A 222,078-nucleotide genomic window follows, 5' to 3' on the forward strand; every position below is an offset into this window, starting at 1 on the left:
TACTTATGGGTGATGACAGTGCCAATACCACGTCCCTAGAGTGGGTCAGTAGGCATCGCGGAGCTACAGTAGTTAGCGGGGGAGCGAGGGTTGTGAGGAAGGAGGGAGGGTTGAGCATGGAGGTGTGCGCGGGCCGGCTTGCTGGGAGCCACTGTGATCTCGGCCCTACCTCCCTCCCTCCCTCTCGCCTACATACACACGAAACTTGCGCGGAACCGCTCGCTGCGCTGCTGCTGTCCTGTCTCGCTCAGCCGCTACTGTTGTGGCTGGTGCAGCTGCTGCCGGTGATAGTACTGCAGCCCTCTCGACTGCTGCTCGTGCCATTGCAGCTGATGACGGCACACAACTTCTACTACTGCTGCTACAGCTGCTGATAATGATGGCCAGATGTCAACACGCTGCTGCTCTGTTCGCGGGTGACACGACAGCTGATACTTCCCCTCTCATCATTATCATTATCATTAATTTCTTCATAAAAATATTGATTATCGCCATCGGTGTTTGTAATATCTACGGGGGAGGAGGTGAGATCCGGCCGCCTTAAATGTTTTTTTTCCCCCAGACTCACGGAGCAAATCGTTTCACGTCCAGCATCGTAGATATTGATGATGCTAGACGGCCCACGCTGGCTGGCCCTGGTCACCACTGCAGGAGGGGAGGCCGTCGACTGCCTCCCTGGGACCGGTGACGTTACACAGACCAGAGTTGATGACTGCGGATGTCCTCATGCTTATGACTGCCATACTTCTGTGTACCACCGATGATCCGTGATTGCATGTACACAACCATACGTGGTGTACGATTGTATGTATGCCACCATGACATACTGTATGATGGCATGTATACTACCATAGTATAAAGAATGATTACATACATGCCACTATAGCATACCATAGTGTATGAGTACATGTACACCACTATAGCATACTGTGCGACTGCGTGTATACCACCATAGCATACTACGACTGTATGTATACCACCATAGCATACTACGACTGTATGTATACCACCATGGCAAAATGTACGACTGCATGTATACTACCATAGCATAATGTACAACTGAATGTATACCACCATAGCATACCGTTCGACTGTATGTATACCACCATGGCATACTGTAAGACTGCATGTATACCACCACCACAACACACTGTACGATGCACGTATACCACATAGAATAATTAGCCTAATCTGATATGTATACATAATTCTGGAGGCTTTAACTTCAAGGAAGACAAGGATCCTTTGGTCCCGAGTGATCATTGATAATCACTGTGTTATTCACACCAGACTGAGACCATCTCATTAATGTATCTTGACGACTGACAATGGAGATAATCATCTTTGACATCCAGCTGGTCTCGGCTAATGATCATCTTGTCAGTCTGGAACTAAAGCATATGGTCTGGCCAGAGCTCTCCTGTATTTGGGTCTGTGTGACACGCAGGAAAGAAGGCTGTACTGCAGTACTTGAACGGGGTATGTAAGTGAGGCTGGAGGGGGGAGGCCACGATGGTTAATGGTGAATGATGGAGGATGGAGGGGAGGAGGAGGAGGGATTACGAGGGCTATTACCGTTATAGGAGTAATGGGGGAGAGCTGTATGCCGGAGGATAGGGAGGCAGAGAGAGAAGGAGAGCTGCTGATGGATGGTGCCTCAGTATATCAAGCTTGAGACAACGCCATTGAGGCGAAGGGCTGATTATCTCGGTGTTCTTTGAGGACTGGAAAAAATACGGCTTAAGGGTCATAACTGCTGAATGGCCCCTGTTGAGAGAGAGAGAGAGAGAGAGAGAGAGAGAGAGAGAGAGAGAGAGAGAGAGAGAGAGAGAGAGAGAGAGGCGGATGTGATTAGTGGGTTGAAGAGGGGGGCGGGTCCAGGAAGAGGAATGATTGGTCCTTAGGTCTTGGAAGCTCAGGAGGGGGCGGGGCAATGCACGGGAGTGATGGGAGGCCAAGGAGGAAGGAGAGTCCTGAAGCCGACGGATGTGCCTTACTTATAGGGGCTGGGGCTGGGGGTGCCCCACCCACCACACTGACTCATAGGACCTGCCGGCGCTGGGAGGGACGAGCATGGAGGAGACGAGAGAATGAAAGTGATGGTATATGTAGAGAAAACGGTACGATTTGTCAGATGCCAACAGTGTGAGACAGACAGACACATTAACAGATACCACAGTATTAGACAGACAGACACATTAACAGATACCACAGTATTAGACAGACAGACACATTGATAGATACCACATTAAAAGAGAGGCAGATAGTTTGATTGTTACCACAGTATAAGCAGATGGTTTTCAGATGTGTTTAGGAATCTCGACAGCTGGGGAGGATGCATTCAGAAGTCGTCTGATGATGTGTTATGGAAACATGCCTGTGTTGCTACACCTCGGGTGGTGAGGGTGTCACTGCTTGTCACAAGCTCCAGTGAAGACAAGAACTGTCACCGTTACCTGAAGGGTCGGGATCGACAGTTGCCTTTTGTGGGAAGCCTAGGGAATAGAAGTACAATGACCAGTGGTTACCAGGACATATTGGAAGATCTTATAGGATGGAAAACCGGGGAAAATATTGAGTGAGCCAGTAGCTAGACAACGTCATAAAAAGGAGAAATAAATCCGTGCATGTTAATGCTGTTTAGTCACACCAGCGAACATTACGATGCTGGGGATGTTCACGGGCAAGCGATGCCCAAGTTGCTCGTGCAGCCGTACTGGTGATGATTACGTCATGGTGAGACGAAGGCAAGATCCTCTCTGAGGCAATACTGGATCCCAGTCTGTGAGTGGCTGGTTCTTCCAGACAGGTACTGGATCCTAAGACCTCTCGAGTGGCTGGTTCTTCCAAAGAGGAACTGGATCCAAAGAACTTTGAGTGTCTGGTTCTTCCAGGCAGGTACTAGATCCAAAGACCTCTAGATGGCCAGTTCTTCCTAGGTAGTACAGGATCCTTGGATCATTGGGTGACCGAGCCTCGCGCTCACAACCCATCAAGTTCCTGTGTCTCCAGAATAGACTTAGCTGACTGTGGGACCACTACATAATAAGCTTCCTTTCTTGTAAGGAGATATCGAGTAAAAGAGACCCTCCAGCCTATAATATAAAATGACAAATGGCATATTACATAAGGTAAACGTAGAAGTTAATTCCTCTACTGCCTTTGATGCTCCACCTAAAGACCCAAGCTCATCACTAGATCAAGATCCCTAAGATCAGCGTCTGGCATTCACTTCCCCTGAATTGTGAGGCTCAAGCTCGATCCAGCCGCTTCATAGGCTTATCATTCTGCGTAGCCTATGTGGAATGAGGATTGGAAACGACGTCTGCCACAACTGAGAGAGACGAAGCTGTTATGCAGTGTGTTCAGATGCCTTATAGATGACTGTGTTCAGATACCTTAGTGTTGACTGTGTTCAGATACCTTAGTGTTGACTGTGTTCGGATACCTTAGTGTTGACTGCCCACCTCGCCTCCTCGGAGGTTGGTACCCGATTGTGTATTGGTTTGTGGTACCCGGTTATTGTGCACTGCTGCTGATGTTGACAGGGAGGTTGGTATCCGGTTATTGTGTGCTGGTACTGATGTTTACAGGGAGGTTGGTATCCGGTTATTGTGTGCTGGTACTGATGTTGACAGGGAGGTTGGTATCCGGTTATTGTGTGCTGGTACTGATGTTGACAGGGAGGTTGGTACCCGGTTATTGTGTGCTGGTACTGATGTTGACAGGGAGGTTGGTATCCGGTTATTGTGTGCTGGTACTGATGTTGACAGGGAGGTTGGTATCCGGTTATTGTGCGCTGGTACTGATGTTTACAGGGAGGTTGGTATCCGGTTATTGTGTGCTGGTACTGATGTTTACAGGGAGGCTAGGACCCGGTTATTGTGTACTGGTACTGTTGTTTACAGGGAGGTTAGTACCCAGTTATTGTGTACTGGTGCTGTTTACAATGATTTCCCTGTTTATGTCTCTAGTGGTGCGTACCATTCTTTCTGCAGCTCCACTTAATTCATTATGTACCCAGACCTCTGTTCCAGTGATCAGTACTTATCGTATGTGTGTGTGTGTGTGTGTGTGTGTGTGTGTGTGTGTGTGTGTGTGTGTGTGTGTGTGTCTGTGTGTGTGTGTGTGCTCCTTCGTCAGCCCTCTGCTGCTGAAGGCTTCCATAAGTCACTTTCACGTTGCGTGACCGGTGACGGCTCCAGTAAGGAAGACGAGGCTATTACCAGAGCTGGAGCGTGATGTATGATGTGTATGGCTCACGGGGATCTTACAGTGCGTTTGAGGTTAGCGGTCTATGGATCAAGATAGCGAGTGATAATGGGTGGTGGAGGAGTTAGTGGTGGCTGTCTGCAGGACTACTGAAATCTCTCATTCCTTATCACGATGTTTAACATCATACTCAACTCCCGTATTGGGTTTTTTTTTTTTCTATGTTTCAAGAATTTGTTCCGTGGAATAATCGTCTCTCGCAGGAGGAGGGACTACTTCCCCGCCCGCCCGCAGTCATTGGTTCAAAATCAATTTCAAAACTTAGGAAGCGAAGATTTCTTGCCCCGCGAAAATTCCACGAAGCCGTGTAATACGTTCGTGTCTACACTACTGAGTGCTGGCACGTCCCTCCACAATCTGATGTATCGCACGCACTTACGTAGTAGACACGAGACGAATGATGTCAACATCGCTAGCGAACTCCATGAAGCGTCGTCATCCACATGAGGATCACAAACTAACCAGTGATCTCTTTTCTCAACGATTGTTTCTCTTGACAACCACAGTCCAGCCATAATATATTAAGGTGGGATCGATCCTATAAGGGCAGACAGAAACTCACTTCTAATCCACAAAACAATCAGATAGAAACAAACTGGCTTCACTCATGTGTCGAAACATTGGTGTCGAAGCGTCATATGACCGAGTGGAACATTAAACAAAAATTCAAATACAGTTTGATTATTTAATTTAGATAACATCATAATGTTAAATAAAATTGTGTGAACGCCTACTGAAGTGCAGTATCACCTTCGTACTATCATCACGGACTAGTGTGATTATTATATCTACATGTCTTTCTATCTATCTAGCTGTCTATCTATCTATCTGTCTATCTATCTATCTATCTATCTATATATATATATATATATATATATATATATATATATATATATATATATATATATATATATATATATATATATATATATATTCATTTATGTATTTAGTTTTTCATTATACTTGATCGCCGTTTCCCGCGTCAGGGAGATAGCATCAGGAATCAGACGAAGAAAGAATGTCCCATCCACTCATATACACGTATATACACATAAACGCCCATACATGCATATATACATACATATACATATCAACATATACATACATATACATACACATACGCAGACATATACATACACACATAAGCAGACATAAACATACTTACACATGTACATATTCAAACTTGCCTTTATCCATTCCTGGCGCTACCCCGTCCCACAGGAAACAGCATCGTTACACCCTGCTTCAGCGAGGTAGTTACAGGAAAACGGACAGAAAAGGCCACATTTGTTCACACTCAGTCCCTAGTTGTCATGTGTAATGCACCGAAACCACAGCTCCCTATCCACATCCAGGCTCCACAGACCTTTCCATGATTTACCTCATACGCTTCAAATGCCCTGGTTCAGTCCATTGACAGCACATCGACCCTGGTATACCACATCGTTCCAATTCACCCTATTCCTTGCACGCCTCTCACCGTTCTGTATGTTCAGGCCCCGATCACTCAAAATCTTTTTCACTCCATCCTTCCACCTTCAATTGGGTCTCCCGCTTCTCCTTCCCTGCACTTCTGACATATATCCTCTATGTCAATCTTTCCTAACTCATTCTCTCCATACGTCCGAACCATTTCAAAACACCCTTTTCTGCTCTCTCAACCACACTCTTTTTATTACCACACATCCCTCTTACCCTTTCAGTACTTACTCGATCAAACCACTTCACACCACATTTTGTCCTCAAACATTTCATTTCCAACACATCCACCGTCCTCCGCACAACCTATGTATAGCCCATGCTTTTCAACCGTATAACTTTGTTGGAACCACTATTCCCTCAAACATACCCATTTTTGCTCTCTGAGATGATGTTCTCGCCTTCCACACATTCTTCAACGCTCCAAGACACCCCCTCCCTCCCCCCACCCCCACCCCACCCATCCTGTGACTCACTTCTGCTTTCATGGTTCCATCCGCTGCTAAATCCACTCCCAGATATCTAAAACATTTCACTTCCTCCAATTTTTATCCATTCAGACTTACATCCCAATTAACTTGTCCCTCAACCCTACTGAACCTAATAACCTTGCTCTTATTCACATATACTCTCAACTTTCTCCTTTCACATACATTTCCAAACTCAGTCACCAACTTCTGCAGTTTCACACTCGAATCAACCACCAGAGCTGTATCATAGGCGAACAACAACTGACTCACTTCCCAGGCCCTCTCATCACCAACAGACCGCATACTTGCCCTCTGTCCATAACTCTTGCATTTATCTCCCTAAGAACCCCATCCATAAACAAATTAAGCGACCATGGAGACACCACGCACCCCTGCCGCAAACCGACATTCACTGGGAACTAATCACTCTCCTCTCTTCTCCTCTGCCTTACATCCTTGGTAAAAGTTCTTCACTGCTTCTAGCAACTTACCTCCCACACCATATGTTCTTAAGACCATCCACAAAGCATCTCTATCAGCCCTATCATATGCCTTCTCCGGATCCATAAATGCTACAAACGAATCAATCTGTTTTTCTGATTATTACTCACGCATATTCTTCAGAGCAAACACCTGATCCACACATTCCCTACCACTTCAGAAACCACACTGCTCTTCCCCAATCTGATGCACTGTACATTCCTTTACCCTCTCAATCAATATCCTCCCAAATCATTTCCCAGGAATACTCAACAAACTTATATCTCTGTAATTTGAGCACTCACCTGTATCCCCTTTGCCTTTATACAATGGCACGATGCATGCATTCCACCAATCCTCAGGCACTTCATCATGAGCCATACATACATTGAGAGAGAGAGAGAGAGAGAGAGAGAGAGAGAGAGAGAGAGAGAGAGAGAGAGAGAGAGAGAGAGAGAGAGTGTTGTCAGAGACAGCAAAACTGGGTTACGTTTGAGGGAATAGTAGTCCGGAGAAGATAGATTAATTGATATGAGATGGCCATGATTAAGGTATTCAGTTGCCCCTGACATCTCAGCTACCATAAGAAAAAAAAAAAACATTATTTATTGTGTCATATCTATTTTACTCATGCTGTGATTTATCTGCTTCAAGCAACAGAAGCGAAATAATTGGACCAGAGTTTGAATACTGGACATGAGGTAACATTTCCAGACAGACCCAATCTCCAACACATAAGTTTTTCAGACAATATAAATTGTATCTGGATGCGAGTTTTCATTCCGTTCTACGTTTTGTTTAGTTGAATATTTTATTGTGTGTGACGTTCAGTGCTACACTGACATAAACAGGTTCAGCAGAATGCTTCTACAGGCTAGAGGACAGCGCATGACAGGGATCTGAGTACTGGTTTCAGATATCGTTGCAGTAGTGAACGCAATTTGACACTTGAGTCATTGTTAATTTTAGACTGATGTGGAACGGGAATGATTCCATTAATGTATTCTTTACTGATAACAAGACTGATGTGGAACGGGAATGATTCCATTAATGTATTCTTTACTGATAACAATCATTTTATCCCTATACCTATTTTCATAACTATATACGTCATGTAGAACTTGTGTTGACGTCTTAGCTCAGAGGTGATGGTGTACTTCAGGCGCGTCGGTGACTCCCGTTTCATCGACTCCCGTCTCTGTGACTCCCGTCTCTGTGACTCCCGTCTCATCGACTCCCGTCTCTGTGACTCCCGTCTCTGTGACTCCCGTCTCTGTGACTCCCGTCTCTGTGACTCCCGCCTCATCGACTCCCGTCTCCACGATTACCGTCTTGGCGACTGCCGTCACGCTAGTTCCTCCCTCCCGCATCTTCCACCCCGGCGACTCCCGCCTCGGTGTCCCATCTTGGCGTATCTCCCGTCCCAGTAATCCCCGGTTTAAGCTATAACTACCATATATATATATATATATATATATATATATATATATATATATATATATATATATATATATATATATATATATATATATTTCTTATTTTTTCATACTATTCGCCATTTCCCGGGTTAGCGAGGTAGCGTTAAGAACAGAGGACTGAGCCTTTGAGGGAATATCCTCACTTGGCCCTCTTTTCTGTTCCTGCTTTTGGAAAATTGAAAAAAAACAAAAACGAGAGGGGAGGATTTCCAGCCACCCGCTCCCTCCCCTTTTAGTCGTCTTCTACAACACGCAAGGAATACGTGGGAAGTATTCTTTCTCCCCTATCCCCAGGGATTATATATATATATATATATATATATATATATATATATATATATATATATATATATATATATATATATATACTGTTATTTATATTCTTTCCCCAGAGTCCCTCCTGTCTTTATGAGGCTCCTGCAGCACCCAGGAAGCTAGCCAGGTCCACCTGATGTTGCACTTTCGTCTTTGCGCAGAGCATTTGAGCAGTATATAATCGGCATCTTCTTTATAGTAGTTGCATCATGAGCTTGAAGGATTTTGGGATATGTTGAATTGGTATGTGTAGTGATGTAGTGACAGATAATATCAAGAACGTAGACGGGGAAGTGTAACTGGTGTGTGTCTGGGGAGTGTGGTTTCTGACGGTGTATGTATGGGAGTTTGTAGTTTCAGATTGGGTTAGGAAAGTGGGTGTTTATTGTTTGTTGGGTTATATCAGTGTGTATATATTTCGTCATTGTTATGTTTGTTAAAGGTGGGGGAATCTGTGAGTAGAGATTACTGAAGTGTGAGGCAGGGGTAAGCTTTATATTTGTACTTAGGGGGTTGGTGGTTGGTTTGGATGGCAGGGTGTAGTCTGTCATATAAAGCTGAGTGCCGAGCAAGTTGAGGTGGTAGTGTACTGGGAGGATCTTTGTTAGATTGTGCGGGTGTCGAGTGTTTTTGGTTGCTAGGCAGCCGGTGACTATTCTGAGTGCACTCTTTTATGTCGTTTGCAGCTTTGATATATATATATATATATATATATATATATATATATATATATATATATATATATATATATATATATATATATATATGGGAGGGTATTGACTGAGAGGGTGAAGGCATGTACAGAGCATCAGATTGGGGAAGAGCAATGTGGTTTCAGAAGTGGTAGAGGATGTGTGGATCAGGTGTTTGCTTTGAAGAATGTATGTGAGAAATACTTAGAAAAGCAAATGGATTTGTATGTAGCATTTATGGATCTGGAGAAGGCATATGATAGAGTTGATAGAGATGCTCTGTGGAAGGTATTAAGAATATATGGTGTGGGAGGCAAGTTGTTAGAAGCAGTGAAAAGTTTTTATCGAGGTTGTAAGGCATGTTTACGTGTAGGAAGAGAGGAAAGTGATTGGTTCTTAGTGAATGTAGGTTTGCGGCAGGGGTGTGTGATGTCTCCATGGTTGTTTAATTTGTTTATGGATGGGGTTGTTAGGGAGGTGAATGCAAGAGTTTTGGAAAGAGGGGCAAGTATGAAGTCTGTTCTGGATGAGTGAGCTTGGGAAGTGAGTCAGTTGTTGTTCGCTGATGATACAGCGCTGGTGGCTGATTCATGTGAGAAACTGTAGAAGCTGGTGACTGAGTTTGGTAAAGTGTGTGAAAGAAGAAAGTTAAGAGTAAATGTGAATAAGAGCAAGGTTATTAGGTACAGTAGGGTTGAGGGTCAAGTCAATTGGGAGGTAAGTTTGAATGGAGAAAAACTGGAGGAAGTAAAGTGTTTTAGATATCTGGGAGTGGATCTGGCTGCGGATGGAACCATGGAAGCGGAAGTGAATCATAGGGTGGGGGAGGGGGCAAAAATTCTGGGAGCCTTGAAGAATGTGTGGAAGTCGAGAACATTATCTCAGAAAGCAAAAATGGGTATGTTTGAAGGAATAGTGGTTCCAACAATGTTGTATGGTTGCGAGGCGTGGGCTATGGATAGAGTTGTGCGCAGGAGGGTGGATGTGCTGGAAATGAGATGTTTGAGGACAGTATGTGGTGTGAGGTGGTTTGATCGAGTAAGTAATGTAAGGGTAAGAGAGATGTGTGGTAATAAAAAGAGTGTGGTTGAGAGGGCAGAAGAGGGTGTTTTCAAATGGTTTGGTCACATGGAGAGAATGAGTGAGGAAAGATTGACCAAGAGAATATATGTGTCAGAGGTGGAGAGAACGAGAAGAAGTGGGAGACCAAATTGGAGGTGGAAAGAAGGAGTGAAAAAGATTTTGAGTGATCGGGGCCTGAACATGCAGGAGGGTGAAAGGCGTGCAAGGAATAGAGTGAATTGGAACGATGTGGTATACCGGGGTCGACGTGCTGGCAGTGGATTGAACCAGGGCATGTGAAGCGTCTGGGGTGAACCATGGAAAGTTCTGTGGGGCCTGGATGTGGAAAGGGAGCAGTGGTTTCGGTGCATTATTACATGACAGCTAGAGACTGAGTATGAACGAATGGGGCCTTTGTTGTCTTTTCCTAGCGCTACCTCGCACACATGTGGGGGGAGGGGTTGTTATTCCATGTGTGGCGGGATGGCGATGGGAATGAATAAAGGCAGACAGTATGAATTATGTAAATGTGTATATATTTATATGTCTGTGTGTGTATATATATATGTATACATTGAGATGTATAGGTATGTATATTTCCGTGTGTGGACATGTATGTATATACATGTGTATGTGGGTGGGTTGGACCATTCTTTCGTCTGTTTCCTTGCGCTACCTCGCAAACGCGTTAGACAGCGACAAAGCAAAATAGAAAAATAAATGATGATATATATATATATCGTGGTTCATGTAGCGCCTGGTGTAGTGTATCTAGCTCGGCGACAGAAATATGGAACAATCACTCATCAACGATGCGAAACCTGAAATAAATCAGAGATGAGTTAGTTAGTCAGTATATATATAAATGATGGAAAGACTTTACCAAACAGAGAAACATTCTGATGTCCACAGTACACAATATTTGGCTTTGATATCAGGTATTGGCGGGGTTAAGGTGTTCAAGGCGGTCATGATAGGATTTACAGCCTACTGACTCTTGTGTGTATGGCGGTGGTGGTGGTGGTGGTGGTGGAAGACAGTGCTCTAGCGAGTTAACCAGCTGGTGTGGGGAGAATCTGTGAGGGAACGAGGGCGTTCATTGTGACAACACTTCGTTAGAGACTCACATAACTGAACAAAGCAGAGGCTGAAATCGTTACCTTTTAAAGAAATGGGTAAATTCTACATAAACCGTCCCTCACACACGCAGTCGACCAGTGGACGCTGGTAATTGTAAGCGATGGTGGCCACCGTCGTTGGCTCTAGCAAGATTTTGGAGCAAATGAACTCAAACATTGTCTCTCCTGGGGTACTGTCTCTGTTCTAGTCTACTGTCTCCCCTGGTGTATTTTCTCTTTCCTGGTCTACTGTCTCTTCTGATGCACTGTCTCTCCTGGTGTACTGTCTCTGTCCTGGCTACTGTCTCTCCTAGTGTGCGATCTCTCTTCTGGTCTACCGTCTCCCATGGCCTGTTGTCTCTCTTGATCTACATTCTCTCGTGATCTACTGTATCTTTTGCTCTACTGTCTCTCCTGGTCTACTCTCTTTCCTGATCTATTATCTCTCCCGGTCTTCTTTCTCTCTTGGTCTGCTGTATCTCTTGGTCTTCTGTCTTTCATAGTCTACTGTTTTTACTGGTCTACTTTCTCTTCTGCTACGCTGTCTCTCCTGGTGCGTTGTCTCTCTGGTGTGCAGTCTCTTTTGGTCTACTGTCTCTCCTGGCCTACTGCTTCTCTTGGTCTGCTGTCTGTCCGCATCTACTGTCTCTCCTGGTCTACTGTCTTTATTGATCTATCTTCCATGATCAACTATCTCCTGGTCTCCTGTCTTTCCTGGTCTCCTGTCTCTCCTGGTCTACTGTCTCTCCTGTCTCCCCTGATCTACTATCTCTCTAGGTCTAACGTCCTTCCTGGTCTTCTGTCCCTCCTGGTCTACTGTCCCTCCTTGTCTATGTCTCTGTCTCTTCCTGGTCTACTGTCTCTCCTGGTCTACTGTCTCTCTTGGTCTACTGTCTCTCTGGTCTACTGTCTCTCCTGGTCTACCGTCTCTCCTGGTCTACTGTCTCTCTTGGTCTACCGTCTCTCCTGGTCTACCGTCTCTCCTGGACTCCTGTCTCTCCTAGTGTAATCAGACTAAAACAATCCATCCCAAAGTGAAGTAAGACGTCTTCATGTCTGCCTTACTTTCCTCGAATTACATTAACATAAACAAGGTCTCCAGGCTTTTCTTGCCCTAAGACCTCTCAAGGCGTATTAACCGAACCCACCTAATAAATGTTATATGGGTTGAATGAGTTCAGTGATGTTAAAGGAGCATTTGACACGAACCACATACATCGATTCAGCCACATACACCTCAAGCTCAGCCAACAGGGAAAGCACATATCCACCACTGTCACTAAAGATACTTGAGGTAGACCCAAGTGTTTACCATCGCTCCTGGATAGCGATGAGGAGCACCAGCGGGAGCGACTTGCCACCTGGCGGTGTCATATGCCAGTCATGCAGGAGATCTGCCGCTGGCGTCAGATGGCGTGGCCACTTCAGTGGCATAGGACACTCGCCTTGCCTCTCCCACACATGATCTCTACCAGAAGGCTCTGGGCTCCGTGTTCCTGAGTCTGTCTACCACAGGCTCTGGGAACCGTGTTCCTGACTCTGTCTATCACAGGTTCTGGGCTCCGTGTTCCTGAGTCTGTCTACCACAGGCTCTGGGCTCCGTGTTCCTGAGTGTTTATCACAGGCTCTGGGCTCCGTGCTCCTGAATCTATCTATCACAGGCTCTGGGCTCCGTGCTTCTGAGTCTGTCTATCACAGGCTCTGGGCTCCGTGTTCCTGAGTGTTTATCACAGGCTCTGGGCTCCGTGTTCCTGAGTGTTTATCACAGGCTCTGGGCTCCGTGTTCCTGAGTCTGTCTACCACAGGGTCTGGGCTCCGTGTTCCTGAGTCTGTCTATCACAGGCTCTGGGCTCCGTGTTCCTGAGTCTGTCTACCACAGGCTCTGGGCTCTGTGTTCCTGAGTCTGTCTACCACAGGCTCTGGGCTCCGTGTTCCTGAGTCTGTCTATCATAGGCTCTGGGCTCCGTGTTCCTGAGTCTGTCTACCACAGGTTTTGGGCTCCGTGCTTCTGAGTCTGTCTACCACAGGGTCTGGGCTCCGTGTTCAGTAGTCTGTCTATCACAGGGTCTGGGCTCTGCGCTCCTGAGTCTGTCTATCACAGGTTCTTGGTTCCGTGTTCCTGAGTCTGTCTATCACAGGCTCTGGGCTCCGTGCTTCTGAGTCTGTCTACCACAGGGTCTGGGCTCCGTGTTCTTGAGTCTGTCTATCACAGGCTCTGGGCTCTGTGTCCTAAGTCTGTCTACCACAGGCTCTAGGCTCCGTGTTCCTGAGTCTGTCTACCACAGGCTCTGGGATCCGTGTTCCTGAGTCTGTCTACCTCAGGCTCTGGGCTCCGTGTTCCTGAGTCTGTCTATCACAGGCCCTGGGCTCCGTGTTCCTGAGTCTGTCTACCACAGGCTCTAGGCTCCGTGTTCCTGAGTCTGTCTACCTCAGGCTCTGGGCTCCGTGTTCCTGAGTCTGTCTACCACAGGCTCTGGGCTCTGTGTCCTGAGTCTGTCTACCACAGGCTCTGGGAACCGTGTTCCTGAGTCTGTCTACCACAGGCCCTGGGCTCCGTGTTCCTGAGTCTGTCTACCACAGGCTCTGGGCTCCGTGTTCCTGAGTCTGTCTTACACAGGGTCTGGGCTCCGTGTTCCTGAGTCTGTCTACCACAGGCTCTGGGCTCCGTGTTCCTGAGTCTGTCTACCACAGGCTCTGGGCTCCGTGTTCCTGAGTCTGTCTATCACAGGCTCTGGGCTCCGGGTTCCTGAGTCTGTCTATCACAGGCTGGGGGGTACTTACGGGGTATGTACCATGTGATCCGCTCCCTCGCCTTCCTAAAGGAAACAGAAATAATCTTGGCTGAAAAAGCCCCTAACACAGATAGATAGATAGATAGATAGATAGATAGATAGATAGATAGAATGATTCAATACCCGTGATTTAATTGCTCAGGAACGAAAAAGATATCTACTTAAAAATAAAGAAAATGGAACTAGTAACGAGAGAGAATGTAAAGGGTGGAAAAAAAAAATAGTCAACTGAATTAATACGAAAGTCGATGTGTAAAACTGGAAAACAAAATAGTTCGTTAATTGAAAACCAAAAGTAGAAAAATTTAGCGAGAAACAAAGGTGTGTACAGGGTAGTGCGAAAACCAGCTGGCGAGGGACGCACTCAGACAGATACAAAATCATTTTTAAAACGAATCGAAATGTCTGTGATGTGAACGCACCCAGACGGGTAAAGATAAAATTATATGAACGCACCCCTAGCCGTGAAACTAAGTTTGGTGTAAACGCACCTAGGCGGTAAAGTAACGTTCAAGTAAGTTAGAGAGAAACGTACCCACACAGGAAAAAAATAAGTGAGGTATGAACGCACCCTGACGGATTAGAACGAGTCAGATATGAACGCACCCGAGCGGATTAGAACGAGTCAGATATTGAACGCACTCGGACGGATTAGAACGAGTCAGATATGAACGCACCCGGACGAATTAGAACGAGTCATATTTGAACGCACCCGGACGGACAAAAACGAGTCATGTAAACGCACCCCGATGGATAGAAATGAGTCTGATCTGAACACACTCAGATCGCTAAAAATGAGTCGGATATAAAGTAAATAAAGTGCGTAAGACAAGGGAGCAAATGGGAACTTCAGTGAAGGGGGCTAATGGGGAGGTGATAACAAGTAGTAGTAATGTGAGAAGGAGATGGAGTGAGTATTTTGAAGGTTTGTTGAATGTGTTTGGTCGAGGTGGTGTGCAAAGTGAGAGGGTTAGGGAAAATGATTTGGTAAATAGAGAAGAGGTAGTAAAAGCTTTACGGAAGATGAAAGCCGGCAAAGCAGCAGGTTTGGATCGAATTGCAGTGGAATTTATTAAAAAAGGGGGTGACTGTATTGTTGACTGGTTGGTAAGGTTATTTAATGTATGTGTGGTGAGGTGCCTGAGGATTGGCGGAATGCTTGCATAGTGCCATTGTACAAAGGCAAAGGGGATAAGAGTGAGTGCTCAAATTACAGAGGTATAAGTTTGTTGAGTATTCCTGGTAAATTATATGGGAGGGTATTGATTGAGAGGGTGAAGGCATGTACAGAGCATCAGATTGGGGAAGAGCAGTGTGGTTTCAGAAGTGGTACAGGATGTGTGGATCAGGTGTTTGCTTTGAAGAATGTATGCGAGAAATACTTAGAAAAACAAATGGAATTGTATGTAGCATTTATGGATCTGGAGAAGGCATATGATAGAGTTAATAGAGATGCTCTGTGGAAGGTTTTAAGAATATATGGTGTGGGAGGCAAGTTGTTAGAAGCAGTGAAAAGTTTTTATCGAGGATGTAAGGCATGTGTACGTGTAGGAAGAGAGGAAAGTGATTGCTTCTCAGTGAATGTAGGTTTGCGGCAGGGTGTGTGATGTCTCCATGGTTGTTTAATTTGTTTATGGATGGGGTTGTTAGGGAGGTGAATGCAAGAGTTTTGGAAAGAGGGGCAAGTATGCAGTCTGTTGTGGATGAGAGAGCTTGGGAAGTGAGTCAGTTGTTGTTCGCTGATGATACAGCGCTGGTGGCTGATTCATGTAAGAAACTGCAGAAGCTGGTGACTGAGTTTGGTAAAGTGTGTGAAAGAAGAAAGTTAAGAGTAAATGTGAATAAGAGCAAGGTTATTAGGTACAGTAGGGTTGAGGGTCAAGTCAACTGGGAGGTAAGTTTGAATGGAGAAAAGCTGGAGGAAGTGAAGTGTTTTAGATATCTGGGAGTGGAACTGGCAGCGGATGGAACCATGGAAGCGGAAGTGAATCATAGGGTGGGGGAGGGGGCGAAAATTCTGGGAGCCTTGAAGAATGTTTAGAAGTCGAAAACATTATCTCGGAAAGCAAAAATGGCTATGTTTGAAGGAATAGTGGTTCCAACAATGTTGTATGGTTGTGAGGCGTGGGCTATGGATAGAGTTGTGCGCAGGAGGGTGGATGTGCTGGAAATGAGATGTTTGAGGACAATATGTGGTGTGAGGTGGTTTGATCGAGTAAGTAATGTAAGGGTGAGAGAGATGTGTGGAAATAAAAAGAGTGTGGTTGAGAGAGCAGAAGAGGGTGTTTTCAAATGGTTTGGTCACATGGAGAGAATGAGTGGGGAAAGATTGACCAAGAGGATATATGTGTCAGAGGTGGAGGGAACGAGGAGAAGTGGGAGACCAAATTTTAGGTGGAAAGATGGAATGAAAAAGATTTTGAGTGATCGGGGCCTGAACATGCAGGAGGGTGAAAGGCGTGCAAGGAATAGAGTGAATTGGAACGATGTGGTATACCGGGGTCGACGTGCTGTCAGTGGATTGAACCAGGGCATATGAAGCGTCTGGGGTAAACCATGCCAAGTGTGTGGGGCCTGGATGTGGAAAGGGAGCTGTAGTTTCGGTGCATTATTACATGACAGCAAGAGACTGAGTGTGAACGAATGGGGCCTTTGGTGTTTTTCCTTGCGATGCCTCGCACACATGACGGGGAAGGGGTTGTTATTCCATGTGTGGCGAGGTGGCGATGAGAACAAATAAAGGCAGACAGTATGAATTATGTACATGTGTATATATGTATATGTCTGTGTGTATATATATGTGTACATTGAGATGTATAGGTATGTATAGTGTGTGTGTGTGGAGATGTATGTATATACATGTTTATGGGGGTGGGTTGGGCCATTTCTTTCGTCTGTTTCCTTGCGCTACCTCGCTAACGCGGGAGACAGCGACAAAGCAAAATAAATAAATAAATTAATGAACGCACCCAGATCGCTAAGAATGAGTGTGATCTGAACGCACCCAGAAAGCTGAAAAACAAGTGCCATGTGAACGCACCCACTGAAATCCAAATAAGGTAGGCATGAGGCCAGTCAGAGGGGGAAAACAACGTAGTTAAGATACCTCCGACCTCGCCTGGCCAAATGTAATAAGTTAGACGGATTGCCAAGATAAGATAAGCCCGGGAAAATATTTCAGCCCCGGCCACTGCAACTCTTTGCTAAGAGCGAATCCGGGAACTTCGCCATAATTGAGAGGGGCGAGGAAAGAGCCATCCGTCTCTCTCTCTCTCTCTCTCTCTCTCTCTCTCTCTCTCTCTCTCTCTCTCTCTCTCTCTCTGGTTCCATACCACTGTCATGGTTGCCAGAACCTGAAGAGGAAAGGCCTTTTTTATGAGGTTGGCATGCATAAGTCTCCTGCCTTATACTGTATATATGTCCCGTGTCTTTCCTTCACACACACACACACACACACACACACACACACACACACACACAAGCCCGAGCCGTGTGTGTGTGTGTGTGTGTGTGTGTGTGTGTGTGTGTGTAATTACCAGTTTTTACGGTGCATAGAGGGAGTTCCAAAGTCGTGGCGCCCCATCTCTTGTATTTTACTATTTAATTACTTCAATCTTCTGTATCTTCTCCTCACTCACGGTTTCATTACTCACTTTACCTCATTCATCCACTCTTCCTATATTATAAAACGTCTTTATATCTTTTCTTACAAGTGTCTTCTTTAATTTCGTGTTATGGCCTCTGGTTGTTCTGTCTGAGCATCTTTACGAGAAATGTTCACGACTGACGTCATCAAACTGGTTGAAGACTTAAAATGTTTAATCAACTAACTCCTTACTCTTTTCTCTTCCAATATGGGCAAATTTACGGCCCCAAACCTCTCACTGTAACTGCTTTCCCATATTTCGACTTTGTTGCCCCCCCCCCCCCTCTGAACCCTCTCTATTAGTTCTTTCTGCTTCTTTAAATACGGTGACCAAACAGTGACGTTGTGAAGACAGGATCTGTATAATGTCGTCTCTCATGTTCCTCTTAGACCCAGATTCCTGCAGGTTGTATCCGTTAGATGACACTCGTATCGAGGCCTTCTTTCTGACTGGATCATCTTGTAAGATGATTTGGTTCTCTTCACTCTATGCTTTGGTCACGAACATCGGCATCATCTGCAAACGTATTCAAGTTTGAGTTCAGTCCTTCTGGCAAGTCCTTTACGTAGATCAAGACGAGCAGTGGTCCAAGGATTGAGCCCTGCGGCACGCCAGTGACCCGAACCTATATCAAAAGGTGTCTTCCATCTTGAGTCATTTGTTCCCTTCCACTAAAGTAATGTTCTCTCCTTTAAAGAGTCTACCCCTAGTAGCTACCTATAGATCCGGCCTCTATACCAGCCTTCTATGTGGGACAGTATCATACACTCTCTGGTAATCTGTATACACATAATCCAACCAGCTTCGTCTCCTGTCTATGATGGAGTTCACCCTAATCATAACATCCCTTCCTTGAATCCGTATTGCCTCTCGCTTAGGTAGTTCCTGCTTTGCAAATAGTTATCCATTTCCATTGTTTTTTTCTGCATGTTGCAGGTCACTTTGGTCGGATAGACTGGTCTCTTGTTCAGCGCAGCTTTATATTCCTCTAGTACCATCACGAATAACCTTTCAAGTGAACTGTCAAGTGTTCACTGCACAGTTCTTCAATATAAAGGGAGAAACACGATCAGGGCCGTGAGTCTTCTGTGGATCAAATCCCTTTGATGGTTTGTTCAGTGCTTTCCAAAGCCCCCTCTCACACCCTCGCACTGGTGTTGACGCAGTAGTGTTTTCCATTGTAAAGACACTTTTGAACCTTTCATTCAGCTCCTAGCTGTATCTACAACCCCTTACCCTGAATCTCTTCCCCTGATTAGTTGCCTTTTGACTGACAGTTTCTTGCTGATGAGTCTATGGAAAGGTTTGGATTATCCCCTGCCTTGTCCACCATATTTCTTCAAAGTTTCTATGTTCCTTCTTTTTTAATTCTGCTATTCCCTCGTTCCTTTCTTTTACCTTTCAAATGCTGGTTGACTGTAATGCCATCTATATCCCCTCCATATTACCTTAGGCTCTTTCGGTTTTTGACATCTTTTATTGAACCAAATCTTTTTTTTTTTTTGCATATCATCTGTATTTGAAGTTAGACGTACCAATGTTTCTATTCTTTCACTGCAGATTGCTCTGAATCTTCCACAAAAACAGCCTATGTCATAGCTTGTGAACACCTTTTCCCAAATTACGTTCGCAAAAAGATTTAGAAATATCTTCAGTTGTGTGTATTTTCCCTGATTATGTCTCTTCTTTCAATGTGATTTCATTCTTGTTATTTGTATGTCTTCATTTACCTCATAATCAAACTCACATTTATGATCATATTTCATTATTTTTTTCCAGCTGTTGTAACATATATGAAATACTCAACGTCCTTTTTACCCTCTATGTGAAGATGAGATGTAGTGTTGATGGTGTCTCAGCCCCTCTGATATACACTCTTGTATATACTCTTAAGAACTTGTGTCTCCATGATCCTCTGTCCCTCTGAGAGTCTAAATTCCCTCAGTCGATCCGTTGGTAATGGAAATCCTCCATTGTCAGAACTTTCACCATACCTGAGGAGTTCGTGATTCATTGCTTCATGTATCATCCTGATTGCTCCTTCGTTGTTATGTTTGTGTGTCTGTTCTCTCAGTTCTGTGGAGGTTTGCAGATCATCATCATCATCCCTATGCACCTCCCTCCCACAGTTACTCCTCCCATTAGGAACTGTTTGTGTGGTCCAACTACCAGCATCCTGAAACTTAAGGCTGTTCATTACTGAGAGGGTCGCTCCTTCCCTCCGTTCTCTACTCGTTTCCTCCTTGCTGTCATGTTTCCCCAAGGACAGATTAGGCCAGACCTTATCTCTTTAGTCAGCTTCGTCTCCACTACTACTCCAACAACACTGTGCTTGCCTTTTTCCTTGTTCAGTCTTTGAACGCCGCCCCCTTTTTCCATTTACTGTTTTCCATATGTATTTGTTTACCTTTTTAATCTTATATTCTCATCAGTGAACATTCCCGACGCCCCTGAGGTGTTGGCCGGGCTGCTGCTCTGCTCCCCAGCTTCTGATGGTGTCTCTTGTGTTTGCCTTCCGTCTGCATTAGTTACGTGCGTTTCTTCCCTCGGTGTATCTTCTCGGCTGACTAATACCTGACGGAGTTCCTCCTCGCTTGTAGGCGTCTTCGCCTGCTTTACCTCCATAACTCCGCACTGGACGTTCGCATTACATTTCTTGATTGTGTCTATCAGTTTGTCTATCTCAGACACTGCAGCTGGGATGTCTTTAGCCCTCAAGTAGTCTGCTGTTCAATATTTCTTTTGTGACCGGAATGTGGTCGTTCTCCAATAAAGAATAAGATGAGTAACTTACATTCATCTGCCTCGTGCTTTACTGATGTTAGTTTGGTGCAACCCTTCTCGTTTGCTGCTACCTGCTGTGCTCATTCATCACACTCTGTGTCTCTGGTTTGATCTATGATCTCCATTTTTGCCAACATGTTGTATTCTTCAGTACACTAATGCCTTATCTAAACATCTATCTAATAAACGATATACTTCCCCGAACCTTCTGTCTGAAACTGAGAGAATTACTTCGCAGTTTCACTTAGCATTTTGTCATTCATCTGTGTCCCATGTCTCTCTTCCACTGCTTTTGTCCATCTGGCCCGGAGGATGCTCCTGTTTCCCGGCCTCTATTACCGGCAGTCGCTGCTATAAGTGTTACGAACATTTGATTTTGTTGTTCTGTCTTTTCTCTGATTAGGAATAGACATCATTGCAGCAGTCCCCACCGTAGAGACATACCATGTGCCAAATACCGCCAGCCACACGGGCCTCCCGCCATGCTGTCTTGAACGACCAGGAAATCATAGCGAAGACCTAATCACCAACATCCAGCCAGTGATGTCTGAGCAATACCTTCACTCATTCAGGGGAAACTGTGAGACGAGGAATAGTTATGATGGAGACGAGACCAGCGTCACTCTCTCCCACTTGTCTCATTTGATGTATTAGATGTACAGCTGTCCTTAGGCAGAGCACTTGGGTGGTATGAAGCGTGAATCTTGGATAGAAAATAGTCATTTTCTTATGGAGTTCGCAGAGTGTCGAGTGCTTTCGTATATGACATCGTCAAGACTGACGGTGTTATATACGGGAGCGCTTGACAATATTTTTCGTGTCCTTGTGGTTTTGCCTTCATCTTCTGTGCACTCGCTATTTATGTACTTTCATATATATATATAAGGGCAGGTGTTACCGTGCTCCGCCTGCAGGTGGTTGCATCGTGAGCGACAAGATAGCATGGGCGGGTCAGTATCATCATCTCGCTCCATAGGAGTCGCATCATTCTCTTACCCCTGTGTGAGGTGACGCACTCGAAATGTGAGAGGCCCTTAAAACAGGCCCTGGGGATGTCTGGCAATGATATTACATGGACGTAGACCTTTAAAAAGCATCGATGTGACCATATTAATCAGCAGTATGACGAAGCCCGGATGGTGGACGTTGCTCTGCTTGAGTTACTATAAAGAGGATAAACAGAGGTGGTTGGTTGGTGGCAAGAACGCCAGCAAGGAATACCGAGTTAGGAAGGTATGAATCATAGGATGTTTAAGGTCCTCAAAGGCGATGTTTGGCATTAGTTTAGTTGGGAAGAGCGATGATGGGATGGCGCCACCGTCGTGGCTATGACGTAAGCATATGGTCAGTTTTGTTTACTTTTTCTTACTAGGCAACGCTACGTGTTGTATTTTTAATTTGCATAATTGTAAATTAGTTGTTTGTATAAGCTTGCCTTCCTAACTCATAACACGGAGCTGCCACGGTATTTAGATGAATGCACCATACAATGTGATCTTTAACACCTGCAAAATCTACGAATGACTGTAATTTATTATTTTACTGACAACTGTAATGAAGTAACACTAATGATTTCTGTCATCATTATTACATATTATCTAGAAATCCTGATTTCACCCTTATTGCACCAAGGATCCAACTCCATTATTCAGTCAAAGAAAGAAGCCACATGCGTTGTTTAATATTCTCTTGCAATATTCTGGTGTGTGTGTGTGTGTGTGTGTAATGCTGAATAAAAATGTAACGTAAATATAAAGTGACTTTTAATCACTAAAATGCTTATGCAAAGGAGCTTTGTTTAGATTAACACAATTGGTTTCTAGTGGCAGTAATGGCTATTATGCGATACGGTTAAAATATTTTGTATTACCTTGTAATGCTCAGAAAGTTAAAGTTTACCCTCCTCGTTCTCTCATCAAGTAACAAACTAGCCCGGCAATAGAAGGCGCTGTGGTCGAATTTCGGGATCACTTTGAAAATAAAGTGACAGTGGAGCTTCTTAACTAGATATTCATTGGACGATCGTTCAAAGAGGAGAGCAGTGTGTGTGTGTTTTTGTTGTGAGTTTGGTCACCCGTACCGCTGCTGGTGGAGATATGTGAGACAATTCCACATTTTGGTGAGTTAGAGTATATATGGTGCACTATCATGTAGTCTGGGGTTGCAAGTAGACTGTAATGACTTACAAGATTATTGTTTCCAGTGAGAACTGCATTACTGTCATTTCCATATTTGGTTTTAGTTTAAAAGTGTGAGTTGTAGAGGTGTCCATTATAGTCTTTATAGGCTGTTTAGGATGAAGGTAATACGTCATAGCTATGAGAGTTATGAATTATTAAGGTAATTGAGATCTGCACGAGCTTGTTTACCACATCTGCAGAGCTGTGTTCATGTGTGACGTCATCCATGATACTGGCTCATGATACAGGAGGAGGTTCGTCGGAAGAATGTCTCTCTTCTGTTTTCTTGCTGTTCCTGTCGGTTAGTTTTAGCCGCACGTTTGTACGGGCATTGTACGCTGCTCGTGCACCAACGCTGAAGATGATACGGTCGCGGAGAAATTCCTAAGATACGTACCTGCTCGAAGCTTCCTCCAGGTATCGAGAAAGAGGGTTCGGTGCAGGTTCAGTCATAATACTTGTGTTCCGAGTCGTGTTCCAAGACTTGTAGACTACGATCTTAAACGGGAGACAGGTATTACAAATGTATTTCATTGGTCAGAAGTTTGTGAAGTCTTTCGTCTAAGTGATGTTGCTTCTGATGCCCATGAAAATTCCTGAACCGGTTAATACGGAGTCTTAGATTGTTGACGTGTTGATAGGTTTTCGGGAGAGACTCACCATATTCATTTCATGACCGGGTGGAATGAGCTTAAGCATACATAAAGAACATAAAGAAACCTTTGGAATTGAAGGGGAAAATATATGAGGCGAGGAAGAAACCGGATATAGGGAAGTGATCAGTTTCAAGACAACATGAAGCTGAAACACATTGTGTCTGATGATGCTGACACAAAGCTTGATGCAGCACTGAGTGTTCGGTCTTGCCTGCTTGTGAGGCACGAGGATTTAAATTAGTCAAAGTGTTTGAGAAAGCAGCCATAGGTTTAGAGTGGCCGAGATGATGTCGAAGTATAATTCTGAAGGCAGAGAAAGTTCAGCTTCTCTGCCCGTCGTCGTGAGCTGAACAAATTCTGAAGTTTTAGGGTAGTTTGTGTGGGTCATGTAGACGTAAGCTCCAGACAAGCGAAGATCAAAGTTACGTTGAGTATGTAGAAATTTGTGTTTTGTTTGGATGAACTTTTCGACTCTGTGGATGAGATTTACATAGACTTCTCAAGGACAGTGCAATGTCTCTAGATCAGCTGACGAACTGTAAGGCAGCATTCGTAGTGGTCCAGTGTCTTGACTCAGGAAAGTTACTTGTACCGAATTGTGTTGAAAAGTGGAATCTGAAGAATGATCATGGAAAGAAGTTAGCCTCACTTTACGATATACATTGCCCCACCCCGCGGTATATTGCCCCACCCCGCAATGTATTACCCCATCCCGCGATGTTTACCCCACCCCGCGATGTATTACCCCATCCCGCGATGTATTACCCCACCCCGCGATGTATTACCCCACCCCGCGATGTATTACCCCACCTCGCGATATATTGCCCCACCCCGCGATGTATTACCCCACCTCGCGATATGTTACCCCACCCCGCGATATATAGCCCAACCCTACGATATACAGACCCACCTTACGATATATAGCCCGGTTGCACTATATACAGTCAGATGAAATTAGACACAATAGAAATAGAATTGATTATCGTTTCGGAGCAAAAATTATCAAGTTTTCTTCCATTACTATCATTATCAGAGGTTCTGTTTTTCGTGATTGTTAACTTGTAGAAAAATCCCATTCTGGACAGTAGATTACCCGTGCTCTACACTGTTATTTATTCGTACATGTGGGTATCATGTGAGTGAAAAATAACACTTTCGATGTATTAACGTCTTATCAGAAAGTATTAAAGATCCTCAAAGTTACAGATTTCATCTTGAGACGTGAATGTTTTCACAGCAGTTGCGGGAGTCAGTACTGGCCATGTTGATGGTCCCTTATTGACTGGGAATATGTACCGCTGGAGGTGCGTCCCTGGTTTTGTTGACAGTGACGTCAACGATATACCACAGCTGGGACAAGGTTAGGCGGCCGCCGTAGCGTATGATCATCCTCGTCGACACCTGCGGGGAGGTGCAGGTCCTCCGTACTGGCACCGTCCTCGGAGACGTCCGCAGAGAAGTGCGCAGTTGCACCTCGGTGGAAGGAGGAAGTCGTCACGACGGCGCAGCCACTGGTATACCTCAGGGTTATGTTGTGTGAGGTGGTGTGGCTGACCACTCTGCTGTCTGCTTACATCGGGAGTTGGTTTTCCGATGGATTTTTCCCAAATATGTAAAAGAATTCCTCTTGATCCCAGCGTGACGTGAGAACCTGGTGGTAGTTATCTCTCTCTCTCTCTCTCTTCCGTCAGGGAAAGTCTGCAGGTGTGGTTGTACAGGTGTTAACAGGTTGATGTCATCTACCAGAATGCACTTGACAGGTGTCTCGTTGGTATTTGTAGCGTCCGTGTGTATTACTCCATGTTACTCGTGGTTGGTGTGGGCATGGCTGAGGGCCTCTCGTGCAGCTGGTGAGGGCGTGGCTGAGGCCCTTTCGTACAGCTGGTGAGGGCGTGGTTATGGGGTTCTCGTTGCGTGGCGAGGGTGTGGATCAGGGCGTTTCGTACAGCTGTTAATTTCGTCAGCATTATAGAGACGTTGTTGATTGTGGAAAATGTCTTCCCTCTAGGGAGGGAGAGTACGGCAGAGGCCTTAGGAGAGGTCTGTTGGGAGCCACAACCATCGATGTGATGTGTCGGGGTTTAAGGGATTTTTCGAGGAAGGAACAACATTGGAAGACATTGGCGAGTATCTGTAATTTCTTTGTTAGGAGGAAGATGTAGCAGAGTTAAGCTCACGATAGGGATAGAGGTGTCATCATGGGGGTGTGAGGTTGTAACTCTGGGTATGAACGTCAGGGCGGACGCGAAAGCCAAGTACCTTGTAAAGTATGAGGCCGATTGTACCACGCCAGTCCTGTTGAGAGTGGTCTCTTCTGCTCTCTCCGGAACATGAAAGAAGAGATGCTGGTTAAAAGTTGCTGATCTGGTTTTCGGGTTTGGTTATGAGCCTAGTACCAGCAATATCCAGGACGTGAGACGTTGACCCTTACCTCATGAGGCATTTACACCTCCTAGTGGGTCACAGCTGCCATGGAGGCCTTCATTCCGTTACATCATGGTCTTCTCAGATGAGGGATCACTGCTGGATTTCCCAACGACGGTAAGTTCTAGTGTGTGGGGACACCAGGTGTCATCAGAGTATAGGAGGGACAGCTTCTAGGCCTCGTGGTCCATGGGATGGGGAGGCTGCTCGGTGCTCTTGTATGGTCTTGTCTTGTGAGGTGCAACTTTGGGATTATCCCAGTAGACTTGCCCGCAGGATCGCGGTGGGCTGGAGGACGAGATGGCTTGCCCTTGGCTTCTCTGTATTGCTCCAAGATTGGTGAGGTTATAAGATCCCTTGATGGCTTTCATTCTAGCCACAGTTTTGTGTTTCATTCAGAGTACACAATAGGTGTTGTCAGTCAGGTGCTTCATGTATACCTGGATGAGGTGATTAGGTTCATCCATTGTGCTTCAGTGGTGAAGCATCGCAAGTCTTTCTGTGTTTGGTACTATGGGTCAAGACAACAGAGATAGGAGCTCTGTTGGTGAATACTTTGGCGAGGCGTCGATGCTTGCTTAACTTATCCACCAGTCAGCTTTGGTGTTGTCTTAGAAAAGGTGAAGTCAGTGGAAGGAGGAAACAGACGTCTGTATCAGCTAGGGTGGCGAAGTGATCACTAAGTAGGTCGTCTTCTTAAGTATTTCCTCCATACACTGTATCTCATCGCTTTACCCAGCAAAAGGCATTTGGGGGCACTTTGCTTATTCCATAGCCTCCAAGACTTTATCAGACCATAGCTGTAACTTAGAGAGAGGTTCAGGAGGCAGACCAAAAGATTCTGTCTATACTACATGAATAGTCTGTCGATGTATCACGATTCTTAAGATATCCAGAAAAGGTTAATATAAATTTAGGTAAGGCCAGGATATACGTACACAAGTTACCGTACAAATGAATATCAAGAAATAAAAACAGATTCGTCAGCATTTTAACGGAAACATTTGTTTTATTTTCAAAGAACAATAAGTGAAAAATTGTACTTGAAATCTAATATTTGAATGTAGTACTCTCTTAAGCGGAACCTCTTGTGACGAAATGTATACGTTGTCCTTTATTGTGATGCTTTTTAATATCACAAAATATATCATCTATTGAAATGTTTATCACGTAACTTATACTTCTTGCTAGTTGGCCGACCGATAATGTAGCGAAGCTGTCCGCCTCTCACAGGGCCATTGAAGTGGACTTGTTCAGTGTCCGAGGTGCCACAGGTGGTCGGGGGTGTCTTGTGTTCCCAGCTGGTGTGTGTCCACCGCTGACACCAGGGTCAGTGCCACAGGTGGTCGGGGGTGTCTTGTGTTCCCAGCTGGTGTGTGTCCACCGCTGACACCAGGCTCAGTGCCACAGGTGGTCGGGAGTGTCATGTGTTCCCAGGTGGTGTGTGTCCACCACTGACACCAGGCTCAGTGCCACAGGTGGTCGGGGGTGTCATGTGTTCCCAGGTGGTGTGTGTCCACCGCTGACACCAGGGTCAGTGCCACAGGTGGATATAGAACGTTGCCAATTAAGCACTGTGGCCACGCAAACCTCAGCAAGGCGAGCGTCCCACACCTGCCTCAACCTTCCGCTACACCTTGCTTAATAAGCTGTTCCTGCTGCTGTACGGTGTGCACCCAGCACGGCTGGAGGAGGGGGACTCACGCTGATACACACACATACGTACATCACGTGTCAGGCTTGGTGCTCTCTAGTCTCGGCTGTGGTTGTGACGACGTCTGGAGATCCCTGAGACATTACAGATGTGGAGCCCCACGAGTGTCGAACTCCCTCCCTACATCCCGTGAAATTTGGCAGATCATACATATATGTGTAGATACATTACATACACGACCACTCATACGTTGCAACACAACGACAAGAACACTCACATGTAACACACGATGTAACATATGTAACACGATGTAACGCATGTAACACAATGTAACACATGTTACACGATGTAATACATGTAACACGATGTAACACATGTAACACAATGTAACACATGTAACACACGATGTAACACATAACACATAATGTGACACATGTAACACGATGTAACACATGTAAAACACGATGTAACACATGTAACACAAGATGTAACACATGTAACACACGATGTAACACATGTAACACACGATGTAACACATGTAACACACAATGTGACATGTAACATGATGTAACACACGATATAACGATGTAACACGTAACACACGATGTAACACGTAACACACAATGTAACACATGTAACACGATGTAACACATGTAACACACGATGTAACACATGTAACACACAATGTGACACATGTAACACCATGTAACACACGATGTAACATGTAACACACAATGTAACATATGTAACACGAGTAACACAAGTAACACACGATGTAACGATGTAACACATGTAACATGTAACACACGATGTAATACATGTAACACAAGATGTAACATGTAACACACGATGTAACACATGTAACACACGATGTAACAAGATGTAACACATGTAACACAGGATGTAACACTTACATGTAACACAGGATGTAACGCATGTAACACAGGATGTAGCACACGATAATGAAGCAGAAGAAGAATGTATTATGGTGTTTGTTGACAGAGTGAGGTCCCGGGCAGCCTGGCTGGCCTCCAGGCCCTCAGGCCTTCATCCCGCGAGTCGTCCTCCTCCCGCCGCCTCTCCTCCTACAGGCCATAATTCTTCGCCAGCAAGAGTGTGTGTGTGTGTGTGTGGAGGTATGCTGACATTCCTGGGTAATGAACCTTGCTCACCCTGTGGCCTGCCAGAGACGGAGAGGTAAGTAGGAAGGAAGAGAGAGAGAGAGAGAGAGAGAGAGAGAGAGAGAGAGAGAGAGAGAGAGAGAGAGAGAGGGAGGGAGAGAGAGAGAGAGAGAGAGAGAGAGGGAGAGAGAGAGAGAGAGAGAGAGAGAGAGGGAGGGAGAGAGAGAGAGAGAGAGAGAGAGAGAGAGAGAGAGAGAGAGAGAGAGAGAGAGAGAGAGACTTTATAACGGGAAGAGGAGGAGACCTCATACCAGTAAGAGTCCTAATAACGGTAAGACAGAGTCCTCATAACAGCAAGAGAGAGTCCTCATAACGGTAAGAGAGAGTCCTCATAACAGTACCTCACAAGGTACCATGTAGTACAGAGGGTACCAACGGTACATGTACCTTACAAAGTACGTGTACCATGTGGCTGTTCGACCCTTGAGCATGACGTTGCGACTTTTAGCACGACTGACCGACCCTTGAACACGAAGCTACGAGTCTTGAACACGATCGTTCAGCACGACCATACGACACCCCAGCATGATGTCAACGACCCTTGGGTACGATGTTCCGACCTTTGACCTAACTCAGGGGTCACATCGCTGGATGCTCAAGGGTCTTACCGTCATGCCCTGAAGGTCAGTAGATTTATGTAGGAGCGAGCCACTTCTGATATACACTTCTTCCATTATGTATATATGCATAATCGTTTATGTATATATGTATAATCGTTTATGTATGTATGTGTATAATTGTTTATGTATGTATGTATGTGTATAATCGTTTATGTATAGATGTGTATTATCGTTTATGTATAAATGTGTATTATCGTTTATGTATATATGTGTAATATGTGTATAATCGTTTATGTATATATGTATATAATCGTTTATACCTGTGAAATCATTAACCATCACCTATACTGGTTTCCGCAAGATATTATAACATATTGGTCTGATGCTGTCAATATAGATGGAATATTTATAAAACTGATGGTGAAACTTATGAATATGCGGAAGAAAAAAAAAAACGCCAGTTGTGAATAAAATTTGTAAAAAATGGATATCGCTGGCTGGATATGGTGGTGGTTACGCAGGCCTGCGGATTGCTGCCTCAAACAGCTAACTGTCTTTGTTTTACGAGGGTGGATAGAGGAGGGGAAGAAGAGGTGGGATAGGGGAGGGGATAGTTAAAAATGGGAGGAGAAGAATGAGGTGTGTACAGGTGTGTGGTGTAAGTTTTGTAACGTCTGTGGGGGATTATCTGGATGCTTCCTTAGCCCTCTCATCCACAACAGACTGCATACTTGCCTCTCTCTCCAAAACTCTTGCATTCATATCCCTAACAACCCCATCCATAAACAAATTATATTACTATGGAGACATCACGCACCTCTCCCGCAAACCGACATTCACTGGGAACCAATCACTTTCCTCTCTTCCTACTCGTACACATGCCTTACATCCTCGATAAAAACTTTTCACTGCTTCTAGCAACTTACCTCCCACACCATATATTCTTAATACCTTCCACAGAGCATCTCTATCAACTCATATATATCATATGCCTTCTCCAGATCCATAAATGCTGCATACAAATCCATTTGTTATTCTAAGTATTTCTCGCATACATTCTTCAAAGCAGACACCTGACCCACACATCCTCTACTACTTTTGAAACCACACTACTCTTCCCCCAATCTGATACTCTGTATATGCCTTCACCCTCTCAATCAATACCCTCCCATATAATTCCCTGGAATGCTCAACAAACTTATACCTTTGTAATTTGAGCACTCACTCTTATCCCCTTTGCCTTTGTACAGTGGCACTATGCATGCATTCCGCCAGTCTTCAGGCACCTCACCATGAACCATACATACATTGAGTATCCTCACCAAGCAGTCAACAACACAGTCACCCCCTTTTTTTAATAAATTCCACAGCAATACCATCCTAACCTGCCGCCTTGCCGGCTTTCATCTTCCGCAAACCTTTCACTACCTCTTCTCTGTTTACCAAACCATTCTCCCTGACCCTCTCACTTCGCACACCACCACCTCGACCAAAACACCCTATATCTGCCACTCTGTCATCACCACATTCAACGAACCTTCAAAATACTCACTCCATCTCCCTCTCACTTCCCCACTGCAGTTGAGGAATTCTGAAGACATGTATGAAAACCAGTGTATGTTTTTTGAATTTTTTTTTTTTTTTCATAAATATTTCGACGATGATTTCGTTTAGATTTCGCGCAAGTCTTGGTACAAACGAAAACAGAAATCTTACCAACCTTAAAGTACTTTACGACAGCGAACGGCACGACCCTCGAACAAGAAGGCTACGACCCTCGAGCAAGAACGGTACGATGACCTCATCATTTCAGGTCACTTCAAAGGTTAGGCCATCATACCCGAAGGTCGTATCATCATGTTCAAGGGTCATTCGTTATGCTCAAGGGGTCAAGTTTCCTCGTGAGTTTCAGTTAGGATCACGTATTTCCTGTGGTGTTGTAAGTTTCAGTTTGGATCACGTGTTTCCTGTGGTGTTATAAGCTTCAGTTTGGACCATCTGTTTCTTGTGGTGCTGTACGTTTCAGTTTGGACCACTTGTTTCCTATGGTGTTTTAAGTTTCAGTTTGGACCATCTGCTTCCTGTGGTGTTGTAAGTTTCAGTTTGGACCACCTGTTTCCTGTTCATTGTAAGTTCCAGTTTGGATCACGTGTTTCCTCTGGTGTTGTAAGTTTCAGTTTGGACCATCTGTTTCCTGTGGTGTTGTAAGTTTCAGTTTGAACCACGTGTTTCCTGCGGTGTTGTAAGTTCCAGTTTGGACCTCGTGTTTCCTGTGGTGTTGTAAATTTCAATTTGAACCACCTGTTTCCTGTGGTGTTGTAAGTTTCAGTTTGGACCACGTGTTTCCTGTGGTGTTGTAAGTTTCAGTTTGGACCACGTGTTTCCTGTGGTGTTGTAAGTTTCAGTTTGGACCACGTGTTTCCTGTGGTGTTGTAAGTTTCAGTTTGGATCACGTGTTTCCTGTGGTGTTGTAAGAGTTGTGTGTATGGGGAGCAGAGGACTGGTCGGGGCACCATACAACTAGGGAGGGAAGCGCATGTTGATACGTCGTATACAGACGCGAGGAAGTATACAGAAGATGCTTGAGCAAAAAACGCAAGAGCTACCAGCACCATCTTGCGTCCCGTATTTCCTCTTCTGTGACGTCTTGGAAAGCGGTAGGAACGAGATAACGTTGAGAGATCGTAACAAGTTCTTTTATTTATCACTGTTTCAGATCTTCAAACGATGACGTAAATTATTTCTAGGACCCAGACGTATCTGCTTAATCGTATAGTTTCCATACCTTTCCTCTTACGTCATCACTGAGCGAACGTGGTCGGGGTTGCGCGCTGGGCTGTTACGAGTAAACGTTGATGGTGATTGTGAGGTGGACTGCAGCCTCACACTCCAGCATCAGGGGGAAGGTTAGCAGGAGGGACGCTGAAGGTGGTGGGTTCGGGTGTGTTGTGCCTCTCACTGGTCACCTCAACACTCTTCAGATGAAGCTGTTCATGTCCTTACTCTCATACCCTCTCTCCTCAACCCCTCCTCCTCCTCCTCCTCCTCGTGTATCTTCGCAGTTTCCCTTCTCCTGTAACTCAGGGCGGAGCGGTGACATTAAGAGGTGCCGTGCCTGGTGTCTAAGAAAGTAGCACATAAGAAACTCAGAGAGACCAATTACCAACGTAAGATAAATTACGTAAATATACGTCGAGAAAATTAGTCAAAGTAAACGTCAGGGTAAAGTATGTATGGCTGAAAATAACAAGAGAAATCCTGAGGAGTTTTATGGTAATATCTGAAGTAAGAGAGTCATTACCCACGTAAATAGTTCATTGATTACGGACAGTGGTGACCTGGTTCAGGGCAGAGAAGCCACGGTAAAGATTTGGAATTGTTACATGTATCTGTGTTTACAGTGGAACACACAGCTCATGCCCCAGATCGTGTTTCATTGTTGAGAGAGGAAAACGTTCTGCAACATATTGACGTAAGATATATATATATATATATATATATATATATATATATATATATATATATATATATATATATATACGAATAAAGTGTATATGAGCGCGCACCTTCATAGAACATACAAACCTCCAACAGCCAGGATCGAACCTGGGACCCCTGAGCGAGAGGGAGGCATACAGTCCCATAGCCTAGCGGTTACATGCCTGCCTCTCGCCCAGGGGTCCCAGGTTCGATCCTTGCTGTTGGAGGTTTGTATGTGATATATATATATATATATATATATATTTATATATATATATATATTTATATATATTATCAGCACTAAATAGAAAGGTCAGATAGGTTTTATCCGAAAACCGTTGAAAGAGGTGAAAAAATTAAATAATTACGCCCTCGATTTTTTTTTAATAAGTCACTTACTACGAGGAAAGTTCCAAAGGATGGAAATTTGCATGTGTAACAACCATATTGGAAAAAAAATGGTATTAGATCACTGTCTGGAAATTATCGTCCAATTAGCTTAACGTCCATAGTTGGTAAATTTAAGAAAAAGCATCATTCCGGAGGAAATGGTAAGCCATTTAGAGGACCGCCGCTTAATGAACGATTCTCAGGATGATGTTAAACGATATTTTTTTATATTGGCTGAGACGACACGGGCAGCTGAGGCTTTAATGAAGGCCATCCCATTAACGATATATATATATATATATATATATATATATATATATATATATATATATATATATATATATATATATATATATTAGGTACAGTAGGGTTGAGGGTCAAGTCAATTGGGAGGTGAGTTTGAATGGAGAAAAACTGGAGGAAGTGAAGTGTTTTAGATATCTGGGAGTGGATCTGGCAGCGGATGGAACCATGGAAGCGGAAGTGGATCATAGGGTGGGGGAGGGGGCGAAAATCCTGGGGGCCTTGAAGAATGTGTGGAAGTCGAGAACATTATCTCGGAAAGCAAAAATGGGTATGTTTGAAGGAATAGTGGTTCCAACAATGTTGTATGGTTGCGAGGCGTGGGCTATGGATAAAGTTGTGCGCAGGAGGATGGATGTGCTGGAAATGAGATGTTTGAGGACAATGTGTGGTGTGAGGTGGTTTGATCGAGTGAGTAACGTAAGGGTAAGAGAGATGTGTGGAAATAAAAAGAGCGTGGTTGAGAGAGCAGAAGAGGGTGTTTTGAAGTGGTTTGGGCACATGGAGAGGATGAGTGAGGAAAGATTGACCAAGAGGATATATGTGTCGGAGGTGGAGGGAACGAGGAGAAGAGGGAGACCAAATTGGAGGTGGAAAGATGGAGTGAAAAAGATTTTGTGTGATCGGGGCCTGAACATGCAGGAGGGTGAAAGGAGGGCAAGGAATAGAGTGAATTGGAACGATGTGGTATACCGGGGTTGACGTGCTGTCAGTGGATTGAAGCAGGGCATGTGAAGCGTCTGGGGTAAACCATGGAAAGCTGTGTAGGTATGTATATTTGCGTGTGTGGACGTATGTATATACATGTGTATGGGGGGGGGGGGGCCATTTCTTTCGTCTGTTTCCTTGCGCTACCTCGCAAACGCGGGAGACAGCGACAAAGTATAATAAAAAAAAATATAAAATATATATATATATATATATATATATATATATATATATATATATATATATATATATATATATATATATATATATATATATAAACAAATGGATTTGTATGTAGCATGTAGCATCTCATTTCCAGCACATCCATCCTCCTGCGCACAACTCTATCCATAGCCCACGCCTCGCAACCATACAACATTGTTGGAACCACTATTCCTTCAAACATACCCATTTTTGCTTTCCGAGATAATGTTCTCGACTTCCACACATTCTTCAAGGCCCCCAGAATTTTCGCCCCCTCCCCCACCCTATGATCCACTTCCGCTTCCATGGTTCCATCCGCTGCCAGATCCACTCCCAGATATCTAAAACACTTTACTTCCTCCAGTTTTTCTCCATTCAAACTTACCTCCCAATTGACTTGACCCTCAACCCTACTGTACCTAATAATCTTGCTCTTATTCACATTTACTCTTAACTTTCTTCTTCCACACACTTTACCAAACTCAGTCACCAGCTTCTGCAGTTTCTCACATGAATCAGCCACCAGCGCTGTATCATCAGCGAACAACAACTGACTCACTTCCCAAGCTCTCTCATCCCCAACAGACTTCATACTTGCCCCTCTTTCCAAAACTCTTGCATTTACCTCCCTAACAACCCCATCCATAAACAAATTAAACAACCATGGAGACATCACACACCCCTGCCGCAAACCTACATTCACTGTCATGAATATATATATATATATATATATATATATATATATATATATATATATATATATATATATATATTTTGCTTTGTCGCTGTCTCCCGCGTTTGCGAGGTAGCCTAAGGAAACAGACGAAACAAATGGCCCAACCCCCCCCATACACATGTATATACATACGTCCACACACGCAAATATACATACCTACACAGCTTTCCATGGTTTACCCCAGACGCTTCACATGCCCTGATTCAATCCACTGACAGCACGTCAACCCCGGTATACCACATCGATCCAATTCACTATATTCCTTGCCCTCCTTTCACCCTCCTGCATGTTCAGGCCCCGATCACACAAAATCTTTTTCACTCCATCTTTCCACCTCCAATTTGGTCTCCCACTTCTCCTCGTTCCCTCCAAATTCGACACATATATCCTCTTGGTCAATCTTTCCTCACTCATTCTCTCTGTGTGCCCAAACCATTTCAAAACACCCTCTTCTGCTCTCTCAACCACGCTCTTTTTATTTCCACACATCTCTCTTACCCTTACGTTACTTACTCGATCAAACCTCCTCACACCACACATTGTCCTCAAACATCTCATTTCCAGCACATCCATCCTCCTGCGCACAACTTTATCCATAGCCCACGCCTCGCAACCATACAACATTGTTGGAACCACTATTCCTTCAAACATACCCATTTTTGCTTTCCGAGATAATGTTCTCGACTTCCACGCATTCTTCAAGGCTCCCAGAATTTTCGCCCCCTCCCCCATCCTATGATCCACTTCCGCTTCCATGGTTCCATCCGCTGCCAGATCCACTCCCAGATATCTAAAACACTTTACTTCCTCCAGTTTTTCTCCATTCAAACTTACCTCCCAATTGACTTGACCCTCAACCCTACTGTACCTAATAACCTTGCTCTATTCACATTTACTTTTAACTTTCTTCTTTCACACACTTTACCAAACTCAGTCACCAGCTTCTGCAGTTTCTCACATGAATCAGCCACCAGCGCTGTATCATCAGCGAACAACAACTGACTCACTTCCCAAGCTCTCTCATCCCCAACAGACTTCATACTTGCCCCTCTTTCCAAAATTCTTGCATTCACCTCCCTAACAACCCCATCCATAAACAAATTAAACAACCATGGAGACATCACACAACCCTGCCGCAAAGCTACATTCACTGAGAACCAATCACTTTCCTCTCTTCCTACACGTACACATGCCTTACATCCTCGATAAAAACTTTTCACTGCTTCTAACAACTTGCCTCCCACACCATATATTCTTAATACCTTCCACAGAGCATCTCTATCAACTCCATCATATGCCTTCTCCAGATCCATAAATGCTACATACAAATCCATTTGCTTTTCTAAGTATTTCTCAATACATTCTTCAAAGCAAACACCTGATCCACACATCCTCTACCACTTCTGAAACCACACTGCTCTTCCCCAATCTGATGCTCTGTACATGCCTTCACCCTCTCAATCAATACCCTCCCATATAATTTACCAGGAATACTCAACAAACTTATACCTCTGTAATTTGAGCACTCACTCTTATCCCCTTTGCCTTTGTACAATGGCACTATGCACGCATTCCGCCAATCCTCAGGCACCTCACCATGAGTCATACATACATTGAATAACCTTACCAACCAGTCAATAATACAGTCACCCCCTTTTTTAATAAATTCCACTGCAATACCATCCAAACCTGCTGCCTTGCCGGCTTTCATCTTCCGCAAAGCTTTTACTACCTCTTCTCTGTTTACCAAATCATTTTCCCTAACCCTCTCACTTTGCACACCACCTCGACCAAAACACCCTATATCTGCCACTCTATCATTAAACACATTCAACAAACCTTCAAAATACTCACTCCATCTCCTTCTCACATCACCATATATATATATATATATATATATATATATATATATATATATATATATATATATATATATATATATATATATATATATATATATCTGGGGATAGGGGAGAAAGAATACTTCCCACGCATTCCTCACGTGTCGCAGAAGGCGACTAAAGGGGACGGGAGCGGGGGGCTAGAAACCCTCCCCTCCTTGTATTTTAACTTTCTAAAAGGGGAAACAGAAGAAGGAGTCACGCGTGGAGTGCTCATCCTCCTCGAAGGCTCAGATTGGGGTGTCTAAATGTGTGTGGATGTAACCAAGATGAGAAAAAAGAAAAGATGTGTAGTATGTTTGAGGAAAGGAACCTGGATGTTTTGGCTCTGAGTGAAACGAAGCTCAAGGGTAAAGGGAAAGAATGGTTTGGGAATGTCTTGGGAGTAAAGTCAGGGGTTAGTGAGAGGACAAGAGCAAGGGAAGGAGTAGTACTACTCCTGAAACAGGAGTGGTGGGAGTATGTGATAGAGTGTAAGAAAGTAAATTCTAGATTGATATTGGTAAGACTGAAAGTTGATGGAGAGAGATGGGAGATTATTGGTGCATATGCACCTGGGCATGAGAAGAAAGATCATGAGAGGCAAGTGTTTTGGGAGCAGCTGAATGAGTGTGTTAGTGGTTTTGATGCACAAGACCGGGTTATAGTGATGGGTGATTTGAATGCAAAGGTGAGTAATGTGGCAGTTGAGGGAATAATTGGTATACATGGGGTGTTCAATGTTGTAAATGGAAATGGTGAAGAGCTTGTAGATTTATGTGCTGAAAAAGGACTGGTGATTGGGAATACCTGGTTTAAAAAGCGAGATATACATAAGTATACGTATATAAGTAGGAAAGATGGCCAGAGAGCGTTATTGGATTACGTGTTAATTGATAGGTGCGTGAAAGAGAGACTTTTGGATGTTAATGTGCTGAGAGATGCATCTGGAGGGATGTCTGATCATTATCTTGTGGAGGCGAAGGTGAAGATTTATGGGGGTTTTCCGAAAAGAAGAGAGAATGTTGGGGTGAAGAGAGTGGTGAGAGTAAGTGAGCTTGGGAAGGAGACGTGTGAGGAAGTACCAGGAGAGACTGAGTACAGAATGGAAAAAGGTGAGAACAAAGGAGGTAAGGGGAGTGGGGGAGGAATGGGATGTATTTAGGGAAGCAGTGATGGCTTGCGCAAAAGATGCTTGTGGCATGAGAAGCGTGGGGATGGGTTGATTAGAAAGGGTAGTGAGTGGTGGGATGAAGAAGTAAGATTATTAGTGAAAGAGAAGAGAGAGGCATTTGGACGATTTTTGCAGGGAAAAAATGCAAATGAGTGGGAGATGTATAAAAGAAAGAGGCAGGAGGTCAAGAGGAAAGTGCAAGAGGTGAAAAGGAGGGCAAATGAGAGTTGGGGTGAGAGAGTATCATTAAATTTTAGGAAGAATAAAAAGATGTTTTGGATGGAGGTAAATAAAGTGCGTAAGACAAGGGAGCAAATGGGAACTTCATTTAAGGGGGATAATGGGGAGATGATAACAAGTAGTGGTGATGTGAGGAGATGGAGTGAGTATTTTGAAGGTTTGTTGAATGTGTTTGGTGATAGAGTGGCAGATATAGGGTGCTTTGGTCGAGGTGGTGTGCAAAGTGAGAGGGTTAGGGAAAATGATTTGGTAAACAGAGAATAGGTAGTAAAAGCTTTGCGGAAGATGGAAGCCGGCAAGACAGCAGGTTTGGATGGTATTGCAGTGGAATTTATTAAAAAATGGGGTGACTGTATTATTGACTGGTTGGTAAGGTTATTTAATGTATGTATGACTCATGGTGAGGTGCCTGAGGATTGGCGGAATGCTTGCATAGTGCCATTGTACAAAGGCAAAGGGGATAAGAGTGAGTGCTCAAATTACAGAGGTATAAGTTTGTTTCGTATTCCTTGGAGGGTATTGATTGAGAGGGTGAAGGCATGTACAGAGCATCAGATTGGGGAAGAGCAGTGTGGTTTCAGAAGTGGTAGAGGATGTGTGGATCAGGTGTTTGCTTTGAAGAATGTATGTGAGAAATACTTAGAAAAACAAATGGATTTGTATGTAGCATTTATGGATCTGGAGAAGGCATGTGATAGATTTGATAGAGATGCTCTGTGGAAGGTATTAAGAATATATGGTGTGGGAGGCAAGTTGTTAGAAGCAGTGAAAAGTTTTTATCGAGGATGTAAGGTATGTGTACGTGTAGGAAGAGAGGAAAGTGATTGGTTCTCAGTGAATGTAGGTTTGCGGCAGGGGTGTGTGATGTCTCCATGGCAATTTAATTTGTTTATGGATGGGGTTGTTAGGGAGGTGAATGCAAGAGTTTTGGAAAGAGGGGCAAGTATGCAGTCTGTTGTGGATGAGAGAGCTTGGGAAGTGAGTCAATTGTTGTTCGCTGATGATACAGCGCTGGTGGCTGATTCATGTGAAAAATTGCAGAAGCTGGTGACTGAGTTTGGTAAAGTGTGTGAAAGAAGAAAGTTAAGAGTAAATATGAATAAGAGCAAGGTTATTAGGTACAGTAGGGTTGAGGGTCAAGTCAATTGGGAGGTAAGTTTGAATGGAGAAAAACTGGAGGAAGTGAAGTGTTTTAGATATCTGGGAGTGGATCTGGCTGCGGATGGAACCATGGAAGCGGAAGTGAATCATAGGGTGGGGGAGGGAACGAAAATTCTGGGAGCCTTGAAGAATGTTTGGAAGTCGAGAACATTATCTCGGACAGCAAAAATGGATATGTTTGAGGGAATAGTGGTTCCAACAATGTTGTATGGTTGTGAGGCGTGGGCTATGGATAGAGTTGTGCGCAGGAGGATGGATGTGCTGGAAGTGAGATGTTTGAGGACAATATGTGGTGTGAGGTGGTTTGATCGAGTAAGTAATGTAAGGGTAAGAGAGGTGTGTGGAAATAAAAAGAGTGTGGTTGAGAGAGCAGAAGAGGGTGTTTTGAAATGGTTTGGTCTCATGGAGAGAATATATGTCGGAGGTTAAGGGAACGAGGAGAAGTGGTAGACCAAATTGGAGGTGGAAAGATGGAGTGAAAAAGATTTTGGGTGATCGGGACCTGAACATGCAGGAGGGTGAAAGGCGTGCAAGGAATAGAGTGAATTGGAACGATGTGGTATACCGGGGTCGACGTGCTGTCACTGGATTGAACCAGGGCATGTGAAGCGTCTGAGGTAAACCATGGAAAGTTGTGTGGGGCCTGGATGTGGAAAGGGAGCTGTGGTTTCGTTGCATTATTACATGACAGCTAGAAACTGAATGTGAACGAATGTGGCCTTTGTTGTCTTTTCCTAGCGCTACCTCGCGCACATGAGGGGGGAGGGGGTTGTTATCCCATGTGTGGGGAGATGGCGATGGGAATAAATAAAGGCAGACTATGAATTATGTACATGTGTACATATGTATAAGTCTGTGTGTGTATATATATGTATACATTGAGATGTATAGGTATGTATATTTGCGTGTGTGGACGTGTATGTATATACATGTGTATGTGGGTGGGTTGGGCCATTCTTTCGTCTGTTTCCTTGCGCTACCTTGCTAACGCGGGAGACAGCGACAAAGCAAAATAAATGAAATAATAAAATAAAAAGTTCCCCACCAAAGTTTACAGACAAAGGTTAGGTCACAAGGTTAGATGGGGTTACACTGGGATGTTATGGAAATTGGTTGACTGACCGTAAACAAAAAATGGTTAGACTTAAGAAGCGGCGTGCCACAGGGATCAATCTTGCGGCCAGTACTCTTTCTCGCACATATTAATGACACTGATAACGGGTTCCATTGCATGATACTGAAATTCCTAGACGATACTAAGCTGGGAAATGAAGCTCTAGCAGAAACTCAACGTCTGAAACATCGAAGGTGCATAGACAAACAGACGGACTGGGCTTACAGGCGGTATATGAATTTTGACATCAGTTCGTGCAAAGTTTTATATGACGGTAGTAAAGACGAGAAAGCAAGCAACAGTATGAATTATGTTGAGCTACAAAAGATAGATAAGTAATAGTCATGGATTTCATAATCTTTGGTGACCTGGAGCCAAGTATTTAGTGCACAGAAGCAATGAAATGCCGAACACAGTTCATGGATTCATAGATAGGGTTATCCGATTTAAGTCTGGGGAAATTATACTCATTATTTGCACATCATGGTGTCTCCATATTTGAATACTGGGTTCAGTTCTGGTCACGCGGCTTGAAAAAAAGACGCAGAAAATGGAGAGTGTACAGAGGCGAGCTGCTAGAATGATTCACGACCTGAGAAAGAAATCCTTTGTGATCCGACTAAATAACATGAATGTATTTATCTTAGAGAAGGTTGATAGGAGATCCAGTACAGGGATTCAACAGTATCAAAGGCTAGGAAAATGTCCATCTAATAAGGTACTTAAAGTTGGATTCGTCTGATTTAATTCGTAGTAATGGATACATTCTCGCGGGCAAAGGTGTGACCTCGAATGGGGCGAAGTACTACTCATCAACGGGATTGTTAACATACGGAAAGATTTGCCAGTTAGAGTAGATGAAAGCAGTACCACAGATACGTTGAAGAACAGACTTGATAGATGCTTCGTTTTAAATCCTTGACTTACATTACTTGCGCCTCCTTAGTTACATGTAATGTTTACAGGTTTATCTTTATATATGAAACATCTGTACGTCTTTTTACCCTTACCACACTACTACACTATCCTTACTCCTACCACACTACCACTCTATCCTTACTCTTACCACACTACCACACTATCCTTACTCCTACCACACTACCACACTTACCTGTGAGAGTAATGATATCTTTCACAATCACAGTCATCGCCGTTGGGACACATTGGTCTGATGTTGTGTGATTTCGTTTGTGTTCGTTTGTATAACTTTCGGAGAGACAGATTGTTTGGCTCGACCTTCCAGCAGAACTGATAGTTTGGCCATGATCTTTATCTCTCCTCTTCTCTCAGATGTTAAAACCTAAGTAAAGAGAATGTAGAAATAAAAGAAAATCATGAAATCTGATGCAAATGATGCAAGATTTACCTCTTAGGGTTGATAGAGTGTTGTCCTGGCTGGCGTCAGGGATGGGTAGCTAGTCGTAACACGGGCGCTCCTCCCTCCCTGCTAAAGTCTATTCATAATAATGACAGAATTCCGTAACACGTAATACGTCACCAAAAGTGGCAGGAAAACTTCGTCCTTCTCCCCTTGGATGATAAGGGCTGTAATAGTCATCCACGTCTCTTTCGTGCCTTTGGCTCATTTTACCCTTTAACGTGGAGGGAGGTTTTAAACACATCTCTCATAAGCTTGAGGAGGAAAGCATATATTTTTTCACCCTTAGGTACTCGAGCACAAGGCCGCTTTTGTCGTGACTTGTGATCCTTACTTTGGTAACCCAAATTTAGTTTTCGATTATAATGGGAGAAGCTTGTGTGTGTGTGTGTGTTGTGTGTGTGTGTGTGTGTGTGTGTGTGTGTGTGTGTGTGGTCAGGATCAGTGTTGAGGAGGTGTGCATAATGCAGATCACTACAGCCTCGTGGCAACACTATAAGTGGGTCAGGTGGTCCCCGTAATGCTGGCGGTAATGAAGATTAGGTTGATTACGAAACTGAACGGTTGCCTCCACGTCAACACCTGTGGGTCCTCCACGTCAACACCTGTGGGTCCTCCACGTCAACACCTGTGGGTCCTCAGGTGTTAACTCCACGTTAACAATGGCGGGGTCTTCATCCACGTCAACACTGACGGGGTGTTCCTCCACGTCAACAGTGGCGGGGTCTTCATCCACGTCAACACTGACGGGGTGTTCCTCCACGTCAACAGTAGCGGGGTCTTCACGTCAGCAGTGGCGGGGTCTGCCTCCACGTCAGCAGTGACGTGGTCTTCCTCCACATGTACAGCGATGGGGTCTTCCTCCACGTCAAAAGTGACTGGGTCTTCCTCCACGTCAAAAGTGACTGGGTCTTCCTCCACGTCAAAAGTGACTGGGTCTTCCTCCGCGTCAACAGTGGCGGAGTCTTCCTCCACGTCAACAGTGATGGGGTCTTTCTCCGCGTCAACAGTGATGGGGTCTTCCTCCACGTCAATAGTGACGGGGTTTTCCTCCACGTCAACAGTGGCATGGTCTTCCTCCACGTGTGCAGTGATGGGGTCTTCCTCCACGTCAATAGTGACGGGGTTTTCCTCCACGTCAAAAGTGACTGTGTCTTCCTCCACGTCAACAGTGGCGGAGTCTTCCTTCACGTCAACAGTAACTGGGTCTTCCTCCACGTCAACAGTGACGGGATCTTCCTCCACGTCAACAGTAGCGTGGTCTTCCTTCACGATGATAGTGACGAGGTTTTCCTCCACGTCTACAGTGGCGGGATCTTCCTCCACGTCAACGGTGGAGGGTTCTTCCTCCACGTCAACAGTGACGGGATCTTCCTCCACGTCATCAGTGACGGGGTCTTCCTCCACGTCAACAGTGATGGGGTCTTCCTCCACGTCAACAGCGACGGGGTCTTCCTCCATGTCAACAGTGACCGGGTCTTCCTCCACGTCAACAGTGACGGGATCTTCCTCCACGTCATCAGTGACGGGATCTTCCTCCACGTCATCAGTGACGGGGTCTTCCTCCACGTCATCAGTGACGGGGTCTTCCTCCATGTCAACAGTGACCGGGTCTTCCTCCACGTCAACGGTGGAGGGTTCTTCCTTCACGTCAACAGTGACGGGATCTTCCTCCACGTCATCAGTGACGGGGTCTTCCTCCTCGTCAACAGTGATGGGGTCTTCCTCCACGTCAACAGTGACGGGATCTTCCTCCACGTCATCAGTGACGGGATCTTCCTCCACGTCATCAGTGACGGGGTCTTCCTCCACGTCATCAGTGACGGGGTCTTCCTCCATGTCAACAGTGACCGGGTCTTCCTCCACGTCAACGGTGGAGGGTTCTTCCTTCACGTCAACAGTGACGGGATCTTCCTCCACGTCATCAGTGACGGGGTCTTCCTCCACGTCAACAATGATGGGGTCTTCCTCCACGTCAACAGTGACGGGGTCTTCCTCCATGTCAGCAGTGATGGGGTCTTTCTCTGCGTCAACAGTGACGGGGTCTTCCTCCAGGTCAACAGTGGCGTGGTCATCCTCCACGTGTACAGTGATGGGGTTTTCCTCCACGTCAGTAGTGACGGGGTCTTCCTCCAGGTCAACAGTGGCGTGGTCATCCTCCACGTGTACAGTGATGGGGTTTTCCTCCACGTCAAAAGTGACTGGGTCTTCCTCCACGTCAACTGTGGCGGAGTCTTCCTCCACGTCAACAGTGACTGGGTCTTCCTCTACGTCAACGGTGACAGGGTCTTCCTCCACATTTACAGTGGTGGGGTCCTCCACGTCAACAGTGGTGGGGGTCTTCCTCCACGTCAACAGTGACGGGGTCTTCCTCCACCTCAACAGTGACGGGGTCTTCCTGCACTTCAACAGTGACGGGGTCTTCCTCCACATCAACAGTGACGGGGTCTTCCTCCACGTCAACAGTGGTGGGGGTTTTCCTCCACGTCAACGGTGACAGGGTCTTCCTCCACCTCAGCAGTGACGGGGTCTTCCTCCACGTCAACAGTGGCGGGGTCTTCCTCCATGTTAACAGTGACCGGGTCTTTCTCCATGTCAACAGTGGCGGGGTCTTCCTCCGCATCAACAGTGGCGAGGTCTTCTTACACGTCAACAGTGGCGGGGTCTTCCTCCACGTCAACAGTGGCGGAGTCTTCCTCCACGTCAACAGTGGCGGGGTTGTCCTCCACCTCAACAGTGGCGGGGTCTTCCTCCATGTCAACAGTGACGGGGTCTTCCTCCACGTCAACAGTGACTGGGTCTTCCTCCATGTCAACAGTGACGGGGTCTTCCCCCACGTCAACAGTGACTGGGTCTTCCTCCATGTCAACAGTGACGGGGTCTTCCTCCACGTCAACAGTGACAGGGTCTTCCTCCACGTCAAAAGTGACTGGGTCTTCCTCCACGTCAACAGTGAAAGGGTCTTCCTCCACGTCAACAGTGGCGCGGTCTTCCTCCACGTCAACAGTGGCGGGGTCTTCCTCCACGTCAACAGTGGCGCGGTCTTCCTCCACGTCAACAGTGGCGCGGTCTTCCTCCACGTCAACAGTGGCGGGGTCTTCCTCCACGTCAACAGTGGCGCGGTCTTCCTCCACGTCAACAGTGGCGCGGTCTTCCTCCACGTCAACAGTGGCGGGGTCTTCCTCCACGTCAACAGTGGCGCGGTCTTCCTCCACGTCAACAGTGGCGCGGTCTTCCTCCACGTCAACAGTGGCGGGGTCTTCCTCCACGTCAACAGTGGCGCGGTCTTCCTCCACGTCAACAGTGGCGCGGTTTTCCTCCACGTCAACAGTGGCGGGGTCTTCCTCCATGTCAACGGTGACAGGGTCTTCCTACACATCAACAGTGGTGGGGTCTTCCTCCACATCAACAGTGGTGGGTTCTTCCTCCTCGTCAACAGTAGCGGGGTCTTCCTCCACATCAACAGTGACGGGGTCTTCCTCCACGTCAACAGTGACGGGGTCTTCCCCCACGTCAACAGTGGCGGGGTCTTCCACGTCAACAGTGGTGGCGGGGTCTTCCTCCACGTCAACAGTGGTGGCGGGGTCTTCCTGCTACCAGTAGGGAGGTGGGCAGGAGTTACACTTGACGAGGTTGTGTTTGATGTTGCGTGTGGACCGGGATTCCCCCGTCCATCTAATGTCCTGATTTAGGTCACGTCCGTGTCTCTATTTCCCGTTTTTTTTTTTTTTTTTCCGCCCAGCCCTCCACGCCCGGACCTCCACGCCCATCTCTACACGCCCGGACCTTCACGCCCAGCATAGCTCGCCCGGACCTACACATCCAGCCCTCCACCTCTTGCCCTCCACGCTCATACCTCCACGCCCAGCCCTGCACGCCCGGACCTCCACATCCATCCCCCCACACCCGGCCCTCCACGCCCATCCCTCACTGTTCCTGCTCTCGCCTCACCCAACGTTAACCACACCAGCAAGTGGCTGCCGCCCTCCACGCTCACCTACCACACTACCTCACGTCTGCCCGCTCATTTCGCCCACCCCCACCCCACCCCCACCCCACCCCTACCCCACCCCACCCCACCCCACCCCCACCCCTTCCCTTCTTCTGCCACGTCCTTGGTACAAATCATCAACAGTGTACTCTTGGTGCAGAAAAGTCCCCAGAAGTATGAGTAAGCATTTTTCTGCCAAGCTGCGCCCATGTGTGTGTGTGTGTGTGTGTGTGTGTGTATGTGTGTGTGTGTGTGTGTGTGTGTGTGTGTGTGTCTTAGTATTATAACATTGCCTGGGTCGTGTGTGTTGCAGGATGGCATCAGGAGCACTGCTCCCGCCCTGAGGAAACAAGCGCAGGAGTAGAGGTCCTCATGAGATCTTGTCCAGGAGTGGTCGGTCCCTCGCACGATCTCACGTTCAGCCATTGCCTACCTACCTCAAGGGTATCCACGGGAGTCACCTTGTATGGGAAGCTGGCCGCGTGAGTGGCATGATGTAGATATTCTTCCAGAGATGTGATTATGGACAGGAGGGAAGGTTTATTGAGGACAAAACTGGTCATCAAGGCTGGCGGTACACTGACAGCTCTGCCACTATGGAGAGTTTGAATACTGGTGGGAGTTGGTGGTAAGCTGAGGTGGAAAGGAAATAGTGAAGTTGTGAGGAAGAATCTGCCTCCCCTTTACTACTTTTCTAATATCCTCCATGTTGGTGCCTTCGTCAGACGCCAGCCACAGCGATTGCCCACGAAATGTATTGATAAAGTGGAGACCCTTGTCGCTACATCTAGGCTCCCCATCGCAAATGTTCATACACTGACGCGTGTTTGTCGGTGGTGCGTGCTTCCTATGTCCACTGGCGCCAACCTGGCAGGTAGATGTGTTGGACGCTAGACATGTGTCGTACAAGCCTAGTTTACATGCCCTATGCTGGACATATGTCGCACAATTTTGGTTGACGCGTCGATGCTGGACACGTATCGTAAAGCGTGGTAGACACGCAGTACAAGTGTCGCACAACCCTGGTGTACGCTACCGAATGTTGAACGTGTCATGCAAACCTGGTAGACACAACCTGAGGCTGGACATGTCTTTCAGGGCTGGTAGACAATGCCTCACACGGGGACACCTCTCATACCTGTTATATGGAAGTTAGAAACATCGGAAAACTTGCACATTTCTTACTGTGAAACTTTCCCGGGGAAACACATGAACGTATACGTTGTGAGTTCCCTAGCGGACAAAGACATGCGAAGGAAATGGAGGCGTAAAGTGGGGGACGCTTTGGGTAATCGAGATCTGAACAGTCAGGAGATTGAGAGATGTGTGTGGGACGACAGGGATCGTATCGATGTAGTATATGGGAGCTGAGCGATTACATCGCCTTCCAGTCCTGGGGTCATGATAACTGTACCTGTGAGGCTGCTGGCGTCAGCATCAGTCTCCTTGTATTACCGAAGAAGAAAACCCTCATCATGTTCAGGGGAAACTCTCGCCTCTCCCTCACAAAGACGAACATTAGAGTGTGAGGATGAATAGACAGAGAGGTTTTCCTCCTCTGGTCAAGAGGTGTTTGAAGGCCATATTACGTTGGGAAGTGAATCCAGTACAGAGAGTGGACGTCTATAACTTCAAACAGACATGGACAAACTGGGCTTGCAGGTGGCAAATGAACTTGGACATCGATAAGTGCAGAGTGATACATAATGGGAGTACAAACGAGAAGACAAGCTACAGTATGAATTCTAATGAACTATAAAATGTAAATGAGGAAAAAGACTTGGGTGTGATAATCTCTGGTGACCTAAGGCCCAGGCCAGCCATGCACAGAAGCCGTGAAAAGAGCGAACAGAATTCTTGGGTGCAGATGTTGGGCCATCGATTTTAAATCCAGGGAAATTATCCTCACTCTTTGCAAGTCATTGGTACGTCCCCATCGTGAATATTGTGATCAGTTTTGGTCACACTAGTTGAATAGACAGAATAGAGTACAGAGGCGAAGCTACCAAGATGATTAGCGGATTGAGAAACAATTCCTGTCAGAGCCGACCATACGGCTTAAATCTGTTCAGCTTGGAAAAGAGAAGATTAAGAGGTAATCCAATACTGGTATGGCTACCATAATCTCTGTCTAAAAGGCTATTAAAGACAGATTCGTCTAATTTCACACTCATTTATGTCTACAGTCATGTGGGCAAACGTTTGAAATCGAATGAGGCGAAGTAGTTGAAAGCAGTATCATAGCTACGTATAAGAACAAACTTGATAATATTTTCGCTTCATCTCCACGACTGACATTATTTTGTGCCTCTTTATGTACAGGAAATGTTTCCAGATTGTTCTGTGACTCAGAAACATCTTAATGTCTGCCTATTCTCACCACACTAACCTGGGAGTTACCGACCTCTTCCACTATCTCACGCAGCCTCGCTCGAACACGCTCACTGGTCGGATGCTGTTTGATCTCCTTTGCATTCCTGTGGTCAACAGAGATCGCTCCCCCTCCTGTGGTCAACAGGGGTCGTCCCCTTCCTGTAGTTCAACAGAGGTCGGACCCCTCTTTTGGTCAACAGAGGTTGTTCTCTATCCTTTGGTCAACAGAGGTCGTTCTTCTTCCTGTGGTCAACAGAGGTCGTTCCCCCTCCTGTAGTTCAACAGAGGTCGTCCCCTTCCTGTGGTTCAACAGAGGTCGTCCCCTTCCTGTGGTTCAACAGAGATCATTCTCCTTCCTGTGGTTCAACAGAGGTCGTTCCCCCTCCTGTGGTTCAACAGAGGTCGTTCCCCCTCCTGTGGTTCAACAAAGGTCGTTCTCCTCCTGTGGTCAACAGAGGTCGTTCCCCTTCCAGTGGTTCAACAGAGGTCATTCCCCTTGTAGTTTAGCAGAAGTCGTTCCCCTCCTGTGGTTCAACAGAGGTCATTCTCCCTCCTGTGGGACGACAGAGGTCGTTCCCCTTCCTGTGGTTCTACAGAGATCGTTCCCCCTCCAGTGGGTAAACAGAGGTCGTCCCACCCTCCTGTGGGTCAACAGAAGTCGTTCCCCCTCCTGTGGTTCAACAGAGGTCGTTCCCCCTCCTGTGGGTCAACAGAGGTCGTCCCACCCTCCTGTGGGTCAACAGAAGTCGTTCCCCCTCCTGTGGTTCAACAGAGGTCGTTCCCCCTGCTGTGGGTCAACAGAGGTCGTCCCACCCTCCTGTGGGTCAACAGAAGTCGTTCCCCCTCCTGTGGTTCAACAGAGGTCGTTCCCCCTCCTGTGGGTCAACAGAGGTCGTCCCACCCTCCTGTGGGTCAACAGAAGTCGTTCCCCCTCCTGTGGTTCAACAGAGGTCGTTCCCCCTGCTGTGGGTCAACAGAGGTCGTCCCACCCTCCTGTGGGTCAACAGAAGTCGTTCCCCCTCCTGTGGGTCAGCAGAGGTCGTTCCACCCTCCTGTGGTTCAACAGAAGTCGTTCCCCTTCCTATGGTTCAATGGAGGTCGTTCCCCCTCCTGTGGTTCACTAGAAATTCGTTCCTCCTCCTATGGGTCAACAGAGGTTGTTCCCCGTCCTGTGGTTCAGCAGAGGTCGTTCCCCCTCCTGTGGGTCAACAGAGGTCGTTCCCCCCTCCTGTGGTTCAACAGAGGTCGTTCCCCCTCCTGTGGGTCAACAGAGGTCGTTCCCCCTCCTGTGGGTCAACAGAGGTCGTTCCCCCTCCTGTGGGTCAACAGAGGTCGTTCCCCCTCCTGTGGGTCAACAGAGGTCGTTCCCCCTCCTGTGGGTCAACAGAGGTCGTTCCCCCTCCTGTGGGTAAACAGAGGTCGTTCCCCCCTCCTGTGGTTCAACAGAGGTCGTTCCCCCTCCTGTGGGTCAACAGAGGTCGTTCCCCCTCCTGTGGGTCAACAGAGGTCGTTCCCCCTCCTGTGGGTCAACAGAGGTCGTTCCCCCTCCTGTGGGTCAACAGAGGTCGTTCCCCCTCCTGTGGGTAAACAGAGGTCGTTCCCCCCTCCTGTGGTTCAACAGAGGTCGTTCCCCCTCCTGTGGGTAAACAGAGGTCGTTCCCCCCCTCCTGTGGTTCACTAGAGATTCGTTCCTCCTCATGTGGGTCAACAGAGGTCGTTCCCCCTCATATGGGTCAACAGAGGTCGTTCCCCCTCATATGGGTCAACAGAGGTCGTTCCCCCCTCCTGTGGTTCACCAGATCACCAGACACCACCAGCGGTCGTGAATCATGCAGCACAGTGGGAAGGCGAACGCTATGAATAGATATCAACCTTTACGGAAAAGACGGTGAACTTTAAGTGGCCAATCTATAATTTGTGTATAGCATCTCGAACGACTGTTTGAGCAGATACATGAAATACTGCGAAGTCGATTCGTGTGGTGTACCATTCATCTCGATAGCATTCGACATCTGGTCAGAAATAGCACTCGACACTACCAGGCTGGTCTGAGGTGGATCTCGACATCACCAGGCAGGTCGAATATGGCACTCGACTTCTCCATGCGGGTCAGAGATGGCTTTCCACACTACCAGTTTATCGATGGCACTCGACGTAACCAATCTAGCTCGACAGCAATCTATCTGCAGAGTTAAAAAAAAAAAAAGTGACAAGGAAATAAAAAGGTCATTTCTCTACCAACAATGTATACCCGACAGCAATTCGTAAACAAAATTATCCCCTGTCGGCGCGGCGTATGAAACCTAACCTAACAACAACAGTAAACGTGCAGACAAACTCATGAATATATACAAGACAAACAAGTCACAATTGTACACAGTATTACAAGAGTATTTAGGATTTTCCAAATATTTGCACATAAGTGTGTGTTAAGTAGTGTGTGTGTGTGTGTGTGTGTGTGTGTGTGTGTGTGTGTGTTTAAGTAAGTTTACATGAGTATGCATGTATGTGTAGGTGTTTCTGTGTACGTGTGTGTAAGTAATTGCCTCTATATCTGTTGTAAGAGCGGACAGAGAAAATTTTCATGTAAGACTGTGAGAAACTGGTTACTGTGTGTCCACTTGTTCTGTCCACTGGTTCACTGCTGGCTACTTCCAGTGGTTAACTGCTGGCTACTTCCAGTGGTTCACTGCTGGCTGTGTCCGCTGTTCACTGCTGGCTGTGTCCGCTGTTCACTGCTGGCTGTCCACTGGTGTAGACAGAGGCAGCAAATGGTGGATGAGCTAGGAGCCAGGCAGCACATCCTTCCTATCTTCTGTATCATACATCAGAATGACACGGTAGGTGTTGAGTATAGGACCTGGAGATGACTGTCAGTGAGGAGTGTAGGACCTGGAATTAACTCCACACACACACACACACACACACACACACACACACACACACACACACACACACACACACACACACTACCCTTGCCACAATAGTGTCCACGACCTGCAGTAAACTGGGGGGATGTATTGACCTGTTTCCCACTTTCTCCTTTCTTCTGCTCCATATCTCTGTTTCTTGTGTTACATTTCAGCCTCAAATCTTTATTTCTTCTTTTCCTTTCGATTTTGTTCTGTCTCGTAATTCATCCCGTATATCTCCCCATATCTTTAAGGTCTTCTCCCATTTTCTCCTTTACGAGTAAGTGCCTCGTCCGTATTTTTTTGCTCACTATGGTTGTCATTTCTGAACGCTCGTTTCTCAATATATATCACTCTCCGGGAAGCCCTTGATCATACATCTCGTCCTCTCCTCCATATGTCGTTGCTCCTCCTCCTCCTCCTTCTCCTTCTCCCGTCACCCTCATCTCCCATCATTCTTACTTGCTGTGAACTGGCCCGTTAGTCCCTTTTTCCCCCCGGTCTTTCCTCCCTTCATAGACAGACAGCATCTTCATTTCCTCCAGCGATTTCCTTTCTCCCTCCCTCCCTCCGTCCCTCCCCACGTCCACCCACACCCTCGTTCGTCTTGCGTGTGGGAGGTAGCACAGTATCCACCCTCCCCCCTGGCTCCAGCAACCTCGTCTCAACATAAGTACAGTCACACCTCACCACCATCACGGACCCAGCCTCTGCAACACTTTGAATCATTTCATCTGTTTTTTTTAATGAAAATATGGAGCTTATAGTTAACCCTTTGAAGGCGACGTTACGACCCTTGAGCAAGACGTTACGACCCTTGAGCAAGACGATCCGGACCCTTGAGTACGAAGGTAGGACTCTTGAGTACGATGGCCTGGCCTTTGAAAACTTCTGTCTAAGGCCAGGCCAACATCACCTGAGGGTAGTACTGTCGTGCTCATAGTGTCGTACTGTCGTCTTCAAGAGTTTACAAGAAGCAAAAAACCTGTTGTCGTAATCTTACACTTCCTCCCGCGTTTAATCGCTTTCTTTAGCGTCTTGAGTATCGTTACTGCGTCGTAAAATATGCTCACTTGATTACCTGGTAAACTAGACAAGGTTTTAACGTCTGTCCTTCGTCTAGCGTTCCCGTTAGTTAACAGAAATTGCTTATTCAACGACGCCATGAGTAATTTATGGCCTTTTTTTGTGTGTGTGTCATTCATACCCAGAGGAGGGTTTTTGCATTATCCCTTTCATCCTAGAGGAAAGATTTACATTGACATACGTATACTTTCTCTTGTCAACACACACACACACACGCACACACACACACACACACACACACACACACACACACACACACGTAAATTTAAGAGCAGTGGATGAAAGGAACAAAATAAGGGACGCTGTTTATGAATGTGGACAACATGCAGAAATTTGAAAAGTCGTATGACTGTGGTGAAAGTAGACCTTCCTCCCTGCGCAACACAACGAGGTAATTACACACGTGTGTCAGTAGGTCGGGTGGGTCTACGCCTCACGGGTGGAGAGCTGTGGAGTGGGTGACTCACCAGACCAGCAGGATGCGTTCATCGCTCCTACCCACCGTGGGAGGCAACCCGGATTGCTCGACTTGACCTAAGGTCATTTTCTGCCCCGTATCCAGCTTGCGTGCAGGGTTGGGTTGTACCTCTTAAGGTCGTCCTTCTGTGTCCACCTTGCTTCTAGGGTGGTCGTGTGTCAAGGACACGGCGGCCCAAGACTTGCGCAGCACTTCCTGACATCTCCTCGTTTTATTCCCCACACGTTTCCCGGCGCACTTCGCATGTTTTCTCTCGTGAATTACCTGCAGGGTTGCGGAGATGAGATATTCTTAGGGAGCTGAGGATATTCGGGATATTCATACTCTTAACACAGCTTGCTAGAGGTGCTTGGAATAGCTGTAATTAGAATACTCGGGAATGGAGACATATCACTTGACGTGGTTTATTCCTCCTCTCAAGGGCCACTGACCAGACCACTGATCCCCAGCGTAGTAACCTCCCCAACTTCCGTCTTTGTACATGTTTATTTTCTTTATGGAGGAAATCTTTCTCAGTAACTGACCGACTCAAAGCATCCCTAAACTTTGCTTCTTTAACTTTACACTTTCATGGTCTTGAGTCCTGTGTGTGTGTGTGTGTGTGTGTGTGTGTGTGTGTGTGTGTGTGTGTGTGCAGGATGAATATTGACCAGTTTAAAGTTCCTCTCATGAGAGGTCAGGCATGAGGCAACAGTACTGCAGGTCAGCTCGCGTCCTGGTGTGACCACCAGACCCTGTGTAAATCATTCAGTCGACCATCTACTGCAACAAGTCGGTCGTAACATCTGAATCATCTCTTGAAACGAGTCCTGGATCACTTTGAACTGTTACACACACTCGATCTGGAGATAAGCATTAGTATCAGCCTTAATTTACGATAGCGATACTTCACTGTTGTTATGTCATCTGAGATCGAGTCTCTGTTCCCTGTTTGCCACAAAACTTGCAGTATCGTGTGATAAAAATGACCGTGGGAGACACTGTGCCTCCCTCCCGTCTGCCTCCGCCTCTTCGTTCTGTGTTCCCTCTTCACCAATTTTGCATCTCGTGCAACCTTTCATGTTCCTGTCTATCACGTAGTTTCCCCTTGTTCGTTTGACAATAATTTTTCCCTTCGATATTTTACAGTATATGCATTTCTGTGCTGTATTTTTTTCCTTTGCCCTTTCTTTGTTATTCTATTTTTTCTGTGTTCACGTCTTGTGTTTCTCAGATGTCTTTGTCATACGAGCTTCATCCTTGCGATAACATATAAATGTACATGAGAGGTATCATGTTTGTACGTAATGACCACATCTTTCCTCCTGCTTCTTCTAAAACACTTGAAGCCGAGGAATATCAACATAAAGTTATTTGATATTCGTGGATCTTTGAGAGAACATCACAGTTCAGGGTCTCTTCGTGTTAAGAACATCTCCACCCTGATAACAACCTTCTCTAGCAGGACGATATGACCCATGAGTACGATAGTGTGACCTCTGACCTGACCCCTTGATTGTATAAGGGCCAGATCTAAAGGTCGAGTAGTCATACCAAAGACTCGTACTGTCGCACTCAAGGGTTGGACCTTAAACTATAACTTGGTGTTGAGTTTCCTCTGCTCCAGACGTCACTAATTTATGATTGGAACAGTGATAGCAGTAAATGGCTGGACAACATTGTAGAAGTGTGCTTGGAAGGCGTGGTTCCATTTGCCATTTTCTGTTCATCCAGATTGACCCCAGATGCATTTCGATCCGTGTTACGACAGAACATTTTGAAAAAATATTCTCATCCAAACGAAAAACTGGTCATTCGTCGATTATTTGTCCAAATGCAACAGTGGGGACCTTAATCAAGTGTGCTCCGGCGATGGCAACACTGGAGGGCAGGAAACCGTGTATTTTTTAATTGAAATGTTCCCTGTATGCAAACACCCCTTCAGACCCACCGTCAGACAAAGGGAATGGCGCTACACGGCCGCTGTGATGCGTCCGAGTTTCCATTTCCATAAATTCCAGGCTATTTGAGGCCCCAGCTGGGAGCGCTACCCTCCTCGTACATAGAGGGAAATATTTTCCTGGCATTTTGTGTCGTGTGTGAAAGATGATTAAGGTCTGAACTGACATTGTCCGGTTATTTAACTGGCTGACTGTACTTGCCAGATGTTACCAGTGCCCTTAACCAGTACCGTGTGTTTTCCCTCGAGTCTCGCCACTCTTCCCTTCAGACATATTTTTGTCGTTTTTTGTTTTTTCTTATGTGTGCTCATGACAACATTCTTTGGATTTGTAGGGTTACATAACACAGGAAGTCACTGCCAGCTGATACTGCGTGTTTTGAATCGTACAGCGCATGCTCCTCAAATCCGGCCAAAATTCTGACCGTTTTCGTCGGACGTGACTTGTTCCCTTTTACTCGAGAGTAGCGAGAAGGACTTCCTCACTGATGTTGTGTCATTGTTGAGTGGATGTTTGTCCGTTGGAGATGACAGAACAATCAGTGAGGCCTGGATTTACAAAAGAAAAAAAAGCCTTTGTTAATGCACTTACAAAAAGAGCCATAATGGCGTAAGATTGTAAAAGTTATGTTCGTCCTCATTCTAGGACTTATTTGGCAGACTATAGACTCACATTAATCTGGTGGTGAGATAAAGCAATGAAGTGATAAAGATTAGATAAAGATTCATTCATTATAAATCTCAGTTGATTCAGCAGAGGATTCTCCAGACTGGAAAGGCCTTGTGATGGGCTAGTTGGGCGTATGGCGTTGTTAGGGGGAAGGGAACACTAACGAGCGCTGACTGAGTCAGCCGCTGGCCATGATCATGGTTGGCCGACTGCTGGTCTTCCCGCTGTCTTCGGGAGGTTTTGCTCTGCATTAGGAACTAGATTATTCGAGTGGTTACGCCCTAATGTCCTGCTGCACCGACAGAAATATAATGCTCCTATTTAGTTAATCGAGAGTGAACTGGAAACTGGGAGTCACATTGATGTGGTCAAATTATGGCTGAAATAAGATATGCAATTTTTTATTGTAAGCAATAAGTTATGTTAACTAGAAACATTTTGTGATCGCAGTCGTAATCATTAGAAGTGCTGATGTTTTGTGTAATGTTTGCTGGAAGTGTTTGTGTTCACAGATATTTGCTAGGACTGTCCATGTTCTCTGTTTAGTATTCGCAACAAATGTTTGTTCAACGACGATAACAACGAATAAAAACATCTGGCCAGATCCCTGAAGCACAAGATGATTAGTATGGTGTCCAGTTCTCAGGCAAGCTGGTGAGACACTAACTTCCTGTGTTCGTTCGTTCGTTATATTAACTGTTAGGCAGTCCTGGTGGTCGGTACAACCAGAGCCCGTTGTCAATACCCGTTCTATTGTGCCGACGGATAAAACTTTGCCACGAAGATCGGAAGGGGAAAAAGGTAAACTTGTCCACCGTTTATAATCTCTGCTTTGCTGAACACTGTACACACCCAGAGCCTTCTGTATCAGTAGTCACACTGACGTGTAACGCCCCTGGACACTGTAGACCTTGAGGATGTTTGCACACATGGATATTATGACCGTAAAGAAGTGGATCATTCCCCGAGTATTGATGGGACGACGGTCGAGGTAGCCGTGGCCTTGGGAACCATTCATGGTGGTAAGAGGTCATGGTGGTAGTGGTGGTAAGTGTTGTGGTCGTGAAGTCATCAGGTAGAGGCAGGGAAATTGTAGCATCAGAATCCCTCTTCCTCGGCCTGACCTCTCGACCACCATCTTCAGCGTAGCCCACGTCCTGGCTACCACAACCGTCGTCGTGGCAATATCTAGGATGTATTCCCACAGTGTCTGTGGTTGTCGTGCACATAGCCATCCAGCAGGGGGGGGGGGGGGTAGTCGTGTTACCCGTTGTGTTTTAATGTTCACGTCGTATGATATTGGTGCACCCATGTGGGTATGGGAGGGCTGAGGCTTCGTGCGGACAATACTGATAGACCCAGTGATGTTTTGATTACCGCTTTGTACTATATCTAGTATGTGTAGTAGTAGTAGTGACAGCAGCAACAGTAATAGTTGTTGTATTACAAACAGTAGTGGCTGTTGTTGTTGTTGTAGTAGAAGTGGTGTTATAACTACGACTTTTAATATACATAAACAATCCTTAATTGATGTTACTTAAAGCACTTCAGTAAAGGTGACTTTGATATCTTTACTATCGTTTACTCTAGTGTTCTAATTATTCGGGAAAACATATATTTTGAACTTGCGTCTCCCTTACTCTTGATAAAGCTACAGTTATTGTCTGGATGACAATTAGTAACAATTTCACTTGGGCTCTGCTGCGGCGGTCTCCACCCCCGGACTGTACGCCAAATGTTTATAGAAATTACTTGGAACTCGATTCTCTACTCATAACCCAGTGAGATCAAAGCTAATCCCACATGTAACCTGGATTAGGTCAGGTCTCGTGAAGCTCCGTTGATTTGGTCAACAGCATAGATACATCGTTACAGTTCATAGAATTTGTCTGTCTCGTTATTTTCGTGCATGTGTTCCCCCGCCTTTCGCCTCATGTTTTCCGTCTGCTACAACACTCAGATTCTTTCGATGGACATTACAACAAATTCCTAATTGTTTGTGAAGTTATATGTATAGAAGCTTAGCAGAGACCTCGAAAATATGTCGGTTCTTCCAAGATCATCGGTTTGGCAGTGTCTTTAATGCATCCATTGTGTTTTGCTGTAAAAGAGTATTCTCCTCGCTCTAATTTAACTCGGATGTAAATGTACATTTCAAAAGCCTTGTATGTTCAATGCGAATTGAGAGAAGGATTTGATTGGCAGATAGATCTTCACTTATAATCTAATGGACATGCTAACTGGCGACCAAGTCTTTAGTGTACTCTAATGCACGCTGCATTACACGTAGCTACTGAGTCGCCCAACCTCATCATTGGCTGCTGAATTGAGACGAAGGATCCAGCAGTATATTGTGGCCTCAGGGGCGGTAGACGGCAGCTCTTAATGTATCACAGTTTGTAACAAGTAGCAACTGGATCCACTTAACTAATCATATATATATATATATATATATATATATATATATATATATATATATATATATATATATGTATATATGTATATACATATTCTTTTTTCTTTTAAACTATTCGCCATTTCCCGCGTTAGCGAGGTAGCGTTAAGAACAGAGGACTGGGCCTTTTTTGGAATATCCTCACCTGGCCCCCTCTGTTCCTTCTTTTGGAAAATTAAAAAAAACGAGAGGGGAGGATTTCCAGCCCCCCGCTCCCTCCCCTTTTAGTCGCCTTCTACGACACGCAGGGAATACGTGGGAAGTATTCTTAATCCCCTATCCCCAGGGATAATATATATATATATATATATATATATATATATATTCTTTTTTTCTTTTAAACTATCCGCCATTTCCCGCATTAGCGAGGTAGCGTTAAGAACAGAGGACTGGGCCTTTGTGGAATATCCTCACCTGGCCCCCCTCTGTTCCTTCTTTTGGAAAATTAAAAAAAAGAAAAAAAAAACGAGAGGGGAGGATTTCCAGCCTCCTGCTCCCTCCCCTTTTAGTCGCCTTCTACGACACGCAGGGAATACGTGGGAAGTATTCTTCATCCCCTATCCCCAGGGAGGATCACAATTTTGCGCGTGATCAAGATATTCCTATGAGTCCACGGGGAAAGTGAAACACGAATAGTTCCCAAGCGCACTTTCGTGTAATAATCACATCATTAGGGGAGACACAAGAGAGAAATATAACAGTCAGTTCATATACATCTCCCCTGATGATGTGATTATTACACGAAAGTGCACTTGGGAACTTTTCGTGTTTCATTTTCCCCGTGGACTCATAGGAATATATATATATATATATATATATATATATATATATATATATATATATATATATATATATATATATTATCCCTGGGGATAGGGGATTAAGAGTACTTCCCACGTATTCCCTGCGTGTCGTAGAAGGCGACTAAAAGGGGAGGTACCGGGGGGCTGGAAATCCTACCCTCTCGTTTTTTGTTTTTTGTTTTTTTTCTAATTTTCTAAAAGAAGGAACAGAGGGGGCCAGGTGAGGATATTCCAAAAAAGGCCCAGTCCTCTGTTCTTAACGCTACCTCGCTAACGCGGGAAATGGCGAATAGTTTAAAAGAAAAGAAAAGATATATATATATATATATATATATATATATATATATATATATATATATATATATATATATATATATATATATATGATCACACTCCTGATGATAGTTATGAATGTGAAATCGCAATTCAGTAGGAATTCAAATCATTACCATTTAAAATATATATTTCAATACATGCTGCACTACATGTTTCACAGAGACAGTCCGCCTCATCAGGAGCAAACAGTTCATGAACTTGGATTTAAAAACTTTATGAATTGTTTGCACCTGATGAGGCGGAGTTGCATGTACTAAAAAGAACATGTTAAGTAAAATTATCTGGACTGCCGAATTGCGATTTCACACACACACACACACACACACACACACACACACACACACACATATATATATATATATATATATATATATATATATATATATATATATATATATATATATATATATATATATATACATATATATATATATATATATATATATATATATATATATATATATATATATATATATATATATATATATCCCTGGGGATAGGGGAGAAAGAATACTTCCCAAGCATTCCTCACGTGTCGTAGAAGGCGACTAAAGGGGATGGGAGCGGGGGGCTAGAAACGCTCCCCTCCTTGTATTTCAACTTTCTAAAAGGGGAAACAGAAGAAGGAGTCACGCGGGGAGTGCTCATCCTCCTCGAAGGCTCAGATTGGGGTGTCTAAATGTGTGTGGATGTAACCAAGTTGAGAAAAAAGGAGAGATAGGTAGTATGTTTGAGGAAAGGAACCTGGATGTTTTGGCTCTGAGTGAAATGAAGCTCAAGGGTAAAGAGAAAGAGTGGTTTGGGAATGTCTTGGGAGTAAAGTCAGGGGTTAGTGAGAGGACAAGAGCAAGGGAAGGAGTAGTACTACCCCTGAAACAAGAGTGGTGGGAGTATGTGATAGAGTGTAAGAAAGTAAAGTCTAGATTGATATGGGTAAAATTGAAAGTTGATGGAGAGAGATGGGTGATTATTGGTGCATATGCACCTGGGCATGAGAAGAAAGGTCATGAGAGGCAAGTGTTTTGGGAGCAGCTGAATGAGTGTGTTAGTGGTTTTGATGCACGAGACCGGGTTATAGTGATGGGTGATTTGAATGCAAAGGTGAGTAATGCGGCAGTTGAGGGAATAATTGGTATACATAGTGTGTTCAGTGTTGTAAATGGAAATGGTGAAGAGCTTGTAGATTTATGTGCTGAAAAAGGTCTGGTGATTGGGAATACCTGGTTTGAAAAGAGAGATATACATAAGTATACGTATGTAAGTAGGAAAGATGGCCAGAGAGCGTTATTGGATTACGTGTTAATTGATAGGCGCGCGAGAGAGAGACTTTTGGATGTTAATGTGCTGAGAGGTGCAACTGAAGGGATATCTGATCATTATCTTGTGGAGGTGAAGGTGAAGATTTGTAGAGGTTTTCAGAAAAGAAGAGAGAATGTTAGGATGAAGAGAGTGGTGAGAGTAAGTGAGCTTGGGATGGAGACTTGTGTGAGGAAGTAACAAGAGAGACTGAGTACAGAATGGAAAAAGGTGAGAACAAAGGAGGTAAGGGGAGTGGGGGAGAAATGGGATGTATTTAGGGAAGCAGTGATGGCTTGCGCAAAAGATCCTTGTGGCATGAGAAGCATGGGAGGTGGGCAGATTAGAAAGGGTAGTGAGTGGCGGGATGAAGAAGTAAGATTATTAGTGAAAGAGAAGAGAGAGGCATTTGGTCGAATTTTGCAGGGAAATAATGCAGATGAGTGGGAGATGTATAAAAGAAAGAGGCAGGAGGTCAAGAGAAAGGTGCAAGAGGTGAAAAAGAGGGCAAATGAGAGTTTGGGTGAGAGAGTATCATTAAATTTTAGGGAGAATAAAAAAATGTTTTGCAAGGAGGTAAATAAAGTGCGTAAGACAAGGGAACAAATGGGAACTTCAGTGAAGGGGGCTAATGGGGAGGTGATAACAAGTAATAGTGATGTGAGAAGGAGATGGAGTGAGTATTTTGAAGGTTTGTTGAATGTGTTTGATGATAGAGTGGCAGATATAGGGTGTTTTGGTCGAGGTGGTGTGCAAAGTGAGAGGGTTAGGGAAAATGATTTGGTAAACAGAGAAGAGGTAGTAAAAGCTTTGCGGAAGATGAAAGCCGGCAAGACAGCGAGTTTGGATGGTATTGCAGTGGAATTTATTAAAAAAAGGGGTGACTGTGTTGTTGACTATTGTTGACTATAGTTACTATACGTGATTATTACACGAAAGTGCACTTGGGAACTTATCGTGTTTCATTTTCCCCGTGGACTCATAGGATTATACTTGATCACGCGCAACATTGTGATCCTTTCCAATATACATGTGTGTGTATTATTCTTTTGGTGGCGTACTGTTACCTTGTATATAGCTGTTCGTGGTTGCTACGTGGGCAACAGCAGGCTCGAACGTGTGTGTGTGTGTGTGTGTGTGTTGAATGTCCCTTACATGTGCCTCCCACGCTGTTCCACTGAGCTCCTGAGTGTTTTTCAGTTTACTTTTTTCACTCTGTGAATAACACACATATTGTACTCATGTTTACTTCGCCCTGGGTCGCCCACGAAGTGAAACATACAATGGAGTTATGTAGAACTTTCTGTGTGTGTGTGTTGTGTGTGTGTGTGTGTGTGTGTGTGTTTGTGTGTGTGTGTGTGTGTGTGTGTGTGTGTGTGTGTTTGTGTGTGTGTGTGTGTGTTTAACTATCCCGGGGCTCTTGTTTGGTAACCCGTCATCCTCTTGTCTGTCATTACAGTGTCAGGGTCCTGTTTTCTTGTCTGTGGTGAACCACGCGTGATAACACTGAGTTGGCTTAACCAGTTGTGGCCGGGCGGTACACACCCAAGTATTTACAGCATCTCTGTCTCGTACAGAGTCACCGTTTTCTGTTAGTCATTAATTACGTAACTGTTAGACCGTCATAACCGGGTAACATTATCGGAAGACGTGTCTCCGTGTTTGAAAATCATTAACAAAATAACCTTTATTTTTCATCAGAATTTTTTCGTCGCTGTGACGAACCAGTTTCGGATCCCTTTCGGTTGATTTCATTTGACTGCAATGACAGCATTGGTCCGTATTTCACCACTGTCTGCTGATCATGAAACAAATGGTTGATTATTTTATCCAAAACTGGTTTCGAAAAGTTTTGCCGCAAATCAGACCTCAGCTAACCTGTACAATGCCCGCTCAACATCATCATAGGTTCCACGTTTCATTCATACATTTTTTTTTCTTTCGTATCTTTATCACAAATTAAAGGTAAGATATAATTCCCTACTTTCACAAAGTATCGCCGTAAATTGGCTGTGTAACTAGATAAAAAGTTCCGTGAGGGTTAGAGATAAATTACGAACGAGAACGGTTCTTGACCAGTGAAGGATCAACAAACGGATCCGCCTCTGCGAACGTCATCTATAAACGTTTACTCTGGCTGAGGATGTGACGTCATCTGTGAACGTGCGCTCTTCCTAAGGCTGTGACGTCATCTGTGAACGTGCACCCTTCCTAAGGCTGAACGTGTACTTGCAGTGACACTTTTAACTAAGATGGTTCACTGGACACAGTTTCCCGTCTTGTCCCCCTGCCCATATGTGCCTATGTTCATTCGAGTCATATAAACATCATTTCTCCCTCCACGTTCACTTCCCCCATAACTGTGGCAACAGTCTGATAATGACGGAAAACTTGCGTGACTTCATCATAAAGTTTCTCCCTTCTTACTGGCCAGCGGGGTTGACGAGCGCGGGATAACGCACATAAACACAGCCCACCAAGCGGGCTCCCGCATCGTCTTTTGTTTCCGGGTCTGCAAGGGTGGGAGTCCCTCGCTCTGCCTCCTTATGGCGTTAAAGCATTCATACGATTACGACGGGAGGAGGAGGAGGAGGAGCAGCAGCTGCTGGTGCGTCCTGGCTGCAGTGGAAGATGCTGAAGTCGTCGGATCAGCCCAGGCGAGTGAGGGAGTGTCGGAACCAGCCCTCCCCAGCGGCCGGCCCAGCTGGCCGGGCCTGGACTCCACTTGTGACGATGGAGAAAATTGGTCTCGACCAGACGGTGTCACACCCCCAGAAGCAAGCCACCACCGTGAGACTGAGTGAAGAAGGTTCAGTTATGTGTATGTCTGCCACAAGACTATCACCATTAAGGTCCGGTTCAAATTGCAAGAGTACAAAAGGAAGGTGTTTGATCTTCAGGAAGACAGCGGTTTTCTACTGGTGGCTTGCCTACCATACATAGGTATACATGTCTGCCACTGGCCTGCCCGTCATACATAGGCTTTATGGTATTCATGTCCACCACCGGCCTGTCCACCATAAGGTACTGGGAGACTTGCAGATAACAATGTCATTCTCTAAGTCTTGTGTGGTGTGCCTCATGCTAGGGTTCAGGTCGACTCTCTCTCTCTCTCTCTCTCTCTCTCTCTCTCTCTCTCTCTCTCTCTCTCTCTCTCTCTCTCTCTCTCTCTCCTGACATATCATTCCTCCCTTATTCTTTTTCTCATCGTCTTCCTCTTTTACGTTCTACCTTCTTCCATTCCCTTTCCCATTCTTCCCTCCATTTTCTTCTCCCAATCTACGTTCTTCTTTTCCACTTTCCCTTATATTCTCCTCTCCTCTGCTTCTTCAACCCTCGTCCTTCCCCTGCCTCCACCCCTCCTCCAGGTAAGGCCCCTCAGCAGGTCAGGTCACACCGGAGGGCGGGTACCCGCCCACCAGGGCCTCACACCTCCACAACTCCCAACTTTCTGAAATCCTCAGGTATCGTCCCGGGGGAGCCGGCTGTCTCGTATCTGCCGCGGCAGCCAGCGAACCCGGCACCGTGTTCACCTCATCCATCATCCTGTTCATCCTGGACCACCACACTGGTCCCCTCATCCATCATCCTGTTCATCCTGGACCCTCACACTGGTCTCCTCATCCATCATCCTGTTCATCCTGGACCCTCACACTGGTCTCCTCATCCATCATCCTGTTCATCCTGGACCCTCACACTGGTCTCCTCATCCATCCCCCTGTTCATCTTGGACCACCACACTGGTCCCCTCATCCATCATCCTGTTCATCCTGGACCCTCACACTGGTCTCCTCATCCATCATCCTGTTCATCCTGGACCCTCACACTGGTCCCCTCATCCAGCCCCCTGTTCATCCTGGACCCTCACACTGGTCCCCTCATCCATCCCCCTGTTCATCCTGGACCCTCACACTGGTCCCCTCATCCATCCCCCTGTTCATCCTGGACCCTCACACTGGTCCCCTCATCCATCCCCCTGTTCATCCTGGACCCTCACACCTCCCCTCCTGTCATCCTACCCCACCTCACTCCACTCCCTGCTTGGCTCAGTCACTCCCATCCCCTCTGCTGTCTCTCTCTCTCTCTCTCTCTCTCTCTCTCTCTCTCTCTCTCTCTCTCTCTCTCTCTCTCTCTCTCTCTCTCTCTCTCTCCACTGTTATTGGCTATCTTTCACCTGTCTCCCTCCCTGCCCATTTGATCCTGTTCCGTCCTATATCCCCTGTTTTGGTACGAGGGTATTCCTCCATCATCTTCTCCATCTTTTATTTTCATTCCTAATTTTCCTCTTCTTTTACTATCCCTCTCGACTATCCCTGATCGACTTTTCCTCTGTTAGCGCCGGAAACAGACGAAGGAAGACCTCTTTCACTCACGTTCATTCTCTCCAGCTGCCATGTGTAATGCACAAAAACCACAGCTCTTTCCACAACCAGGCTCTACCGAACTTCCCCTGGCCGCTTCATATTCCCTGGTTCAATCCATTGACAGCACGTCACCCCCTTTATACCACATCGCTCCATTATATCCTGTGCACGCCTTTCACCCTCCTGCATGTTCAGGTCCCGAGCACTCATAATCTTTTTTCACAGTACCCTTCCATCTCCAATTTGTTCTCTCATTTCTACTTGTCCCTTCTTCGTCTAACATGTAAATCCTCTGTCAAACTCTCGTCACTCACTCGCCAAGGCAACGAATGAGCTGTATGACAATAAGAACTTTCACAACAGGAGAAAGTTAAGTAATAATAAGAATGTTTAATGTGTATATAGGAATCGAAATTCATTCCTGCTGCTTCGTATGGTCAACAGTCAAACATAAGGAAATAAAGAGAAACAGGAACACTTCACAAGCAAGATGGAGGAAGTGGGACATATGAACTGTCGTGAGAGGTTGAAAGATCTGGAACTCTACAGCTTAGAGAGACGAGAACGATGCATGATAATCTATGTTTAGCAGCGAACTGAAAGTATCAGCGATAATGTCTTGGATCCAAAGACATCTCAACAAGGAAGAAACAGCATTAAGTTTGCAGTAATAACTTAGGATCTAAAAAAGAATGAATATACGAGAGGTCATCAAAAAATAGTTGGAGACATGTAAAAGAAATTTTGATGTATGGATTAAGACAGTTCCGGGTGAACACAGGACTGAGAATATAACGTAAGTGGCGGCAGGTAGTAGCGTTATTCATCTTGAGAGACAAGCGTTGAGCGCTGCGCGTTAGCCCTGTCTTCGAAGAATCTAGTCGTGATTACGAGAAGGTAGGTATTCAGCGTGATCCTGTCATCCTCATTGTCTTGGCTAGATCATATCTGTATCCTTCTGTGACTCCCTCACCCCAACCATCCCGTCACTACACACCATCACCAGGTAAGGTAGTGACAGTCACTATCATTACCCTTCCCCACACACAAGACCACCTCACCATCCCCGATACTCACATTCATTGTCACCCCAGCCATTATCTCCTGACTTCCCATAACTCATTCACCCTCGACTCCTCCAATGCTGGCTTTGCAGGTCACCTAGTTGGATCAGGTCGCAGCTCCCCCTCCTTGGCTATTGGATCAGACGTGGATGTCACGAGGCAGTACTCATGTACAGAGACATAGATCAGGAGGTTCAGAATAGCTTTATAAGTAATAGCTCTTGTGGAGAAAGTGCCACATCTGGATTTCGACGTCGATCGTCACTTAGTCACTGAGTGAATTTGTAAAGAAAACCGATTCAGCTATCGAAGGGGCATTTGCTATATGATGTGTAGCAAGCCGGGGAAAGCCTCGTCCTCTCCTCCAGTCAAGACTACCAGGTGTAAGGTGGCCAGCAACAAGCCTTGCTTGGTCATTCTCTCCGGTGGGACAAACACGGGTCAGTTCGCCGATGCTGCCGTCCGGCTGTTGCACTGATCACCGAGGTCGTCTGGCGGGCCTCCAGATCGGGCCGACCTTGATGAAGCAGCGGAATGCTTCCCGGAAGCGTAGCGCTCAGGACATGACCAAGATGTTGGAGGGCAAGGGGGAGGGAAGAGGAGTCGTTTGGAGAGGAAATGGAGGATGGCGAAACAAAGACAAGAATGAGGTGAGGAAAAAGAAATGAGTTGCCATGGCTGAAGGAGATGAATGAGGGAAGCGGAGAGAGAGAGAGGGGGGGGGAGGAGAAGGGAGAGACGAGTGACCAACGGTGGAAAAAATGGAGAACGAAGAAGGGCGAGAAAGGAAGGGTTACTCGAAGGATAGAGCAGGGAAGATTGCACTAAGAAGAAAATGTAATAGGATAGGACATGGGAGAGGAGGGGTAGGAGAGTGACTTCAGACACAACGGATAGAGAGCTGAGACCAAGACAGTGAGTAGCATCGGAACTCCTGACAGTAACTCGGCCCCATCAAGGAAAGTGGGAACCAAACTAGAACTTTAACAAAGTAGAAACAAGTTTTTTTTTCTTTCCCTCAAACCGAACTTGTCTCAATAAATTCTTGCTGGACAATGAAGGTCTGTGGGAGGTAATATATGGCACACAGCCAGCAGTTCCTCACTCGTTCGTGCAGAGAGAGATAGAGAGAGTCGAGAAAGGAGAGAGAGAGAGAGAGAGAGAGGGGTTGGCAAGTCCTCCAATCTATCTTGGTCCGCCATAGATCTGGGGAGAACCAGCGACGCTCTCTGGAGAAGCGTCTCCGAGAGTAATAGTTTTATCGGGGAAGGAATTCCGGGAGAGGATATGGTACAGTCCTTTGTGTAAGACTGCGGCAGGAGAGCCGTTAGGGCTGGATTACAGGAGCTATGAAAGAGGCGGGGAGGAGAATGGGCAAAAGGGAGTTATGTCTGGGATAGTACAGGGATACAGTAGCGGATTACAGAGAAGTTTAGTACTGCTCATGTTGACTGTATTTGTGTCCGGGAATAACCAATATTGATGAATGATTTTGTAATACATGTTGCTCAGGCCTTTACTGAGGCTACAGACGTTATTATCATCATCAGAATACGTAGATATTTTGATTTATTTTTTTCTGTGAATCCTTTGTCAGTGGACTGTTTACAAAATGATAATTTAATCATTGGTAGTAATTGTTAATGGCTGCACTATTTGGGTGTACAGTGTAAGAATTAACGAATCTGAAAGCATTTGATGCGAAATATTGGTAGAGGTAAAATTGCTATAGCAACTTATTGTCTAGAATAGTTCCCATGCAAACCAAGAGACATTATCGACTAACTTTGTTCTGGCTTTTATGACAACCTGACCCAAAAACTCGCACGTTATCACGCGTGTGGTAAAACTCAAAATAGAACATTTTTGTTGCTATAATGGGAACGTATTTTGTGTTGGTCCTACGTCATGGTATGTGAGGAAATTACTCTTGCTGGTGGGAGCGTCCCTGCCTTAGCTGACCAGCCACTCCTCCTCCTCCTCCTCCTCATCTGGATAAGGTTATCAATCACAGATTTTTTTTCTTCCTACAGTGTACGTCCCGGATATATCACATGTCCCTGTACTAACATTGTTTCTGTTGCTAGATATACTTGATTTATAATGGTAGGATGTTACCATTTTTCTTATGAAATTGGTAACAATTGTCCATATTGTCTTTTTCTCTCGAGGTTGTATTGTGTGGGGATGTAGCTAAACGTGTGCCCAGATTGCTTTTCCTTTTATATTTTGCGACTTGTTAGCCGCATCTTCTCGTTACCCTGTGTCACTGTTCAGTGATTGCTGACGTAGGTTGATCTTTCAGGATCATCATCCAGTCTGAACCATCCAGGAAGCATTTTCTCGTAACAGTAGTACCTCCTGGAAATCTAAGACAAGAAGTTTTCCTCTTGCTCTTTAGACATTTCTCTCTCCTCGTGTTTGGGTTGTCTGAGAAAAATGGACGTGGAGCAGGCATAAGTTGGCGCGAAAAGCAGACGGACTTCTCTGAGCACAAGCCACCAGAATCTGTGTTCAAGTGCCAGACACCAGCACATTGTGATGACACATCTCGGAAGCCGTAATGGCTAGATGCTCTGGCCAGCTGACTACAGGTGTAGTGAGAGAAGGCGAAGGAAGCGAGTACGTGGGCAGGAGACACATACAGCCGCTCTGGAACAGGAGACCTGTTGGCTGTGATGAGCTTACATGACAGGAACTGAAGATCAATCCAATTTTTTTTTCTTATCAAGTTTTTAATCTGTTGATAGGAAAGACTGCTCTACTCTCCACTCATGCAAACATAGTGTTTTGTTATTTATGTCAGCAGACAACTTATTCCAGCGATCAGTGTCCCAGTTTGGCAAACCACATTTCTCTCCACAGGCATGAAACCCTTTGCCTCTGGAATCTAATCCCTTGCTTTTGGCTGCTGTATCACCGTGTACATGGGATAGTGAATTGTTGGTGATGTTATCGAAGCTGAATATTTTTTGAAGATGAAAAACGTTGCCATGTAGCCTTCGCTTCCTTACGGATATTAATATCAGTTCCTGTTGTGTTTCCTGCCGTTGCTCATCTCTCCGTCTGGGGGTTATTGCTGTAATCCTCTCCTGGACTTGGAGTAGCATATCTTAATTCGGCGAAATGTGGAAACGATCACAGTACTTTCTGTCTGTCTGTCTCTGTGTCTACCTAAGTACACTGCATGGGCAAGAAATTGTACACTCGTGTGTGTGTGTGTGTGTGTGTGTGTGTGTGTGTGTTGTGAAGACTATATCTCCAGAACAATGAGGTGCAGGAAGATAATATTGCCTGTGATTATCAAGGTGTATCTAATCCGGATTTGATGAAATTCCCAGGACGCTCCACCAACCCTTCCTTCATCACGGCTGAATAAAGGTTGGAGTTCACTCCTGAAGGGGGAAGGCCGGAGCCTACTATCCTTTTACACCGTGGCAGCAGTGTATTCCCGTCGCCTGGGTGTGGGTTGAGGAAGGAGACCTCCGACACCGACCATATGGGGAGGGCGCTCTGTAAGCGTCTCCCGCTGGAACTGACGGGGATCAACGTCAGCTCCAAATAGCATACAGGTCTCTCGAAGTCCTCTTGTGTGTCTGTGGTGACGACTTACCAAGCCTTTAATATTGACGTGTTATATGTGGTGACTCGTGAGAATGCACTATGGATTACACTGAAGTCCATACACCCCATGTATGGGACACACCATCGAAATACCTTTGGATCACTGAAAAAAATATATATATACACTTTTTGGACTAATTTCGTACCATTAGCAAATTTGGAAATTCCACCGAGGCACCTTGACTACATGAATAGGATAAGTATGAGCGATGATATCAATGAGCGATGATATCAATGAGCGATGATATCAATGAGCGATGATAAGTATGAGCGATGAGATCAATGAGCGATGATAAGTATGAGCAATGATAAGTATGAGCGATGAGATCAATGAGCGATGATATCAATGAGCGATGATATCAATGAGCGATGATATCAATGAGCGAGGATATCAATGAGCGATGATATCAATGAGCGATGATAAGTATGAGCAATGATAAGTATGAGCGATGAGATCAATGAGCGATGATATCAATGAGCGATGATATCAATGAGCGATGATAAGTATGAGTCATGATATCAATGAGCGATGATATCAGTGAGTGATGATGTCAATGAGCGATGATATCAATAATGAGCGATGATATCAATGAGCGATGATAAGTATGAGCGATGATATCAATGAGCGATGAATCATTACACATCATCCACGACCACAGGGCAACAGATGCAAGATGAAATCGCTCGTTGGATTTTCATTACCAGGATCTTTACAAGGATCTTGTATCTGCCTCATTAAAGATGCACTTTCTTTGCCCATGACAATCTACTATCATTTTCTCTTTAATATTATTATCATCATTATTATTATTATTAGTAGTAGTAGTAGTAATGTAGTAATTGTAGTAGTAGTAGTAGTAGTAGTAGTAATAGTAGTAGTAGTAGTGCAAGTATTTTATCAGTATCAGTTATTTTTGTTATTCTCCTTTTGTTCTTGTTCTTCGTTTCCCTTGTTATTATTATTATTATTATTCCACGTGTGATCCTACATCTTGTCCGTTCTCTGCCTGACTGGGAACCAGCCATTCACCGCACGTGACTGCCTCATGACCCACGTTAATGACCCGGTGGAACATCTGTACCTACCACGTCTCCAGGTCAGCCTGTGGGCCCCCCTCCCCTCCCCCATGTTCTCTTCCTACCCGCAAGATAATTCAAAATGATTCCATAATTTGTATTATTTTTAAGGAACTTGGAAAAGAGACTTTCCCGAAGAACCAGACATCTTCGCATGGGCCCTTTGCATCACGTGTGGGGCCCGTGTACCATGTGTGGGCCCTTTGCATCACGTGTGGGACTCCGTGTACCATGTGTGGGCCCCATGTATCATGTGTGGGACCCCGTGTACCATGTGTAGGCCTCATTTATCACGTGTGGGGCCCGTGTACCATGTGTGGGCCCTTTGCATCACGTGTGGGACTCCGTGTACCATGTGTGGGCCCCATGTATCACGTCTGAGGCTCCTTGTACCATGTGTGGGCCCCATGTATCACCTGTGGGACCCCGTGTATCATGTGTGGGCCTCATTATCACGTGTGGGGCCCCGTGTACCATGTGTGGGCCTCATGTATCACGTGTGGGATCCCGTGTACCATGCATGGGCCTCATGTATCACGTGTGGGGCCCCGTGTACCATGTGTGGGCCTCATGTATCACATGTGGGGCTCCTTTTACCATGTGTGGGCCTCATGTATCACGTGTGGGGCCCCGTGTACCATGTGTGGGCCTCATGTATCACGTGTGAGGCTCCTTGTACCATGTGTGGGCCCCATGTATCACGTGTGAGGCTCCTTGTACCATGTGTGGGCCCCATGTATCACGTGTGGGGCCCCGTGTACCACATGTGGGCCTCATGTATCACGTGTGGGACCCCGTGTACCATGTGTGGGCCTCATGTATCACGTGTGGGGCCCCGTGTACCGTGTGTGGGCCTCATGTATCACATGTGGGGCCCCGTGTACCATGTGTGGGCCTCATGTATCACATGTGGGGCTCCTTGTACCATGTGTAGGCCCCATGTATCACATGTGGGGCTCCTTGTACCATTTGTGGGCCCCATGTATCACGTGTGAGGCCCCGTGTACTATGTGTGGGCCCCATGTATCACGTGTGGGACCCCGTGTGCCATATGTGGGCCTCATGTATCACGTGTGGGACCCCTTGTACCACATGTGGGCCTCATGTGTCACGTGTGGGGCCCCGTGTACCATGTGTGGGCCTCATGTATCACGTGTGGGGCTCCTTGTACCATGTGTGGGCCCCATGTATCACTTGTGGGACCCCATGTACCATATATGGGCCTCATGTATCACGTGTAGGGCCCCGTGTACCATGTTTGGGCCCTTTGTACCATGTGTGGGCACTATGTACCATGTGTGGGCCCTGTGTACCATGTGTGGACCCCGTGTACCATGTGTGGGCCCTGTGTACCATGTGTGGACCCTGTGTACCACGTGTGGGCTCTGTGTACCACATGTGAGTCCTGTGTACCGTTTTTGGGACCTGTATACCACATGCGGGTCCTGTGTACCATGTGTGGGTCCTGTGTACTATTTATGGGCCCTGTGTACCACGTGTGGGCTCTGTGTACCATGTGTGGGCCTTGTGTACCATGTGCGGATCTTGTGTACCATGTGTGGGCCCTGTGTACCACGTGTGGGTCCTGTGTACCACGTGTGGGTCCTGTGTACCATATGTGGGCCCTGTGTACCACGTATGGGCCTTGTGTACCATTTGTGGGTCTTGTGTACCACGTGTGGGCTCTGTGTACCACGTGTGGGTCCTGTGTACCATATGTGGGCCCTGTGTACCACGTGCGGGTCCTGTGTACAATGTGTGGGCCCTGTGTACCACGTGTGGGCTCTGTGTACCACGTTTGGGCCCTGTGTACCATGTGTGGGCCCTGTGTACTCTTGTGCGGCCCCATATACTATGCGCGGGCCCATGTGGCATGTGTAGGCCTCGTGCGTCTTACGTGGGCCCCAAGTACCAGGTGTGGGCCCTCTGTGTCATGCGTGATTACTGCACCGTATTTCGGCCTCTTATGCCATCAGTAGCCACCGTGTACCGTTATTGGCATAAAGTATCATATATGGGCCCCTGTACCATCGTATGGGTCCCGCTTGAGTCCCGTGTACCATCGTGTTGACCTTGTGTACCGTGTGAGGATTCGGTGTACCACCGTGTGAGCACTTCGCACTTTTGTGTGAGTCGCACTTACTTTTACTGTGGGCCCGGCGTACCTTTATGTGGGCCCCCGTGCCATCGTGTGGGGCCCCATGTACCGTCGCATGGGCCCAGCATGGTGTCCTCTGGACAACATGAGTTGACCTATACCCTTGTCTAGGGCCCGTATATTGTCGTCCAGGCCCTTAGAACTATCGTGTGGACCCTCCTTACCATCATGTGGGCACTCCCAGCCATCTTGTGGGCCCTCCCTACCATCATGTGGGCACTCCCAACCATCTTGTGGGCCCTCCCTACCATATGTGGGCCCTCCCTACCATCATGTGGGCCCTCCCTACCATCATGTGGGCCCTTCCTACCATCATCAGGACCCTCCTCTTAACCTTCTCCTTTCTAAGCTAAGTAGATTCAAATCGTTTAATCTCGTAGGATTTGTTTCTCAGCCCGGGAATCGTGTTGGTAGCTCGACTCTGTGCTCTCTAAATTCTGTCTATTTCGTGTTTAAGGTCGGGTGACCAAAACTGAACACGATATTCAAGATGTGGACATACCAGTGAATTGTGAAGAGTAAGGATGATTTCTCTAGACTTCAAGTCGAAGGATCTACCTTTGAATATGGAACCAAGAATTTTTTTCGCTTTTTTTCACTGCTTCTGTTCACTGCTTTTTGGTTTAAGGTCACCAGAGATTATTACACCCAAGTCTTTTCCTTATTTACCTTTTGCAGTACAGTAGAATTCATACTGTAGCTTGCCTTTTCGTTTTACTAAATCTTTGCTGCACTTATCGATATAAAAATTCATTGGCCGCTCATGAGCCCAGATCATCAATTTGTCTGTGTCAGTTTGAAGCCGTAGACATTCAAGTTCATTGGTAGATTTATTTTCCAGCTTTGTATCATCAGCGAATTTTGATACCTTGCAGTACAACCCATTATCAATATCATTACTATATACGAGAAAGAGAACCGGTCCCAAGACTGATCCCTGTAGCACGCCACTTGATACGTCTAACCATTGATCACCACATTTTATTTAAGACCAGTTAACCAATTTCCTGTCTGCTGAAGTACAACCCCATCAATACCATGGGACTTTGTTTTTTTTCTATTTTTTTTTTTTAGTAATCCTTGATGCGGTGCCGCATCGGAAGGTTTTTGCAAGTCTAAACATATAATATCAACTGCTGTCGTTTACTCTGCTCATACATGTTGATTATGTTATAAAATTCATCAAGATGATTTGTCAGACATGAGCGATTTCGTGGAAAAGCCTGATGAGAATCGTTTATTAAGCGGTGGTCTTGTAAATGGTTTACCGTTCTATCTCGAATGATGGTTTCCATAAGTTTTCCAACTACAAACGTTGAGCTAATGGGACGATGATTTCTGGACCGTGACTTATTACCGTTTTTGAATATCGTTGTTCCATTGGCAAACTTCCAATCTTTTGGCCCCTATCCTGTAGCAAGAGGCTTGTTGAAAAGGGCCGTCAAGGGCTTAACTTTGTCATTCTACGCCTCTTTCATTGCTCTCTGATAAAACTAATCAGAGCTTGGCATTTTATTTATTTCACTCCGTTTATTGCTGAAAGTATGTCTTCGCCTTTTATCTCAATTTGTTGAAGAACGTTGCCCTCTCTTATTGAAACTGGAATCGGGAGATAAGTTACGTCTTCGATCGTAAATACAGATGCAAAAAAAAAGTAATCTATCATTTTTGCCATGGCTTCGTTGTCTTGAACCAAGTCACCGTTTTCTGTATTGAATGGACCTACTGACAGGGTCATAATGACTCTTGCTTCAGACATAAGTGCGAAACTCCTTTGAGTTTCTTATGCTATTATCATCAATATACGCTTCAGATTACCCATTACTTTGTCGTATAACTCTCGCACTATCTCGACGCAAATTGATATACTTAACTCTACCATGTTAGTCATTGGATTCTCTTGTTCCTTTATGAGCTACTTTCTTAGACAAGAGACACTTTTGTTTCTCTGTTGCATCAGCTTGGTGTCGTTTTAGAAACAGACCGTCCACCACGCAGTGGTACGTATGTTCGCTCTGCTGCTTTGAAGGACTCTGTGAAGCTTCTCCTCATTCTCCTCATTCGATCGACGAGATCCTCATTTGATCGACGAGACCCTCATTTGATCGACGAGACCCTCATTTGATCGACGAGACCCTCATTTGATCGACGAGATCCTCATTCGATCGACGAGATCCTCATTTGATCGACGAGACCCTCATTTGATCGACGAGATCCTCATTTGATCGACGAGATCCTCATTTGATCGACGAGACCCTCATTTGATCGACGAGACCCTCATTTGCGGTAAGGAGTAGATCTGATCTATCCTCGGCGCAGATAACTTCCATGACTCTCATCGAGTGATGATGCCTGCGCTACCTAGCTAACTGCTGACGGCTGAGCCATCAACGACATTGATGCAGCTCTTGACCTAAACACACATCAACAACACCCACGTCATCAACGGAACAGCTAAACACTTGCCATCACCGCAGACATCAACAACACCCACGTCATCAACGGAGCAGTGCTGGACAGCTGTTGCCTGCAAACCCGTAAACGTGTTGGCTGTCACCTGAAATGTGTATTATCCACAGCAACATCAAGCCAGCCAGAAACACTACAAAACATTCTGAAAAATAATGAAATATTTATGCAAATGAATTCAAAAGCATCTATGTAAATGAATTCAAAAGCGCAAAATCTGAAACTGTATTCAGTGTTTATAGTATGATATTATTTCCATAAAATGAATCCTGATGTTCTTCTGTCCCCTGACGCTGACGGGTTCCTGACGTACTGTCCCCTGACGCTGACGGGGTCCTGATGTACTGTCCCCTGACGCTGACGGGTTCCTGACGTACTGTTCCCTGACGCTGACGGGGTCCTAATGTACTGTCCCCTGACGCTGCCGGGGTCCTAATGTACTGTCCCCTGACGCTGACGGGGTCGTGATGTTCTGTCCCCTGACGCTGACGGGTTCCTGATGTACTGTCCCCTGACGCTGACGGGGTCCTAATGTACTGTCCCCTGACGCTGACGGGGTCGTGATGTTCTGTCCCCTGACGCTGACGGGGTCCTGATGTACTGTCCCCTGACGCTGACGGGGTCCTGAGGTACTGTCCCCTGACGCTGACGGGGTCCTGAGGTACTGTCCCCTGACGGTGTGTGTGAGTGAGTGTCAGGCGTGTGTTACACCATACTGTTACTAGAGGCGGGCAGTGACACCTCCTCCTCCTCACCTTCTTTCCCTCCATCTCTCTTCTCTTCTCCATGTTACCCACTTTCCCTCCCTACGTGTATACCCCCTCCTCCTCTCTCCTCCTCCTCCTCCTCCTCCTCCTCCTCCTCCTCCTCCTCTCTCCTCCCCTCCTCCTCCTCTCTCCTCCCCCTCCTCCTCCTACTCTCTCCTCCCCCTCCTCCTCCTCTCTCCTCCTCCTCCTCCTCCTCCTCCTCCTCCTCCTCCTCCTCCTCCTCCTCCTCCTCCTCCTCTCTCCTCCCCTCCTCCTCCTCTCTCCTCCCCCTCCTCCTCCCCCTCCTCCTCCTACTCTCTCCTCCCCCTCCTCCTCCTCTCTCCTCCCCCTCCTCCTCCTACTCTCTCCTCCCCCTCCTCCTCCTCTCTCCTCCTCCTCCTCCTCCTCCTCCTCCTCCTCCTCCTCCTCCTCCTCCTCCTCCTACTCTCTCCTCCCCCTCCTCCTCCTACTCTCTCCTCCCCCTCCTCCTCCTACTCTCTCCTCCCCCTCCTCCTCCTCCTCTCTCCTCCCCCTCCTCCTCCTCCTCCTCCTCCTCCTCCTCCTCCTCTCTCCTCCCCTCCTCCTCCTCCTCCTCCTCCTCCTCCTCCTCCTCCTCCCCTCCTCCTCCTCCTCTCTCCTCCCCCTCCTCCTCCTCCTCCTCCTCCCCCTGCTCCACATCCTCCTCCTCTCTCCTCCCCCTCCTCCTCCTCTCTCCTCCCCTCCTCCTCCTCCTCCTCCTCCTCCTCCTCCTCCTCCTACTCTCTCCTCCTCCTCTCCTCTCCTCCCCTCCTCCTCCTCCTCCTCCTTCTCCTCCTCCTCCTCCCCCTCCTCCTCCTCCTCCTCCTCTCTCCTCCTCCTCCTCCTCCTCCTCCTCCTCCTCTCCCTCCTCCTCCTCCTCCTCCTCCTCCTCCTCCTCTCTCCTCCCCCTCCTCCTCCTCCTCTCTCCTCCCCCTCCTCCTCCTCTCTCCTCCCCCTCCTCCTCCTCTCTCCTCCCCCTCCTCCTCCTCTCTCCTCCCCCTCCTCCTCCTCTCTCCTCCCCTCCTCCTCCTCCTCTCTCCTCCCCCTCCTCCTCCTCTCTCCTCCCCCTCCTCCTCTCTCTCCTCCCCCTCCTCCTCCTACTCTCTCCTCCCCCTCCTCCTCCTACTCTCTCCTCCCCCTCCTCCTCCTACTCTCTCCTCCCCTCCTCCTCCTACTCTCTCCTCCCCCTCCTCCTCCTTTCTCTCCTCCCCCTGCTCCTCCTCCTCCTCCTCCTCCTCCTCCTCCTCCTCCTCCTCCTCTCTCCTCCTCCCCCCTCCTCCTCCTCCTCTCTCCTCCCCCTCCTCCTCCTACTCTCTCCTCCCCCTCCTCCTCCTCCTCCTCCTCCCCCTCCTCCTCCTACTCTCTCCTCCCCCTCCTCCTCCTACTCTCTCCTCCCCCTCCTCCTCCTCCTCCTCCTCTCTCCTCCCCCTCCTCCTCCTCCTCCTCTCTCCTCCTCCTCCTCCTCCTCCTCCTCTCTCCTCCCCCTGCTCCTCCTCCTCTCCTCCTCCTCCTCCTCCTCCTCCTCCTCCTCCTCCTCTCTCCTCCTCCTCCCCCTCCTCCTCCTACTCTCTCCTCCCCCTCCTCCTCCTACTCTCTCCTCCCCCTCCTCCTCCTACTCTCTCCTCCCCCTCCTCCTCCTCCTCTCTCCTCCCCCTCCTCCTCCTCCTCCTCCTCCTCCTCCTCCTCCTCCTCCTCCTCCCGGCGGGTCCTAAGGCCCTACACCTGTTCTGGTTCATCCTGGGAGAATGCTTAGAAAGATTCGCAAGCATATAGGTATTAACAAGCTATAGCTTAGAAAAGCTTAGCAAGCTTATAGATATTAACAAGCTGTAGCTTAGAAAAGCTTAGTGAGCTTATAAATATTTACAAGCTATAGCTTAGAAAAGCTTAGCAAGCTTATAGATATTAACAAGCTGTAGCTTAGAAAAGCTTAGTTAGCTTATAGATATTTACAAGTTATAGCTTAGAAAAGCTTAGCAAGCTTATATTTTCAAGCTAAAGCTTAAAGAGCTTATAGATATTAACAAGCTATAGCTTAGAAAATCTTAGCAAGCTTATATTTTCAAGCTAAAGCTTAAAGAGCTTATAGATATTAACAAGCTATAGCTTAGAAAAGGTTAGCAAGCTAATAGATATTAACAAGCTATAGTTTAGAAAAGCTTAGTGAGCTCATAGATATTAACAAGCTATAGCATAGAAAAGCTTTGTGAGCTTATAGATATTAACAAGCTATAGCTTATTAAGGCTTAGCAAACTTATAGATATTTAAAAGCTATAGATTAGAAAAGCTTAGCAAGCAAGCATTACTTACTCGATCAAACCACCTCACACCACATATTGTCCTCAAACATCTCATTTCCAGCACATCCACCCTCCTGCGCACAACTCTATCCATAGCCCACGCCTCGCAACCATACAACATTGTTGGAACATTGTTGGAAAGTGATTGGTTCTCAGTGAATGTAGGTTTGCGGCAGGGGTGTGTGATGTCTCCATGGTTGTTTAATTTGTTTATGGATGGGGTTGTTAGGGAGGTGAATGCAAGAGTTTTGGAAAGAGGGGCAAGTATGAAGTCTGTTGGGGATGAGAGAGCTTGGGAAGTGAGTCAGTTGTTGTTCGCTGATGATACATCGCTGGTGGCTGATTCATATGAGAAACTGCAGAAGCTGGTGTCTGAGTTTGGTAAAGTGTGTGAAAGAAGAAAGTTAAGAGTAAATGTGAATAAGAGCAAGGTTATTAGGTACAGTAGGGTTGAGGGTCAAGTCAAGTGGGAGGTAAGTTTGAATAGAGAAAAACTGGAGGAAGTGAAGTGTTTTAGATATCTGGAGTGGATCTGGCAGCGGATGGAACCATGGAAGCGGAAGTGAATCATAGGGTGGGGGAGGGGGCGAAAATCCTGGGAGCTTTGAAGAATGTGTGGAAGTCGAGAACATTATCTCCGGAAGCAAAAACGGCTATGTTTGAAGGATATATATATATATATATATATATATATATATATATATATATATATATATATATATATATATATATATATATATTTATATATATATTCCTATGAGCCCACGGGGAAAATGAAACACGAAAAGTTCCCAAGTGCACTGTCTTGTAATAATCACATCATCAGGGGAGACACAAGAGAGAAATATAACAGTCAGTTGATATACATCGAAGAGACGAAGCCAGGACGCCATTTGGTAAACATGTGATTGTCCAAAACATACAACGAGCGTTCATAAACTTATCATTTTACAAATCTTATCAGCAATAAAGTTATCTAATTTGTACAGACCATCACTAATATTAAGATTATAATTCTTTGTGTATTTAATAATAGAATATTCAATGATATTTCTCTTGGTAATAGAGTTAGAGTTAACAACTGAGATGGCGTTACTCCAGTCTATACATTGATCATAGTTTTTAACATGATTAAACAAGGCATTTGATTCTTGTCCCGTTCTTATACTATATTTATGTTTCTTAAGTCTAACAGAAAGATCCTTACCAGTCTGACCAACATAAAATTCATTACAGTTTCCACAAGGAACTTTATAGATGCAACCAAGAGAATTTTCTGGTGAATTCCTGATTAAGATATTCTTTATAGTATTATTGTTGCTAAAGGCATCATTTACATTAAAGGATTTAAGCAACATGGGAAGCAAAGTGAAATTATTATTAAAAGGGAGAACTGAAATATTCTTGGTGTCAATGGGAGGTTTAAGAGGTATAAGAACGGGACAAGAATCAAATGCCTTGTTTAATCACATTAAAAACTATGATCATTGTATTGACTGGAGTAACGCCATCTCAGTTGTTAACTCTAACTCTATTACCAAGAGAAATATCATTGAATATTCTATTATCAAATACACAAAGAATTATAATCTTAATATTAGTGATGGTTTGTACAAATTAGATAACTTTATTGTTGATAAGATTTGTAAAATGATAAGTTTATGAACGCTCGTTGTATGTTTTGGACAATCACATGTTTACCAAATGGCGTCCTAGCTTCGTCTCTTCGATGTATATCAACTGACTGTTATATTTCTCTCTTGTGTCTCCCCTGATGATGTGATCATTACACGAAAGTGCACTTGGGAACTTTTCGTGTTTCATTTTCCTGGTGGACTCATAGGAATATCTTGATCACGCGCAAAATTGTGATCCTTTCCAATATATATATATATATATATATATATATATATATATATATATATATATATATATATATATATATATTGGTAAAGTGTGTGAAAGAAGAAAGTTAAGAGTAAATGTGAATAAGAGCAAGGTTATTAGGTACAGTAGGGTTGAGGGTCAAGTCAATTGGGATGTAAGTTTGAATGGAGAAAAACTGGAGGAAGTAAAGTGTTTTAGATATCTGGAAGTGGATCTGGCAGCGGATGGAACCATGGAAGCGGAAGTGAATCATAGGGTGGGGGAGGGGGCGAAAATCCAGGGAGCCTTGAAGAATGTGTGGAAGTCGAGAACATTATCTTGGAAAGCAAAAATGGGTATGTTTGAAGGAATAGTGGTTCCAACAATGTTGTATGGTTGCGAGGCGTGGGCTATGGATACAGTTGTGCGCAGGAGGGTGGATGTGCTGGAAATGAGATGTTTGAGGACAATGTGTGGTGTGAGGTGGTTTGATCGAGTAAGTAATGTAAGGGTAAGAGAGATGTGTGGAAATAAAAAGAGCGTGGTTGAGAGAGCAGAAGAGGGTGTTTTGAAATGGTTTGGGCACATGAAGAGAATGAGTGAGGAAAGATTGACCAAGAGGATATATGTGTCGGAGGTGGAGGGAACGAGGAGAAGTGGGAGACCAAATTGGAGGTGGAAAGATGGAGTGAAAAAGATTTTGAGTGATCGGGGCTTGAACATGCAGGAGGGTGAAAGGCGGGCAAGGAATAGAGTGAATTGGATCGATGTGGTATACCGGGGTTGACGTGCTGTCAGTGGATTGAATCAGGGCATGTGAAGCGTCTGGGGTAAACCATGGAAAGTTGTGTGGGGCCTGGATGTGGAAAGGGAGCTGTGGTTTCGGGCATCATTGCATGACAGCTAGAGACTGAGTGTGAACGAATGGGGCCTTTGTTGTCTTTTCCTAGCGCTACCTCGCACACATGAGGGGGGAGGGGGATGGTATTCCATGTGTGGCGAGGTGGCGATGGGAATGAATAAAGGCAGACAGTGTGAATTGTGTGCATGGGTACATATGTATGTGTCTGTGTGTGTATATATATGTGTACATTGATATCTATAGGTATGTATATTTGCGTGTGTGGACGTGTATGTATATACATGTGTATGGGGGTGGGTTGGTTCCATTTCTTTCGTCTGTTTCCTTGCGCTACCTCGCAAACGCGGGAGACAGCGACAAAGCAAAATAATAATAATAATGATAAATAAATATATATATATATATATATATATATATATATATATATATATATATATATATATATATATATTCTAGCCTGAGCCCAAGTACCCAGTTTATCGACAAACTCCTCGGGGTGAATGAACAGCCGAGTTGACTGTGGCTCGACTGCCTTAACCAGGATTCGAACCTATGCGCTTGACCCTGGGCGGCCCGTGAACGCTTCACGGTCGGGAACGCTGACCGCTGCACCACGGGAGTCCATAACTTAGTAAGCTTATAGATATTAACAGACTATAACTCATAAAGACCTGATAAGCTCATATTAGACAACTGTATGTGTGGAAGACTTCGTGAGGTGATGTAGGTAATAACCAGGTGTAGTGGCCGTAGAGTTGCCGTGACCCGGGCTATTATTATGGGAGTGCCTCGGGCGGACGCTGAAGCCACCGGACGGAGGAGGAAGTCGCTGACACCACCGCCGAGACATGTTCTGAAACATCCTGAAGGTGGACGGACGGACGGACGAACGGTGAAATGCTAACTGGCTTGACCCGTAGGGCCTGGGGCTCGGAAAGGCTGAGACCTTGCTCCCAAGCTGCGATTCGAGACTCTCTCTCTTTCTCTCTCTCTCTCTCTCTCTCTCTCTCTCTCTCTCTCTCTCTCTCTCTCTCTCTCTCTCTCTCTCTCTCTCAGCCTGAACCACTTGTGCGGGTCACCAGCCCAGGGGCACTTGGCCACAGCTGCTGCAGGTCCTTATCCATAACAGTTACTTTTCGTTGTGTATTTCCCCCGTCTCTCGCCGCCTCGCTGTCGTGTCTGTTTCTCTCACCTGAAGTACGTACACACACTCTCTCCTTCCTCTGTCACTCTCACTGGTCTGTGTTCGCTCTGTTTGCAGCCGACGCTTCATTTCCTTCAGGGCATTTTCCGTCACTCTTCACGTGGTTTCCCGACTCACCACGTGATTACCCGACTCGCCATGTGATTACCCGACTCACCACGTAATTACCCGACTCGCCATGTGATTACCCGACTCACCACGTGATTACCCGACTCACCACGTAATTACCCGACTCGCCATGTGATTACCCGACTCACCACGTGATTACCCGACTCACCACGTAATTACCCGACTCGCCATGTGATTACCCGACTCACCACGTAATTACCCGACTCACCACGTGATTACCCGACTCACCACGTAATTACCCGACTCACCACGTAATTACCCGACTCACCACTGGAGCGGCTGGCTCGCCGTAGACCCTCCTGCTCTCCTGCAAGACTTCACCTCCTTGTGGGTTTATTTTGCCGCCGCGTTCTGCCACACCCAACGTGTGTTGTCAACAGAGAACATTATATGGCGTAACGCTTGTCTAACATTACTATAGCCTAGTTTACCTGTAGTACCAGTTGTCATCGAACCCCATAGGTTCTAATTCAAAGTGATCTTGTACAGCTTTTGACATACAGTAAGGGTGGTTCAGTAATGATGGTTTACCGGGTAAGATTGCTTTATTTCTCACACGTTGTTGACAGAGACCATGTTGGTCTTTGGTGCCCGAAGACCCCGTCGTTGATCTAGATCACTCGTGCTTTTTACAGAGACTAATTGATTTGATGGAAGACCCCGTAAAATTGATCCCGGATCTAAACACGGGTCAGTCATATTCTAGATCTAATGGTATGTACTCACGAATCATCGCCCGTGTGGTAACTGTGGGCTGTGGCAGTCTCGGCCTCCCAGGTCGATTGTAAGGACACACCAACTTGGTGATAACCCATTTCAGAGGAGCAGACCTAGGTAGTTTGCGCCACCACTGAGGTGACGTCATTTGGACCAAACGATCCGACGTGGACACAGTTGAGATTTGACGTGGACGAACGTGCAAGAATGGATATACAATCCCGTGAAAGATCCGGCGTCTCTGTGAAAGTGACACGGACTTGTGACAGGGAGGTGCCAGGTTCGATGACTGGAGAAGATAATATTCTCATCACACGAAAAATTAAAAGTTTGCCGGATGTTTCAAGTATAGAGGCGAGAATCAGGTCAGTGATATGTTTACTTAACGAAAACAAACTGAGTGTAGGAAGAAAGTAAGAAGAAAAAAAGATAAAAGTATTTTACACAGCGTAAAGAAGGAACGTATAGAATTATCCAAATACACCAGAAGCAAAAAGAAGGATCATTGATGATAATGACCCACTGTCATTTGAAAATGGCACCTTACAACTGGCTCTTGGAGTTAACGAGGAAAATATCGGTTGTACGCCTTAGGTTTTGTAGGTGTTTATGAGATACTGGTGGCCTTTTGGAGGCGACGTACTGATTTATTGCTTATCTGCTTCACATTTTCCCCGGGCGGAGTTCCTGGTCTTGTGAAGAGCAGTTTGTATGGTCGTGTGTGTTGACTGCCTCCGTATGACAAGTCAGTTGAGGTCTGTCTGGCTGAGTCGATGGCGTGACGGGGGATGGTTCTGGATGGCGTGACGGGGGATGGTTCTGGATGGCGTGACGGGGGATGGTTCTGGATGGCATGACGGGGGATGGTTCATTACCTGTCATTATCAGCCAGTCAGACATTTCCTTTTTCGTGATGTTGGTAATAATATCTGTTTTCCCCCGGCGTCATTCTGAACACCGAGATCCATGTGTACATGAAATCGTTTGTCATACCCTTGTCTTAAACGATCTTGTTATGGTTTATCATCAGTTATTTCGTATTAGAGATTTCTCTCTCTCTCTCTCTCTCTCTCTCTCTCTCTCTCTCTCTCTCTCTCTCTCTCTCTCTCTCTCTCTCTCTCTCTCATCGTTTTCCCTGCTGGACGTTGAGCCGGAGGGAGAGACGGGCTGGTGAAATGCCTTCTAGTTTTATTATCCTGTTTCCGACACTGTTTCGGGTCTTTGGAACAGATACCCCTCATCGTTGGGCCCTCCGCTCCCCTGTTATCTGTCCTTTCCCATGTACTGTCCCATGTACCGAGGTAGACGGACATGTAAAGCCTAAGTCATCCCTCACTTTCCTGCATGTCTGGCATCCCCGCTTAGCGAATGACTTCCTGGAAACTTGCAAGTTTTATGGTACGTTTTAAGCACGGAGAAAACCCGGTAGAGCAAACGACCCTGAATCACAAGTTTGAGGACATTAAAGAGGGAAGGAATGTAGAGATCTGGAATAACTTAACCGTCAGCCAGATCTTGATAAAGCTGTTAAAACGAAGTTCATTTTCCACGTTCACCTGTACCCACCCTCATGCGTGGCTCAGTCATCATATACGGTCGTATGGACAGGGGGGCTTGTCCAGTGGTCCGTCACGGAACGGTGGAAGATGGCGTGACGCTTGTGGGTGGAGATGGCATATTCAGGGCGGAGGTGCGGGAGACGTGGGTTCTCAGGGAGAATAGGTGCAAGGCAGAGGGACTGCAGGTGGATAGGTTGATAAGGGGGAAAAGAGGAGGAGGAGGAGGAGGAGAGGTAAGGATAGGTGAATGGTAGGCGATGGGGAGGAGAATACGTACAGGTGCAGAGTGGGCAGGTAGAGAATAGATGGGGAGGAATTTGGGACATCAGGAGACGTTATTAGGCGAATGGTAAGTAAAGATGAGAAAGAGATGAGTTGAGGTGGGCTGGGTAAGGGATAGATGAAGTGAACTGGGATGAAGATGATTGGAGGGAAGATGGAGGACGGATGGTGTGGACGGTAGATGGAGGGGTAGAAGGAAGCTATTTGGAGAGAAGATGAAGGAAAGTGATAAGAAAGTGGAGGATATGTGTACCGCAGATATGAGCCGGGCAGAGGAAAGGTAACAGGATGAAGGGAGAGAGAGAGAGAGAGAGAGAGAGAGAGAGAGAGAGAGAGAGAGAGAGAGAGAGAGAGGAGGTAAGTGTAAAAAGTCGAGCCAAAGTGAGAGGGCATGTCAGTGGAGGGCCGCCGGCCTAAGGGACGCTGCAACTTAGGCGCAAACACAGACTTGTTTGTCGAAAGGCTGTAAGAGAGAGAGAGAGAGAGAGAGAGAGAGAGAGAGAGAGAGAGAGAGAGAGAGAGAGACTAGACTGATAGATAAATTGTTGAATAGATACCCAGACAAGCCAATAGATGGATAGATCAACTGATAGAGGATCAGTAGGACCAAAACAGTGACAGTAATTCGGTCGCGTGGGTGACCCCTTGAGGAAGCATAGTTTCATGTTGTTAAGACGGCCGAACGTTGTCAGGAGGAGTGGGTGAGGAAGGTTGTCCACACGGTGCCGGAGGCATAGCAAGGAATACCTGAGGAGGTACGCAGGAGACGGAGGAAGGCGACGAGACATGAACAGGGTAAGAGAAGGTGGAGAACAGAGGGAGGACATTATACGAGAGAGTCCTGCTGCCCTCGTGCCATTTCCACCACTCTGCCTACACAACAAGAGACTCCTTTCCTACCCTACACTAATCTGCAATAACTTCAGGGTCGGTTAGCGTAGAGAGCGGACGTGCGGCGTAGTTTGGAGCGGGAGGAACCTACGGGAACTGTGAGCTGGAGGAGCGGCGGTGAGGACACCCTGGCCAGCCTCTCTGTAGGAGGAAGGCGAGTATGTTGCTGCTCCTGGGCTCTGGGGCGTGTGTGCCCCCCGGGGAATTTATCGACATAACTAGAAAACTTGTCCCCCTCCCCCCTCTCCCCTTACCCTCCCCTCGCCATCAGGGGAAAATCTACTTTGTTTTAGAAGAGCGACGTGACTCTAGAAATTCTGGAGAATTTTGACCAGGTTCACTAGATCGTATGGTCGATAATTCCCGAGCGGACGTGTTAGGTGGGAAGATGATATTATTTTGTTGTTGTTGTTTTTGTTGTTGTTGTTGTTTTACTTTCCCTCTTCCTTCATCTATGAATTACCAAGACGAGACTCCGTCTTGATTTCTGGTTGTGCTGTGTTGTGGTAGTGATAGGACGGTGGTAGTTATGTGGTCCTCTGTTGTGGTTCTACAGTGGACGACGGTGGTAGTTATGTGGTCCTCTGTTGTGGTTCTAAAGTGGACGACGGTGGTAGTTATGTGGTCCTCTGTTGTGGTTCTAAAGTGGACGACGGTGGTAGTTATGTGGTCCTCTGTTGTGGTTCTAAAGTGGACGACGGTGGTAGTTATGTGGTCCTCTGTTGTGGTTCTACAGTGGACGACGGTGGTAGTTATGTGGTCCTCTGTTGTGGTTCTACAGTGGACGACGGTGGTAGTTATGTGGTCCTCTGTTGTGGTTCTAAAGTGGACGACGGTGGTTGTGGTGCATTATGGATGTAGGTCGTGACGCCTTTTTTTTTTTATCATAGTGACCCACATGACCTGGGCAAAACCTGCCATCTCGGGTGAAAGACGAGAATGAAAGATGAAAGAAGAAGTTCTTCAGGGTTGTGAAGGTATGTGTACACCAAACTGTTCAGGTAGAAAGCTCAACTGTTTGAGGCAAGAAGCAGACATCATAACGGCCAATCCTCGAGTGGTCGGTCTTCACACAGAAGCTGTGGGAAGCAGCAGCCACGGGTACCTCTTGTGACGTGGTTCTACAACACTTGTCAATAATGGTCGAGTGGATGTGGTAGATACAGGTGGTGTGGTGGTGGTGGTGGTGAGGTGTGTGTGGTAGATAAAGACGGTGGTATGGTGTTATTGCTGAAATAAGGGAAACCCTCTCATGATGTGTCTGTTATTGTTGGCTCGGTGTGCCTATTGTACCATGCTATGATCCGGTACTCGAGGATTCTCTCTCTCTCTCTCTCTCTCTCTCTCTCTCTCTCTCTCTCTCTCTCTCTCTCTCTCTCTCTCTCTCTCTCTCACACACACACATATATATATATATTTTTTTTTTTTTGCTTTGTCGCTGTCTCCCGCGTTTGCGAGGTAGCGCAAGGAAACAGACGAAAGAAATGGCCCAACCCCCCCCCCCCATACACATGTATATACATACGTCCACACACGCAAATATACACACCTACAAAGCTTTCCATGGTTTACCCCAGACGCTTCACATGCCCTGATTCAATCCACTGACAGCACGTCAACCCCGGTATACCACATCGCTCCAATTCACTCTATTCCTTGCCCTCCTTTCACCCTCCTGCATGTTCAGGCCCCGATCACACAAAATCTTTTTCACTCCATCCTTCCACCTCCAATTTGGTCTCCCTCTTCTCCTCGTTCCCTCCACCTCCGACACATATATCCTCTTGGTCAATCTTTCCTCACTCATTCTCTCCATGTGCCCAAACCATTTCAAAACACCCTCTTCTGCTCTCTCAACCACGCTCTTTTTATTTCCACACATCTCTCTTACCCTTACGTTACTTACTCGATCAAACCACCTCACACCACACATTGTCCTCAAACATCTCATTTCCAGCACATCCATCCTCCTGCGCACAACTCTATCCATAGCCCACGCCTCGCAACCATACAACATTGTTGGAACCACTATTCCTTCAAACATACCCATTTTTGCTTTCCGAGATAATGTTCTCGACTTCCACACATTCTTCAAGGCTCCCAGAATTTTCGCCCCCTCCCCCACCCTATGATCCACTTCCGCTTCCATGGTTCCATCCGCTGCCAGATCCACTCCCAGATATCTAAAACACTTCACTTCCTCCAGTTTTTCTCCATTCAGACTCACCTCCCAATTGACTTGACCCTCAACCCTACTGTACCTAATAACCTTGCTCTTATTTACATTTACTCTTAACTTTCTTCTTCCACACACTTTACCAAACTCAGTCACCAGCTTCTGCAGTTTCTCACATGAATCAGCCACCAGCGCTGTATCATCAGCGAACAACAACTGAATCACTTCCCAAGCTCTCTCACCCCCAACAGACTTCATACTTGCCCCTCTTTCCAAAACTCTTGCATTCACCTCCCTAACAACCCCATCCATAAACAAATTAAACAACCATGGAGACATCACACACCCCTGCCGCAAACCTACATTCATTGAGAACCAATCTCTTTCCTCTCTTCCTACACGTGCACATGCCTTACATCCTCGATAAAAACTTTTCACTGCTTCTAACAACTTGCCTCCCACACCATATATTCTTAATACCTTCCACAGAGCATCTCTATCAACTCTATCATATGCCTTCTCCAGATCCATAAATGCTACATACAAATCCATTTGCTTTTCTAAGTATTTCTCACATACATTCTTCAAAGCAAACACCTGATCCACACATCCTCTACCACTTCTGAAACCACACTGCTCTTCCCCAATATGATGCTCTGTACATATATATATATATATATATATATATATATATATATATATATATATATATATATATATATATATATATGGTGTGGGAGGCAAGTTGTTAGAAGCAGTGAAAAGTTTTCATCGAGGATGTAAGGCATGTGTACGTCTAGGAAGAGAGGAAAGTGATTGGTTCTCAGTGAATGTAGGTTTGCGGCTGGGGTGTGTGATGTCTCCATGGTTGTTTTATTTGTTTATGGATGGGGTTGTTAGGGAGGTGAATGCAAGAGTTTTGGAAAGAGGGGCAAGTATGCAGTCTGTTGTGGATGAGAGAGCTTGGGAAGTGAGTCAGTTGTTGTTCGCTGATGATACAGCGCTGGTGGCTGATTCATGTAAGAAACTGCAGAAGCCGGTGACTGAGTTTGGTAAAGTGTGTGAAAGAAGAAAGTTAAGAGTAAATGTGAATAAGAGCAAGGTTATTAGGTACAGTAGGGTTGAGGGTCAAGTCAATTGGGAGGTAAGTTTGAATGGAGAAAAACTGGAGGAAGTAAAGTGTTTTAGATATCTGGGAGTGGATCTGGCAGCAGATGGAGCCATGGAAGCGGAAGTGAATCATAGGGTGGGGGAGGGGGCGAAAATTCTGGGAGCCTTGAAGAATGTTTGGAAGTCGAGAACATTATCTCGGAAAGCAAAAATGGCTATGTTTGAAGGAATAGTGGCTCCAACAATGTTGTATGGTTGCGAGGCGTGGGCTATGGATAGAGTTGTGCGCAGGAGGGTGGATGTGCTGGAAATGAGATGTTTGAGGACAATATGTGGTGTGAGGTGGTTTGATCGAGTAAGTAACGTAAGGGTAAGAGAGATGTGTGGAAATAAAAAGAGCGTGGTTGAGAGAGCAGAAGAGGGTGTTTTGAAATGGTTTGGGCACATGGAGAGAATGAGTGAGGAAAGATTGACCAAGAGGATATGTGTGTCAGAGGTGGAGGGAACGAGGAGAAGTGGGAGACCAAATTGGAGGTGGAGAGATGGAGTGAAAAAGATTTTGAGTGATCGGGGCCTGAACATGCAGGAGGGTGAAAGGCGTGCAAGGAATAGAGTGAATTGGAACGATGTGGTATACTGGGGTCGACGTGCTGTCAATGGATTGAACCAGGGCATGTGAAGCGTCTGGGGTAAACCATGGAAAGTTGTGTGGGGCCTGGATGTGGAAAGGGAGCTGTGGTTTTGGTACATTATTACATGACAGTTAGAGACTGAGTGTGAACGAATGGGGCCTTTGGTGTCTTTTCCTAGCGCTACCTCGTACACATGAGGGGGGAGGGGGTTGTTATTCCATGTGTGGCGAGGTGGCGATGGGAACAAATAAAGGCTGACAGTATGAATTATGTACATGTGTATATATGTATATGTCTGTGTGTGTATGTATATGCGTACATTGAGATGTATAGGTATGTATATTTGCGTGTGTGGACGTGTATGTATATACATGTGTATGTGGGCGGGTTAGGCCATTCTTTCGTCTGTTTCCTTGCGCTACCTCGCTAACGCGGGAGACAGCGACAAAGCAAAATAGAAAATAAAATATAATGTATTATATGTATATATTTATACGTACGTGTGTGTGTGTGAGTGTGTGTGTGTACATGCATACATCCTCCCATAAAAATGTCAGAAATTGACAGATCCGATTTCCTTGAATAAACAAACCGTCAATGATTTGCACCTGCACCCTGGCGGAGGGGAAAGAAACCCTGACCAAGCAGTTCACATCACAAGCGCGAGATGACTTGAACCTCCGCTGGGACATATCACGTCACAATAACTAACACTCCTACTAATTGGCAAAGTTGGCGAACAACAGTCCAGGAATGTCTTGTGCTACTTGTGAGATGCTGACGTGAAGAATGATGAGAGCAATTATGAAAGTTTACATAATTCAAACGATATATATATATATATATATATATATATATATATATATAGAGAGAGAGAGAGAGAGAGAGAGAGAGAGAGAGAGAGAGAGAGAGAGAGAGAGAAGGTGACTAAAGGGGACGGGAGCGGGGGTGGGGGGGCAAGAAACCCTCCCCTCCTTGTATTTCAACTTTCTAAAAGGGGAAACAGAAGAAGGAGTCACGCGGGGAGAGCTCATCCTCTTCGAAGGCTCAGATTGGGATGTCTAAATAGGTGTGGATGTAACCAAGATGAGAAAATAGGAGAGATAGGTAGTATGTTTGAGGAAAGGAACCTGGATGTTTTGGCTCTGAGTGAAACGAAGCTCAAGGGTAAAGGGGAATGTCTTAGGAGTAAAGTCAGGGGTTGGTGAGAGGACAAGAACAAAGGAAGGAGTAGCACTACTCCTGAAGCAGGAGTTTTTGGAGTATGAGATAGAGTGTAAGAAAGTAAACTCTAGATTGATATGGGTAAAACTGAAAATGGATGGAGAGAGATGGGTGATTATTGGGGCCTATGCACTTAGTCATGAGAAGAAAGATCATGAGAGGCAAGTATTTTGGGGGCAGCTGAGTGAGTGTGTTAGCAGCTTTGTTGCACAAGACCGGGTTATAGCGATGGGTGATTTGAATGCAAAAGTGAGTAATGAGGCGTTTGAGGGTATAATTTGTGTACATAGGGTGTTCAGTGTTGTAAATGGAAATGGTGAAGAGCTTGTAGATTTGTGTGCTGAAAAAGGACTGGTGATTGGGAATACCTGGTTTAAAAAGAGGGATATACATAAGTGTACGTATGTAAGTAGGAGAGATGGCAAGAGAGCGTTATTGGTTTACGTGTTCATTGATAGGCGCGTGAAAGAGAGGCTTTCGGATGTTAATGTGCTGAGAGAGGCAACTGGAGGGATATCCGATCATTATCTTGTGGAGGCGAAGGTGAAGATTTGTAAAGGTTTTCAGAAAAGAAGAGAGAATGTTGGGATGAGGAGAATGGTGAGAGTAAATGAGCTTGGAAAGGAGACTTGTGTGAATAGGTACCAGGAGAGATTAAGTGTAAAATGGAAAAAGGTGAGAGCAAATGACGTAAGGGGAGTGGAGGAGGAATAGGATTTATTTAGGGAAACAGTAATGGCTTGCACAAAAGATGCCTGTGGCATGAGAAAGGTGGGAGGTGGGTAGATTAGAAAGGGTAGTGAATGGTGGGATGAAGAAGTAAGATTATTAGTGAAAGAGAAGAGAGAGGCATTTGGACGATTTTTGCAAGGAAATTGTGCAAATAACTGGGAGATGTATTGAAGAGAGAGGCAGGAGGTCAAGAGAAAGGTGCAGGAAGTGAAAAAGAGGACAAATGAGACTTGGGATGAGAGGGTATCGTTAAATTTTAGGGAGAATAAGATATTTTTGGAAGGGGGTAGATAAAGTGCGTAAGACAAGAGAACTAATGGGAACATCAGTGAAGGGAGCTAATGGGGAGGTAATAACAGGTAGTGGTGAAGTGAGAAGGAGATGGAGTGAGTATTTTGAAGGTTTGTTGAATGTGTTTGATGATAGAGTAGCAGATATAGGGTGTTTTGGTCCCGGTGGTGTGCGAAGTGAGAGGGTCAGAGGGAATGTTTGGTAAACAGAGACGAGGTAGTGAAAGCTTTGCGGAAGATGAAAGCCGGCAAGGTGGCGGGTTTGGATGGTATTGCAGAGGAATTTATTTAAAAGGGGGTGACTGTGTTGTTGACTGGTTGGTGAGGATATTCAGTGTATGTATGGTGCCTGGTGAAGTGCCTGAGGATTGGCGGAATGCTTGCATAGTGCCATTGTACAAAGGCAAAGGGGATAAAGTTAGGTGTTCAAATTACAGAGGTATAAGATTGTTGAGTATTCCTGGAAAAGTATATGGAAGGGTATTGATTGAGAGGGTGAAGGCATGTACAGAGCATCATATTAGGGAAGAGCAGTGTGATTTCAGAAGTGGTAGAGGATGTGTGGATCAGGTGTTTGCTTTGAAGAATGTATGTGAGAAATACTTAGCAAAACAAATGGATTTGTATGTAGCATTTATGGATCTGGAGAAGGCATATGATAGAGTTGATAGAGATGCTCTGTGGAAGATATTAAGAGCATATGTTATGTAAGGTAAGTTTCTAGAAGCAGTGAAAAGTTTTTATCGAGGATGTAAGGCATTTGTACGAGTAGGAAGAGAGGAAAGTAATTGGTTACCAGTGAAGGTCGATTTGCGGCAGGCGTGCGTGATGTCTCCATGCTTGTTTAATTTGTTTATGGATTGGGTTGTTAGGGAGGTGAATGCAAGAGTTTTGGAGAGAGGGGCAAAAATGCAGTCTGCTGTCGATGAGACGGCTTAGGAAGTGAGTCAGTTGTTTGCTGATGATACATCGCTTGTTGCTGTTTCGGGTGAGAAACTGCAGAAGCTAGTGACTGAGTTTGGTAAAGTGTGTGAAAGAAGAAAGCTGAGAGTAAATGTGAATAAGAGCAAAGTTATTAGGTACAGTAGGGTTGAGGGACTAGTCAATTGGGAGGTAAGTTTGGATGGGAAAAAAATGGAGGGATTGAAGTGTTTTAGATATCTGGGAGTGGATTTAGCAGCGGATGGAACCATGGAAGCGGAAGAGAGTCACAGGGTGGAGTAGGGTGCGAAGGTTCTGGGAGCGTTAAAGAATGTGTGGAAAGCAACGTTAACTCGAAGAGCAAAAATGGGTATGTTTGAAGGAATAGTGGTTCCAACAATGTTATATGGTTGCGAGGCGTGGGCTATAAACAGGATTGTGCGGTATACCACATCGATCCAATTCACTCTATTCCTTGCCCGCCTTTCACCCTCCTGCATGTTCAGGCCCCGATCACTCAAAATCTTTTTCACTCCATCTTTCCACCTCCAATTTGGTCTCCCACTTCTCCTCGTTCCCTCCACCTCAGACACATATATCCTCTTGGTCAATCTTTCTCCACTCATTCTCTCCATGTGCCCAAACCATTTCAAAACACCCTCTTCTGCTCTCTCAACCACCCTCTTTTTATTTCCACACATCTCTCTTACCCTTACATTACTTACTCGATCAAACCACCTCACACCACACATTGTCCTCAAACATCTCATTTCCAGCACATCCACCCTCCTGCGCACAACTCTATCCATAGCCCACGCCTCGCAACCACACAACATTGTTGGAACCACTATTCCTTCAAACATACCCATTTTTGCTTTCCGAGATAATGTTCTCGACTTCCAAACATTCATCAAGGCTCCCAGGATTTTCGCCCCCTCCCCCACCCTATGATTCACTTCCGCTTCCATGGTTCCATCCGCTGCCAGATCCACTCCCAGATATCTAAAACACTTTACTTCCTCCAGTTTTTCTCCATTCAAACTTACCTCCCAATTGACTTGACCCTCAACCCTACTGTACCTAATAACCTTGCTCTTATTCACATTTACTCTTAACTTTCTTCTTTCACACACTTTACCAAACTCCGTCACCAGCTTCTGCAGTTTCTCACATGAATCAGCCACCAGCGCTGTATCATCAGCGAACAACAACTGACTCACTTCCCAAGCTCTCTCATTCACAACAGACTGCATACTTGCCCCTCTCTCCGAAACTTGCATTCACCTCCCTAACAACCCCATCCATAAACAAATTAAACAACCATGGAGACATCACACACCCCTGCCGCAAACCTACATTCACTGAGAACCAATCACTTTCCTCTCTTCCTACACGTACACATGCCTTACATCCTCGATAAAAACTTTTCACTGCTTTTAACAACTTGCCTCCCACACCATATATTCTTAATACCTTCCACAGAGCATCTCTATCAACTCGTATCATATGCCTTCTCCAGATCCATAAATGCTACATACAAATCCATTTGTTTTTCGAAGTATTTCTCGCATACATTCTTCCAAGCAAACACCTGATCCACACATCCTCTACCACTTCTGAAACCACACTGCTCTTCCCCAATCTGATGCCTTCACCCTCTCAATATATATATATATATATATATATATATATATATATATATATATATATATATATATATATATATATATATAGCGAGAGAGAATCGGCAATAGTTCTCTTTTCTGTGTATTGTTCCGCTAGCAGAAGAAACGGTCGTTCCTTTACTGTTCTTAAAATATTTATACATTTTTGCGTTTATATTGTTTTCGAATTGTTAAGTATTTTTATTCATCTTGGCTTTGATTTTTGTTTTCAATTTTTTGACGCAAAAATAAGCATAAAATAAGGCAAATCCTGGAGTTTTGTCGGCCGGGTATCTATGGTCGGGTGTTGGGGGGGAGGGGTTTGAATTATGAACTGGTCTGGATAATAACAAAATACTCAACACAAGAATAGATATGTGTTCACAATGCATCAGAGAACTTGGCGTTTCTTGAGTTATTTAAATGTTAGAATAAATAATGCTAGTAAAATTCTAATGAAACTGAATTACAGCTGTTGTACAAAAGTAACTCGAACATTTTCGAATAGAAATAAATTTGTGATATTTGATGACATGAAACAGTTGATTACAGCAATTGAGGATGTTGTGTTCGACGAAAGAAATTAATATATCGTTGCACAGACAAAATGTCGGTATTATAAATTTGTGTCATATATTTTGTACGAGTGTGAAAATTACACGGATGCTTTCTTTGGTCACATATATATATATATATATATATATATATATATATATATATATATATATATATATATATATGTATATATATATATATATATATATATATATATATATATATATATATATATATATATATATCAACAAACAGGTTAAGTATACTGGTACATACAAATGCATTTCTGCACCTTTCGTGGGGCTAGGAAAGGTTAGAATAACTGCGAATCCTTCATAAACCACCATTGTTATTGATTACGGTTATTGCATCCTGCATAGCTCAGGGGGATAGACTCCTTCATCTCCACCCCTCTCACCCCCACATCCGTCCTGGGAGCGCCCTTACTTTTTTTCTTTATATATATATATATATATATATATATATATATATATATATATATATTTTTATACTTTGTCGCTGTCTCCCGCGTTTGCGAGGTAGCGCAAGGAAACAGACGAGAGAAATGGCCCAACCCCCCCCCCCCCCATACACATGTACATACACACGTCCACACACGCAAATATACATACCTACACAGCTTTCCATGGTTTACCCCAGACGCTTCACATGCCTTGATTCAATCCACTGACAGCACGTCAACCCCTGTATACCACATCGCTCCAATTCACTCTATTCCTTGCCCTCCTTTCACCCTCCTGCATGTTCAGGCCCCGATCACACAAAATCTTTTTCACTCCATCTTTCCACCTCCAATTTGGTCTCCCTCTTCTCCTCGTTCCCTCCACCTCCGACACATATATCCTCTTGGTCAATCTTTCCTCACTCATTCTCTCCATGTGCCCAAACCATTTCAAAACACCCTCTTCTGCTCTCTCAACCACGCTCTTTTTATTTCCACACATCTCTCTTACCCTTACGTTACTTACTCGATCAAACCACCTCACACCACACATTGTCCTCAAACATCTCATTTCCAGCACATCCATCCTCCTGCGCACAACTCTATCCATAGCCCACGCCTCGCAACCATACAACATTGTTGGAACCACTATTCCTTCAAACATACCCATTTTTGCTTTCCGGGATAATGTTCTCGACTTCCACACATTTTTCAAGGCTCCCAAAATTTTCGCCCCCTCCCCCACCCTATGATCCACTTCCGCTTCCATGGTTCCATCCGCTGACAGATCCACTCCCAGATATCTAAAACACTTCACTTCCTCCAGTTTTTCTCCATTCAAACTCACCTCCCAATTGACTTGACCCTCAACCCTACTGTACCTAATAACCTTGCTCTTATTCACATTTACTCTTAACTTTCTTCTTCCACACACTTTTCCAAACTCCGTCACCAGCTTCTGCAGTTTCTCACATGAATCCGCCACCAGCGCTGTATCATCAGCGAACAACAACTGACTCACTTCCCAAGCTCTCTCATCCCCAACAGACTTCATACTTACCCCTCTTTCCAAAACTCTTGCATTTACCTCCCTAACAACCCCATCCATAAACAAATTAAACAACCATGGAGACATCACACACCCCTGCCGCAAACCTACATTCACTGAGAACCAATCACTTTCCTCTCTTCCTACACGTACACATGCCTTACATCCTCGATAAAAACTTTTCACTGCTTCTAACAACTTGCCTCCCACACCATATATTCTTAATACCTTCCACAGAGCATCTCTATCAACTCTATCATATGCCTTCTCCAGATCCATAAATGCTACATACAAATCCATTTGCTTTTCTAAGTATTTCTCACATACATTCTTCAAAGCAAACACCTGATCCACACATCCTCTACCACTTCTGAAACCACACTGCTCTTCCCCAATCTGATGCTCTGTACATGCCTTCACCCTCTCAATCAATACCCTCCCATATAATTTACCAGGAATACTCAACAAACTTATACCTCTGTAATTTGAGCACTCACTCTTATCCCCTTTGCCTTTGTACAATGGCACTATGCACGCATTCCGCCAATCCTCAGGCACCTCACCATGAGTCATACATACATTAAATAACCTTACCAACCAGTCAACAATACAGTCACCCCCTTTTTTAATAAATTCCACTGCAATACCATCCAAACCTGCTGCCTTGCCGGCTTTCATCTTCCGCAAAGCTTTCACTACCTCTTCTCTGTTTACCAAATCATTTTCCCTAACCCTCTCACTTTGCACACCACCTCGACCCAAACACCCTATATCTGCCACTCTGTCATCAGACACATTCAACAAACCTTCAAAATACTCATTCCATCTCCTTCTCACATCACCACTACTTGTTATCACCTCCCCATTTACGCCCTTCACTGAAGTTCCCATTTGCTCCCTTGTCTTACGCACCCTATTTACCTCCTTCCAGAACATCTTTTTATATATATATATATATATATATATATATATATATATATATATATATATATATATATATATATATATATATATATATATTCTGGATTGATGTGGGGAAAACTGAAAGTGGATGGGGAGAGATGGATGATTACTGATGCCTATGCACCTGGTCATGAGAAGAAAGATCATAAGAAGAAGGTGTTTTGGGAGCAGCTGAGTGAGTGTGTTAGCAGCTTTGATGCACGAGACCGGGTTATAGTGATGGGTGATTTGAAGGCGGAGGTGAGTAATATGGCAGTTGAAGGTATAATAGGTGTACATGGGGATGTTCAGTATTGTAAATGGAATAGGTGAAAAACTTGTAGATTTGTGTACTGAAAAAGGACTGGTGATTGGGAATACTTGGATTAAAAAGAGATACATAAGTATACCTATGTGAGTAGGAGAGATGGTCAAAGGGCGTTATTGGATTACGTGGTAATTGATATGCGTGTAGAAGAGAGACTTGGATATTAATGTGCAGAGAGGGGCGGTTGGAGGGATGTCCGATCTCTATCTTGTGGAGGCGAAGGTGAAGATTTGTAGAGGATTTCAGAAAAGAAGAGAGAATGTTGATGTGAAAAGAGGGTGAGGGTAAGTGAGCTTGGAAAGGAGACTTGTGTGAGGAAGTACTAGGAGAGATTGAGTGTAGAATGGCAAAAGATGAGAGCAAATGACATGAGGGGAGTGGGGGAGGAATGGGATATATTTAGGGGAGCAGTGATAGCTTGCGCAAAAGAGTGGGGGGATGAAGAAGTATGGTTGTTAGTGAAAGAGAAGAGAGAGGCGTTTGGACGATTTTTACAGGGAAGTAGTGCAAATACCTGGGAGATGTATCAAAGAAAGCGGCAGGAGGTCAAGAGAAAGGTGCAAGAGGTGAAAAAGAGGGCCAATGAGGGTTGGGGTGAAAGAGAATTATTTGATTTTAGGGAGAATAAAAAGATGTTGTGGAAGGAGGCAAATAGGTGCGTAAGACAAGAGAACAAATAGGAACATCGGTGAAGGGGGCAGATGGGGAGGTAATAACAATTAGTGATGAAGTGAGGAGGAGTGAGTATTTTGAATGTTTATTGAATGTGTTTGATGATAGAGTGGCAGATATATGGCGTTTTGATCGGGGTGGTGTGCGCAGTGAGAGGGTCAGGGAGCATGATATGGTAAACAGAGAATCGGTAGTGAAAGCTTTGCAGAAGATGAAATCTGGCAAAGCAGCGGGTTTGGATGGTATTGCAGTGGAATTTAAAAAAAAGGGGGGGTGACTTGTTGTTGATTAGTTGGTAAGTATATTCAGTGTATGTATGGATCATGGTGAAGTGCCTGAAGATTAGAGGAATGCGTGCATAGTGCCATTGTACAAAGGCAAAGGGGATAAAGGTGAGTGTTCAAATTACAGTGGTATAAGTTTGTTGAGTATTTCTGGTAAATTATATGGGAGGGTATTGATTGAGAGGGTGAAGGCATGTACAGAGCATCAGACTGGGGAAGAGCAGTGTGGTTTCAGAAGTGGTGCAGGATGTGTGGATCAGGTGTTTGCCTTGAAGAATATATGTGAGACCTGCTTAGAAATACAGATGGATTTGTATGTGGTATTTATGGATCTGGAGAAGGCATATGATAGGGCTGATAGAGATGCTTTGTGGAGGGTATTAAGAATATATGGTGTGGGAGGCAAGTTGTTAGAAGCAGTGATAGGTTTTTGTCAAGTATGTAAGGCATGTGTACGAGTAGGAAGAGAGGAAAGTGATTGGTTCCCAGTGAATGTCGGTTTGCGGCAGGGGTGCGTGATGTCTCCATGGTTGTTTAATTTGTTTATGGATGAAGTGGTTAGCGAGGTGAATGCAAGAGTTTTGGAGAGAGGGGCAAGTATGCAGTCTGTGTCCTTGGCGAAATTTGACCGTTTCCTTAAGGTGTGATGTATCAGCGGCCCAGAAAAATAAGTCGGGGTCTTGTCCGACGATTCTGCAGACGTCACCGGTTTTAGGACATTTTTTTTATTAGCAATAACTAGAATTCAGTCGTCAGAAAACTGTTCATTCTCGTACTACATTGCCCGACAACGTATATTCCAACTCTAGTAGCCGCGTCTGGTGTCCCTGAATCATTTCGACTTATCGCCTTGGTGGACCAGTGCTGGACGTTTATAGGCTCAAAACTCGTGTGAACTCGGTATGTGAACCATTTGGGAGGAAGACGGTGAAGACCAGAGCGTGTTACCAGCCTGATTTCAGTTCAGTTTTAAATGATAGTTCGCGAGAGTAGCCACTGCTGACTCGTGTTTGTCCTATGCAATGTCTCCACGAGTTCTTGAACCAGATTATCGATTTAGCGGAAAAGTAGCCAGATGTATCGCTTCTACACAGCCACTTGCGATTTTTTTCTTTCTTTCTTTCTTCTTCTTATCTAGATGTTTACGACCTATGACTTTTGAAGGGACTTTCAGCATCATTTAGTGGAATATTTAACGGATTCATAAAAGTGCTCTCCATAAATTTGTTTTTCTGACAGTAGATGAATGACAATAAGTAAGGATTTCGTGCCGACATGTACCTTTTTGCACTAACGTATTTGACTTGTACAGACCGTTCGTTGGTGACGGGAACGGTACGTGAAGGTGTTGGAGCCCACACTGGGTCTGTACACCAGTTGCTCTGTAGGGCCAGGTGTGGGCAGCCATGACACCTACGTACGCACACTCGAACAGGAAACGCTGGGAATCTTCGCCTGAACTCATGAAGCAGTTAGAGTCAAGTGGGAGTTTTAAAGTTCAAGGTTTGATACACGAGCTGGAAATGAGAACTCGGTGCAACACTTCGTGGTTTACGCTCGCACGTTCACTCACTCAGACATGTCAGTTCCTCACAAAGTGTCATCACTCAAAGTCATTGTTCATATAAAGTGTTGGTGAGGAACTCTCCCAGCACTGTAGCAGAAAGACGCACAATACTATTCATAACTGAACAGGTCTTCCCTCGCCTGTCATCATCTCACCCAAGAGTGTGAGAAATGATTTTTCATGAGACTAAAAGCTTGACAGACATGAACATGCACTGGACAAAGTGTCAAGTGTTAACAGTTCAGCGTTCGAGGACCACACAGGACCACGCTTCTTAGGAATGTTGCAGAAAGCAGTTGATCAAAACCATATCAGTGTTTACTGCTTGACACATAGAGGGGGATATATATATATCAACGGCCAGTGTCCCTGGCGTGGGTGTGAGGACTTTAGTGACACCTTGAGAAAAGTTGTGACGCATTATTTCCAGCTGGTTGAAGTAAGATCAGAAGCTCTTGCAGCATTTATTGTTGCAACATGTTACGAAGCTGAACCCTCGTGATATGATTGCAGTAGGTGTAAAGAATTCCACTGTAAACACAGGGATGATTAATGAAGTTTAGGAAATTATAGAAAAGGAATTTATTTACATTGATTTACATGTGAACGTTTGCATGTTGTGATGTATGAACATTACCGAGAGTTGACTAGCGGCGTCCTCGGGACCAGGATAAGGGTGGCCTGTCCCCATCTACAGGCCCAGTGTGTGGACAGAGCCCGAGCGCAGTAAGTCAGTTCCAGACAGATAGATTTTAACCGAGCGAAGTTCAGATGGTTACGCCGTCCATTTTCCGTTTTCTGTAACCCAGGTTCAACTCCCGGGCGCACATTGGTAAAATTTTTTTACACATTTAAATGTGAACATTGCATATTCGAACAGAGGACTGGGCCTTAGAGGGAGTATCCTCACTTGGCCCCCTTCTCTCTTCCTTCTTTTGGAAAATTAAAAAAAAAAAAAAAAGAGAGAGGAGAATTTCCAGCCACCCGCTCCCTCCCCTTTTAGTCGCCTTCTACGACACGCAAGGAATACGTGGGAAGTATTCTTTCTCCCCTATCCCCAGGGATAATATTATGATCTTAATATTAGTGATGGTTTATACAAATTAGATAACTTTATTGTTGATAAGATTTGTAAAATGATAAGTTTATGAACGCTCGTTGTATGTTTTGGACAATCACATGTTTACCAAATGGCGTCCTAGCTTCGTCTCTTTGATGTATATCAACTGACTGTTTTATTTCTCTCTTGTGTCTCCCCTGATGATGTGATTATTACACGAAAGTGCACTTGGGAACTTCTCGTGTTTCATTTTCCCCGTGGACTCATAGGAATATCTTGATCACTCGCAAAATTGTGATCCTTTCCAATATATATATATATATATATATATATATATATATATATATATATATATATATATATATATATATATGTATATATTATTTATTTTTATTTATTTTGCTTTGTCGCTGTCTCCCGCGTTGGCGAGGTAGCGCAAGGAAACAGACGAAAGAACGGCCCAACCCACCCATATACACATGTATATACATACACGTCCACACACGCAAATATACATACCTATACATCTCAATGTACACATATATATACACACACAGACATATACATATGTACACATGTACATAATTCATACTGTCTACCTTTATTTATTGCCATCCCCACCTCGCCACACATGGAATAACAACCTCCCTCCCCCCTCATGTGTGCAAGGTAGCGCCAGGAAAAGACAACAAAGGCCCCATTCGCTCATACTCAGTCTCCAGCTGTCATGCAATAATACCCGAAACCACAGCTCCCTTTCCACATCCAGGCCCCACACAACTTTCCATGGTTTACCCCAGACGCTTCACATGCCCTGATTCAATCCATTGACAGGACGTCGACCCCGGTATACCACATCAATCCAATTCACTCTATTCCTTGCCCGCCTTTCACCCTCCTGCATGTTCAGGCCCCGATCACTCAAAAGCTTTTTCACTCCATCTTTCCACCTCCAATTTGGTCTCCCTCTTCTCGTTCCCTCCACCTCCGACACATATATCTTCTTGGTCAATCTTTCCTCACTCATTCTCTCCATGTGCCCAAACCATTTCAAAACACCCTCTGCTTTCTCAACCACGCTCTTTTTATTTCCACACATCTCCCTTACCCTTACATTACTTACTCGATCAAACCACCTCACACCACATATTGTCCTCAAACATCTCATTTCCAGCACATCCATCCTCCTGCGCACAACTCTATCCATAGCCCACGCCTCGCAGCCATACAACATTGTTGGAACCACTATTCCTTCAAACATACCCATTTTTGCTTTCCGAGATAATGTTCTCGACATCCACACATTCTTCAAAGCTCCCAGGATTTTCGCCCCCTCCCCCACCCTATGATTCACTTCCGCTTCCATGGTTCCATCCGCTGCCAGATCCACTCCCACATATCTAAAACACTTTACTTCCTCCAGTTTTTCTCCATTCAAACTTACCTCCCAATTGACTTGACCCTCAACCCTACTGTACCTAATAACCTTGCTCTTATTCACATTTACTCTTAACTTTCTTCTTTCACACACTTTACCAAACAGTCACCAGCTTCTGCAGTTTCTCACATGAATCCGCCACCAGCGCTGTATCATCAGCGAACAGCAACTGACTCACTTCCCAAGCTCTCTCATCCCCAACAGACTGCATACTTCCCCTCTTTCCAAAACTCTTGCATTCACCTCTCTAACAACCCCATCCATAAACAAATTAAACAACCATGGAGACATCACACACCCCTGCCGCAAGCCTACATTCACTGAGAACCAATCACTTTCCTCTCTTCCTACACGTACACATGCCTTACATCCTCGATAAAAACTTTTCACTGCTTCTAACAACTTGCCTCCCACACCATATATTCTTAGTCCCTTCCACAGAGCATCTCTATCAACTCTATCATATGCCTTCTCCAGATCCATAAATGCTACATACAAATCCATTTGCTTTTCTAAGTATTTCTCACATACATTCTTCAAAGCAAACACCTGATCCACACATCCTCTACCACTTCTGAAACCACACTGCTCTTCCCCAATCTGATGCTCTGTACATGCCTTCACCCTCTCAATCAATACCCTCCCATATAATTTACCAGAAATACTCAACAAACTTATACCTCTGTAATTTGAGCACTCACTCTTATCCCCTTTGCTTTTGTACAGTGGCACTATGCAAGCATTCCGCCAATCCTCAGGCACCTCACCATGAATCATACATACATTAAATAACCTTACCAACCAGTCAACAATACAGTCACCCCCTTTTTTGATAAATTCCACTGCAATACCATCCAAACCTGCTGCCTTGCCGGCTTTCATCTTCCGCAAAGCTTTTACTACCTCTTCGCTGTTTACCAAATCATTTTCCATAACCCTCTCACTTTGCACACCACCTCGACCAAAACACCCTATATCTGCCACTTTATCATCAAACACATTCAACAAACCTTCAAAAGACTCACTCCTCCTTCTCACATCACCACTACTTGTTATCACCTCCCCATTAGCCCCCTTCACTGAAGTTCCCATTTGCTCCCTTGTCTTACGCACTTTATTTACCTCCTTCCAGAACATCTTTTTATTCTCCCTAAAATTCAATGATACTCTCTCACCCCAACTCTCATTTGCTCTCTTTTTCACCTCTTGCACCTTTCTCTTGACCTCCTGTCTCTTTCTTTTATACATCTCCCACTCATTTGCATTTTTTCCCTGCAAAAATATTAATATATATATATATATATATATACACACTCTTAGTCATCATTCCCTCATTCATCTTTTTCATATGTCCAAACCATTTTAGCACACCTTTAGCCCTCTCATTCATACTATTGTTTATTATCCTGTCATTTCTTATTCGATCAACATGTTATCGATAAGCATTTCATTTCCAACATATTCCCACTATCCTATACATTTCGGTCTTAGTCTCCCGCCTCGTATGTATACAGCATCGACGGGATTTCTACACCACCTAACACGTCCATCTTTGCCATTAAACAGTAACTGCCCTTTTCACATATATTCCTCAATGCGTTCGAGACCTTGGTTCTACGCGTCATCATATTCACCCCCAGATATCTAAAATACGCCACTTCCTTCAAAGAATTAAAGATGAGCTTCGTTAGAAAATGACAGTAGAATGAGTTTCTGGGCCTCATGCACAGATACAAGAGGTTGGCGAAAGATTTTATGCTCAGTTGGCGGAAATTTGTAATGAACAAGACTACTAAAGAGGGAGATTCTAATACCCCGGTATCAAGAGAGGGAGATTCTAACACCCCGGTATCTAGAGAGGGAGATTCTAACACCCCGGTATCCAGGTGGAGAAATCCATTTCCAGTAGCTCTGGGCTTGGACTCTCCTTAAATGCGCTTCATAGTGCTTTAATCCAATTAGTCGAGAAACCTACTCGCGAGGAGAATACATTAGATTTAGTTCTAACCACAGATGAGGATCTCGTAAATAATGTTGAAGTTAAAGAAAATTTTGGTACAAGTGATCACCGACAAATTCCTTTTGAGATTACATTCGACGCTGCATATACTGTTGGGCAACATGACAGCCACGAAAAAGTATTCGATTTTAAACTTACATAATTTGATGATCACATTGGTCTTGACAGCAAGTCTAGGATGATTTGGTGAATGAAAACGACATGAACGTAGCTTGGAAAAGCTTCAATAAAACCTTCAAAGCAGTAGAGAGATCATATATTCCAGTGCGAGGCAAACAGTCTGTTTTAATATGAAGCCAAGGTGGTGGAGCGATGAAATAAAGAAGTGCTTGTTGTTTAAGAAAGTGGCTGATAAACTCAAAGAGACCAATAGCCAACATGCAAGTTATATAAATTTGCGTAGAGAAACTAAAAAAGTGATGCAACAAAGTGAACGTCAGTATGAAGTATATATCGCCAAGTATAGCAAAGTAAACCCTAATGGGTTTCATAGTTATGGCAGAAGCAGGAAAGTCATTACGCAGTTAATCGGTCCATTAATTATGGAAAAGTTGACTTAGTTGACGACAGCGAAGCCATGACAAAAATCTTAAATGAATATTTCCATCTGTATTTATGATCGACGACAACTCTTGTCCCGAATTCAGTTTCATAGATAACAGAGGAGGACATTCTTCAGCAAATGAACAGAAAAGCTGAAGACATGCTATCATCAGTAAACGGAATGAAAGTGAATAAAACGCCAGGCCCTGATAAGTTCAATGCGAGGACAATGAAAAAAGAAACTGAAAATCAGGTAGTTAAGCCCTTGACCACTCTTTTCAGTGAGTCACTTGCTACCGGAAAAGTTCCATATGAATGGAAGTTTGCCAATGTAACACCGATATTAAAAAAAACGTAATAAGTCACTGCCTGGAAATTATTTCCCAGATAGCTAAAGTCTATAGTTGAAAAATATATGGAAACCATCATCTGGGACAGAACTGCTGCCAAATGTCCTGTTTCAGCCCACTGATAGCACATCAACCTCTGTATAACATATCGTTTCAATTCGCTCTATCCCTTGCATGTCTCACACCCTCCTGCATGTTCATGCCCCAAATACTCAAAGTATTTTTCATTCAATCCATGGTTTCTCCCCCTTTTCCTTGTTCCCTCCAATTCCGATATGTATATCCTCTTCAGCGTATTTTGAGTTGGCTGAAGAGAGTTCTAGACTCTGACCGAAATATACCGGCTCTTCTATTTCGTGTTTTCTTTTTCTTTATCAGTGGGACATTCCTGCTGCATATATATATATATATATATATATATATATATATATATATATATATATATATATATATATATACATATATGCTTGCTTCATTACGATAGCACATGCAGTGTAGCACCACCAACACCACAACAAGACATGCAATATAACCCTACCAAGGCCACCACAGTCAGCACAAGGCGCTGGGTTCATCACATAAGAAGGACAACAGCATTTACAGCTGCTGATGCAGTCAGTGTGCAGATATTGCTGTTGGTATTGCTTAAGCCAGAGCCTCGGACTTGGCCGGGTTATTCCCTCCCCGCTGTGAGTGCTCTCACCCGCCCGGCTCGAGAAGCCCTCAACAGGTCGGCCAACACGGAATTATCACAGCCATGCCCAGCGGTGCCTCATGCCCCCCCCCCCCCCCCCCCCCCAAACACACACACACACACACACACACACACACAAAGGGCAATATGAGCAGGGAATGAATGCGTGTTGTCCCTACATTTCAAGGTTTACACCCACGAAGTTTCCAGGATTATTCCTTAGATTTATGTACACAACGTGGAACTCATAACAAACCTAAATGTTGTGGGTTAAAATAGGTTTATGTGCGTAGGAAAGCACATAATGTACCCAGACATAAATATGATTTATACATACAGATTACATAGGTGACAGTAAAAGAGATCAGATGTAATTAAATGGACATAATCATTGAGATAGTAGTACAATTGTAAGTTCGGATCGTAAATCATAATGCTTTAAATAGCATGAATATAATTTCCAACGGTACGCAGTAATTGAAAGATTAATATAATCATGATCTCATACTGTTCACAGTGAATAAGAGTGTAGAAAATGAATTAAGGTGTTGGTGGACCTGTAAATGCTATTTGAACATGATTACGAAATAAAGAAAATAGTGTTTAATATTAATTAGTTTAATATTGTACCCGAGTCATAACATTATGATAAAACTGCACATTCAGATTGTATGCAATTTAAGATAAGGATTAAACTTTACTCAGACTATATACAATTTAGATAATGATAAACCGTATGTCCAGATTGTACATAATAGTCAAGAGATTGAAGACTCTGTACTGTAAAGCACACACACACACACACACACACACACACACACACACACACACACACACACACACATACATACATACATACATACATATGTACACACACACATACATACATACGTACACACACACACACACACACACACGTACACACACACACACACACACACACACACACACACACACACACACACACACGGTGCAAATAGATAATTACGAGAAAAGAAAAAGGTTTAGAAGAGAGAAATGTGGCTCAATTGATAACATCAAAAAGCAAAAAAACTCAAGTATGTGCTGTAGATGTGATTATGGGCGACACTGCATCAGACCAGCAGAGTAAGAGAGGAGGAAGAGGGAGACTTTGAAATGAAGACTGGAAATAATCCTAAACTTTTCCATTAGTACACCAGGAGCAAATTGTAGGCTACGGAGCGGCTAATCAAGCCAAGGGGTTGCGAAGGAAGAGTTGCAGAGGATGATGTATTCGAGGAGCTGAATGACAAATTCAAAACAGTTTCCGCAGTGGAATACACGGGGGGCAGCTCTTGCAAAGCTTTGAATTTGCTAGGAAAGACATAGACTGGCTGATAAATGATCCCGCAACCCATGTGAGACTCCTCGTCCTGATGGGTTTTCTCCATATGTTCCTAAGATGTGTCCAGATACGGTAGACAGGACTCCAGAAGTGTTATTCAGCACGTCACTAGAGAGAGGTAAAGTGCCAAGGGAACAGAAGATAGCAAATTTCTTGCCTGTCTCATAGAAAGGAGACTGTGAAGCTCCAGTGAACTACACACAAGTCTGACGAGTGTGATCGATAAGAAATCTGGGAAAGATAAAAAGAAAACAGTTGGTTGACAACAGGAAAAGGAAAAACTTCCTAAGTGAGAAACAACATGGATTCAGGGAAAGATCAAATGTAACATATCTCACGGACTTCTTTGAGAGAGTAAGATCTTTTTAAGTAAGATAAAAAGGATGGATGAATTGCGTGTATTTGCCAGAAAGAATGTGACACTGTTCCACATAGAAGGGCTCAGAAGGGATAGAGTGAACTGGAACCATGTGATATACAGGGGTCGACGTGCTGTCAATGTACTGAACTAGGCCATGTGAAGCTGTTGGGGGAAATCATGAATAGCTGTTTGGTGTCGGATTGTGTATAGGGAGCTGCGGTTTCGGTGCATTCCACATGACAGTTAGGGAATGGATATGAATGAATGTAGCATTTCTTCGTTTGTTCCTAGCACAAGTAAGGAGAATCTTACCATCGGTGATCAGAAGATTCCCTTGGTGAGGGGGAACAAGGGACACAATTCAAAGGGGTATCAGCCCTGGAATCACTTGCTCTTCTTGATCTATGCTAAAGACTTGCTGAAGGGCCTGGACCCATACCTGAATATGATTGTGGATGATGACTAGCTCAAGGTGGATGTGCAGAGTGGAGAGAATGACATCAACGTACAAGGGGACCTCGACAGTCTCCAGAGATGATCATACATGGTTGGTGAAATGCAGCCTGAGTACATTTTCAGAGTAATGAGTGTGGAACGCACTGAAATAAAACCTCACTACAAGTATTACCTAACCTAACCTTACCTGCAGGAATCTGTGTATGAGAGGGACCTGAATGTCTAACAATGACCCTAACCTGTCGCCTGAGCCCCAAATTAGAGGAAATGTAAGAGATATTTCATGTGCTGACACATTATTAGAATCGTATTCAAGTACATGATACGGAAATATTCAGCAAACTGTACACATCTAACGTAGGCCAAGACAAGGATGTGCTTCTCATGTTTGATTATTGTATCAACGAAACACAGAGAAAGGAAAGAGAAAGGGAACATGAATGATACTAGAATTAAGAAATCTTTGGTGTGAGATGTTAGCCATGAATTTGCATTCCATAGAAGAAAAAAAGAAGAGTGATAGGTGATTTGGTCACGACCTTTAAATCTTCAAACCTTTGGCGACTTCAAAAGTGAACACTTCCTTGACAGGTTGGAACACACGCAGTGATGAAACTGTGAGTTGTGCACACAGTACCGAAGTATGTTAGAGAAAGTTCAAGAAATGTAACCCACGAGTGTAGAACTCCCTGCCTGTGATATACAAATGGGTAAAAGATAGTGATTATACACGGAGCAAAGGTGTAGCGCAACACAGGTGTAGCGCAGCTCTAGTGTAATAAAGCACAGGTACAGCGCAGCTCAGGTTTAGCGTAGCACAGGTGTAGCGCAGCACAGGTGTAGCGCAGCTCAGGCGTAATAAAGCTCAGGTGAAGCGCAGCTCAGGTGTAGCGTAGCACAGGTGTAGCGCAGCTCAGGTGTAGCGCAGCTCAGGCGTAGTAAAGCTCAGGTGAAGCGCAGCCTAGGTTTAGCGTAGCACAGGTGTAGCGCAGCACAGGTGTAGCGCAGCTCAGGTGTGGTAAAGCACAAGTGTAGCGCAGCTCAGGTGTAGCGTAGCACAGGTGTAGCGCAGCACAGGTGTAGCGCAGCTCAGGTGTGGTAAAGCACAAGTGTAGCGCAGCTCATGTGTAGCGTAGCACAGGTGTAGCGCAGCACAGGTGTAGCGCAGCTCAGGTGTGGTAAAGCACAAGTGTAGCGCAGCTCAGGTGTAGCGTAGCACAGGTGTAGTGACTTTTCTGAAGAGGTTACCGTCGGTCCACATATCCACCACCGTTAAGGAGGAGGGTAGTTGGTATGAGGGCCTGGTCTTTGACATACCTGACTCCGCCCGCGCGTGGAAACACCGCACGTGACAAGTCACTTATGCCAAGGCTTCATCACATCCCTGCTACTGAGTACAGCGCAGCCTAAAAGTTGAAGGAGCTCCTGGAGATGAGGTCTCGGGAGTTATCTAACGTATATAAATAGATATACAGATAGAGAAATAGATAGATATAGAGATAGATAGATAGATAAACTCATGCATGGAATTGATTTGTATATGAGAACTTCTTAAGACGTATTAGTTCATTGTGAAGAACTAGTTATAATCATACAACTACCAATATTCGCGTCTGTCAAAATGAAGTTCATTCATTCATTTCATGGCATTAGTCCATGGTGTCGTTTTGGCTGAACTTCACCAGAACCCTGAAAATGAAGCGGAAGTGTTTATTGTGTTATGATGTTTAGATACGGTCACGACTGTTTGTGAAATAAATGGTAATTCATTTCGCTTTGCGTGGTACAATTTCCAAAGATGTTGTAAGAGGCGATTCGGAAATATAGTCACAGAATATAACTAGAGCAGTTCAGCTTTCAACTGGCATACGAAGTGCAAGCCTCACCTAGAGGGGGTGGTCCCTTTTGAGGCTCCTCCCCTGAAGGTGCTCCCATGATGGGCCCCCACATTAAGTGCCTCCCCATCAGTACCGGCCCTGGTTTTCTCCCTTGGCAATATAAGTGTTACAGTCAGAGGAAACTTGGCTCCTTAACTTTGTGTGAGGACCAGGCTGCGCTTCCCTGACTTCTTAATATAATATTCATGTCGCAGGACAGAGGGGAGGTTGAAGGGAAAGGGAGCAGGGAGTCCCACAGTGGAAATGGAAAGATATTGAGGGAGAGAAGTGTGGGGGTGAAATAGGAGGAATGAAAGGAGACTGGGAGGGAGGAAGGAGTGGTGGTGGTTGGCAGGGAGGTAAGGAAGAACCTGAATGACGTTGGAAAGATTACAAGATGTGGGTTTATACCCAGGTACCGGCGGTACTGCGGTGCCTCACGTTATGTCCTGCTACTGGCCTTTTACTTACCCTACCGACTGGCCTTTACTTACCCTACCGTCTGGCTTTTACTTACCCCACCGACTGGCCTTTACTTACCCTACCGACTGACTTTTACTTACCCTACCGACTGGCCTTTACTTACCCTACCGACTGGCCTTTTACTTACCCTACCGACTGGCCTTTACTTACCCTACCGACTGACTTTTACTTACCCTACCGACTGGCCTTTACTTACCCTACCGACTGGACTTTACTTACCCTACCGACTGGCCTTTACTTACCCTACCGACTGGACTTTACTTACCCTACCGACTGGCTTTTACTTACCCTACCGACTGGCCTCGACGTACCCTACCGACTGGCCTTTACTTACCCTACCGACTGGCTTTTACTTACCCTACCGACTGGCCTGTACTTACCCTACCGACTGGCCTTTACTTACCCTACCGTCTGGCTTTTACTTACCCTACCGACTGGCCTTTACTTACCCTACCGACTGGACTTTACTTACCCTACCGACTGGCCTTTACTAACCCTACCGACTGGACTTTACTTACCCTACCGACTGGCCTTTACTTACCCTACCGACTGGCCTTTACTTACCCTACCGACTGGACTTTACTTACCCTACCGACTGGCCTTTACTTACCCTACCGACTGGCCTTTACTTACCCTACCGACTGGCCTTTACTTACCCTACCGATGGCCTTTACTTACCCTACCGACTGGCCTTTACTTACCCTACCGACTGGCCTTTACTTACCCTACCGACTGGCCTTTACTTACCCTACCGACTGACCTTTACTTACCCTACCGACTGGCCTTTACTTACCCTACCGACTGGCCTTTACTTACCCTACCGACTGGCCTTTACTTACCCTACCGATTGGCCTTTACTTACCCTACCGACTGGCCTTTACTTACCCTACCGACTGGCCTTAATTACCCTACCGACTGGCCTTTACTTACCCTACCGACTGGCCTTTACTTACCCTACCGACTGGCCTTTACTTACCCTACCGACTGGCCTTTACTTACCCTACCGACTGGCCTTAATTACCCTACCGACTGGCCTTTACTTACCCTACCGACTGGCCTTTACTTACCCTACCGACTGGCCTTTACTTACCCTACCGACTGGCCTTTACTTACCCTACCGACTGGCCTTTACTTACCCTACCGATTGGCCTTTACTTACCCTACCGACTGGCCTTTACTTACCCTACCGACTGGCCTTTACTTACCCTACCGACTGGCCTTTACTTACCCTACCGACTGGCCTTTACTTACCCTGCCACTGTTTCGTGTCTGTGTCGCCTTCCGACCGACCAAATCACTGCTCACATACCCACCACATGTCTGCCTTCCTACCCACCCGACCACCGCCTCCTATTAACCTTTCTCTCTCTCTCTCCAGCTACTTACCTAAATATTTACCTACCTCTGCCAAGCTACCACATACTCCCCCGAATTCTGATGTGGAGGCAACACAACCATGTCAGCTGTGGCTCCACACGCTGCTGCTGGGTTGGCTTGCTCCCTAGACAGCGTCGGTACAGAGCGACACTGACTTTGCCCTGACCATCTCGTAATTATGAACGCGCCCGACCACACCTTCTAAGATAGCTCGTAGTTCTCCCGTCACATCGCTGTATGTGAACCTAACCTCTTGAACACGCCCATACGACCCTCGGGTATAATGACGTAACTTGACCCTTGACTGTCAGGTCAAGAGGTCGAGCCATCATCTCGAAGAATGACACAGTCGTGCCCAACGAACCAAGCAACTCCACACAAGGACCTCACCTCTGGAGGAGCAGTTAGGGACACAGGTAGCCGTCCGTGACTGTGGTTTGGCGGGGCTGTCGACGGCTCGGCTGCCTTGCGGGATGAAGGCCTCGGATCGATGTATACATCACAGTAGGTGATGATGCCAGACGACGTTCCCAGGGGAGTGTCGCAGGCAACCTGGCTAGGCCTCTCCCTAGTCTGCGGCAGCCTTAGACACCATTACGAACTCTCCAAAATCGCTTCAGTCACGATTTCTAGTTATGTGGGCGATCTCCGTGGGATGTTATGTGGGCGATCTCCGTGGGATGTTATGTGGGTGATCACCGTGGGAGGTTATGTGGGTGATCACCGTGGGAGGTTATGTGGGTGATCCTCGTGGGATATAGGTGATCTCCTTGGGATAATAAATATCCCACAACTCAGGTTGGGGAGGTGGGGTGTTTTCCTTCGACCAACTGTGTTGTATTGCTATAGTACTTGGGACGGGCCGTCTGTCTTGATGCTGAGTGTACCGATGATTCTAGATGATCAGTGTAACCTGAGCAGTTTCAGAATTGCAATATCAAAGAAAGAATGTGGCACTGTCAACATGCTTTGACTTATTTGGAGGAAACAGATCTTTGTCATTCAGTTTCTCCGTTTTCCCTAATGGGGCTTTTACACACACACAAACACACACACACACACACACCGTAGTTGAAGATTTGATGAGCGTATCATTCCCTTCATCCAATCTCGCCGCCACCCCGCCACACATGAAATGGCACCCCCCTCCCCCCGCGTGCGCGCGAGGTAGCGCTAGGAAAAGACAACAAAGGCCACTTTTGTTCACACTCAGTCTCTAGCTGTCATGTATAATGCACCGAAACCACAGCTCCCTTTCCCCATCTAGGCCCCACAAAACTTTCCGTGGTTTACTCCGGACGCTTCACATGGCCTGTTTCAATCCATTGATAGCACGTCGACCACGGTATACCACATCGTTCCAGTTCACTCCATTCCTTGCACGCCTTTCACCCTCCTGTATATTCAGGCCCCCTATCGCTCAAAATCTTTTTAACTCCATCCTTCCACTTTCAATTTGGTCTTCCACTTCCCTCCACCTCTGACACATATATCCTCTTTGTCAATCTTTCCTCACTCATTCTCTCCATGTGACCAAACTATTTCAATACACCCTCTTCTGCTCTCTCAACCACACTCTTTTTATTACCACACACACACACACACACACACACACACACACAACACACACCCGTTCTACGGGGTTAAGCTTCATGGCTGCGCTGCTCTTATTAGAAGAGAAATAATAACCGCCAATGGCGTGAGAGGCTGCTTAACGAGACTGTCCTCTTCGTTCATGGCGATGATTGAGTCATTCCGGGGTTGGCATTTTCCGTAACAGCCACACTCAGGTCATCCACGAAGTAGAAGGGTCATTGACGCGGTGTTGTAACGGATCAGTCAGAGAGTATTCTAACGAGCGTTTCACTTATTACAATGATTACCGAACTACATAACTGCCCTTCTTAATGACCACCTGTAGTTATCCTTTACATAATCACACATGATGTCTAACTGGGAATCAATAATGATCTAACTTCGCTTGTGTTCAGGAAATGGTGTTGGATTATTGGATTCGTTTTCAGTCATGTAACTGAAACTACGTTTCAGGATCATGTTTATCAAGAGTAGAAATTAATTTATTCAAAGATATGCGCTTCCTCAATTGCCACCAAGATAGCTTATAAGGCAGTGCTCAAGGTCATGTGGTCTATATTCGCATGGTATTATAATTGATTTTTCCTTATCTTGAATCTTATCAAAATGATTTCATTGATCTCTAGGTATGATGTCATTATATTCTTCTACTTACTATATCAGTTCATTATGACATGATTATAACCTGCATGCCATATCATTTTATTAGGTATGATATGGAAGTCGAGAACATTATCTCTGAAAGCAAAAATGGGTATGTTTGAAGGAATAGTGGTTCCAACAATGTTGTATGGTTGCGAGGCGTGGGCTATGGATAGAGTTGTGCGCAGGAGGATGGATGTGCTGGAAATGAGATGTTTGAGGACAAAGTATGGTGTGAGGTGGTTTGATCGAGTAAGTAATGTAAGGGTAAAAGAGATGTGTGGAAATAAAAAGAGCGTGGTTGAGAGAGCAGAAGAGGGTGTTTTGAAATGGTTTGGGCACATGGAGAGAATGAGTGAGGAAAGATTGACCAAGAGGATATATGTGTCGGAGGTGGAGGAAACGAGGAGAAGTGGGAGACCAAATTGGAGGTGGAAAGATGGAGTGAAAAAGATTTTGAGTGATCGGGGCCTGAACGTGCAGGAGGGTGAAAGGCAGGCAAGGAATAGAGTAAATTGGATCGATGTGGTATACCGGGGTCGACGTGCTCTCAATGGATTGAATCAGGGCATGTGAAGCGTCTGGGGTAAACCATGGAAAGTTCTGTGGGGCCTGAATGCGGAAAGGGAGCTGTGGTTTCTGGCGTTATTGCATGACAGCTAGAGACTGAGTGTGAACGAATGGAGCCTTTGTTGTCTTTTCCTAGCACTACCTCGCACACATGAGGGGGGAGGGGGATGGTATGCCATGTGTGGCGAGGTGGCGATGGGAATGAATAAAGGCAGACAGTGTGAATCGTGTGCATGTGTATATATGTAGGTGTCTGTGTGTATATATATGTGTACATTGAGATGTATGGGTATGTGTATTTGCGTGTGTGGACATGTATGTATATACATGTGTATGGGGGTGGGTTGGGCCATTTCTTTCGTCTGTTTCCTTGCGCTACCTCGCAAACACGGGAGACAGCGACAAAGCAAAATAAAAAATAAGATATAATAATGACTATATTCTACTAATAAAATTCAATAGGTATGACATGATTATATTCTACTTATAAAATTCAATAGGTATGTTATGATTATGTTTTACTTATTATAAAATTCAGTATGTAAAATATGATTATATTCTACTTATAAAATTCAATAGGTATGTTATGATTATGTTTTACTTATAAAATTGAATAGGTAAAATATGATTATATTCTACTTATAGAATTCAATAGGTATGTTATGGTTATGTTTTACTTATTATAAAATTCAATAGGTAAAATATGATTATATTCTACTTATAATATTCAGTAGGTAAAATATGATTATATTCTACTTATAAAATTCAGTCTTTCACTCTATTTCCCCATGTCAAAGGTGGTCTTCCTCTTGTTTCCACAGCCTGGATTTTTGGCCTCTCTGACTCATTCCATGTTCATGTGTCAGGGTTTCGGGAGGACTCTGTTGTCTGTTAATCCTTTCTTTACTTCCATACTTACACCTCTTCATTATTCTGTTAAGGGATACAATGACTCTTCTACCCTGTACTGTTTTCCCCCCCTTATCTCTCCTTCCATATCACCAAACTTACCCAAGATGACTCCTAATTACCTAAATTCTCTCACCTCTTCCAGTCTTTCTACCTCAATCTATATAACAGTTTAGCACACTTTATTCTTTCACTTTATAGGGTTTTGCAGAATCTTTGCTTTCAGTCTGTTTCCTTTCAAACACCATTACTTTTACTCATATTTAACTTCAGTTGCCCATGCTTGCATACATCATGAAACACATTTATAACCATCTGCGACTCCTCTTCACTCTCAGCAAACAGTCTTGTCACAAGCCACCATACCTCATCACCACACTCCATCTCTGCACCCCGTTACCCAAGTTTTGCTTTCACTTCTCTTATCACTCCATCCACATATATGTTAAAAAGCCACAGTGACATCACACAGCCCTTCCTCACACCCATATGTATACTGAAACTTTCGCTCACCTCTCCATCCACTCTGACACATGCGTTTGCCACACTGTAAAAGGCCTTCACACTATCCAACAGTTATTCCCCTGTCCTCTATATCCTTAACACATCCCATAAAGCATTCCAACCAACCCTGTCATACACTTTCTCTAGATCCATAAAAGCAGCATACAACTTCTTACCTTTTGCTAAATACTTTTCCACAGTCATTTTCACTACAAAAATCTGATCCACACATGACCTTCCTTTCCTAAAATGCCGTTGTTCCTCACTTTTTCTGTATTTAGTTGCTACCATCATTTTATCAATCAACGCTCTTACATACACTTTTCCTGATATACGAAACTGACTTATTCACCAATAATTGCTACATACATCCTTAGCACCTTTTCCTTTGAATAAAGGAACAACAATAGCTTTCAGCTAATCCTCAGGCACAGCCTTCTGTTTCCATGCTGAATTACATATCAGATGAATCCTCTCATTCATACTTTCTCCACAATACTTCAGCATTTCGGCCATAATCCCATCCACTCCTAGTGCCTTTCCTACCTTCAGCCTCATTATCCCTTCTTGCTATAGGCCCTTGCACTTGTAACCTCTTTCCTCCATCCTCCATACCCATACATGTAACATCTGCAGCCTCCCCTTCTTCCACATTCATCAGTTCTTCAAAATGTTCTTTCCATATTCCTCTCACTTCCTCCTTTTGATTCAGGCAACTCCCCTTTCTTTCTTGTCACATTTACATTTCCACTCTTACATCCACCTCTTTCCAGTACAATTTCTTATTTTTTTTCTTAACTTCTCACTCAACCTTCTTCCAAAATCTTCATCTACTCTTTCTTTGATTTCCTCTATCAGCTTCTTAATATTCCACTTACACTTCTTATATTCTTCCATCATCCTTTGCTGAACTTTTACTGGTACATTCCTTTCAAGCATTCTACCATGGGCATTTTTCTTCTCTTCCACAGCTTTTGTAATCTCATCCGACCACCACGCATTTCCCTCTTTATTCCCATATCTCACAACCATGTATCCAATTACCAATAATTCCACAACCTTTAACAGTCTTTTTTTAAACATTTTAAATACCTCATTGATACATGACTGTATCCCTACATTTACTTCACTTCCATTTAAGCAATCTGTCACCTTCCTTTCATACTCCTTGCATTCTTTCTGATTCATCTTCTCACTTGCCAACACTTTTACCTCTCCATTCTTCCTCACACCGTATCTCCACTTCTCCCTGATCCTCACCCCAAGAACTGCAAAATATTCAGAGTCTCTTACAAACCCTCTCATAACTCTGCTTCTGGCACAGACTTTCTCAACCTTTTGTTCACTGCCACATAGTCAAACAAAACCTCTTGTTCTTCTCTTCCATCATTTCTCATCCATGTATACCTATGGATCATCTTGTGCTGAAAAAAGGTTTTTGCAAGGAATAAACCCCTCTCAGCACAGACATGCACAAGATATCTTCCATCCTTATTTACTACAGGCCCTCCCCATTTATCGACTGTCTCATCAGTTTCATCACATCCCACCTTCGCTTTCATATCACCTGTTACAACCACCTTCCTCTCCATCTCACAACCATTCACATCCAGGCCCATAAAAAACTTTCCATTCTTTACCCCAGACGCTTCACATGCCCTGGTTCAATCCATTGACAGCACGTCGACCCCGGTATACCACATCGTTCCAATTCACTCTATTCCTTGCGCGCCTTCACCCTCCTGTATGTTAAGGCCTCGATCACTCAAAATCTTTCTCACTCCATCCTTCTACCTCCAATTTGGTCTCCCACTTCTCTTCGTTCCCTCCACCTCTGACACATATATCCTCTTTGACAATCTTTCCTCACTCATTCTCTCCATGTGACCAAACCATTTCAATACACCCTCTTCTGCTCTCTCAACCACACTCTACATTACTACACATCTCTCTCACTCTTTCATTACTTGCTCGATAAAACCACCTCACACCACATATTGTCCTCAAACATCTCATTTCTAAAACATCCACCCTCCTCATCACAGCCCTATCTATAGCCCACACCTCACAACCATACAACATTGTTGGAACCACTATTCCTTCAAACATACCCATTTTTGCTCCGAGATAATGTTCTCACCTTCCACACATTCTTCAGTGCTCCCAGAACCTTCGCCCCCTCCTCCAACCTATGACTCACGTCCGCTTCTATGGTTCCATCCGCTGCCAAATCTACTCCCAGATATCTAAAACACTTCACTTCCTCCAGTTTTTCCCCATTCAAACTCACCCCCCAATTTACTTGTCCCTCAACCCTACTGAACCTAATGACCTTGCTCTTATTCACATTTACTTTCAGCTTTCTTCTTTCACACACTTTACCAAACTCAGTCACCAGCTTCTGCAGTTCCTCACCCGAATTAGCCACCAGCGCTGTATCATCAGCAAACAACAACTGACACTTCCCAAGCCCTCTCATCTACAACAGACTGCATACTTGCCCCTCTCTTCAAAACTCTTGGATTCACCTCCCTAACAACCCCATCCATAAAGAAATTAAACAACCATGGAGACATCACGCTCCCCTGCCGCAAACTGTCATTCACTGGGAACCAGTCACTTTTCTCTCTTCCTACTCGTACACATGCCTTACATCCTCGATAAAAACCGTTCACTCCTTCTAGTAACTTACCTCTCAGACCATATACTCTTAATACCTTCCACAGAGCAACTCTATCATATGCCCTCTCCAGATCCATGAATGTTGCATACAAATCCATATCTTTTTGTAAGTATTTCCCACATACATTCTTCAAAGCAAACATCTGAGCCATACATCCTCTACCACATAAGAAACCACACTGCTCTTCCCCATTCTGATTCTCTGTACATGCCTTCACCCTCTCAATCAATACCCTTCCATATAATTACCCAGGAATACCCGACAAACTTATACCTCTGTAATTTGAACACTCACCTTTATCCCTTTTGCCTTTGTACAATGGTATTTTGCATGCATTTTGCCAATCCTCAGGCACCTCACCATGAACAATGCATACATTGAATATCCTCATCAACCAATTAAAAACACAGTCACCCCCATTTTCAATAAATTCCACTACAATGCCATCCAAACCCACCGCATTGCCGGCTTTCATCTTCCGCAAAGCTTTCACTACCTCTTCTTCATTAACCAAATCATTCTCTCTGACCCTCTCACCACACACCACCTCGACCAAAACACTCTATATCTGCCACTCTATCATCAAACACATTCAACAAACGTTCAAAATACTCCATCTCCCTCTCACTTCACCACTACTTGTTATTACCTCCCCATTTGCCCCCTTTACCGATGTTCCCATTTATCTTGTCTTACGCACTTTATTTACCTCCTTCCAAAACACCTTTTTATTCTCCCTAAAAGCTAATGATACTCTCTCACCCCAACTCTCATTTGCCCTCTTTTTCACCTCTTGAACCTTTTGACCTTCTCCTCTTTCTTTTGTACATCTCCCAGTCATTTCCATTTTTCCCTGCAAAAATCGTCCAAATGCCTCTCTGTTCTCTTTCACTAATAATCTTACTTCATCATCCCACCACTCACTACCCTTTCTAATCTGCCCACCTCCCACCTTTCTCATGCCACAAGCATCTTTTGCACAAGTCATCACTGTTTCCCTAAATACATCCCATTCCTCCCCCACTTCCCTTACGCCCTTTGTTCTCGCCTTTTTCCATTCTGTACTCAATCTCTCCTGGTACTTCCTCACACTTATGGCATGAGAAGCGTGGGAGGTGGGCAGACTAGAAAGGGTAGCGAGCGGTGGGATGAAGTAAGATTGTTAGTGAAAGAGAAGAGAGATGCATTTGGACGATTTTTGCAGAGAAATGGTGTAAATGACTGGGAAATGTATAAAAGAAAGAAGGAGGAGCTCAAGAGAAAGGTGCAAGAGGTGAAAAAGAGGGCAAATGAGAGTTGGGGTGAGATAGTATCATTAGATTTTAAGGAGAATAAAAAGATGTTTTGGAAGGAGGTAAATAAAGTGCGTAAGACAAGAGAACAAATGGGGACATCGGTGAAGCGAGCTAATGGGGAGGAAATAACAAGTAGTAGCGATGTGAGAAAGAGATGGAGTGAGTATTTTGAAGGTTTGTTGAATGTGTTAGATGATAGAGTGGCAGATATAGGGTGTTTTGGTCGAGGTGGTGTGCAAAGTGAGAGGGCCTGGGAGAAAGATTTGGTAAACAGAGAAGAGGTAGTGAAAACTTTGCAGTGGAATATATTAAAAAAGAGGGTGACTGTGTTGTTGACTGGTTGGTGAGGATATTCAATTGTATATGGCTCATGGTGAAGTGCCTAAGGATTGGCGGAATGTATGCATAGTGCCATTGTACAAAGACAAAGGGGATAAAGGTGAGTGTTCAGATTATAGAGGTTTACGTTTGTTCCCTGGGGATAGGGGAGAAAGAATACTTCCCACGTATTCCCTGCATGTCGTAGAAGGCGACTAAAAGGGGAGGGAGCGGGGGGCTGGAAATCCTCCCCTCTCGTTTTTTTTAATTTTCAAAAGAAGGAACAGAGAATTGGGCCAGGTGAGGGTATTCCCTCAAAGGTCCACTCCTCTGTTCTTAACGCTACCTCGCTAATGCGGGAAATGGCGAATAGTTTGAAAGAAAGAAAGAACGTTTGTTGAGTATTCCTGGGAAACTATATGGGGGTATTGATTGAGAGGGTGAAGGCATATACAGAACATCAGATTGGGGAAGAGCAGTGTGGTTTCAGAAGTGGTAGAGGATGTGTGGATCAGGTGTTTGCTTTGAAGAATGTATATGAGAAATACTTAGAAAAACAAATGGATTTGTATGTAGCATTTATGAATCTGGAGAAGCCATATGATAGAGTTGATAGAGATGCTCTGTGGAAGGTATTAAGAGTATATGGTGCGGGAGGAAAGTTGCTGGAAGCAGTAAAACGTTTTTATCGAGGATGTAAGGTATCTGTACGAGTAGGAAGAGAGGAAAGTGATTGGTTTTCAGTGAATGTCGGTTTGCAGCAGGGGTGTGTGATGTCTCCATGGTTGTTTAATTTGTTTATGGATGGTGTTGTTAGGGAGGTGCATTCAAGAGTTTTGGAGAGAGGGGCAAGTATGCAGTCTGTTGTAGATAAGAGGGCTTGGGAAGTGAGTCAGTTGTTGTTCGCTGATGATACAGCGCTGGTGCCTCATTCAGGTGAGAAACTGCAGAAGCTGGTGACTGAGTTTGGTAAAGTGTGTGAAAGAAGAAAGCTTAGAGTAAATGTGAATAAGAGCAAGGTTATTTGGTACAGTAGGATTGAGGGACAAGTCAGTTGGGAGGTAAGTTTAAATGGAGAAAAACTGGAGGAAGTGAAGTGTTTTAGATATCTGGGAGTGGATTTGGCAGCGGACGGAACCATGGAAGCTGAAGTGCATCACAGGGTGGGGGAGGGGGCGAAAGATCTGGGAGCGTTGAAAAATGTGTTGAAAGCGAGAACATTATCTCGGAAAACAAAAAAGTGTATATTTGAAGGAATAGTGGTTCCTACAATGTTATATGGTTGCGAGGGGTGGGCTATAGATAGGGTTGTGCGGAGAAGGGTGGATGTGTTGGAAAGATGTTTAAGGGCAATATGTGGAGTGAGGTGGTTTGATCTAGTAAGTACTGAAAGGGTAAGAGAGATGTGTGGTAATGAAAAGAGTGTGATTGAGGGAGCAGAAGAGGTTGTATTGAAATGGTTTGGTCACATGGAGAGAATGAGTGAGGAAAGATTGACAAAGAGGATATATTTTTCAGAGGTGGAGGGAACGAAGAGAAGTGGGAGACCAAATTGGAGATGGAAGGATGGAGTGAAAAAGATTTTGAGCAATTGGGCCTGAACATGCAGGAAGGTGAAAGGCATGCATGGAATAGAGTGAATTGGAACGATGTTGTATACCAGGGTCAACATGCTATCCATGGATTGAACCAGGGCATGTGAAACGTCTGGGTAAACCATGGAAAGTTTTGTGGGGCACGGATGTGGAAAGGGAGCTGTGGTTTCGGTGCATTATACATGACAGCTAGAGACTGAGTGTGAACGAATGTGGCTTTTTGTCTTTTCCTAGCGCTACCTTGCATGCGTGCGGGGGGAGGGGGTTGTCATTTCATGTGTGGCGAGGTGGCGACGGGAATGAATAAAGGCAGCAAGGATGAATTATGTGCATGTGTATATATGTGTATGTCTTTGATTCCATATGTATGGATATGTTGCATTGTATAGGTATGTATATGTGCGTATGTGGACGTGTATGTATATACATGTGTATGTGGGTGGGTTGGGTCATTCTTTTGACTGTTTGCTTGCGCTAACGCGGGAGACAGCGACAAAGTATAATAAATATGAATAAAATGAATATATATACATATATATATATTTTTTTTTTTTTTGCTTTGTCGCTGTCTCCCGCGTTTGCGAGGTAGCGCAAGGAAACAGACGAAAGAAATGGCCCAACCCACCCCCATACACATGTATATACATACGTCCACACACGCAAATATACATACCTACACAACTTTCCATGGTTTACCCCAGACGCTTCACATGCCTTGATTCAATCCACTGACAGCACGTCAACCCCGGTATACCACATCGCTCCAATTCACTCTATTCCTTGCCCTCCTTTCACCCTCCTGCATGTTCAGGCCCCGATCACACAAAATCTTTTTCACTCCACCTCTCCACCTCCAATTTGGTCTCCCTCTTCTCCTCGTTCCCTCCACCTCCGACACATATATTCTCTTGGTCAATCTTTCCTCACTCATTGTCTCCATGTGCCCGAACCATTTCAAAACACCCTCTTCTGCTCTCTCAACCACGCTCTTTTTATTTCCACACATCTCTCTTACCCTTACGTTACTTACTCGATCAAACCACCTCACACCACACATTGTCCTCAAACATCTCATTTCCAGCACATCCATCCTCATGCGCACAACTCTATCCATAGCCCACGCCTCGCAACCATACAACATTGTTGGAACCACTATTCCTTCAAACATACCCATTTTTGCTTTCCGAGATAATGTTCTCGACTTCCACACATTCTTCAAGGCTACCAGAATTTTCGCCCCCTCCCCCACCCTATGATCCACTTCCGCTTCCATGGTTCCATCCGCTGCCAGATCCACTCCCAGATATCTAAAACACTTCACTTCCTCCAGTTTTTCTCCATTCAAACTCACCTCCCAATTGACTTGACCCTCAACCCTACTGTACCTAATAACCTTGCTCTTATTCACATTTACTCTTAACTTTCTTCTTTCACACACTTTACCAAACTCAGTCACCAGCTTCTGCAGTTTCTCACATGAATCAGCCACCAGCGCTGTATCATCAGCGAACAACAACTGACTCACTTCCCAAGCTCTCTCATCCCCAACAGACTTCATACTTGCCCCTCTTTCCAAAACTCTTGCATTCACCTCCCTAACAACCCCATCCATAAACAAATTAAACAACCATGGAGACATCACACACCCCTGCCGCAAACCTACATTCACTGAGAACCAATCACTTTCCTCTCTTCCTACACGTACACATGCCTTACATCCTCGATAAAAACTTTTCACTGCTTCTAACAACTTGCCTCACACACCATATATTCTTGATACCTTCCACAGAGCATCTCTATCAACTCTATCATATGCCTTCTCCAGATCCATAAATGCTACATACAAATCCATTTGCTTTTCTAAGTATTTCTCACATACATTCTTCAAAGCAAACACCTGATCCACACATCCTCTACCACTTCTGAAACCACACTGCTCTTCCCCAATCTGATGCTCTGTACATGCCTTCACCCTCTCAATCAATATCCTCCCATATAATTTACCAGGAATACTCAACAAACTTATACCTCTGTAATTTGAGCACTCACTCTTATCCCCTTTGCCTTTGTACAATGGCACTATGCACGCATTCCGCCAATCCTCAGGCACCTCACCCTGAGTCATACATACATTAAATAACCTTACCAACCAGTCAACAATACAGTCACCCCCTTTTTTAATAAATTCCACTGCAATACCATCCAAACCTGCTGCCTTGCCGCCTTTCATCTTCCGCAAAGCTTTTACTACCTCTTCTCTGTTTACCAAATCATTTTCCCTAACCCTCTCACTTTGCACACCACCTCGACCAAAACACCCTATATCTGCCACTCTATCATCAAACACATTCAACAAACCTTCAAAATACTCACTCCATCTCCTTCTCACATCACCACTACTTGTTATCACCTCCCCATTTGCGCCCTTCACTGAAGTTCCCATTTGCTCCCTTGTCTTACGCACTTTATTTACCTCCTTCCAGAACATCTTTTTATTCTCCCTAAAATTTAATGATACTCACTCACCCCAACTCTCATTTGCCCTTTTTTTCACCTCTTGCACCTTTCTCTTGACCTCCTGTCTCTTTCTTTTATACATCTCCCACTCAATTTCATTTTTTCCCTGCAAAAATCGTCTAAATGCCTCTCTCTTCTCTTTCACTAATACTCTTACTTCTTCATCCCACCACTCACTACCCTTTCTAATCAACCCACCTCCCACTCTTCTCATGCCACAAGCATCTTTTGCGCAATCCATCACTGATTCCCTAAATACATCCCATTCCTCCCCACTCCCCTTACTTCCATTGTTCTCACCTTTTTCCATTCTGTACTCAGTCTCTCCTGGTACTTCCTCACACAAGTCTCTTTCCCAAGCTCACTTACTCTCACCACCCTCTTCACCCCAACATTCACTCTTCTTTTCTGAAAACCCATACAAATCTTCACCTTAGCCTCCACAAGATAATGATCAGACATCCCTCCAGTTGCACCTCTCAGCACATTAACATCCAAAAGTCTCTCTTTCGCGCGCCTGTCAATTAACACGTAATCCAATAACGCTCTCTGGCCATCTCTCCTACTTACATAAGTATACTTATGTATATCTCGCTTTTTAAACCAGGTATTCCCAATCATCAGTCCTTTTTCAGCACATAAATCTACAAGCTCTTCACCATTTCCATTTACAACACTGAACACCCCATGTATACCAATTATTCCCTCAACTGCCACATTACTCACCTTTGCATTCAAATCACCCATCACTATAACCCGGTCTCGTGCATCAAAACCACTAACACACTCATTCAGCTGCTCCCAAAACACTTGCCTCTCATGATCTTTCTTCTCATGCCCAGGTGCATATGCACCAATAATCACCCATCTCTCTCCATCAACTTTCAGTTTTACCCATATTAATCGAGAATTTACTTTCTTACATTCTATCACATACTCCCACAACTCCTGTTTCAGGAGTATTGCTACTCCTTCCCTTGCTCTTGTCTTCTCACTAACCCCTGACTTTACTCCCAAGACATTCCCAAACCACTCTTCCCCTTTACCCTTGAGCTTCGTTTCACTCAGAGCCAAAACATCCAGGTTCCTTTCCTCAAACATACTACCTATCTCTCCTTTTTTCACATCTTGGTTACATCCACAAACATTTAGGCACCCCAATCTGAGCCTTCGAGGAGGATGAGCACTCCCCGCGTTGCTCCTTCTTCTGTTTCCCATTTTAGAAAGTTAAAAAAATACAAGGAGGAGAGGATTTCTGGCCCCCCGCTCCCGTCCCCTCTAGTCGCTTTCTACGACACGCGAGGAATGCGTGGGAAGTATTCTTTCACCCCTATCCCCAGGGATAATATATATATATATATATATATATATATATATATATATATATATATATATATATATATATATATATATACACACACACACACACACACATACATACGCACATATACACACACACACACACACATACATATATATACATATGAAAAATGTAAGAAACAATTTAGAAAACTGAAACTTCTAGCTTGAAATGAAATGAAAAAATGGATGTCACATAATGGTTCAACCTCTGGCTATGGAAAAGGAAATGTATAATTTATTTACACAAACGTCAATAGTAGTTCTCATCAATTTGACCACTGTATCAATAAGCTTCAATGTCTGAGCTACATTTTTCTCCAATTTCACTATTTTCTTGTCAAAGCACCATGTATGAAAACTATCACTCCAGTAACACAACTATAAACATTTACTTCCCCTTTAAAAAAGTTCTGGGGAAGTCTGTCTCGATACACTGCGGGACACTCTACCACCTGGCGAGGTTTGTGTTGCAATGGTTCTTGATTCACAAACGTAGTAGCATCACTGGCCGCCACTCTTGCCTCTATATATATATATATATATATATATATATATATATATATATATATATATATATCCCTGGGGATAGGGGAGAAAGAATACTTCCCACGTATTCCCTGCGTGTCGTAGAAGGCGACTAAAAGGGAAGGGAGCGGGGGGCTGGAAATCCTCCCCTCTCGTTTTTTTTTTTTAATTTTCCAAAAGAAGGAACAGAGAAGGGGGCTAGGTGAGGTTATTCCCTCAAGGGCCCAGTCCTCTGTTCTTGACGCTACCTCGCTACGCGGGAAATGGCGAATAGTATAAAAAAAAAAATATATATATATATATATATATATATTATATATATATATATATATATATATATATATATATATATATATATATATATATATATATATATATAAAGGTGAGAACAAAGGAGGTAAGGGGAGTGGGGGAGGAATGGGATGTATTTAGGGAAGCAGTGATGCCTTGCACAAAAGATGCTTGTGGCATGAGAAAGGTGGGAGGTGGGCAGATTAGAGAGGGTAGTGAGTGGTGGGACGAAAAAGTAAGATTATCAGTGACAGAGAACAGAGAGGCGTTTGGACAGTTTTTGCAGGGAAATAGTGCATATGACTAGGAGATGTATAAAAGAAAGCGGCAGGAGGTCAAGAGAAAGGTGCAAGAGGTTAAAAAGAGGGCAAATGAGAATTAGGGTGAGAGCGTATCATTAAATTTTAGGGAGGAAAGAAGATGTTTTGGAAGGAGGTAAATTAAGTGCGTAAAACAAGAAAACATATGCAATAACAAGTAGTGGTGATTTGAGAGGGAGATGGAGTTAGTAATTTGAAGGTTTGTTAAATATGTTTGATGATAGAGTGGCAGTCATAGGGTGTTTTGGTCGAGGTGGTGTGTGAAGTGAGAGGGTCAGGGAAAATGGTTTGGTAAACAAAGAAGAAGTAGTGAAAGCTTTGTCGAAGATGAAAGAAAGCAAGATGGAGGGTTTAGATGGTATTGCAGTGGAATTTATAAAATAAGAGGGGGTGACTGTGTTGTTGATTGGTTGGTAAGGATATTCATTGTAGGTATGGTTCATGGTGAGGTGCCTGAGGATTGGCGGAATGCATGCTTAGTGCCATTTTACAAACGCAAAGGGGATGAAGGTGAGTGTTCAAATTACAGAGGTATAAGTTTGTTGAGTATTCCAGGGAAATTATATGGGAGGGATTTGATTTGAGAGGGCAAAGGCATGTACAGAGCATCAGACTGGGGAAGAGCAGTATGGAATCAGAATTGGTAGAGGATGTGTGGATCAAGTGTTTGCTCTGAAGAATGTATGTGAGAAATACTGAGAAAAAAAGATGGGTTTGTATGTAGCATTTATGGATCTGGAGGAGGCATATGATAGAGTTGATAGACATACATTGTGGAAGGTATTAAGAGTATATGGTGTGGGAGGGAATTAGCTACAAGCAGTGAAAAGTTTTTACCAAGGATTTAAAGCATGTGTATGAGTAGAAAAAGAGGAAAGTGATTGCTTCCCAGTGAATGTTGGTTTGCAACAGGGGAGCATGATGTCTCCATGGTTGTTTAATTTGTTTATGGATGGGGTGGTTAGGGAGGTGAATGCAAGAGTTTTAGAGAGAGGGGCAAGTATGCAGTCTGTTGTGGATGAGAGGGCTTGGGAAGTGAGTCAGTTGTTGTTTGCTGATGATACAGTGCTGGTGGCTAATTCAGGTGAGAAACTGCAGAAGTTCGTGACTGAGTTTGGTAAAGTGTGTGAAAGAAGAAAGCTGAGAGTAAATGTGAATAAGAGCAAGGTTATTAGGTTCAGTAGGGTTGAGGGACCAGTTAATTGGTAGGTAACTTTGAATGGATAAAACTGGAGGAAGTGAAGTGTTTTAGATATCTGGGAGTGGTTTTAGCAGGGGATAGAACCATGGAAGCTAAATTGGGTCACAGGGTGGGGGAGGGGGCAAAAGTTATGGGAGCATTGAAGAATGTGTGGAAAACAAAAACTTTATCTCGGAGAGCAAAAATGGGTATATTTGAGGGAATAGTGGTTCCAATAATGTTATGTGGTTGCAAGGCATGGGCTATAGATAGGGTTGTGCGGGGGAGGGTGGATGTGTTGGAAGTGAAATGTTTAAGGACAGTATGTGGTGTGAGATGGTTTGATCGAGTAAGTAATGAAAGGGTAAGAGAGATGTGTAGTAATAAAAAGAGTGTGGTTGAGAGAGCAGAAGAGGGTGTGTTGAAATGGTTTGGACACATGGAGAAAATGAGTGAGGAAAGATTGACAAAAAGGATATACGTCTCAGAGGTAGAGGGGACGAGAAGTAGGAGACCAAATTAGATGTGGAATGATGGAGTGAAAAAGATTTTGAGTGATCTGGGCCTTGAACGTACAGGAGGGTGAAAGGCATGCAAGGAATGGAGTGAATTGGAATGATGTGGTATACCGGGGTCGACATGCTGTCAGTGGATGGAACCAGGGCATGCAAAGCGTTTGGGGTAAACCTTGGTAAGTTTTGTGGGGCCTCGATGTAGAAAGGGAGCTGTGGTTTCAGTGCATTACACATGACAGATAGAGAATGTCATGTTTCTCATCAAAATCAGCCAACAGTGCTGTATCATCATTGAACAACAACTGACTCACTTCTCAAGCCCTCTCATCCACAACAGACTGCATACTTGCCCCTCTCTCCAAAACTATTGCATTCACCTCCCTAACAACTCCATCCATAAACAAATTAAACACCCATGGAGACATCATGCACCCCTGCTGCAAACCGAAATTCACTGAGAACCAATCACTTTCCTCTCTTCCTACTCATACACATGCCTTACATCCTTGATAAAAACTTTTCACTGCTTCTAGCAACTTCCACAAAGCATCTATATCAACTCTATCATATGCCTTCTCCAGATCCATAAATGCTACATACAAATCAATCTCTTTTTTTTTTTTTTTTTTAAGTATTTCTCACATACATTCTTCGAAGCAAACATCTGATCCACATATCCTCTACCACTTCTGAAATCACTCTGCTCTTCCCCAGTCTGATTCTCTGTACATGCCTTTACCCTCTCAATCATTACCCTCCCATATGATTTCCCAGGAGTATATGATTTCCCAGGAATATTCAACAAACTTATACCTCTGTAATTTGAACACTCACCTTTATCCCCTTTGCCTTCTTATTATGGCACTGTGCATGTATTCCGCCAATTCTCAGGCACTTCACCATAAACCATACATACATTGAATATCATTACCAGGCAGTCACCAACACAGTCACCCCCCTTTATTAATGAATACCGTTGCAATACCATCCAAACCTGCAGCCTTGCCAGCTTTCATCTTCCGCAAAACTTTCACTACCTCTTCTCTGCCAAACCACTCCCCCTGACCCTCTCACTTTGCACACCACCACAACCAAAACACCCTATATCTGCCACTCTATCATCTAACACATTCAACAAACCTTCAAAATACTCACTCCATCTTCTCACTTCACCACTACTTGTTATTACCCTCCCATTAATCCCCTTCTCCGATGTTCCCATTTGTTCTCTTGTCTTATGCACACTCTCTCTCTCTCTCTCTCTCTCTCTCTCTCTCTCTCTCTCTCTCTCTCTCTCTCTCTATATATATATATATATATATATATATATATATATATATATATATATATATATATATTATACTTTGTCGCTGTCTCCCCCGTTAGCAAGGTAGCCCAAGGAAACTGACGAAAGAATGGCCCAACACACCCACATACACATGTATGTGCATACACGTCCACACACGCACATATACATACCTATACGTCTCAACGTATACGTAAATTTACACACACAGACACATACAGATATACACAGGTACATAATTCATACTGTCTGCCCTTATTCATTCCCATCGCCACCCCGGCACACATGAAATAACCTTTCCCCCCGCAAGTGCGTGAGGTAGCACTAGGAAAAGACAATATATATATATATATATATATATATATATATATATATATATATATATATATATATATATATATATATATATATATTCATTCATTTATTTATTTATTTATTTATTTTGCTTTCTCGCTGTCTCCCGCGTTAGCGAAGTAGCGCAAGGAAACAGACGAAAGAATGGCCCAACCAACCCACATACACATGTATATACATACACGTCCACACACGCAAATATACATACCTATACATCTCAATGTACACATATATATACACACACACATGTACATAATTCATACTATCTGCCTTTATTTATTCCCATCGCCACCTCGCCACACATGGAATAACAACCCCCTCCCCCCTAATGTGTGCGAGGTAGCGCCAGGAAAAGACAACAAAGGCCACATTCGTTCACACTCAGTCACTAGCTGTATTGTAATAATGCACCGAAACCACAGCTCCCTTTCCACATCCAGGCCCCACACAACTTTCCATGGTTTACCCCAGACGCTTCACAGGCCCTGGTTCAATCAATTGACAGCACGTCGACCCCGGTATACCACATCGTTCCAGTTCACTCTATTCCTTGCACGCCTTTCACCCTCCTGCATGTTCAGGCCCCAATCACTCAAAATCTTTTTCACTCCTTTCCACCTCCAATTTGGTCTCCCACTTCTCCTCGTTCCCTCCACCTCTGACACATATATCCTCTTGGTCAATCTTTCCTCACTCATTCTCTCCATGTGACCAAACCATTTCAAAACACCCTCTTCTGCTCTCTCAACCACACTCTTTTTATTTCCACACATCTCTCTTACCCTTACATTACTTACTCGATCAAACCACCTCACACCACATATTGTCCTCAAACATCTCATTTCCAGCACATCCACCCTCCTGCGCACAACTCTATCCATAGCCCACGCCTCGCAGCCATACAACATTATTGGAACCACTATTCCTTCAAACATACCCATTTTTGCTTTCCAAGATAATGTTCTCGACTTCCAAACATTCTTCAAGGCTCCCAGAATTTTCGCCCCCTCCCCCACCCTGTGATTCACTTCCGCTTCCATGGTTCCATCCGCTGCCAGATCCACTCCTAGATATCTAAAGCATTTTACTTCCTCCAGTTTTTCTCCATTCAAACTTCCCAAACCTCCCAATTGCCTTCACCCTCAACCCTACTGTACCTAATAACCTTGCTCTTATTCACACACTTTACCAAACTCAGTCACCAGCTTCTGCAGTTTCTCACATGAATCAGCCACCAGCATTGCATCATCAGCGAACAACAACTGGATCACTTCCCAAGTTCTCTCATCCACAACAGACTGTATGCTTGCCCCTCTTTCCAAAACTCTTGCATTCACCTCCCTAACAACCCCATCCATAAACAAATTAAACAACCATGGAGACATCACACACCCCTGCCGCATCAGACTGGGGAAGAGCAATGTGGTTTCAGAAGTGGTAGAGGATGTGTGGATCAGATGTTTGCTTTGAAGAATGTAAGAAATACTTAGAAAAGCAAATGGATTTGTATGTAGCATTTATGGATCTGGAGAAGACATATGATAGAGTTGATAGAGATGCTCTGTGGAAGGTATTAAGAATATATGGTGTGGGAGGCAAGTTGTTGGAAGCAGTGAAAAGTTTTTATCGAGGATGTAAGGCATGTGTACGTGTAGGAAGAGAGGAAAGTGATTGGTTCTCAGTGAATGTAGGTTTGCGGCAGGGGTGTGTGATGTCTTCATGGTTGTTTAATTTGATTATGGATGGGGTTGTTAGGGAGGTGAATGCAAGTGTTGGAAAGAGGAAAAGAGGAGCAAGTATACAGTCTGTGGTGGATGAAAGAGCTTGGGAAGTGAGCGAGTTGTTGTTCGCTGATGATACAGCGCTGTTGGCTGATTCATGTGAGAAACCACAGAAGCTGGTGACTGAGTGTGTGTAAAAAGAAAGCTGAGAGTGAATGTGAATAAGAGCAAGGTTACTAGGTACTTTAGGATTGAGGGACAAGTCAACTGGGAGGTAAGTTTAAATGGAGAAAAACTGGAGGAAGTGAAGTGTTTTAGATATCTGGGAGTGGATTTGGCAGCGGATGAAACCTTGGAACCGGAAGTGAATCATAGGGTGGGGGAGGGGGCGAAACATCTGGGAGCGTTGAAAAATGTGTGGAAGTCAAGAACATTATCTCGGAAACCGAAGATGGGTATGTTTTAAGGAATAGTGGTTCCAACAATATTAAATGGGTGCAAAGACGTTGGCTATGAAAAGAGTTGTGCGGAGAAGGGTGGATGTGCTGGAAGTGAGATGTTTGAGGACAATATCTGGTGTGAGGTGGTTTGATCGAGTAAGTAATAATAGGGTAAGAGAGATGAGTGGTAATAAAAAGAGTGTGGTTGAGAGAGCAAAAGAGGGTGTTTTGAAATGATTTGGTCACATTGAGAGAATGAGTGAGGAAAGATTGACCAAGAGGATATATGTGTCAGAGGTGGAGGGAACGAGAAGTGGGAGACCAAATTGAAGGTGGAAAGATGGAGTGAAAAAGATTTTGAGTGATCGGAGGGTGAAAGGCGTGCAAGGAATAGAGTGAATTGGAACGATGTGGTATACTGGGGTCGACGTGCTGTCATTGGATTGAACCAGGGCATGTGAAGCGTCTGGGCTAAACCATGGAAAGTTTTGTGGGGCTTGGATGTGGAAAGGGAGCTGTGGTTTCGATGCATTATACATGACAGCTAGAGACAGAGTGTGAACGAATGTGGCCTTTCTTGACTTTTCCATAGCGCTACCTCGCGCACATGTGGGGGGAGGGGGTTCTCATTTCATGTGTGGCGGGGTGGCGACGGGAGTGAATAGGGCAGACAGTATGAACATAAGGTGTATATATTCATATGTCTGTGTGTGTATGTATATATGTATACGTTGAGATGTACAGGTATGTATATGTGTGTGTGTGGACGTGTATGTATATGCGTGTGTATGTGGGTGGGTTGGGCCATTCTTTCGTCTGTTTCCTTGCGCTGCCTCACTGACACGGGAGACAACGACAAAGTATAAGGAATGAATAAATGAATAAATATATATATTTATTTATATATATGTATATATATATATATATATATATATATATATATATATATATATATATATATATATATATATATATATATATGTATGAGAGTTGGGGTGAGAGAGTATCATTAAATTTTAGGGAGAATAAAAAGATGTTCTGGAAGGAGGTAAATAAAGTGCGTAAGACAAGGGAGCAAATGGGAACTTCAGTGAAGGGCGCAAATGGGGAGGTGATAACAAGTAGTGGTGATGTGAGAAGGAGATGGAGTGAGTATTTTGAAGGTTTGTTGAATGTGTTTGATGATAGAGTGGCAGATATAGGGTGTTTTGGTCGAGGTGGTGTGCAAAGTGCGAGGGTTAGGGAAAATGAGTTGGTAAACAGAGAAGAGGTAGTAAAAGCTTTGCGGAAGATGAAAGCCGGCAAGGCAGCAGGTTTGGATGGTATTGCAGTGGAATTTATTAAAAAAGGGGTGACTGTATTGTTGACTGGTTGGCAAGGTTATTTAATGTATGTATGACTCATGGTGAGGTGCCTGAGGATTGGCGGAATGCGTGCATAGTGCCATTGTACAAAGGCAAAGGGGATAAGAGTGAGTGCTCAAATTACAGAGGTATAAGTTTGTTGAGTATTCCTGGCAAATTATATGGGAGGGTATTGATTGAGAGGGTGAAGGCATGTACAGAGCATCAGATTGGGGAAGAGCAGTGTGGTTTCAGAAGTGGTAGAGGATGTGTGGATCAAGTGTTTGCTTTGAAGAATGTATGTGAGAAATACTTAGAAAAGCAAATGGATTTGTATGTAGCATTTATGGATCTGGAGAAGGCATATGATTGAGTTGATAGAGATGCTCTGTGGAAGGTATTAAGAATATATGGTGTGGGAGGCAAGTTGTTAGAAGCAGTGAAAAGTTTTTATCGAGGATGTAGGGCATGTGTACGTGTAGGAAGAGAGGAAAGTGATTGGTTCTCAGTGAATGTTGGTTTGCGGCAGGGGTGTGTGATGTCTCTATGGTTGTTTAATTTGTTTATGGATGGGGTTGTTAGGGAGGTGAATGCGAGAGTTTTGGAAAGAGGGGCAAGTATGAAGTCTGTTGGGGATGAGAGAGCTTGGGAAGTGAGTCAGTTGTTGTTCGCGGATGATACAGCGCTGGTGGCTGATTCATGTGAGAAACTGCAGAAGCTGGTGACTGAGTTTGGTAAAGTGTGTGAAAGAAGAAAGTTAAGAGTAAATGTGAATAAGAGCAAGGTTATTAGGTACAGTAGGGTTGAGGGTCAATTCAATTGGGAGGTGAGTTTGAATGGAGAAAAACTGGAGGAAGTGAAGTGTTTTAGATATCTGGGAGTGGATCTGGCAGCGGATGGAACCATGGAAGCGGAAGTGGATCATAGGGAGGGGGAGGGGGCGAAAATTCTGGTAGCCTTGAAGAATGTGTGGAAGTCGAGAACATTATCTCGGAAAGCAAAAATGGGTATGTTTGAAGGAATAGTGGTTCCAACAATGTTGTATGGTTGCGAGGCGTGGGCTATGGATAGAGTTGTGCGCAGGAGGATGGATGTGCTGGAAATGAGATGTTTGAGGACAATGTGTAGTGTGAGGTGGTTTGATCGAGTGAGTAACGTAAGGGTAAGAGAGATGTGTGGAAATAAAAAGAGCGTGGTTGAGAGAGCAGAAGAGGGTGTTTTTGAAGTGGTTTGGGCACATGGAGAGAATGAGTGAGGAAAGATTGACCAAGAGGATATATGTGTCGGAGGTGGAGGGAACGAGGAGAAGAGGGAGACCAAATTGGAGGTGGAAAGATGGAGTGAAAAAGATTTTGTGTGATCGGGGCCTGAACATGCAGGAGGGTGAAAGGAGGGCAAGGAATAGAGTGAATTGGAGCGATGTGGTATACCGGGGTTGACGTGCTGTCAGTGGATTGAATCAAGGCATGTGAAGCGTCTGGGGTAAACCATGGAAAGCTGTGTAGGTATGTATATTTGCGTGTGTGGACGTATGTATATACATGTGTATGGGGGGGGTTGGGCCATTTCTTTCGTCTGTTTCCTTGCGCTACCTCGCAAACGCGGGAGACAGCGACAAAGTATAAAAAAGAAAAAAAAAATATATATATATATCCCCTGGGGATAGGGGACAAAGAATATTTCCCACGCATTCCTCACATGTCGTAGAAGGCAACTAAAGGGGACGGGAGTGGGGGGCCAGAAACCCTTCCCTCCTTGTATTTTAACTTTCTAAAAGGGGAAACAGAAGAAGGAGTCACGCGGGGAGTGCTCATCCTCCTTGAAGGCTAAGATTGGGGTGTCTAAATGTGTGTGGATGTGACCAAGATGAGAAAAAAGGAGAGATAGGTAGTATGTTTGAGGAAAGCAGCCTGGATGTTTTGGCTCTGAGTGAAACGAAGCTCAAGGGTAAAGGGGAAGAGTGGTTTCGGAATGTCTTGGGAGTAAAGTCAGGGGTTAGTGAGAGGACATGAGCAAGGGAAAGAGTAGCTTTACTCCTGAAACAGGAGTTGTGGGAGTATATGATATAGTGTAAGAAAGTAAATTCTAGATTGATATGGGTAAAACTGAAATTGATGGAGAGAGGTGGGTGATTATTAGTGCATATGCACCTGGGCATGAGAAGAAAGATCATGAGAGGCAAGTGTTTTGGGAGCAGCTGAATGAGTGTGTTAGTGGTTTTGATGCACAAGACCGGGTTATAGTGATGGGTGATTTGAATGCAAAGGTGAATAATGTGGCAGTTGAGGGAATAATTGGTATACATGGGGTGTTCAGTGTTGTAAATGAAAATGTTGAAGAGCTTGTAGATTTATGTGCTGAAAAAGGACTGGTGATTGGGAATACCGGGTTTAAAAAGCAAGATATACATAAGTATACGTATGTAAGTAGGAGAGATGGCCAGAGAGCGTTATTGGATTACGTGTTAATAGATGGCACGCAAAAGAGAGACTTTTGGATGTTAATGTGCTGAGAGGTGCAACTGGAGGGATGTCTTATCATTATCTTGTGGAGGCAAAGGTGAAGATTTGTATGGGTTTTCAGAAAAGAAGAGAGAATGTTGGGGTGAAGAGAGTGGTGAGAGTAAGTGAGCTTGGGAAGGAGACTTGTGTGAGGAAGTACCAGGAGAGACTGAATACAGAATGGAAAAAGGTGAGAACAATGGAAGTTAGGGGAGTGGGGGAGGAATGGGATGTATTTAGGGAAACAGTGATGGCTTGCGCAAAAGATGCTTGTGGCATGAGAAGCGTGGGAGATGGGTTGATTAGACAGGGTAGTGAGTGGGGGGATGAAGAAGTAAGATTATTAGTGAAAGAGAAGAGAGAGGCATTTAGACGATTTTTGCAGGGAAAAAATACAAATGAGTAGATGTATAAAAGAAAGAGACAGGAGGTCAAGAGAAAGGTGCAAGAGGTGAAAAAGAGGGCAAATGAGAGTTCCGATGAGAGAGTATCATTAGATTTTAGGGAAAATAAAAAGATGTTTTGGAAGGAGGTAAATAAAGTTCGTAAGACAAGGGAGCAAATGGGAACTTCAGTGAAGGGGGCTAATGGGGAGGTGATAACAAGTAATGGTGATGTGAGAAGGAGATGGAGTGAGTACTTTGAAGGTTTGTTGAATGTGTTTGATGATAGAGTGGCAGATATAGGGTGTTTTGGTCGAGGTGGTGTGCAAAGTGAGAGGGATGGGGAAAATGATTTGGTAAACAGAGAAGAGGTAGTAAAAGCTTTGCGGAAGATGAAAGCCGGCAAGACAGCAGATTTGGATGGTATTGCAATGGAATTTATTAAAAAAGGGGGTGACTGTATTGTTGACTGGTTGGTAAGGTTATTTAATGTATTTATGACTCATGGTGAGTTACCTGAGGATTGGCGGAATGCTTGCATAGTGCCATTGTACAAAGGCAAAGGGGATAAGAGTGAGTGCTCAAATTACAGAGGTATAAGTTTGTTGAGTATTCCTGGTAAATTATATGGGAGGGTATTGATTGAGAGGGTGAAGGCATGTACAGAGCATCAGATTGGGGAAGAGCAGTGTGGTTTCAAAAGTGGTAGAGGATGTGTAGATCAGGTGTTTGCTTTGAAGAATGTATGTGAGAAATACTTAGAAAAGCTACTGGATTTGTATGTGGCATTTATGGGTCTGGAGAAGGCATATGATAGAGTTGATAGAGATGCTCTGTGGAAGGTATTAAGAATATATGGTGTGGGAGGCAAGTTGTTAGAAGCAGTGAAAAGTTTTAATCGAGGATGTAAGGCATGTGTACGTCTAGGAAGAGAGGAAACTGATTGGTTCTCAGTGAACGTAGGTTTGCGGCAGGAGTGTGTGATGTCTCCATGGTTGTTTAATTTGTTCATTGATGGGGTTGTTAGGGAGGTGAATGCAAGAGTTTTGGAAAGAGGGGCAAGTATGCAGTCTGTTGTGGATGAGAGAGCTTGGGAAGTGAGTCAGTTGTTGTTCGCTGATGATACAGCGCTGTTGGTTGATTCATGTGAGAAACCGCAGAAGTTGGAGAGTGAGTTTGGTAAAGTGTATGAAAGAAGAAAGTTAAGAGTAAATGTGAATAAGAGCAAGGGTATTAGGTACAGTAGGGTTGAGGGTCAAGGCATTTGGGAGGTAAGTTTGAATGGAGAAAAACTGGAGGAAGTAAAGCGTTTTAGATATCTGGGAGTGGATCTGGCAGCGGATGGAACCGTGGACGCGGAAGTTTACCCCAGACGCTTCACATGCCCTGATTCAATCCATTGACAGCACGTCAACCCCGATATACCACATCAATCCAATTCACTCTATTCCTTGCCCTCCTTTCACCCTCCTGCATGTTCAGGCCCCGATCACACAAAATCTTCTTCACTCCATCTTTCCACCTCCAATTTGGTCTCCCACTTCTCCTCGTTCCCTCCACCTCCGACACATATATCCTCTTGGTCAATCTTTCCTCACTCATTCTCTCCATGTGCCCAAACCATTTCAAAACACCCTCTTCTGCTCTCTCAACCACGCTCTTTTTATTTCCACACATCTCTCTTACCCTTACATTACTTACTTGATCAAACCACCTCACACCACACATTGTCCTCAAACATCTCATTTCCAGCACATCCATCCTCCTGCGCACAACTCTATCCATACCCACGCCTCGCAACCATACAACATTGTTGGAACCACTATTCCTTCAAACATACCCATTTTTGCTTTCCGAGATAATGTTCTCGACTTCCACACATTCTTCAAGGCTCCCAGGATTTTCGCCCCCTCCCCCACCCTATGATCCACTTCCGCTTCCATGGTTCCATCCGCTGCCAGATCCACTCCCAGATATCTAAAACACTTTACTTCCTCCTATTTTTCTCCATTCAAACTTACCTCCCAATTAACTTGACCCTCAACCCTACTGTACCTAATTACCTTGCTCTTATTCACATTTACTCTTAACTTTCTTCTTTCACACACTTTACCAAACTCAGTCACCAGCTTCTGCAGTTTCTCACATGAATCAGCCACCAGCGCTGTATCATCAGCGAACAACAACTGACACTTCCCAAGCTCTCTCATCCCCAACAGACTTCATACTTGCCCCTCTTTCCAAAACTCTTGCATTCACCTCCCTAACAATCCCATCCATAAACAAATTAAACAACCATGGAGACATCACACACCCCTGCCGCAAACCTACATTCACTGAGAACCAATCACTTTCCTCTCTTCCTACACGTACACATATAACAATGTTATATGTGTACACGTACACCATGTAACAATGTTATATGGTTGCGAGGCATGGGCTATAGATAAGAGTTGTGCGCAGGAGAGTGGATGGGCTGGAAATGAGATGTTTGAGGACAATATGTGGTGTGAGGTGGTTTGATCGAGTAAGTAATAATAGGGTAAGAGAGATGTGTGGTAAGAAAAAGAGTGTGGTTGAGAGAACAGAAGAGGGTGTTTTGAAATGGTTTGGTCACATGGAGAGAATGAGTGAGGGAAGATTGACGAAGAGGATATATGTGTCAGAGGTGGAGGGACCGAGGAAAAGTTGGAGACCAAATTGGAGGTGGAAAGATGGAGTGAAAAAGATTTTGAGTGATCAGGGCCTGAACATGCAGGAAGGTGAAAGGCGTGCAAGGAATAGAGTGAATTGGAACGATGTGGTATACTGGGGTCGACGTGCTGTCAATGGATTGAACCACGGCATGTGACGCGCCTAGGGTAAACCATGGAAAGTTCGTTCACACTCAGTCTCTAGCTGTCATGTGTAATGCACCAAAACCACAGCTACCTATCCAGATCCGGGCCCCACAAACCTGTCCATGGTTTACCCAAGACATTTCACATGTCCTGGTTCAGTCCATTGACAGCACATCGACCCCAGTATACCACATCGTTCCAATTCACTCTGTCCCTTGCGCACCTCTCACCCTCCTGTAGTTCAGGCCCCAACCGCTCAAATTTTTTTCACTCCATCCTTCCACCTCTAATTTGGTCTCCTACATTAATCAGATGGCTTTGATTAGGCCATTCATAGTTAACATATAAGAATTCCACTTTATTTCAACCAATGTTGATAAAAATCAGCAGAAAGACACTTTTCAGCAAGGCCCATGTAATGAAAGGGATTAAAGGTGAGTAAACATAATGATGACATTGCGATTGAACATAATGGTGAATGGTAGTGAACATGACAGTCAGTGCCACTAAATGTAGTCACAGTGAATACACATAAATGAGAGTGCATATAGTAAACATAAATGTTTTCAGTAATAGTAACATTATCAATGATGAATATGATATCCAAAATTTGAACATAATGTGATTGGTATAAACATGATAATGAATGGGTGAACATTGTATTCTAGTGATGAATATGGTGGTGATAGTGAACATGACGGTGATTGAACACGTTAAACAAGATGATGAGTGATGGTGAACATGGTGATGAGTGTTCATGAGCATGATTGTGAGATGTATACATCAAAATTGTGATCTGACCAATTTTGGCTACTCTGTTGGGGTCAAAGGTTACCATAATGCTCAAATTTCAGGGTTTTGACCATTACTTGACTATATATTGGCCAAAGTTCATGAAATTTGGCACAAAAGTGTCTATCCACATGCTTCATCTAATGAAAAAAATATTCTGATCCACTTTAATCTAAAGAATATTTATGAAACCCACGGCAAAGGCAAAGGTACTTTTAGAACAAGCTTTATACAATGTTTAAAATTTAGAAGGGGATATACTGCATTTGCTAGAGGGTGCTGCTCTGTCTTGTTGGTTTGAAAATCGTTAGTGTAGGATTTGTTAGATTATAATGATTATCAATACTTTAATTTCAGTTAATGTTTGGCTGGTTCTAAAATAGGTGGCTTATGTAACACTAACCACTGGTTTGTATATTGCATGAAGTACTGATGGTGCATACATCAGTAATCAATGTATCATTGCATTATTTGCTATTACTAGCTTTTATTATATATGAGTTCATGATAATAGTAAATATATTGTTAGTTTATAGATTATCATTTTCCATTCATGGCTGCCTGACCTCTTCAGATCTACTCAAAGGCAAGACCATTGTACCCAAGGGTCAGGCTCAAATGTCGATCCATCGTGCTCAAAGGATGCGCTGTAAACTGACTCTCAGGTATGTCTACAGACTCTTTGTAGTGATGACTGTCAGCAAATCTATTTGATTATCATTAGTTTAGCTCCTTGCTTGTTGGAATCTTGTATAACATACACTGAAAGGTAACTTCAGGATTTAATTGTATATTTTCAAATGACTTTTCATCAGTATTGAGAATACCTTGAGCTGGTATCACTGCACCCTGAAAAGCTTTGAGACTTGTACGAGTGAACGCATAAACACTAATTTCTAAGATGATGATATGAGGACTTGAAGCAGTAGGCAGCACTTCAGTCATCTTCATGTGTAGTTATTAGTGAACCATCATTATGCTAATATATTCCCTGCGGGGATGAATGGTAAGAGTATGTGTACTTACCTGAAGGAATCTCTCTCTCTCTCTCTCTCTCTCTCTCTCTCTCTCTCTCTCTCTCTCTCTCTCTCTCTCTCTCTCTCTGACAATGAATTAGCACTTAAATGGCTGTCAAGGTTCACTCCAGTAACCTATATAGCTGTCTTTTATTTCTGCCTTGCCTACACATGGGCTGTTGGCTTTCAGTCCATGAGCATATAATTTGTATATATCATACATAACACTTTCGGCACATATCTCACTCTTGTTCTTCAGAACTCTATGCTTTTCTAAAGTGAGCATTACGTGCTAGTGCTGCCTTTTAGCAATTTATTGCTGTAAGTACTTATAAGTAAGTGCTTTCTCTCCCATTTACTTGTCTATCAAGAAACTTTTTTCTTAATATCTATTTCTTCCCTCAATATCAGTCATTTTAATTCTTCAATCAAAATTCCATCCTGCCATGTCAATCTACAGCATATAGTTTCCAAAGAAAAAGGTGGGAATGGATGAAAGACAGAGAGGCTACACTAAATGTTAAGAGTTGTGAGAGGATTCCTTGGAGACTTTGACCATTTTGCAGTTCTTGTGGGGGGTAAGGATCAAAAAAGAAGTGCCTATATAGTATAGAGAAAAATGGAGGGGTAAAAGTGTTGGGAAGCAAGAAGATAAATCGGAAAGAAGGCAAGGAGGAGTATGAAAGGAAGTTAACCGAAAGTAGATAGAACTGCAATAGATATAGGGATGCAGTCATATGCGAAAGGTGTTTAAACTGTTTAGAGAAAGACTATAAAAAGTTGTAGAATAAGTAGTTGGATACAAGGTCACGAGACATAGGAATGAAAAGGGAAATACCTGGGGACAGATGAGATTAGAAATACTTTGGAAGAGAGGAAAAAGGCATATGGCAGATTGCTAAAATGGAATGTACTAGTAGAAGTTCAGCAAAGGAGGAAGAAAATAAGATGTGTAAACAAAATGTTAAGATGCTGGTAGAATAGCTGAAGAGGAAAGCAAAGAAAGAGTAATGAAGATTTTGGAAGAAAGTTGAGTGAAAACATTGGAGAATGTTAGAAATTGTACCGGAAGGAAGTGAAAAGGGAAAGATGTGGATGTAACAGTGGAAGCATTAATGCAAGACGTAAGGAGGGAGAGTTGCTGAATCAAATGTAGGAGGTGAAAAGTATTTTGAGGAACGGTTAAAGGAGGGAGAAAGTGAGGCAGCTTTTGTTACATGCATGGATAAGGAAGATGGTAGAAAGAGGATACTAGAGCATGGGCCTATGGTAAGAGAGGTTATAAGGATGATAAGGAGGCTGAAATGCTGAAGTATAGAGGAGAAAGTGTGATACAGTGGATGCATCAGATATGTGATTTAGAATGGAAATAGAAGTTTGTGCCTGAGATTTTGAGGAAAGCTATTACAGCTATTTAATGGAAAAGATGCTAAGGATGTATATAGCATTTATAGGGGAATAATTATGTTACATATATAAGAATTTTCATTGATAGAGTGATGGAAGTGATTGAATATAGAATAAGTGAGGAGCAAGGGGGTCATAGGAAAGGTAGGGGATGTGTGGATCATATTTATGTGATGAAAATAACAGGAAAAATATCTAGCAAAAAGAACAAAGTTTTATGCCTTTCTGATGCATCTAGAGAAAGTGTATGACAGAGTTCACTGAAATCCTTTATGGATGTGTTAAGGATGTATGAAGTAGGAGGACAACTTTTGGATGGTATAAAAGCCTTCTCTTGTGTAGCAAATGAGTGGATAAAGAGTTGAGCAAAATTTTGGTATACATGTGGGTGTGAGGCAGGGAGACAGCGACACAAAGCATTCCTCATGTGTCGTAGAAGGCGACTAAAGGTGACAGGAGCGGGGGGGGCTAGAAACCCTCCCCTCCTTGTATTTTAACTTTCTAAAAGGGGAAACAGAAGAAGGAGTCATGCGGGGAGTGCTCATCCTTCTCGAAGGCTCAGATTGGGGAGTCTAAATGTGTGTGGATGTAACCAAGATGAGAAAAAAGGAGAAATAGGTAGTATGTTTGAGGAAAGAGACCTGGATGTTTTGGCTCTGAGTGAAATGAAGCTCAAGGGTAAAGGGGAAGAGTGGTTTGGGAATGTCTTGGGAGTAAAGTCAGGGATTAGTGAAAGGACAAGAGCAAGGGAAGGAGTAGCACTACTCCTGAAGCAGGAGTGGTGGGAGTATGTGATAGAGTGTAAGAAAGTAAACTCTAAATTGATATGGGTAAAACTGAAAGTAGATGAAGAGAGATAGGTGATTATTGGTGCATAATGCACCTGGGCATGAAAAGAAAGATCATGAGAGGCAAGTGTTTTGGGAGCAACTGAGTGAGTATGTTGGTAGTTTTCATGCACGAGACTGGGTTATAGTGATGGGTGATTTGAATGCAAAGAGAAGTAATGTGGCAATTGAGGGAATAATTGGTGCACATGGGGTGTTCAGTGTTGTAAACGGAAATGGTGAAGAGCTTGTGCTGAAAAAGGACTGGTGATTGGGAATACCTGGTTTAAAAAGAGAGATATACATAAGTATACGTATGTAAGTAGGAGAGATGGCCAGAGAGCGTTACTGGATTACATGTTAATTGATAGGCATGCGAAAGAGAGACTTTTGGATGTTAATGTGCTGAGAGGTGCAACTGGAGGGATGTCTGATCATTATCTTGTGGAAGCGAAGGTGAAGATATGTAGAGGTTTTTCAGAAAAGAAGAGAGAATGTTGGGGTAAAGAGTCATGAGAGTAAGTGAGCTTGGGAAAGGAACTAGTGTGAGGAAGTACCAGGAGAGACTGAGTACAGAGTGGAAAAAGGTGAGAACAAAGGATGTAAGGTGAGTGGGGAGGAATGGGATGTATTGAAGGAAGCAGTGATGGCTTGTGCAAAAGATGTTTGTGACATGAGAAGCATGGGAGGTGGGCAGATTAGAAAGGGTAGTGAGTGGTGGGATGAAGAAGTAAGATTATTAGTGAAAGACAAGAGAGAGGCATTTGGATGATTTTTGCAGGGAAATAATGCAAATGACTGGGAGGTATATAAAAGAAAGAGACAGGAGGTCACGAGAAAGGTGCAAGAGGTGAAAAGGAGGGCAAATGAGAGTTGCAGTGAGAGAGTATCATTAAATTTTAGGGAGAATAAAAAGATGTTTTGGAAGGAGGTAAATAAAGTGCGTAAGACAAGGGAACAAAGGGAAACTTCAGTGAAGGGGGCTAATGGGGAGGTGATAACAAGTAGTGGTGATGTGAGGAGGAGATGGAGTAAGTATTTTGATGGTTTATTTAATGTGTTTGATGGTAGAGTGGCAGATATAGGGTGTTTTGGTCGAGGTGGTGTACAAAGTGAGAAGGTTAGGGAGAATGATTTGGTAAACAGAGAAGAGGTAGTAAAAGCTTTGCGGAAGATGAAAGCCGGCAAGGCAGCGGGTTTAGATGGTGTTGCAATGGAATTTATTAAAAAATGGGGGTGACTGTATTGTTGACTGGTTGGTAAGGTTATTTAATGTATGTATGACTCATGGTGAGGTGCCTGAGGATTGGCGGAATGCTTGCATAGTGCCATTGTACAAAGGCAAAGGGGATAAAAGTGAGTGCTCAAATTACAGAGGTATAAGTTTGATGAGTATTCCTGGTAAATTATATAGGAGGATATTGATTGCGAGGGTGAAGGCATGTACAGAGCATCAGATTGGGGAAGAGCAATGTGGTTTCAGAAGTGGTAGAGGATGTGTGGATCAGGTGTTTGCTTTGAAGAATGTAAGTGAGAAATACTTGAAAAGCAAATGGATTTGTATGTAGCATTTGTGTATCTGGAGAAGGCATATGATAGAGTTGATACAGATGCTCTGTGGAAGGTAATAAGAATATATGGTGTGGGAGGCAAGTTGTTAGAAGCAGTGAAACGTTGTTATTGAGGATGTAAGGCATGTGTACGTGTAGGAAGAGAGGAAAGTGATTGGTTCTCAGTGAATGTAGGTTTGCAGTAGGGGTGTGTGATGTCTCCATGGTTGTTTAATTTGTTTATGAATTGGGTTGTTAGGGAGGTGAATGCAAGAGTTTTGGAAAGAGGGGCAAGTGTGCAGTATGTTGTGGATGAGAGAGCTCGGGAAGTGAGTCAGTTGTTGTTCGCTGATGATACAGCGCTGTTGGCTGATTCGTGTGAGAAACTGCAGAAGCTGGTGGTTGAGTTTGGTAAAGTGTGTGAGAGAAGAAAGCAGAGAGTAATTGTGAATAAGAGCAAGGTTTTTAGGTACAGTATGGGTGAGGGACAGGTCAATTGGGAGGTAAGTTTGAATGGAGAAAAACTGGAGGAGGTGAAGTGTTTTAGATATCTGGGAGTGGATTTCGCAGCGGATGGAGCCATGGAAGCGGAAGTGAATCATAGGGTGGGGGAGGGGGCAAAAGTTCTGGGAGCGTTGAAGAATGTGTGGAAGTCGAGAACATTATCTCGGAAAGCAAAAATGGGTATGTTTGAAGGAATAGTGGTTCCAACAATGTTATATGGTTGCGAGGCATGGGCTATAGATAAGAGTTGTGCGCAGGAGGGTGGATGTGCTGGAAATAACATGTTTGAGAACAGTATGTGGTATGAGGTGGTTTGATCGAGTAAGTAATAATAGGGTAAGAGAGATGTGTGGTAATAAAAAGTGTGTGGTTGAGAGAACAGGAGAGGGTGTTTTGAAATGGTTTGGTCACATGAAGAGAATGAGTGAGGAAAGATTGACCAATAGGATATGTGTGTCAGAGGTGGAGGGAACAAGGAGAAGTGGGAGACCAAATTGGAGGTGGAAAGATGGAGTGAAAAAGATTTTGAGTGATCGGGGCCTGAACATGTAGGAAGGTGAAAGGCGTGCAAGGAATAAAGTGAATTGGAACGATGTGGTATACTGAGGTCGACGTGCTGTCAATGGATTGAACCACGGCATGTGAAGCGTCTGGGGTAAACCATGGAAAGTTCATTCACACTCAGTCTCTAGCTGTCATGTGTAATGCACCAAAACCACAGCTACCTATCCACATCCAGGCCCCACAAACCTGTCCATGGGTTTACCCAAGACATTTCACGTGTCTTGGTTCAGTCCATTGACAGCACATTGACCCCAGTATACCACATCGTTCCAATTCACTCTGTCCCTTGCGCACCTCTCACCCTCCTGTAGTTCAGGCCACGACCGCTCAAATTTTTTTCACTCCATCCTTCCACCTCTAATTTGGTCTCCCACATTAATCAGATAGCTTTGATTAAGGCATTCATAGTTAACATATAAGAATTCCACTTTATTTCAACCAATGTTGATAAAAATCAGCAGAAAGACACTTTTCAACAAGGCCCATATAATGAAAGGGATTAAAGGTGAGTAAACATAATGATGACATTGCTACTGACCATAATGGTGAATGGTAGTGAACATGACAGTCAGTGCAACTAAATGTAGTCACAGTGAATACACATTAATGAGAGTGCATATAGTAAACATAAATGTTTTCAGTAATAGTAACATTATCAATGATAAATATGATGTCCAGAATTTCAACAGGATAGTGAGTGGGTGAACATAGTATTCTAGTGATGAATATGGTGGTGATAGTGAACATGACGGTGATTGAACATGTTAAACAAGATGATGAGTGATGGTGAACATGGTGATGCGTGTTCATGAGCATGATTGTGAGATGTATACATCAAAATTGTGATCTGACCAATTTTGGCTACTCTATTGGGGTCAAAGGTTACCATAATGCTCAAATTTTGGGGTTTTGACCATTACTTGACTATATATTGGCCAAAGTTCATGAAATTTGGCACAAAAGTGTCTTTCCACATGCTTCATCTATTGAAAACAATATTCTGATCCACTTTAATCTAAAGAATATTTATGAAACCCAAGGCAAAGGCAAAGGTACTTTTAGAACAAGCTTTATACAATGTTTAAAATTTGGAAGGGGATATGCTGCATTTGCTAGAGGGTGCTGCTCTGTCTTGTTGGTTTGAAAATTGTTAGTGTATGATTTGTTAGATTATCATGATTATTTATACTTTAATTTCAATTAATGTTTGGCTGGTTCTAAAATAGGTGGCTTATGTAACACTAACCACTGGTTTATATATTGCATGAAGTACTGATGGTGCATACATCAGTAATCAATGTATCATTGCATTATTTGCTATTACTGGCTTTTATTATATATGAATTCATGATAATAGTAAATATATTGTTAGTTTATAGATTATCATTTTCCATTCATGGCTGCCTGACCTCTTCAGATCTACTCAAAGGCTAGACCATTGTACCCAAGGGTCAGGCTCAGAGGTAGATCCATCGTGCTCAAAGGATGTGCTGTAAACTGACTCTCAGGTATGTCTACAGACTCTTTGTAGTGATGACTGTCAGCAAATCTATTTGATTATCATTAGTTTAGCTCCTTGCTTGTTGGAATCTTGTATAACATACACTGAAAGGTAACTTCAGGATTTAATTGTATATTTTCAAATGACTTTTCATCAGTATTGAGAATACCTTGAGTTAGTATCACTGCACCCTGAAAAGCTTTGAGACTTGTACGAGTGAACGCATAAATACTAATTTCTAAGATGATGATATGAGGACTTGATGCAGTAGGCAGCACTTCAGTCATCTTCATGTGTAGTTATTAGTGAACCATCATCATGCTAATATATTACCTGAAGGAATCTCTCTCTCTCTCTCATAGACAATGAATTAGCACTTAAATGGCTGTCAAGGTTCACTCCAGTAACCTATATAGCTGTCTTTTATTTCTGCCTTGCCTACACATGGGCTGTTGGCTTTCAGTCCATGAGCATATAATTTGTATATATGTTACATGACACTTTCGGCACATATCTCACTCTTGTTCCTCAGAACTCTATGCTTCTCTAAAGTGAGCATTACGTGCTAGTGCTGCCTTTTAGCAATTTATTGCTGTAAGTACTTGTTAGTAAGTGCTTTCTCTCCCATTTACTTGTCTATCAAGAAACTTTTTTCTTAATATCTATTTCTTCCCTCAATATCAGTCATTTTAATTCTTCAATCAAAATTCCATCCTGCCATGTCATTCAACAGCACATAGTTTCCAAAGAAAAAGGTGGGAATGGATGAAAGACTGAGAGAGGCCACACTAAATGTTAGAGTTGTGAGAGGATTCCTTGGAGACTTTGACCATTTTGCAGTCCTTGTAGGGGTAAGGATAAAAAAAAAAAGTGCCTATATAGTATAGAGAAAAATGGAGGGGTAAAAGTGCTGGGAAGCAAGAAGATAAATCGGAAAGAAGGCAAGGAGGAGTATGAAAGGAAGTTGACCGAAAGTAGATAGAACTGCAATAGATATAGGGATGCAGTCATATGCGAAAGGTGTTTAAACTGTTTAGAGAAAGACTATTAAAAGTTGTAGAATTAGTAGTTGGATACAAGGTCATGAGACATAGGAATGAAAAGGGAAATACCAGGGGACAAATGAGATTAGAAATACTTTGGAAGAGAGGAAAAAGGCATATGGCAGATTGCTAAAATAGAATGTACCAGTAGAAGTTCAGCAAAGGAGGAAGAAAATAAGATGTGTAAACAAAATGTTAAGATGCTGGTAGAATAGCTGAAGAGGAAAGCAAAGAAAGAGTAATGAAGATTTTGGAAGAAAGTTGAGTGAAAACATTGGAGAATGTTAGAAATTGTACCGGAAGGAAGTGAAAAGGGAAAGATGTGGATGTAACAGTGGAAGCATTAATGCAAGACGTAAGGAGGGAGAGTTGCTGAATCAAAAGTAGGAGGTGAAAAGTATTTTGAGGAACTGATAAAGGAGGGAGAACGTGAGGCAGCATTTGTGACATGCATGGATAAGGAGGATTGTAGGAAGAGGATACAAGAGCATGGGCCTATGGTAAGAGAGGTTAGAAGGATGATAATGAGGCTGAAATGCTGAAGTATAGAGGAGAAAGTGTGATACAGTGGATGCATCAGATATGTGATTTAGAATGGAAATAGAAGTTTGTGCCTGAGATTTTGAGGAAATATGTTACAGCTATTTAATGGAAAAGATGCTAAGGATGTATGTAGCATTTATAGGGGAATAATTATGTTACATGTATAAGAATTTTCATTGATAGAGTGATGGAAATGATTGAATGTAGAATAAGTGAGGAGCAATGGGTTCATAGGAAAGGTAGGGGATGTGTAGATCAGATTTATGTGATGAAAATAACTGAGGAAAAATATCTAGCAAAAAGAACAAAGTTTTATGCTTTTCTGATGCATCTAGAGAAAGTGTATGACAGAGTTCACTGGAATGCTTTATGGATGTGTAAAGGATGTATGAAGTAGGAGGACAACATTTCGATGGTATAAAAGCCCTCTCTTGTGTAGCAAATGAGTAAATAGAGAGTTGAGCAAAATTTTGGTATACATGTGGGTGTGAGGCAGGGAGACAGCGACACAAAGCATTCCTCACGTGTCGTTGAAAGCGACTAAAGCGGATGGGAGCGGGGGGCTAGAAACCCTCCCCTCCTTGTATTTTAACTTTCTAAAAGGGGAAACAGAGGAAGGAGTCATGCGGGGAGTGCTCATCCTTCTCGAAGGCTCAGATTGGGGAGTCTAAATGTGTGTGGATGTAACCAAGATGAGAAAAAAGGAGAGATAGGTAGTATGTTTGAGAAAAGGAACCTGGATGTTTTGGCTCTGAGTGAAACAAAGCTCAAGGGTAAAGGGGAAGAGTGGTTTGGGAATGTCTTGGGAGTGAAGTCAGGGGTTAGTGAAAGGACAAGAGCAAGGGAAGGAGTAGCACTACTCCTGAAGCAGGAGTGGTGGGAGTATGTGATAGAGTGTAAGAAAGTAAACTCTAAATTTATATGGGTAAAACTGAAAGTAGATGAAGAGAGATAGGTGATTATTGGTGCATATGCACCTGGGCATGAGAAGAAAGATCATGAGAGGCAAGTGTTTTGGGAGCAGCTGAGTGAGTATGTTGGTAGTTTTGATGCACGAGACTAGGTTATAGTGATGGGTGATTTGAATGCAAAGGTGAGTAATGTGGCAATTGAGGGAGTAATTGGTGTACATGGGGTGTTCAGTGTTGTAAATGGAAATGGTGAAGAGCTTGTAGATTTATGTGCTGAAAATGGACTGGTGATTGGGAATACCTGGTTTAAAAAGAGAGATATACATAAGTATACGTATGTAAGTAGGAGAGATGGCCAGAGAGCGTTACTGGATTACATGTTAATTGATAGGCGTGCGAAAGAGAGACTTTTGGATGTTAATGTGCTGAGATGTGCAACTGCAGGGATGTCTGATCATTATCTTGTGGAGGCGAAGTTGAAGATATGTAGAGGTTTTCAGAAAAGAAGAGAGAATGTTGGGGTGAATAGTCGTGAGAGTAGGTAAGCTTGGGAAAGGAACTAGTGTGAGGAAGTACCAGGAGAGACTGAGTACAGAGTGGAAAAAGGTGAGAACAAAAGATGTAAGGGGAGTGGGGGAGGAATGGGATGTATTGAGGGAAGCAGTGATGGCTTGTGCAAAAGATGCTTGTGACATGAGAAGCGTGGGAGGTGGGCAGATTAGAAAGGGTAGTGAGTGGTGGGATGAAGAAGTAAGATTATTAGTGAAAGACAAGAGAGAGGCATTTGGATGATTTTTGCAGGGAAATAATGCAAATGACTGGGAGGTGTATAAAAGAAAGAGACAGGAGGTCACGAGAAAGGTGCAAGAGGTGAAAAGGAGGGCAAATGAGAGTTGGAGTGAGAGAGTATCATTAAATTTGAGAGAATAAAAAGATGTTTTGGAAAGAGGTAAATAAAGTGCATAAGACAAGGGAACAAATACAAACTTCAGTGAAGGGGGCTAATGGGGAGGTGATAACAAGTAGTGGTGATGTGAGAAGGAGATGGAGCGAGTATTTTGAAGGTTTATTTAATGTGTTTGATGGTAGAGTGGTTGTTATAGGGTGTTTTGGTCGAGGTGGTGTGCAAAGTGAGAGGGTTAAGGAGAATGATTTGGTAAACAGAGAAGAGGTAGTAAAAGCTTTGCGGAAGATGAAAGCTGGCAAGGCAACGGGTTTTGATGGTATTGCAGTGGAATTTATTAGAAAAGGGGGTGACTGTATTCTTGACTGGTTGGTAAGGTTATTTGATGTATGTATGACTCATGGTGAGGTGCCTGAGGATTGGCAGAATGCTTGCATAGTGCCATTGTACAAAGTCAAAGGGGATAAAGGTGAGTGCTCAAATTACAGAGGTATAAGTTTGTTAAGTATTCCAGGGAAATTATAAGGGAGGGTATTGATTGAGAGGGGGAAATTATAAGGGAAGGTATTGATTAAGAGGGTGAAGGCATGTACAGAGCATCAGATTAGGGAAGAGCAGTGTGGTTTCACAAGTGGTTGAGGATGTGTGGATCAGGTGTTTGCTTTGAAGAATGTATGTGAGAAATACTTAGAAAAGCAAAAGGATTTGCATATAGCAGTTATGGATTTAGAGAAGGCATATGCTAGAGTTGATAGAGATGCTCTGTGGAAGGTATTAAGAATATATGGTGTGGGAGGCAAATTGTTAGAAGCAGTGAAAAGTTTTTATTCAGGATGTAAGGCATGTGTACGAGTAGGAAGAGAGGAAAGTGATTGGTTCTCAGTGAATGTAGGTTTGCGGCAGGGGTGCGTGATGTCTCCATGGTTGTTTAATTTGTTTATGGATGGGGTTCTTAGGGAGGTGAATGCAAAACTTTTGGAAAGAGAGGCAAATATGCAGTCTGTTGTGGATGAGAGAGCTTGGGAAGTGAGTCAGTTGTTGTTCGATGATGATACAGCGCTGGTGGCTGATTCGGGTGAGAAACTGCAGAAGCTGGTAACTGAGTTTGGTAAAGTGTGTGAAAGAAGAAAGCTTAGGGTAAATATGAATAAGAGCAAGGTTATTAGGTACAGTAGGGTTGAGGGACAAGTCACTTGGGAGGGTAGTTTGAATGGAGAAAAACTGGAGTAAGTGAAGTGCTTTACATATCTGGGAGTAGATTTGGCAGTGGATGGAACCATGGAAGTGGAAGTGAATCATGGGATGGGGGAGGGGGCAAAAGTTCTGGGAGCGTTGAAAAATGTATGGAAGTCGAGAACGTTATCTTGGAAAGCAAAAATGGTTATGTTTAAAGGAATAGTGGTTCCAGCAATATTATATGGTTGCGAGGCGTGGGCTATAGATAGAGTTGTGCGCAGGAGGGTGGATGTGCTGGAATTAAGATGTTTGAGGACAATATGTGGTGTGAGGAGGTTTGATTGAGTTAGTCATGAAAGGTAAGAGAGATGTGTGGTAACAAAAAGAGTGTGGTTGAGAGAGCAGAAGAGGGTGTTTTGAAATGGTTTGGTCGCATGGAGAGAATGAGTGAGGAGAAATTGACAGAGACGATATAAGTGTCAGAGGTGGAGGGAACAAGGAGAAATGAGAGAACGAATTGGAGGTGGGAAGATGGAGCAAAAAAGATTTTGAGTGATCGGGGCCTGAACATGCAGGAGGGTGAAAGTCGTGTAAGGAATAGAGTGAATTAGAACGATGTGGTATACCGCAGGTCAACGTGCTGTCAGTGGACTGAACCAGGGCATGTGAAGAGTCTGGGTTAGCCATGGAAAGTTTGTGGGGCCTGGATGTGGAAAGGGAGCTGTGGTTTCGGTGCATTATACATTACAGCTAGAGATGGAGTGTGAACGAATGTGGCCTTTGTTATCTTTTCCAAGCGCTATCTCACGCGCCTGCGGGGGAGGCGGTTGTCATTTCATGTGTGGTGAGGTGGCAACGGGAATGAATAAAGGCAGCAAGTATGAATTACGTACATGTGTTTATATGTATATGTCTGTTTATGTATATATATATGTATACGTTGAAATGTATAGGTATGTATATGTGCGTGTGTGGACGTGTATGTATATACATGTGTATGTGGGTGGGTTGGGCCATTCTTTCGTCTGTTTCCTTGCGTTACCTCGCTAACGCGGGAGCAGTGACAAAGAATAATAAAAAAATAGAAATAATTATCATTATCTTTGACAGCTTGAGTTTGAATGTGAGTAAATGAGGCCATTCTTCATCGTTTATAGTGCTACCTAGCTGTACAGGAGATGGAGAACAAATATATATATATATATAATATATATATATATATATATATATATATATATATATATATATATATATATATATATATATATATATAAAGGAAAGATACGTAGTATGTTAGAGGAAAGGAACCTGGATGTTTTGGCTCTGAGTGAAACGAAGCTCAAGGGTAAAGGGGAAGAGTGGTTTGGGAATGTCTTGGGAGTAAAGTCAGGGGTTAGTGAGAGGACAAGAGCAAGGGAAGGAATAGCACTACTCCTGAAACAAGAGTGGTGGGAGTATGTGATAGAGTGTAAGAAAGTAAATTCTAGATTGATATGGGTAAAACTGAAAGTTGATGGAGAGAGATGGGTGATTATTGGTGCATATGCACCTGGGCATGAGAAGAAAGATCATGAGAGGTAAGTGTTTTGGGAGCAGCTGAATGAGTGTGTTAGTGGTTTTGATGCACGAGACCGGGTTATAGTGATGGGTGATTTGAATGCAAAGGTGAATAATGTGGCAGTTGAGGAAATAATTGCTATACATAGGGTGTTCAGTGTTGTAAATGGAGATGGTGAAAAGCTTGTAGATTTATGTGCTGAAAAAGGACTGGTGATTGGCAATACCTGGTTTAAAAAGAGAGATATACATAAGTATATGTATGTAAGTAGGAGAGATGGCCAGAGAGCGTTATTGGATTACATGTTAATTGATAGGCGCGCAAAAGAGAGACTTTTGGATATTAATGTGCTGAGAGGTGCAACTGGAGGGATGTCTCATCATTATCTTGTGGAGGCAAAGGTGAAGATTTGTATGGGTTTTCAGAAAAGAAGAGAGAATGTTGGGGTGAAGAGGGTGATGAGAGTAAGTGAGCTTAAGAAGGAGACTTGTGTCAGGAAGTACCAGGAGAGACTGAATACAGAATGGAAAAAGGTGAGAACAAAGGAGATAAGGGTAGTGGGGGAGGAATGGGATGTATTTAGGGAAGCAGTGATGGCTTGCGCAAAAGATGCTTGTGACATGAGAAGCGTAGGAGGTGGGTTGATTAGAAAGGGTAGTAAGTCGTGGGATGAAGAAGTAAGATTATTAGTGAAAGAGAAGAGTGAGGCATTTGGACGATTTTTGCAGGTAAAAAATGCAAATGAGTCAAGAGAAAGGTGCAAGTGGTGAAAAAGGGCAAATGAGAGTTGGGGTGAGAGAGTATCATTAAATTTTAGGGAGAATAAAAAAATGTTTTGGAAGGAGGTAAATAAAGTGCGTAAGACAAGGGAGCAAATGGGATCTTAAATGAAGGGGGCTAATGAGGAGGTGATAACAAGTAGTGGTGATGTGAGAAGGAGATGGAGTGAGTATTTTGAAGGTTTGTTGAATGTGTTTGATGACAGAGTGGCAGATATAGGGTGTTTTGGTCGAGGTGGTGTGCAAAATGAGAGGGTTATGGAAAATGATTTGGTAAACAGAGAAGAGGTAGTAAAAGCTTTGCGAAAGATGAAAGCCGGCAAGGCAGCGGGTTTGCATGGTTTTGCCGTGGAATTTATTAAAAAAGGGGGTGACTGTATTGTTGACTGGTTGGTAAGGTTATTTAATGTATGTATGATTCATGGTGAGGTGCCTGAGAATTGGCGGAATGCTTGCATAGTGCCATTGTTCAAAGCCAAGGGGATAAGAGTGAGTGCTCAAATTACAGAGGTATACATTTCCTGAGTATTCCTGGTAAATTATATGGGAGGGTATTGATTGAGAGGATGAAGGCGTGTACAGAGCATCAGATTGGGGAAGAGCAGTGTGGTTTCAGAAGTGGTAGAGGATGTGTGGATCAGGTGTTTGCTTTGAAGAATGTATGTGAGAAATACTTAGAATAGCAAATGAATTTATGGATCTGAAGAAGGCATATGATAGAGTTGATAGAGATGCTCTGTGGAAGGTATTAAGAATATATGGTGTGGGAGGCAAGTTGTTAGAAGCAGTGAAAAGTTTTTATCAAGGATGTAAGGCATGTATACGTGTAGGAAGAGAGGAAAGTGATTGGTTCTCAGTGAATGTAGGTTTGCGGCAGGGGTGTGTGATGTCTCCATGGTTGTTTAATTTGTTTATGGATGGGGTTGTTAGGGAGGTGAATGCAAGAGTTTTGGAGAGAGGGTCAAGTATGCAGTCTGTTGTGGATGAGAGAGCATGGGAAGTGAGTCAGTTGTTGTTCGCTGATGGTACAGCGCTGGTGGCTGATTCGGATTAGAAACTGCAGAAGCTGGTGACTGAGTTTGGTAAAGTGTGTGAAAGAAGAAAGTTAAGAGTAAATGTGAATAAGAGCAAGCTTATTAGGTACAGTAGGGTTGAGGGTCAAGTCAATTGGGAGGTAAGTTTGGAGAAAAACTGGAGGAAGTAAAGTGTTTTAGATATCTGGGAGTGGATCTGGCAGCGGATGGAACCATGGAAGCGGAAGTGAATCACAGGATGGGGGAGGGGGCGAAAATTCTTGGAGCCTTGAAGAATGTTTGGAAGTCGAGAACATTATCTCGGAAAGCAAAAATGGGTATGTTTGAAGGAATAGTAGTTCCAACAATGTTGTATGGCTGTGAGGCGTGGGCTATGGCTAGAGTTGTGCGCAGGGGGGTGGATGTGCTGGAAATGAGATGTTTGAGGACAATATGTGGTGTGAGGTGGTTTGATCGAGTAAGTAATGTAGGGGTAAGAGAGATGTGTGGAAATAAAAAGAGTGTGGTTGAGAGAGCAGAAGAGGGTGTTTTGAAATGGTATGGTCACATGGAGAGAATGAGTGAGGAAAGATTGACCAAGAGGATATATGTGTCAGAGGTGGAGGGAATGAGAAGTGGGAGACCAAATTGAAGGTGGAAAGATGGAGTGAAAAAGATTTTTAGTGATCAGGGCCTGAACATGCGGGAGGGTGAAAGGCATGCAAGGAATAGAGTAAATTGGAACGATATGGTATACCGGGGTCGACATGCTGTCAATGGATTTAACCAGGACATGTGAAGCATCCGGGGTAAACCATGGAAAGTTCTGTGGGGCCTGGATGTGGAAAGGGAGCTGTAGTTTCGGTGCATTATTACATGACAGCTAGAGACTGAGTGTGAACGAATGTAGCCTTTGTTGTCTTTTCCTAGCGCTACCTCGCACACATGTGGGGTGAGGGGGTTGTTACTCCATAATTGGCGAGGTGGCGATGGGAATGAATAAAGGCAGACAGTATGAATTATGTACATGTGTATATATGTATATGTCTGTGTGTGTGTGTATATATATATGTATACATTGAGATGTATAGGTATGTATAATTGCGTGTGTGGACGTGTATGTATATACATGTGTATGGGGGTGGGTTGGGCCATTCTTTCGTCTGTTTCCTTGCACTACCTCGCTAACGCGGAACACAGCAACAAATGCAATATAAATGAATAAATACACATATATATATATATATATATATATATATATATATATATATATATATATATATTTATTATACTGTTTATACTGTGTCGCTGTCTCCCGCGTTAGCAAGGTAGCGCAAGGAAACAGACGAAAGAATGGCCCAACCCACCCACATACACATGTATATACATACACGTCCACACACGCAAATATACATACCTATACATCTCAATCCATACATATATATACACACACAGACATATACATATATACACATGTACATAATTCATACTGTCTGCCTTTATTCATTCCCATCGCCACCCCGCCACACATGGAATAACAACCCCCTCCATCCTCATGTGTGCAAGGTAGCGCTAAGAAACGACAACAAAGGCCCCATTCGTTCACACTGAGACTCTAGCTGTCCTGTAATAATGCACCGAAACCACAGCTCCCTTTCCACATCCAGGCCCCACAGGACTTTCCATGGTTTACCCCAGACACTTCACATGCCCTGGTTCAATCCATTGACAGCACGTCGACTTCGGTATACCACATCGATCCAATTCATTCTATTCCTTGCCCTCCTTTCACCCTCCTGCATGTTCAGGCCCCGATCACACAAAATCTTTTTCACTCCATCTTTCCACCTCCAATTATCTCCCACTTCTCATTCCCTCCACCTCCGACACATATATCCTCTTGGTCAATCTTTCCTCACTCATTCTCTCCATGTGCCCAAACCATTTCAAAACACCCTCTTCTGCTCTCTCAACCACGCTCTTTTTATTTCCACACATCTCTCTTACCCTTACGTTACTTACTCGATCAAACCACCTCACACCACACATTGTCCTCAAACATCTCATTTCCAGCACATCCATCCTCCTGCGCACAACTCTATCCATAGCCCACGCCTCGCAACCATACAACATTGTTGGAACCACTATTCCTTCAAACATACCCATTTTTGCTTTCCGAGATAATGTTCTCGATTTCCACACATTCTTCAAGGCTCCAAGGATTTTCGCCCCCTCCCCCACCCTATGATCCACTTCCGCTTCCATGGTTCCATCCGCTGCCAGATCCACTCCCAGATATCTAAAACCCTTTACTTCCTCCAGTTTTTCTCCATTCAAACTTACCTCCCAATTAACTTGACCCTCAACCCTACTGTACCTAATAACCTTGCTCTTATTCACATTTACTCTTAACTTTCTTCTTTCACACTTTACCAAACTCAGTCACCAGCTTCTGCAGTTTCTCACATGAATCAGCCACCAGTGCTGTATCATCAGCAAACAACAACTGACTCACTTCCCAAGCTCTCTCATCCCCAACAGACTTCATACTTGCCCCTCTTTCCAAATCTCTTGCATTCACCTTCCTAACAACCCCATCCATAAACAAATTAAACAACCATGGAGACATCACACACCCCTGCCGCAAACCTACATTCACTGAGAACCAATCACTTTCCTCTCTTCCTACAAGTACACATGCCTTACATCCTCGATAAAAACTTTTCACTGCTTCTAACAACTTGCCTCCCACACCATATATTCTTAATACCTTCCACAGAGCATCTCCATCAACTCTATCATATGCCTTCTCCAGATCCATAAATGCTACATACAAATCCATTTGCTTTTCTAAGTATTTCTCACATACATTCTTCAAAGCAAACACCTGATCCACATCCTCTACCACTTCTGAAACCACACTGCTCTTCCCCAATCTGATGCTCTGTACATGCCTTCACCCTCTCAATCAATGCCCTTCCATATAATATACCAGGAATACTCAACAAACTTATACCTCTGTAACTTGAGCACTCACTCTTATCCCCTTTGCCTTTGTACAATGGCACTATGCACGCATTCCGCCAATCCTCAGGCACCTCACCATGAGTCATATATACATTGAATAACCTTACCAACCAGTCAATAATACAGTCACCCCCTTTTTTAATAAATTCGACTGTAATACCATCCAAACCTGCTGCTTTGCCGGCTTTCATCTTCCGCAAAGCTTTTACTACCACTTCTCTGTTTACCAAATCATTTTCCCTAACCCTCTCACTTTGCACACCACCTCGACCAAAACACCCTATATCTGCCACTCTATCATCAAACGCATTCAGCAAACCTTCAAAATACTCACTCCATCTCCTTCTCACATCACCACTACTTGTTATCACCTCCCCATTTGTGCCCTTCACTGAAGTTCCCATTTCTCCCTTGTCTTACGCACTTTATTTACCTCCTTCCAGAACATCTTTTTATTCTCCCCAAAATCTAATGATACTCTCTCACCCCAACTCTCTTTGCCCTTTTTTTCACCTCTTGCACCTTTCTCTTGACCTCCAGTCTCTATCTTTTATACATCTCCCACTCAATTGCATTTTTTCCCTGCAAAAATCATCCTAATGCCTCTCTCTTCTCTTTCACTAATAATCTTACTTCTTCATCCCACCACTCACTACCCTTTCTAATCAACCCACCTCCCACTCTTCTCATGCCACAAGCATCTTTTGCGCAATCCATCACTGATTCCCTAAATACATCCCATTCCTCCCCCACTCCCCTTACTTCCATTGTTCTCACCTTTTTCCATTCTGTACTCAGTCTCTCCTGGTACTTCCTCACACAAGTCTCCTTCCCAAGCTCACTTACTCTCACCACCCTCTTCACCCCAACATTCACTCTTCTTTTCTGAAAACCCCTACAAATCTTCACCCTAGCCTCCACAAGATAATGATCAGACATCCCTCCAGTTGCACCTCTCAGCACATTAACATCCAAAAGTCTCTCTTTTGCGTGCCTGTCAATTAACACGTAATCTAATAACGTTCTCTGGCCATCTCTCCTACTTACATACGTATACTTATGTATATCTCGCTTTTTAAACCAGGTATTCCCAATCACCAGTCCTTTTTCAGCACATAAATCTACAAGCTCTTCACCCCATGTATACCAATTATTTCCTCAACTGCCACATTACTCACCTTTGCATTCAAATCACCCATCACTATAACCCGGTCTTGTGCATCAAAACCACTAACGCACTCATTCAGCTGCTCCCAAAACACTTGCCTCTCATGATCTTTCTTCTCATGCCCAGGTGCATATGCACCAATAATCACCCATCTATCTCCATCAACTTTCAGTTTTACCCATATTAATCGAAAATTTACTTTCTTACATTCTATCACATACTCCCACAACTCCTGTTTCAGGAGTACTGCTACTCCTTCCCTTGCTCTTGTCCTCTCACTAACCCCTGTCTTTACTCCCAAGACATTCCCAAACCACTCTTCCCCTTTACCCTTGAGCTTCGTTTCACTCAGAGCCAAAACATCCAGGTTCCTTTCCTCAAACATACTACCTATCTCTCCTTTTTTCACATCTTGGTTACATCCACACACATTTAGACACCCCAGTCTGAGCCTTCAAGGAGGATGAGCACTCCCCACATGACTCCTTCTTCTGTTTCCCATTTTAGAAAGTTAAAATATATATATATATATATATATATATATATATATATATATATATATATATATATATATATATATATATATATATATGCAAGAGTTTTGCAAAGAGGGGCAAGTATGAAGCCTGTTGCGGATGAGAGAGCTTGGGAAGTGAGTCAGTTGTTGTTCGCTGATGATACAGCGCTGGTGGCTGATTCATGTGAACAACTGCAGAAGCTGGTGACTGAGTTTGGTAAAGTGTGTGAAAGAAGAAAGTTAAGAGTAAATGTGAATAAGAGCAAGGTTATTAGGTACAGTAGGGTTGAGGGTCAAGTCAATTAGGAGGTAAGTTTGAAAGGAGAAAAACTGGAGGAAGTAAAGTGTTTTAGATATCTGGGAGTGGATCTGGCAGCGGATGGAACCATGGAAGCGGAAGTGAATCATAGGGTGGGGGAGGGGGCGAAAATCCTGGGAGCCTTGAAGAATGTGTGGAAGTCGAGAACATTATCTCGGAAAGCAAAAATGACTATGTTTGAAGGAATAGTGGTTCCAACAATGTTGTATGGTTGCGAGGCGTGGGCAATGGATAGAGTTGTGCGCAGGAGGGTGGATGTGCTGGAAATGAGATGTTTCAGGACAATGTGTGGTGTGAGGTGGTTTGATCGAGTAAGTAATGTAAGGGTAAGAGAGGTGTGTGGAAATAAAAAGAGCGTGGTTGAGAGAGCAGAAGAGGGTGTTTTGAAATGGTTTGGGCACATGGAGAGAATTAGTGAGGACAGATTGACCAAGAGGATATATGTGTCAGAGGTGGAGGGAACGAGGAGAAGTGGGAGACCAAATTGGAGGTGGAAAGATGGAGTGAAAAAGATTTTGAGTGATCGGGGCCTGAACATGCAGGAAGGTGAAAGGCGGGCAAGGAATAGAGTGAATCTGTAAGGGTAAGAGAGGTGTGTGGAAATAAAAAGAGCGTGGTTGAGAGAGCAGAAGAGGGTGTTTTGAAATGGTTTGGGCACATGGAGAGAATTAGTGAGGACAGATTGACCAAGAGGATATATGTGTCAGAGGTGGAGGGAACGAGGAGAAGTGGGAGACCAAATTGGAGGTGGAAAGATGGAGTGAAAAAGATTTTGAGTGATCGGGGCCTGAACATGCAGGAGGGTGAAAGGCGGGCAAGGAATAGAGTGAATTGGATCGATGTGGTATACCGGGGTTGACGTGCTGTCAGTGGATTGAATCAGGGCATGTGAAGCGTCTGGGGTAAACCATGGAAAGTTGTGTGGGGCCTGGATGTGGAAAGGGAGCTATGGTTTCGGGCATTATTGCATGACAGCTAGAGACTGAGTGTGAACGAATGGGGCTTTTGTTGTCTTTTCCTAGCGCTACCTCGCACACATGAGGGGGGAGGGGGATGGTATTCCATGTGTGGCGAGGTGGCGACGGGAATAAATAAAGGCAGACAGTGTGAATTTTGTGCATGGGTAAATATGTATGTGTCTGTGTGTGTATATATATGTGTACATTGAGATGTATAGGTATGTATATTTGTGTGTGTGGACGTGTATGTATATACATGTGTATGGGGGTGGGCTGGGCCATTTCTTTCGTCTGTTTCCTTGCACTACCTCGCAAACGCGGGAGACAGCGACAAAGCAAAATAAAAAAAAATAAATATATATATATATATATATATATATATATTCCTAGGGATGGGGGAGAAAGAATACTTCTCACGTATTCCTGCGTGTCGTAAAAGGCGACTGAAGGGGGGGTGGGGTAATCTTACCCTCCCGTTTATAATTTTCCAAAAGAAGGAACGGAGAGATGGGCCAAGTGAGGATATACCCCCTAAGGCTCACACCTCTTTTCAAGACTCTACCTCGCTAATGCAGGAGAAAGCGAATATGCATGTATATATGTGTATATATATATATATACATATATATATATATATATATATATATATATATATATATATATATATATATATATATATATATATACATATATATATATATAATATATATATATATATATATATATATATATATATATATATATATATATATATATACATATATATATACATACTATTCGCCATTTCCCGCGTTAGCGAGGTAGCGTTAAGAACAGAGGACTGAGCCTTTGAGGGAATATCCTCACTTGGCCCCCTTCTCTGTTCCTTCTTTTGGAAAATTGAAAACGAGAGTGGAGGATTTCCAGCCCCCCGCTCCTTTCCCTTTTAGTTGACTTCTACGACACGCAGGGAATACGTAAGAAGTATTCTTTCTCCCCTATCCCCAGGGATAATATATATATATTTTTTTTTATTTTGCTTTGTCGCTGTCTCCCGCGTTTGTGAGGTAGCGCAAGGAAACAAATGAAAGAAATGGCCCAACCCACCCCCATACACATGTATATACATATGTCCACACACGCAAATATACATACCTACACAGCTTTCCATGGTTTACCCCAGACGCTTCACATGCCCTGATTCAATCCACTGACAGCACGTCAACCCCGGTATACCACATCGATCCAATTCACTCTATTCCTTGCCCTCCTTTCACCCTCCTGCATGTTCAGGCCCCGATTGCACAAAATCTTTTTCACTCCATCTTTCCACCTCCAATTTGGTCTCCCACTTCTCCTCGTTCCCTCCACCTCCGACACATATATCCTCTTGGTCAATCTTTCCTCACTCATTCTCTCCATGTGCCCAAACCATTTCAAAACACCCTCTTCTGCTCTCTCAACCACGCTCTTTTTATTTCCACACATCTCTCTTACCCTTACGTTACTTACTCGATCAAACCACCTCACACCACACATTGTCCTCAAACATCTCATTTCCAGCACATCCATCCTCCTGTGCACAACTCTATCCATAGCCCACGCATCACAACCATACAACATTGTTGGAACCACTATTCCTTCAAACATACCCATTTTTGCTTTCCGAGATAACGTTCTCGACTTCCACACATTCTTCAAGGCTCCCAGAATTTTCGCCCCCTCCCCCACCCTATGATCCACTTCCGCTTCCATGGTTCCATCCGCTGCCAGATCCACTCCCAGATATCTAAAACACTTTACTTCCTCCAGTTTTCCTCCATTCAAACTTACCTCCCAATTGATTTGACCCTCAACCCTACTGTACCTAATTACCTTGCTCTTATTCACATTTACTCTTAACTTTCTTCTTTCACACACTTTACCAAACTCAGTCACCAGCTTCTGCAGTTTCTCACATGAATCAGCCACCAGCGCTGTATCATCAGCAAACAACAACTGACTCACTTCCCAAGCTCTCTCATCCCCAACAGACTTCATACATGCCCCTCTTTCCAAAACTCTTGCATTCACCTCCCTAACAACCCCATCCATAAACAAATTAAACAACCATGGAGACATCACACATCCCTGCCGCAAACCTACATTCACTGAGAACCAATCACTTTCCTCTCTTCCTACACATACACATGCCTTACATCCTTGATAAAAACTTTTCACTGCTTCTAACAACTTGCCTCCCACACCATATATTCTTAATACCTTCCACAGAGCATCTCTATCAACTCTATCATATGCCTTCTCCAGATCCATAAATGCTACATACAAATCCATTTGCTTTTCTTATAATTTCTCACATACATTCTTCAAAGCAAACACCTGATCCACACATCCTCTACCACTTCTGAAACCACACTGCTCTTACCCAAAATTGGAGGTATAAAGATGGAGTGAAAAAGATTTTGTGTGATCGGGGCCTGAACATGCAGGAGGGTGAAAGGAGGGCAAGGAATAGAGTGAATTGGATCGATGTGATATACCGGGGTCGACCCTGGTATACAACATCGTTCCAATTCACTTTATTCCTCGCATGCCTTTCGTCCTCCTGTATGTTCCGGCCCTGATCGCTCAAAATCTTTTTCACTTCATCCTTCCACCTCCAATTTGGTCTCCCACTTCTCCTCGTTCCCTCCACCTCTGACACATATATCCGCTTAGTCAGTCTTTCAAACCATTTCAATACACCCTCTTCTGCTCTTTCAACCACACTCTTTTTATTACCACACATCTCTTTTACCCTTTCATTACTTACTCGATCAAACCACCTCACACCACATATTGTCCTCAAACATTCCATTTCCAACACATCCTTCCTCCTCCACACAACCCTATCTATAGTCTATGCCTCACAACCATATAACATACCCATTTTTGCTCTCCGAGATAACGTTCTGGCCTTCCACACATTCCTTAATGTTCCCAGAACCTTCGCCCCCTTCCCCACCCTGTGACTCACTTCTGCTTCCATGGTTCCATCCGCTGCTAAATCCACTCCCAAATATCTAAAACACTTCATTTCCTCCAGTTTTTCTCCATTCAAACTTGCCTCCTATTTGACTTATCCTTCAACCCTACTGAACCTAATAACCTTGCTTTTATTCACATTTACTCACATCTTTCTTCTTTCACATACTTTACCAAACTCAGTCACAAACTTCTGTAGTTTCTCACTCGAATCAGCCACCAGCGCTGTATCATCAGCGAACAACAACTGACTCAATTCCCAAGCCCTCTCATCCACAACAGACTGCATACTTGCCTCCCTCTCCAAAACTCTTGCATTCACCTCCCTAACAACCCTATCCATAAACAAATTAAACAACCATGGAGACATCACGTACCCCTGCTGCAAACCGACATTCACTGGGAACCAATCACTTTCCACTCTTCCTACATGTACACCTTTTTACATCCACAATAAAAACTCTTCACTGCTTCTAGCAACTTACCTCCTACACTATATACTCTTTTTTAATAAATTTCACTGCAATACCATCCATACCTGCCGCCTTGCCAGCTTTCATCATCTGCAAAGCTTTCACTACCTCTTCTCTGTTTACCAAATCATTCTCCCTGACCCTCTCACTTCACACACCTCCTCGCCTAAAACACCCCATATCTGCCACTCTATCATCAAACATATTTGACAAACTTTCAAAATACTCACTCCATCTCCTCACTTCACCACTACTTGTCATTATCTCCACCTTTGCCCCCTTCACCCATGTTACCTTTTGTTCTCTAATCTTATGCACTTTATTTACCTCCTTCCAAAATATCTTATTATTCTCACTAAAAGTTGATGATACTCTTGCACCCCAACTCTCATTTGCCCTCTTTTTCATCTCTTGCACCTCTCTCTTGACCTCTTTGCTTCATTCTTTTATACATCTCCCAGTCACTTGCACTACTTCTTTGCAAAAATCGTCCAAAGGCCTATCTCTTCTGTTTCACTTACTACTTCATCCCATCACTCACTACCCTTTCTAATCTGCCCTCCACCCACCTTTTTCGTGCCACAAGGAGGACTTAAAGAATCTGGTACAAGCATCTTTTGCGTAAGCCATCACTGCTTCCCTAAATACATCCCATTCCTCCCTCACTCCCCATATGTCATTTGCTCTCACCTTTTTCCATTCTGCACTCAATCTTCCTGGTACTTCATCACAGAAGTCTCCTGTCAAAGCTCACTTACTCTCACCACTCTCTTCACCCCAGCTTTCTCTCTTCTTCTCTGAAAACCTCTACAAATCTTCACCTTCGCCTCCACAAAATAATGATCAGACATCCCTCAGGCTGGCCCTCACAGCACATTAACATCCAAAAGTCTTTCATGTGCCTATCAATTAACACGAAATCCAATAACGCTCTCTGGCCATCTCTCCTACTTACATACGTATACTTATGTATATCTCTCTTTTTAAACCAGGTGTTCCTAATCACCAGTCCTTTTAAAGCACATAAATCTACAAGCCCTACACCATTTCCATTTACAACACTGAACACCCCATGTACACCAGTTATACTCTCAACTGCGTCATTACTCTCCCTTGCATTCAAATCACCCATCACTATAACCCGGTCTCTTGTATCAAAGATGCTAACAAACTCACTCAGCTGCTCCCAAAACACTTGCCTCTCATGATCTTTCATCATGACCAGGTGTATAGGCACCTATGATCACCCATCTCTCCTCTTTCACTTCCAGTTTTACCCATATCAATCTAGAGTTTACTTTCTTACGTTCTATCACATACTCCCACCACTCCTGCTTCAGGAGTAGTGATACTCCTTCCTTTGCTCTTGTCTTCTCACCAAACCTTGACTTTCCTCCCAAGACATCCCCAAACCACTCTTCCCCTTTACCTTAAGCTTTATTTCACTCAGAGCCAAAACATCCAGGATCCTTTCCTCAAACATACTAACTATCTCTCCTTTTTTTTCATCTTGGTTACATCCACACACATCTAGACACCCTAGTCTGAGCCTTCGAGGAAGATGGGCACTCACCGCATGACTCCTTCTGTTTGGTGAGTATTCCTGGGAAATTATTTGAGAGGGTATAGGCATGTACAGAGTATCAGATTGAGGAAGAGCAATGTGGTTTCAGAAGTGGTAGAGGATATGTGGATCAGGTGTTTGCTTTGAAGAATGTATGTGAGAAATACATAGAAAAATATATGGATTTGTATGTAGCATTTATGGATCTGGAGAAGGCATATATATGATAGTGATAATAAAGATGCTTTATGGAAGGTTTTAAGAGTATATGGTGTGGGAAGTAAGTTGCTTGAAGCAGTGAAAAGTTTTTACCAAGGATGTAAGGCTTGTGTACAAGTAGAAAGAGAGGAAAATAATTCCCAGATTGCAAATAATATAGGTTCTTATTGGAAAAATGGATTTACTTAAATCAGTTTCACTTAAAATAATCCATTTTAGAAATACAATTCTGATGTTAAGGGGGCCTCTGCACTGGTGATTGATGCAGCACAAATGTACACAGATCACAGAGAATGAAAAATATACCCCATAGCCTGGAAGGTAAAGCAGAAGAATTACAAAGACCTATATGTTTAAGTGAGGCCAAAGCTAGATATTTCATGTAAGGAGTTCAGTTATCAGATTATATGTCCCGTAATATTAGGGGTGAAACTTTTCATATTCTATGTTACAGGAGATATCTTAGGAAGGTGTCACATAGTTCGTCTGGTTGATTTGATAAGGACCTAAACATATGGTAAGCATGTGGGTGGTAAGTTGCAAGGATTACGAATATTAATATGTTACATTCTCCACAAATGAGACAGTATTCAATAACCTTCACCTGAAAGGACTTTTTCTGAATTTGTTAAAACTTCTTCATTTCATTCCTGAATAAGGATTACACAACAACTGAAAACATACAAACAGGAAGGAAAGCAAAAGACATTAGGAGAAATTAAATTTTAAAATACTTCTTTGAATACAAATCAGCTTGAGGAGGACACTGTTTTTGTTAAACAAGATACTCAAGAAAATATTGTGAGCAAAATCTCACAACACTTGAGTACCTACTCCAAGGTAGCTTTTTCTAAGAAAATTATATATATATATATATATATATATATATATATATATATATATATATATATATATATATATATATATATATATATTACCAACCTCTACCTGCTCAAGGTTACACTCTGAGTGAAGTCATGTTTAGCAAGGCTTTGTGATTGGTAACACAGTTTCATTAAAGAACTTCATACTCCAAAGGAGTCTACATTACCATGCAGCTGGAAGTAGTGCATCCGTTGGCTGCAGGAGCCTTTTGAAGTGTCCTGGGTATCACCAGGACTCTTTCATAAAAACTGGTCATGGGGTGATTATGTATGTGTGTGTATATATATATATATTTTTTTTTTTTTTTTTTTGCTTTGTCGCTGTCTCCCGCGTTTGCGAGGTAGCGCAAGGAAACAGACGAAAGAAATGGCCCAACCCACCCCCATACACATGTATATACATACGTCCACACACGCAAATATACATACCTACACAGCTTTCCATGGTTTACCCCAGACGCTTCACCTGCCCTGATTCAATCCACTGACAGCACGTCAACCCCGGTATACCACATCGCTCCAATTCACTCTATTCCTTGCCCTCCTTTCACCCTCCTGCATGTTCAGGCCCCGATCACACAAAATCTTTTTCACTCCATCTTTCCACCTCCAATTTGGTCTCCCTCTTCTCCTCGTTCCCTCCACCTCCAACACATATATCCTCTTGGTCAATCTTTCCTCACTCATTCTCTCCATGTGCCCAAACCATTTCAAAACACCCTCTTCTGCTCTCTCAACCACGCTCTTTTTATTTCCACACATCTCTCTTACCCTTACGTTACTTACTCGATCAAACCACCTCACACCACACATTGTCCTCAAACATCTCATTTCCAGCACATCCATCCTCCTGCGCACCACTCTATCCATAGCCCACGCATCGCAACCATACAACATTGTTGGAACCACTATTCCTTCAAACATACCCATTTTTGCTTTCCGAGATAATGTTCTCGACTTCCACACATTCTTCAAGGCTCCCAGAATTTTCGCCCCCTCCCCCACCCTATGATCCACTTCCGCTTCCATGGTTCCATCCGCTGCCAGATCCACTCCCAGATATCTAAAACACTTTACTTCCTCCAGTTTTTCTCCATTAAAACTCACCTCCCAATTGACTTGACCCTCAACCCTACTGTACCTAATAACCTTGCTCTTATTCACATTTACTCTTAACTTTCTTCTTTCACACACTTTACCAAACTCAGTCACCAGCTTCTGCAGTTTCTCACATGAATCAGCCACCAGCGCTGTATCATCAGCGAACAACAACTGACTCACTTCCCAAGCTCTCTCATCCCCAACAGACTTCATACATGCCCCTCTTTCCAAAACTCTTGCATTCACCTCCCTAACAACCCCATCCATAAACAAATTAAACAACCATGGAGACATCACACACCCCTGCCGCAAACCTACATTCACTGAGAACCAATCACTTTCCTCTCTTCCTACACGTACACATGCCTTACATCCTCGATAAAAACTTTTCACTGCTTCCAACAACTTTCCTCCCACACCATATATTCTTAATACCTTCCACAGAGCATCTCTATCAACTCTATCATATGCCTTCTCCAGATCCATAAATGCTACATACAAATCCATTTGCTTTTCTAAGTATTTCTCACATACTTTCTTCAAAGCAAACACCTGATCCACACATCCTCTACCACTTCTGAAACCACACTGCTCTTCTCCAATCTGATGCTCTGTACATGCCTTCACCCTCTCAATCAATACCCTCCCATATAATTTACCAGGAATACTCAACAAACTTATACCTCTGTAATTTGAGCACTCGCTCTTATCCCCTTTGCCTTTGTACAATGGCACTATGCACGCATTCCGCCAATCCTCAGGCACCTCACCATGAGTCATACATACATTAAATAACCTTACCAACCAGTCAACAATACAGTCACCCCCTTTTTTAATAAATTCCACTGCAATACCATCCAAACCTGCTGCCTTGCCGCCTTTCATCTTCCGCAAAGCTTTTACTACCTCTTCTCTGTTTACCAAATCATTTTCCCTAACTCTCTCACTTTGCACACCACCTCGACCAAAACACCCTATATCTGCCACTCTATCATCAAACACATTCAACAAACCTTCAAAATACTCACTCCATCTCCTTCTCACATCACCACTACTTGTTATCACCTCCCCATTTGCACCCTTCACTGAAGTTCCCATTTGCTCCCTTGTCTTACACACTTTATTTACCTCCTTCCAGAACATCTTTTTATTCTCCCTAAAATTTAATGATACTCTCTCGCCCCAACTCTCATTTGCCCTTTTTTTCACCTCTTGCACCTTTCTCTTGACCTCCTGTCTCTTTCTTTTATACATCTCCCACTCAATTGCATTTTTTCCCTGCAAAAATCGTCCAAATGCCTCTCTCTTCTCTTTCACTAATACTCTTACTTCTTTATCCCACCACTCACTACCCTTTCTCATCAACCCATCTCCCACTCTTCTCATGCCACAAGCATCTTTTGCGCAATCCATCACTGATTCCCTAAATACATCCCATTCCTCCCCCACTCCCCTTACTTCCATTGTTCTCACCTTTTTCCATTCTGTACTCAGTCTCTCCTGGTACTTCCTCACACAAGTCTCCTTCCCAAGCTCACTTACTCTCACCACCCTCTTCACCCCAACATTCACTCTTCTTTTCTGAAAACCCATACAAATCTTCACCTTAGCCTCCACAAGATAATGATCAGACATCCCTCCAGTTGCACCTCTCAGCACATTAACATCCAAAAGTCTCTCTTTCGCGTGCCTGTCAATTAACACGTAATCCAATAACGCTCTCTGGCCATCTCTCCTACTTACATAAGTATACTTATGTATATCTCGCTTTTTAAACCAGGTATTCCCAATCATCAGTCCTTTTTCAGCACATAAATCTACAGGCTCTTCACCATTTCCATTTACAACACTGAACACCCCATGTATACCAATTATTTCCTCAACTGCCACATTACTCACCTTTGCATTCAAATCACCCATCACTATAACCTGGTCTCGTGCATCAAAACCACTAACACACTCATTCAGCTGCTCCCAAAACACTTGCCTCTCATGATCTTTCTTCTCATGCCCAGGTGCATATGCACCAATAATCACCCATCTCTCTCCATCAACTTTCAGTTTTACCCATATTAATCGAGAATTTACTTTCTTACATTCTATCACATATTCCCACAACTCCTGTTTCAGGAGTACTGCTACTCCTTCCCTTGCTCTTGTCCTCTCACTAACCCCTGACTTTACTCCCAAGACATTCCCAAACCACTCTTCCCCTTTACCCTTGAGCTTCGTTTCACTCAGAGCCAAAACATCCAGGTTCCTTTCCTCAAACATACTACCTATCTCTCCTTTTTTAACATCTTGGTTATATCCACACACATTTAGGCACCCCAATCTGAGCCTTCGAGGAGGATGAGCACTCCCCGCGTGACTCCTTCTTCTGTTTCCCATTTTAGAAAGTTAAAAAAGTACAAGGAGGGGAGGATTTCTGGCCCCCCGCTCCCATCCCCTCTAGTCGCTTTCTATGACACGCGAGGAATGCGTGGGAAGTATTCTTTCACCCCTATCCCCAGGGATAATATATATATATATATATATACACACACACACACACACACACACACATACACACATATACACACACACACACATACATATATATACATATGAAAAATGTAAGAAACAATTTAGAAAACTGAAACTTCTAGCTTGAAATGAAATGAAAAAATGAATGTCAGATACTGGTTCAACCTCTGGCTATGGAAAAAGGAAATGTATAATTTATTTACACAAATGTCAATAGTAGTTCTCATCAATTTAACCACTGTATCAATAAGCTTCAATGTCTAAGCTACATTTTTTCCAATTTTACTATTTTCTTGTCAAAGCACCATGTATGAAAACTATCACTCCAGTAACACAACTATAAACATTTACTTCCCCTTTAAAAAAGTTCTGGGGAAGTCTGTCTCGATACACTGCGGGACACTCTGCCACCTGGCGAGGTTTGTGGGAGGCGAGGAAGGACAGTGGAGAGGAGAGCGAAGCCGTCCTTGGTCCACTGCACCTTGCCCTGCTGATGGTCCACCTCACACCGGAGCGTGACTTCGTTCCCAACCACCACCTCCACACTGTCTTCCGCGTTAGGGAGGCAGCACAAGGAAACAGATGAAAGAATGGCCCATTCCACCAACATACACATGTATATACATAAATGCCCACACAAGCACATATACATACCTATACATTTCAATGTTTACATACATATACTTACACAGACTTATACATATATACACATTCATACATACTGCCTTCATCCATTCCCACTGCCACCCCGCCACACATGAAATGGCACCCCCTCCCCCTGCTAACACGTGAGGTAGCACTAGGAAAAGACAACAAAGGCCACATTCGTTCACACTCAGTCTCTAGCTGTCATGTGTAATGCACCAACACCACAGCTCCCTTTCCACATCCAGGCCCTATAAAACTTTCCATGGTTTACCCCAGATGCTTCATTTGCCCTAGTTCAATCCACTGAGAGCACGTCGACCCCGATATACCACATCGTTCCAGTTCACTCTATTCCTTGCTTGCCTTTCACCCTCCTGTATGTTCAGGCCCCGATCGCTCAAAATATTTTTCACTCCATCCTTCCACCCCCAATTTGGTCTCCCACTTCTCGTTCCCTCCACCTCTGACACATATATCCTCTTTGTCAATCTTTCCTCATTCATTCTCTCCATGTGACCAAACCATTTCAATACACCCTCTTCGGCTCTCTCAACCATGCTCTTTTTATTACCACTCATCCCTCTTACCCTTTCATTGCTTACTCGATCAAATTACTTCACACCACATATTGTCCTCAAACATCTCATTTCCAATATTTCCACCCTCCTCTGCACAACCCTGTCTGTAGCCCATGCCTCACAACCATATAACTTTGTTGGAACCATTATTCCATCAAACATACCCATTTTTGCTCTCGGAGATAACATTCTCACCTTCCACACATTTTTCAATGCTCCCAGAACCTTCACCTCCTCCCCCACCTTGTGACTCACTTCTACTTCCATGGTTCCATCTGCTGCTAAATCCACTCCCAGATATCTAAAACACTTCACTTCCTCCAGTTTTTCTTCATTCAAACTTACCTCCCAATTGACTCATCCTTCAACCCTACTGAACCTAATAACCTTGCTCTTATTCACATTTACTCCCAGCTTTCTTCTTTCACACACTTTACCAAACTCAATGACCAACTTCTGCAGTTTCTCACCCAAATCAGCCACCAGCGCTGTATCATCAGTGAGCAGCAACTGACTCATTTCCCAAGCCCTCTCATCCCGAACGGATTGCATACTTGCACCTCTCTCCAAAACTCTTGCATTCACCCTCCCTAAGAACCCCATCCATAAACAAATTAAACAACCATGGAGACATCACGCTCCACTGCCGCAAACTGATATTCACTGGGAACCAATCACTTACCTCTCTTCCTACTCGTACACATGCCTTATATGCTTAATAAAAACTTTTCCCTGCTTCTAGCAACTTACCTCCCACACCATATACTCTTAATACCTTCTATAGAGCATCTCTATCACCTGTATCATATGCCCTCTCTAGATCCATAAATGCTACATACAAATCCATTTGCTTTTCTAAGTATTTCTCACATACATTCTTCAAAGCAAACACTGGATCCACACATCCTCTACCACTTCTGAAACCACACTGCTCTACCCCAGTCTGATGCTCTGTGCATGCCTTTACCCTATCAATCAATACCCTCCCATATAATTTCCAGGAATATTCAATAAACTTATACCTTTGTAATTTGAACACTCATCTTTATTCACTTTGCCTTTGTACAATGGCACTATGCATGCATTTTGCCAATCCTCAGGTACTTCACAATGAACCATACATGCATTGAATATCCTCAACAACAAGTCAACAACACAGTCACCCCCTTTTTTAATAAATTCCAATGCGGTACCATCCAAACCCCGCCTCCTTGCCAGCTTTCATCTTCCGCAAAGCTTTCACTACCTCTTCTCTGTTTACTAAATCATTCTTCTTGACCCTCACACTTTGCCCACTTCCTTGACCAAAACACCCTGTATCTGCCAACCTTATCATCAAACACATTCAACAAACCTTCAGAATACTCTCTCTATCTCCCTCTCACTTCACCACTACTTGTTATTACCTCCACCTTTGCCCCCTTCATCAATATTCTCATTTGTTCTCTTCTCTCATGCACTTTATTTACCACCTTCCAAAATATCTTTTTATTCTCCTTAAAATTTAATGATAATCTCACCCCTACTCTCATTTCCCTTCTTTTTCATCTCTTGCACCTTTCTCATGACCTCTTGCTTCTTTCTTTTATACGTCTCCCAGTCATTATCTCTTGCACCTTTCTCTTGACCTCTTGCTTCTTTCTTTTATACATCTCCCAGTCATTTGCACTAGTTCCCTGCAAAAATCGTCCAAATGCCTCTCTCTTCTCTCACTAACAATCTTACTTCTCCATCCCACCACTCACTACCCTTTTTAATCTGCCTTCCTTCCACCTTTCTCATGCCACAGGCATCTTTTATGCAAGCCATCACTGCTTCCCTAAATACATCCCATTCCTCCCCCACTCCCCTTACCTCATTTGGTTCCACCTTTTTCCATTCTGTTCTCAAGCTCTCCAGGTACTTACTCACACAAGTCTCCTTTCCAAGCTCACTTACTCTCATCAATCTCTTCACCCCAACATTCTCTCTTCTTTTCTGAAAATCCCAGCATATCTTCACCTTTGCCTCCTCAAGATAATGATCAGACATCCCTCCAGTTGCCCCTCTCAGTACATTAAAATCCAAAAGTCTCTTTTTCATGCGCCTATCAATTAACACATAATCCAATAATGCTCTCTGGCCATCTCTCCTACTTGCACACGTATACTTATATATATATTTTTTTAAACCAGGTATTTTCAATCACCAGTCCTTTTTCAGCACACAAATCTACAAGCTTTTCACCATCTCCATTTACAACACTGAACACCCCATGTACATCAATTATACCCTCAAGTGCCACATTACTCACTTTTGCATTCAAATCACCCATAGCTATAGCCAGGTCTCTTGCATCAAAGATGCTAACACACTCACTCAGCTGCTTCCAAAACACTTGCCTCTCATGATCTTTCTTCTAATGACCAGGTGCATAGGCACAAGGTAGCACTAGGAAAGGACAACAAAGGTCATATTCGTTCACACTCAGTCTCTCACTGTCGTGTGTAATGCAACGAAACCACGGCTCCCTTTCCACATCCAGGCCCAACAAAACTTTCCATGGTTTACCCCAGATGCTTCACATGCTCTGGTTCAATCCATTGACAGCACGTCGACCACGGTGTATCACATCGTTCAAGTTCACTCTATTCCTTGCACGCCTTTCACCCTCCTGTATGTTTAGGCCCCTATCACTCAGTTTCTTTGGCACTCCATCCTTCCACCTCCAGTTTGGTCTCCCACTTCACCATGTTCTCTCCACCTCTGACAAATATATCCTCTTAATCTTTCCTTACTCATTCTCTCCATGTGACCAAACCATTTCAATACACTCTCCTCTGCTGTCTCAACCACACTCACTTTATTACCACACATCTCTCTTACCCTTTCATTACTTACTCGATCAAACCACCTCACACCACATATTGTCCTCAAACACCTCATTTTCATCACATCCACCCTCCTCCTCACAAACCTATCTATAGTAGATGCCTCACAACCATATAACATTGTTGGAACTACTATTCCTTTGAACATACCCATTTTTGCTCTCCAAGATAACGTTCTTGCCTTCCACACATTCTTCAATGCTCCCAGAACCTTTGCCCCCTCCCCCACCCTGTGACTCACTTCTGCTTCCATGGTTCCATCCGCAGCGAAATCCACTCCCAGATATCTAAAACACTTCACTTCTGCCAAGTCTTCTCCATTCAAACTTACCTCCCAATTTACCTGTCCCTCAACCCTACTGAACCTAATAACCTTACTCTTATTCACATTTACTCTCAACTTTCTTCTTTCACACAATTTCCCAAACTCAGTCACTAACTTTTGCAGTTTCTCCCCCAAATCAGACACCAGCACTGTATCATCAGCGAGCAACAACTGACTCACTTCCCAAGCCCTCTCATCCACAACAGACTGCATACTTGCCCCTCTCTCCAAAACTCTTGCCTTATATATCCCTAACAACCCTATCCATGAACAAATTAAACAACCAAGGAGACATCACACACCCCTGCCGCAAACCGATGTTCACTGGGAAACAATCACTCTCCTCTCTTCCTACTCATACACATGCCTTACATCCCCGATAAAAAGTTTTCACCTGCTTCTAGCAACTTACCTCCCACACCATATACTCATAATACCTTCCACAAGCACCTCTATGAACTCTTGTTATATGCCTTCTATAGATCCATAAATGCTACATACAAATCCATTTGTTATTCTTTCTAAGTATTTTTCACATACATTCTTCAAAGCAAACACCTAATCCACACATCCTCTACCACTTCTGAAATCACACTGCTCCTCCCCAATCTGATGTTCTGTACATGCCTTCACCCTCTCAATCAATACCCTACCATATAATTTCCCAGGAATTCTTAAAAAACTTATATCTCTTTAATTTGAACACTCACCTTTATCCCCTTTGCCTTTGTACAATGGCACTATGCATGCATTCTGCCAATCCTCAGGCACTTCACCATGAACTATAGATACATTGATTATCCTTGCCAACCAGTCAACAACACAGCCACCCCCTTTTTTAATAAATTCCACTGCAATACCATCCAAGCCTGCCGCCTTGCCAGCTTTCTTTTTCCATGAAGCTTTCACTACCTCTTCTCTTTACCAAACCATTCTCCCTGACACTCTCACTTCATACAACACCTTGACCAAAACACCCTATATCTGCCACTCTGTCATCAATCACATTCAACAAACCTTCAAAATACTCACTACATCTTCTCACTTCACCACTTCTTGTTATTACCTCCCCATTAGCCCCATTCACTGGTTCCCATTTGTTCTCTTGTCTTACACACTTTATTTACTTCCTTCCAAAACATCATTCTATTCTCCTTATAATTTAATGATACTCTCTCACCCAAACTCTCATTTGCCTTATTTTTCACCTCTTGCACCTTTCTCTTGACCTCCTACTGCTTTCTTTTATACATCTCCCAGTCATTTGCACTACTTCCCTGGAAAAATCGTCCAAATGCCTTTCCCTCCTCTTTCACTAACAATCTTACTTCTTCATCCCACCACTCACTACCCTTTCTATCTGCCTACCTCCCACCTTTTTCATGCCACATGCATCTTTTGCGCAAGCCATCACTGCTTCCCTCAATACATCCCATTCCTCGCCCACTCCCTCTACGACATTTGCTCTCACCTTTTGCCATTCTGCACTCAATCTCTCCTGGTACTTTCTCACACAAGTCCTCTTTCCTAGCTTACTTACTGTCACCACTCTCTTCTTCCCAACATTCTCTATTTTTTCAGAGAACCTCTGCAAATCTTGCCCCCACAAGATTGTGATCAGACATCCCTCCAGCTGCCCCTCTCAGCACATTAACATCCAAAAGTCTCTCTTTTACACGCCTATCAGTTAACAAGTAATCCAGTGACACCCTCTGGCAATCTCTCCTACTCACGTATGTATACTTATGTATATCTCTCTTTTTAAAACAGGTATTCCCAATCACCAATCCTTTTTCAGCACACAGATCCACAAGCTCTTCACCATTTCCATTCACAACACTGAACACTCCATGTACACCAATTATACCCTCAACTGCCACATTACTCACCTTTGCATTCAAAGCACTCATCACTATAACCTGGTCTCATGCATAAAAGCTGCTAACACACTCAGCTGCTCCCAAAGCACTTGCCTCTCATGATCTTTCTTCTAATGACCAAGTATATAGGCACCAATAATCACCCATTTCTCTTCTTCCACTTTCAGTTTTTCTATTTGAAATGTGTACCTATTTCTGCTCTTACCACACTGATCTATGATATTCATATCATTCCTTTTGTCAGAAATAGCTTCAGAGGGAACCAGTGGTCTTTGCTGTTCAAATTTCTTTGTAAGAAATACCGGAAATATTTAGGAAAGCAGTGCTAGGATGTGTGAGAGAAGTGTGTAGCATGCATAAGGTGGGGGATAGGCAAGTGAGAAAGTGTAGCAAGTGATGGAATGATGAAGTAAAGTTGCTACCGAGGGAGAAAAGAGAAGTGGATGGGTAGAACCTACAGGAAAAGAGTGCAAGTGACCATAAGTTGTACAAAAGAATGTAGCAGGAGATCAAGAGGTACATGTTGAGGCTGAAAAAGAGGGCAAATGTGAGATGGGCTGAGTGAGTATCAGCAAACTTCTTGGAGAATCAAATGTTTTAGAAGAAGGTTAATTGTGAGAAAAACAAGAGAACTCAAAGGAACATTGGTGAAGGAGGCAAATGGGAAAGTGGTGTCAGGTAATGATGAGGTGAAGAGATGGAGAAAGGACTCAGATAATAGGGTGGCAGATGTAGGATGTTTGGGTCAGGAAAGTATGCAAAGTGAGTCATTACAAGTGATTTGATGAAGAGAGGTGGTGAAAGCCTTGCATAAGATGAAATTTGGCTAGGTGGTTGGAGTGGATGGTGTTGCAGCTGAATTTCTTAAGGTGATTGTATTATTAACTGGTTGGTTAGGATTTTCAGTGCAAGTATGGACCAGGGCAAGGTGCCTAAGGATTGGCAGAATGAATGTATGCTGCCTTTGTATAAATGTAAGGAATATTGAGAAGATAGCGGCAAACAAAAAGCATCAGACTGTGGAAGAACAATATGTTTTTGGGTGGAAAAAGGTGTATGGATCTGGTGTTTGCTTTCAAAAATGAGAAATATTTTGAAAAACAGAGCAATATGCATTTGGCACTTGTGGCTCTGGAGGAAGCATTTGTTAGGGTTCATGGAGCAGCACATAGGTGTTATGAAAATGTGGCGAGTATAAAAAGCTATCAGAAGCAGTGAGGAGGCTTTATCAGGAGAGTGATTCATTGTGAGAGTAGGCAGAGAGGAAAGCAAGTGGTTCCAGTTAAAGGAGGGTCACCCCCACAGCTCAGGCTGGGCCCTTGCCATTGGATTTGATCATTGGTCTACCAGCTGTTGGAAACCACATCCCTCTGACCTACATAGCCCCCACAGCTTGGCTGATATGGTACACTTTGTAGGTATTTATCCAGTATTTATCCAGTGTATTCTCTAACTTGTCTACTGTGAATCCCATCCTGTTTCTGATGGGAGCAAGATGTTTAGGGTCTTTTCTCCTTTTGTGCATGTCACACCTTCATATTTCAAAGGTAGTATTTTACAGTCTTCCATGCTTGTCATACCAGTAGTATGATATTTCCAAATCTGAGTTGGGAACCATACCTTCTAAGATCTTTCAAGTATAGATGATTATATATCTCTCCTCTCTGCACTCCAGGGAGTATAGCCACATGGATTTCAGCAGTTCCAAGTAATTTAGTTACTTTAGCACATTAAAAAGGGCTGTGAAAGATCTTGGAATGCTTTATAATTATGCAATATTACCCACCTATTAGGGTGATGTCAGAATGCAACAATATTCAATTTGTAAAAAAATTAGAGCTTTCAATAATATGTAATCATTGTTGTTTCTTCACTTGTCTTGAAGGTCCACAGGATCCAGCTTGCCATCCTTCTACATGAGGCAACCATTATATTGTGTTCACTGAAGGTTAAGTCATTACTCATTATTACTCCAGTGTCTTTCACAGTGTTACAGATGTAGTGATGTATATACATAAAACGCCCACATACATACCTATACATTTCAACGTATACATACATATACATATATACACATGTACATATTCATACTTGCTGCCTTCATCTACTCCTGTTGCCACCCTGCCTCACATGAAATGGCACCCCCCTCCCCCACACGTGCAAGGTAGCCCTAGGAAAAGACAAAAAAGGCCACATTCGTTCACACTCAGTCTCTAGCTGTCATATATATGCATCGAAACCACAGCTCCCTTTCTACATCGAGGCCCAACAAAACTTTCCATAGTTTACCCCAGATGCTTTACATCACCTGCTTTAATCCATTGACAGCACGTCAACCTCGATATACCACGCCATTCCAATTCACTCCATTCTTTTCACGCCTTTCACCCTCCTGAATGCTCAAGCCCCAGTCGATCAAAATCATTTTCACTCCATCCTTCCACCTCCAATTTGGTCTCCCACTTCTCCTCATTCCCTCCAGCCATATATTCCCTTTGTCAGTCTTTCCTCACTCATTCTCTCCAAGTGACCAAACCATTTCAATACACCCTCTCCTGCTCTCTCAACCACACTCTTTATTACCACACATCTCTCTTACCATATTATTACTTACTCGATCAAACCACCTCACACCACATACTGTTCTCAAACATCTCATTTCCAGCACATCCACCCTCGTATGCACAACTCTGTCTATAAACCACGCTTCGCAACGATATAACATTGTTCAACTCCTCCCCTACCCTATGACTCACTTCTGCTTCCATGATTCCATCCGCTGCTAAATCCACTCCCAGATATCTAAAACACTTCACTTCCTCCAGTTTTTCTCTCCATTCAAACTTACCTCCCAATCAACTAGTCCCTCAACCCTACTGAACCTAATAACCTTGCTTTTATTCATATTTACTCTCAAAGTTATTACATTTTACGGAGAATAAAAAGATGCTTTGGATGAAGGTAAATAACGTGTGTAAGACAAGAGAACAAATGGAAACATCACTGAGGGGGCAAATGGAGAGATAGTAACAAACAGTGATGGAGTGAGTATTTAGAAAGTTTGTTGAATGTGTTTGATGATCGAGCAGCAGATGTAGGGTATTTTGGTCAGGGTGGTGTGCGAAGTGAGAAGGCCAGGGAGAATGGTTTGGCAAACAGAGAAGAGGTAGTGAAAGCTTTGCAGATGAAAGCCAGCAAGGCAGTGGGTTTGGATGGTATTGCAGTGGAATTTATTAAAAAAAGGTGGTGACAGTGTTGTTAATTGATTGGTAAGGATACTCAGTATATTTATGGATCATGGTAAAGTGCCTGAGGATTGGCGGAAATCATGCAGAGTGCCATTGTACAAAGGCAAAGGGAATAAAGGTCAGTGTTGAAATTACAGAAGCATAAGTTTGTTCAATATTCCTGGGAAATTTTATGTATATATATATATATATATATATATATATATATATATATATATATTCTTTTTTTTCTTTTAAACTATTTGCCATTTCCCGCGTTAGCGAGGTAGCGTTAAGAACAAAGGACTGGGTCTTTTTTGGAATATCCTCACCTGGCCCCCCTCTGTTCCTTCTTTTGGAAAATTAAAAAAAAAACGAGAGGGGAGGATTTCCAGCCCCCCGCTCCCTCCCCTTTTAGTCGCCTTCTACGACACGCAGGGAAATGGCGAATAGTTTAAAAGAAAAAGATATATATATATATATATATATATATATATATATATATATATATATATATATATATATATATATATATATCTTTTTCTTCTTTCAAACTATTCGCCATTTCCCGCATTAGCGAGGTAGCGTTAAGAACAGAGGACTGGGCCTTTGAGGGAATACCCTCACCTGGCCCAATTCTCTGTTCCTTCTTTTGGAAAATTAAAAAAAAAAACGAGAGGGGAGGATTTCCAGCCCCCCGCTCCCTCCCCTTTTAGTCGCCTTCTACGACACGCAGGGAATACGTGGGAAGTATTCTTTCTCCCCTATCCCCTGGGAATATATATATATATATATATATATATATATATATATATATATATATATATATATATATATATATATATATATATGTATATATATATAGGGGAGAAAGAATACTTCCCACGCATTCCTTACGTGTCGTAGAAGGCGACTAAAGGGGACGGGAGTGGGGGGCTAGAAACCCTCCCCTCCTTGTATTTTAACTTTCTAAAAGGGGAAACAGAAGAAGGAGTCACGCGGGGAGTGCTCATCCTCCTCGAAGGCTCAGATTGGGGTGTCTAAATGTGTGTGGATGTAACCAAGATGAGAAAAAGGAAATATAGGTAGTACGTTTGAGGAAAGGAACCTGGATGTTTTGGCTCTGAGTGAAACGAAGCTCAAGGATAAAAAGGAAAAATAATTTGGGAATGTCTTGGGAGTAAAGTCAGGGGTTAGTGAGAGGACAAGAGCAAGGGAAGGAGTAGCACTACTCCTGAAACAGGAGTGGTGGGAGTATGTGATGGAGTGTAAGAAAGTAAACTCTTAATTGATATGGGTAAAACTGAAAGTTGATGGAGAGAGATGGGTGATTATTGGTGCATATGCACCTGGACATGAGAAGAAAGATCATGAGAGGCAAGTATTTTGGGAGCAGCTGAATGAGTATGTTAGTGGTTTTGATGCACAAGACCGGGTTATAGTGATGGATGATTTGAATGCAAAGGTGAGTAATGTGGCAGTTGAGGGAAAAATTGGTATACATGGGGTGTTCAGCGTTGTAAATGGAAATGGTGAAGAGCTTGTAGATTTATGTGCTGAAAAAGGACTGGTGATTAGGAATACCTGGTTTAAAAGGAGAGATATACATAAGTATACGTATGTAAGTAGGAGAGATGGCCAGAGAGCGTTATTGGATTACGTGTTACTTGATAGGCACGCGAGAGAGACTTTTGAATGTTAATGTGCTGAGAGGTGCAACTGGGGGGATGTCTGATCATTGTCTTGTGGAGGCAAAGGTGAAGATTTGTAGAGGTTTTCAGAAAAGAAGAGAGAATTTTGGGGTGAAGAGAATGGTGATAGTGAATGAGTGTGGGAAGGAGACTTGTGTGAGGAAGTACCAGGAGAGACTGAGTACAGAATGGAAAAAGGTGAGAACAAAGGAGGTAAGGGGAGTGGGGGAGGAATGGGATGTATTTAGGGAAGCAGTGATGGCTTGCGCAAAAGATGCTTGTGGCATGAGAAGTGTGGGAGGTGGGCAGATTAGAAAGGGTAGTGAGTGGTGGGATGAAGAAGTAAGATTATTAGTGAAAGAGAAGAGAGAGGCATTTGGACGATTTTTGCAGGGGAATAATGCAAATGAGTGGGAGATGTATAAAAGAAAGAGGCAGGAGGTCAAGACAAAGGTGCAAGAGGTGAAAAAGAGGGCAAATGAGAGATGGGGTGAGAGAGTATCATCAAATTTTAGGGAGAATAAAAAGATGTTTTGGAAGGAGGTAAATAAAGTGTGTAAGACAGGAACAAATAGAAACTTCAGTGAAGGGGGCTAATGGGGAGGTGATAACAAGTACTGGTGATGTGAGAAGATGTAGTGAGTATTTTGAAGGTTTGTTGAATGTGTTTGATGATAGAGTGGCAGATATAGGGTGTTTTGGTTGACGTGGTGTGCAAAGTGAGAGGGTTAGGGAAAACGAATTGGTAAACAGAGAAGAGGTAGTAAAAGCATTACGGAAGATGAAAGCCGGCAAGGCAGCGGGTTTGGATGTTATTGCAGTGGAATTTATTAAAAAAGGGGGTGACTGTATTGTTGACTGGTTGGTAAGGTTATTTAATGTATGTATGATTCATGGTGAGGTGCCTGAGGATTGGCGGAATGCTTGCATAGTGCCATTGTACAAAGGCAAAGGGGATAAGAGTGAGTGCTCAAATGACAGAGGTATAAGTTTGTTGAGTATTCCTGGTAAATTATATGGGAGGGTATTGATTGAGAGGGTGAAGGCATGTACAGAGCATCAGATTGGGGAAGAGCAGTGTGGTTTCAGAAGTGGTAGAGGAAGTGTAGATCAGGTGTTTGCTTTGAAGAATGTATGTGAGAAATACTTAGAAAAGCAAATGGATTTGTATGTAGCATTTTATGGATCTGGAGAAGGCATATGATAGAGTTGATAGAGATGCTCTGGGGAAGGTATTAAGAATATATGGTGTGGGAGGCAAGTGAATAGTTTTTATCGAGGATGTAAGGCATGTGTACGTGTAGAAAGAGAGGAAAGTGATTGGTTCTCAGTTAATGTAGGTTTGCGGCAGGGGTGTATGATGTCTCCATCGTTGTTTAATTTGTTTATGGATGGGGTTGTTAGGGAGGTGAATGCAAGAGTTTTGGAAAGAGGGGCAAGTATGCAGTCTGTTGTGGATGAGAGAGCTTGGGAAGTGAGTCAGAAGTGAGTTTGGTAAAGTGCGTGAAAGAAGAAAGTTGAGAGTAAATGTGAATAAAAGCAAGGTTATTAGATACAGTAGGGTTGAGGGTCAAGTCAAGTTTGAATGGAGAAAAACTGGAGGAAGTGAAGTGTTTTAGATATCTGGGAGTGGATTTGGCAGCGGATGGAACCATGGAAGCAGAAGTGAATCATAGGGTGGGGGAGGGGGCGAAAATTCTGGGAGCCTTGAAGAATGTGTGGAAGTCAAGAATATTATCTGGGAAAGCAAAAATGGGTATGCTTGAAGGAATAGTGGTTCCAACAATGTTGTATGGTTGCAAGACATGGGCTACGGATAGAGTTGTGCGCAGGAGGGTGGATGTGCTGGAAATGAGATGTTTGAGGACAATATGTGGTGTGAGGTGATTTGATCGAGTAAGTAATAATAGGGTAAGAGAGAAGTGTGGTAACAAAAAGAGTGTGATTGAGAGAGCAGAAGAGGGTGTTCTGAAATGGTTTGGTCACATGGAGAGAATGAGCGAGGAAAGATTGACCAAGAGGATATATGTGTCAGAGGTGGAGGGAACGAGAAGTGGGAGACCAAATTGGAGGTGGAAAGATGGAGTGAAAAAGATTTTGAGTGATCGGGGCCTGAACATGCAGGAGGGTGAAAGGCGTGCAAGGAATATAGTGAATTGGAATGATGTGGTATACCGGGGTAGACGTGCTGTCAATGGATTGTACCAGGGCATGTGAAGCGTCTGGGGTAAACCATGGAAAGTTCTGTGGGGCCTGGATGTGGAAAGGGGGCTGTGGTTTCGGTTCATTATTACATGACAGCTAGAGACTGAGTGTGAACGAATGGGGCCTTTGTTGTCTTTTCATAGCACTACCTCGCACACATGAGGGGGGAGGGGGTTGTTATTCCATGTGTGGCGAGGTGACAATGGGAATGAATAAAGGCAGAGAGTATGAATTATGCACATGTGTATATATGTATATGTCTGTGTGTGTATATTTATATGTATACATTGAGATGTATAGGTATGTATATTTGCATGTGTGGACATGTACATATGTATATACATGTGTATGTGGGTGGGTTGGGCCATTCCTTCGTCTGTTTCCTTGCGCTTCCTCGCTAACGCGGGAGACAGCGACAAAGCAAAATAATATAAAAAAATTGATAAAATCATAAATAATATATATATATATATATATATATATATATATATATATATATATATATATATATATATATTTTTTTTTTCCTGCTTTGTCGCTATCTCCCGCGTTTGCGAGGTAGCGCAAGGAAACAGACGAAAGAAATGGCCCAACCCACCCCTATACACATGTATATACATACGTCCACACACGCAAATATACATACCTACACAGCTTTCCATGGTTTACCCCAGACGCTTCACATGCCCTGATTCAACCCACTGACAGCACGTCAACCCCGGTATACCACATCGCTCCAATTCACTCTACTCCTTGCCCTCCTTTCACCCTCCTGCATGTTTAGGCCCCGATCACACAAAATCTTTTTCACTCCATCTTTCCACCTCCAATTTGGTCTCCCACTTCTCCTCGTTCCCTCCACCTCCGACACATATATCCTCTTGGTCAATCTTTCCTCACTCATTCTCTCCATGTGCCCAAACCATTTCAAAACACCCTCTTCTGCTCTCTCAACCACGCTCTTTTTATTTCCACACATCTCTCTTACCCTTACGTTACTTACTCGATCAAACCACCTCACAATACACATTGTCCTCAAACATCTCATTTCCAGGACATCCATCCTCCTGCGCACAACTCTATCTATAGCCCACGCCTCGCAACCATACAACATTGTTGTAACCACTATTCCTTCAAACATACCCATTTTTGCTTTCTGAGATAATGTTCTCGACTTCCACACATTCTTCAAGGCTCCCAGAATTTTCGCCCCCTCCCCCACCCTATGATCCACTTCCGCTTCCATGATTCCATCCGCTGCCAGATCCACTCCCAGATATCTAAAACACTTTACTTCCTCCAGTTTTCTCCATTCAAACTTACCTCCCAATTGACTTGACCCTCAACCCTACTGTACCTAATAACCTTGCTCTTATTCACATTTACTCTTAACTTTCTTCTTTCACACAGTTTACCAAACTAAGTCACCAGCTTCTGCAATTTCTCACATGAATCAGCCACCAGCACTGTATCATCAGCGAACAACAACTGACTCACTTCCCAAGCTCTCTCATCCCCAACAGACTTCATACTTGCCCCTCTTTACAAAACTCTTGCATTCACCTCCCTAACAACCCCATCCATAAACAAATTAAACAACCATGGAGACATCACACACCCCTGCCGCAAACCTACATTCACTGAGAACCAATCACTTTCCTCTCTTCCTTCACGTACACATGCCTTACATCCTCGATAAAAACTTTTCACTGCTTCTAACAACTTGCCTCCCACACCATATATTCTTAATACCTTCCACAGAGCATCTCTATCAACTCTATCATATGCCTTCTCCAGATCCATAAATGCTACATACAAATCCATTTGCTTTTCTAAGTATTTCTCACATACATTCTTCAAAGCAAACACCTGATCCACACATCCTCTAACACTTCTGAAACCACACTGCTCTTCCCCAATCTGATGCTCTGTACATGCCTTCACCCTCTCAATCAATACCCTTCCATATAATTTACCAGGAATACTCAACAAACTTATACCTCTGTAATTTGAGCACTCACTCTTATCCCCTTTGCCTTTATACAATGGCACTATGCACGCATTCCGCCAATCCTCAGGCACCTCACCATATATATATATATATATATATATATATATATATATATATATATATATATATATATATATAATATATATATATATATATATATATATATATATATATATTTTTTTTTTTTTTTTTTTTTTGCTTTGTCGCTGTCTCCCGCGTTTGTGAGGTAGCGCAAGGAAACAGACGAAAGAAATGGCCCAACCCACCCCCATACACATGTATATACATACGTCCACACACGCAAATATACATACCTACACAGCTTTCCATGGTTTACCCCAGACGCTTCACATGCCCCGATTCAATCCACTGACAGCACGTCAACCCTGGTATACCACATCGCTCCAATTCACTCTATTCCTTGCCCTCCTTTCACCCTCCTGCATGTTCAGGCCCCGATCACACAAAATCTTTTTCACTCCATCTTTCCACCTCCAATTTGGTCTCCCTCTTCTCCTCGTTCCCTCCACCTCCGACACATATATCCTCTTGGTCAATCTTTCCTCACTCATTCTCTCCATGTGCCCAAACCATTTCAAAACACCCTCTTCTGCTCTCTCAACCACGCTCTTTTTATTTCCACACATCTCTCTTACCCTTACGTTACTTACTCGATCAAACCACCTCACACCACACATTGTCCTCAAACATCTCATTTCCAGCACATCCATCCTCCTGCACACAACTCTATCCATAGCCCACGCCTCGCAACCATACAACATTGTTGGAACCACTATTCCTTCAAACATACCCATTTTTGCTTTCTGAGATAATGTTCTCGACTTCCACACATTCTTCAAGGCTCCCAGAATTTTCATCCCTTCCCCCACCCTATGATCCACTTCCGCTTCCATGGTTCCATCCACTGCCAGATCCACTCCCAGATATCTAAAACATTTTACCTCCTCCAGTTTTTCTCCATTCAAACTCACCTCCCAATTGACTTGACCCTCAACCCTACTGTACCTAATAACCTTGCTCTTATTCACATTTACTCTTAACTTTCTTCTTTCACACACTTTACCAAACTCAGTCACCAGCTTCTGCAGTTTCTCACATGAATCAGCCACCAGCGCTGTATCATCAGCGAACAACAACTGACTCACTTCCCAAGCTCTCTCATCCCCAACAGACTTCATACTTGCCCCACTTTCCAAAACTCTTGCATTCACCTCCCTAACAACCCCATCCATAAACAAATTAAACAACCATGGAGACATCACACACCCCTGCCGCAAACCTACATTCACTGAGAACCAATCACTTTCCTCTCTTCCTACGCGTACACATGCCTTACATCCTCGATAAAAACTTTTCACTGCTTCTAACAACTTGCCTCCCACACCATATATTCTTAATACCTTCCACAGAGCATCTCTATCAACTCTATCATATGCCTTCTCCAGATCCATAAATGCTACATACAAATCCATTTGCTTTTCTAAGTATTTCTCACATACATTCTTCAAAGCAAACACCTGATCCACACATCCTCTACCACTTCTGAAACCTCACTGCTCTTCCCCAATCTGATGCTCTGTACATGCCTTCACCCTCTCAATCAATACCCTCCCATATAATTTACCAGGAATACTCAACAAACTTATACCTCCATATATATATATATATATATATATATATATATATATATATATATATTTTTTTTTTTCTTTTTTTTTTTTTTTGCTCTGTCGCTGTCTCCCGCATTTCCGAGGCAGCGCAAGGAAACAGACGAAAGAAATGGCCCAACCCACCCCCATACACATGTATATACATACGTCTACACACGCAAATATACATACCTACACAGCTTTTCATGGTTTACCCCAGACGCTTCACATGCCCTGATTCAATCCATTGACAGCACATCAACCCCGATATACCACATCGATCCAATTCACTCTATTCCTGTATATATATATATATATATATATATTTTTTTTTTTTTTTTTTATACTTTGTCGCTGTCTCCCGCGTTTGCGAGGTAGCGCAAGGAAACAGACGAAAGAAATGGCCCAACCCTCCCCATACACATGTACATACACACGTCCACACACGCAAATATACATACCTACACAGCTTTCCATGGTTTACCCCGGACGCTTCACATGCCTGATTCAATCCACTGACAGCACGTCAACCCCTGTATACCACATCGCTCCAATTCACTCTATTCCCTGCCCTCCTTTCACCCTCCTGCATGTTCAGGCCCCGATCACACAAAATCCTTTTCACTCCATCTTTCCACCTCCAATTTGGTCTCCCTCTTCTCCTCGTTCCCTCCACCTCCGACACATATATCCTCTTGGTCAATCTTTCCTCACTCATTCTCTCCATGTGCCCAAACCATTTCAAAACACCCTCTTCTGCTCTCTCAACCACGCTCTTTATTACCTCACATCTCTCTTACCCTTTCATTACATACTCGATCAAACCACCTCACACCACATACTGTCCTCAAACATTTCATTTCCAACACATCCACCCTCCTCCGCACCATATAACATTATTGTAACCACTATTCCTTCAAAAATACCCATTTTTGCTCACCGAGATAACGTTCTCGCCTTCCACACATTCTTCAACGCTCCCAGGACCTTCAACTCCTCCCCTACCCTATGACTCACTTCTGCTTCCATGATTCCATCCGCTGCTAAATCCACTCCCAGATATCTAAAACACTTCACTTCCTCCAGTTTTTCTCTCCATTCAAACTTACCTCCCAATCAACTAGTCCCTCAACCCTACTGAACCTAATAACCTTGCTTTTATTCATATTTACTCTCAAAGTTATTACATTTTACGGAGAATAAAAAGATGCTTTGGATGAAGGTAAATAACGTGTGTAAGACAAGAGAACAAATGGAAACATCACTGAGGGGGCAAATGGAGAGATAGTAACAAACAGTGATGGAGTGAGTATTTAGAAAGTTTGTTGAATGTGTTTGATGATCGAGCAGCAGATGTAGGGTATTTTGGTCAGGGTGGTGTGCGAAGTGAGAAGGCCAGGGAGAATGGTTTGGCAAACAGAGAAGAGGTAGTGAAAGCTTTGCAGAAGATGAAAGCCAGCAAGGCAGTGGGTTTGGATGGTATTGCAGTGGAATTTATTAAAAAAAGGTGGTGACACTGTTGTTAATTGATTGGTAAGGATACTCAGTATATCTATGGATCATGGTAAAGTGCCTGAGGATTGGCGGAAATCATGCAGAGTGCCATTGTACAAAGGCAAAGGGAATAAAGGTCAGTGTTGAAATTACAGAAGCATAAGTTTGTTCAATATTCCTGGGAAATTTTATGTACATATATATATATATATATATATATATATATATATATATATATATATATATATATATATATATTCTTTTTTTTCTTTTAAACTATTTGCCATTTCCCGCGTTAGCGAGGTAGCGTTAAGAACAAAGGACTGGGTCTTTTTTGGAATATCCTCACCTGGCCCCCCTCTGTTCCTTCTTTTGGAAAATTAAAAAAAAAACGAGAGGGGAGGATTTCCAGCCCCCCCCGCTCCCTCCCCTTTTAGTCGCCTTCTACGACACGCAGGGAAATGGCGAATAGTTTAAAAGAAAAAGATATATATATATATATATATATTATATATATATATATATATATATATATCTTTTTCTTTCAAACTATTCGCCATTTCCCGCATTAGCGAGGTAGCGTTAAGAACAGAGGACTGGGCCTTTGAGGGAATACCCTCACCTGGCCCAATTCTCCGTTCCTTCTTTTGGAAAATTAAAAAAAAAACGAGAGGGGAGGATTTCCAGCCCCCCGCTCCCTCCCCTTTTAGTCGCCTTCTACGACACGCAGGGAATACGTGGGAAGTATTCTTTCTCCCCTATCCCCTGGGAATATATATATATATATATATATATATATATATATATATATATATATATATATATATATATATATATATATATGTATATATATATAGGGGAGAAAGAATACTTCCCACGCATTCCTTACGTGTCGTAGAAGGCGACTAAAGGGGACGGGAGTGGGGGGCTAGAAACCCTCCCCTCCTTGTATTTTAACTTTCTAAAAGGGGAAACAGAAGAAGGAGTCACGCGGGGAGTGCTCATCCTCCTCGAAGGCTCAGATTGGGGTGTCTAAATGTGTGTGGATGTAACCAAGATGAGAAAAAGGAAATATAGGTAGTACGTTTGAGGAAAGGAACCTGGATGTTTTGGGTCTGAGTGAAACGAAGCTCAAGGATAAAAAGGAAAAAAAAATAATTTGGGAATGTCTTGGGAGTAAAGTCAGGGGTTAGTGAGAGGACAAGAGCAAGGGAAGGAGTAGCACTACTCCTGAAACAGGAGTGGTGGGAGTATGTGATGGAGTGTAAGAAAGTAAACTCTTAATTGATATGGGTAAAACTGAAAGTTGATGGAGAGAGATGGGTGATTATTGGTGCATATGCACCTGGACATGAGAAGAAAGATCATGAGAGGCAAGTATTTTGGGAGCAGCTGAATGAGTATGTTAGTGGTTTTGATGCACAAGACCGGGTTATAGTGATGGATGATTTGAATGCAAAGGTGAGTAATGTGGCAGTTGAGGGAAAAATTGGTATACATGGGGTGTTCAGCGTTGTAAATGGAAATGGTGAAGAGCTTGTAGATTTATGTGCTGAAAAAGGACTGGTGATTAGGAATACCTGGTTTAAAAGGAGAGATATACATAAGTATACGTATGTAAGTAGGAGAGATGGCCAGAGAGCGTTATTGGATTACGTGTTACTTGATAGGCACGCGAGAGAGACTTTTGAATGTTAATGTGCTGAGAGGTGCAACTGGGGGATGTCTGATCATTATCTTGTGGAGGCAAAGGTGAAGATTTGTAGAGGTTTTCAGAAAAGAAGAGAGAATTTTGAGGTGAAGAGAATGGTGATAGTGAATGAGTGTGGGAAGGAGACTTGTGTGAGGAAGTACCAGGAGAGACTGAGTACAGAATGGAAAAAGGTGAGAACAAAGGAGGTAAGGGGAGTGGGGGAGGAATGGGATGTATTTAGGGAAGCAGTGATGGCTTGTGCAAAAGATGCTTGTGGCATGAGAAGTGTGGGAGGTGGGCAGATTAGAAAGGGTAGTGAGTGGTGGGATGAAGAAGTAAGATTATTAGTGAAAGAGAAGAGAGAGGCATTTGGACGATTTTTGCAGGGGAATAATGCAAATGAGTGGGAGATGTATAAAAGAAAGAGGCAGGAGGTCAAGACAAAGGTGCAAGAGGTGAAAAAGAGGGCAAATGAGAGATGGGGTGAGAGAGTATCATCAAATTTTAGGGAGAATAAAAAGATGTTTTGGAAGGAGGTAAATAAAGTGTGTAAGACAGGAACAAATAGAAACTTCAGTGAAGGGGGCTAATGGGGAGGTGATAACAAGTACTGGTGATGTGAGAAGATGTAGTGAGTATTTTGAAGGTTTGTTGAATGTGTTTGATGATAGAGTGGCAGATATAGGGTGTTTTGGTTGACGTGGTGTGCAAAGTGAGAGGGTTAGGGAAAACGAATTGGTAAACAGAGAAGAGGTAGTAAAAGCATTACGGAAGATGAAAGCCGGCAAGGCAGCGGGTTTGGATGTTATTGCAGTGGAATTTATTAAAAAAGGGGGTGACTGTATTGTTGACTGGTTGGTAAGGTTATTTAATGTATGTATGATTCATGGTGAGGTGCCTGAGGATTGGCGGAATGCTTGCATAGTGCCATTGTACAAAGGCAAAGGGGATAAGAGTGAGTGCTCAAATGACAGAGGTATAAGTTTGTTGAGTATTCCTGGTAAATTATATGGGAGGGTATTGATTGAGAGGGTGAAGGCATGTACAGAGCATCAGATTGGGGAAGAGCAGTGTGGTTTCAGAAGTGGTAGAGGAAGTGTAGATCAGGTGTTTGCTTTGAAGAATGTATGTGAGAAATACTTAGAAAAGCAAATGGATTTGTATGTAGCATTTTATGGATCTGGAGAAGGCATATGATAGAGTTGATAGAGATGCTCTGGGGAAGGTATTAAGAATATATGGTGTGGGAGGCAAGTGAATAGTTTTTATCGAGGATGTAAGGCATGTGTACGTGTAGAAAGAGAGGAAAGTGATTGGTTCTCAGTTAATGTAGGTTTGCGGCAGGGGTGTATGATGTCTCCATCGTTGTTTAATTTGTTTATGGATGGGGTTGTTAGGGAGGTGAATGCAAGAGTTTTGGAAAGAGGGGCAAGTATGCAGTCTGTTGTGGATGAGAGAGCTTGGGAAGTGAGTCAGAAGTGAGTTTGGTAAAGTGCGTGAAAGAAGAAAGTTGAGAGTAAATGTGAATAAAAGCAAGGTTATTAAATACAGTAGGGTTGAGGGTCAAGTCAAGTTTGAATGGAGAAAAACTGGAGGAAGTGAAGTGTTTTAGATATCTGGGAGTGGATTTGGCAGCGGATGGAACCATGGAAGCAGAAGTGAATCATAGGGTGGGGGAGGGGGCGAAAATTCTGGGAGCCTTGAAGAATGTGTGGAAGTCAAGAATATTATCTGGGAAAGCAAAAATGGGTATGCTTGAAGGAATAGTGGTTCCAACAATGTTGTATGGTTGCAAGACATGGGCTACGGATAGAGTTGTGCGCAGGAGGGTGGATGTGCTGGAAATGAGATGTTTGAGGACAATATGTGGTGTGAGGTGATTTGATCGAGTAAGTAATAATAGGGTAAGAGAGAAGTGTGGTAACAAAAAGAGTGTGATTGAGAGAGCAGAAGAGGGTGTTCTGAAATGGTTTGGTCACATGGAGAGAATGAGCGAGGAAAGATTGACCAAGAGGATATATGTGTCAGAGGTGGAGGGAACGAGGAGAAGTGGGAGACCAAATTGGAGGTGGAAAGATGGAGTGAAAAAGATTTTGAGTGATCGGGGCCTGAACATGCAGGAGGGTGAAAGGCGTGCAAGGAATATAGTGAATTGGAACGATGTGGTATACCGGGGTAGACGTGCTGTCAATGGATTGTACCAGGGCATGTGAAGCGTCTGGGTTAAACCATGGAAAGTTCTGTGGGGCCTGGATGTGGAAAGGGGGCTGTGGTTTCGGTTCATTATTACATGACAGCTAGAGACTGAGTGTGAACGAATGGGGCCTTTGTTGTCTTTTCATAGCACTACCTCGCACACATGAGGGGGGAGGGGGTTGTTATTCCATGTGTGGCGAGGTGGCAATGGGAATGAATAAAGGCAGAGAGTATGAATTATGCACATGTGTATATATGTATATGTCTGTGTGTGTATATTTATATGTATACATTGAGATGTATAGGTATGTATATTTGCATGTGTGGACATGTACATATGTATATACATGTGTATGTGGGTGGGTTGGGCCATTCTTTCGTCTGTTTCCTTGCGCTTCCTCGCTAACGCGGGAGACAGCGACAAAGCAAAATAATATAAAAAAATTGATAAAATCATAAATAATATATATATATATATATATATATATATATATATATATATATATATATATATATATATATATATATATATATATATTTTCCTGCTTTGTCGCTATCTCCCGCGTTTGCGAGGTAGCGCAAGGAAACAGACGAAAGAAATGGCCCAACCCACCCCCATACACATGTATATACATACGTCCACACACGCAAATATACATACCTACACAGCTTTCCATGGTTTACCCCAGACGCTTCACATGCCCTGATTCAACCCACTGACAGCACGTCAACCTCGGTATACCACATCGATCCAATTCACTCTACTCCTTGCCCTCCTTTCACCCTCCTGCATGTTTAGGCCCCGATCACACAAAATCTTTTTCACTCCATCTTTCCACCTCCAATTTGGTCTCCCACTTCTCCTCGTTCCCTCCACCTCCGACACATATATCCCCTTGGTCAATCTTTCCTCACTCATTCTCTCCATGTGCCCAAACCATTTCAAAACACCCTCTTCTGCTCTCTCAACCACGCTCTTTTTATTTCCACACATCTCTCTTACCCTTACGTTACTTACTCGATCAAACCACCTCACAATACACATTGTCCTCAAACATCTCATTTCCAGGACATCCATCCTCCTGCGCACAACTCTATCTATAGCCCACGCCTCGCAACCATACAACATTGTTGTAACCACTATTCCTTCAAACATACCCATTTTTGCTTTCTGAGATAATGTTCTCGACTTCCACACATTCTTCAAGGCTCCCAGAATTTTCGCCCCCTCCCCCACCCTATGATCCACTTCCGCTTCCATGATTCCATCCGCTGCCAGATCCACTCCCAGATATCTAAAACACTTTACTTCCTCCAGTTTTCTCCATTCAAACTTACCTCCCAATTGACTTGACCCTCAACCCTACTGTACCTAATAACCTTGCTCTTATTCACATTTACTCTTAACTTTCTTCTTTCACACACTTTACCAAACTCAGTCACCAGCTTCTGCAATTTCTCACATGAATCAGCCACCAGCGCTGTATCATCAGCGAACAACAACTGACTCACTTCCCAAGCTCTCTCATCCCCAACAGACTTCATACTTGCCCCTCTTTACAAAACTCTTGCATTCACCTCCCTAACAACCCCATCCATAAACAAATTAAACAACCATGGAGACATCACACACCCCTGCCGCAAACCTACATTCACTGAGAACCAATCACTTTCCTCTCTTCCTTCACGTACACATGCCTTACATCCTCGATAAAAACTTTTCACTGCTTCTAACAACTTTCCTCCCACACCATATATTCTTAATACCTTCCACAGAGCATCTCTATCAACTCTATCATATGCCTTCTCCAGATCCATAAATGCTACATACAAATCCATTTGCTTTTCTAAGTATTTCTCACATACATTCTTCAAAGCAAACACCTGATCCACACATCCTCTACCACTTCTGAAACCACACTGCTCTTCCCCAATCTGATGCTCTGTACATGCCTTCACCCTCTCAATCAATACCCTTCCATATAATTTACCAGGAATACTCAACAAACTTATACCTCTGTAATTTGAGCACTCACTCTTATCCCCTTTGCCTTTATACAATGGCACTATGCACGCATTCCGCCAATCCTCAGGCACCTCACCATATATATATATATATATATATATATATATATATATATATATATATATATATATATATATATATATATATATATATATATATATATTTTTTTTTTTTTTTTTTTTTGTCGCTGTCTCCCGCGTTTGCGAGGTAGCGCAAGGAAACAGACGAAAGAAATGGCCCAACCCACCCCCATACACATGTATATACATACGTCCACACACGCAAATATACATACCTCCACAGCTTTCCATGGTTTACCCCAGACGCTTCACATGCCCCGATTCAATCCACTGACAGCACGTCAACCCTGGTATACCACATCGCTCCAATTCACTCTATTCCTTGCCCTCCTTTCACCCTCCTGCATGTTCAGGCCCCGATCACACAAAATCTTTTTCACTCCATCTTTCCACCTCCAATTTGGTCTCCCTCTTCTCCTCGTTCCCTCCACCTCCGACACATACATCCTCTTGGTCAATCTTTCCTCACTCATTCTCTCCATGTGCCCAAACCATTTCAAAACACCCTCTTCTGCTCTCTCAACCACGCTCTTTTTATTTCCACACATCTCTCTTACCCTTACGTTACTTACTCGATCAAACCACCTCACACCACACATTGTCCTCAAACATCTCATTTCCAGCACATCCATCCTCCTGCACACAACTCTATCCATAGCCCACGCCTCGCAACCATACAACATTGTTGGAACCACTATTCCTTCAAACATACCCATTTTTGCTTTCTGAGATAATGTTCTCGACTTCCACACATTCTTCAAGGCTCCCAGAATTTTCATCCCTTCCCCCACCCTATGATCCACTTCCGCTTCCATGGTTCCATCCGCTGCCAGATCCACTCCCAGATATCTAAAACACTTTACCTCCTCCAGTTTTTCTCCATTCAAACTCACCTCCCAATTGACTTGACCCTCAACCCTACTGTACCTAATAACCTTGCTCTTATTCACATTTACTCTTAACTTTCTTCTTTCACACACTTTACCAAACTCAGTCACCAGCTTCTGCAGTTTCTCACATGAATCAGCCACCAGCGCTGTATCATCAGCGAACAACAACTGACTCACTTCCCAAGCTCTCTCATCCCCAACAGACTTCATACTTGCCCCACTTTCCAAAACTCTTGCATTCACCTCCCTAACAACCCCATCCATAAACAAATTAAACAACCATGGAGACATCACACACCCCTGCCGCAAACCTGCATTCACTGAGAACCAATCACTTTCCTCTCTTCCTACGCGTACACATGCCTTACATCCTCGATAAAAACTTTTCACTGCTTCTAACAAATTGCCTCCCACACCATATATTCTTAATACCTTCCACAGAGCATCTCTATCAACTCTATCATATGCCTTCTCCAGATCCATAAATGCTACATACAAATCCATTTGCTTTTCTAAGTATTTCTCACATACATTCTTCAAAGCAAACACCTGATCCACACATCCTCTACCACTTCTGAAACCTCACTGCTCTTCCCCAATCTGATGCTCTGTACATGCCTTCACCCTCTCAATCAATACCCTTCCATATAATTTACCAGGAATACTCAACAAACTTATACCTCCATATATATATATATATATATATATATATATATATATATATATATATATATATATATATATATATATATATATATATTTTTTTTTTCTTTTTTTTTTTTTTTGCTCTGTCGCTGTCTCCCGCATTTCCGAGGCAGCGCAAGGAAACAGACGAAAGAAATGGCCCAACCCACCCCCATACACATGTATATACATACGTCTACACACACAAATATACATACCTACACAGCTTTCCATGGTTTACCCCAGACGCTTCACATGCCCTGATTCAATCCATTGACAGCACGTCAACCCCGATATACCACATCGATCCAATTCACTCTATTCCTGTATATATATATATATATATATATATATATATATATATATATATATATATATATATATTTTTTTTTTTTTTTTTTTTTTTTATACTTTGTCGCTGTCTCCCGCGTTTGCGAGGTAGCGCAAGGAAACAAACGAAAGAAATGGCCCAACCCTCCCCATACACATGTACTTACACACGTCCACACACGCAAATATACATACCTACACAGCTTTCCATGGTTTACCCCGGACGCTTCACATGCCTGATTCAATCCACTGACAGCACGTCAACCCCTGTATACCACATCGCTCCAATTCACTCTATTCCTTGCCCTCCTTTCACCCTCCTGCATGTTCAGGCCCCGATCACACAAAATCCTTTTCACTCCATCTTTCCACCTCCAATTTGGTATCCCTCTTCTCCTCGTTCCCTCCACCTCCGACACATATATCCTCTTGGTCAATCTTTCCTCACTCATTCTCTCCATGTGCCCAAACCATTTCAAAACACCCTCTTCTGCTCTCTCAACCACGCTCTTTTTATTTCCACACATCTCTCTTACCCTTACGTTACTTACTCGATCAAACCACCTCACACCACACATTGTCCTCAAACATCTCATTTCCAGCACATCCATCCTCCTGCGCACAACTCTATCCATAGCCCACGCCTCGCAACCATACAACATTGTTGGAACTACTATTCCTTCAAACATACCCATTTTTGCTTTCCGGGATAATGTTCTCGACTTCCACACATTTTTCAAGGCTCCCAAAATTTTCGCCCCCTCCCCCACCCTATGATCCACTTCCGCTTCCATGGTTCCATCCGCTGACAGATCCACTCCCAGATATCTAAAACACTTCACTTCCTCCAGTTTTTCTCCATTCAAACTCACCTCCCAATTGACTTGACCCTCAACCCTACTGTACCTAATAACCTTGCTCTTATTCACATTTACTCTTAACTTTCTTCTTCCACACACTTTACCAAACTCCGTCACCAGCTTCTGCAGTTTCTCACATGAATCCGCCACCAGTGGTTTGATCAAGTAAGTAAGAATAGGGTAAGAGAGATGTGTGGTAATAAAAAGAGTGTGGTTGAGAGAGCAGAAGAGGGTGTTTTGAAATGCTTTGGTCCCATGGAGAGACTGAGTGAGGAAAGATTGCCCAAGAGGATATATGTGTCAGAGGTGGAGGGAACGAGGAAAAGTGAGAGACCAAATTGGAGGTGAAAAGATGGAGTGAAAAAGATTTTGAGTGATCGGGGCCTGAACATGCAGGAGGGTGAAAGGCGTGCAAGGAATAGAGTGAATTGGAACAGTGTGGTATACCGGGGTCAACGTGCTGTCAATGGATTGAACCAGGGCATGAGAAGCGTCTGGGTTAAACCATGGAAAGTTCTGTGGGGCCTGGATGTGGAAAGGTAGCTGTGGTTTCGGTGCATTATTACGTGACAGCTAGAGACTAAGTGTGAACAAATGTGGCCTTTGTTGCCTTTTCCTAGCACTACCTCACACACATGAGGGGGGAGGGGGTTGTTATTTCATGTGTGGCGATGGAAATGAATAAAGGCAGACAGTATGAATTTTGTACATGTATATATATATGTATATGTCTGTGTGTGTATATATATGTATACATTGAGATGTATAGGTATGTATATTTGCATGTGTGGACGTGTATGTATATACATGTGTATGTGGGGGGGTTGGGCCATTCTTTCATCTGTTTCCTTGCACTACCTCGCTGTCGCGGGAGACAGCGACAAAGCAAAATGAATAAATAAAATAGATAAATTTATATATATATATATATATATATATATATATATATATATATATATATATATATATATATATATATATATAATATTTATATATATATATATATATATATATATATATATATATATATATATATATATAATAGGGAAGGGAGCGGGGGGCTGGAAATCCTCCCCTCTCGTTTTTTTTTTAATTTTCCAAAAGAAGGAACAGAGAAGGGGGTCAGGTGAGGATATTCCCTCAAAGGCCCAGTCCTCTGTTCTTAACGCTACCTTGCTGTCGCGGGAAATGGCGAATAGTATGAAAAAAAAAAAAAAATATATATATATATATATATATATATATATATATATATATATATATATATATATATATATATATATATATATATATATTATCCCTGGGGATAGGGGATTAAGAATACTTCCCACGTATTCCCTGCGTGTCGTAGAAGGCGACTAAAAGGGGAGGGAGCGGGGGGGCTGGAAATCCTCCCCTCTCTTTTTTTTTTTTTTTTTTTTTTTTTTTTTTTTTTTTCAAAAGGAACAGAGAATTGGGCCAGGTGAGGGTATTCCCTCAAAGGCCCAGTCCTCTGTTCTTAACGCTACCTCGCTAATGCGGGAAATGGCGAATAGTTTGAAAGAAAAAGAAAAATATATATATATAACAACAGAAGCAGTCACCCCCTTTTTTAATAAATTCCACTGCATTATCATCCAAACCCGCCACCTTGACGGCTTTCATTTTCTGCAAAGCTTTCAATTGTTTACCAAACCATTCTCCCTGACAGTCTGACTTCACACACCACCTCGACCAAAACACCCTATATCTGCTACTCTATCATCTAACACATTCAACATACCTTCAAAATACTCACTCCTACTTCTCACATCACCACTAGTTGTTATTACCTCCCCATTAGTCCCCTTCACCAATGTTCTCATTTGTTCTTTTGTTTTATGCATTTTATTTACCTCCTTCCAAAACATCTTTTTATTCTCCCTAAAATTCAATGATACTCTCTAACCCCAACTCTCATTTGCCCTCTTTTTCACCTGGTGCACCATTCTCTTGACCTCCTGCCTCTTTCTTTTATGCATCTCCCAGTCATTTGCACTATTTCCCTGTAAAAATTGTCGAAATGTCTCTCTCTTCTCTTTCACTAATAATCTTACTTCATGTTGTTGACTGGTTGGTGAGGATATTCAATCTATGTATGGCTCATGGTGAAGTGCCTGAGGATTGGTGGAATGCATACATAGTGCCATTGAACAAAGGCAAAGGAAATAAAGGTGAGTGTTCAAATTACAGAGGTATAAGTTTGTTGAGTATTCCCGGAAATTATATGGGAGGGATACTATTGATTGAGAGGGTGAAAGCATGTACAGAGCATCAGATTGGGGAAGAGCAATGTGGTTTCATAAGTAGAAGAGGATGTGTGGATCAGGTGTTTGCTTTGAAGAATGTATGTGAGAAATACTTAGAAAAACTAATGATTTGTATGTAGCATTTATGGACCTGGAGAGAGCATAGTTGATAGAGATGCTCTGTCGAAGGTATTAAAGAGTTTATGGTATGGGAGGAAAGTTGCTAGAAGCAGTGAAAAGTTTTTATCAAGGATGTAAGGCATGTGTATGAGTAGGAAGAGAGGAAAGTGATTGGTTCCCAGTGAATGTCGGTTTGCAACATGGGTGCATGTCTCCATGGTTGTTTAATTTGTTTATGGATGGTGTTGTTAGGGAGGTGAATGCAAGAGTTTTGGATAGAGGGGTAAGTATGCAGTCTATTCAGGATGAGAGGGTTTGGGAAGTGTGTCAGTTGTTGTTTGCTGATGATAAAGTGCTGGTGGCTGATTTGGGTGAGAAACTGCAGAAGCTGGTGACTGAGTTTGGTAAAGTGTGTGAAAGAAGAAAGCTGAGAGTAAATGTATTGAATAAGAGCAAGGTTATAAGGTACAGTCGGGTTGAGGGACAAGTCAATTAGGAGGTAAGTTTAAATGGAGAAAAACTGGAGGAAGTGAAGTGTTTTAGATATCTGGGGGTGGATTTGGCAGCGGATGGAACCATGGGAGCGGAAGTGAGTCACAGGGTGGAGGAGGGGGCGAAGGTTCTGGGAGCGTTGAAGAATGTGTGGAAGGCGAGTCCATTATCTTGGAAAGCAAAAATGGGTATGTTTGAAGGAATAGTGGTTCCAACAATGTTATATGGTTGCGAGGCGTGGGCTATAGATGGGGTTGTGCGGAGGAGGACAATGTAAACAAAGCAAACAGCTTAGTAACTTAACAAGTAGGATATATAGTGCAATCTATTACCAATTAGCAACAAAGTATATTAAATAAAAAAAAATATTTCTATTTTTTGTCGGTCTCCCGCATTACTGAGGTAGCGTAAGGAAACAGACGATGTGGTATACCAGGGTTGACGTGCTGTCAATGGATTGCACCAGGGCATGTGAAGCTTCTGGTGTAAACCATGGAAAGTTCTGTGGGGCCTGAATATGGAAAGGGAGCTATGGTTTTGATGCATTATACATGACAGCTAGAGACTGAGTGTGAACAAATGTTTCCTTTGTTGTCTTTTCCTAGCGCTGCCTCACGCACATGTGGGGGAAGGGGGTTGTTATTTCATGAGTGGTGGGGTGGCGACGGGAATGAATAAAGGCAGACAGTATGAATTATGTGCATGTGTATATATGCATATGTCTGTGTGTGTAGTATATATATGTATACGTTGAGATGTATAGGTATGTATATGTGCGTGTGTGGACGTGTATGTTCATACATGTGTATGTGGGTGGGTAGGCCATTCTTTCGTCTGCTTCCTTGCGCTACCTCGCTGACGCAGGAGACAGCAACAAAGTATAATGCATAAATATAATATATTTATCATACTTTGTTGCTGTCTTCCGCATTAGCGAGGTAGCGCAAGGATACAGATGAAAGAATGGCCCAACCCACCCACATACACATGTATGTATATACATACACATACACACACACACATATATTCATTCCTGTTGCCACTCCACCACACATGAAATGACACCCCTCCCCCCCGCACGTGCACGAGGTAGAGCTAGAAAAAAAAAAAAACAAAGGCCACATTCGTTCGCACTCAGTCTCTAGCTGAGTCATGCCGGAAGTGCTCATCCTCCTTGAAGGCTCAGATTGGGGCATCTAAATGTGTGTGGATGTAACCAAGATGAGAAAAAAGGAGAGATAGATAGTATGCTTCAGGAAAGGAACATGGATGTATTGGCTCTGAGTGAAACGAAGCTCAAGGGTAAAGGGGAAGAGTGGATTGGGAATGTTTTGGGAGTAAAGTCAAGGGTTGGTGAGAGGACAAGAGCAAAGGAATGAGTTACACTATTCTTGAAGCAGGAGTAGTGAGAATGTAAGAAAGTAAACTCAAGATTGATATGGGTAAAACTGAAAGTGGATGGAGAGAGATTGGTGATTATTGGTGCCTATGACCTGGCGATGAGAAGAAAGATCATGAGAGGCAAGTGTTTTGGGAGCAGCTGAGTGAGTGTGTTAGTATCTTTATTGCATGAGACTGGGTCATAGTGATGGGTGATTTGAATGCAAAGGTGGGTAATGTGGCAGTTGAGAGTGTACATGGGGTGTTCAGTGTTGTAAATGAAAATGTTGAAGAGCTTGTAGATTTGTGTGCTGAAAAAGGACTGGTGATTGGGAATTCCTGGTTTAAAAAGAGAGATATACATAAGTATATATATGTAAGTAGGAGAGACAGCCAGAGCGTTATTGGATTATATGTTAATTGATAGGCATGTGAAAGAGACTTTTGGATGTTAATGTGCTGAGAGAGGCAACTGGAGGGATGTCTGATCATTATCTTTTGGAGGCGAAGGTGAAGATTTGTAGAGGTTTTCAGAAAAGAAGAAAGAATGTTGGGGTGAAAAGAGTGGTAAGAGTAAGAGAGCATGGAAAGAAGACTTGTGTGAGGAAGTACCAGGAGAGATTGAGTGTACAATGGAAAAAGGTGAGAGCAAATGACATAAAGGGAGTGGGGGAGGAATGAGATGTATTTAGGGAAGCAGTGATGGCTTGTGCAAAAGGTGCTTGTGGCATAAGAAAGGTGGGAGGTGGGCAGATTAGATAGGGTAGTGAGTGGTGGGATGAAGAATTAAGATTGTTAGTTGAAAGAAAAGAGAGAGGCATTTGGACGATTTTTGCTGGAAGTAGTGCAAATGACTGGGAGATGAATAGAAGAAAGAGGCAGGTCAAGAGAAAGGTGCAACAGGTGAAAAAGAGGGTAAATGAGAGTTGAAGTGAGAGTATCATAAAATTTTAGTGAGAATAAAAAGATGTTTTGGAACAAGGTAAATAAAGTGCGTAAGACAAGAGAACAAATGGGAACATTGGTAAAAGGGCCTAATGGGGAGGTAATAACAGGTAGTGGTGAAGTGAGAAGGAGATGGAGTGAGAATTTTGAAAATTTGTTGAATGTTTTTGATGATAGAGTGGCAGATATAGGGTATTTTGGTCGAGGTGGTGTGCGAAGTGAGTGGGTGAGGGAGAATGGTTTGCTAAACCGAAAAGAGCGAGTGAAAGCTTTGCAGAAGATGAGAGCCAGTATCGTAGTGGAATTTATTACAAAAGGGGGTGATTGTATTGTTCACTGGTTGGTAAGGATATTCAATGTATGTATTGTTAATGGTGAAGTACCTGAGGATTGGCGGAATGCATGCATAGTGCCATCGTAGAAAGGCAAAGGGGATAAAGGTGAGTGTTCAAATTATGGAGGTATAAGTTTGTTGTGTATTCCTGGGAAATTGTATGGGAGGGTATTGATTGAGAAGGCAAAGGCATGTACAGAGCATCAGATTGGGAAGTGCAGTACGGTTTCAGAAGTGGTAGAGGATGTGTGGATCAGGTGTTTGCTTTGAAGAATATGTGAGAAATACTTAGAAAACAGATGGATTTGTGTGTAGCATTTATAGATCTGGAGAAGGCATATGATAGGGTTGATAGAGATGCTTTGTGGAAGGTATTAAGAGTATATGGTGTGGGAGGTAAGTTGGTAGAAGCAGTGAAATGTTTTTATCAAGGATGTAAGGCATGTGTACGAATAGGAAGAGAGGAAAGTGATTGATTCCCAGTGAATGTTGGTTTGCAGCAGGGGTGCATGATATCTCCATGGTTGTTTAATTTGTTTATGGACGGGGTTGTTAGGGAGGTCAATGCAAGAGTTTTGGAGAGAGGGGTAAGTATGTAGTCTGTTGTCATTGAGAGGGCTTGGGAAGTGAGTCGGTTGTTGTTCCCTGATTGCTGATTCAGGTGAGAAACCACAGAAGTTGGTGACTGAGTTTGGTAAAGTGCGTAAGAGAAGAAAGCTGTGAATAAATGGGAATAAGAGCAAGGTTATTAGGTTTAGAAGGGTTGAGTGACAAGTTAATTGGGAGGTAAGTTTGAATGGAGAAAAACTGGAGGAAGTGAAGTATTTTAGATATCTGGGAGTGGATTTAGCAGCAGATGGAGCCACAGAAGCAGAAGTAAGTCACAGAGTGGGGGAAAGGATGAAGATTCTGGGAGCATTGAAGAGTGAGTGGAAGGTGAGAACATTATCTCGGAGAGCAATAATGGGTATGTTTGAAGGAATAGTGGTTTGAACAATGTTATATGGGTGCGAGGCATGGGCTATAGACAGGGTTGTGCGAAGGAGGGTGGATGCATTGAAAATGAGATGTTAGAGGACAATATGTGGTATGAGGTGGTTTGATCGAGTAAGTAATGAAAGGTAAGAGAGATGTGTGGTAATAAAAAGAGTGTGGTTGAAAGAGCAGAATAGGGTGTATTGAAATGGTCTGGTCACATGAAGAGAATGAGTGAGGAAGGATTGACAAAGAGGATATATCTTTCAGAGGTGGAGGGAACGAGAAGTGGGAGACCAAATTGGAGGTGGAAGGATTGAGTGAAAAAGATTTTGAACAATCAGGGCCTAAACATACAGGAGGGTGAAGGGCTTGCAAGGAATAGATTGAATTGGAATGATGTGGTATTCCAGGGTCGATGTGCTGTCAATGGATTGAGCCAGGGCATGTGAAGCGTCTGGGGTAAACCATGGAAAGTTATGTGGGGCCTGGATGTGGAAAGGGAGCTGTGGATTCGGTGCACTACACATGACATTTAGAGACTGAGTGTGAATGAATGTGGCCTTTTTTTGTCTTTTCCTAGCGCTACCTCATGCACGCGCGGGAGGAGGGGGGCGCCATTTCATGTGTGGTGAGGTGGCGATGGGAATGGATGAAGGCAGCAAGTATGAATATGTATATGTGTATATGTCTAGGTATGTATATGTGCTTGTGTGGGTGTTTATGTACATGCATGTGTATGTGGGTGGGTTGGGCCCGAAGTAATAAATATAATGAATTTATATGTGGTATTTACGGATCTGGAGAAAGCATATGATAGGGTTGATAGAGAAGCCTTGTGGAAGTTCTTATGAGTATACTATGAGGGAGGAAAGCAACTAGAAACAATTTTTGTTGAGAGTAATGCACATGTACAAGTTGGATGAGAGGAAAATGAGTGGCTCCAGGTGAAGGTTAACCTACACCAGGGGTGTGTGATGTCAACATTGGTGCTTCATTTGTTTATGTATGGGGTAGTGAGGGGCAGGTATGCAGTCTGTAGGGGTTGAAGGATGCCTGAGAAGTGAGTCAGATGTTTGTTGATGACAGAGTCTGTTATTGTTTGTAAAAGGATGAAGTTCAGAGTAAATATGAATAACAGAAAGGCTATTAGGTTTAGCAGGACAAAGAGACAAGTTAGGTGAGGTGTGAATTTGAATGGGGAAAATCTGGAAGAAAATAGGTATTATAGAAACCCAAGAATGGACATGGCAGCAAATGCATCTATGGAAGCATAAGTGAGTCATAAGTTGGGTGACGGGGCAAAGATTCTTGGAGCATTAACAAATTTATGGAAAAAGCTTTTATCTGGGTGGGCAAAAATGGGCATGTTTGAAGGTATAATAGTTCCAACAATGTTGTATGGATGCAAGGCATGAGCTTGTACATTCCAGTTCACTCTTATTCCTTGCACACATTTCACCCTCCTATATGTTCAGGCCCCGATTGCTCAAACTCTTTTTCACTCCATCCTTCCTCCTCCAATTTGGCCTCCCACTTCTTGTTCCCCCCACCTCTGACACATATCCTCTTTGTCAATTTTTCCTTACTCATTCTCTCCATATGTCCAAACCATTTCAACACACCCTCTTCTGCTTTCTCAACACACACTTTTTATTTCCACACATCTTTATTACCCCTTCATTACTTACTTGATCAAACCATCTCACACCACATACTGTCTCAAAAATTTCATTTCCTCCATACAACCCTATCTATAGCCCACACCTCTCAACCATATAAAATTGTTGGAACAACCATTCCTTCAAACACCCATTTTTGCTTTCCAAGATGACATCCTTTCCTTCCACACATTCTTCACTGCTACCTGAACCATTTCCCATGTTACATCTACTCACATCCATTCTCTAGCTCTAATGGCTAACGCTTGGAAACCACAGCTTCCCATGCACAAGCAGGCCCCACAGATCTTTACATAGTTTACCTCAGACACTTTATCCTCCTGTATGTTCAGGCCTCACTTGCTCAAAATTATTTTCACTCCATCCTTCCATCTCTAATTTAGTCTCCCTGTTCTCCTTATACCCTCCACTTCTGAAACATATATCCTACATGTCAACCTTTCCTCTCTCATTCTCTTTATGTCCAAACCAAATCAGCACATCCTCTTCTGTTCTCTCAACCACACTTTTTATTACCCCACCTCCCTCTTACCATTTCATTACTTAATCAAACCACCACACACCACATATTGTCCTCAAACATTTCACTTCCATCATATCCAACCTCCTTTTCCCAGCCTTTTATATATAGCCCATGCCTCACATCCATAGAATTTTATTGGGACCATTATTTCCTCAAACACACCCATACTTGCCCTACCAAATAACTTTCTTTCCATACTTTCTTAAGTGCTCCCAGGATCTTCACCCCCTCCCCTACCCTATAACTCACTTCTGCTGCCATGGTTCCATTCATTGCCCTGTCCACTTCCAGATATATAAAACACTTCACTTCCTCTAATTTTTCTCAATTCAAATTCACATCCTAACTGACTTGTCCCTTAACTCTGCCAAACCTAATAACTTGCTTTATTCACATTCTCTCTCAACTTTCATACTCTTGCAGACTTCTGCACTTTCTCCCTTAAATCCACCACCAGTCCTGTATCTGTATCATCAGCAAACATCCAACTCATTTCTCAGGCCCTCTCATCCCCCACAGACTGCATTCTCGTTCCTCCCTCCAAGACTCTTGCATTCATCTCCCTCACCACCCCATAAACAAATTTTAAAACCATGGTGACATCACACACCCCCTGCTGCAGACCAACCTTCACTTGGAACCATTCACTCTCATTCTCTTCCTAATCATAAACAAGCCTCAAACCCTTAATGAAAACTTCTCCCGGCATCTAAAAGCTTTCCTCCCACACCGTATATTCTTAAAAGACCTTCCATCTCTTATCAACCCTATCATATGCCTTCTCCAGATCCATAAATGCTACATACAAATCCATCTGTTTTTCTAAGTCTTTCTCATACACATTCTTTAAGGTATACAGCTAATCCACACATCCTCTACCACTTCTGAAGCCACACAGCTCCTCCCCAATTTGATGCATTTTACATGCCTTCACCCTCTCCATCGGTACCCTATCATACAACTTACCAGATTTACTCAACAAACTTGAGCCTTTGTAGTGTGAACACTCACCTTTATCCTCCTTTCCTTTTTACAATGGCACTATACAATTCATTATGCCAATCCTCACCAACACAGTCACTCTTTAAATTCAACTGCAATACCATTTACTCGAGCTACCTTGCCACATTTCATCTTATGCAGGGTGTTCACTGCACCTCTTCTTTCTTCACCAAACCACTCTCCTTGTCCTCTCTCACTTTGCATACCACCCCAAACAAACACCCTATATCTGCCAGTGTATCATTAAACACATATAATAGTCTTTCAAGACCTACATATGCATATCATATTACAGGTGGTGCTCACTCCATATTGTTTATCAAGGCCTACAAGCTGAAGTTACAAAAGGAATTCCTTAAGATGAACGAATGCTTCCTAGATCCATTCTGCTGCAACAGTTGTTGATATCTGGTTGGCCTATTTATGAATTTCAGTGAATCATTTTGACAAAACACATTGAACTAACAAAGGTGGGGGGGGTCGACGTGCTGTCAATGGATTGAACCAGGGCATGAGAAGCGTCTGGAGTAAACCATGGAAAGTTCTGTGGGGCCTTGATGTGGAAAGGGAGGTGTGGTTTCGGTGCATTATTACATGACAACTAGAGACTGTGTGAACGAATGTGGCCTTTGTTGTCTTTTCCTAGCGTTACCTTGTGCACATGCTGGGGGGAAGGGGTTGTTATTTCATGCGTGGTGGGGTGGCGATGGGAATGAATAAAGGCAGTCAGTATGAATTATGTACTTGTATATATGAATGTCTGTGTGTGTATATATGTGTATACGTTGAGATGTATAGGTATGTATATTTACGTGTGTGGACAAGTATGTATATACATGAGTATGTGGTTGGGTTGGGCCATTCTTTCGTCTGTTTCCTTGCGCTACCTCACTAACGCAGGAGACAGCGACAAAGTAAAATAAATGAAATAAATAAAGGCTAACACTGCTGTGATTATGTTTAAATGATTGTAATGATACAACATATTTAAACATAGTAGAAATCCCCTAGACAATGTTTATTCTCAATTTAATATACGAAAGATAATGATTCTCTCATTAAAGGATTTTCATCATTGTCCTCTTCAGTCATATATGTATGGACTTATTAAACACATAAGCCAAACTATCTAGCAAGACCAATAGTGGGCTCAGTAACATAAAAGTTTCCAAATTATTAGTTTCTGTACAAAGTCCTTTAGTTGGTAATATATGAAAATCTAATATTTTAAACAATGTACATTTAGTTAGGCTTAATAATATCCAGGTCAATATTGAATGTTATATATAACAGAAAGTTTTGATGTATCATCATAGTTCACAAACGTTCCAGTTGATGACATATTAGAATATCTGATGGATGCCTTGGATAATCTTAATTTACCTGTTTTAAATTCTGTGTTTCTTGAACTGATAAAATTTTGTATAAAAGATTGTACTGAAATATTACAATTTAGTGTTGAATATCATGCTCAGAAATTAGGTATGGTAATGGGTAACCCTTTCACTAGTATTAAGCAATTTATACATAGAATTTTTTGAAATGTAATATCACCCTCTAAGGCAATCAGGTTTAGGTGTAAAGATGATGATCTTTGTGTTTAGCCAACGTGTGAAATTTAAAAACATTTTCTGCCTTTGCTCATCAATTCAGTACCTTCTATAAAACGTCTTGTGGAAGTGGAAAATGATTGCAAGTTACTATTTTTAGATTGCATAATGCATAGGGCTAGAAACAAGTTTAAATTTAGCATCTACAGAAAATCCACCAGTTTGTTATTATTATTATCCATCTCAACATGATGTGGCAGTTGAGGGTACAGTTAGTGTACATGGGGTGTTCAGTGTTGTAAATGGAAATGAAGAGCTTGTAGATTTGTGTGCTGAAAAAGGACTGGTGATTGGGAATACCTGGTTTAAAAAGAGAGATATACATAAGTATATCAGTGGATTGAACCATGGCATGTGAAGCATCTGGGGTAAACCATGGAAGGTTCTGTTGGACCTAGATGTGGAAAGGGAGCTATGGTTTCGTTGCATTATTACATGACAGCTAAGACTGAGTGTGAACGAATGTGACCTTTGTTGTCTTTCCCTAGCGTCACCTCGCACACATGTGGGGGGGAAGGGGTTGTTATTTCATGTGTGGCAGGGTGGCGATGGGAATGAATAAAGGCAGACAGTATGAATCATGTACATGTGTATATATGTAAATGTCTGTGTGTGTATATATATATGTACACGTTGAGATGTATAGGTATGTATATTTGCGTGTGTGGACAAGTATGTATATACATGTGTATGTGGGTGGGTTGGGCCATTCTTTCGTCTTTCCTTGTGCTATCTCGCTAACGCGGGAGACAGCGACAAAGTAAAATAAAAAAAAGGTTATCACTGCTGTGATTATGTTTAAAAATGATTGTAATGACACATCATATTTTAAACAGTACAAATCCCCTAGACAATGTTTATTCTCAATTTAATACACGAAAGGTAATGATTCTCTCATCAAAGGATTTTCATCATTGTCTTCTTCAGTCATATATGTATGGACTTATCAAACACATAGGCCAAACTATCTAGCAAGACCAATAGTGGGCTCAGTAACACAAAAATTTCCAAAATTATTAGTTTCTGTACAAAGTCCTTTAGTTGGTAATATATGAAAATCTAATATTTCAAACAATGTACATTAGTTAGGCTTAATAATGTCCAGGTCAGTATTGAGTGTTATATATAACAGAAAGTTTTGATGTATCATCATAGTTCACAAAAGTTCCAGTTGATGACGTATTAGAATATCTGATGGATGCCTTGGATAATCTTAATTTACCTGTTTTAAATTCTGTTTCTTGAACTGATAAAATTTTGTATAAAAGATTGTAATGAAATATTACAATCCAGTGTTGAATATTATGCTCTGAAATTTGGTATGGTAATGGGTAACCCTCTTTCACTAATATTAAGCAATTTATACATGGAATTCTTTGAAATATAATTTCAAAGGGATATATCACCCTCTAAGGCAATTTGGTTTAGGTGTGAAGATGATGATCTTTGTATTTAGCCAACATGTGAAATTTACAAACATTTTCTGCCCTTGCTCATCAATTCAGTAACTTCTATAAAACGTCTTGTGGAAAAGTAAAATGATTGCAAGTTACTATTTTTAGATTGCATAATGCATAGAGCTTGAAACAAGTTTAAATTTAGCATTTACAAAAAATCCACCAGTTTGTTATTATTATTATCCATCTCAACATGATGTGGCAGTTGAGGGTATAATTGGTGTACATGGGGTGTTCAGTGTTGTAAATGGAAATGGTGAAGAGCTTGTAGATTTGTGTGCTGAAAAAGGACTGGTGATTGGGAATACCTGGTTTAAAAAGAGGGATATACATAAGTATATGTATGTAAATAGGAGAGATGGCCAGAGAGCATTACTGGATTACGTGTTGATTGATAGGCACTTGTAGGAAAGACTTTTGGATATTAATATGCTGGGAGGGGCAACTGGAGGGATATACGATCATTATCTTGTGGAGACAAAGGTGAAGATTTGTAAAGGTTTTTAGAAAAGAAGAGAGAATGTTGGGGTGAACAGAGTGGTGAGAGTAAGTGAGCTTGGAAAGGAGACTTGGTGTGAGGAAGTACCAGGAGAGATTGAGTGCAGTGTAGAAAAAGGTGAGAGCAAATGACGTAAGGGGAGTGGGGGAGGAATGGGATGTATTTAGGGGAGCAGTGATGGCTTTGCGCAAAAGATGCCTGTGGCATGAGAAAGGTGGGAGGTGGGCAGATTAGAAAGGGTAGTGAGTGGTGGGATGAAGAAGTAAGATTGTTAGTGAAAGAGAAGAGAGATGCACTTGGACGGTTTATGCAGGAAAATTGTGCCGATGACTGGGAGATGTACAAAAGAAAGAGGCAGGAGGTCAAGAGAAAGGTGCAAGAGGTGAAAAAGAGGGCAAATGAGAGTTGGAGTGAGAGAGTATCGTTAAATTTCAGGAGAATAAAAAGATGTTTCGGAAGGAGGTAAATAAAGTGTGTAAGAGAAGAGAACAAATGGGAACATTGGTGAAGTGAGGTGATGGAGTGAGTATTTTGATGGTTTGCTGAATGTGTTTGGTGATAGAGTGGCAGATATAGGATGCTTTGGTCGAGGTGGTGTGCGAAGTCAGAAAGTCAGGGAGAACTGATTGGTAAACAGAGAAGAGGTAGTGAAAGCTTTGCTGAAAATGAAAGCCGGCAAGGCGGCGAGTTTGGAGCGGAATTTATTAAAAAAGGGGTGATTGTGTTGTTGACTGGTTGGTGAGGATATTCAGTGTATGTATGGTTCATGGTGAAGTGCCTGAGGATTGGCGGAATGCATGCATAGCGCCACTGTACAAAGATAAAAGGGATAAAGGTGAGTGTTCCTTACAGAGGTATAAGTTTGTTGAGTATTCCTGGGAAATTATATGGGAGGGTACTGATCGAGAGGGTGAAGGCATGTACAGAGCATCAGATTGGGGAAGAGCAGTGTGGTTTCAGAAATGGCAGAGGATGCGTGGATCAGGTGTTTGTTTTGAAGAATGTATGTGAGAAATACTTAGAAAAACAAATGGAATTGTATGTAGCATTTATGGATCTGGAGAAGGCATATGATAGAGTTGATAGAGATGCTCTGTGAAAGGTATAAAGAGTATATGGTGTGGGAGGTAAGTTGCTAGAAGCGGTGAAAAGTTTTTATCGAGGATGTAAGGCATGTGTACAAGTAGGAAGAGAGGAAAGTGATTGGTTCCCAGTGAATGTCGGTTTGCGGGAGGGGTGCGTGATGTTTCCATGATTGTTAATTTGCTTATGGATGAGGTTGTTAGGGAGGTGGATGCAAGAATTTTAGAGAGAGGGGCAAGTATGCAGTCTGTTGTGGATGAGAGGGCTTGGGAAGTGAGTCAGTTGTTGTTCAGTGATGATTCAGCACTGGTGGCTGATTCAGGTGAGAAACTGCAGAAGCTGGTGACTGAGTTTGGTAATGTGAGTGAAAGAAGAAAGCTGAGTAAATGTGAATAAGAGCAGTAGGGTGGAGGGACATGGCAATTGGGAGGTAAGTTTGAATGAAGAAAAACTGGAAGAAGTGAAGTGTTTTAGATATATGGGAGTGGATTTAGCAGCAGATGGAACCATGCAAGTGGAAGCGAGTCACAGAGTGGGGGAGGAGGTGAAGGTTCTGGGAGTGTTGAAGAATGTGTGGAAGGCGAGAACATTATCTCAGATAGCAAAAATGGGTATGTTTGAAGGAATAATGGTTCAAACAATGATATATGGGTGCAAGGCATGGGCTATTGACAGGGTTGTCTGGAGGAGGGAGGATGTGTTGGAAATGAGATGTTTGAGGACAGTATGTGGTATGAGGTGGTTTGATCGAGTAAGTAATGAAAGGGTAAGAGAGATGTGTGGTTGAGAGCAGAAGAGGGTGTACTGAAATGGTTTGGTCACATGGAGAAAATGAGAGGAGAGATTGACAAAGGATATGTGTGTCAGAGGTGGAGGGAACAAGGTTTTGAGCGATCGGGGCCTGAACATACCTTAGGATGAAAGGCATGCAAGGAATAAAGTGAAGTGGAATGATGTGGTATTCAGGGGTCAACGTGCTGTCAATGGATTGAACCAAGGCATGTGAAGAGTCTAGGGCAAACCATGGAAAGTTTTGTGGGGCCTAGATGTGGAAAAGGAGCTGTGGTTTCAGTGCATTACACGTGACAGGTAGAGACTGAGTGTGAACAAATGTGGTCGTTGTTGTCTTTTCCTAGTGCTACCTTACACGCATGCAGGGGGAGGGGTGCCATTTCATGTGTGGCGGGTGGTGATGGGACTGGATGAAGGGAGCAAGTATGAATATGCATGTGCATATAGGTATATGTCTGTATGTATACAATGAAATGTGTAGGTGTGGGCATGTATGTATATACACGTGTATATGGATGGGTTGGGCCATTCGTCTGTTTCCTTGCACTGCCTCACTAATGCAGGAGACAGCGACAAAGTATAATAATATCAAAAAAAAAAAATCCATTCTAATCGATGTTCCTTTGGGCATTACAATACATGCAGTCCAGAATTTATTTGTAAAGAGTTTGAAAAGATATATTGTTTTGGATCCATGTTAAAGTATCCTAGATCTTTATTTATTTATTTATTATACTTTGTCGCTGTCTCCCGCGTTTGCAAGGTAGCGCAAGGAAACAGACGAAAGAAATGGCCCAACCCCCCCCCATACACATGTATATACATACGTCCACACACGCAAATATACATACCTACACAGCTTTCCATGGTTTACCCCAGACGCTTCACATGCCCTGCTTCAATCCACTGACAGCACGTCAACCCCGGTATACCACATCGCTCCAATTCACTCTATTCCTTGCCCTCCTTTCACCCTCCTGCATGTTCAGGCCCCGATCACACAAAATCTTTTTCACTCCATCTTTCCACCTCCAATTTGGTCTCCCTCTTCTCCTTGTTCCCTCCACCTCCGACACATATATCCTCTTGGTCAATCTTTCCTCACTCATCCTCTCCATGTGCCCAAACCACTTCAAAACACCCTCTTCTGCTCTCTCAACCACGCTCTTTTTATTTCCACACATCTCTCTTACCCTTACGTTACTCACTCGATCAAACCACCTCACACCACACATTGTCCTCAAACATCTCATTTCCAGCACATCCATCCTCCTGCGCACAACTCTATCCATAAGCCCACGCCTCGCAACCATACAACATTGGTGGAACCACTATTCCTTCAAACATACCCATTTTTGCTTTCCGAGATAATGTTCTCGACTTCCACACATTCTTCAAGGCCCCCAGGATTTTCGCCCCCTCCCCCACCCTATGATCCACTTCCGCTTCCATGGTTCCATCCGCTGCCAGATCCACTCCCAGATATCTAAAACACTTCACTTCCTCCAGTTTTTCTCCATTCAAACTCACCTCCCAATTGACTTGACCCTTAACCCTACTGTACCTAATAACCTTGCTCTTATTCACATTTACTCTTAACTTTCTTCTTCCACACACTTTTCCAAACTCAGTCACCAGCTTCTGCAGTTTCTCACATGAATCAGCCACCAGCGCTGTATCATCAGCGAACAACAACTGACTCAGTTCCCAAGCTCTCTCATCCCCAACAGACTTCATACTTGCCCCTCTTTCCAAAACTCTTGCATTTACCTCCCTAACAACCCCATCCATAAACAAATTAAACAACCATGGAGACATCACACACCCCTGCCGCAAACCTACATTCACTGAGAACCAATCACTTTCCTCTCTTCCTACACGTACACATGCCTTACATCCTCGATAAAAACTTTTCACGGCTTCTAACAACTTTCCTCCCACACCATATATTCTTAATACCTTCCACAGAGCATCTCTATCAACTCTATCATAGGCCTTCTCCAGATCCATAAATGCTACATACAAATCCATTTGCTTTTCTAAGTATTTCTCACATACATTCTTCAAAGCAAACACCTGATCCACACATCTTCTACCACTTCTGAAACCACACTGCTCTTCCCCAATCTGATGCTCTGTACATGCCTTCACCCTCTCAATCAATACCCTCCCATATAATTTACCAGGAATACTCAACAAACTTATACCTCTGTAATTTGAGCACTCACTCTTATCCCCTTTGCCTTTGTACAATGGCACTATGCACGCATTCCGCCAATCCTCAGGCACCTCACCATGAGTCATACATACATTAAATAACCTTACCAACCAGTCAACAATACAGTCACCCCCTTTTTTAATAAATTCCACTGCAATACCATCCAAACCCGCTGCCTTGCCGGCTTTCATCTTCCGCAAAGCTTTCACTGCCTCTTCTCTGTTTACCAAATCATTTTCCCTAACCCTCTCACTTTGCACACCACCTCGACCAAAACACCCTATATCTGCCACTCTATCATCAAACACATTCAACAAACCTTCAAAATACTCACTCCATCTCCTTCTCACATCACCACTACTTGTTATCACCTCCCCACTTGCGCCCTTCACCGAAATTCCCATTTGCTCCCTTGTCTTACGCACTTTATTTACCTCCTTCCAGAACATCTTTTTATTCTCCCTAAAATTTAATGATACTCTCTCACCCCAACTCTCATTTGCCCTTTTTTTCACCTCTTGCACCTTTCTCTTGACCTCCTGTCTTTCTTTTATACATCTCCCACTCAATTGCATTTTTTCCCTGCAAAAATCGTCCAAATGCCTCTCTCTTCTCTTTCACTAATACTCTTACTTCTTCATCCCACCACTCACTACCCTTTCTAATCAACCCACCTCCCACTCTTCTCATGCCACAAGCATCTTTTGCGCAATCCATCACTGATTCCCTAAATACATCCCATTCCTCCCCCACTCCTAGATCTTACATTGATAAATCTCCTTAGTTAGCAAAGACATCATTTCATAGTGAAACCTAAAGATCCTATTAATGGCGAAAATTGTTTAGTTCTCCCATCCAGAGATAATTTCACTTTTGTTCCCAACTTACTCAAATCTTTCAATGTGAATGTAGCCTTCAGCAACAACAATACTATTAAGAATATCTAAAACTTGCCACACAATTCTTTGGGTTGTTTACAGAATACCTTGTAAAAGTTGAAATATGTTTTTGTATTGGGTAGACTGATAAGGATCTCTCTGTTAGACTGAAAATAATTGTAAAGGAACAGGACAAGATTCATATGCTTTGAGCATGTTAAGAGATTATGACCATTATATTGATTGGAACAGTGCTAATTCACTTATAACCTGTAACTCCTCGACCAAAACAAATATCATTGAATCTTTGCTAATTAACTACACAAAGAATGGTAACTTGAATATTATGGAAGGTCTGTTGTTGTTCGCTGATGATACAGCGCTGGTGGCTGATTCATGTGAGAAACTGCAGAAGCTGGTGACTGAGTTTGGTAAAGTGTGTGAAAGAAGAAAGTTAAGAGTAAATGTGAATAAGAGCAAGGTTATTAGGTACAGTAGGGTTGAGGGTCAAGTCAATTGGGAGGTAAGTTTGAATGGAGAAAAACTGGAGGAGGTAAAGTGTTTTAGATATCTGGGAGTGGATCTAGCAGCGGATGGAACCATGGAAGCGGAAGCGAATCATAGGGTGGGGGAGGGGGCAAAAATCCTGGGAGCCTTGAAGAATGTGTGGAAGTCAAGAACATTATCTCGGAAAGCAAAAATGGGTATGTTTGAAGGAATAGTGGTTCCAACAATGTTGTATGGTTGCGAGGCATGGGCTATGGATAGAGTTGTGCGCAGAGGGGTGGATGTGCTGGAAATGAGATGTTTGAGGACAATATGTGGTGTGAGGTGGTTTGATCGAGTAAGTAATGTAAGGGTAAGAGAGATGTGTGGAAATAAAAAGAGCGTGGTTGAGAGAGCAGAAGAGGGTGTTCTGAAATGGTTTGGGCACATGGAGAGAATGGGTGAGGAAAGATTGACCAAGAGGATATATGTGTCGGAGGTGGAGGGAACGAGGAGAAGTGGGAGACCAAATTGGAGGTGGAAAGATGGAGTGAAAAAGACTGTGTGATCGGGGCCTGAACATGCATGAGGGTGAAAGGCGGGCAAGGAATAGAGTGAATTGGATCGATGTGGTATACCGGGGTTGACGTGCTGTCAGTGGATTGAATCAGGGCATGTGAAGCGTCTGGGGTAAACCATGGAAAGTTGTGTGGGGCCTGGATGTGGAAAGGGGGCTGTGGTTTCGGGCATTATTGCATGACGGCTAGAGACTGAGTGTGAACGAATGGGGCCTTTGTTGTCTTTTCCTAGTGTTACCTCGCACACATGAGGGGGGAGGGGGATGGTATTCCATGTGTGGCAAGGTGACGATGGGAATGAATAAAGGCAGACAGTGTGAATTGTGTGCATGGGTATATATGTATGTGTCTGTGTGTGTATATATATATGTGTACATTGAGATGTATAGGTATGTATATTTGCACGTGTGGACATGTATGTATATACATTGTGTATGGGGGTGGGTTGGGCCATTTCTTTCGTCTGTTTCCTTGCGCTACCTCGCACACGCGGGAGACAGCGACGAAACAAAATAAATAAATATACTGTATAAACTGGATAGCTTTGGCTTATATACTGACTGTCTTAAGTCTTCTATCTCATTCTTGCATTTCCCCTGACGATGATTACATGAAAATGCACTCAGACTTACCATTTCAATTTTCCTCATAGTTATCAGCAAATAATTATATATTCCTGGTACTTCCTCACACAAGTCTCCTTCCCAAGCTCACTTACTCTCACCACCCTCTTCACCCCAACATTCACTCTTCTTTTCTGAAAACCCATACAAATCTTCACCTTAGCCTCCACAAGATAATGATCAGACATGCCTCCAGTTGCGCCTCTCAGCACATTAACATCCAAAAGTCTCTCTTTCGCACGCCTGTTAATTAACACGTAATCCAATAACGCTCTCTGGCCATCTCTCCTACTTACATAAGTATACTTATGTATATCTCGCTTTTTAAACCAGGTATTCCCAATCATCAGTCCTTTTTCAGCACATAAATCTACAAGCTCTTCACCATTTCCATTTACAACACTGAACACCCCATGTATACCAATTATTCCCTCAACTGCCACATTACTCACCTTTGCATTCAAATCACCCAACACTATAACCTGGTCTCGTGCATCAAAACCACTAACACACTCATTCAGCTGCTCCCAAAACACTTGCCTCTCATGATCTTTCTTCTCATGCCCAGGTGCATATGCACCAATAATCACCCATCTCTCTCCATCAACTTTCAGTTTTACCCATATTAATCGAGAATTTACTTTCTTACATTCTATCACATACTGAGACTGAGTACAGAATGGAAAAAGGTGAGAACAATGGAAGTAAGGGGAGTGGGGGAGGAATGGGATGTATTTAGGGAATCAGTGATGGATTGCGCAAAAGATGCTTGTGGCATGAGAAGAGTGGGAGGTGGGTTGATTAGAAAGGGTAGTGAGTGGTGGGATGAAGAAGTAAGAGTATTAGTGAAAGAGAAGAGAGAGGCATTTGGACGCTTTTTGCAGGGAAAAAATGAAATTGAGTGGGAGACGTATAAAAGAAAGAGACAGGAGGTCAAGAGAAAGGTGCAAGAGGTGAAAAAAAGGGCAAATGAGAGTTGGGGTGAGAGAGTATCATTAAATTTTAGGGAGAATAAAAAGATGTTCTGGAAGGAGGTAAATAAAGTGCGTAAGACAAGGGAGCAAATGGGAACTTCAGTGAAGGGCGCAAATGGGGAGGTGATAACAAGTAGTGGTGATGTGAGGAGATGGAGTGAGTATTTTGAAGGTTTGTTGAATGTGTTTGATGATAGAGTGGCAGATATAGGGTGTTTTGGTCGAGGTGGTGTGCAAAGTGCGAGGGTTAGGGAAAATGAGTTGGTAAACAGAGAAGAGGTAGTAAAAGCTTTGCGGAAGATGAAAGCCGGCAAGGCAGCAGGTTTGGATGGTATTGCAGTGGAATTTATTAAAAAAAGGGGTGACTGTATTGTTGACTGGTTGGTAAGGTTATTTAATGTATGTATGACTCATGGTGAGGTGCCTGAGGATTGGCGGAATGCGTGCATAGTGCCATTGTACAAAGGCAAAGGGGATAAGAGTGAGTGCTCAAATTACAGAGGTATAAGTTTGTTGAGTATTCCTGGCAAATTATATGGGAGGGTATTGATTGAGAGGGTGAAGGCATGTACAGAGCATCAGATTGGGGAAGAGCAGTGTGGTTTCAGAAGTGGGAGAGGATGTGTGGATCAGGTGTTTGCTTTGAAGAATGTATGTGAGAAATACTTAGAAAAGCAAATGGATTTGTATGTAGCATTTATGGATCTGGAGAAGGCATATGATAGAGTTGATAGAGATGCTCTGTGGAAGGTATTAAGAACATATGGTGTGGGAGGCAAGTTGTTAGAGGCAGTGAAAAGTTTTTATCGAGGATGTAAGGCATGTGTACGTGTAGGAAGAGAGGAAAGTGATTGGTTCTCAGTGAATGTAGGTTTGCGAAAGGGGTGTGTGATGTCTCCATGGTTGTTTAATTTGTTTATGGATGGGGTTGTTAGGGAGGTGAATGCAAGAGTTTTGGAAAGAGGGGCAAGTATGAAGTCTGTTGGGGATGAGAGACCTTGGGAAGTGAGTCAGTTGTTGTTCGCTGATGATACAGCGCTGGTGGCTGATTCATGTGAGAAACTGCAGAAGCTGGTGACTGAGTTTGGTAAAGTGTGTGAAAGAAGAAAGTTAAGAGTAAATGTGAATAAGAGCAAGGTTATTAGGTACAGTAGGGTTGAGGGTCAATTCAATTGGGAGGTGAGTCTGAATGGAGAAAAACTGGAGGAAGTGAAGTGTTTTAGATATCTGGGAGTGGATATGGCAGCGGATGGAACCATGGAAGCGGAAGTGGATCATAGGGTGGGGGAGAGGGCGAAAATTCTGGGAGCCTTGAAGAATGTGTGGAAGTCGAGAACATTATCTCGGAAAGCAAAAATGGGTATGTTTGAAGGAATAGTGGTTCCAACAATGTTGTATGGTTGCGAGGCGTGGACTATGGATAGAGTTGTGCGCAGGAGGATGGATGTGCTGGAAATGAGATGTTTGAGGACAATGTGTGGTGTGAGGTAGTTTGATCGAGTAAGTAACGTAAGGGTAACAGAGATGTGTGGAAATAAAAAGAGCGTGGTTGAGAGAGCAGAAGAGGGTGTTTTGAAATGGTTTGGTCACATGGAGAGAATGAGTGAGGAAAGATTGACCAAGAGGATATATGTGTCGGAGGTGGAGGGAACGAGGAGAAGAGGGAGACCAAATTGGAGGTGGAAAGATGGAGTGAAAAAGATTTTGTGTGATTGGGGCCTGAACATGCAGGAGGGTGAAAGGAGGGCAAAGAATAGAGTGAATTGGAGCGATGTGGTATACCGGGGTTGACGTGCTGTCAGTGGATTGAATCAAGGCATGTGTATGGGGGTGGGTTGGGCCATTTCTTTCGTCTGTTTCCTTGCGCTACCTCGCAAACGCGGGAGACAGCGACAAAGCAAAAAAAAAAATTATATATTCATTTATAAT

The 222,078-nt window shown here is 43.5% G+C and overlaps 1 protein-coding gene and 1 long non-coding RNA gene across 2 annotated transcripts in view; one reads left to right on the plus strand and one right to left on the minus strand.

Annotated features, from left to right (window-relative positions):
- LOC139754657 (uncharacterized) overlaps window positions 1-226 on the minus strand; it is a 322,443-nt gene extending 322,217 nt beyond the window's left edge. The window contains exon 1 of the mRNA XM_071672189.1: window positions 1-226. This exon is cut by the window's left edge and continues 559 nt beyond it. The gene's annotated coding sequence lies outside the window, so the exon portion shown is untranslated.
- A 22,391-nt stretch (window positions 227-22,617) lies between these two features.
- On the plus strand, window positions 22,618-141,483 carry LOC139754468 (uncharacterized). The gene is made up of 3 exons (XR_011713889.1): window positions 22,618-22,708; window positions 28,506-28,700; window positions 141,392-141,483. It is a non-coding gene; the product is annotated as an uncharacterized lncRNA (long non-coding RNA).
- Window positions 141,484-222,078: the final 80,595 nt, after the last annotated feature.

Source organism: Panulirus ornatus, chromosome 17 (assembly GCF_036320965.1).
Source record: "Panulirus ornatus isolate Po-2019 chromosome 17, ASM3632096v1, whole genome shotgun sequence".
Classification (NCBI taxonomy): domain Eukaryota; kingdom Metazoa; phylum Arthropoda; class Malacostraca; order Decapoda; family Palinuridae; genus Panulirus; species Panulirus ornatus.